Source organism: Puma concolor, chromosome D1 (genome assembly GCF_028749965.1).
Source record: "Puma concolor isolate L17-30 chromosome D1, mPumCon1.1.hap2, whole genome shotgun sequence".
NCBI lineage: Eukaryota > Metazoa > Chordata > Mammalia > Carnivora > Felidae > Puma > Puma concolor.
Window position 1 is genome coordinate 83,520,281 of NC_141676.1, and position 288,358 is coordinate 83,808,638.

At 36.4% G+C, this 288,358-nt stretch overlaps 2 protein-coding genes across 5 annotated transcripts in view; one reads left to right on the forward strand and one right to left on the reverse strand.

Annotated features, from left to right (window-relative positions):
- Positions 1-15,091: 15,091 nt before the first annotated feature.
- On the reverse strand, positions 15,092-130,425 carry PGR (progesterone receptor). 4 transcript variants are annotated; one of them, XM_086678624.1, is made up of 9 exons: positions 128,134-130,413; positions 126,727-126,878; positions 90,953-91,069; positions 69,813-69,899; positions 58,989-59,294; positions 44,147-44,291; positions 42,600-42,730; positions 22,030-22,187; positions 15,092-19,557 (listed from the first exon to the last, which is right to left on the reverse strand). In XM_086678624.1, exons 1-9 carry the CDS (start codon positions 129,765-129,767, stop codon positions 19,402-19,404), a joined length of 2,886 nt encoding a protein of 961 aa, XP_086534750.1. In that variant the 5' UTR covers positions 129,768-130,413; the 3' UTR covers positions 15,092-19,401. The 4 variants fall into 4 exon arrangements, with proteins under 4 accessions (XP_086534750.1, XP_025783682.1, XP_086534751.1 ...); XM_025927897.2 differs by lacking the exon at positions 69,813-69,899 and having other exon boundaries at positions 128,134-130,411; XM_086678625.1 differs by lacking the exons at positions 15,092-19,557; positions 22,030-22,187 and adding an exon at positions 22,805-23,778 and having other exon boundaries at positions 128,134-130,425.
- Positions 130,426-287,275: 156,850 nt separating this feature from the next.
- LOC147576841 (uncharacterized) overlaps positions 287,276-288,358 on the forward strand; it is a 1,643-nt gene continuing 560 nt past the window's right edge. Inside the window, exon 1 of the mRNA XM_086679450.1 lies at positions 287,276-288,358. This exon is cut by the window's right edge and continues 560 nt beyond it. Within this exon, the coding sequence (XP_086535576.1) occupies positions 287,277-288,011 (735 nt within the window). The 5' untranslated portion in view covers position 287,276 and the 3' untranslated portion in view covers positions 288,012-288,358.

A 288,358-nucleotide genomic window follows, 5' to 3' on the forward strand; every position in this document is an offset into this window, starting at 1 on the left:
CGCGGGGCTCAAACTCACGGACTGAGCCGAAGTCGACGCTTAACCAACCGAGCCACCCAGGCGCCCCGCACAGGTGTGCTGTTTTGAAGGGACACATGCACCCCCATGTTTATAGCAGCACTATCAACAATAGCCAAAGTCTGGAAAGAGCCCAAATGTCCATCGACAGATGAATGGATAAAGAAGATGTGGTGTGTATATATACAATGGAGTATTACTCGGCAATCAAAAAGAATGAAATCTTGTCATTTGCAACTATGTAGATGGAACTGGAGGATATTATGCTAAGTGAAATTAGTCAGTCAGAAAAAGATAAAAATCATATGACTTCTCTCATATGAGGACTTTAAGAGACAAAACGATGAACATAAGAGAAGAGAAACAAAAATAATATAAAAACAGGGAGTGGTACAAAACAGAAGAGACTCATAAATATGGGGAACAAACTGAGGGTTACTAGAGGGGTTGTGGGAGGAGGGATGGGCTAAATGGGTAAGGGGCACTAAGGAATCTACTCCTGAAATCATTGTTGCACTATATGCTAAGTAATTTGGATGTAAATTTTAAAAAATAAAAAATAAAACAAGTTAATAAAAAATTTATTAGATGGAATATGTAGCTGGCTATGTGAATCAGTGGAATGAATTAGTGACCTGGAAGACAAAGAAATGGAAAGTAAACTGAGCAAGCGAGAGAAAAAAAGAATTATGCAAAACAAGAATAGATGCAGGAAACTTAGTGACTCCATCAAGCATAACATTCACATTATAGGGATCCTAGAAGGAGAAAAGAGGGAAGGGGGGGGGCAGAAAATATATGCGAAAAATAGTTGCTGAAAATTTTCGTAATCTGGCAAAGGAAACATATACAGATCCAGGAGGCACAGAGATTCCCCAACAGAATCAACCCAAGGAGGTCCACACCAAGACACATAGTATTTACAATTTTAAAAGTAGTGATAAAGGAAATGTTTTAAAGGCAGCGATACAAAAGTAGACTGTTACAAAGCAAACTCCCTAAGGCTAGCAGAAGATTTTTCAGCATAAACTTTACAGGCCAGAAAGGACTGGCATAATATATTCAAAGTGCTGAAAGGGAAACCTCTGCAGCCAAGAATATTCTCTCCAGAAAGGTTATCATTCAGAATAAAAGAAGAGATAAAGAGTTCCTCAGACAAAAACCAAAAGAGTTCATGACCACTAAATCTGCCCTATGAGAAATGTTAAAGGGGACTCTTTGAGTGGAAAGGAAAGACCATAACTGGGAATATGGAAAGTAGGAAACACAAAAGCAGTAAAAATAAGTATATGTGTAAAAATCAGTCAAGGTATTCATAAAACAAGTCTCACCACATACCTAATTGTAGGGGGTGAGGAGTACAGAATGGGTTCAAACTTAAGCGACCCTCAGCTTCATATAGACTGCATTTACAGAAGATGTTATATACAAACCTAAAGGTAACCACAATTCCATAAATAGTAATAGATACACAAAGAATAAAGAGAAAAGAATCCAAGTATAATACTAAAAAAAAGCCAGCAAGTCATGAAAGAGAGCAAGAGAAAGACCAGAAAAAAAAAGACTACAAAAGCTATCACAAACCAAGTAACAATATAAAAATAAATATCTATCAATAATTACTTTGAATGTAAATGGACTAAATGCTCCAATCAAAAGACATAAGGTGTCACAATGGATTTAAAAAAACAAGAGCCATCTATATGCTGTCTACACAAGACTCATTTCAGACCTAAAGAAACCACAGATTGAAAGTGAGGGGATGGAGAAACAAGTATCATGAAAGTGGATGTCAAAAGAAATCCAGGGTAGCAATACCTATATTGGACAAAATAGACTTTAAAACAATGACTGTCACAAGAGATGAAGAAAGGCATTATATACTGATAAAGGGGACAGTCCATCAACAAAATATAACAATTGTAAATATTTATGTGCCCCAAATGGAAGCACTCAAATACATAAAACATTTAATAATGAACATAAAGGAACTAATTGATAGTAATACAACAAGTCAGGAACATTAACACCCAGTTACATCAATGGATAGATCATCCAAACAGAAAATAAACAAGCAAACAGTGGCTTTGGATGACACACTGGGCCAGATAGATTTAACAGATATATTAAGAACATACCAACCTAAGAGAGTAGAATACACATTCTTTTTAAGTGCACATAGAACATTCTCCAGAATAGATCACATTTCAGGTCACAAACAAGTCTCAACAAATTCAAAAAGATTGAAGTCATACCATGCATCTTTTCTGACCACAGTGCTATGAAAGTAGAAATCACCAAAAGGAAAAATCTGTAAAGAGCACAAATACATGACACTAAACAATGAATAGGTCATCCACGAAATCAAAGAAATTAAAAATTACATGGAGACAAATACAGGAAAGCACAATGATCCAAAATCTTTGGGATGGAGCAAAAGTGAGTCTAAGAAATTTATAGTAATATAGGCCTACTTCAAAAAGCAAAAAAAAAAAAAAAAAATTCAAATAAACAACCAAGGTTACACCTAAAGGATCTAAAAAAAGAACAAACAAAACCCAAAGCCAGTAGAAGGAGGGAACTAATAAAGATTAGACCAGAAATAAGTTATATATATATATATATATATATATATATATATATATATATATACATATATATATATGATATTTATATATATATATATTTAACAGCTCAATGGAACAAAGAGTTGGTTCTTTGAAAACATCAACAAAATTGATAAACCTACAACCAGACTCAACAAGAGAGAGAGGGGGAGACAGAGAGAACCCAGAAAAACAAAACCAAAAATTAAAGAAGGCAAAGAAATAATTTTAATAATTGTAATTATTACAGAAATATGAATAATTATAAGAGGATATTATGAGAAATTATATTCCGACAAATTGGACTATCTAGAAGAATAGGATAAATTCCTAGAAATATGTAACTTACCAAAACTGAACCAAGAAGAAATAGAAAATTTGAACAGACCAGTTACTAGCAAATGAAATTGAATCAGTAATCAAAAAACTCCCAACAAACAAAAGTCCAGGACCAGATAACTTCCCAGGAAAATTCTACCAAACAGCCAAACATTTAGAGAGGACTTAACACCACTCTTCCCAAATTTTCCAAAAAATACGAGAGGAAAACTTCCAAATTAATTCTATGAGGACAGCATTACCCTGATATCAAAGACAGATTAAAGATGAAAGAAAGAAAGAAAGAAAGAAAGAAAGAAAGAAAGAAAGAAAAAAAGAAAGAAAAAGAAAGAAAGAAGAAAGAAAGACCAGCCAATATCTCTGATTAACATAGAGGTAATAATCCTCAACAGAATGTTACCAAACTGAATCCAACAATACATTAAAAAAATCATTCGCCATGATCAAGTGGGATTTATTCCCTGGGTACAAGGGTGGTTCAATACTTGCAAATCAATCAATATAATATATCACATCAATAAGAGAAAGGATATGGTCATTTTAATAGATGCAGAAAAAGCATTTGACAAAGTACAATATCTATTCATGATAAAAACTCTCAAAAAGTAGGGTTAGAGGGAACATACATCAGCATAATAATAGCCATTTATGAAAAATCCCCAGTGAACATCATCCTTAATGGGGAAAAATTGAGAAGCTAGGAACAAGACAATGATGTCCATTCTCACCACTTTTATTCAACATAGTACTGGAAGTACTAGCCACAGCAATCCAACAATAAAAATAAATAAAAGGCATCCAAATTGATAATGAAGACATAAAAATTTTACTATTTGTAGATGACATGACACTATACATAGAATATTCTAATAATTCCACCAAAAAAACTACTAGAACTGATAAAGGAATTCAGTAAAGTCACAGAATACAAAATCAATGTACAGAAGTCTGTGGCATTTCTATACACAAATAATGAGGCAGCAGAAAAATTAAGAAAATAATCCCATTTATAATTTCACCAAAAAATAATAAGATACCAAGGAATACACTTAACCAAAGAGGTGAAAGACCTGTACTCCGAAAACTAAAAACACTGATGAAAGAAATTTAAGACACAAAGAAATGGAAAGACACTCCATGGTTATGGATTGGAAGAAAAAATATTATTAAAATGTCTATAGTACCCAATCTACACATTTAATGCAGTCCCTATCAAAATACCAACAGCATTTTTCACAGAATGAGGACACTCCTAAAATTTGTACGGAGCCACAAAAGACTCAAATAGCCAAAGCAGTCTTGAAAAAGAACAAAGCTGGAGGCATCACAATTCCAGACTTCAAGTTATATTACAAAGTTGTAGCAATAAAAGCAATATGGTAGTGGCACAAAAATAGATACATAGATCAGTGGAACAGAACAAAAAATCCTGAAGTAAATCCACAATTATATGGTAAATTAATCTTCAACAAAGGAGTAAAGATTTTCCAATGGGAAAAAGACACTCTATTCAGCAAAAGACATTGGGGAAACTAGACAGCAACATGCAAAAGAAAGAAACTAGACCAGGTTTATACCATACACAAAAATAAATTCAAAATGGATTAAAGGCCTAAATGTGAGAGCTGAAACCATAAAAATCCTAGAATAGAGCACAGGCAGTAATTTCTCTGAGACTAACTGTAACAACATCTTTCTAGATATGTCTCCTGAGGCATGGAAACAAAAGCAAAAATAAACTATTGGGATTACCTGAAAATAAAAAGCTTCTGCAGTGCAAAGGAAACAACCAACAACATTAAAAGACTTCCAATGAAATGGGAGAAGATATTTGCAAATGACATATCTGATAAAGAGTTGGTATCTAAAATATATATAGAATTTATACAATTAAACACCCAAAACCAAATAATCCAATTAAAAAAATGGAGAAGACATGAACAGACATTTCTCCAAATAAGACATATAGATGGCCAACAGACACATGAGAAGATGTTCAAAATCACTCATCAAAGGAATGCACAATAAAACTACAATGAATTAGGGTTTTGTTTGTCTTTTGGGGGGGTGGTAAATATCTAGTAAGGTAATTGCTGGATCATATGGTAGTTCTATTTTTAACTTTTTGCAGACCCTCCAAACTGTTTTCCAGAGTGGCTGCACCAGTTTGCATTTCCACCAACAGTGTAGAAGGGTTTTCTCTTTCTCCACATCCTCACCAACACCTGTTGTTTCTTGTATTGTTGATTTTTGCCATTCTGACAGGTGTGAGGTTTTTATTGCAGCATTATCTAGAATAGCCAAACTATGGAAACAGACCAAATGTCCATTGATGAATGGATAAAGAAGAGGTAGTATAGATATACAATAGAATATTAGCCATGAAAAACATGAAATCTTGCCATTTGCAGTGACATGGGTGGAGCTACAGAGTATTATGCTAAGTTAAAGCAGTCAGTCAGAAAAAGACAAAAACATGATTTCACTCATATGTGGAATTTAAGAAAAAAAAAGCAAAAGAGCATGGGGGAAAAAAGAGAGGCAAACCAAGAAACAGATTCTTATCTATAAAGAACAAACTGACAGTTATAAGAAGGAAGGTGGTGGGGGGTGGGAGGGTTAAATAGGGGACGGGGATTAAGGAGTACACTTGTGATGAACACCAAGTGTTGTTAGAAAGTGTGGAAGTATTATGGTGGTGTACACCTGAAACTAATATTACACTGTCAACTAACTGGAATTTAAATAAAAAATTAAAAGAAAACTTCAATGAGATATCACCCTCACTCCTGTCAGAATGGTTAAAATAAAAAACACAACAAAGCACGTGTTGGCAAGGATGTGGAGAAAAAGGAACCCTCGTGCACTGGGTAGAGCCCACCATGGTTTCTATACCATTAAAGAATACATTTATCATGATGAGCGGTGAGTGACATATAGAATTGTTGAATCACTATATTGTACACCTAAAATTAATATAACACTGTATTTTAACTATACTAGAATTAAAATAAAAAAGTTTTTAATTAAAAAATAAAAAATTCCAAAGATATTCATCTTGATGAGGTTTAAACAGGCAGCACATTTATTAAGTTTCTTCATGTATCAAGTAAAACCATTACAAAAGACTTAACGCGTATGCCAGGAAAAATAATTTAATTTGGAAAAATATGACAGAAGCTTTTTTCTTTTTGCAAGAAATAGATTTTCAAATTTAATGAAGTACTCTGAACCTCTATTTACACCTCTGTAAAATGGAACTCATATTTAGCTTGCAAGAATTACAGTAAGAGAGATAATATAGGTAAAACTCCCTATTACAAGGCCTGGTGCATAGTAGCTACTCAAATAAGTGACAGCTAAAAAAAAAATGGTAGTACTTAGTGAATGCATATTGATTACTCATCTATAATAATTGAAGTAGATCACTTGTAAGACAAAATTTAACTTCATCTGATTAGGTAAAATTAACATCCTACCATTTAAATAAAATGTTGCTTTTTAAAAGCAAGTAGAGTGATCTGTATACTCTTTAGTTGTTACAGTAACTCTGACACCAGGGAATAAAGTGTCCCATTGACACCCATGGTCATTTACCATGTTTTCTCTTTACTCATTAAATAGCTAAATGTAAAATTAGAAAAATACCAACTATCAAAATCAGATATCTATAAAAACCAGTGTATTTTTATACACAAATATGAAGTTTTTCATTTAAAACTTTCATTTAAGTTAACTTTCACTTAAATTAGCATTTAACTTTCATTTAAATGTTTTTCATTTTCATTTATAAATCTGAATGTGGAGACATGTTTAATTTAAAAACTGAAAACATAGTGTTAAACAATAATAAATGAATAATATTTTTAATGTTGAAGGAATATTTTCATGGCCAAATAATCCAATAAAACTTCCTGGTTTCTACATTCTATTTCAAATGTGGCTGGTTAAATAAAAAGAAGTATGTTTAAGTTTCAAATTATATCTAGCCTCTTATCACCTGGAACTTAAAAGCAAGAAATCTATTCAACTTTTATTTTTGTGTTTCCAAAGGCCTATCACAATTACTTATACTCTCTAGACACTTAGTTTATTAAATAAGTATATTTGCATATTTCCAATATTATATTAAATTATATTTCTAGTAGTGAAACCAATGCATGATACTAGTTTAAAGTACTTTGTTAGTAACAATCAGATTATATTCCCTTTCAGTTTAATGTTAAGTGTATCAAATTTCATGTGAAAATTCTTAATATTTGTATAATAAGTATCAAACTTTTTACTTTACCAATGTGAGTAGCCAAAATAGTGCATTATCAATTTTACTAGATACCAGCTGAATGTATATTTTGCCATCATGAACTAGTTGGATTCAATTTAATTATCTGAGAATCACTTTGCTTCATTAAAATATACACACAGTCATGGGTATTGTCTACATATGCCAAACCATCCATATTAATATCTCACCTTATTCCATGTACACTGTTGAACAAACTGAAATGATTATAAATTTAAAGTGACTGGTAAAGAAGAATGTAGTGAAGATTCTTATGCACCTTGTATATAACTTTATATAATTGTATTGAGGTTTTTGGCGCTCTAATTCATCAATAAAGAGATATATAGACACGAGTTATTCTTTATTATCACAGAGAATAGTTAGAATAATAAAAATTAGTTGTAGTTATTTTTAAGAAAACATATTTAAAGATGATTCATTTCAAACTGTCAGCCAATTTAATGTAAGACACTTGTCAAATATCCGTTTTTTCATGTGAATCACAAAATATTTCCTTCAAAATCCACCTGTAGTTAAAATAGAGAGATCAGACTGAAAATAAATATGTGATGATGGTTTTAGGTGTCCACTATCACCTAATTTTTATAGCTTTGCATTTGTCATCCAACCGTTGCTTGGGAACCAGTGCCAGACATACATAGATGGAGAGAGAGTCTCACTTTCTCAGCAAAAGCCTCGGGTGAACTTCCAATGTAATTTGAAATATTGGCTTCCCCACTCAGAAATGAGGAGCTAAATGTGTGAAACTGGATACAAGAAGTATACAGGAGTTAAATATCCTTAAAAGTATAAGTCTGGTGTATGTGCTTAGTCCCCTACTATTTACTCAAAATAAGGTAGTAACAATGGAACAAAAAGGGGTGTGAGTCATGTGAGAGGGAAATGATGATTCCCTGCATCTCTTGGCAAATATTACACTAGTTTTACTAACAAGGAACAGAGTGGATAACTGAATATTTCATCAATTTCAACATAACAAAATATAAAAAATTCATGTGCAAAGAAGTCTGCTAAATATTTCAGGTGGGTTCTAAGGCATTAGATTGAAAATAAGTGTGTGATGTTTTTATGAGTCTACCATCATGTAATTTTTACGGCTATGCATTTGTCACCAGCCAGTGCCAGAACTGTTAGGCATATCCAGATGGAGAGTCTCACCCTCTTGACAGAAAATCTCATATGATTTTCCAAAGTACATCTAAACTTTATATTTATTGAAATATATTAATCTTTGCTTTTTTTTTTCTTTTTGGCATCTGACCTATTTCCTGGCCATTTGGAAGCAGCCATGTTGCTCCAAGAATTAGGATTATTACAGCAGATGCTTAAAGAAAGTCAATGATGAGCTTCTGATTTCCACAATTATTCTTTGAAAGACAGAGCAAGTCTGGAGAATTGGGTTTCAACCCCCACTAAAGAAAGAGGTTTTCTAAATCTCAAAAGTATCCTTAAGAGGTAGACTCAAACAGGGAGTTACTAGAAATAAGTGAAGAGAACTCAAATGAAGACTCACAGGAAGCCTCTGACAAATAGGAAGAGGAAGTGAGAGGTTTCTGTGATTCAGAAGGAAGAGGTGGGTCAGGGAGGTCAGATGACAATGTCTTACTTTTGAAGAAGGCGGGATGGGCAACAGAACATCCAGACAGGTAAAAGTCCAAGAAAATTGTGAATTTTGTGTATGGGTGTAAAGTCTACAAGCATCTCAGAGAAGCCTGGATTCAGCATGGTGCCAGCTGGGTGGGAGCTGAGCAGGTAGTAGTGAGCTATGACTTTCCTGAAGGGGCAAGGCAACTGCATACAGAGGCCAGATGGGGAAGGCAGCTGGGCCTAAGGATATGTGGAACTAGCAAATGGAAGGTACCAAGTCAGATAAGTCACAGCATCCTGCAGTACTGGGAAGAGAGAGCAGATCAATCTATGAACCATAGACGTGATAGAAGTGGGCTCTATAACCAGGAATGGCAAGGGAGTAGTAAGGCCAGTGAGTACCATGATAAAAAACAAAAAAACTGAAAAAACCCTTCCCATAACCACTGTTTGCATAAACAAGCTTCTTCTTCTTTCTAGCTGGTTAGTGGAAGTAAAAAGAAAGAACAGCCCTTGATGGAAACCGAATGAGGTAATCCCTATAAGGCTCTTTGAAACTAAGAGATGGATATATTTTCTTAACTGCCAAGTTTGCTCCACATTGTATGTACTCACCAGCCTTCCTTCCTTTACTCCCCACACTTGGTGAAGAAATCATGAATAAATTTTCATAAAGAAGACATCAGACCCCCTACAGAGAATTAAGCATTTTTTGCAGGTGCCTTTTTATAATTATACTGAATAATGACATCTGAAGAAGGATCCATACAAGTGATGTGTTTTTCATTTTAACACAGCTTAGTTTCCCTTCCCTATTTGCTGAGTCTTGAACTGTTTTAATCTTACCTTTGTGCACAGACCAGGTGATCTTGAAGTTCAATAGACATGCGAAGGTAAGAATATTGGTAGAGGGATGGAGATGTTTGGATAGATAGAATTCTAGAAATTGGTAAGTTGAAGTTCTTAATTTTCATTGTCTTTCTTGATGACAAATTTGAGATTTCAACACAGCAGAATAAATAGACATCTGAACTTGTGTTTGACAATTTATATGGTGTGTTTCACCTACTTTCCCAAAGCTGCCAATGCTTCTAAGTTATGTTTCTTTAAAACCTCTGGAAAATTAGGGAAGAGGTCATGATCATTTCCAACTTTTCATGTTTATGACCACCATTTTTCACCAAAATATTGCAACTTCCTCAAAAATGTTCTCTTTACCTCCAGGCTAATTATCTATCTCCAATTCTATTCTCCATATTGCAATAAGAGTGAGTTTTCTTATATGCCAATCTGAATTATGCTGCTCTCCTGCTTACATCAGAATCAAGACTACACAACTGAATACCAAGTACAAGACCACTGATCATCTGGACCTTGTTTTCTTCTTCAGCCTCATCGTCAGCCCCACCTTATACTCTCTCTCACCATCAGGTCTCTGCATATACTGTTATGTCCTATTTGGAATACTTTTCTTTTCCTGCCTGTGGCATCTTCTGACTGCATGCTCAGCTAATTCCTAAGCCACTTTTAGACCAGGGCTTATATCTTCTATCCCAAATGCCTTTGCCCATTCTTAAATCAAACTAGGTGCCCCTCATAGATGCTCCAATAGCTCCCTGTACCTCCTCCATCATTGCACTTACCACACAGTAACTATCTATTTATCTAGTCTCCATCCAACTGTGAGTTCAAAGAAGGTAGGAACTGTGTTTGATGTATTCATTGGTTACCTCCACAGTCTGGCAGAGTTGCACAAACATAGTAAGTGCTTCATAACTAGTTATTGAAGAATAAAATGATGCTAAGGCAAGATTCTTCAACACTGCAAACAAAATCCATTTTTCCCCTTGTGTTTAAGGGCTTTTCTTCTATTAACATAAATAACTTAAAGTTGGATGCTTTATGTTGATATAAACTATTAACAGGAAATTTGTAGTTTCAGAGTTGAAAGGAATAATTTGGTCCTAGCCTTTTCCATTTCTTTGTCTCTTTCTTCCTTCATTTTCACCCTATCCCGACTCCCCACTGCTTTCTTTTTAAGCATTAAGACACCCAACTGAGAGCCAAGCAGTGTTAGAAATCAGTATTTTTTTTTCTACACCTCATTAAAAAATGAAGAACTTAAAAAGCAAGCTTATGGGCATATTTATGTTTTATATACTTGGGATAGCGAGTGATAATTTCCCTAACATTTAGCATTGTTATCCTGTGACATAATCGCCTATGGGATTGTGCCATTAGCATAATGGCTTGCTCAATAAGGAAAAATATTTAAGATATTATTTGGAGGAGTTCTCCATTGCACTTTTGTGAGACATATTTACTACTTTCAAAGTAAGAAATTTTATATTTTTCTTCTGTTTCTTCCAAATAACAGTGAAAAGCTTTTTAAAAAACTTTTCACTCTGATTTTTCTTGTGAATATGCACATATCAAAAAAGTCAAAATGCACAGAATACTCAGGTCATAAGGAGATACTTTATTGGTTAAAGTGATGAGTTTTAAAGCCTGCCATGTGAAAATCTCTTTCTAGTTATATCAAATATAGGGCTTACCATTTTAAGTAAATCTGAATAGTATCTTTACCCTATGGAGAATATACCTCTTGTGTCTTCATGTTGTAGAGCTGCATATTCTATTTTGGCAAGAATATAGTATGTTTGTAATAAATTTCCATAAATCATTTTGGTCTTGCTCATGAATTTCGAAGCCCTCAAAGGAGGTTTACTTTTGTATAATATATTATGACCTGATATCTTCAGTTCTTAACCTATTTTAGGGAAACTATGACAGATATATCCATTGACTATTTGGCCATTATAAAAAAATTTTTTTTGTATTTACCAAGTTAAAACTGCATCAAATCAGTGTGGACATAATTGTCATGCTGCTCAGCAGCTCAAATTGAGGTCTTTGAATAATAAAACATGAAGAAAACAAAGCAACTATTTCTTAACTGGAATATAGTTTGCTAGAGATGTACTTTAAAATACAAGCTTTTCTAGGAGGTGGACAGTAAAAGGTATCTTTAGTGGCAAAAATTTTAAAACCACTGCTTTCTATAAATTATAACAACAACAACAAAAAACCCTTCACAGTTAAGTAAATATCATAGAAAAAGAGATGTTAAGTTTTATATGCAACTGACTAAGGAAAAACTTTTTTAAGTAGGCTTCATTTGGAGTAATTTCTGTTTGTTAAATTGATGAGTCAGATTTGATGTAATAAGAGAAATTTCAGAAGATTATAAAACAGGCCTTGACAACTATTTACAATACCATTTAAATATTTTGCTCATATATATCTAAATATTGACCATGATGCTGATGTAACATTGCAAAATACCATGCATCTTCTTTAAAGCAATTATGGGTATGTTTTTTCCTCAAACAGTAAAATGGAATGGGGTATGCTTTCGTAGTGACTTAATTCATATATCTCTGAAAGTGCTTTGTCAGTTAAAGCTTTCAACTAGCTTAAAAGTAATGCTTTCCCTATTTCTCCGTGAGTGGAAAAAGAGCAAACAAAAGCATGTTTCACGGTAAGGTCAGCATGACATAAAAGCAACAAAAGCCAGTAAATTCAACATGAGCTTGACATTCTGGGACTAATCCAGCAGTTCTGCAACAGTCTTCCAACTACACAGCTGCATAAAGCTGTGGACAAGCCTGGGCGCAGCCTCCAGGCATTTGCCCAGAGCTCAGCCTTGAAATGTGATCAACTTCAAGGAGAAGAGATTTGTATTTTTCTTTGGCTACAGGATATTTAAAGTATACGTCATTGCTATTATGAACTGCTTTTTTACGTACCACCAAAACTCCCAAATTCTTAAATTTTCTCCAATGACAGGGAGGACAAAATTTTAAGGCCGCATTGTTTCAGGCCTAACTCTGGAAGTACAGATTCTATTATCCCCAGGTACATGATGGTCTGTAGGGATGTTTTCCTGAGCTTAAATAGGGATGTGATCCAACTTAAATGCAATTACCTAAGGCCCAGTTCATATTATGAATTCATGTTATGGATGTAGACCTATCCAGGCTAGATTTCCATAATACAGGGTGAATCTTTTACTGCTTTTTATTCAACTTTTGGATTTGAGAAAGAGCAGGGAGTGTGGAATACTGGTACATTAAATAGACGGCAGACTCTAGGTAGAGACAGAAACTGTCCTTTTCACCAAAACTTGACTAAGGAAAATACAGTGAAACTACAGAGGCTGGGTGATATTTTTTTTTTTTTTCACTAAAATCATTACATGGCTTAGTCTAGTGAGAATAAGCAAGTTAGAACTTGGCAAACTCTTACTAGATTATCTGGTTATGTATTTCCTATAAAATTTAAGAGTTGTAGAAATTCCCCACATCTAATGGCTATTTAAAAGGCATACTTTGGAAAAAAGAAAGTTATGCCCTTCCTTGAGTTGTCTGTTTGTCCATTTTACTTTATCAGTGGAGACATGGTTGTTGAATGCTCTAATACAAAAATGAATTATCTTTTAATTTGAGAAAAAATTTCAAGTTTTAAGTACTTATCCTCAATGTCATGTAGATTGTAAAGATATTTAAAAGGATATATATTCTTCCTAAAATCTGGTGTTTTAGAGACTACATGTAGATTATAGAAATTGCTTAGATATTCAGAACAAAACCTTTAGAAATCTAATAGCCATCTCACCCAAAGGAATGCAAGATATCAGACCAAGGCAGACAAGATCTCTTCGGGCAATTTGTATCTAACCTTCTTAAGGATAGTAATGTTATTTTTGGGGTTGATAATTTCACTATGATTTCTAGACCCCTTCTTCCCTTCTGTGAAATTATTACAATAAAAATTATCTGAGCATATAGTATATCACATAGATATTTGGAGGGTCTGTATTCTAGTCAAGATCTCAATATTTTAGAGATAACTTTAAAAATGACAAAATCAGTACCATTATTCTTAATATTATATTGAAAGGGTGATAGGTTCTTTAAATTTCTAATAATATAGGCCTCAAAGTCAAAAGACTTTTTCTTTTTGGGCAAAGAAACTGAATACTTCTAGCTCTAATTTCAAATGAAATCCATCAAATATTTGTGTGTACATGGAGATAGCAATGAAGCAACTGCATTTTCTAGATTCCTTGTTTTCACCATAGAATATGCCAGATGAATTTGATAAAATTCATTGTGTGATAAAATTATAAAATTGTGTGTATAACACAATTATATTGTGTTTAACAAAAACACAATAATAGCAATTACTATTTCTGAACACCTGTATACTTTTTGTTTTCATTTCTATTAATTGCAAAACAACTTGTCAAAGTCAGGTTTAATGAGAGAGGTTAAATGACTTGCTCAATCTCATTCATTTAGTAAAAATGACAGAGAAGGGGCACAGGCCTGGGTCAGTTCTTCCACAGTACCCATCATGAAATATATCACTGTAATGGATAATTTAGAAGTTACAGGTTGATATGCCATGAAAGCCACTGTTTTAGCAGAAAACAACATATTTGCATATAATTTGTGTAACATTTTAATGTTAAATGTAAAAAATTAGAGCACTGCCTAATTAAAAAGTGCAATGTTTTTAATAAAAACAAAAAATTAGCCACATAACAACTGATACTGGAGGTATATAATTGATCCAAATTCAAATGGCTTCTCAAACCTTTTTAAGGGAACTATTTTTAACTCAATAATCTATTTCAGCTTTCTTAAAGTATTTTCTGATATATGACCTGTCTTATTATGATTAATTTCATTTTAGAGCGAGTAGAAAGAACATGACCTGCAAAATGAAGATAAAGGTTATGATGACTGCATAGGAATGGAAGTAAAGGAAGATTTAGAAACTAGATATCTTCCATTTGGTGATGTTATGTTCTTTTTCAAAAACTTTATTTTTTAAAGTTTAGCCTGAAATTTTAAATCCAGTATTTTGACATCTACACTGTGAATCAATATCAACATCAAGAACATCAAACATTATTAGGAGGTTGCAAAACAACAATAACCACAACAGCAAAATCCAACCCGTTTGGCCACCACATTTTCACCCCATAGTTGAATGAAATTTTAAAAATTTAAATTATGTTAGAAATTAAATATGTGTAGGAGAAAAGGATTTGTGTCATCCAAATATTGTTTTAAAGTAACAAGAATCAGATAAAATGATCACATCATCAACTGTTCTCTGAGTCTTACTTGAATGTGAAAGGCTAATGACATTTTTTTTGGGGGGGGGGTATGTCTACATTTTCTTACTTATCAATGTAATACATTCTGAGAGGTACTATTCCCAGTGGCAGATTGCCTTTATTGTGTTGGGGAAAATTTTTAAATGTATTTATTGGGATGACATTTGTGGAGGGAAAACATATTGAAACCTTTTCAACAAATGTACATTCAGATTTAATGCATATGAATTACTGACACAAATTAAGGGGTTATTTGAAATTTATTTTAGGTTTTATTTTTTTAATTTTATTTTTTGAGAGAGAGAGAGAGAGAGAGAGGTGGAGGGGCAGAAGGAGAGAGAGAATCTTAAGCAGACTCCACACCTGATGCAGCATGGCCTAAGCTGAAATCAGGAGTCTGATGCTTAACTGAGCCACACAGGTGCCCCTGATATGTATTTTAAAGTTAATATCTTTAGCTGAATTATTTGTCTCAGTGAAGTTATACATAAATAATGCTTTGCACTTATCACATCCAAACTGTATTTTCATTTGTGTACTCAACAAATATTTGAGTGCCTACTATTTACCAGACACTGTGATTTATACCTACTGCTAGGCTTTAACTTTGTTGAGTTACAGTCTTCCTTCAGCTGTAAATTCCCATAATGCTTTTTAGCACATTTTCTTCTGTTAATAACAGGTACTCAATATTTGTTGAGTGAAATCAGAAATGAGAAAAAATTGTATATTGAGTTAGGGCTATATATTGAGTTTGCATTTGTGTAATCTTTCTTAGGAAAGGAAATAATACTCCACTCATTCAGTTTTGAAATTTAAAACAGGGAGCATGAAGTGTTCATTTCCCCCAAAGTGCAACTTTTTATTTCTGAATTATACAATTACAGCTGTTTTTCACCATATATTCTATATATCCTTAGTTTTCAGGTAAGAAGTAAAATATTTTACTATTAAAATTATATAAGAAATTAAAAAGTCTCTAACAACTTTCCATTTAAAAATAATCTCTTAGAAGCGAATTACGATGTACACTGTCAGAGGCTCGACTTTCAAGTTCATAATTATGGAAATCATTGAAAAGAACTGGTCCTTGGAATTTACTTCAATTATTTCATTGATAAGAATATATCAACCACCTTTATCTCAGGTAATAACACCATTACTTTTCAGAAGCCAGTCTATTTCATGAAAAAATCTAATATCTCTTCTTACTCATGCCTAAACAAGATATCTATTTAGTCAATTTTTCAGACCAAGAAAAACAAGACTTCCATAGTTCACTCTAAATCTCAAAAACAATTACATCAGATAAATGAGGTTCAAAATTGAGACTTTTCAGGGAGTACTAACAGCCATTTTGCCTCAAAGGTGCCTCTGCTTTTAGAACTAAATTATGCAAACTTCCATAAAACTCTTTGTCACTGGATATTTGTGAGAGTCAGTCAGTGTTTTTAATAAATATAAAACATACTTATATTCTCCTAAGGTATAATCAGTATGAGGAGAGATCTCACAAAGTAGGAAGAAGTGGAAAATTTTTAGAGATGAAGAGAAATGCAGAAATGTAGATAAGGAGTATGGGAAGAGAAAGCCATAAAATCATGAATATGGACATATAATGATGTAACAAAAGAATGATACAGATCATGGTGATACCAAAAATGAGAACATGCCATGCAACTCCCAGTCAAGAGACACTATTGCCCTATCTCAAACTGGCTCCCAGTCTTGTACTACAGTCAGAATTATAGAACACACTACTATAAATCAGATGTGCACAAAATACCTGGTAAACCTTAGGAGGAAGCAAACCACTACCTGGAAGATGCAGGGAAGAACATTACAAAATAATGCTTCGCTGACTCTTGAAAATTGAGATATGAATGTGACTAGTATCAAAGGGGGAAAATTCAGGCAGAAAAGTTGATGGTAAAAAGATTTGTATGGCTGGAACATAAGATAAATATAAGATAGTAGAGGACGAAGACAGTAAAGTTATAGAAATTGATGTTTGAACATCATTTCAGAATAACTACTGTGTCACTGAATTAATAAGAGTAAAGCAATTAAAATAAAATCACTAAGGATGGAGCCCAGGCAAAGGTATTTTTAAAAAGCTCACTTTGAGACTGTAACATGAAGCTATAGTTGATAATCACTGTAATGGGTGACCGGAAGTCAATGAACATTTTTAAAGTGAGGAAATGGCAAGATTATATCCTTTTTAGGAAGTTAACTTTGGACTGAAGATAGCAAGAGTATGAGTTTGTGTATATAAAGATTTTGAAAAACTGAATAGCTATAGTCTATGGTTATACATATGTATTCACAGAAAAAGACATGTAGTTAGTCTTACCAAGGAAGAGACTGTTTTTATATCAAAGCTAACACTATTTGGAATACTGGTTCAAACTCTTACTGAATGTTATAACCAAATATTATAAAATTTGTATATTATTGACTATATTTGTCACATAGATGTAATGAACCCAAGCCAAGAGCCTTGGTTGGAGTTTATTTTAATCCCTACTTCAAATGTCTTATGTGAATTCACTATTTATAGACATGCCATAGCTAATTCTTTTTATAAATAGAGAATTAGCTGGTAAAAAACAGTTCTGAAAACACTGTCATGCCAATTTTTTTTCAGATGAAACCACTTTACCTCGTTTGGGGGATCACATTAATATTCATTAAGAGATGTTATTGTCCCTTGGTAAACTGCAAAAATTTATCAGTTAAAGAGAATGGGTAGCCCAAAATGTATTAAGAAATCAGAGAAGTCAGTAAATGTTTTCTATATTGTTTTCAAAGTTACTTTTTCTTATTAACAACCATTAATTTGCATATGGTGATACATCTTATTTGTAAGATAATGTCCAATTTTTAAAATTTCAGAAAAATAATTTGGCCTACTAGTTACTCTGAGCTGTTAAAATACACACACACACACACACACACATATATACACACACACATATATATATATAATAGAGATAAAAGAAACAGAAAATAAAACAATGATTATTTTTATTGAATTTCATCAGTGGTATGAACTTAGTTCTTCCTGTTATTTTTTATATATTTATCTGTATTTACATATACAGATATATACATAGATCTTTAAAAAATAAATGGCTCTCCAGTGACTCATCTCATAAAAATACTCTTGTCCATATTCTAATGCAATATTTTTTAAGTTCATATAACAGTGTGAGTTCTGTGTTTTCTAGTTATTATAATTGGTTGTATTATTTTAATCCAGTATCTAGTATTTCTTGAAATACCTATCTTAGAATTGGATCAGAGGCACTCAAAAATTTTCAACCTGTGATTTATCATTATGACTTTCTGAATGAAGAAAGAGAATATTTTTTTCCTCTTCCTTTCCTCCCTCCCCTTCTTTTCTTTTTTGATTAAGAAGTGAATAAGAAGCTTTGACCAAAAGGAACATTTTGCAGGAAATACATTATACCAGTGGTAAGGGTGAGGAAATTGAAAATCAGTAAGGTTAAGTGACTTTCTACCTGCTCCAGATGGTAAGGAGTAGCATTAGGCCACAGACTCTTCAGACTTCCTATTTTGATTCACAAGCCTCATTAAAGGACAAGTCCCAAAAAAGGTTAGTAAAAAACTACAAAACCGCTAATACTGTTGTCATAATGATATGGCTTTCCTTAATAACTTCCTTAGAGTCTGTGTTTCCAATCTGGGAAACAGTCAGAGTCTATATATATGAGCTGTTTTTCCTAATATCAAACCCTCAATCTACTTCAGGGATTTTAAACTCTTTTTCTCTATATTTTTTGCACTAAAAACCCTTTAGAAAACCTGATAAAGGTTATAAATTTCCTCCTCACAAAAATGTATATATATGTTCATGTAGGCAAAATTTTGCATACCATTATTTAAAGGCTCATTTTTGTAAATATAATCAAGGAGACAAAGGGAGCTACCTAGAAGGAACATATACAATAACTTTTTATTTTTATGTGTAAGATTTTTTTCCTTTAAAGTAGAAGATTTGTTAGATGCAAAAGTTAAAAATCTTCACCTAAATGGTATGAAATACTATGAATATGATTAAGTTTATGTTAGCAATCACTTTTAGTACTTTTTCAATCTTGTAAACTCTTAAAGAATATATGGCTACACAAAACACTTTAAAAATTCTAGTTATGCTTTATAAAGAAAAACAATTAAAAGTTCACAATTCTCTCTGAAATTTACACAATATGATACGTTATAAATGTAAGGCTTTGAGAAGAACATTGTAAAAATCAAGACCTCACAATCCAGACTAAAAGAAAAATAGACATACCACAAAATTTAATTTTTAAAGATAAAAATGGCATTCACTTTTTATGAAAGAGCAGAGGTTTCACCATCCCTGCCAAGATCTTGGGTAACTGTGCAGCAATCACTTCAGACATCATTTCTGGAAATTCAACACTCAGTGCTCGGGACTGGATAAATGTATTCAAGCAGTACAGATGAAGCTGCTTGACAAGCTGTTGGTTTCACAAATGGATAAAAAACATGTAAAAAATAATACATTCATATTGGTTGGTTTCACAAGTGGATAAAAAACATGTATAAGAAAAATAATACATTCACATATTAATCAAACATGGCAACTTATTTTTCTAACAATATAAATACCTATCAAGATGTTTTCTTGATAAAATAACTCCCTTCACTCTCTACAGTAATATGAAAATATTACATACAGTGAAACATTCTGATAGTACAGAAAGATTTAAAGAAATGAAAGTCATTCATAATCCCACAGGATAAGTGATATGAACACTTTGGTGTCTTTCAAATTCTTGTTTCTCTTTATACATGTATACAAACATACCCAGGCATATACACAATATACACAATGCATATATATTTCCAAAAATGCAATTATTTAATAAAGTCTATTTGTTAATGGACTGGATTTTTCACATAACAATATATTGACTCTGCCTCTGTCAATACAAGGAACCCAGCATAATTTATTTTAATCTAATTTAACTTTTGGCAAAGTAATTAATGTAAGTAATTTTAAAAGTCAGATAGAACCCAGCAGCAACAACAAAATCCAGCAGTTTCCTTATAGAATTCTTCCCATCCTTATTCTAGTTCCCAAGATGCAACCACTTTTAACTTCTTTAGCCCATGTCTCTAAATACTTATCTCTGTATTTCTAACAAATTTTGTTTTTAAAATGTGATGTTATTGATTTTCTATTATGGAAAATGAGACTTAGCTCCCTTATATGAGACACCCGTCCCAACTATGCACACTTTCTTTTCTCCTCATTCTCTGTATAGTTGTATCTCAGTTTTTGACCAAATCAATATCTAGCAATTATATTATAAATATTTTTATTGTTTCCTGCTGGATTAAATTTCCTTTATTATATGACTTATTTTTATTTTGCTAGAGTTAATAACCTTGTGTTTCTGTTTTGCTTTGTTTCCTGTATATTTATCACAAAGCCACAGTCAAATTCTCTGACACAATTTGTAAAAACTCACCTCAGTATGTTCACACCTACTGGTAATCCCTCAGTTCCATCTTTTTTTCCCCAACACTAGTATTCCAAAACCCTGTGCATTACTGCTTCAAGCTAGGCTAATGATTGCTATGCTAAAATATCCCTTTGCTCATTTCTCCTGTATTTGATTTTCTACTTCACTGGCTTACCCCAGTGTTTGTTGTTAAAACATCCTGTAGATGTCCTTGAGAAAGGTTATATTTGAGATAAGTTCTCTGAGACCTTGCATGTCTGAAAATACCTTTATGATGCCATCATATTTGTTTGATGGCTGGCCTGGGTATAAACTTCTTTGAATATTTTCCTTTCCTTCAAAATTCCGAAGGCATTGTTTTCTGGGTTCTAATATTGCATTGAGAAGTACAACATCATTCTGAATCCTGATAATTTTTATGTGATTTGTTTCTTTTCTCATTGGTATATTTTAAGATATTCTCTTTATTTCTGGTATTCTAAAATTCTACATTAATGTGCCTTTGTTCAATTGTGCTGTGCTTTGTACACTGGGGCTTTACAGTCAGAAAATTAAGGTCTAGCAACTTTTATTCTATGATTTTTTATAAAATTTTCTCTGCTTGATTTTATCTATTCTTTTATAAATTCCTTTTAATTAAGAATGAACTCCCTGCAATTAATCCCCTAAATTTTCTATCTCTTCTAATTTTTCATCTTTATCTTTTTTGTTATTTCTTTTGAGTTTTCCTGATGTATATATGTCAGCCCTTCTATTAAAATTTAAATTTCTGCTCTTCTATATTAAATTATCCAAAAGTATTTTCTTGCTAAATGTTCCTTTTCAACTATTTTTTATTCTTGTTTCATGGATGCAATATCATACATTTCTAAATATCTTAATTCTTTTTGAATACCTTTTGTGTTCTCTGCTCTGGTGCCTTTTCCTTCATTACTTTCTCTCTGTTTATTTGCTTTCTGCCTTTCATTACAGAGGCTTTACCCATACAGCTAACAATCCTTAGCTATCTGTCCATATTCAGGAATAAGGTTTCAAATTTGACCTGATGAGTAGATTGTGAAATTGTCCACTAGCACTGTTATTAACTTATAATTCCATCCAAAATGATGTAAGAGTCTTATTTTCCACACCTATACCTTTGCTTGTCTTGTATATTTAAATTTTCTAACATAAGGCAAAATTATTTTAGAATATGCTCAGGAAGGTGTATAATTCCTATAAATCATTAAATTACTCTCAAATTATACAAATACTAGTAAAAGGATATTTGGATGATCTATAGTGAAAATGAAAAAAAAGCACAATATAAATTCTGAGCAGTGTGATGTAAATACTGTTTTAAGATATAAGTACAAATATGACCTTTAAGAAACCATATAAAGTAAAATGTAGATTTAATATTTAAAATATTACAGAAATTCAGAAAACAATCATTTATTTCCTAGAAGACAAAATACTTACATCATGCAAGTTATCAAGAAGTTTTGTAAGTTGGTAGAAACGCTGTGAGCTAGAGACAACTCCTTTTTGCCTCAGACCAATTGCCTTGATGAGCTCTCTAATGTAGCTTGATCTCATCTCTTCAAACTGGTTTTGACTTCTTAGCCCTTCCAAAGGAACTGTAAGAAGATAATTACAAGTAATAGTTATGCTTAAAAAGATGAATTCTTTGGATAAACAACTCAAAATATGAACACCTTAAATAGGAGTGTTACTGATAGTTTTAGGACATATAAACATAATTGTCTTGAAGAATATGATAAAAACAACTAAATAAATTAAAGGAAATTTTTAGCTTACTTATTTTAGAGCTGTATCAATGCTTATGCACTTAACTTAGCATTTGCTTATTCCACATCCTTGTCAGGAATGGTTTGATTTAGTTTACAATTACATGTATTCTGGGTCTTTTTTAAAGAAGAGGTATTGTAACAAATACTTGGATCACTCTGTAAAGTTTAAGTCTTATAAATCTGAAGCATTTCTCATTGAGATTATTCATGGATAATTTATTTTTTTTTTTGTAATTTTAACATTGCTTTATTAAATTTCCTAACTCCTTCCTGCTGATAGAAGAAAGCTATTGATACCACAATACTTCTCTTTGTGATACTCTATTTTTATTTATTTCTTTTAATTTCTATTTTTAATTCAAGTAGTTTTGGTAGATTGTCTTTTTCTTTTCCTTTTTTTTTTTCTTGGTATACAACAATACTATATTAAAAATATCCTCATTTCCCCCTTCCCAATAGTTGTAGCTCTTGTTTCTGCTTCATGATTCAGTGCATTGTTAGGACATCCAGAACAATATTAAAAAATGGTAACTATGGCAAATATTCCTATTTTGGTGCTTATTTTATTGGGAATGCCTCTTATTCCCATGGTGATGTTAACTGGTAATTCAGACATTTACCTCTGTAATCTTTAATTCTGATCACCAAATTTTAGGCACAGCTTCCTATTCTTATTGCTAGTTCCTCTACATTGTCAATTTACCAACAGCTTTTTTTCCTTAATATTTTAGTTCCTTCTGTTATCACTTATTTGAGATGCCCTGGTTGATATCTTCAGGAAATTATCATCAGAACTCCCAATTTTCTTGTTTTCTTTTTCTTTGGTTGTATTTATCTTATAAACAAATCTTCAAATTTAAGTGAAACAGCTGCCTTTTCTTGCAACTATATCTAGATTGCTGAAAGAAAAACCACATAATCTCTTAGATTACTATAACTCTATGTTAACTGGAATTTAACTAAACACTTAAAAAATAATTTTTCTTCTGATTCTTGAAGTACTATTTTCCTGCTGGGCACTCAAGAATGGAAACTAGTAACCCAGAGCCTTCACTCTATCCATCTAAGTATTTAGAACTGGCACTTGAACCAATTATTCTCTTTAAGAGAAAATCAGGCCTAATCCCAGCTAGCCTCACATACTTTTAGTATCAACCACTAACAAGTTCTGGGGATATGATAATCTAATCGTTACGCTCTCAGCCTATGCTTCTGAGATATTCTCAATTTTTTTCTCCTCTCCTACTCATTTTCCTACATTTCAGATCTATGTTGAACCAGCTCTCATAAATATTTCTCTTTGCTTTGAGCTCCTTACCTTAATTCATTGTTTCCTTAATTTATTACATCCAGTAATATATGATTGGAGAATTTTCTCTCAGATTCTTGTTGATTCCACAAGTGACTTTTAGGATTTCTTGCAAATATAATAGTGGCAAAATGGGAGAGGGTGAGTCATGGGCAGTTAGCCAGGTGCTATTTTAGATAAGAACACTTTTTAAAAAAAAAGCAAGGATCTTTATTTTTGATTTAGCTAACTTAAAAATACCATAATCATTGGAAAACTTTTAGAAAGTACAGAAAATACATATAAAATTACAATTCACCAGATCCTACAATCCAATATTTTAGGATATTTCCTAACATTATATTGAGAACATTTACTTACATCTCTTAGAATTCTTTAAAAATGAATGTTTTAATTCTCACATATAATTTGACCTCACAAAATTGTAGGATTACAATTTATTTAATTGTCTTATCATTTGATATTTGAGATATTTTACCAAACGATGTTTATGATAAATTTAATTTTTTTTTTATTTTTTAAAAGGATATATCCTTAGACATGGAATTATTACAGTAAAAGATATTAACTTTCTTAACACTCATAATATACATTGCTAAACTTCTTAGTATTTAACTGTTTTGTGACTAGTTTTGAGTATCTTAATTTTAGGTAATCTTTGCTTTTTACATATGAAAATAAAATCTCATTTTCATTTCTTAAATTATTAGTAGGCTGAACAATATTCTTATGCATATTAGTAATTTTTAAAAACTTTTCTATTTTGTACTCATTTATCTATAGGGGCTTAAAATATATTTCAAATGTTTTTTGAAGTTTGTTGCTTAATTTTTAATTATTTTATATATTAGCACAGTTTTGCAACCTTATTAGGGCAAAGAATAGTGCCCAGGCAACCCAACATTTCTCATGCTCAAGAAGCAAATGTGTTTAACTCTTTCAGCTATTCTAACTTTTCCTTCCACAGATTTAAATAGCATCATTGTAGTGTTGACTCCCTTTTTCTTTTTTTTTCCACAGAGTATAATTTTTATTGAGATATTATGCATATGCCATAAAATTCACCTTTTCAAAGAATACGGTTCAGTGGTTTTAGTATATTCACAGAGTTGTGCAACCATCACCATTATTTGGTTCCAGAACATTTATTATTACTTTTTAAATTTAAATCCAACTTAGTTAACATATAGTGTAATGATGATTTCAAAAACAGAATTTATTGATTCATCACTTTATATAACACCCAGTGCTCATCCCAACAAGTGTCCTCCTGAATGCCCCTTGCCATTTAGCCTATCCCCCTACCCCAAACCCCACCAGCAACCCTGTTTGTTTTCTGTATTTAAGAGTCTTTTATAATTTGCCTCCCTCACTGTTTTTATATTTTTTTTCCTTTCCTTCCTTTATGTTCATCTGTTTTATGTATTAAATTCCACATATTAGTGAAGTCATGTGATATTTGTCTTTCTCTGACTGACTTATTTCACTTATAATACACTCTAGTTCCATTCACATTGTTACAAATGGCAAGATTTCATTCTTTGTGAATGCCAAGTAATATTCCATTATATGTACATGTGTGTGTATACACACACACACACACACACACACACACACACACACACAAGTACTACATCTTCTTTATCCATTGATGAGTCAATGAACATTTGGGTTCTTTCTATACTTTGGCTATTGTCCATAGAGCTGCTATAAACATTGGGGTGCATGTGCCCTTCAAAACAGCATTCCTGTATCCTTTGCATAAATACCTAGTAGTGCAATTGTTAGGTCATATTGTAGTTCTATTTTTAATTTTTCTGAGGAACCTACATACTGTTTTCCAGAGCAGCTGCACCAATTTTCATTCCCACCAGCAGTGTAAGCAGTGTAAGTCCTTTCTCCATATCCTTGCCAACACCTGTTGCTGCCTGAGTTGTTCATTTTAGCCATTCTGACAGGTGTGAGGTGCTATCTCATTGTGGTTTTGATTTGTATTTCCCTGATGATGATGTTGAGAATCTTTTCATGTGTCTGTTAGCCATTTTAATGTCTTCTTTGGAAAAGTGTCTATTCATGTCTTTTTCCCATTCTCTGGATTATTTTTGGGGGGGTGATGAGTTTGATACGTTCCTTTTAGATTTTGGATACTAACCCTTTATCTGATATGTCATTTGCAAATATATTCTCCCATTCTTTTGGTTGCCTTTTAGTTCTGTTGGTTGTTTCCTTTGCTGTGCAGAAGGTTTTATCTTGATGAGGTCCTAATAGTTCATTTTTGCTTTTGTTTTCCTTGCTTCCAGAGACATGTCAAGTAAGAACTTGCTGTGGCTGAGGTCAAAGAGCTTGCTGCCTGTTTTCTCTTCTTAGAATTTGATAGCTTCCTGTGTTACATTTAGGTCTTTCATCCATTTTGAGTATTTTTGTGAATGGTGTAAGAAAGTGGTCTATGTTCATTCTTCTGCATGTTGCTGTCCAATTTTCCCAACACAATTTGCTGAAGAGACTGTCTTTTTTCCATTTGATATTCTTTCCTGCTTTGTCACAGATTAGTTGGCCATACGTTTGTGGGTCCATTTCTGGGTTCTTTATTCTGTTCCATTGATCCATCTGTCTGGTTTTGTGCCAGTACCATATTGTCTTGATGATTACAGCTTTGTAATACATCTTGAAGTACAGAATTGTGACAACTCCAGCTTTGTTTTTCTTTTTCTTGATTGCTTTAGCTATTTGGGGTCTTTTCTGGTTCCATACAAATTTTAGCATTGTTTTTCTAACTCTGTGAAGAATGCTGGTGTTATTTTCATGGGGATTGAATTGAATATGTAGATTGCTTTGTGTAGTATCGACATTTTAACATTTGTTCTTCCAATTCATGAGCATGGAATGTTTTTCCATTTTTTTGTGTGTGTCTTCTTCAATTTCTTTCATAAGCTCTCTATAGTTTTCAGCATATAGATTTTTCACCTCTTTGGTTAGGTTTGTTCTTCAGTATTTTATGGTTTTTGATGCAATTGTAAATGGGATCAGTTTCTTGATTTCTTTTTCTGTTGCTTCAATATTGGTGTATAGGAATGAAACCAATTTCTGTTCATTGATTTTATATCCTGTGTCTTTGCTGAATTCATGGATCAGTTCTAGCCATTTTTTGGGGGGAGTCTTTTGAGTTTTCCACATAGAATATCATGTCATCTGCAAAAAGTGAAAGTTTGACTTCCTCCTTGCTGATTTGCATACATTTTATTTGTCTGATAGTTGAGGCTAGGACTTCCAACCCTATATTGACTAACAACGGTGAGAGTGGACATCCTTGTCATGTTCCTGACCTTAAGGAGAAAGCTTAAGGTTTTCCCCATTGAGGATGATAATAGCAGTGGTTCTTTCATATATGACTTTTATATCTTGAGGTATGATCCTTCTATCCCTACCTTCTTGAGGGTTTTTATCAAGAAAGGATGCTATATTTTGTAAAATGCTTTTTCTGCATCTATTGAGAGGATCGTGTGGTACTTGTCCTTTCTTTTATTAATGTGATGTGTCACATTGATTGATTTGCAGATATTGAACCAGCCCTGCATCCAGGTACAAAACTCACTTGGTTGTGGTGAATAATTCTTTTAATATATTGTTGGATCTGGTTGTTGTGTATCTTGTTGAGAATCTCTGCATCCATGTTCATCAGGGAAATTGGTCTGTAGTTCTTCTTTTCAGTAGGGTCTCTGTCTGGTTTTGGAATCAAGGTAATGCTGGCCTTGTAGAATAGTTTGGAAGTTTTCCTTCCCTTTCTATTTTTGGAATAGTTTCAAAAGAATAGGTGTGAACTCTTCTTTAAATGGTAGAATTCTCCTGGAAAGCCATCTAGCCATGGACTCTTGTTTTTTGGGAGATTTTTGATTATGGATTCAATTTCTTCTGTTCAAATTTTGTGTTTTTTCTTTTTTTAGTTTTAGAAGTGTATATGTTTCCAGGAATTTGTCCATTTCTTCCAGATTGCCAGTTTTACTGGCATATAATTGCTCATAACATTCTCATATTATTGTATTTCTGCAGTGTTGGTTGTGATCTCTCCTCTTTTATTCATGATTTTATTTATTTGGATCCTTTCCTTTTTCTTTTTGATCAATCTGGCTAGTGGTTTATCAATTATGTTAATTCTTTCAAAGAACCAACTCCTGGTTTCACTGATCTGTTCTACTGTTTTTTTTTTTTTAATTTGGTATCATTGATTTCTGCTCTAATCTTTATTATTTCTCATCATCTGCTGGTTGTGGGCTTTCTTTGCTATTGTTTTTCCAGCTCTTAGGGTGTAAGGTTAGGTTGTATATGTGAGACATTTCCTCCTTATTTAGGAAGGCCTGGGTTGCTATATACTTTCCTCTTATGAGCACCTTTGCTGCATCTCAGAGGTTTTGGGCTGTCATGTTTTCATTTTCATTGGCTTCCATGTACTTTTTAATTTCTCTTTAATTTCTTGGTTAACCCATTCATTGTTTAGTAGGATGTTCTTTAATCTCCAAATATTCATGGTCTTTCCCAACTTTTTCTTGTGGTTGCTTTCAAGTTTCATAGCATTGTGGTCTGAAACTATGCAATGTAAGATCTTGATCTTGTGTACATGTTGAGGGCTGATTTGTGTCCCAGTATGTGATCTATTCTGGAGAATGCCCCATGTGCACTTGAGAAGAATGTGTATTCTGCTGCTTTAGGATGAAATGTTCTGAATATATTTGTTAAGTCCATCTGGTCCAGTTTGTCATTCAAAACCATTGTTTGCTTGCTGATTTTCTACTCAGATGATCTGTCCATTGCTATAAGTGGGGTGTTGAAGTCTCCTGCTATTATGGTATTATCAATGAGTTTCTTTATGTTTGTAATTAACTGACATACATGTTTGGGTTCTTCCAGGTTGGGGCATAAATATTTAAGATTGTTAGCTCTTTTTGGTGGATAGACCCCTTAATTTTGATATAATGCCCTTCTTCATTTCACTACAGTTTTTATTTTAAAATCTAGTTTGTCTGATATAAGTATGGCTACACCAGCTTTCTTTTGGTGACCATTAGCATGATAGATGGCTCTCCACTCCCTTACTTTTTTTTAATCGGTAGGTGTCTTTAGGTCTAAAATTGGTCTCTTGTCAGCAGCATATAGATGGTTCTTGTTTTCTTATCCATTCTGATACCTTATGTCTTTTGATTGGTACATTTAATTCATTGACATTTAGAGTGAGTACTGAAATATATGAATTTAGTGCCATTGTGTCATCTACAGAGTTGGAGTTTCTAGTGATTTTCTCTTGTCCTTTCTAGTTTTTGTTGCTTTTGGTATTTTTTGTTTTGTTTCATCTTTTATCCACTCAAAGAGTTCCCCTTAAAATTCTTGCAGGGCTGGTTTAGTAGTCATGAACTCCTTTAGGTTTTGTTTGGGAAACTCTATGTCTCCTTCAATTTTGAATGACAGCCTTGCTAGATAAAGAATTTTTGGTTGCCTAGTTTTCCAATTCAGCACGTTGACTATATTCTGCACTCCTTTCTGGACTGCCAGGTTTTTGTGGCTAGGTCTGTCGCAAACCTCATCTATCTTTCCTTTTAGGTTAAGGACTTTTTTCCCTTGCTGCTTTCATAATTCAGTCCTTGACTGTGTATTTAATGAATTTGACTATGATATGTTGTAGTGATGGTCAGTTTTTTTTAAATCTAATGTGAGTTCCCTATGCTTCTTGGATTTTGATGTCTGTGTCTTTTCCCAGATTAGGAAAGTTTTCTGCTATAATTTGCTCACATAAACCTTCTGACCCTTTTTCTCTATCTTCATCTTTGGGGACTACTGTAATTTGGATGTTATTCCTTCTTAATAAATCACTGAGTTCTCTAAGTCTTGTGTTGTGTTCTTTTGCTTTAGTTTCCCTCTTTTTTCTGCTTCATTATTCTCCATATTCTGTCTTCTATATTGCTAATTCACTGCTCTGCTTTGTCCATCCTTGCTGCTGTGGCATCCATTTGAGACTGCATCTAGGTTGTAGCATTTTTAAAATTTTTTTAACGTTAATTTATTATTGAGAGACAGAGAGAGACAGGGCATGAGCAGGGGAGGGGCAGAGGGAGAGGAAGACACAGAATCTGAAGCAGATTCCAGGCTCTGAGCTGTCAGCACAGAGCCTGATGCGGGGCTCGAACTCGAAAACTGTGAGATCATGACCTGAGCCAAAGTTGGACGCTTAACCAACTGAGGCACCCAGGCACCCCTACGTGTTAGCATTTTTAACTTCTCCTGACTATATTTTACTTCTTTGATCTATGCAGAAAGGGATGCTATGCTTTTTCAACTGCAGCTAGCTTCTTATTATTGTGGTTCTAAATTCTAGTTCAGAAATCTTGCTTATATCTGTGTTTATTATTCTATCCTGGCTGTCATTTCTTACTGTTCTTTCTTTTGTGGTGAATTCCTTTGTTTTGTCATCTTGGAGGAATAACAAAATTAATAAAAAAATAAAAATTAAAAAACACAAAAAAATCAAATAAAAGAAGCTAAATCCTAGGTGTGTTTTCATCTGCTTATTGAAAGAAGCTTGATAGAATAGAGAAAAAAGGGAAATAATGGAAAGAAAAGGAAAAAAGAAAAAATATACTAAAATATTTTAAAATTAAAAAAGAATAGAATAAAGTAGAATACAATGAAATAAAGTGAAATAGAATAAAAAATTAACAAACAATGAAAAACATAGTAAAAAAATTTAAAATTTTTAAACGAAAATAAAAATAAGTTTTCCTCTTTCTGTGTCCAAAAAAAAAAAAAGAAAGAAAGAAAAAAAAACCAAATTAAACAAAGATAGAAGTAAAAAGAAAAACAAAATAAAAAATGAATAGATGAACCAGCAAACAGAATGAAACCTGAATGAAGTTATATCCAGTTTCCCCTGGAACTCAAACTATGAAGCACTCTATATGGTCTGTACACTAAGCAGGCAGAGAGACTTGTGTTGGTCTTCTAGGGGATGTGCTTGGAGGGCTCTGCTGGGCAGGGCTTGGTGTAATGGTTTCATTCTCCACTAGGTGGCGCTGTTTAGTTTACTGGGGTCGATCTGGGTGGTGCTCACGTGCATGTACGTGTATGTGTGTGTGCAGGAGAGGTGGAAATGGCTTCACCCAGCTTCCTAGTCTCTGGCATAGGAACTTTACACTCTCACTGACCCACAATGAAGCACCCCTCCTTTTTCTCAGACTTCCATCCACACCCCACCTCCAGCCTGTGTCCAAGCCATCAGCCTGCCAGGTGGCACCTCCCTCCATAGTTTTATCTGAGATGGACAGTGTTTCAAGGCCCCTCACTTCAGAGAACCCTGTGGCTTGGACCCACACCTAGTCTCTGGGGGAGGGTCTTGCTGAGCAGTGGCCAGGTGCCAGCTTGACCTAGAAAACATTTGTGCAATTGGGCAGTGGCAGAGGTTCAGAGGCTATGGCAAATCATAACAGTTGGTGCCAGGTTTCACCGCTTGGCATCTTTGTCCCAATACCATCAAACGTGGCTGCTCTCTGGGGTCTTCTGGGATCTTTGCTTGTGGGTAAGCCGTATGGCCTCTACCAAATTCTCTCCAATCAGGGGAACTGCTGATTGTCCCTTATGGCACAAGGACCCCTCAGACCCTGCTGCCTGCTCCTGGGGATTTGCCCTCTTTCCTCACCAGAGCACCACCAGGTACTGAGCTCTGGAATTTCCGACTCTGTGCTCCACTGTTTATAGAATCCTAATGGTATTGAAACCCTCAACTTTCTCCCCATCAGGGGTTTTGGGGAACAGATTTCTTGTCCAGTCCCTTGTGTTTTCACTCTTTCCCTCCAGCTACTTTTGGGGGAGTGCATTTTCTGCACTCCCCTGGTGTGCCACATTCCCCCACCACCACCCTTCTCTGTCTTCTGTCCACAAAAACAGCTCCCTGCCCTCCACAGCTTTTCTCTCCCCCAGTTTATCTCTCTGCAGAGTACCTGCTGAGTTCTGTGGCTCAAGTTATGCAGACTGTTGGGTTAATCCTCAGATCAATGTCCTAGGTATGCAAAATGGTTTGGTGCTGATGTAGCTGCATTTCAAGGATTAAACAAGCTGAGAACTTGCATTCTGCTCCACCATCTTGCCCTGTAGAGTTGATTCTTGATTTTTTATTTTTAACTTTTGATTTTCCACTATGGAAAATGAGGCTGTAACTCTATTTTCATCTTTCAGATCTACCATCATCTCCACATCATTAGCACATACACATGTACACACACACACACACACACACAACATCCTATTTCTCATCTTCCTAATATCATTTTCATAATATTAGTCATATAAAAATTCAGTGTTTATTAGTCATGTAAAATCCTACCACAGTTGAGTCACATAGTATATATTATGATTTCTAGTAGAACTTTTTGTTTTAGTGACAGTAAATAGTCATCTTAATGGGTGTGTGAAGTGGCATCTCACTGTGGTTTTGATTTGTATTTCCCTAATGATGTTGTTCCATAATTTCTATCTGTATACCTTCATAGGAGAAATGTCTAAGCCTTTGCCCATTAAAATTTTTTAATTGTTAAATTGTAATTTTTTACATATTCTGGATGTTAATACTTTTTCTTTATCAGATACATGATTTCCAATTTTTTTCTCCCATAAAGTGGGTTGCCTTTTTATTCTGTTGATTGTGACCTTTGATGCACCAAAGTTTTAAATTTGATGAAGTCCATTTATCTGTTTTTTCTTTTAATTCCGGTGTTTTGGGTGGCAAATCCAAGAAATCATTGCCAAAGTCAACATCATGAAGCTTTTCCTCTATTTTATTTTTTTTAGGGTTCATTTATTTTTGAGAGAGCGAGAGAGAGTGACCATGAGTGGGGGAGGGGCAGAGAGACAGGAGACAGAGACTCCCAGGCAAGAATTCCTGATGTGGTGCTCAAACTCATGAACCTCAAAATCATGCCCTGAGCCAAAGTCAAGAGTCAGACGTTTAACTGACTGGGCTACCCAGGCACTCCTATGTTTTCTTTTAATAGTTTCATAGTTTTATCTCTTAGATTTGTGTCTTGATATATTTTAAGTTAATGAGTCCAGCTTCTTTTATTTTTAAATGAAGTTTTCCAAATACCTTTTGTTGAAAAGACAATTTCCTTTATGATTTCTCCTATGTATTTTCCTGTTCACTCTTTCTAGTCCTCCAACTAAGTGGGTATTGGGCCTCCTTGATTCTGATTTTCTATATTTTTTGGGGTTTTGCTCTACTTTTGAGAGGTTTTCTAACTTTGTCTACCAATGCCTGTACTGTAAATTCTGTTTCCAAATACTTGTTTCTTGGGTGCAATATGTTCTATTATCTTTCTAAAAAGGGATGATTTTTTAATTTTTTTTTGAGGTTTTCATCTTCCTACATCACCTCTGTTTTCTCCAAATTTGTTTTTTTTCTTTCTGTTTTGTCTTTGTCTTTGATGTCAAGGCCTCCCTCAGATGCCTTGGTTATTTATATTCAAGAGTGCAAAACTAAAAGGCTGATTCATAGTTCTGTTTCAGTGGGTAGCACTTATTGACTGTTAGCTTTAGTTCGGGGCAATATGGCTGAGCAATTTCAAAGAGAAACACCTGCTATTAACAGATTCTGCAGAGAAGAGTCTTTCATTCTCCTGTCTAGAGGATATAAACCTGGAAGACAATGTTCTGAGAGATGGTGGGTAAGAGTATGCAGGAGGACGGTGTCTCAACATTTGGTGTATAATTAATCTGTTGTCATTATAAGACCCCTCACCCTCAACAGTGCCTACAGTTTCATCAGTTCATTTGCCCTCTGTTATATCCTCTTCAGGAGGATAACCTAAGGTCTCTGCCTGAGTTGGAGAGGGAAAATTTTGTGGTTAAATGATTTTTGGACCCAGATTTTATTATTATTTATTTTTTTTTAATTTTTTTTTTTCAACGTTTATTTATTTTTGGGACAGAGAGAGACAGAGCATGGACGGGGGAGGGGCAGAGAGAGAGGGAGACACAGAATCGGAAACAGGCTCCAGGCTCTGAGCCATCAGCCCAGAGCCTGACGCGGGGCTCGAACTCCCGGACCGCGAGATCGTGACCTGGCTGAAGCCGGACGCTTAACCGACTGCGCCACCCAGGCGTCCCTGGACCCAGATTTTAAAAAGAGCTTTGTGTTTTCAACTCTACCTTCACTCTCATCTCAAAAAATCATTGTTGTCACCAACTGAGAACCATGCCAAAGATTTGATATTTCAAATTAAACCTCTTGGTTTTTCTTACTTCTGGCCTAGAATCCAACTTTCTCAGGTATGCTAAATTAGTTCTGTTTGCTGGCTTGTAGAATGTCATAGCTAGGGGTGCCTGGGTGGCGCAGTTGGTTAAGCGTCCGACTTCAGCCAGGTCACGATCTCGCGGTCCGTGAGTTCGAGCCCTGCGTCGGGCTCTGGGCTGATGGCTCAGAGCCTGGAGCCTGTTTCCGATTCTGTGTCTCCCTCTCTCTCTACCCCTCCCCCGTTCATGCTCTGTCTCTCTCTGTCCCAAAAATAAATAAACGTTGAAAAAAAAAAAAAAAAAGAATGTCATAGCTATTGAGCTTCTCATTCTATTTTACTTTTAGTTCTTAAAAAATCGCTTTGGTAATATTTTAGTGTAGTTTTAGAGTGAACAGTGGTGTGTTCAACTTGCCATACTTCCTTGGGAGATTTTATTTTAATTTTTAGTGGCACATTGGAGGTTTAAATACTTATGTATCAAATCATTGAACTTTTCTTTTGTCAACTCTCCAAATAAATTGCATTTATTTTTAAAAAGGTATTCCTTATTTGAAATCTCAAAATCATTTGTATTCCTTACAGTGTGTTTTTAACTTTTAAAGTGTGAACATATAACTCAATTATCTGGTATTTATTTTAGGATATAACTTGAGCTAAATATCCAAACTGAGTTTTCCTCAAACATAAAACTGATTTTTCCTAACAATATTTATTTGCTCCATACTCATTGATTTGTGATATTTCCACTACAGTATATTAAGTTCTAATATATACAAGTCTGACTTTACTAACAATTCAGTATATCTATTCTCCCATGCTGTGTTAATTAGTGTAGATTTCTAACTCTCGTCTCCACTTCAAAATTTTTGTAATACTTATATACTTATTTTTTAAGATTTAGGGGAGAGCGGAAGATGGCGGCGTAGGAGGACGCTGGGCTCACCGCGCGTCCTGCTGATCACTTAGATTCCACCTACACCTGCCTAAATAACCCAGAAAACCGCCAGAGGATTAGCAGAACGGAGTCGCCGGAGCCAAGCGCAGACGAGAGGCCCACGGAAGAGGGTAGGAAGGGCGGCGAGGCGGTGCGCGCTCCACGGACTGGCGGGAGGGAGCCGGGGCGGAGGGGCGGCTCGCCGGCCAAGCAGAGCCCCCCAGTCTGGCTTGCAAAAAGCGGAGGGGCCTGACGGACTGTGTTCCGACGGCAAGCGCGACTTAGCGTCTGGGAAGTCATAAGTTAACAGCTCTGCTCAGAAAGCGGGAAGGCTGGAGGACAAAGGGAAGGAGAGCTGCTGAGCCCCCCGACGACAGAGCTCAGTTTGGTGGGGAACAAAGGCGCTCGCCAGCGCCATCTCCCCCGCCCATCCCCCAGCCAAAATCCCAAAGAGAACCAGTTCCTGCCAGGGAACTTGCTCGCTCCGCTCAAACACCCAACTCTGCGCTTCTGCGGAGCCAAACCTCCGGCAGCGGATCTGACTCCCTCCTGCTGCCACAGGGCCCCTCCTGAAGTGGATCACCTAAGGAGAAGCAAGCTAAGCCTGCCCCTCCTGCCCCTGTGCACCTTGCCTACCCACCCCAGCTAAGACGCCAGATCCCCAGCATCACAAGCCTGGCAGTGTGCAAGTAGCCCAGACAGACCACCCCACCCCACAGTGAATCCCGCCCCTAGGAGAGGGGAAGAGAAGGCACACACCAGTCTGACTGTGGCCCCAGCGGTGGGCTGGGGGCAGACATCAGGTCTGACTGCGGCTCCGCCCACCAACTCCAGTTATACACCACAGCACAGGGGAAGTGCCCTGCAGGTCCTCACCACGCCAGGGACTATCCAAAATGACCAAGCGGAAGAATTCCCCTCAGAAGAATCTCCAGGAAATAACAACAGCTAATGAGCTGATCAAAAAGGATTTAAATAATATAACAGAAAGTGAATTTAGAATAATAGTCATAAAATTAATCGCTGGGCTTGAAAACAGTATAGCTGACAGCAGAGAATCTCTTGCTACAGAGATCAAGGGACTAAGGAACAGTCACGAGGAGCTGAAAAACGCTTTAAACGAAATGCATAACAAAATGGAAACCACCACGGCTCGGATTGAAGAGGCAGAGGAGAGAATAGGTGAACTAGAAGATAAAGTTATGGAAAAAGAGGAAGCTGAGAAAAAGAGGGATAAAAAAATCCAGGAATATGAGGGGAAAATTAGAGAACTAAGTGATACACTAAAAAGAAATAATATACGCATAATTGGTATCCCAGAGGAGGAAGAGAGAGGGAAAGGTGCTGAAGGGGTACTTGAAGAAATAATAGCTGAGAACTTCCCTGATCTCAGGAAGGAAAAAGGCATTGAAATCCAAGAGGCACAGAGAACTCCCTTCAGACGTAACTTGAATCGATCTTCTGCACGACATATCATAGTGAAACTGGCAAAATACAAGGATAAAGAGAAAATTCTGAAAGCAGCAAGGGGTAAACGTGCCCTCACATATAAAGGGAGACCTATAAGACTCGTGACTGATCTCTCTTTTGAAACTTGGCAGGCCAGAAAGAATTGGCACGAGATTTTCAGTGTGCTAGACAGAAAAAATATGCAGCCGAGAATCCTTTATCCAGCAAGTCTGTCATTTAGAATAGAAGGAGAGATAAAGGTCTTCCCAAACAAACAAAAACTGAAGGAATTTGTCACCACTAAACCAGCCCTCCAAGAGATCCTAAGGGGGACCCTGTGAGACAAAGTACCAGAGACATCACTACAAGCATAAAACATACAGACATCACAATGACTCTAAACCCATATCTTTCTATAATAACACTGAATGTAAATGGATTAAATGCGCCAACCAAAAGACATAGGGTATCAGAATGGATAAAAAAACAAGACCCATCTATTTGCTGTCTACAAGAGACTCATTTTAGACCTGAGGACACCTTTAGATTGAGAGTGAGGGGATGGAGAACTATTTATCATGCTACTGGAAGCCAAAAGAAAGCTGGAGTAGCCATACTTATAGCAGACAAACTAGACTTTAAATTAAAGGCTGTAACAAGAGATGAAGAAGGACATTATATAATAGTGACAGGGTCTATCCATCAGGAAGAGCTAACAATTATAAATGTCTATGCGCCGAATACCGGAGCGCCCAAATATATAAAACAATTACTCATAAACACAAGCAACCTTATTGATAAGAATGTGGTAATTGCAGGGGACTTTAACACCCCACTTACAGAAATGGATAGATCATCTAGACACACGATCAATAAAGAAACAAGGGCCCTGAATGAGACATTGGATCAGATGGACTTGACAGATATATTTAGAACACTGCATCCCAAAGCAACAGAATATACTTTCTTCTCGAGTGCACATGGAACATTCTCCAAGATAGATCATATACTGGGTCACAAAACAGCCCTTCATAAGTTTACAAGAATTGAAATCATACCATGCATACTTTCAGACCACAATGCTATGAAGCTTGAAATCAACCACAGAAAAAAGTCTGGAAAACCTCCAAAAGCATGGAGGTTAAAGAACACCCTACTAACGAATGAGTGGGTCAACCAGGCAATTAGAGAAGAAATTAAAAAATATATGGAAACAAACGAAAATGAAAATACAACAATCCAAACGCTTTGGGACGCAGCAAAGGCAGTCCTGAGAGGAAAATACATTGCAATCCAGGCCTATCTCAAGAAACAAGAAAAATCCCAAATACAAAATCTAACAGCACACCTAAAGGAAATAGAAGCAGAACAGCAAAGGCAGCCTAAACCCAGCAGAAGAAGAGAAATAATAAAGATCAGAGCAGAAATAAACAATATAGAATCTAAAAAAACTGTAGAGCAGATCAACGAAACCAAGAGTTGGTTTTTTGAAAAAATAAACAAAATTGACAAACCTCTAGCCAGGCTTCTCAAAAAGAAAAGGGAGATGACCCAAATAGATAAAATCATGAATGAAAATGGAATTATTACAACCAATCCCTCAGAGATACAAACAATTATCAGGGAATACTATGAAAAATTATATGCCAACAAATTGGACAACCTGGAAGAAATGGACAAATTCCTGAACACCCACACTCTTCCAAAACTCAATCAGGAGGAAATAGAAAGCTTGAACAGACCCATCACCAGCGAAGAAATTGAATCGGTTATCAAAAATCTCCCAACAAATAAGAGTCCAGGACCACATGGCTTCCCAGGGGAGTTCTACCAGACGTTTAAAGCAGAGATAATACCTATCCTTCTCAAGCTATTCCAAGAAATAGAAAGGGAAGGAAAACTTCCAGACTCATTCTATGAAGCCAGTATTACTTTGATTCCTAAACCAGACAGAGACCCAGTAAAAAAAGAGAACTACAGGCCAATATCCCTGATGAATATGGATGCAAAAATTCTCAATAAGATACTAGCAAATCGAATTCAACGGCATATAAAAAGAATTATTCACCATGATCAAGTGGGATTCATTCCTGGGATGCAGGGCTGGTTCAACATTCGCAAATCAATCAACGTGATACATCACATTAACAAAAAAAAAAGAGAAGAACCATATGATCCTGTCAATCGATGCAGAAAAGGCCTTTGATAAAATCCAGCACCCTTTCTTAATAAAAACTCTTGAGAAAGTCGGGATAGCAGGAACATACTTAAAGATCATAAAAGCCATTTATGAAAAGCCCACAGCTAACATCATCCTCAACGGGGAAAAACTGAGAGCTTTTTCCCTGAGATCAGGAACACGACAGGGATGCCCACTCTCACCGCTGTTGTTTAACATAGTGCTGGAAGTTCTAGCATCAGCAATCAGACAACAAAAGGAAATCAAAGGCGTCAAAATTGGCAAAGATGAAGTCAAGCTTTCGCTCTTTGCAGATGACATGATATTATACATGGAAAATCCGATAGACTCCACCAAAAGTCTGCTAGAACTGATACATGAATTCAGCAATGTTGCAGGATACAAAATCAATGTACAGAAATCAGTTGCATTCTTATACACTAACAATGAAGCAACAGAAAGACAAATAAAGAAACTGATCCCATTCACAATTGCACCAAGAAGCATAAAATACCTAGGAATTAATCTAACCAAAGATGTAAAGGATCTGTATGCTGAAAACTATAGAAAGCTTATGAAGGTAATTGAAGAAGATTTAAAGAAATGGAAAGACATTCCCTGCTCATGGATTGGAAGAATAAATATTATCAAAATGTCAGTACTACCCAAAGCTATCTACACATTCAATGCAATCCCAATCAAAATCGCACCAGCATTCTTCTCGAAACTAGAACAAGCAATCCTAAAATTCGTATGGAACCACAAAAGGCCCCGAATAGCCAAAGTAATTTTGAAGAAGAAGACCAAAGCAGGAGGCATCACAATCCCAGACTTTAGCCTCTACTACAAAGCTGTCATCATCAAGACAGCATGGTATTGGCACAAAAACAGACACATAGACCAATGGAATAGAATAGAAACCCCAGAACTAGACCCACAAACGTATGGCCAACTCATCTTTGACAAAGCAGGAAAGAACATCCAATGGAAAAAAAGACAGTCTCTTTAACAAATGGTGCTGGGAGAACTGGACAGCAACATGCAGAAGGTTGAAACTAGACCACTTTCTCACACCATTCACAAAAATAAACTCAAAATGGATAAAGGACCTGAATGTGAGACAGGAAACCATCCAAACCTTAGAGGAGAAAGCAGGAAAAGACCTCTCTGACCTCAGCCGTAGCAATCTCTTACTCGACACATCCCCAAAGGCAAGGGAATTAAAAGCAAAAGTGAATTACTGGAACCTTATGAAGATCAAAAGCTTCTGCACAGCAAAGGAAACAACCAACAAAACTAAAAGGCAACCAACGGAATGGGAAAAGATATTTGCAAATGACATATCGGACAAAGGGCTAGTATCCAAAATCTATAAAGAGCTCACCAAACTCCACACCCGAAAAGCAAATAACCCAGTGAAGAAATGGGCAGAAAACATGAATAGACACTTCTCTAAAGAAGACATCCAGATGGCCAACAGGCACATGAAAAGATGTTCAGCGTCGCTCCTTATCAGGGAAATACAAATCAAAACCACACTCAGATATCACCTCACGCCAGTCAGAGTGGCCAAAATGAACAAATCAGGAGACTATAGATGCTGGAGAGGATGTGGAGAAACGGGAACCCTCTTGCACTGTTGGTGGGAATGCAAATTGGTGCAGCCGCTCTGGAAAGCAGTGTGGAGGTTCCTCAGAAAATTAAAAATAGACCTACCCTATGACCCAGCAATAGCACTGCTAGGAATTTATCCAAGGGACACAGGAGTACTGATGCATAGGGGCACTTGTACTCCAATGTTCATAGCAGCACTCTCAACAATAGCCAAATTATGGAAAGAGCCTAAATGTCCATCAACTGATGAATGGATAAAGAAATTGTGGTTTATATACACAATGGAGTACTACGTGGCAATGAGAAAAAATGAAATATGGCCTTTTGTAGCAACGTGGATGGAACTGGAGAGTGTGATGCTAAGTGAAATAAGCCATACAGAGAAAGACAGATACCATATGGTTTCACTCTTATGTGGATCCTGAGAAACTTAACAGGAACCCATGGGGGAGGGGAAGGAAAAAAAAAAAAAAAGAGGTTAGAGTGGGAGAGAGCCAAAGCATAAGAGACTGTTGAGAACTGAGAACAAACTAAGGGTTGATGGGGGGTGGGAGGGAGGAGAGGGTGGGTGATGGGTACTGAGGAGGGCACGTTTTGGGATGAGCACTGGGTGTTGTATGGAAACCAATTTGACAATAAATTTCATATATAAAAAAAAAAAAAAAAAAAAAAAAGATTTAAATATGACTTCCCAAAAGCTTTGCCAAGTCTCTCCTCAAAAACCCCATTACGATTTTTATTAGAATTTGTAGAAATCATAAGTACTATTCAGTAAATATTGCTGTTTTTCCCTTTTGTTGAAGCTGCAAGTGGCCAAGAATCTTGCTTTCTATGGTGTGTGAATGGAAGTTATAGGTATGTCACTTCCTTTCCTCACCACTTCCTTCCTTACCAATGCTCTAGCGATTGGAGAAATGCATGTCAAGATATAACTCCCATGTACCTGGGCACCTGAGGGAAAACAATGAGCAGAGCCTCCCTGTTGATCTGCATTGGACATATAGTGGGAAAAATATATACTTAACCTTTTTTTTTTGTTAAGCTACTGAGATTTTAGGGCTGTTTGGACCTCCAGCACAATGTAGCCTATCTATAATATAGAATTATGTTAATGATATCAACTAATTTGGGAAATCTAGGATTATCTATAACATAACTGCTATAGGATTCATTACTGTCAAGAAAGGGGTTAAATACTGTAATATTAAGTTTATTTCAGTTGACTCTCTTGGCTAGTTCCATATCAATACTTTAGTCCCCTTTATGATATTTTATCAAATTAGACTTGAAGGCCTCTGCTCAAAATAGTGTTTTCAAGGTAGGGGGATAGGGCTATGGATCCTTAGATCCTGTATTTGTCCTTGTGTTTTCATAGATTTTCATGAGGAAAACTTTCTTTTTAAGGCATTAGTGCTTGTTGTGCCTTTTCTCCTGATGTATACCCCCATCCCTCTACTATTTGAGATTTGTGCTATAAGAAGTACTTGAAAAGATGCTACTGAGAAAGACCCTTGGCTCACCTTCTACCTAAGGTCTTAGCGCTCAGTGGTTCTCTTTCAAATCACTATGAGTGACAGAAGGATCAGTTCAGAAATTCAAAGGCTGAGCCTACCTGTGCATGTTCCAAGGACACAGAAAAAGGTGGAAAGTGAAAGCAATTTTTAAAAATTTTCTCACCCAGATCTTTAGGAATCCACTGAGGCAGAGGTATGTGTGTTCTTTGTGTATGAGAGAGTGAGATGGATATTTGCCTGTCCTTCTGGTGACCAATCTATGTTTCATGTTTCTTGGGGTGTATAGCTAAAGTGCATTTTCTAGCCTCTCCTACAGTTAATATGGGTCAAGGAATGTGGGTAAAAGTGACATATAACACTTTCAGGCCTCACTTCCATATCTTTTATCACTAGGTGCTTACCTTCTATTCAGATCAAATGGAGGACTCCAAGCTGCTATGTAAGAGTGGAGTCCCTAGACGGAAGGAATGTGGGTTTTCTTGCTAACCCACTGGACTGTGAATATGAGTGACAAATAAACTATTGTGTTATGCCACTGATCTTTGTAGATATATGTTATAACAGCCTATTCTGATATTAAGAGAATAGTTCCAAACAAAATTGTGTATTTTATATAGTAAGTCCTTTATGGAGTGGGAGTGGAAGGAAGATCGTTTGTGTTTATGTAATATTATCTAGTTCATAAACCTAATTAGGTGAATATGAAAATGTCATTTAATCATGTTTTATCTGAAAAAATATATATAATTGGCTGAATTGGTGGACTATTTTACTCTCATGTAAAACCTGACAAGTGTGAAGTAAGTTTATTAATGTCTATGACAGTATATTAGGTGGTTCTCCTTTGCAGTCACAATCTAAGATTCATACCTCATGTATAAGGATATGATCATATTGTTATTTGAGACTTTCCCGTTGAATTAAAAATTAAGAAAGTAAATATCTTATAAAAATTGCTTTTAGTCACTCACTTGTATTAAGAAGTAGCAATACTTTCATACACAGGAACTCTTCTTGGCTAACTTGAAGCTTGACAAACTCCTGTGGAATCTGCCACATGGTGAGGCATAGTGAATAGAATGATGATTCCTTCATCCTCTGTCTTATATCACACACAACACACACAAGAGAAAGCAAGAAGGAAAAAACATACACATGGTGTCTTAGCCAGTTTGTGTGATTTACCAGAGAAAATGGCATTTGGTAATTTATATATTATTAAAAATGTCTTTTTGTAAACACACTCAATATTTTGAAGTTTAAGCAAAATAAACCAATAAAGTAAATCATTCACAATGCTGAATTTTTTGAAGTTAAGAAATTTTAAAGTTAGAAAATCATATTAAATACACATGTTGCTTCTCACTTTTATTATTACATTTTAAAAACCTAAGGAGTTGAGAATGTGGAGCTGAGGAAATCATTTATTTATGATTTTTTTCTGTTAAAAATATATAAAATTTTGTATGTAATCCAATGGGAGAATGGATTCAGTTCACAGAAATTGAAGAGTATAGAATAGTTCAGTGTATTCAGTTGAGAGTATTCAGTGTAGAACAGTTATACTGTGAACTATTCTAGGGGAAATGTATGGTGATCAAGAAAAGAGAACATTACAAAGGATTAAACAATTGACAAGGCCAAACACTAATTCTGAAGGTTGGGGACATTTTTTAAAGGTATTTTCTCAACCATGTGTTCTGCAATATCTACATTAGTCACATGCAGCTAACACAAATAGTGAAAAGAAAACTAGATTTTGACTCAGAAGAACTAACATTAATCCTGCCACTCAGATTCTTTGGCAGGATATGCAATTCCTCTGAGCTTATTTCCTGAACTGTAAAATGGAGGATGCTGATTCCTACCTATTTCAAGGGATTATAGGGCAAAATGGAATTAAAATATATGAAAATTATCCATTACCTATAAAGACTTATACAAGTAACTTATATGCTATAAAATTCTGAGTCAGCATTCATCATTAGAATGGTATAAGTATTTCCACGAAAAGATTCTTATTCAGTTTAAGGTTATACATAGAAAATTAATTATAGTAATTTAAATACAGCCAAGAAAATTGAAATATTTATCTTTTAATTTCTAAAATAAATTATTAGCGATTTTTCCTCTAGAAGGAGAGATAATGTCTTTATTTTCTGAAGGTAAGTCAATACTTTCAAGCAAAATTATTTCTAATTTACATAATTATCTTCATCAGTACAAAGGTATAAAATTTTAATTTGATAAACTAAAAATTTCATTTTATCTTTAAGTATGTTTCTTGACACATTGAAACAAAAGGGGAAATCTCCAAATATCAAATTACTAATATAATGATAACAATTTTATTAATTTTGTTATATCAAGCTATATCCTGAGATAATTCTGATAAAGTTTTCAGGAAAATTCTTTTATTTAGGATACCAATAGTATAATCATCTATTGAAATGTAATTTCTAAGATTATCCTACATATACACTGTAATAATAAGAACAAAAATCAAGTCACTACTTACTCATTTAGTATTAGATCAGGTGCAAAATACAGCATCTGCCCACTGACATGTTTATAAGATCTCCATCCTAGTCCAAACACCATTAAGCTCATCCAAGAATACTGGATGAGAGTTATCTGGTCATCAATATGTAAGTTTCTAAAACCTACAAAACAAATTAAAAAATAAAATGATCCCCAAAATCACTTGTGTTAAAATGCTGAAAATACATAGAAATTTGAAAATAGATGTAAGTAGGGTAATATGTTGTTTTTAATTTTAATATATTTTATACTACAAATGAGGAAATATTAATAAATAATACCTGAGAAATTAAAAAGGAATAACATTGGAAGTCATTAAAAATGGTCACTATGTTTTAGCATTTCTGGGAATTCACTGATTGATGGTCATCCATCATTGACACATACAATATTCATTTATTGAGAATCACTTGTCTGTTAGGCACTGTGTTAAAATGGCAGGGTTAGGAAAATGGAAGACCCAACCCTTACCCTTAAAAGAAACTCGTAAGTTGACAGGAGAGACAAGCACATACTTATGTGCACCAGGAATTGGGAAGCAGGTCAGGAAAAACTCCCAAAGAGATCATGCTCAAGCAGAGTATAATCAGTTTGTTAAAGAATCTTGAGTCTTTGGACTTTAAAAAAAAAACTGGTTTTATTTTGTAAAACCACTGCTTTCAATCGTGCTTTATTTTTATTTAACATCCTTTAATTATCTCTTAGGTAGATTCCATAGTTTATGGTCACTTTTGTTTTTTGGAACTTAACCCAGTCTCACTTTAAACTATCATGTGGTTTAAAAGGTTTAGGGAGAGAAAAAGAGAGAGTGCATCCTTCTCTGGTGTTGGTGGCAGAGGGAAGACAGCAGGGAGAGGGCAAATACATTGACTTAAGTGGTCAAAACCTTCTTTTCATCTCTTTTCAATTCTTTTTGCCTGCTTTGCAGAAGATCACCAGCCCAGCGCTGATGAACTTAAAGGAGGGAGAGGCAAAGAGGTAAATTTGGAGATGGAGGCTGTGGTCAGATATATCTATTAAGGAGCAACAATAGCCTTATTTGTGTTGTGGAGGCATCCTTGGTAGCCATGTGGAAGACATATTCAAGGGAATAAGTCTGGAGTTACAGAAAAAAGTTGGGAGCTATTGCCAAAGGCCAGATGAGAGATGATAAAAGTCTGAGATAAGCCAACAGGTAGGAATACGGAGCAGGGAGTACTCAGGGAAATATTTAAAGGGTAAAATCCAAGAGATTTGGTAACTGATTGTATATAGGTAGGAGAAAGAAGGAGCCTAGTAGATATTTCAGTATTTTTACAGGAATGGTGGAGGAAAACAGCATTACTGAGACAAAATAGAGAAGAAATAGGCTAGGGACAAAATCGTAAGTTTTGATACGTTGGAGCGACTTTTGAAATGTCTAGATAGCAGTTAAACAAATGAATTAGAAATATAGAGGGGCTTTGGGTGGCTCAGTCAGTTGACCATCTGACTTCAGCTCAGGTCATGATCTTGAGGTTTGTGAGTTTGAGCAAGGCGACAGGCTCTGTGCTGACAGCTTGGAGCATGGAGCCTATTTCAGATTCTGTGTCTCCCTCTGTCTCCGCTCCTCTCTCGCTTGTGCTCTGTCTCTCTCAAAAAAAAAAAACATTAAAACCTTAAAAAACAAACATTAAAATATTAAAAAAATTAAAAAACATTAATAATAAACAAATTTTAAAAATAAATATGGATAGATGAACTGTAAGTATGAACTTGGAAATTCTTTGTTTTTGAGTATGCTGAAACAATGAGAGTAGATGAAATCTTTTATTAAAGGTACATAAAAATCAAGTGTTTTGGTGGGAACATCAACTATTTTCCACAAAGCTACTTTAATAACATCTGTTCTGCCTAAGAATTTGTTGAAATCTACTTACAAATGACCTATTTCAAAAGTAAAACCCAAACAAAACTTGATTCCTTACAGGTTAAAACAAATGTATTTCCTGATTCTGTGAATCATCTCAAGGTAGGTAGAAAAGAAGGTTATCTTTTCTCCATACACTCCTGATAGTCCCATCTTCCTGTGAATAGAAGACTGCTATTCCCTTCTTTAAAATCTTAGCCTCACACAACCAAAAACAACTCTCATGCAAATTCATAATTAGGAATGCCACAGTAGACATCTGCCTCTTTCTCTCGGGGGTGGTGGTGAGGGGTGTCAACTCTTTAGTATCTAACTTTCTGTCTTCCCTCCCTCTCAGTCTTCCTTTCTTCCTCTAGGTGGATAGAGTTTCCCATTGGTTGTATTTTGGTGAGAGCAAGTGTCTCCAGTGAAACTGGCTAAGGACTCTACTTCCCTGAGCTTGTGATCTGGATTTGACCCACTGAACACGTACTACCTAGACTTTGAATAAAAAAAAAAAAAAAAGTAAAACAAAGACAAATGTATGCTTAGGCTCTATTCTGGATGGCAGTGGTTGGATGGCAGTGGTACCCAGTGAGGGCAGAATCCAGTGGGGGCATTTGTGATGTTTGTTTTTTTTTGTTTCTGCAGGGACAGCTTGGTTTCTGCCTATTTTCCAAACTTATTCCAGTTTCTATTCATTGAATTTCTGGGGTCCTTCTAGGAAATTATTTTTTCTTTGTGTTCTGTTTCTGATAGCCAGAAGTGTTTGCTAAAATGAACAGAGTTGGCTTTTTTTTGCTTACATTCTGATTTATTCAGGTGCAGAAAAACTCCCTAAACAACTAACCAAGAAAAATGTGGCATGCAATTTTCATAATTCTTTATTTTCATATGACATATATGTATCTTCAAGTTCATGTCTATATATTATTTCTCTTTCAAAACAATTATTAATCACTTTTAATACAATAGACCTATAGAAACTAAAGAAATGCATAGAAAGAGTGCTTATAAATAATATTTTATAGGCTTTATGAAAATGGGTAATTTTATGAATTTAAAATCATTTCATAAGAGATTAAGAAGTTTTCCTAAATTTTTTGCAAAGCAAAACTCTTTAAAGAGACACATATGTAGATCTTCCTATTGCTGGTCTATCTCCTTAAATTAGGAGTTCTGGAGAGAAGGCTCAAGTTCCAGTTTTGGCTCTACCACTTACTGAATGTCAGCTTGTTTAAGTCAGTTAATATTACTATATCTATATTTCTTCATAAGTAAAATCAAAATGATAAAGAAAGTTAGTTCACAGAGTGGCTATGACACTCAAATGGGATAATTATGCATATTTTGGAGCACTAGTAAGATGCTTATTATTATTCTACCAATGGATCCTGTAATAGAATTGCTGATGGAGAAATGGCTTTAAGAAGGCCACCGATCAGTCTGATGGGGTATCTCTAATATTAAAACAATAAGATCCAGAAGGCATTTTATATATTAGTAAATATATAAAAATAACTGTATATGTATGTATTCATACTTATTTATTAACATACATAAATTTGCTAATATATTTGTGATATATTACATATTAAGAGATATTTTATTATATATTATAAATTTAATATCTATAAATATATACTTATATATTTTATTTATATATTATGGAACCTATGTGATAACATTAAAGGGTAAATATTATTAATAGCAACAAAATTCAAAGCAAAAGCAAGTGTTCTATCTGGAATATATATTTTCCAGAACACATATTTCATATATGTATTTATTTTTCCAGACTATATATTTTATATATATGTTATTAGATATATATATATATAACAAATTACATATTTATATATGAAAAATGACAGTCTCATAGAAATTAGGTTCAATTAGTCACATGTATTAAAACATTAACAAATTTTTCACTATCATCTTCAGAAACATATTTTTATTCTTTATTCCTTTCTTAGTTCCATAACTTTTTTTAAAAAGTGTTTAATACTACTTAAATATTTGAGTTACTATGCTACATTTTTTTCACTCTAGGCCTTAGAGATGTTAATCTCTAATTTGAAAATTTTTACATCATAACAGTTAAATAATTTGTTCTTTTTAAAAAACAGATTCCACTTATATTTACAGGTTTATGTCTACTTTATCCTGCCCTTTATTTTGTAGAAGTTGCTTACTTTTCTTTTTGCATTCTGGGATTACTAAGAAGTAAAAATAAATTACTAAGAAGTAAAAATAAAGGAAAATTTTTAGTAGATTATAATATAAAAGGCAAATCTTGCTGAAATAAAACTTTTGAAATTACCAATATTTATAGCAGAAAGTGTATTATTTCCATTTAACAGGATGAAAAAGAACTCAGAAAACAGCTTTTTAAAATAGCCACCTTTTAGAGGGCTTACCTGTGATAAATGTACACTGTTAAATTGACTTGAACATGCTTGGTACAGAAGTATAATTTCCCCTCCCCCCCCCATTAACTGTAATATCATTCATTACTTTATACTGAAACAAAGAAGGGAACACTGAGATCAAATTCCCATTGATGATAATGATCAGGTAAAGTCAGTACATTTGCAGTGATGATCAAAATAAGAAACTACACATAGAGAAGTGATGGATGATTCTTAATTGTGTTTAACAAGTAGTAAAGAAAAATACCCTTTCCTTTAAAGTGACTTGACCTGATAGTTTCTGACAAAAGCCCTGTTACAAGCTGTTCAATCTTTAATGATTAAAAAAAAAACAAAACAACTATGTGGTAACACATGGCATGTATGATCTTCTAAATTCTCCTGTGTTACTTCCAGGGTTTTGATAAAATATATAGATTGTGCTCCTGTAAAAGCTGTCTTGCATTGAAACATTTTATCCACAACAAAGGCAGAGCATTAAATGCCTCAGCACATTCTGACACAAAGTATGAATGAACTCTGAGGAGCATAGAAAAGCTACAGCACCGTAAGTATAATCACCAACAGACATATGATTGTTTTTAATGAATAAGGACTTGATGGCTAATGATTTAAAGTAGCATAGTTCCTTTCATATCAATTCTGTAATTCAAATTTCTATAAATACCCTTTAAGCACCCCTTTGGGATGAAGCTTTATGGTTGCAATTAGGCATAGAGACTAGAAAGACTAATACTTGCAGTCTGGAGACAGAAAAAAAATGAGAACATAATTATAATTCAGAGTGATAGTAGTATGGTTGATAAAGGCAAGAATGATGTGGTAGAGCAAAGTGGCCTTTGGCTCAGTCTGGGAAGGCTCAGGGAACACTTCAAGTGGCAGATGATTAGAATCCTGAGGGCTAGTTAGAGACCAGCACGGGGGAAATGTGGGAAAAGGGAAGAATCTTCAGGTAGAGAAACGATATGTAAGAAGGCAGGATATTAAACAAAGAGCATTGTGGGAACTTTAGAGTTGCTTGAAGAGGAAGAATGAGAGATAACATTGTAAATTCAGGAGCCAAATCACAAAAGGTTCTTGAATGTTAAGGCTAATAAGTTTGGACTTTGTTATGGAAAGGAAAAGGAATGATATAATTGATTATAATTGTTTTTAGAAAGATGATTCTGATGGCAGAAAAGGATTGTTTGGGGGCAGGGTGAAACTGGTAATCGGGTTAGTCAAAGAGCTACAACTGAAATCTAGGAAAAAAGGACAAGGACCTAAACTGAATCATGACAGTAGCAGTGGATGTAGCATGTATAATGAATCCTATATTTAATAAATAGAGTTGACAAAATTTGATAACTAATTGGATAGGAGGTGAAGGAGAAAAGTGAGCTCAGGATACCCAAGATTCTGTCTGAGGCACCATTTCAAGATACAGGTTTTAGGTTTATGGAGTAGAAGGTCATATTGACTTGGAAATGCATCCATGTGGAAATACATAAATAGTTGAAATAGGTGGTCCAATAGTTCATTACAGGGTCTGGGTTTATAGTATGTATTTAGGAGTCATCAGAATATAGTGTTAGTTGAAGACAAGGCTATGAATGGGCTCATCTAGTCTGTGCAGAATGAGAAACTACTGGAGCAGAAGATGGAACTCAGGAAATGCCAAGTTTATGGTGTGAATGGAAGAACAAATCCACAAAGGAAACAAAATTTGTAAAAAACATATCCACCTCAAGGGAAATGATAAATGCCAAAGTACGAGTATCAGCCAGAAATGGTTATTTCATTAGTGTCTCCAGAGGCATGCAAAACATGGTAATGGCTGAAAGTATTCATTAGATTTGATAAAAAAAAAAAAAATTTGTTGACATCAACAATATTAATTTCAGTGGAATAGGATGTTAGAAAAATCATTTTTTGAAAGGCTTTATAACAGTATTCTCAAACCTTGACTTTACTCCTAGGCTAATCTCATTTCTTTCCCACCACTTGTGGGGGCGGGCAGTAAGTTGATTTATTTACTTTAATTGAGATGAAAGAAAAAATCCTTTGTCACATATGCAATGGCTGTCCCTGACTCAAAGATATTTTGGCATGCTTCAAGGCAGAAAACAAGGCAAAGACTGTTGCAGTCTTCTGATACTGTTAATTGCAAGTAGTCTGGCCAACTGAGATTAAGGAGCAAGATATGTTTTCAAAAATGCAATATTTAAAAATGTTAAAGCATTAACCCTAATAGATTTTTTTCACAAAATAAACAGAAAAATCAGGACAAAATTTCTAAAAAGCCAATATTTTCCCCAAACCCCTCTGTCACATAAAGTCTGCTACAATGTATTGATATATAGGATAAAGAATATTTCAAGGTGAACCTGAATTGGGAATGAGGATTTATTAATTTAATTTCCAAAGCCTACCCTGACTTTCAAGACCCTCCTTGATCAAATCATTAACTATGACTCTAAATTTCCTTCTACTACTCTCTCCAACGTAAATTTATTGTCAGTGGCTTCTTAATACTTGGGTGATGAGCCCCCCCAGGAGGCCAATACTGTAGTAGTGTTTGAAAACCATATATATAATTGTATTTTCTCAATTAGCAGGTATTAAATGTTATCATTACTATGCTGTGGGGGAAGGTATGATAACATTTTTTTTGTGTTATGAATAGAAAAGATTGAGAATAATTCACCAAACATACCTCATGCTTTCCTTATTTTACATCATAAGCCACACTATTCCAAAGTCTCACTTCTTCAAGGTACAATGTAACTGACACCTTGACTCTGAAGCCTTTCTCTAGTCCCTGAAGATAAAAATGTCTTCTGTCTCTCTTTTCTTTATATCTGTATCTTATGTCACTTTCACATACCACTATAGTTGTTTGTGTATCTTATTTATTCCACTGGATTGAAAATTCCTTAACAGAAGGAATATGTCTTATTCATTAAAAAAATTAACTATAACTAACATACAGTGTTGTATTAGTTTCAGGTGTACAACATAATGATTCAACATTTCTATAAATTACACAGTGCTCATCACTGTAATTACACAGTGCTCAGCACTACACTGTTGCAGGTGTAGTCACCACCTGCAACCAATGTTTTACATTATTAATGACTTTACTCTCTACAGTATACTTTTCATCTCCATGACTTATTTCATAACTGCAAGTTTGTATCTTTTAGACTCTTGTATCTATTTCATACATCCCCCTCCCCCCCCCTCCTCTCTGGCAACCACCAATTTGTTCTCTGTATTTAAGTCTTTTTTTTTTTGGTGTCTTTATTTCTTCCTTTTTTAAAATTCCACATATAAGTGAAATCATATGTTATGTCTTTCTCTGGCTTAATACCTTTTAGGTACACTGGATGAATGAGCTCATCCAGTCTGTGGAGGATGAGAAACTACTGGAGTAGAAGATGGAACTCAGGAAATGCCAAATTTACGGTGTGAATGGAAGAACAAATCCAAAAAGGAAACAAAGTGTGTAAATTGAGAGAAACATGTCCACCTGAAGGTTTTGTTTCAAATGGTATGATCTCACTTTTTAAATCACTGGTAATATTCCATTATATATTTATACCACATCTTCTTTATCCATTCATTTATTAATAAGCACTTGGGTTGCTTCCATATCTTTTCTATGAATAATGCTGCAGTAAACACTGGGGTGCATGTATCTTTTCAATTAGTGTTTTCATTTTAAGTTTTATTTTAACTCCAGTAGTGTTCAGCTGTACCATACAGTGATTCAACAATTCGATATGTTACTCAGTGCTTGTCATGAGAAATGTACTCTTTAGTCCCCATCACCTGTTTCACCCATTCCCCTGCCCACCTCCCTGCTGGTAACCATCAGTTTGTTCTCTATAGTGAAGAGTCTGTTTCTTGGTTTGTGTCTTCCCCCCCCCCCTTTTCTTATTTGTTTTGTTTCTTAACTTCCACATATGAGTGAAATCATATGGTAATTTGTCTTTCTCTGACTGACTTATTTCACTTAGCATAATACTCTCTAGCTCCATCTGTGTTGTTGCAAATAGCAAGATTTCATTCTTTTTTATGGCTGAATAGTATTTCTGTGTGTGTGTGTGTGTGTGTGAGAGAGAGAGAGAGAGAGAGAGAGAGAGAGAGAGAGAGGGAACCGTATCTTCTTTATCCATTCATCTGTTAATGGACACTTGGACTACTTCTATAATTTGGCTATTATAAATAGTGCTGCAATAAACATATATCCTTTTGACTTGATGTCTTGTATTTTTTGGATAAATGTCCAGAATTTCGATGACTGGATCATATGATATTTCCAACTTTTTGAGGAACTTCCATAAATTGGTGTAATTGCACAAATTTACATGCCCACCAACAGTGCACAAGGGTTCCTTTTTCTCTGTATCTTTGCCAATATTTGTTATTTATTATCTTTTTCATTCTGGCCATTCTGACAGATGTGAGGTGATATCTCATTGTGGTTTTGATTTACATTTCCTCAAAGATGAGTGATGTTTAGCATCTTTTCATGTGTCTATCGGCTATCTATATGTCTTCTTTGGAGAAATGCCTGTTCATGTCTTCTGTCCATTTTTAAATTAGGCTTTTTTTTTTTTTTTTTTGGTGTTGAGTTGCATAAGTTCTTTATACACTTTGGATACTAAAACTTTATTAGATATGCCATTTGCAAATATCTTCTCCCATTCAGCAGACTTTTAGTTTTGTTGGTTGTTTCCTTTGCACTGCAGAAGCTTTTTATTTTGAGGTAGTCCCAATAGTTTATTTTTGCTTTTGTTTCCCATGCCTCAGGAGACATATCTAGGAAGATGTTACAGCTCCTCTCAGAGAAATTACTGCCTGTGCTCTCTTCTAGGATTTTTATGGTTTCAGGTCTACATTTAGGTCTTTCCTCCATTTTGAATTTATTTTTGTGTATAGTATGAAAACTGATCTAGTTTCTTTCTTTTGCGTGTTGCTATCCAGTTTTCCCAATCCATTTGTTGAAAAGAGTGTCTTTTTCCCATTGGATATTCTTTCCCCTTTGTTGAAGATTAATTGGCCATATAGTTGTGGGTTTACTTCTGGGTTTTCTATTCTGTTCCTTTGATCTATATGTCTGATTCCATGGCAGTACCATACTGTTTAGATTGCTACAACTTCGTAGTATTTCTTGAAGTTTGGGATTGTGACCTTCGGCCTTGTTCTTTTTCAAGATTGCTTTGGCTCTTTGGGTTCTTGTGGCTCCAAACAAATTTTAGGAGTGTTTGTTCAAGTGCAGTGGAAAATGCTGTTGGTATTTTAATAGGGATTGAATTAAATCTGTATATTGCTTTGTGTAATATGGACATTTTAACAATATCAGTTCTTCCAATCCTTGATCATGGAATATCTTTCCATTTGTTTGTGTTGTCTTCAATTTCCCTCACTGATATTTTATAGTTTTCAGAGTACAGGTCTTTCATATTACTTGGTTAAGTTTACTCAGATATTTTATTGTTTTTGATGCAGTTGTAAATGGTTATGTTTTCTTAATTTCTCTTTCTGCTATTTCATTATAAGTGTATAGAAATACAACTGATTTCCCTTGTATGTAACTGTTTTGTCTTGTTGCTTTAAAATTTTTGCTTTCTCATTACTTTTTGCCATTTTAATTATTATCGATCTTGGTGTGGACCTCCATGTGTTCATCTTCTTTTTTAAAATTTTTTTTTTCAACGTTTATTTATTTTTGGGACAGAGAGAGACAGAGCATGAACGGGCGAGGGGCAGAGAGAGAGGGAGACACAGAATTGGAAACAGGCTCCAGGCTCTGAGCCATCAGCCCAGAGCCCGACGCGGGGCTCGAACTCACGGACCGCGAGATCGTGACCTGGCTGAAGTCGGATGCTTAACCGACTGTGCCACCCAGGCGCCCCGCATGTGTTCATCTTCTTAGGGGCTCTCTGTGCTTCCTGGACTTGAATGCTATTTCCTTGTCCGGGAAGGGAAGTTTTCAGCTTTTAATTCTTCAAATAAGTTTCTTTCCTCTTTTCTCTATTTTCTCCTTCTGTACCCCCTATAACATGAATGTTATTATACTTAATGATGTTACTGAGTTCCCTTAACCATGCTTTAATTTTTATGATTCAGTTTTTCTTTTTTAAGTTCATCTTGTTTGCTTTCCATTACTCTGTCATCCAGATGCTGATTTGTTCAGCATTCTCTAATCTGCTGTTAGTTCTCCTGTATACTTTTATTTCAGTAATTGTATTATTCATCTCTGACTGGTTATTTGTTTATTTTATAATTCTTTGTTGAAGGTCTCATTGAGATCCACCACTATTTTTTCAAGTCCAGTGAATATCTTTATGACCATTACTTTGAATTATTTATCAGGCATATTATTTCTATTTCATTTAGATCTTTTACTATGCTTTTGTTCAGTTCTTTCATTTGGGACATAGTCCTCTGCCCCATTTTGCCTCTGTTTGTTTATAGGTATTAGGATGGACAGCTATGTCTCCTGGTATTAAAAGTAGTGGTCTTGTGAAGAAGAGGTTTTGTGGTGCCTGGTAGTTAATGTCCCCTGTTCACCAGAACCATGTGCTCCCGGGGTGTCTCCTGGATATTGGCTGGGTGAGCACTGCTGTTGTGGCTAATCCACTAGCTGACTGAACTTTCTGTCCAGTTAGCTGCAATGACTGGCTTTACCTGCTGTGGTTTCACAGGACAGGGTTTGGTCCCTGTGCTTTTGTAAGGCATATCTGAGATAATCATGGGTTTCTTGACAGTTGGTGTTGGCAGTCAGGCTAGCTGTCAGTACTCTGTTTTCTGCAACTATGTACACACCAATTGGCAGAGTACTCTCCTTATGTGGCCCCCTGAGTAGCTTTTGTTGGTAGTTGGGGCTGGCAGTCAGATCAAATTTTCCATCCAGGATGGCTGTCACAGCAACAGGCACAGTAAACAGGGGGCTCTCTTTGAGTGGCCAGCTAAAATGCTCAGGTACTGGAAGTGCCCATGTGCTGGTGTTGAGGGTTATTCCCTGCTATCCCCAGGGCAGGAGTGACTTAGGAGTGGCATTGGTCCCTGCTGGGCTGTTTGCACAGTATATAAGGGCAGGAGCTCCTTTTGAGGAATGCCTGCTGAAGTGGAAGAGATGAAGTGGGTCTGCATGGAAACGTGACTTGGGGTGCATGGTGCTGGCAAGATAGCAGGTGTTCCTGCTGATATCCACAAGTGTCCAGCTAGGTTGGGGGAGGGGAAGAGAAATGATGTCTGCCAACACTTCTGTTCCTGAGGAAATTTCCTATTGATGCATGTCCCTCCAGCCCATGTTCTAAGATTAGTCAATAACTCTCCATGTATATTCCAGGCACTATTCAAACTGCGCTATATGTTGTGTTGAGTCAGTAGGGTTACTTATTATGCTAGCTCTTTAAGTAGAGGAGGTCTCAGTTTCCTATGGCCCTTTGGTCTCCCTGAAGCTAAGTCCACTGATTTTCAATGTACCCAGAGTTAGGCCCTCCAGATTTTCAAAGCTTGCCAAGTTAAGCTCCATTGGTTTTCAAAGTCAGATGTTAGGAGGACTTGTCTTCCCAGTGCACATCCCCAGTGCTTCAGGTGCCTGGTGTAGGGTCTGATCCTGTTGCTTCACCATGCTACGGTGTCCCTTCCATTTGTGGTTAGTCTTACGGGGCTTTGGTTCCCAACCATGTCCCTGCCCCTTTTCTTCTTTTCAATGTGGTCTCCTCTCCATGATTAATTGTGGAAGGTTTGTTCTGCCAATATTCACATCATTTTCAGAGTTAGTTTCACAGATACAGCTGTTATTTCGGCGTGTCTCTGGGATGAGGTGAGCTCAAGATTCTCCTATTCTTCTATCCTCCTGACCTCTGTCTTGTTCATTTTTCTAAAATTTGCAAATATTGTGTTGCTTCAAGTTCCAAATAAGAAAATATTACCTACTGATGTTACGGCTAAATGTCAATGTAAAATCATTCACATAACTGATACAATATGTCAGATGTAATATATCTTAAGAGATATTTTAAATGTGTTATCATGAAGCTAAAGCATCTTGCAAGTCTCCATTACACAGGAGCAATGATATCTCTGAAATATGAGAGAGATATTGGATAGGATGCAATTACCTTAATGGGTCCAATATAATAGAAGAGCACAAATAAAGAAAAAATGAGGAAGTCCTGACCAGGCAACAAGCATTCTCTCAGGGACCTGTAGATATACACCATGGAGCCCTTAGGCATACTGTTACTTTAGTTGTTGTTGTTGTTGTTTTACATTTGATCTTAATCTGACTTCCAAAATACTCTTTCCTATTGTGAAAGAATCACCTGATCTGCCAACGTGTTTTACTAGCAGCATCATTCTTGCACTGTAAATAAGTAAACTGACATCCTGACTTATTAACAGGCCTCATTTAACCAAGTACCGTATGAGTGAATGGATAAAATAAGTTTCTCTCATGAAAAATTGATCACCAAATGCTAGGATATGTTGCATCCAAATGTGTTCACACTATGAGCTCAGACTTTGGGCTTTTCTTTCTAACACTACTGTTTAATTGTTACATCATGCATACAGCATGCTATAGACACTTACTGAGTGAATCAAGTGAATAAAAACTATTCTGGCTAAAAGTCAACTGAAGGGTTTTGAGTAGCTAATGATACCAGATTACTTTATATACATGAGTCCTTTCAAAAAGATCAATATATATGGTTCACTGACCATTTTCATCATTCATACACTATGTAGACCATGCAAATATAGTTTAAAAGAGCACAGGCCGCACAATCATTTGCTAATCGAAATTATCAAAATAGATTATCAAATAAGCTTCCCTTATTGTTACAGGTAATAGAAACAGTACCTGTAATACTGGTAGATGCCATCATTCTTTTTTACTTACACACAAATTACATTTTGGAATTATTAAAAAAGTTGCCACTAAATTCAGTGTAAAAATTTTCTCTCACTGTTTTTGGAAATGTGAGGATGAAATAGCTTCACAGAGAAGTGTTTCAACTTAAAATGTACACTAGCTTTTACCCAAAGTGAATAAATTATATTTTAAGCTATAACTGGTTATTTCTAAATTTGCCAACTGATAGTAGAATGTTTTTAAATAGTAAAGAACCTCCAAAATGCAAAAAATATAAACTGTATCAATCAAAATCAAAGAAATTGCTTTTCCAAATAATATAAAAACTAAGAAAAGTTAAACACATATTACTCATATTTTTAAACAGAAGAAGTTCAATGCTATTGCAATAATTTAATAGAGATCTATCAAATTTGATAACCACTTTACAGCAAGTTTTAAAAATTCAGAAGTTTTCTAACAGAAAAAAATTACCTGTCCAAGACTTTCAGTAACAATGGAGCTAATAAGAACCTGGTTATTTGGAATTTTCTATAAAATTACTTTATCTCCATTAGAATAGTGAATTTTATTAATTTTTATCAAAGTGCATTTTTTAAAAGATTCAACAAACAGGAACCTATTTTTCTTTCTGTTTCACATAACCTTGAATTTTCAGTAACAAGTATTTCAAACATTTCAGGTAAAATAATAACAAATATATTAAGGCAAATTGAGAAAAAAATTCTTTAAAAAAGGCTGTTGAATTTACTTGCAGACCAAAAGCATATGTTCAATTCTTGATTAGATACTGGTAAAATAAACTGGTCTAAAAAAGCATAAGAATATTTTTGGTGTGAAGAGATTGTAATTTAAAAAACTGCTTTATTTTTACTTATGGGATTAATGCTTCCACAAGTAATGGCTACCCATGTGTTCTCCTGGCTCTGCAGTCTCAGATTTAGCCAAGTGAAAAATGCATCCTTGTAATTCTTTCAACCTCTAAGCTCCTATGGAGCTGTGCTAAGGAAGCAAACTAGTTATTAAATAAAGTGACTTAAATCCCTTCATGATGGTACAACCCAAATTCTGTTATCTGCTTTTTCTGAGTATAAATTAGAGAAAATAGTGACTGGAAGAAATTCATTTCTCTATGTCCAAATTATTTACATATGTTTATCAATTATGTTTCTTAATTAACTTTAAGCACCCCACTGTATTCTGAATACTATTTTGACATATTATATGAATAGAAACATCCAGTTTTATTTTCAACCATTTGAAGTTTGTTAAATTTGGTTAAATTAGCACTTAGAATGGAAGACACACTTTTACACACAATTTGTCTTTCTCTGAACTACTATAACATCTGTGCTTTAACATACAAACTTATGCTCTTCCTTAATTGTTTCAATCACGTAATTCTTGAATCATCAAGACTCAAAGTATTATCTATGACTATTGTATTTCCATAGCACACAATAGGGTCCTAGACAAGCAACATATTATTTAGGATCCTAGATAAGTATTTCACACTGCTGAAATGCATACTATAACATGCTGTTTAGACAATACTTAATTTACTGAACAGGCCTTAACAGTTTTCCTAGTACAACAAATATAGTAAAATTTCCATTTCATGCTATTATATACAAATTATTATTACCTGGCAATGATTTAGACCACTTGACTACTGAAAGAAGTTGTCTCTCGCCTAGTTGATTAAGACTTGTCAGCAAAGAACTGGAGGTATCAGGTTTGGTGTTGTCATGTCCTGCATAGATCACATCTGGTTCAATGCTCATTAGCAGGTTAATCAATGGGGGGATCAACTGTATGTCTTGATTTGGTGAAAAAGCGATTCTCTGGCTTAGGGCTTGGCTTTCATTTGGAATGCCCACAGGCTGTGGGAGAGCAACAGCATCCAATGCTCTCATAACTCTGACTTTATTGAACTTTTTAAACTTTCGACCTACACAAAAGAAAAAAAGAAAAGATCATATAAATACATATCATCCAAATCTTTCAGCAGACTGTTATTTTTCTTAACAGAAATTAGAATTATAATTCTATAATTAGAATTATAGTTTAGGAGGTTTTAGCATCAATCTAATAAGATGAAATTGAATAAATAAAATGTTAGGTCTCAGATTTGGATTAAAGAATTAATTACACCAGGGGCACCTGGGTGGCTCTGTCAAGCATCTGACCCCTCGTTTTGGATCAGGTCATGATCTCATGGTTTGTGGATTTGAGCCCTGTGTTGGTGTGTGTTGACGGCATGAGGCCTGCTTGGGACTCTCTCTTCTTCTCTCTCTGCCCCTACTCCACTTGCATGCTCTCTTTCTCACACACCCTCAAAATAAGTAAACTTAAAAAAAATAATTACACCGCCATTTGGCAGGTGGGTGTGGTGTGAAATATTTACACCAGTATCCAATGGAGGATTATGAAGTTTTGCAGCAACATGAAAAGACAAATGGCTTTTAGTAAAGACTAAGCTCATTATTGGTAAATATTCTGACAGGATTGCCTTCCAAAAGTTAATGCTACAGCCTCCATTACTTAAAACATAATTTTCAGTAAATACCGAATCTTGTTTTGGGTTTCATTCCTTTAGGAATGTGTTGAGAGTAATATAAGATGATGGATGGGTTAGGAGGATCCTGGACTCACTTTGTCCTCCAGATATACCAAGATAACAGCTACATTTATTCAACTAACTCTGAAAATGATCTGAAGACTGGCAAAACAGAACTTCCACAGTTGTTCGTGGAGAGGAGGGCACATTGAAAAGTGTAGGAGGGGGGCGCCTGGGTGGCTCAGTCGGTTAAGCGTCTGACTTCGGCTCAGGTCATGATCTCCTGGTCCGTGAGTTCAAGCCCCGCATCGGGATCTGTGCTGACAGCTCAGAGCCTGGAGCCTGCTTCAGATTCTGTGTTTCCCTCTCTCTCTGACCCTCCCCCATTCATGCTCTGTCTCTCTCTATATCAAAAATAAACATTAAAAAAATTAAAAAAAAAAATAAAAGTGTAGGAGGAGTGGAAACACAGCTGGGAACTAAATATTTCGTGGTATTGACACAAATGGGAGGGACATCACAAGCATGGAAAAGCAAGAGGATCTGACCCCACACTAGGCACCACCTGCATTGGGCACCTGTGCCAGGAAGATGAGTCCATATAACATTGGGCTTTCAATATCAGCATGGTTTAACATGAAGAGCTTTAAAAATCAGTGGGCTTAAAGCCCATCCTTGTGGGAACTAGTGCAAATATTCTCCATCTGCCTTGCTAAAACTGTGTACTCAACTGCTGAGTTTCCCTGTAGAGACTCACTCCACCTAACCCCACCTGCCTCAGTAGGCATCCATCAATCCATCTGGCTCTGGGAAGCAGAAGGAAGATAACTTCATATACCAGCATGTCCACAGTCCTAGCAGCCCAGCCTCTTGGCTACCTGCACAGGAAACAAGCCTTACCCCTTATATACCTGAAACTGTGTCAGAGTGGCTAATTGTAGACATTTGGTCTGACTGCTGGCCCCATCCACTAATAAGCCCATTATGACCTCAGACAAGACCATCAAAGATCGAAGACCGAACCCTGTCCAGTGTGCCCACAGCAGGTCATTGCAGCTGGTTGGGCTGAAAGTAACTGCAAATCATCCACAACAGTAGGGTATACACAGCTCTTACAGGGGCATCCCTGGAGCACTTGGTTTTGGTGACCAGGATGGTTTATACTATAGGGTACCACAGGACCTCTTCTTCACAAGGCCATTACTTAATACCAGAAAACATACATGACCTACCTAATACACATAAACAAACACAGAGAGGCAAAATTACGAGATAGAGAAATACCTTCCAAATGAAGGAACAAGACAAAAGCACAGCAAAACATCTAAATGAAATGAAAATAACCAATATGTCTGATAAATAATTCAATTATTGGCCACAAACATACTCACTGGACTTGAGAAGAGTGTAAATGATTTGTTAGATCTTCAACAAAGAGATGGAAATACAAAAAGAAACAGTCATAAATAAAGAATTCATAACTGAAATAAAAAATACACTAGAGGAAATCAACAACAGATTGGAGGATGCAGAATAACACATCAGAGATCTGGAAGACAGTGTAATGGAAAGCAACCAGGCTTAACAAGAAAGGGAAAAAGGAATAAAAAATGAGAAGAGGTTAAGGAAACTCAGTGGCATTATCAAGAGTGATAATATTTGCATTATAATAATCACTAAAGGAAATGAGAAAATAAAAAGGGCAGAAAAGTTACTTCAATAAATAATAGCTGAAAATCACCTTAATCTGAGCAAAAAAATACATCCAAGTCCAGGAAAACAGAGATTCCCTAACAAGATGAACCTAAAGAAGTCCACACCAAGATAGGTAATTATAATGGTAAAAAATTAATGGTAAAGCAAAATTTTAAAAGCAGAAACAGAAAACAGTTACATGTGAGGGAAATTCCATAAGGCTATAAGTTGATTTTCAAATAGAAACTTTGCAAGACAGAAGGGAATGACGTGATGTATTCAAAGTAGTGAAAGAAAAAGACCTACTATCAAGAATATTCTACTGGTAGATTATAATTCAGAATTGAAGGAGAGATAAAGTGTTTCACAGACAAACATAAGTCAAAGGAGTTCATCACACAAAACTAACCTTATAAGAAATGCTGAAGGTAATTTTTTGAGTGGAAAGAAAAGGTCAGAGCTATAAGAAAATTATGAAAGAAAAAATTCACAGGTATAAGCAAACATACAGTAAAGGTTATTAATCACTTATAAAACCAATATGAAGACTAAAATACAAAAGTAGTAAAATAACATATCTATAATAATCAGTCAAGGGATACACAAAAATATGTAATATATGGCATCATATACATAAAACATGGATGAGGAAGTATAATTTAGTGCTTGTAGAATGTGTTCAAATTTAAGTGACCATCAACTTAATATAGACTGCTCTAATGTTATATCTGAAACCAATGATAACCTTACAAATTAAAAAAAAAAAAACTATCACAGATATACGCAAAAAAGAAAGAAATCCAAGCATTACACTAAAGACAGACATCAAATCATAAGGTAAGAAGAAAGGAACAGAAAAGAAATGTAAAACAAACCTGACAACAATGAACAAAATGGCAAAAATTACATACCTATCAATAAGTATAAATGGACTAAATGCTCCAATCAAAATACACAGGGTGAATGAATGGATAAAAAAAAAAACAACACCCAACTCTATTCTGCCTAGAAGAGACTCACATCAGACCTAAAGACACATACCAACTAAACATAAAAGGGAAAAACATGTATCATGCAAAAGGAGTCGGAAAAAAAAAGGGCAGCAATATTTATATCAGACAAAATAGACTTCAAAACAAAAAGAAGGACACTACATTTCAATAAAGGAATCCATTCAGTGAGAAGATACAAAAACTGTAAATATCTATTCACCCAACATAGAAGAACCTAAGTATATAAAGCAAATATTAGCAGACTCAAAGAGATTAACAGCAATACAATAACATTAGGGGACATAGTATCCCATTTACATCAATGGATAGATCATTCAGGCATAAAATTAACACAGAAATAGTGATTCTGAATGACACACAGCCCAGATGGACCTAATAGATATACACAGAACAGTCTACCCAAACACAGCAGAATACACATACTTTTCACATACACATGGAATATTCTCCAGAAGAGATCACATGCTAGACCACAAAACAATTCTCAATAAATTTGAAAAGACTGAAATATCAAGTGTCTTTTATGACCACAATAATATAGAACTAGAAATCAGTAACAAGATAAAACTGGAAAGAACACAAACACATGGAGGCTAAACAATTTATAGGGCAACCAAAAAAATCACAGAGGAAATAAAAACAATACATGGAGAGAAATGAAAATGAAAACAGAATGACCCAAAATCTTTGGGATGCATGTAAAGCAATTCTAAGAGGAAAGTTTATAGCAATACAGGCTTACCTCAAGAAACAAGAAAAATTACAAGTAAACAACACAACCTTACAATTGAAGGAACTAGAAAAAGAACAAACAGATCCCTATGCTAGTAGAAGGAAAGAAATAATAAAGATTGTAGCAGAATAAAAAAAAAATCAGACTAAAAAACAAAACAAACAAGAGTAAAGATCAATGAAAATAAGAGCTTATTTTTAGAAAAGTAAACAAAATTTCTAAAACTTTATCCAGAATCATCAAGGAAAAAGAGAGAGGATTTAAATAAATAGAAGCAGAAATAAAAGAGGAGAAGTAACAATTGACACCAGGGAAATACAACAGAGTATAAGACTGCTACAAAAAATTATATGCTAACAAATTGTACAACCTAGTAGAAATCGATAAATATCTGGAAACATAAACAATCTCCCAAACTGAATCAGGAAGAAAAGGAAAGTAGAACAGACATTACTAGCAATGAAACTGAATAAGTGATCTAAAAAGCTCCTAACAAACAAAAGTCCAGGACCAGATGGCCAATGAATTCTATGAAACATTTAAAGAAAATTGAATACCTATTATTTTCAAATTATTCCAAAAAATTAAAGAGGGAGAAAAACTTACAAATTCATTCAATGAGGCCAGCATTAACCTGATACCAAAACCAAAAGAGGTACTACAAGGAAAGAAAACTAAGGGCTATGAACATAGATGCAAAAATTCTCAACAAAATATTAGCAAGCAGAATTCAAGGATACATTAAAAATTATTCACCACAATCAAGTGAGATTTATTCCAGGGATACAAGGGTGGTTCAATATTCACAAATCAATCAAAATGATAACTTCAAATAACCAAGGATAAAAACTATATAATGACCTCAGTGGGTACAGAAAAAGCATCTGACAAAATATATAGCATATATTCATGTTAAAAACTTTCAAAAAAGTGGATTTAGAAGGAATGTACTTCAATATAATAAAGGTCATATATGAAAAACCCACAGCTAACATCATACCCATGAAAAACACAGAACATTTCCTCTATGATCAGGATCAAGACGAGGATGTCCTGTCTCATCAGTGTTATTCAACATAGTACTGGAAATCCTAGCAACAGCAATCAGACAAGAAAAAGAAGCAAAAGGCATCTAAATGGGTAAGGAAGAAGTAAGACTGTCACAAATTTAGATGACATGATACTATTTATAGGAAACCCTCAGGATTCCACTAAAAACTATTAGAAGTAATAAATTAATTCAGTAAAGTTTTAGAATTCATAATTAACATACAGGAATCTGTTACATTTGTATATACTGGTAATGAAGTAGCAGGAAGAGAAATGTAGAAAACAATTCCATTTACAATCATATCAAAAAGAATAAAATACCTAGGAAAAAATTTAATGAAACAGATGAAAGACCTGAACTCTGAACTTATACAGCATTGTTCAAAAAAAATGATGACAAAAACAAATAGAAACATAATGCTTATGGATTTGAAGAATTAATATTGTTAAAATGTCCAAACAACCTAAAACAACTTACAGATTTGATGCAATCTCTACCAAAATAGCAATAGTATTTTTCACAGAACTAGAACAAATAATCTTATAATTTGTATGGAAACACAAAATGCCCTGAATAGTCAAAGAAATGTTGACAAAGAACAAAGCTAGAGATATATCAATTCCAGATTTCAGGATATACTAGAAAGCTAGCCTAATGAAAATATTATGGTACTGGCACATAAATAAACTACACTCATCAACGAAACACAGTAGAGTACAGAAATAAAGCCACACCTATAGTCAATTGATCTACCATATAGGAGGTAAAAATATACAATGGGGAAAATTCAGTCTCTTCAATAAACAGTGCTGGGAAAACTGGACAGCTACATGCAAAGGAACTGGACCACTTACACCATATACAAAAATAAACTCAAAATGGATTAAAGACCTAAATGTGAGACATGAAACCACAAAATTGCTATAAGAAAATATAGACAGTAATCTTATTTAATAAATACAATTTATTGTTTTTCTTTCTAATTCCAAAGTAATATGTGGCTTTCACAGACATTTTAGAGAATCCCAAAGAATTTTTAAAGTAAAATTTTATTTCTTTATTATTATTTTTAAAAATTTATTTAAAAAAAAATTTTTTTTCAACGTTTATTTATTTTTGGGACAGAGAGAGACAGAGCATGAACGGGCGAGGGGCAGAGAGAGAGGGAGACACAGAATCAGAAACAGGCTCCAGGCTCTGAGCCATCAGCCCAGAGCCCGACGCGGGGCTCGAACTCACGGACCGCGAGATCGTGACCTGGCTGAAGTCGGACGCTTAACCGACTGCGCCACCCAGGCGCCCCTTATTTTTAAAAATTTAAATCCAAGTTAGCTAACATAGTGTAATAATGGTTTCAGGAGTAGAATTTAGTGATTCATCACTTTATATGTATCACCCAGTGCTCATCCCAGCAAGTGCCTTCTTTAATGTCCATCACCCATTTAGCCCATCCTCCCACTTCAAGCCCCTCCAGCAGCCCTCAGTTTGTTCTTTGTATTTAGGAGTCTTTTATGATTTGCCTCCCTCTGTTTTTATATTATTTCTCCTTTCCTACACGAATGTTCCTCTGTTTTATTTCTTGAATTCCACATATGAGTGAAATCATGATGTCTTTCTCTGACTTATTTCCCTTAACATAATACATTCTAGTTCCATCCATGCAGTTACAAATGGCAAGATGTCATTCCTTTTGATCACGAAGTAATATTCCATTGTATGTATTTTCCACATCTTCTTGATCCATTCAACAGTCAATGGACATTTGGGCTCTTTCCATAATTTGGCTATTGTTGATAGTGCTGCTGTAAACATTGGGGTGCACATTCCCCTTTCAATCAGCACTTTTGCATCCTTTGTATAAATACCTAGTAGTGCACATGGTGGGTCATATGGTAGCTGTATTTTCAGTTTTTTGATGAACCTCCATACTGTTTCCCAGAGTGGCTGCACCAGTTTGCATTCCAAAATCAGTGTAAGAGGGTTCCCCCTTCACATCCTTGCCAACACCTGTTGTTTCTTGTGTTGTTAATTTTAGCCATTCTGACAAGTGTGAGGTGGTATCTCATCATGGTTTTGATTTGTATTGCCCTGCTGATGAGTGTTGTTGACTATCTTTTCATGTGTCTATTAGCCATATGGATGTCTCCTTTGGAAAAATGTGTATGTTCATGTCTTCTGCCCATTACTTCACTGGATTATTTGTTTTTTGGGTGTTGAGTTTGATAAGTTCTTCATAGATTTTGGATACCAACCTTTACCAGATATGTCATTTGCAAATATCTTCTCCCATTACATAGGCTGCCTTTTAGTTTTACTGATTGTTTCCTTTGCTGTGCAGAAGATTTTTATCTTGATGTGGTCCCAATAGTTCATTTTTGCTTGTTTCCCTTGCCTCCAGAGCCATGTCTAGTAAGAAGTTGCTGCGGCTGAGGTCAAAGAGGTTGCTGCCTCTTTCCTCCTCCAGGATTTTGATTGTTTCCTGTCTTACAGTTTGGTCTTTCAGCCATTTTGAATTTATTTTTATGTATGGTGTAAGAAAGTGGCCCAGTTTCATTCTTCTGCATGTCACCCTCCAGTTTTCTCAACACCATTTGCCTCAAGAAACTGTCTTTTTTCCACTGTATATTCTTTCCTGCTTCATGAATATTAGTTGGTCATACATTTGTGGGTCCAGTTGTGGGTTCTCTATTTTGTTCCATTGATCTATGTGTCTGGTTTTGTGCCAGTACCATACTGTTTTGATGATTACAGCTTTGTAATACAGTTTGAAGTCTGGAATTGTGATGCCTCCAGCTTTGCTTTTTTTTTTTTTTTTTCAACATTACTTTGGCTATACAGGGTCCTCTGTTGTTCCATACACATTTTAGGATTGTTTGTTCTAGCTCTGTGAAGAATGCTGGTGTTATTTTGATAGAGATTGCACTGAATGTGTAGATTGCTTTGGGTAGTATTGACATTTTAACAATATTTGTTCTTCCCAACCATAAGCATGGAATGTTTTTCCATTTATTTGTGTCTTCTTCAATTTCTTTCAATAAGCTTTCTATAGTGTTCCATGTACAGATCTTTTACCTCTTTGGTTAGGTTTATTCCTAGGTATCTTATGGATTTTGGTGAAATTGTAAATGGGATCAATGAATTGATTTCTTTTGGCTGCCTCATTATTGGTGCCTATAAATGCAACCTACTTCTGTACTTTGATTTTATATCCTGCACCTTTGCTGAATTCATGAATCAGTTCTAGCAGTTTGTGTGTGTGTGTGTGGTGTGTGGAGTCTTTTGGGTTTTCCACACAAAGTATCACATGTTGTCTGTGAAGAGTGAATGTTTGACTTATTCCCTGCCTATTTGTATGCCTTTTATTTCTTTTTGTTGTCTTATTGCTAAGGCTAGGACTTCCAAGTACTATGTTGAACAATACTGTTGAGAGTGGACATCCCTCTCGTGTCCCTGACCTTAGGGGAAAAGCTCTCAGTTTTCTCCCATTGAGGTTGATTAGCTGTGGGCCTTTCATATATGGCCTTTATGATGTTGAGGTATGTTCCTTCTATCCCTACTTTTTGAGGGTTTTTATCAAGAAAGAATGCTGTGTTTTTAGACAGTAATCACTTGGTCATCAGCCTTAGCATCATATTTAGATATATCCCCTAAAGCAATGGAAAAAAATGAAATTAAACTATTGGGACTACATTAAAATAAAAAAGCTTTTGCACAGTGAAGGAAACTCAACAAACCAAAAAGGCAACCTACTGACTGGTAGAAGATATTAGAAAATGATATAATCTAGTAAAGGGTTAATATCTAAAAAAAAAAAAAAAAAGACCATATACAACTCAGCAAAAGAAATAAACAATCTGATTTAAAAATGGGCAGAGAATCTGAACAGGGAGTTTTTTCAAAGATATACAAATGGCCAACAGAATCATGAAAAGGTGCTCAACATCACTAATCATCAGGGAAAAGCAAATAAAAACCACAAGAAAATGTAATATTACACCTTACACCAGAATAGCTAGAATAAAAAAGACAAGAAGTTAGTGTTAGTGAGGATGTGGAGAAAAGGAAACCCTCATGCATTATTGGTAGAAATGTAAACTGGTGCAACCATTATGGAAAACAGTATGGAGGGTACTCAAACAATTAGAAACAATTAGAAACAATTACCATATGATCCAGTAATTCCACTATTGGATATTTACCCAAAGGAAATGAAAACACTAATTTGGAAAGATATATGCACCCCTATGTATACTGAAGCATTATTAATGATAGCCAAGATATGGAAACAAACCAAGTATCCAGTGATAAATGAATAGATAAAGAAGATGTGTGACACACCACACACACACACACACACACACACACACACACACACACACACACAATGGAATAGTACTCAGCCATAAGAAATAATGAGATTTTGCTATTTATGACAACATGGATGGACCTAAAGGATTTGTGCTAAGTGAAAGACTTGTATGATTTCACTTATATGTGAAATCTAACAACAAAAAATAATGAATAAACAAACAAGAGGGAAGGTGGATGGGGGGATGGGAAAAATGGAAGGAGGAAAGTGGGAAACACAGGGTTGTACTTTTGGAATGAATACTTCACCAGGATAAAAGTTATAGCATATTTATCGTAATCAGTAGTATTGTAACAACACTGTTTGGTGATAGATGTAGCTACACTTGTGAACATAGTATAACATAATGTGGAATCACTATGTTGTACACCTGAAACTAATGTAACATTGTGTGTCCACTATACTTCAATTAAAAAAAAAAGAATGCAAGAGGTGGGTTGGGGCATGGGCTACATAGGTAGGTATAAACATCCAGTTAGAAGATAATTAAGTCACACACATTAAAAGTACAGCATAGGGTATTTCGTAAATAATATTGTAATAACTTTCTATGGTGAGAGATGGTGACTACACTTATTGATATGAGAAGTAAGTAGTGTATAGAATTGTTGAATCACTATGATGCACACCTGAAACTAATATAACATACACAGCTATACTTCAAAAACAAAAATGAAAAAAAAATCTATAGAACTTCATATAATTGTACCTCTAGCTTTTCGTTGAGAAAATAATGGCAAAAAGTAATCAGAATTAAATAACAACATAGAATGCCTTTGTATTAATTATAAAACTATTTATGTACTTTGAAAAATAATAGCATCTGCAGGTTTGGGTAAGCTAAATAGACAATAGTGGTATAGGTACAGTAACGACCTTCCACTGTACTATTTTTCCCAACTACTGTGTCTATCTTTAGGAGATGATATGTATGGGAGCTTTCATTGTTTTCCTGGAGGGAGAGAAGACCTGGGATCAGATACTAGGGAGTAGACATGAGAACATAAGAAAAGACAGAAAGAATGACTTAATAGGATCTCTTACTCACCCTGATGAATTTTATTCTGAGGGATGGAATGTGCAAAAGTTTCACAGCTGCACTGTATGTAATAGCCTTCAAAGTGGATACAAATGTCTATCAAAATGAGAATAGGTTAATGATAGTCATAGGATGTAATAATATAGTTCAGTAAAAATGAATAAACCAGAATACACATCAGAATAAAGAACTTCACTAATGTTAGGCAAATAATTCAAGTTACAGAAATATATATGCCATATGATATTATTTCTATAAAGTGGGGGAGAAAACCTTCAAAACTAAGGAATATAATATTGATGGAAATATATATTCAGAAAACTTATAAAATGATACAAGGGAATGATAAACTCAATATTCAAGATAGAGGTTTCCTGGGAAAATGATAGCTTACATGTAGCCTAGTAGTAAAAATTCTGAACTGTTTTACAAAAAATTGTAGGGAGTTGAGAGGGCAGAGAAAAAGGTTCTGAACTTATTTAGTATGCATTATTTAAAAATTTTTTTTTTCAACGTTTATTTATTTTTGGGACAGAGAGAGACAGAGCATGAATGGGGGAGGGGCAGAGAGAGAGGGAGACACAGAATCGGAAACAGGCTCCAGGCTCTGAGCCATCAGCCCAGAGCCTGACGCGGGGCTCGAACTCACGGACCGCGAGATCGTGACCTGGCTGAAGTCGGACGCTTAACCGACTGCGCCACCCAGGCGCCCCAGTATGCATTATTTAAAAAGGTTGGTAAAATGTTATAGGCATACTTATTAATTTTGATACAATTAAAGGGTAATATAGATTTAATTATGACTCATCAGAAGGAGCATGTAAGCACTAGCAAAATGGAAAAACACATTGAAATTAACAATGGATGACTGAGGATTGAATGGGAAAAGAAAATGAAGGAAAAATTGACCAACCCAGAAAATTAAGAAAAGGAATATTTAACAAATATACTTAAGTAAACACATAAAATGTATTGGAAGAAATAAAAGCTTATATACTGATTATCCTAACAAATGTCAGTGTCAAAGAAAGGCTGGGTTAAAAAATATCTATTTGTAGCTTACAAGAAAAATAATAAAAACAGGAAAATAAGTTGAAAATTAAAAGATGAAAAGAAGTTAACAAGGCAAATACAATATGTGAAAAGCAGAGGAAGCAATATTAGTAACACATAAAAACAGAATTAAAGTCCAAAGACATTAAGTGAGACAAAGTGAGGATATTAAGGATAAATTGTAGCCTCCTCAAAGAAAACATAAGCATAAGCCTCTATAAAGCAAACACAGCAACCAAACACTGAAAACAGGAAAATCCTTAAAAAAAATACCCAGAGTAGGAATATTCCTATATTTCTTTCATATTTTACACATCAAATACACAATTAATAATACAGATAGAGAACTTAAAACTGATACAGTACAAGAAATCTTTAATAAATTCTGAAAAAATAAACATTATATCCTTTCATAACATTATTTTATTAAAAATCAAAGTTAACTTGGCACTTGACACATTTTTCTAGTTAAGTAGTCTTTGACCAAAGAGGAAATTTATGTAAAAAAAAAAAATTGTTATTACTCTGGACATTAACAACAAAAGACATTTCAAATCAAAACTCATGAGATATACTTAAATGCAAAAACATATATAGAAAGAATTATATAGTTTTGTTGTGGAAAATGAATGAAAAAATGAGTTAAGCATTCAATTAAGACATTAGTCAAAAAAAGAAAGTCAAACAATAAAGAAAAGGAGGAAAAATGTATCATATAATGTTTGGTAAAGGAACTTTAAAGACACTAGAAGAATTCCAAGACTTAGAAAATACTAAATGAAACACTCCTAAATAAATTTGATAATTTAGAAAATGGAGAGTTTTATAGAATACAATTTTTTTTAATTTTAATGTTTATTTTTGAGAGAGAGAGACACACACACACACACGGTATCCAAAGCAGGCTCCAGGCTCTGAGCCATCAGCACAGAGCCGGATGCAGGGCTCAAACCCACAAACCGGGAGATCATGACCTGGGCCGAAGTGGAATACTCAACCGACTGAGCCACCCAGGTGCCCCTAGTATATAAATTATTAAAATTGACTCTGATAATGTCACACCCTAAGTCTTATCTTCTCTATGGCAGACATTTCTCTTATACTATCTTTTTTTAATTTTTTAAAAATGTTTATTTTTGAGACAATGCAAGAGACAGAGTGCAAGCAGTGGAGGGGCAGACAGAGGGAGACACAGAATCCGAAGCAGGCTCCAGGCTATGAGCTGTCAGCCCAGAGCCTGACACGGGGCTCGAACTCACGAACTGCAAGATCATGACCTGAGCCAAAGTCGACCGCCTAACTGACTGAGCCACTCAGGTGCCCCTATACTATCTTTTAAAAAATTTTTTTAATGTTTATTTATTTTTGAGAGAGAGAGAGACAGAGAGAGAGAGAGACAGAGTGTGAACAGGGGAGGAACAGAGAGAGAGGGAGACACAGAACCAAAAGCAGGCCCCAGGTTCCGAGCTGTCGGCACAGAGTCCAACAAGGGGTTTGAACTCACAAACCGGGAGATCATGACCTGAGTGGAAGTCAGATGCTCAACTGACTGGGCCACCCAGGCGCCCCTCTCTTATACTATCTTAAAGAAAAAAGTCAAAACCTTCCCTATACATTTTATAAAGCAAACTTATCCTTAAAAGCATCATCCCAGAAATAAAGATTAAGCTGTCATGATTTTATAGGTAAAATTTTAAAATGAGCTAAAAACTTGAATTCTGCAGAATTAAAAATAGAACACTATACCTTACTCTATTAGAGCTTGTTCTGAGAAGAAAAGGATGGTTCGATCCTGGAAAATCTACCACCAAAATTCATTATATCAGATCAAAGGAGAAAATCACATAATTTTTATCAACAAATGACAAGAGGCTTTGAAAGGCAGAATTGTGGTTCTTTAGAGATGGCAGGAATAAGAGACAATTAAAATTGCAGATAGAATTAAGATTGCTAACCAGCTGACATTAAGAAGAGCAGCTTGGAACACCCAGGTGGACTCAGGACCGTGTGATACTCAAGTTTCTTAAATGGGTCAGCAGAGTCAAAAGAGATGATGTCTTGACAAAGACTGAACTATTGTTCGCTTTAAAGATGAACTGGCACCACAAGTCAAAGAATTGTGCAGCCCTAGAAGCTGAAACATGCAAGGATAGAGATTTTCGACTGGAGTCTACAAATGAAATGCAGTACTGCTAATGCCTTGATTTTAGCCTAGTAAAACCCATTTCAGACTTCTGACCACCAGAAATTTAAGATAATAAATGTGTGTTGTTTTAAATCATTAAATTGTGGTGATTTGTTACAGCAGTAGGAAACTAATGCAAAAGCTTTTTGTTAAGATCCAAGAGCCACTACTAAAACACACAAATAAAAACCTCAAAGTAAAGTACAGGTAGAAAGATATAAACACTATTTACCAAAACCCAACAGCGAACATATTAATAACTAGTTTATTTGAAGATAATATTATAGCTAGAAAATTCAAGGGATTACAATATAATTCTATAAAAATATTAAGATAATTTAGTTATATGACCAGAAAGAAGATACGTCTATAAAAATCTCTAGATATATCACTTTTAATAATTAGAAGGTAGTAGATTAATCACTTATAAAGCCAGTAATGAGGTTAATACACGAAAGTAGCAAAATCAATTTTATCTACAAAAATCAGTCAAGGGAATGACCAAAGAAAAAAATGTAAAATATGATATCATTCATACACATAAAACATTGAGAGGGGAATAAAAATTCAGTCCTTTTAGAATGTGTTTGACTTGAGACCATCAACTTAATATAGACTACTACATACCCAAGATGTTAGATCTGAAACCGTGCTAACCACAAATCAAAAATCTATAGTAGATACACAAAAAATAAAGAGCAAGGAATCCAAGCATAATGCTAAAGAAAGCCATCAAACCACAGGGGGAAAGAGCATGAGAAGGAAGGAAAAGAGAAAAACTACAAAACAATGAGAAAATGATTAACAAAATGGCAAAAAGTATATACTTATCACTAATTACTTTAAGTGTAAATGGACTAAATGCTCCAATCAAAAGACAGGGTGACTGAATGGGGAAAAAAAAAACGAAAAAAAAAAAAAAAGACCCATCTATATGCTGCCTAAAAGAAACTCATTTCAGAATTAAAGATATATGCAGATTGAAAGTGAAAGGATAGAAAAATATATACTATGAAAATGGAAGCCGAAAAAAGCTGGGGTAATAATATTTCTTTCAGACAAAATAAACTCTGCAAGGACTGTAGCAACAGACAAAGAAGGGCACATAATGACAAGCAGAAAAACCCAACAAGGGGATACAAGAATTACAAATATTTATGTACCCAGTGTAGAAGCACCTAAATATATAAAGCCAATATTAACAACATAGAGAAATTAATAGTAATTAATAGTAATACAGAGAAAGAGAAATTAATAGTAATACAACAGTAGGGGTTAACACCCCATTACATTAATGAACAGATCATCCAGACAGAAAATCAACAAGGAAACAGTGGCTTTAAATGACACATTATACCAGATGAATCTAATAGATATATACAAAACATTCTATCCTCAAATAGCAGAATACATATTCTTTTCAAGTGCACATGGAACAATCTCCATAATAGATCACATGTTAGATCACAAAACAAGTCTCAATAAATTCAAGAAGGTAGAAATTATACCATGCACCTTTTCTGAGCACAATGTTATGAAACTAAAAATCAATTATGAGAAAAAATCTGGAAAGAACACAAATATATGGAGGTGAAGCAAATTCTACTAAACAATAAATGGATCAACCAAGAAATCAGAAGAAATGAAAACATACCTTCAGACAAATGAAAATGAAAACACAACATCTCAAGTCTTTCAGAAGATGCAAAAGCAGTTCTTAGAGAAAAGTTAGAGCGATACCTGACAACTTCCAGAGAAAAAGGAAAAATGTCAAATAAACAACCTAACCTTACACCTTAATGGGCTAAAAAAAGAACAAAGCCAGATATAGTAGAAGGAAGGAAATAATAAAGATGAGAGCAAAAATAAATGAGACTGCAACTTAAAAAACAATGGGAAAGATCATTGAAACCAGGAGGTGGTTCTCTGAAAAATGAGCAAAATTGATAAAACTTTAGCCATATTCATCAAGAAAAAAAAGAGAGGACTGAAATAAAATCAGAAATTAAGGAGGAGAAATAACAACCAACACCAGAGAAATACAAAGGATTATAAAAGAATATAATGAAAAATTATATGCCAACAGATTGGACAACCTAGAATAAATGGCTAAATCCCTAGAAACAATCACTTTTCCAAAACTGAATCAGGAAGAAAAGGAAAATTTGAACAGATTGATTACTAGTAATGAAACTTGAATCGGGAATCAAAACGCTCCCAACAAACAAAGTCTAGGACAAGATGGCTTCATGGGCGAATTCTACTAAATATTTAAAGAAGAGTTAATACCTATTCTTCTCAAACTATTCTGAAAAATCAAAGAGCAAGAAAAACTTCCAAAATTGTTTTGTGAGACCAGAATTACCCTGATAGCAAAACCAGGCAAAGACTCCAAAACTGTAGGCTAATATCTCTGATGAACATAGATGCAAATATCCTCAACAAAGTATTAGCAAACCAAATTCAACAATACTAAAAAAAATTATTTACCACGATCAAGCAGGACTTATTCCAGAACCAAAGGTGGTTCAATATTTGCAAATCAGTGTTATACATCACATTAATAAGAGAAAGGTTAAAAATCATATGATTATCTCAAAAGATGCAGAAAATCATTTAACAAAATACAACAATTACTCACGTTAAAACCTCTCAACAAACTGGGTTTAGAAGGAACAGGACTCACCATATTAAAAACCATATATGAAAACCCCACAGTTAAAATCATACTCAATGGTGAAAAACTGATTTTCTTGTAAGATTAAGATTAGGAAATAAAGCAAGGATTCTACACTCACCACTTTTATTCAACACAGTACTGAAAGTCCTAACTGCAGCAATTGGACAAGAAAAAGAAATAAAAGGCATCCAAAATGCATAAGAAGAAGTAAAACAGTTATTATCGCATTGACATGATACTATGCACAGATATTACACTCGATCTTAATGAAAATGCTATGAAGCAATGAAACTATATACAGAAACCTGAAAGACTCCACCAAAAACTATTAATTGATAAATGAATTCAGTAAAGTTGAAGGCTACAAAGTTAATATACAGAAATATATCACATTTTTATAAACTAGTAACAAAGTAGCAGAAGGAGAAATTAAGAGAACAATACCATTTATAACTACACCAAAAAGAATAAAACACCTAGGAATAAATTTAAACAAGGAGGTAAAAGACATATCCTCTGAAACTATAAAACACTGATAAAAGAAAACAAATGGAAATGTATACCACATTTATGGCTTGGGAGAATTAGTATCATTAAAATGTCCATGTTATCCAAAGAAATCTAGATTCAGTGCAATCCCTACCAAAATACCAACAAAATTTTTCACACAAATAATACAAATTATTGTAAAATTTGTATGGAACAACAAAAGACCTTGAACAGACAAAGCAAACTTGAGGAAGAAAAACAAGCTGGAGATACCATGCCCTGGAATTTCAAACTTTATTACAAAGCTATAGCAATCAAAACAGTATGGTACTGGCACAAAAACAGATATATAGATCAATGTAACAGGATAGAGAGCTCAGAAATAAACCCATACTTATATGGCCAATTAATCTAAAACAAAGAAGGCAATAATATACAATAGGGGAAAAGACAGTCTTTTCAATAAATGGTGTTGACAAAACTAGACAGCTACATGCAAAGAATAAAACTGGACCACTTTATTACATCATATACAAAGATTAAAGGCCTAAATGTGAGACCTGAAACAATAAAACTCCTAGAAGAAAGCACACACAATAATCTCTTTGACATCAGCCATAGAAACATTTTCTAGATATGTCTCATGAGGCATGGGAAACAAAAGCAAAATTAAATTAGGACTACAGCAAAATAAAGTTTTTTCATGGTAAAGGAAATTTTTTCATGGTAAAGGAAACCATCAACAAAACAAAAAGGCAAACTACTGAATTGAAGAAGATATCTGTAAATGATCTATCTGACAAGGGCTTAATATCCAAGATATATAAAGAACTTATGCAACCTAACACAAAACAATTTTGATTAAAAAATAGGCAGAGTACCTGAATACACATTTTTTTTCAAAGAAGACACAGACATGTACAACAGACACATGAAAAGATGCTCATCACCAGTCATCAGGGAAACATAAATCAAAGTCACAAGATATCACTTCGCACCATTCAAAATGGCTAGAATCAGAAGAATGATAAATAAAAAGTCTTGGCAAGAAAGTGGAGAAATGGGAATCCTTGTGTACTGTTGGTGGGAATGTAAATTGGTGCAACTGCTGTGGAAAACAACATGAATGTTCCTTAAAACATTAAAAATAGATATACCATATGATCCAGTAATTCAACTACTGGGTTTTTACTCAAAGAAAAGAAACACTAATTTGAAAATATATAAGCACCCCGGGGCACCTGGGTGGCGCAGTCGGTTAAGCGTCCGACTTCAGCCAGGTCACAATCTCGCGGTCCGGGAGTTCGAGCCCCGCGTCAGGCTCTGGGCTGATGGCTCGGAGCCTGGAGCCTGTTTCCGATTCTGTGTCTCCCTCTCTCTCTGCTCCTCCCCCGTTCATGCTCTGTCTCTGTCTGTCCCATAAATAAATAAAAACGTTGAAAAAAAAATTAAAAAAAAAAAGAAAATATATAAGCACCCCTACATTAATAGCAGCATTATTTACTATAGCCAAAATATGGAAACAATACAAGTGTCCATTGATAGATGAATGGATAAAAGTGATGTGATATACACAGACATAGACACACAGGAATATTACTTAGCCATAAAATAACATAAGATCTTGCCATTTGCAATAACATAGATGGACCATTAATATTATGCTAAGTGAAATAAGTCAGACAGAGAAAGACAAATACCATATGATTTCATTTACATGGGAATCTAAACACAGACTCTTATATATAGAGAACTTTCCAGAGGGAAGTGGATAAGGGGGTGTGTGAAATAGATAAAGGGAATTAAGAGGTACAAACTTCTAATTATAAAATAAATAAGTCATGGAGATGAAAAAGATAACATAGGGAATATAATCAATAATATTTTAATACTGTATGGTGACAGATGGTAGCTACACTTATTGTGGTGAGCACTGAGTAATGTATAGAACTGAGGAATAAATATGTTATACACCCAAAACTAATATAATATTTTATGTTAATTAAGCTTAAAAAGATTAAAATTAAAATATAATAACTAAATTTAGGTGCCAGGAAAGAAAAAATCATTATGTTTACCAGTTCTAAAAATTATTGTTTTAAAAATGGAAAATAATATTCTATCACAACAAAAGTTAAACTTCAGCTGTTGACATTATTACATTTATGTCCCCAACCACTGTTTCCCTGTCTTCCATATCAAACCAAATAGCTAAGATATCAAGTCTTCTGGCTCAAATTATAAAGGTTTAATCAAAACAAGAGAAAGCCAAGGGGAAATCACTATCAGATACTAAGTCAATTACCAGGCAAAGATAGAATTACATAGACTTAACTGTGTAGTAAGTAACAGACACATCATATGAAATTTAATAAAAATTAATTTTAGAAATGATAAAAAGAAAATGTAAAAATCAAGAATCAGATGAATACAAATTGGAGGAAGAATTACTGTAGGAAAGGGACTTAAGCAAAACTTTCACTATATTTCAAAAATAAAATGGCATCTAAGTTTCAAGAATCCAAAGAAGAGAAATAAAAGATGAAATAAATTACAAAACAGTAAGTTAAAATGGGAGACGGAAGAGAAAAAAATGAAGAAATAAGGCCATTATTGATGAAAAAAACCTTATTAGGAGAATAAAGGAGGAGACCTGCCAGGGTAAATCAAAAAGTAACCAGAGACATGACGTTCAGACCCTGAGATTTTAAGAAAAATCACCAAATAAAGTATAAAATAACTAAAATGAAACTGAGTAGAGAAAGGATGGCAGGTGTGGAAGACAAAGAAAAGAGCTCAGGTACCAATTATTATTGAGGACTATGAAAAAAAGGAAAGAAAATATGAAACAAAAAGTCTCTGGGGCACTTGGGTGGCTCAGTTGCTTGAGCATCCGACTCTTGATTTCAGCTCAGGTGATGATCTCCAAGACTGTGGGATAGAGTGCTGCATCGGGCTCTGTGCTGAGCATGAAGCCTGCTTGGGATTCTCTCTCCCTCTGTCCCTCACCCCTGCTCATGCAGTCTCTCTTCCTCCCCGCCCTCCCCCACCTCTCTCTCTGAAAAAAAATTTTGGAGGTAATACAGAATACTTTGCTAATATATAAGAAGACTTGAAATTTCAAATCAAAAAGGGCTTATTCTGTTTCAGGAAAAAATAATAGATTAAGATAGAGCTAAATATTGATGAAATTACTGAAATTAAAGGATTAAGAAACAGAGGGAGATGACACAGGTCATCAACAAAGGAAAAATATAAGAATCTCATTTTCTTTCAATTATATTACATGCCTAAAAACAATGGCAATGTATATATATTTAAGTGAGAAGGGGCCCATTCCATACATTTTCCATGTTTTAATAGAATTTTAGTAAAGATTTGGTTGGCCAAGGGAAGTAGTACACGCAGTAACATCCCACTCACTTCCTTTTTCATCTCACTCCTCCTACTTCCCTCAGTCCCATCCTAAGCAACACAGATTCTCTTTTGCCTTTGGTAGATCAAATTGATGAATATCTTTTGTAACTTCAACATGTTCCTGGAGTCACAGGCTCTCTCCCAAACAGTTTTAAAAGCATTTCTAAAAATCAAAACAAGTAGGACATTTTCTACAAAGCTAAAAAAAAAATTAACTGAGAAATATTTGCAATCATTTAGAAAAATTTCCTACCACATAAAAATATATACATTTTCTTTCAAGATTATGTTTCCATGGGAAAAACATTGTTTGAAAACATAAATAGATATGACAATATTCAATAACTTTACACTAATTAAATACCCTCTACTATCTATGATTCGGTAAATTAATGCAATTCCAAGATACCTGCATTGATTGTTTAATGGTTCCTACAGATAAATTATTAAAAACTTTTAGAAGATACAATAAATATTCCTCATTAAAGTTAAATATTATTTTAACAATGACAATATTTGCACAAATGACTCCATGATATGAAAGATATTTTAAGCTACTATTTACTAAACTTTTTTATAGGCCAGACGCCATGCTACATGCTTTAGATGTATCATTTAATTTGCCCTCATAATAACTCTCATTATGTAATCTTTTTTTTTCTAAGTTTTATTTATTTTGAGAGAGAGAGTGTGTGTACGTGCATGGGGGAGGAGCATAGAGAGAAGGAGACAGAGTCCCAAACAGACTCTGTTAGCATGGAGGAGCCCAATGTGGGCTTGAACTCAGAAACTGTGAGATCATGATCTGAGCCAAAGTCAAGAGTCTGATGTTTAACTGACTGAGCCACCCAAGCACCCACCTCATTATGTGATCTTAATGGAAAAGAAAGCAGAGATGTGTAAAGGTTGCAGTGCGTCCTGCAGCTATTGGTGGGGAAGTTTAAGTCAAACCCTACTTGTGCTGACTGTACATCCTCATACTTGTATAATGCTATACCATCGCCTACAGAGGTGTTTTAAAAATTCTTTTTTACAAACAGAAGACCATGGCAGAAAGGAAGGGGAAAAAAATAGATACAAACAGAAAGGGAGGGAGGCAAACCCTAAGAGACTCTTAAATACAGAGAACAAACTGAGGGTTGATGGGGGTTGGGAGACAGGGGAAAGTAGGTGATGGGCACTGAGGAAGGCACTTGTTGGGATGAGCACTGGATGTTGTATGTAAGCCAATTTGACAATAAATTATATTCATAAAAAATTCTTTTTTAACCTATTGACAAATTTTAAAATTTTAAAGCAGAGTTAATATATTTGATTGAAACTGGCATAAAATTCTATATAAACTCTTCTGGAAATGTAGAAAATTAGGTAGCTTATAAATCCCTTCTCCAGAACACCTAATATGATGGATAAAATATAACTAGCATACTTTTAAATGCATAGTTAAACTCACAAAGTCAGCAAAGTATCAAGGAGTCCAAAATGAAGACTATTTCTATCCACTGACAAAGGGGACATGAGAAGACAGCATGTCTGTTTCATCCTTATTAATTCAGTATAAAACATCTCTCCTTTGATCACTCTTAATCAAAGGCCTTCTTCAGCCAGATCGGCAGCTTGAAATTATTCTACCTGCATGGTATAGGAATCCTAGAGCATTAATGAAATCCTTAAAGTGCCTGGAAGAATAAAACAAGAATTCTTTGGACAGAAACTCCCTCAATTAAGGCCACACAGTTAAAGAATTAGGGAATTAAAGAATTAAAGAAAGAAAGAAAGAAAGAAAGAAAGAAAGAAAGAAAGAAAGAAAGAGAAAGAAAATAAAATTAAGCTGTGCCAGACATGAATTTATAATCCAAAATTACAAAAGGCACAATGAGTAAGAAGTAACAGAGATAATAAGCAGGGTGCTGGAACTGGAACTGGCTCATAATGGCCTATGAAAACTTATTAAATATTCAGGAATACTGAGAGCCAGTTTTTAAAACTCTGGTAGCCTGAAATTTGCTATAAAGGAGTATTTATACTACAGTCATGGGGGAATTCTGTAAATAATAACGGCTTTTTTTTAAACCATCATGCTACAGTGGCATAATTAGATTCGGAGTTATGGGACTTTGGAATTAGTGAATACAAATATTTGTGGCAAATGTGTTTACAACTTATTAAAGTTATATGAAAAAAGAATGGAAACACAAAAAAGTAAAAGCTTTTTTATTTTAGTAAAAATAAGACAAATTTATAAAAGAAACAAGTATAATGTTTAAAAAAATACCACCACTAAAGTTAAGAGATGGTAAACTTGAAGATATAACTGACTAAATTTCACAGAATATAGCATAGATAACAATATGAGAAATATTTTATAGGGTAAGGATATTTGGAAGAGAGAATGTGCTAATATATGTCTAGTAAGTGTTCTAGAGGTAGAAAAAGGCAATGTGGAGGGAAGCAATATTTGAAGAATACTGGGATGGTATTGATCCTCCTGGTATGTACAAAAGACACAAATTTAGAAATCATGATTTACAAGTAGAACAAATGAAGCTAACTTATTACTGGTTGTTACAGTGAATTTGTAGAAAAAGTATAAAAAACATTTTACATAAATATAGATAAAATATTGCCTCAAAGAAACAGCTGTTAGATAAATGGGAGAATTCTCAGAAAAAAATGATACTCCCAGAAGGTAGTAGATGAGCATCTTTACAGCGTGGAGAAAAACAAAGTCAACCTAAAATTTTTAAATCACCAAAATCATCTTTTGAAAGTGAAGGGTAAAGAAAGATATTTTAAATGGATAAATGAAATTATCATTAATAATTTCCTACATAAAGAACTTATAAAAATTTTATCTCAAAAACAACTAAACTGAATGAAGGACTGAGTTGGAAAAAAAACCAAATAGGTAAACATATACATAAATCTTTCAGACTGAATAAAGTAATATAGATTACTAATTATGGACTAAGTTCTAAAGTGAATGTTTACTTTGCTATGGCCTCTCTATTTGTTTTTATTTCTGGCCAAAAAATGTTATATTTTTTATTTTGTGGATGACACAAGGTGTTCATGTGATAATGCTGGGCACGTTGCATAGAGGCAGAATATTATATTGGATATTAAAATGTAAATTAATGGAAGCTGGAAAGCTTTCTGGGAATTGGATGAGAAAATAGAGGGTAAAGATCAGCAGACAGGGAATAGTGCAAATCCTTTGATATTATGAGGATCATAATAAGCTTTGCTCTTGTTTAGTTGGATTTATAGGCAATTATCCCAATAGTAGCTGTGAGAAATCATGTCTAGATCTGTGTTTTACTTCGAATTATCAAAAGGATGATGTTGCTGGGATCAGTACATTGGGACTATGCTCTAACAACCTCTTTTGGCACAGATTTAGCTTGCTTTTCTACTTCCCAGATTAAAACAACATGCTTGCATTTATACTTAAAAAAATACAAATGCTAGATAACAGGAAATATAAAATTAAAATGAATATTTTCAAAAAGAACCCCAAACTATACTAGAATTGTTTTAAATAGTAAATGTCTCAATTATCCAAATAAAGTTAGACTACAAATGGAGGAGAATCTTTATATCCCTCAATCCTAACTTTTTAAGGGGGTCTAAAAATAGTAAATACTGCTAGATGCTCTTGAACAGTTTTAGCTGGCAGCCATAAAAGCAGTCCCTAATTGAAAACAAACAAACAAACAAACAAAAAACCAAACCACCAAAAAACACCCCCAAAACAAACAAAAAACACAAAGAAATGAGAATGAATATTCTAAGGAATATCCTTATCCCGTATGTGTGAAAGGGGGTTTAGGGTGAACAATCAGGAAGTGACCAGAAGACACTATTTGGCTATAGGTTTCATTCAATTTAGTGAACTGAGGAAATAGTGTGAGAAGTATTATCTTGGTATGGGGGTTGCTCATTCAAAGACCAGGGTTTGGGTAGAAAAGGAAATGCTCATAAGAGGAAGATAGTCCAAAGAGGTAGGTGGCAGGCATCACCCAAAGCAATTCCTGCATCAAAGAGAAGACAGATGATTTCAGTTTTTATAGTAATTAAAGGCACAGACTAAGTTTCTATACTTCCAAAGAAGGTACTGTTCAGAAATTCTTCAAAAAAAAAAAAAAAAAAGAGGCTTTCTGGCTTTCAAGTATAGGAGGAGAAAAAAACAACAACACTTTACTACACAACCCATATTCTGTAGCCCAGAAAGTTATTCCCTTTGCCAAGAGACATGGGGGGTGAATATAGGGGCAGAAGGGGGTAGGAAAGAAACTAGCTTTCTAGCATAACCCTTTAAAATCTGAAGAAAAGGCTTTCTACCAAAATAAATAAATAAATAAATAAATAAATAAATAAATAAATAAATAAATAAATAAATAACAACCCTATAAAAATAGTCTCCAGCTTTAAAAAAATTTCAGCTAACATTAACTATGTATTTAATCATTCCTTTATGTAGAAAGTTACTTATATTTGTAAGAGCTAATTACCTTTATAATAATTCATCATTTTTACCACAAATGCAAAACACAGAGCTGTATTCATTTTAGAATTTTTTTGTGAGTCATTACACAAAAATGTTTTCCAAAGGAAAGAAGTTGGAAGCAGAACACCTAAATTAGAAGATATATTACCATACTTCAGCATGTAACTATCTTTCCTACTCAGTACTGTATAGCAATAACAAAATGCAAGAGTTTATTGTGACCTGGTGAAGGCAAGGAAAGTGGTTTATTAAAAATAAGACTTATATGCAACTAAGAGACCCAATAACTCAAACACAATTCTTATAATCAGCACACAACCACTAAAGCTGGTATTACAACCTGCGATATCTATGTCATGACCTGTGAAAACATTAATATTTCTGGCTTCTGAAATTCTTGCATATATTTTATTAAATCTTTAAAAAAATTTTCAAGGTTTACTCTTTGTTTCATCTTTCGTTATTTAAATGGTCTCTATATCAGAAATGAGAAACCTCAAGGAGTGGTAAACATGTAGGAAGGAAAGAAAGGATGTATCTCCATTTTTAGTAGTATGTAGGCTATTATTACTTAAGTGAAACTCTTCTAATTATGAAAGAATCCAACTAGAAGCAACCCTGATTATCATTCAAAAGGAAGCTCTCACATTCTCAGTAGAATACAAGTACACTTACCCTTACTCCAGAAATTTAATACAGGACTAGCAGTTAGAATCTGATCCAGAAATTGCATACCTTTCTGATTTATAAGAACTGCACTGTTGACTCCACAGACTTTTGCTATTAACTCTGCCAGGCAGACCAATACCAGGACTATGACATATCAGAGTGTGGTGCCACTTCTTTCTAATAAACCTCTGTGCAGATCTACTTATGAGATATTTAAATGCACAAACCATATTTCTCAGTTTGCGATACTGACCACAAGATAACATTAGAATTCAATCAATCTTTCCTTCAAATATGCCTGAAATACAGTAAGGTTTTCTTTCTTCTTTCTTTTTTTTATATCCCAGATATCCCTCAGAATCAAAGATACTGCATTATATATTAGTCCTATGAGCCATCTAACACTATGAAACTCCCTAAATTATTTTGAATGACAATATGGTGTTTGGGGAAGACAAATTAACTTGAAATAACTTCAGGGGTAGTTTGGAAGGTTTGTAGAGACTATCTGATTTTAAAAAAAGAGAGACAAGGAAATTTTATAAGAAACTAATCTAATGAGTTTAGGGAAAGAACATATCAAAAGCTTTAAAATATCTGTTAATATATTATTCCTTAGAATGAAGAATATATGAAAAATGATCATATCAATTAAAAATTGAGTGACAGATATATAGGTATTTACTTGTTTATTTTTATTAATTTGGTAGGCTTAATATATTTTATAATTACATAATACAGCAAGTTGTTATATTATGGAGAATCATTAAAAAAACTCTAATGGGAAAAATATTAAAATGGTTATATTATGTGAATGACTATTTTTGGCTTGGGACAGATTTTCAATTATAGATTCTAATGAGATAACCACCTCACACCTGTCAGAATAGCTAAAATTAACAAATCAGGAAACAACAGATGTTGCTGAGGATGCAGAGAAAGGAGAACCCTTTTGCACTGTTGTTAGGAATGCAAACTGGTGCAGCCACTCTGCAAAACAGTGTTTTTGTTCCTGAAAAAATTAAAAATAGAGCTACCTTATAACCCAGCAACTGCACTACTAGGTATTTATCCAAAGGATACAAAAGTGCTGATTTGAAGGGGCACATGTACCCCAATGTTTATAGTAGCAATATCAACAATAGCAAAATTATGGAAAGAGCCCAAATGTCCATTGACTAACAAATGGATAAAGAAGATATGGTATGTATGTACACACACACACACACACACACACACACACACACACACACACACTGGAATATTACTCGGCAATCAAAAAGAATGAAATCTTGCCATTTGCAACAACATGGATGGAACTACAGCGTATTATGCTAAGCGAAATAAGTCAGCCAGAGAAAGATAAATATCATATGACTTCATTCATATGTGGAATTTAAAGAACAAAACAGATGAACATAGGAGAAGGGAAAGAAAAATAAGATAAAAACAGAGGAAGCAAACCATAAGAGACTCTTAAATACAAAGAACAAACTTAGGGTTGCTGGAGGGTAGGTGGGTGGGGTGATAGACTACATGGGCAAAGGGCATTAAGGAGGGCACTTGTTGGGATGAGCACTGGGTGCTATATGTAAGTGATAAATGACTAAAATCTACTCCTGGAACCAATATTACACTATATGCTAACTAACTTGGATTTAAATAAAAAAAAAAAAACTATAAGACATTAACAAAACAAATTGAAGAGGACACAAATGCAAATACGTATAGCAGGCTCATGGATTGGAAGTTCAGTATCATTGAAATGTCCATGCTATCCAAAGCAATCTACAGATTCAGTGAAATCCCTATCAAAATATCAATAGCATTTGTCATAGAACTAGAAAAAGTAATACTAAAATTTGTATGGAACTACAAAAGACCTCAAATAGCCAAAGCAATCTTGAGAAAGAAGAACAAAGCTGGAGGTATAACAATTCCAGATTTCAAGATATACTACAAAGCTGTAGTAATAAAAACACCATGTACTGGCACCAACACAGACACAGATCAATGTAATAGGATAGAGAGCCCAGTAATAAACTAATGCTTTTATGATCAATTAATCTATGACAACAATATGCAGGGGGGAAAAGACAGTCTCTTTAATGGTGCTGGGAAAACTGGACAGCATTAAGCAAAAGAATGATATTGGATCACTTACTTAAACTATATACAAAAATAAACTCAAAATGGATTAAACACCTAAATGGGAAACTGGAAACCATAAAACTCCTAGAAGAAAACACATGCAATAATATCTTGCCATTGTTCTTAGCAACGTTTTTCTAGATATGTCTCTTCAGGCAAGATAAATAAAAGCAAAATTAAACTATTGGGACCAAACCAAAATAAAAAGCCTCTGTACAGTGAAGGAAATCATCATCAAAACAAAAAGGCAACTTACTGAATGGAAGATTTTTGCAAATGATATATCTGACAAGGCATTAATATCCAAAATTTATAAATAACTTATATGACTCAACACCAAAAAAAATCTGATTAAAAATTGGCACAGGGGCTCCTGGGTGGCTCCTGGTCAGGTTGGTTGTGTCCAGCTTCAGCTCAGGTCATATCTCCAGGTTTGGGAGCTTGAGCTCTGCGTCAGGCTCTGTGCTGACAGCTAAGAGCCTGGAGCCTGCTTTGCATTCTGTGTCTCCCTCTCTCTCTGTCCCTCCTCTGCTCATACTCTCTGTCTCTGTCTCTCAAAAATAAGCAAACATTAAAAAAAAAATTTAATGGCCAGTGGACCTGAATAGACATTTTTCCAAAGAAGACATACATGGCCAACCAGCATATGAAAGATGGTCAAACTCACTAAACATCGGGGAAATGCAAACCAAAATTACAGTGAGGTATTACCTTATCCCTGTCAGAATAGCTAGAATTGAAAAGACAATAAGTAACAAGTGCTGAAAAGGATATGAAGAAAAAGGAAGCCTTGTGCACTGCTGGTGGGAATGAAAATTGTTGTAGCTACTATGGAAAACAGTATGGAGGTTCCTCAAAAAGTTAAAAATAGAAATACCACATGATTCAGTAATTAAACTACAGGGTCTCAAAGAAAACAAAAACACTAATTCAAAAAGATATTTGCACCCCTATGTTTATTGCAGCATTATAAACAACAACCAAATTAGGGAAGCAACCCAAGTGTCCATAAGTAGATAGATGGATAAAGAAGATGTGATATATATGTGCAATTGACTTAGTCATGAAAAAGCATGAGATCTTGCCATTTGCAACAACATACATAGTCTTAGGGGCTATTATGCTAAGTTAAATACATCAAAGACAAATAACATATGATTTCACTTACACGTGAAATCTAAAGAAACAAACAGAAAAGCAGAAATAGACCCATAAATGCAGAGACCAAACATGGTCGCCAGAGTGGAGGGAGCTGGGGGGATTGGCAAAATAGGTGAAAGAGAGTGAGAGGTACAGGTTATCCATTCATGGAATGTACAAGTCATGAAGATGAAAGCTACAGCATAGGGAATTAAATCATTGGTATTGTAATAGCATTGTATGAAGACAGAAGGTAGCAAAACTTGTGGTGAGCACAGCACATAGACCTGTCAAATCACTGTTTTACACCTGAAACTAAGGTAACTTTTAGGTTAACTATATCTCTATAATATATATATGTGTATGTGTATATATATATATATATATATATATATATATATATATATATACACATACACATATATGTACATATATATACTACAAAAAGGTTATGAGTTCATTTTAATGTATTTTAGAAAAATTATAACCATTACATCAAACTCATGATGCCAGAGATATTGCTTAAGAAATGGTTAACTGATGGAAGCATCACAATTCTCAACTTCAAGTCATATTACAAAGCTGTAATGATCAAGACAGTATGTTACTGGTGCACAAACAGACACATCAGTGGAACAGAACAGAAAACTCAGAAATGAACCCACAACTATATATGGTCAATTAATCTTCAAGACACCAGGAAAGACTATCCAATGGAAAAAAAGACAGTCTTTTCAACAAGCGTGTCAGGAAAACTGGACAGCAACATGCAAAAGAATGAAACTGAACCACTTTATTATACCATAAACAAAAATAAATTCAAATTGGATAAAAGACTTAAATGTGAAACAGGAAAACATTAAAATCGTAGAGAAGAACACAGGCAGTAACCTCTTTGACATTGGCCATAGCAAATTCTTACTAGATATATCTCCTGAGGCAAGGGAGATAAAAGCAAAAATAAACTGTTGGGACCTTATCAAAGTAAAACCATCTGCACAGCGAAGGAAACAATCAACAAAACTGAAAGGCAACTGAGGGAATGGGAGAAGATATGTGCAAATGATGTCAGATAAAGGTTTAGTATCCAAAATATACAAAGAACTTATAAAACTCAACACCTGAAAAACAAATAATCCATTTAAAAAAATGGGCAGAAGACAGGAATAGACAATTTTCCAAAGAAGACATCCAGATGGCCAACAGACACATGAAAAGATCACTCATCATCAGGGAAATACAAATCAAAACCACATTGAGATACCACCTCACATGGGTCAGAGTAGGTAAAATTAACAACTCAGAAAACCACAGATGATGGCAAGGATATGAAGAAATGGGAACCCTTCTGTACTGTTGGTGGGAATGTAAACTGACACAGCCACTCTGGAAAACAGTATGGATGTTGCTCAAAAGTTAAAAATAGAGATACCCTATGAACCAGCAACTGCACTACTAGGTATTTACCCAAAGGAAACAAAAATACTAATTTGAAAGAGATACATGCACCCTGATGTTTATAGAGGCATTATCAACAATAGCCAAATTATGGAAAGAACCCAAATGTCCATGCACTGATAAATGGATAAAGAAGAAGTGGTATGTATACATGATGGGATATTACTCAGCCTTAAAAAAAATGAACTATTGCCATTTGCAATGACGTGGATGGAGCTAGAGAGTATTATGCTAAGTGAAGTAAGTCAGAGAAAGACAAATACCATATGAGTTTACTCATATGTGGAATTTAAGAACAAAACAAATGAAAATAGAGGGGGATAAAAAGAGAGAATCAAAAACCAAGAAACAGACTCTTAACTATAGTGAACAAACAATGGTTACCAGAGGGGAGGTGGGCAGGGGGATGGGAGAAGTAGATGGTGGTTATCTTGGAGGGAACTTGTGATGAGCACTGGGTGTTGTATGTAAGCAATGAATCACTCAATTCTATACTTGAAATTAATATACTATATGTTAACTAACTGTAATTTAAATAAAAACTTGGAACCATAAAAAATAAAATTTGAAAAACAATAAATAAAAACTTAAAGAGGGAAAAAGAAAATATACTTAGAAGGGGGAAGAAAAAGAAATGGCCAAGTGAAATGAAAATATTAATTAAAGGATTCAGAAGTGACTCCTCTCCCTGATACTTCCTATTAATTCATCCGGCTTAGTATTTTTGATAACACTTATAATAATTTGACATACATATTTATTGTTCCTCTACCCAAAATGTAAGCTCCATTAGGGTAGAGATTTGTTTCTGTTTCTGTTGTGTGTGTGTGTGTGTGTTCTGCTATACCCCCAGAATTTAGAAGAGTACCTGGTAAGTGGTAAGGGCTCCATATATAGTTACTTAAAGAGAATGAGGAAGGGAAGTAGGGTGGGAGGGGATTGATGGAGAGAGAGAGGGAGATGGATAAAGACCAATATACTTGACCAATTCACAGAATCAATTTTTGATTCTGAAAAGAACCTCAGTACTCTCATTTTACAAATAAAGAGACTGATGCCCAGAAGGAGTTAGTGACTTATCCAAGGCTACCCAGACAGTGAGTGGCAGAGACTAGATCCAACCTATGTTACTTAATAAGAGGCTGGTGAACTTCTCATAGCATCTCCGTATAGGCAATATAGACAAATGAAGGCTTATTACTTTTCATAACATACCTAAAAAAGATGAGAATCTATAGTTAATGTGATACTAATGGTTGTTTCATTCAGACACCAATAATCATGACAGGAAAAGCAAAACAAGAACAAAGATGAATAAGAAAACTAGGATTTCCTGGCCCACGGTTTTAGAGTGTAAATATTCAACAGCATATTACTGATGAAAACATCAGTATTACCTCCAAGGACCATGCCAGCCTGGCAACACTTTCTAAGGCGACATGCGGGGCAGTTTTTTCTGCGGATTTTATCAACAATGCAATCATTTCTTCCAGCACATAAATAATTATGCTGCCCTAGAAAACAAAGCAAAAACAAAAGTTACATATGATATCTAAAGACCTTTGGAAATTTTATGCATAGAAAAAACAACAACAACAACAACAACAACAACAACAAATGCACATCAGCAAGTGCATTACTGTCTCTCTCCGCCTCTTGCCTGGCATAAGTGAATGTTGGGGATGCTCCAAACCCTGTTTAATAGTTTACCCGTGTCTTCATGAGCCTTAATGAGGTGCACACAGCATATAAATTAATTTTATGACTCCTTTAAAAATGTTTTGTATAATATTTCTGTTCATCTTCTTAATGGTGTCAGTATCAGATTGCCCTTAGCCCTTTCTCATTTCAAGGTTATCTACATGTTGTTGATAAGCTTTAGTTATGTAAGATAGTCAAATTATAGTAAAACTTTTTTTTCTTTCTGACATCTAAACCTTCAAGAAACAGATTAAAGAACTAAAGAAGTCTCTGAAATAGACATTTTATAAAATCTATACACTTAATTCTATTGGAAATTCCTGGAGCTATCTTACTTACAGGGTCAAATGATTGTGAATAGCACATTAAAAAAAAAAAAAAAGATGTCACTGATTGTGCTGACTTTACTGCCTAGGTTATTTTGGCTGCAAATTAGAAAACACAATAAATGGAAATAATGATAAATGAGAAAAATTTAAAACACTGAGAAGTACTGAATGAAGGAAAAGACAGAAGAATTGTAGAAGAAATGCAGATACTATGTGTGACCATGGGATCATTTGTGGAGTTTCCTTCAAAAGGTCTGGGATATGAATTTAATATTCAACCATGATGATTTTATTTTATTTATTTTATTTTTAATATAATTTATTGTCAAATTGGCTTCCATGCAACACCCAGTGCTCATCCCAAGTTCCCTCCTCAATGCCCATCACCCACTTTCCCCTCTCTCCCACCCCCCATCAACCCTCAGTTTGCCTTCTATATTTAAGAGTCTCTTATGGTTTGCCTCCCTTCCTCTTTGTTTGTAACTTTTTTTTCCCCTTCACTTCCCCCATGGTCTTAAGTTTCTCAAGATACACGTATGAATGAAAACATAACAACCATGATCCTTTTAAACCACAAACGTGTTCCATTTAATAAAGCATGGAACAATCTAACTTAATTAGATTGAATTTAAAAAATTCAGCTTAAACATGGAAACATTAATTAACTGAAAAATTTACTTTTTGGCACTCATTTTCCAATAAATTCCTGTAACACAGACTGAGTCTTTTTAACCTCTTCAGCTTACTTATATTTTGGAAGTATGAAAAGTAATTTTAAAAGATTATGGAATTTCCTTTAATATTTTATATTAGCATTAAAATCAGATTCACTCTTCTGGCCAAAGTTTGTGGTAAAGGAACACAGAGGTACCTTAAACATTTGCTTTATCAAGCAGGGGAAGTATGTGAACAAAGCACAAAGGGAAAAAAGGCCAGGTCTGTCAGACAGCTAGCAACAAAATGGTCTTGGCCTGGGGCATTTTGGGATAAGCACAGATGGTCTTTTCTTAAATATATATTCCTCCACAAACTTATGTCCATGTACTCTCTCCTACTAATGTTCATTCTCTTGTTTAGGAGTCTTAGGCATAGACTTAGGGCTTTCCTCCTAACAAAGGATGGTTATGAAGTTTCACACTCATGTCCATCAGATTAGTAGAGTGTACACTACATGCTACTTTTTGAATTGACTCTGCTCATTTTTTTACCACAAGTTATATTTGCAGGCTACAGGAGTGACTGTGGGAATAAAGTATGTGTAAATCAATCAATCAGTCAATTAACCTATCCATCCGTCATTCATCTGGACCCTACATTGATTTCTCACAAGAAGAGAGAACAGGAAGTAGGGAGCAAGATTTTCCATCCTATACAGAGAGAAACCTTTAACAGTGCACATGGATGTAATTGTTTTTTTGAAGGGAGGCTCTCCTGCCTTCTACCCCTAGGTCACAAATATTTAGGAAAAACCAAAAGCCCAAAAAAAACACCAGCATCTGGGATACTGCTGATTATAGTATTTCAATTTCTTAAATGATTTACGATGGCACCTTCTCTTTCAGTGCTCAAAGGGAGTTCTTCTTACCAAGGTTCTCAGTCTATGCTCTTGTAACCATTGTTTCCTACCTGCTTTCAAATCTTGCCCTTTCTCTCCTAAAATCTTTAGACTCTTCCTCTCCAATGATATCCTCCTTTCACAAGTGTTTCCATGCCAAAAACTTCTAGCAGCAATAAGGAAAAAATAAAAGGAATTCTGTCTCACTCTAAATTCTTCCAGGATCCATCCCTTGGTCATCTAACTTGTTGAAAAAATCATCTACATTTTCAGTCTCTAACTACCCAACTTCCTTTACTCCTCAGCAGACTATAATATGGCTTATATATATTCACTGTTCTTATAAAATGGCTTAACAAAGATTTCTTCATTCCTAAATACTGTGGATTCTTTCTTGACCTCCTGTATAATTTGCCACTGATAATTTCTCTCCCCACCTGTCTCCTGCTTTGTTTTGGGGGGCATGTCTCTTCTGACTCTTCATGTGTCTTTCTAATGGTTCCTTTAAGTTCCATTTGCCAACACCTTGTCCTTTGCCTATTTCTTATATGTTTTACTCCACTGTACACACCATATGGGTAGTTTCATTATCTTCTCATGGCTCCAAAACCTCACTCTGAGCTCTGCCCTTCCAACCACTTATTTGTAGTTACTTCAAACTCACTCAACATATACAAAAAATAATATAGTGATTATCTGGTCAAATTGTTAATTTTATAAATTGTATTATTCACGAAATTGTGGAACAAATTAAGGAAATTCAAAAGAGAAAAATCATCTACAATTTCATTATCATGCCCTATCATTTTTGTGTTTCATTCTAGTTGGCCTATACAGACCTAGAGGATACTTAATACTTACTTGTTAATATTCATTAAGTGAATGCATATACACTCTTATAAAACCCTCATACATTCAACAAGCATTTATTGCTTATCATGTATGTCCCAATACTGTTTGAATAATCACTTTTCCCCACTAAATGTAAATGCCTAATTTCCATGCCTAATTTCCACCTAACTTTTGATACTATATTATAGTGTTAAACAGCAGAGTTACTTGAAATAAGATTGATTATTCAAAGTTTGGATCTGGATCTTACTATCTATAAGGTAATAACAACAGCAGCAGGCCACTATCAAGTATTTACTATCTGCTAGGCACTGTTATAAATTATTTGCATGTATCAACTCATTTATCATCATAGCATCCTTATTATTAAATTTTTTTTTTCAACGTTTATTTATTTTTGGGACAGAGAGAGACAGAGCATGAATGGGCGAGGGGCAGAGAGAGAGGGAGACACAGAATCAGAAACAGGCTCCAGGCTCTGAGCCATCAGCCCAGAGCCCGACGCAGGGCTCGAACTCACGGACCGCAAGATCGTGACCTGGCTGAAGTAGGACGCTTAACCGACTGCGCCACCCAGGCGCCCCAACATCCTTATTATTAACATTAGTCCCATTTTATAGAGTTAACTGAAGCACAGAGAAGTAACATTTCTAAAGTCACACAGCTAGACATTTGAGCTTAATTAACCTGAAAGGTAGTATAGAAATTTATTATTATTAACCTGAAATTTATTATTATTAATCTGAAAGGTAGTATAGAAAATTAAGAGTGTGGACTTTGGTTTTTTTCGTTGTTGTTGTCATGATTTTTTGTTTTGAGAGAGAGAGAGAGAGAGAGGTGAGGAGGGGAAGAGAGAGAGGGAGAGAGAGAATCTTAAGCAGGCGCCACGTCCAGCACAGAACCCAATGGCGGGATCATGACCTGAGCCGAAATCAAGAGTCTGACGCTTAACCAACTGAGCCAGCCAGGTGCCCCAAGAGTAAGGATTTTGGAGCATTACTGCTTAAGTTCAAATTTCAAACTCCTTACTTAGTAGCTAGATGACTTTGACAAGTAAAATGAAATAATATTAGTACCCAGAATTGGATCTAAGGATTAAACAATCTCATGTAAGAGTCTGTCAAATAGCAAGTAATTAATGAATGTCTGCTACAACTATGATTATTGTCACATCTCTAAATACCAAATACAGTACTGGATCTGTTCTAGATCTAGCCCAAAAATTCTATACTTAGTGAAGTTCTTCGGTTTGAAAGGCAATTGAAAGACATTCTCAGATATGCATAAAATCAGGAAATGAGAGCCCAGTACACACTCTAAAGAGATTCCTAAAGATATAACTTAACCAATAATGGATGAGTTACAATAGAGAATGCACGAGGAGGGAAATCTGGCATGAAAGATTGTTGATGAGTACTAAATAAAGTTAAACATAGATTTAAGTATAAATGAGAAAATTATAGTTATCAAATAGAATGCAATTCTTATAACTCTTGGTGGTGGGGGAGGGGAGAGCTAAGCATTCCAAGATTTGACGTTTGAAAAGGAGGAAAATTTCTGATAATAAAGGCTATTGGCATGAAGGCACCATCTTGAGGGGTAGGCATGATTCATATCATCATGGGCTGCCTGTAACAAAATGGAAAGGCTTAAAGAAATCTGAAAGTTACACTATGGTCAACTTTAACACTAATGTTAGGCTATCAAAACTGCAATGCTGGTATAGCATCATGCAAGCAGAATTTAGGGGGTAAAATTAGAGGTTAACCTTTTCCAGGATACCTTTTGGCTTAAGAAATGTTTCACCCACCCAGTTCCAACTAGAGCTAAGATAATTTGGCATGGGGCCCAGGCACTGCCTCTGCAACCAGAAAGCTTGGCCAGGACTCAGAGCCACCGAGAAGGCAAGGAATACAGAAAGGACCACTCTGTCATATTTGTCACTCCATCAGGTACCTGGCTGTACATGCAAGTGAAGAAAGTTCATGCCCAATGCATTGGCTCTGTCAAAACTTTATCCAGGACATCTTCAAAACACTGAATTGTGGGGGTTGTGAATCCAGCATAGTGTGTAGTGCTACCACTTTTCTTTAGACAATTTACATTCTGGTTTTGAAAAACAGATCCACTTGCTCATTCCTCATAAATCACAGATTTAGGCTCAATTGTTGCTGCTCCTCAGTCCAACACAACATTGTCACTCTAAAACAATTTACAGGGGCGCCTGGGTGGCGCAGTCGGTTAAGCGTCCGGCTTCAACCAGGTCACGATCTCACGGTCCGTGAGTTCGAGCCCCGCGTCAGGCTCTGGGCTGATGGCTCGGAGCCTGTTTCCGATTCTGTGTCTCCCTCTCTCTCTCTGCCCCTCCCCCATTCATACTCTGTCTCTCTCTGTCCCAAAAATAAAATAAAAAACGTTGAAAAAAAAAACTTAAAACAATTTACAAAAAGTCAGTCTTCAAATTACTTAGTACGTTCTAATATCCTTGCTATCTACCCATACCTTCACCACCAGGAGTTACAAGACATCCAGGAGTATTTAGAAGCTATGGGCCACCACAAACAGAATGAATGGCACAATGTTAAATAATAGGAGAATTCACCCAAACAGGAGATACTGTCTAAATCTCCCCTTTTAATATATACATCATCTGCCCCTTCTGAAACCTGGGGCAATGTTACCAAAAGTCTGTAATAGAACACCACATTTTCTCTTTCTCCTTAGAAAATCTCATATATTTCAGGGTGGGAAGAGCAAGGGGTAATTACTATTACATCTTTTCTTTTGAATTTCATATTCTGTTTTATGTTCTAGTTGTACTAACATCCTTACATTTCCCCAAAGCCTCTCATACCTTTATGACTCTCCTCCCTTTTCTAAGTTTACCTGTTGAACAAACTCTTAACTGGTCTAACTGATCCGACAAAGGCCTAGACATTTCTTCTACGTAACCAACTAAATATTCAATATGTATCTACTATAAATACTGTTTGCCTGCCTTCCCTAGGTTTTGTGAGGGTAAAAACTAGGTCTTTTGTAAGTTTTGTGTTAAATAAGACTGCAATAAATATTTGTTGAATATATGTACACATAACTATATTTTTGTTTCACTTATAGCCATAACTATGGTGTACTCAATGATATAGGCTCTACAGTAGTATTTCACTTATTGTCATATATGGTAAATTTTAAAAATGTCTTGCTCCAGATTTGTATTTAACATCTTTCAACATTTTTATACACAATGCCTATTGTTTCAACGAATTTCCTGCCTTTTTATATTAATAGACCATGAGTTATAAGTAGAGTCTTAACAAGCTTATTTTTATAGTTTTTTTTTTAATTTTTAAATTTCAATATAATTAACAGTGTTAGTTTCAGGTGTACAATGTAGTAAATCAACAATTCTATACACCACTCAGTGCTCATCACGATACTCTTAACCCCTTCTATTTCACCTAACCCGCCTCCCATCTCCCCTCTGATAACCACCAGTTTTTCCTCTATACTTAAGCATCTGTTTATATCTTTTTTCTTTGTTCATTTATTACAAACTTATTTTTAACATCTACATTTGTAAAGACATAAGTTTTTATTATTTCTGAAATTTTTATATTTATCTGAAAAAACAGATTATTGAATGGCTATATTTATGTTACTTCTAACTGCTCCCTATTTATATATCTATACTTATTTATAAATAAATATATGATATATATTATAATATATCATAATTATATATAACATATATATACTTATTTAATATATATTTATATAACTTTAATATATTATATTTATATAACTTTAATTTAATATATTAATACAACTTTAAGTGTTACTATCATTAAAAGGATCATATTCTGTGAAAATAAAGGCATTATTAAAATGTGACTAGATCATTTTATATGCCTAATGGCATAAGAATTTCGGATACACGATAAAATTCCATTTTGATTGAAATGAAATCTATTATAAGCTAAAAAGAGATTTACCTTTAAAATAAGACTTCTGTATTATTTTTGTTGCCTTATAAGCACAAGTGAACGCATTTCCCTTTGATTTGAGAGAAGTCACAACTTTTTCATGTCTTCCTTTGAAAAGGAGGGGGAAATATGTAGTAAAATGGCAGGAAGAATGAATATATATATTTAACAGATAAAGAACAAAGAAGAGGAAGTTGGTATTGTATCACTTGTGAAGCATAGGGTTGAGACAACATGACCTGGTACTTATGGGGGCATTCCTTCCACCACAAACAAAAAATGCTGAATAAAACGTCATGGAAATAATGTTGTTTAATTATAGTCTAGAACAAAAAATGGGGGTATCCCAATAAGCCAGAAATTAAAAAAGATAAGCAGAGGGGAAACTGGAATATTCAAAAAAAGTTTTAGGTGTAGATATAGGACCTAGGAGCCAAGAACTGGAGTTTAACAGTCACAAGGGGCCAGGATTTGTGGCCTCAGGCCCACCAGAAGAAGAGCATGGGAACTGAACCCTGCATAAAATGGAGAATCTGAAAGCTGTCTTATCCATGAAAATAGGGCTAGAAAACACTACACAGACTATGCTGATGAAGCCAGGAATCTGCCCAAAACTTTGGGTGGGGAGAGGAGTCACCCATAACTAACAATAAAACATACAAAAATCTTGGCCTTTACAAGAGGTGATTTTCACTACCACATGATGTATGAACCTGTGCCAAGGAACAAATACTGGTCTAAGACCAGTAAAACTCCTAGAGTCCTGGGAAAGCCAGGACTTTGCAAAACTCATCTGTAAAAGCAGGTATGCATATTTGCCAAAAAAAGAGAGATCTGTACGAGAATATTTATAGAAGTAGTGTTTATAATTAGTCCCAAACGGAAAACCCAAATGATCATCTACAGCATAATGTATAAACAAACTCTGTTTTACTTATTCAATACATTATTATACAGCAATGAAAAAAAAATATCTAGTCTGTGCAGAGATGTGGATGAATTCCATAAGTATAATGCGTAAAATAAGTAGACACAGAAAAATGCTCTATGATTCCATTAACATAAAGTTCTCAGACAGTCAAAACCATATATAATGTTAAAAGTTGAGAGGTGGTTACCTGTGGAGAGTGACTGGAAGGGGTGTAAGAAGGCTTCTGGGAAGCTAATGATTTGTAAGTGGTTTAATTTGGGTGATGACATCCTAGTTTCATTTACTCAATAATAAATCATTAAGCTCTACACCTTTAATTTGAGCACTTTTCTAAAATTATTCATGCCAATAAAAAGTTTGTACTTTCTTTTTAAAAATAGTTCCACCTAAGAGGACAGACTAGAGGATACTGTGATCCAACACAGAGGGAGTCTGTGTAAGGCCAACCATTTGAAGTCCAGAGACTGAGGATAGAAGGAGTGTCCAGAGAGAAGAGAGGTATCACCTACATTACAGGATTATAGCTGAAGTTTCCGGTGAAATATCCCAACAATCCCACCAAGTATCCTGCTAGAGAAACAGTTATAATCATCCACCAAACAGAGAACTCCACTGATAGTCATATATGTACGTGCCAAGTACAACTGTGCCCCTCCTTTTAACCCCTCTCTTCCTATGCCTTTTACATTGAAAGGTGAAAATCAGCTGTTAAGGGGTCTTAGGAATGTGAACATGGTAAACAGAAAAAGGTGATCTTGTTGATTCTTCTATGCAACTTCAGGCCCCAAGCATTGCTAAACTTTGGCAAAGGAGAAACCTTAAATTAGGTGAGAGTTTGGAATTTTTATGATTTTAGTATCATGCTGACCTGTGCACTGTGGTTATTAAAATGAGACTGTTCTTTTGATTAAAAACTATGGGAATGGACCAAGATTTCATAATTTCATAGAGAAGATGGAACAACAAGCCCACAGAGGTACTGTCGTTAGAGGTCATGTTGATGTTGGCATTGTGAAATATGTATACACACACACACACACACACACACACACAAATACATAAACATATGGATAAAATAATAGAATTATTTTAATATTGCTATAAATAAAATTGCAAAACAGTGCTTCTCAGCTAGAGGTATTTTTGCCCCCTTCTCTAATCTACCTCTGGGACATTTTGCAATGCCTTGGGACAATTTTGGTTCAGACAACTGACGAAGCAGGTGCTACTAAGGACAGGCCAGGGATACTGTTAAACCTCCTACAATGCACAGGACATCCCAACAACAAAGAATTAGCTGACCCCAATGTCAACAGTGCCCTCTGAGAAACTTTAGAATAAACTCATTATTGCCCCACTTTTTAAAAAAGATGTTTTCTAGGTCAGTCCACTAAAAATGCCTATAAGCAAACACAACTGTAGCAGCAATCAACACTGGGATCCAGATTGCTGTATCTAATATCATTTTTATCTGAAAGAAACCAGAGATCCTTGGAGAAATGGCTGATCTAGGTTGTGGCTGGAAATGTACAAGTTGAGCCTGTGGTGCTTTGTTGTGACAGAGTTTGATGTTATTGAGGGTTAATGAAACTGTGTCAAAGCCACACAGACCAAAGACAATTTGAACATCAGAAGGAATCTAGTTCAAGTGATTAAAATATATTGACTTCATAAAAAGTCATTACTACATGATGACATGTAAGAAAAGAAAGAAGAAGAGAAATAAACAAAATATACTCACTGGAAACTACTGGAGGATGCTAAGGTACAAATTGATTACTTTGAAAAATTGATAATTAAAGGGAAGTAACTGAGCATCTACTAGGCCTTCCAGTATTTTAAGATTACTAATTTATACAAAGAAATATAAAAAAAGATTTATAACTGATAAAATAAGAAAGAATAATAGAAGCAGAAAATAATCCTTTTGCAATCCCTAAGGAAATGACGACCACTTGTCAAGTCTGAGAGGACAGTTAAAATACTCCTCTGTTTTTCAACTATGTGTCTGTGTGATGCCACATTTTCTTCATATGCTTCAATCAAAACAACATGTTGCAACAGGCTGAATGTAGGCACAGATAAGAGATGCAGCTGCATTTCATTAAGGCAGACATTAAAATGACTTGTAAAAATGTAAAACAATGTTTTTTCATTAAAATTTTAGGTCTGGAAAATTAATATCAAATGGGTTTGCTATTTCTCAAATGAGCTAATAAGTTAAAAAAATATTTTAAATTTATAATATGATAAATACTGATATAATCCACATAAACAAAAACTCTGGGTTCTCAATAATTTTCAAGCATATAAAAGAAAGGGCCATACAACCCTGGCCTGCATATGATTTTTGTCAAAACATTTAACCTGAATCTAATCATGTGGGGAAAAGAAACCAGACAAATCCAGATTGTGGGAATTTCTACAAAACAGCTGGCCTGGACTCCTCAAAAGTGTCAATGTCCTGAAAGACAAAAAGAGGTAGGTGGATCCTTTTAGATTAAAGGAGATGAGAGAGATTTGTTAACCAAATGAAGTACATAGTTCTTGATTAGATCCTACATGAAAAAAAACAACCTATACAGCACATTTTGGGAATAGTTTGGGAAATCTGAACATTGATTATATATTATATACAATTATTATATCAGTATTAAATTTTCCATTGTGATAATATCAAGGTTACATTGAAGAATGTTCTTGTCCTTAGAAGATATGCTCTAAAATCTTGAGAGGTGAAATATATCTGCAACTTACTTTCAAATAGTTATATATAGATATTCCTCATACTATTCTTTCAAATTTTCTGGATGTTTTCTAGAAGCCAAAGTTTTCTGAAGACACAGCAGAGTGAGATAAAGGCTTGGACTAGTTTTTCACATTAGCCAATCTGGGGATGCATATGTAAAACTGGAAAGGAGAGAGAGGGAACAATGACTATTTGACTGAGTGTGAAAGGGAGCCAGACAATAATGAAGTAGTAAGTTTAAAAGTATCTTCATATAAGATCCAAAGTGTTTTGTTTGTTTGTTTGTTTATTAAAGTGAAGGAAAAGGTGTGTGGGGAGGGAGAGAAGGAATAAAACAAAATTTTATTGAGTATATTATGCGCCAATATATTAGGAACTTAACTGGCTTATTCCATGTAATCCTTACAACAAAATAGATACTACATAGGTATTTAATTTTCCCAAGGGGAAAATGAGTAGTCAGGTAATGAAACTACCTAAAAATAAATTAGACATAAAGAGTCTTGGGCTGAGAACAAAGAGGGCACAAAATATGTCTGTCAAGAACAGAGATGTGGGCACTGGGCATCAGACATGAGCATGTGACACATGAAAGAGGGCTGCTTGAGAGTTACATCACACTGGCAGGTATCAAGGGCATAGAGAATGGCACCTTCCATCTCTTACACAAGAATGCTGTTAAGCTTCATCCTGAACCAGAGGCTACCTTAAGAATCCAATTTCTCTCAAGTATCAGGAAAACATGTACTTCAGTAGAAGTTGGGGATATTCTTAAGCTATTACACATAAGTGAGAATATGTGTTACGTTCATCTAAGAATAACAACTTATTCTGATAGAATTATTTGCAGTACAGTTTTTATTTAACTTTTAAATTTACTTCTGTTATCCAAATTCTACCAACTATTATTAGACCTTGAATAAATCATTTAACTTCTTGGTGCTTCATTTTCCTTATAATAAGAGTTGAAATAAGAGTTCAAAAGTTGTTTGAGAGTTAAATAAAATAATGTGTTAAAATATGTAGCACTATTACATAGAATAATAATAATAGGCAATAATAATGGGCAATAATTAATAATTAACAGCTAGTAGCTAGGACAGTTCAATAAACAAACATTTATTGAATATCTTCCATGTCCTGACATTGTTCTAGGTGCTGATGATAAGATCCCAGGAGCTTACTTTCCATAATTAGTTAATACTTTTGCTTAAGTTGTTTTTTAGTTTATTCTTCAGAAACACTGATTATGTGTTGAATATATGTTCTCTATTAATCATATCTCTTATTCAACAGCACAGTTGTAAGACCAAATGCTTTATAGTAAAATAGACTCTGACTCAAATTCTAGTCCTACCACTAGTACCTTGAGAAAATTATCTTAGTTTTCCCATTTATAAAATGGAAATGAAGATAAACACTATCTAAGGCTGTTATATGGATTAAATGAATTAGTTAGAGAAATTACTTAGCACACTGGTACATAGTAAACATAAAAAATCATAGCTTAAAATTTTCATCAATATGTCCTTTTTCCTTCATTGTGAAGTAATGCCTTAAATATGAACTCTACACAACTTATTTTATTCTCTTCATAGTTTCTAATATAGATTTTAACTCTCCTATAACATTTTTGGATCTTACCTCATCCAGCTATATTTTAATCTTATAATTCTTTCCTATGATCCTCATTCTTATTTCACAGATTGCCATCATTTTTTATCTTAAGACTATAAAGCCAATTCTTACCCAAATATTTCTTACTTTTCTTTTAGCAAATCAGTTATAAGTATGCCTTTCCCTAAAATCAGATCTACTTATTAATGATACAGTAGTCAATGAAACAACTTGACAAGACTCTCGTGGGAGAATGTAACTGTTCAGTGGGAGACTGGCAGTCACCAAAGTTTGGTACGTTTAGGACATTCACATAGGCTGTACATTAGAATGAGCTGGATGAATAAGGAATGTCAGGAAATGGAATTAGAAAGAAAAGAGCCAATTGCCAAGACCCTGAGAGAGATGGTCTGGATTGCCAGGGAACTAGTGAAATCAGTAACCAGAGGGCTGATAGGACTAATAAGTACAACTGCAACTTTTTACCCAAATATACCTGCTCTTGGAATGTAGCCTGTCACCATGCTTCTATAGATAACATTCTTGCTTGACACCATGATACCAAAATGTTGATATAATTCTTTTACAGAGACTCAATTCTTCAACAAGAAACTGCCAGAGCTGATCAGGACCACTGACCTCTTTGAGCATGTACAAGTGTCCAATGGACAAACTTTTAGCATAGAAGGGCCCTAAAACTCCATGCTTGGATCGTGCTAAGGATGTCATTTTATGGTCATGAGTCATAGGAAGATTGTATTTAGAAGATCTGTGCAGGCAGAGACAACAAAATGACTTAAACCCATCCCTATTTTGAAGTTCCTTTCTCCTGTACCCAGATCCTTTCCCATTTGCCATTAAATATCTCTTACTCTCCCTTCAGGGAGACAGATTTGAGACAGACTCCTGTCTCCTCATTTGGCTGGCTTACTGAAAAAACAAAACAAAACAAAAACAAAAACAAAAAAACCTTCCTTGCTGCATACTCGATGTCTCAGTGATTGGCTTTGTTGCACATCTGGCATATGAACTTGGGTTTGGTTATGCTAGTAACGTTAGAGCTGACTGAGCCAGAGGGAATGGTAGTGGAAAGGAAGGTCAGACTATAACAGGGAAAGACTCAATAGGGCCTTGGAGATCATTATAAGAATTTTAATTTTTCTCTGAAGGAAATAAAATGCTGTTGCAGAGTTTAGAGCAGAGAGGAGTGACATAATCTGGCTTATATTTTAACAGCATCATTTTGGCTTCTAATTGAAGTATAGATTCTAGGAGAGCAAGTGTATAAATGAGAACAGTTAAGAGTCTATCATAATAAATCCAAAGGAGAATAATCATGGTGATTAAGAGGTCATATTCTAGATATATTCTAAAGGAGGAATCAAGTAGGATACAGAATGGTACAGGTGACATTCCAATATTTAACTTTCTTAAGTCCTCAATGTTACTATTCAAAAATTTTTCCTCTTATTTCTTCTCTTTATTTCCCTTTACTTTCTTTCTGACTGTAGACCAGTTGCTCCTTCCTGAGGCTAGTCTTACTCCTCTCTTTATAAATGAAACAATGCCGCTGGATCTCTTCTGATCTCTTTCCTAATTATCTACACATCTTTTAACTTTTAAAACAACGAATTGTATGTATTATCTATCTAGTTACACCTGATACTTTCAGTTATTTATTTAGCTAACCAGTAGGCATTTAGGGAAGAAATTGCACACAGACTTTAAAAACCCACACAACCATATTACCTTAAGAAAAGTTCACATACTACTGAGAGATGAAGTATTTAAGATATCTACAAAATAATCAGAAAAAAATTACAAAATTATATGTCAACAAGGTTGTTTAAATCATTGTAGTACTCTGATGCGAGACTATGGTACTCTGATTCAACATTATGACCTTTTTAAAATTTTGTTTATTTATTTTGAGACAAAGTTCGTGCATGTACACTAGTGGGGCCGGGGGCGGTGGGGGGGGTGGTGGTGGCTAGACTCCCAAGCAGTCTCTGTGTTGTCAGCACAGAGCCCAAAGTGGGTCTCAATCTCAAGAACTGTGAGATCATGACCTCAGCCAAAATCAAGAGTAGGATGCTTAACCAAATGAGCCACCCAGGCACCCCAAGCTTATGACTTTTTGCACAAATATAAATTGTTCTTTCTCTCATATCTATGAATTTATTTTTCCTTTTGAGATTGCAATCCTGAATTTATCAACATTTAACTTCCTTATTTTCTTCAAACTTCTGCTTTAGAACACCAGGTGACTTAAGATTCTGTTATAATTCTCTAGAGGCACTCTGGCTTCACCTGAAATTGGCTTTGCAAAAAACCAGAATTCTATGACCAAAAAATTAGCATTTTCCTACCCATTATTTAGGTCTAGTCTCCCAAATATATAAGATTATACTATCATCATATTTTTAAGCCTTTTATGATAAATTTCTTCTAAAAAATAATTTTTTAATGTTTATTTATTTTTGACAGAGAGAGAGAGAGAGAGAGAGAAAGAGAGAGAGAGAGAGAGAGAGAGAGAGAGAGAGAGAGAATGAGCAGGGGAGGGGCAGAGAGAGAGGGAGACACAGAATCAAAAGCAGGCTCCAGGCTCTGAGTTGTCAGCACAGAGGCTGACGAGGGGCTTGAACTCACAGATCCTGAGATCATGACCTGAGCCGAAGTCGGACGCTCAACCGACTGAGCCACACAGGCACCCCGATAAATTTCTTAAACAATTGTTATTATTATGTTTAATTCTTTTTTTAAATATGAAATTTATTGTCAAACTGGTTTCCATACAACACCCAGTGATCATCCCAACAGGTGCCTTCCTCAGTGCCCATCACCCACTTTCCTCTCCCTCCCACCCCCCATCAATCCTTAGTTTATTCTCAGTTTTTAAGAGTCTATCATGGTTTGGCTCCCTCCCTCTCTAAGTTTTTTTCCCTTCCCCTGCCCCATGCACTTCTGTTAAGTTTCTCAGGATCCCATAAGAGTGAAAACATATGGTATCTGTCTTTCTCTGTATGGCTTATTTCACTTAGCATCACACTCTCCAGTTCCATCCACGTTGCTACAAAGGGCCATATTTCATTCTTTCTCATTGCCACGTAGAATTCCAATGTGTACATAAACCACAATTTCTTTATCCATTCATTGGTTATTGGACTTTAGGCTCTTCCATAAATTGGCTATTGTTGAATATGCTGCTATAAACATTGGGGTACAAGTGCCCCTATGCATCAGCACTCCTGTATCCCTTGGGTAAATTCCTAGCAGTGCTACTGCTTGGACATAGGGTAGATCTATTTTTAATTTTTTGAGAAACCTCCACACTGTTTTCCAGAGTGGCTGCACCAGTTTGCATTCCCACCAACAGTGCAAGAGGGTTCCATCTCTCCACATCCTCTCCAGCATCTATAGTCTCCTGATATGTTCATTTTAGCCACTCTGACCAGCGTGAGGTGGTATCTCAGTGTGGTTTTGATTTGTATTTCCCTGATGAGGAGTGACATTGAGCATCTTTCCATGTACCTGTTGGCCATCTGGATGTCTTCTTTGGAAGAGTATCAATTCATGTCTTCTGGCCGTTTCTTCCCTGGATTATTTGTTTTTTGGGTGAGGAGTCGGTGAGTTCTTTATAGATTTTGATATTAGCCCTTTATCCCATGTCATTTGCAAAAATCTTTTCCCATTCCATCAGTTGCCTTTTAGTTTTGTTGATTGTATCCTTTGCAGTGCAGAAGCTTTTTATCTTCATGAAGTCCCAATAGTTCATTTTTGCTTTTAATTCCCTTGCCTTTGGAGATGTGTCAAGTAAGAAATTGCTGCAGCTGAGGTCAGAGAGGTTTTTTCCTGCTTTCTCCTCTAGGGTTTTGATGGTTTCCTGTCTCACATTCAGGTTCTTTATCCATTTTGAGTTTATTATTGTGAATGGTGTTAAGAAAGTGGTCTAGTTTCATTCTTCTGCATGTTGCTGTCCAGTTCTCCCAGCACCATTTGTTAAAGAGACTGTCTTTTTTCCAGTGGATATTCTTTCCTGCTTTGTCAAAGATTAGTTGGCCATACTTTTGTGGGTCCAATTCTGGAAGCTCTATTCTATTCCATGGTCTATGTGTCTGTTTTTGTGCCAATAATATGCTGTCTTGATGATTAGAGCTTTGTAGTAGAGGCTAAAGTCTGGGATTGTGATGCTTCATGCTTTGGTCTTCTTCTTCAATATTACTTTGGCTGTTCGGGGTCTCTTGTGGTTCCATACAAATTTTAGGATTGCTTGTTCTAGCTTCGAGAAGAATGCTAGTGCAATTTTGATTGTGATTGCATTGAATGTGTAGATTGCTTTGGGTAGTATTGACATTTTAACCATATTTATTCTTCCAATCCATGAGCCTGGAATGTTTTTCCATTACTTTCCATTTTTTTCAATTTCATTCATAAGCTTTCTGTAGTTTTCAGCATACAGATCTTTTACATCTTTGGTTACGTTTATTCCTAGGTATTTTATGGTTCTTGGTGCAATTGTGAATGGGATCCGTTTCTTTATCTGTCTTTCTGTTGCTTCATTATTAGTGTATAAGAATGCAACTGATTTCTGTACATTAATTTTGTATCCTGTGACTCTGCTGAATTCATGTATCAGTTGTAGCAGATTTGGTGGAGTCTATCGTGTTTTTCATGTATACTATCATGTCATCTGCAAAAAGTGAAAGCTTAACTTCATCTTTGCCAATTTTGATGTCTTTGATTTCCTTTTGTTGTCTGATTGCTGATGCTAGCACTTCCAACACTATGTTAAATAACAACGGTGAGAGTGGACATCCCTGTCATGTTCCAGATCTCAGGAGGGAAAGCTCTCAGTTTTTCGCCATTGAGGATGATGTTAGCTGTGGGGTGTTTATAAATGGCTTTTATGATGTTTAAGTGTGTTCCTTCTATCCCGACCCTCTCAAGGGATTTTATTAAGAAAGGATGCTGAATTTTGTCAAATGCTTTTTCTGCATCAATTGACAGGATCATATGGTTCTTATCTTTTCTTTTATTAATGTGATGTATCACATTGGTTGATTTGTGGACATTGAACCAGCCCTGCAGGCCAGGAATGAATCCCACTTGATCATGGTGAATAATTATTTTTATATGCTGTTGAATTCGATTTGTTAGTATCTTGTTGAGAATTTTTGCATCCATATTCATCAGAGATATTGGCCTATAGTTCATCTTTTTTTTAAGGGTCTCTGTCTGGTATGGGAATCAAAGTAATGCTGGCTTCAAAGAATGAGTCTGGAAGTTTTCCTTCCCTTCCTATTTTCTGGAATAGTTTGAGAAGAATAGGTATTATTTCTGCTTTAAATATCTGGTAGAATTCCCCAGGGAAGCCATCTGGTCCTGGACTCTTATTTGTTGGAAGATGTTTGATAACTGATTCCATTTCTTTGCTGATTATGGGCCTGTTCAAGTTTTCTATTTCTTCCTGTTTGAGTTTTGGAAGTGTGTGGGTGCTTAGGAATTTGTCCATTTCTTCCAGGTAGTCCAGTTTGTTGGCATATAATTTTTCATAGTATTCCCTGATAATTGCTTGTAATTTGGAAGTATTGGTTGTAATAATTCCATTTTCATTCATGATTTTATCTATTTGGGTCATCTCCCTTTTCTTTTTGAGAAGCCTGGTCAGAGGTTTATCAATTTTGTTTATTTTTTCAAGAAACAAACTCTTGGTTTCAATGATCTGCTCTACAGTTTTTTTAGATTCTATATTGTTTATTTCTGCTCTGATCTTTATTATTTCTCTTCTTCTGCTGGGTTTGGGGTGCTGTGCTTTCTGCTTCTAGTTCCTTTAGGTGTGCTGTTCGATTTTGTATTTGGGGTTTTTCTTGTTCCTTGAGATACTCCTGGATTGCAATGTATTTTCCTCTCAGGACTCCCTTCGCTGCATCCCAAAGCATTTGGATTGTTGTATTTTCATTTTCATTTGTTCCCATATAGTTTTTAATTTCATCTCTAATTGCTTGGTTGATGCATTCATTCTTTAGTAAGGTGTTCTTTCATCTCCATGCTTTTAAGGTTTTCCAGACTTTTTCCTGTGGTTGATTTCAAGTTTCATAGCATTGTGATATGAAAGTGTGCATGGTATTATCTCAATTCTTTTATACTTATTAAGGGCTGTGCTGTGATCCAGTATGTGATCTATCTTGGAGAATGTTCCATGTGCACTCGAGAAGAAAGTATATTCTGTTGCTTTGGGATGCAGAGTTCTAAATAGATCTGTCAAGTCCATCTGATCAAATGTATCATTCAGGGCCCTTGTTTCTTTATTGATCCTGTGTCTAGATGATCTATCCATTGTTGTAAGTGGGGTATTAAACTCCCCTGCAATTACCACATTCTTATCAATAAGGTTGCTTATATTTTGATTGTTTTATATATTTGGGGGCTCCCGTATTCATTGCATAGACATTTATAATTGTTAGCTCTTTCTGATGGATAGACCCTGTCATTATTCTCTTGTTACAACCTTTAATTCATCTATTATCTCTTGTTACAACCTTTAATTAAAGTCTAGTTTGTCTGATATAAGTATGGCTACTCCAGCTTTCTTTTGACTTCCAGTAGCATGATAGATAGTTCTCCATCCCCTCACTTTCAATCTGAAGGTGTCCTCAGGGCTAAAATGAGTCTCTTGTAGACAGCAAATAGATGGGTCCTGTTTTTTATCCATTCTGATACTCTGTGTCTTTTGGTTAGAGCATTTAGTCCATTACATTCAGTGTTATTATTGAAAGATATGGGTTTAGAGTCATCGTGATGTCTGTAGGTTTCATGCTTGTAGGATGTCTCTGGTACTTTGTGGTCCTTGCAACATTTCATGCACAGAATCCCTCTTAGGATCTCTCGTAGGGCTGGTTTAGTGGTGATGAATTCCTTCAGTTTTTGTTTATTTGGGAAAACCTTTATTTCTCCTTCTATTCTGAATGACAGACTTGCTGGACAAAGGATTCTCGGCTGCATATTTTCTCTGTTCATCACATTGAAGATTTCCTGCCATTCCTTTCTGGCCTGCCACGTTTCAGTAGATAGGTCTTCTACTACCCTTATGTGTCTACCTTTGTATGTTAAGGCCCATTTATCCCTTGCTGCTTTCATAATTCTCTCTTTATCCTTGTATTTTGCCAGTTTCACTATATGTTGTGCAGAAGATTGATTCAAGTTATGTCTGAAGGGAGTTCTCTGTGCCTCTTGAATTTCAATGCCTTCTTCCTTCCCCAGATCAGGGAATTTCTCAGCTATGATTTGTTCAAGTACACCTTCAGCCCCTTTCTCTCTCTTCTTCTTCTTCTTCTTCTTCTTCTTCTTCTTCTTCTCCTTCTTCTGGAATTCCTATGATACAGATATTGTTCCGTTTGATTGCATCACTTAGTTCTCTAATTCTCCCCTCATACTCCTGGATATTTTTTATCTTTTTCTCAGCTTCCTCTTTTTCCATAATTTTATCTTCTAATTCACGTATTCTCTCCTGTGCCTCTTCAATCTGTGCTATGGCCACCTCCATTTTATTTTGCACCTCATTTATAGCATATTTTAGCTCCTCATGACTATTTCTTAGTCCCTTGATGTCTGTAGCAATAGATTCTCTGCTGTCCTCTATGCTTTTTTCAAGCTCAGCATTTAATTTTATGACTATTATTCTAAATTCTTGTTCTGTTATATTGCTGAAATAGTTTTTGATCAATTCGTTAGCTGTCGCTATGTCCTGGAATTTCTTTTGAGGATAATTCTTCTGTTTCATCATTTTGGCTAGTCTCTGCAGTAGCTCCAAAGTGCAAGGCACTTCCCCTGTGCTGTCCAGAGTAATTTGTGTTTGTGGATGGGGCTGCAATGAGACCTGTTGTCTGTCCCCAGCTCACCACTGGAGCCACAGTCAGACTGGGTGTACCTTACCTTCCCCTTTCCCAGGGACAGGAATCACTGTGGAGAGATGTGGCCCCTATCTGGGCTACTTGCACACTGCCAGGCTTATGGTGCTGCTTAGATGGGATCTGGCCACGGATGTATTAGCCAGGGTGGATCTGTAAGGTGGGCGGGAGGGGCAGGCTTAGCTAGCTTTGCTGATGGTGGTCCCCTGGGGAAGGGGCCCTGCAGCACCGGGAGGGAGGCAAGCCTGTTGGAGGGATGGATCCACAGAAACACAGTGTTGGGTGTTTGCACAGTGCAAGCAAGTTCGGTGACAGGTACTGTTTCCCTTTGGAATTTCAGCTGGGGGGTGGGAGAGGGAGATGGTGCTTCCCAGCACCTTGTTCCCCCACTGAGCTCAGCTCTGTCTTCCAGGGCTCAACAACCCTCCTTCCTGGTGTCCTTTAGCCCTCCCAGCTCTCCAAGAGCAGAGCTGTTGACTTTCAACATTCCAGATGTTAAGTCCTGCTGGCTGTCAGAACTCATGGAGTCCGGCCCCTCCGCTTTTGCAAACCAGACTTTGGAGGCTCTGCCTTGCCCTGTAGGCTGCCCCTCCACCACCCTGGCTCCCTCCCGCAATTCTGTGTAGTGCGCACCACCTCTCTGCCCTTTCTACCCTCTTCCGTGGGCCTCTTGTCTACACTTGGCTCCAGAGAGTCCGTTCTGCTAGTCTTCAGGTGTTTTTATGGGTTATTTAGGCAGATATGGGTGGAATGTAAGTGATCAGGACAATGTGAGCCCAGCATCCTCCTACACCTCCATCTTCCCAGGTCCTACCATGTTTTATTTCAAACACAGTGCTAAATGGTATGGTATAATAAAAGTAGTTTAGTCTTTGGAGTCTGGAAGAACTGGGTTTGATTACCAACTCCACCACTAGCTGGCTGTGTGACCTTAGGCAAGTTACCTTCTCTCCCTGTCAATTCTTACACTTGCAGAAAGAGAATGGTAATAACTTCTCCAGCAACTCCTGAGAATTAAAGGATATAATGAATAGAGCACCATGTGTCTACCATGGTACCTGGTATATAATAAAAACACAAAAAACAGAGTCTCCATCCTCCCTCCCTATGCTGTCACATTTTTTAGAATTCTCTCTGGAAAAGGGAGCATTCTTAGTAGGGGCAACTGCCTAGTATATGCTTCCTACAATTTAACTTCACTGTTTTCAGGAGTTAAAAGTAGCTTCTCAGCAAAGGACCAAAGGCCCCTAATCTAGATCAAATAATATTTTAAATAATCTTAAAACTGGCTCCCTAGCATCATCTTCTGTCCATCTTATTTACTGTTTTAAATCAAAGCTTCTCAAAAACACAGCTGACCATGTCACCTCCCAGTTTAAGGACTCTGGCTCCCCTATGAGTAAAGCAGTACTTCATTATGCATAAGAAACAGCTGAATAGGTATTGAAATGCAGTAGAATAGGAGCTAACTTTTGGACTTGTTAGTTTGAGATATTCAGTAGTTATCTATGAAGATCTCAAGTCAGCAGTTAGATATATAAGTCTGGAATTCAGGGGAGAAATAGAGAATTCAGGGGAGAGGTCTGGGCTAGAGATAGAAATTTAAGAGAGATCAGGATGGTTTTCTAAAATCATGAGACTAGATTACATATCCAAGGAAATATATAAACAGAATGTCTAAGGTGTCAAAATACTGAGCACTGGGCCCTCTAAAGTTAAAAGCTAAAGAAGAGGAGACTGAAGAGGAACCAAGAGGGGAAAAAATCAAGAGAGTGTTGTGTCCTGAGAGCCAAGAGGAAAAAAAAAAAGTATTTTCAGGAAGCTGGAGCAATCAACTGTCAAATGCTACTGATAGATCAAGTAAGATGGGACTGAGAATTACCCATCAGATTTTTGCCATCTGGTAACCTTGACAAGAGAAATTTTGGTGGAGTGATTGGCTGAGACAAAAGACTGACTGGATTAGGTTTATGAGAGAATGGGGGAAGAAAATTCATTGGAGGAGTTTAGCTGCAAAAGGAATAGAGAAATAGTAGACAGAAGAATAAAGCCAACAGAAATATTTTGGCTTTAATATGGGAGAAATAATAGCAAGTTTACATGCTGATATACCAGAAAGGGGGAAATTATGATTTAAGCAGAGAGGGGGAAAACTTTTGGGAGGCTGCTCTTGGGTCAACAGCAGGAGACTGAATCTGGTACACAAGGGGAGAAGGCTGATCTTGACAAGCAATGCAGATCTTTAGTAACAAGAGGAAAAGTTGATTATAGGTTAGATGCTACATGAGTATATGTGGTAGTAGCATTTTCAGAAAGTTTTTTCAGAAAATTATGAAGCAACATCATCAGTTGAAAGTGAAGGTGGGAGTGTTGGAAGGCTAAGAGGAAGGTGGAAGGTAGCCATCCAGAAGACATGGACAGTGAATGGGACTATTTGCAGGGCTGAATATTTAGTGATTATACTCATTTTTTCAATCCCACCTATTAATTATGCAAAGTTTATTTTCCTCTGAAATTCAGCTAGAAAATTTCTGCCCTCCCTGAAGTAAATCAGTTTTCATTACAAATAATTAGGACAAAGAGACAATAGATAATGGATAAGATGTAATGGATAAGAGAGAAAGTTCACTGGGTTCCATTCTCTGCTCTATTTGCTATTTACCTGTGCAAGTGATTTAACTTTTTTGTGCTCATGTAATACATAGAGCCAAGTTTCCAGCATGTAATAAATGTTACATAAATACCACTCTTATTATTAAACATATTCAGAACCTACCCATTGAAACCCTCTAGATTTTTTAAGTTAGAAAATTCTATTTCCAAGTGTTTAAGTATGTAGTTGTAAAATTTTTTACTTGTAATGTATTTATAATGCCTGCATAACAAAATCAAATAACAACAATTATCTGCACATAACTGTTTTTAAAAATGCTCTTTACATCACAAAGGGATGTCTTGCAAAAGGGAGTTACATTGCTTTTCTAACATCACTTTCTGCTTGAAAAGGCAGATGAAGTGTCCTTCTGCTAAACATCTTTTTTTAAAAATACAATTTGTTGTCAACATAGCTAACATACAGTGTATACAGTGTGCTCTTGGCTTCGGGAGTAAATTCATCGCTTATATACAACACCAGTGCTCATCACAGTTACTCATTCACAATTTCAATATACAAAGACATGCTAACAAAAGTTTTGCTGTAGTTATTTGTCAATGGTACTTTATTTGACCTGACTTCATTTGGCAGCTGAACCTGGCCCAAACTCACATTTTATAGGCTTCATTCATACATTTTGCTGCATAAATATTAATGTGTTTCATTATGAAGTTTTGTTCTAGATAATTTTTTAAAAATCTATACAATTCTGAATTCTGAAACATATCTAGCCCAAAAGATTTTAGCTTAGAGATTCTGGACATGTATTAAGAAATAAACTTATTGATTATACTGAACATGATGCTGCTGTAGTTTTGCAATGTAGCAGCCCTGAAAATTACAATAAATATTTAGGAAACAATTATTGTTATTTTTCCTTCCTGTACATTTACTACCATGTTGGGTTCTGTAGAAGATTACAGAAGATAAATAAGCTATAATGTCTAAATTCATGGAGTTTTAAATTCCATCAGGAAGATAACCATAAATACAACATAGGTAATAAACTAAATGTGGTTTGGATCTTGAGGGTAAAAAAAAAATCATATTAATTAGGGAGACCAAAAAAAAAATAATAATGTTTTTGTGGGGAACGGAGCATGTTAGATGGACTGTTGAGAATACATGATTTTAACATAAAGAGTTGTAATAATGGCTGTTCTAAACAGAAAGAATGGAATGAGCACAAGTACAACTTAGCTAAAGCATGGGACATGGTCCAGGATCCCAGAATACCTTACAATTATATATAACATTTTCATGTGCTTTTCTGGAGTGATTGCTCTTAAGACATTTTCAAAGGAATTCAGTCTTGGTCCATACTTACCACTTGTTTATTCAAGCTCATAAATCACTTTATCACAGAAGAGAAAATAACATTGAAATTACTTTTTTCTGAAGAAATGATACGATTGAGTATTATGCTTCAAAAACATTATAATTTATTAAAATTTTATATAAAGTACATAACACAAAAGGCTGTAGCAGCAGTAGAGAACCAAACACCTAAGTTTATTACATTAAAAACATTGAGCATGAAAATTTACTTCTTTACTTTGTAGGAGTTAACATGAAAAGGAAAACACAATAGGCTGATAAATTATGTGAATTATGCACTATGTAGTTTATTATATGAGGGTCATTCAGCAATAAGAAGGATATTGTGTTTATCTACCCTTATACAAATTAGGCAGATATGGAAGATCTATAGAGTATGTGGCTTTCGAATATTCTAAATGAAGATAAAGTTTAAAAATCCAGGGAAGTAAATCATTAGAGTCACTGTCTTAAGTATCAATTATTTCAATCTGTCCTTTAAAAAAGTGATTGATAAAAGATTCCCTGGAGTTACTTTGTTTTGCTGATAAAGACAGAGCTCTATAACTCATATGTGATTTTCAGATGATAACGTTGATATTCTGTTCAAATATTAAATAGTTGGATTTGAAATCTTGACCAAACTTTCACCCTACCTTTGCAGAGATGTCAAAAAAGGCATCAGCAGATAAAGTCAAGGAACCGTTTAGGATTCATTCAAGTAACCTGAATAAACATTTGTTCGAGGCCTAAGGGTTTCCTGTCATGATAAAAGGGTATGTAAAAGAAAAAGTTGGCAGAAAATCCTTTGTTCAAATAAAATCTTAAGTGGAAGAATAAAGCAAATAAACAGACAAAAGCAGAGTTGTTCTAGTTTGAAAAAGGAATGGGACCAAGTTAAGGAGCACAATTTGAAAACCAATCCTCTGGAAGAGATCATGTTTTTTTCTGAAAAATTATAAAGCAATTAATATTTATTCAAATACAAAACATTGTGGAGAAATAGCAGAGAGGCACACAAACACAGAAGTTGGAGTCAGATGTCCTGGGTTTGAATCTTGACCCTTATACCTTGTAGTGAGCTACTCATCTGTGATGTCTCCACCTGATAGACTCTTAGAAGGATTACATGATGCTCAAGCGTAGTTAGGTATAAATGAATAAGCCTCTTACACAACATCAGGATATGTTAGTGGAACAAAATGCAATTCTTCTCAATTTGTCTAATTGAATACTATGGTGTGTCACCATGGCTTTGGCATAATTCATGTCAAAGTATTATTCTCGTGTTCACTAATTGTACAGAAGGTTTTTTTGTTTTGTTTTTCTTCTTCTTTCTGGCTTTGTACATGTCAAAGATAGGGACTATGTACACTTTCATCTTTCTAGTTCTAGCATAAGCAACTTTTAAATGTAGTATGTAAAAAAAATTAATGGCTTAAACCACTTTAGCAGCATGAAGGAAGCTAATCATATAGTTCATTTAGAGCTGTATCAAAATAATTATGTTCTAGAAAGAGGAACAAAGCATGTACTCAAGAAGACACAAAAAAGTTTACTCAAGTAATGGTGTGATAGTGATGCCTTAATAAAAGGATTTTTATACTATGAACTATTATACAATAGTTAAAAAGAACAAGCTAGGACTATAAATAAATATACAGAGCTTCAAGTCACTGTTGCATGAAAAAATGATGAAGGATAATACACAAATTATATATATATAGGATATCATTTATATATGAACATATCATACACACATTAAAAACTAAGATAGAGGTAGGGAATAATGGTAGGGAAGGGCATTAGAAGTATTGATCAAAGAGGACTTAAGCCTTACTGGTAATACTTTACCTTTTTAAAGGAGAATGTATTATTGTGTTACTTGACTAATTAAGGTATAATATCTCAAAGGCTGAAGCAGAAGCACTAGCTGTTAGCATTAACAGGTAGGTCTTAATACCAATGCCTTGCCTTCAGATTCTTGCAGGATCAAGCCCCACATTGGGCTCTGCACCGAGCATGGAGCCTACTTGGGATTCTCTCTCCTTCTTTCTCTCTTTCTCTCTCCCCACCCCCTGCCTCCACCCCTCCCCATTTGCACATGCACATGCTCTCTTTCTCTTACAAAAAAAAAAAAAAAAAGCCCAATCCATTGCATTACTACATGTTTATTTTTAAGATAACAGAAAAACTGTCACAGGGTAGACTGCACCATAGAGAAAATTAAATAAGATTATTGGTAAATTACCTTCTCAAGAGCCCCAATTAAAAACAACACTTTAAGTTTATTCATTTTATTTATTTTAAAAGAGAGAGAACATGCATGCACATGAATGGAAGAGAGACAGAGAGGTTGAGAGGGTGAGAGAGAGAGAGAGAGGGAATCCTAAGCATGCTCTGCACTGTCAGCACAAAGCACAATAAGAAGCTGGATATCATGAACAGGGAGATCATGACCTGAGCTGAAATCAAGAGTCCTACACTTAACCAATTGAGCCACCCAGTACCCCAAGAGCCCAAATTTTAATCAAAGAAATTATGGTGGAAGCGACTGTTGGATAATTCTATGGACTACAAAATATAGAGAAAGCACTATAGAGCTCTAAAGACAGGGAAAATAATTCATGAGTTGGCCAATGAAAATTTGAACGTATAATTAGAGTAGACTTCAAAACAAGGAAACTTATTGGGGGTAAAGAGGTATATAACATAATGATAAAGGAGTTGATTTTCCAAGAAGACATAACAATCATTAATTAATGTGCATGCATCTACCAGTTGAGCTTTAATTTTTTGTATGGCAAAAGCTGATAGAACTACAAAGAGAAAGAGATGAATCCACTACTATAGTTGGACACCTCAACACCTCTCTAACAGAAATGGACAGATCTACCAGAAAAAAAAATTAATGAGGACCCAGTTAAACTCAACAACATCATTCAACCGGTTATAATTGACATCTATAGACTATTTCAGTCAGCAGCAGCAGAATGCACATTCTCAAGCCCACTACGAACATTCATCAAGATAAAACACACCTTAACAAATCTGAAGAATAGAAAAATGGAAATTATAAAATGTCTGCTCTTAGACCACAATGGGATTAAGCCTTCAACAGAACACACCTGAAAATTAAAAAACACATGTAGATTTTACAACATACTTTTAATTATCACATGATTCAAAGAAAAAAAAAATCTTGAGCAATTTAAAAGTATTATGAAGTAAAAATGAAAGCACAAATTACCAAAATCTGTGGCATACATATAGCAAAAGCAGTGCTTATAGGGAAATTTATAGCATTAACTAGATATTTTAGAAAAGAAGATCCAAAATTTACAATCATCAAAGCTTTCTCCTTAGCAAACTAGAAGAAGAGCAAAGTAAGCCATTTAAAGAAAAAAAAAGAAATAATAAAAATTAGGTCAGAAATCAATGAAACTAGAAACAGCAAATCAGTAAAGAAAAAAACAACCAAAGCTAGTTCTTTGAAAAGATCAATAAAATCAGTATAAGCCTCTAACAAACCTAATTAAGAAGAGAGAACACAAATTACTAATATCAAAAATGAAAGAGGGGGATATCACTATAGATCCTATATACATTAAACAGATAATAAAGTAATACTATGAACAACTCTATGCCCACAAATCTAAATGAAAGGAACCTAAATGAAATGGACCAATGTCTTGAGATACACAATCTGCCAAAACTCACACAAGAAGAAATAGACAATCTGAACAGGCCTATATCTATTAATGAAATTGAATCAGCAATTAATAACTTTCCAAAACAGGAAGCACCATGCCCAAAGGAGTTCACTGATAAATTCTGCCAAACATTTAAGGAAGAGATTATCCCAATTCACCACTATCTCTTAGAAAATGAGGGAATGCTTCCTAACTCAATCTATGAGCAAGTATTATGCTAATATAAAACCAAAGACAGTACCAAAAAACTACAGACTGATATCTCTCATGAACATAGATGCAAAAATCCTCAAGAAAAACCTTAGCAAACTGAATTAAAAAAATTTAATAAGAAGTCTACAACACGACTAAATGGGATATATCCTAGGTATGTAAGAATGGTTCAACATTTGAAAATTAATGTATTCCATCACATCAACAAACTAAAAAGACAATATCACATGATCATATCAATAGATGCAGAAAAAGCACTTGAAAAGATCCAGCACTCATTCATGAAATAGCAATAGAAGTGAATGTCCTCAACTTTGTAAAAAATATCTACAAAAAACCCTACAAATGATGTCCTACTTACTAGTAAGAAACTAGAAGCTTTCCCATTAGACTAGGAACAAAACAAGGGTATCTCCTCTCACCACTCATCTTCAACACTGTAGTGGAAGTCCTACTAATGCAATAAGACAAAAAGAGGAAATAAAAGGTATACTCATTAGGAAGAAAGAAATAAAACTGTCTTTGTTTGCAGGTGACATGATCTTATTATGTGGAAAATAAATTTGTAAAAAACCTGACAAAACAACTCCTAGAGCTAATAAGCACCTATAGGAAAGTGGCAGGATGCAAGGCTAATATATAAATGTCATTTTCTTAAATCTAGCAATGAACAAGTGGCATTTGAAATTTAAAACACAATGTCATTTACATTAGCACCCATAAATGAAGTACTCAACATAAATGTAACCAAATATGTACAAGACCTATAGGAGGAAAATCGCAAAACTCACATTAATTAAATAAAAGAAGTAAATAAATGGAACATTCATGGATAGGAAGATTCAATATTGTCAACATGTAAGGTCTTCCCACTATGATCTACAGATTCAATGCAATCTCACTAAAACCCCAGAAAATTACTTCATGGTTACTGACAAACTGATTTATAGTTAATAAGCAGAGGTCAAAGACCCAGACAGACTATCAACACATTATTGAAGTCGGAGGATTGACACTACCTGACTTCAAGACTTACTATAAATATACAGTAATCAAAACAGTGGTGAAAAGTGGTATTGGTGAAAGAACAGACAAATAGATCAATGTAACAGAACAGAAAACCTAAAAATAGACCCAAATAAATATAGTCAACTGATATCTGACATAATAATAAAGGCGTTGCAGTGGAACAAAACTATCTCTTCAACAAATAGTGTGGAACAACTGAGCATCTACATGGAAAAAAAGTTAAATTAGACACAGACCTTACACTCTTCATAAAAATTAATTCAAAACAGATCACGGACCTAAATGTAAAACACAAAATTATAAAAGTCCTAAAAGATAACATAGGAGCAAATCTAGATGACCTTGAATTTGGTAATGACTCTTTAGATACAACATTAAAGTCATGATCCATAAAAGAAAGAACTGAGAAACTGGATTTCATTAAAAGCAAAATTTTCTGCTATGCAAAAGATATTTCCAATAGAGTAAAAAGACAGAGTAGGAGGAAATATCTGCAAAAGACACATCTAATAAAGAACTATTATCCAAAATATACAAGAGCTGTTGAGGTTCAACAATAAGAAAATAAGCTGATTAAAAAACAAGCCAAGAACCTTAAAAGGCATCTCACCAAGGATACATGGATGACAAATAAGCATATGAAAACATCGGGGCGCCTGGGTGGAGCAGTCGGTTAAGCGTCCGACTTCAGCCAGGTCACGATCTCACGGTCCGTGAGTTCGAGCCCCGCGTCAGGCTCTGGGCTGATGGCTCGGAGCCTGGAGCCTGTTTCCGATTCTGTGTCTCCCTCTCTCTCTGCCCCTCCCCCGCTCATGCTCTGTCTCTGTCTGTCCCATAAATAAATAAAAACGTTGAAAAAAAAATTTAAAAAAAAAAAAAAGAAAACATGCTACACATCATATGTCATCAGGGAAATGCAAATTAAAACAATGAGATACCACTATACACCTATTAGAATGGCTAAAATCCAGAACATAGACAATACCAAATGCTAGCAAAGATGGAGAGCAGCAAGAATTTTTATTCATTGCTGATGGGAATGCAAAATAGCATAGCCATTTTAGAAGACAGTTTGGAGGTCTCTTATAAAACTAAACATCCATACAATGTAGCAATTGCACTCCTTGGTATTTACCCAAAGAAATAAAAAACATATGTCCATACAAAAACCTACTCATGGATCATTACAATAGTTTTCTTCATAATTTCCCAAACTTGGAAGCAACCAAAATACCCTTCAGCAGGTGAATGGATAAACTGTGCTACATCTAGACAATGGAATATTATTCAGCACTAAAAGGAAATGAGATATCAAGCCATGAAAAGACATGGAGGAAACACGTGCATATCAGTAAGTGAAACTGTATGGCATTCTGGAAAAGGCAAAACTATAGAGACAATAAAAAGATCAGTGGTTTCCAAGGATAAGGGGGCAGAGAATGAATAAATGGAACACAGAATTTTTAGGGCAGTGAAACTACTTTGTATGATACCATAATTATGGACATATTTTATGGTACATTTATCCAAACCCACAGGTACAATATCAAAAGCAAACCCTACTGCAAACTATGGATTTGGGGTGATTATGATATGTCTATGTAGGTTCATCAATTGTACCAAATGTTCCTCTCTAGTGGATGATGTCAGTAATAGGGGAGGTTATGCCAGGGGAAGAAGTATATGGAAAATCTATGTACCTCCCTCTTGATTTTTCTCTTAAAAATAATAAAATCTTTAAATGAATTTGAGTGTTATTTCTCTTTTGAAAGCCATAGCAGAGAGAATGTATCACCAAATCAGTTTCATTTTTAGTCTCTGATACCAATTATATTCAACTTTCGAAAGAAATGCATTAGTTATAAAAATATTTCATTTCTGTTCAGTTTCCTCTGTGGTCTGATGGTGTCTCTCCAAATCTAAAAGGCATTTTCCATCATCTCCAGCTTCTGACAGAGGGGTCAATTCTCTAGTTTTCCAGATATTGCTTAAACTATTCAACTCAGTACATCTATAATTCATTATATAAATGCTAATTGGTAGAATGTTTCCTGCCTCCACTACAGTACAAACCACGAGGGCTGCAGCGACCCAGGTCTGCCCTGTTTTACTATTTTTTCAGCTAGCACCTAGCATAGTGCCTGGCATATGGCAGGTGCTCAATAAGTATTTGGTTATTAATACATGAACAAAATAAATAGTTAAATCTTGAGGACATTATGCATGAAATAACCAGAGAGAGAAAGACAAATGCCACATGGTATCATTTACACATGGAATAAAAAAATCAAATTCATAGAAAGTAGAAAAATGGTTGCCAGGGGCTGGGAAATGGAAGTAGGGAGAGATTGGTAAAAGCATACAAACGTTAAAGATGAATAAAGTCTGAGGATGTAATGTGTAACATGGTGACTAGTTGAGAACATTGTATTATATAATCAAAATTTGCTAAGAGAGTATAACTTAAATGTTCTTGCCAAAAAGAAAAAAATATATATGTGAGGGGATGGAAGTGTTCCTTAACTTGACAGGGAGAATCTTTTCACCATATATATTAAATCATCATACTGTACACTTTAAATATCTTACAATTTTATTTGTCAATTATACCTCAATATAACTAGAATAAAAATCAGGCTAATAATGTAGTACAATTAAAAATCCACCATTACCTACATAACTAGTGTCTTCTAAATAATATTTTACTGTATTACAATATTTGTTTACCCATATTACATCAAATTTATTCACTACAAATACTGTCACAGTAAAAAGTATCCAAAGAATAAGAGGTTGGCATCATCAGTTATGATGACTGGTTCATTTAGAACAAAATTTACTGAATATCTAATGTATTCCTAACACTGAGTTAGTCACAGTACATACAGAGGTAAGCCAATGAAAAATTATCTTTTCCTTCTTAATACAAAATCACAGACCTGCATTTATAGAACTGGTGGGTCATTATGACTTCATCTCCTTGAAAGGTATTAGAGCAATTCCCGACAACTTTCTGGTCCATTCCAACCTTTAGTAAAGGAATGCAATGAGCTATTCAACCAATTGCTTTTGGCTAATTCATTTTCTTAGGGTAAGAGAGGTCATCTCTTCAGATCCCTGTGTACCCACTTCCTAAGTGATTTTTTTTCCCTGCCTCTTCTCTCTTCTATCTTATACCAAGAGAAACCCAGTTTTCCCGGGTGATTTCTTTACAGGCTTTATTGTCTCTCGCTCCCAACTTGGAAGAGAGGTAGGGAAACTGGTTCTTGGTGAAATTAGTATCATCCATCCATTTATATCACACACTTTTAATCACCCTTCATCTTGCAATCTCCTTTACTTCCACTTTTACCTTCCTAGATGTTTTATCGTTTGGCTCACATTTTTTCTTACAATGCTCTATTGTTTTTCTTTGAAATTTAAACAGAATTTCCTATTAAGAGAAATGTAGTGTAGTTGGTAGAGAGCACAGATTCTGGAGTCACACTACTTGGGTTTGAATCCTGAGTTCTGGGTTTGAATTCCTAATTGTGATTAAGGCAATTTAACACCTTTGGGTTTTAGTTACCTGTTTGGAAACTAAAAATAATAAATAATATGTATATTATAAGGATTAAATGAATTAAAACACCCATAAAACACTTAAATAGTCACTGCTGCATAGAAAGCGCTCTAAAATGCTGTTATCATTATTATTCCTGGTAACAATATCTATTTTTTGACCACTGACTTTCAACTTCTGGACATACTGGCATCCACACATAGTCTACCTTGAACTAGCTGATCACACAGCCCTACTTTAAGATTTCACATTGGCTATACCTCTACAATTATTAAATCCTTTTACTCATCTTTTTACTTATGAAAATTCCCAGAAACTTCTATTATCTTGCCTTACACCACTGATTTTCTCCAAATTCATCCAAACACCAGCACTTAAACTTCCCATCCTTTAATTTTAATGATTTCCTCATATAACTCTTCAAGTCTTACTCAGTCTAATCTTAATCTCTTTACTCCTCTTTGAACATATACACTTAAAAGCACTACTCAATGTCCAGAGATCAATAATCTTACTTGTCCTTTAATAATCAAATGAAGTTCATATTTTCCATTAAATCTTCTCCCATCATTATACAACATGTACATTCCATCCTACAACTAACTTCCCCCTGACCAAACACACCAACTCACAAACCACACAAATCTTAACCATTTTACAGATTTGCTTATCTGCGCATTTAGTCAATCTCTATTTTACATGCAAAAAGGACTTACATGCATATATGTTACCTCTTAAACTCTATTATAAACTTCTTGACTACAGAAGCTGTAGTCCAATTGAAACTGACAATATGCTAAACATTTATTTCAATACTTTGCATGTATATACCCATTTAATCTTCATAACAACATTGAGGAGTAGCTACTGTTATCTTCATTTTATATGTAAGGCAGGGAGAAGTGAAGTCAGGGGAAGAATATCTAAAGCACAGATCTAAATATAAGAGGTATAAAATAACTGCTGAATGAACTTACTCATATAGTTTTGTAATCTTGTTCTAGTTTCGTGAATGATTTATAAACATACACCTTGAGTTTTTTTCATAAACATTGCCAAATAAAGGTGCTTCATTTTTACTACTCAGGACTAAAAGAGGACCATGTCAATAATAGTTGTTCAACAAATGCTTTCTAAGAGTAAATCTGGAAAGACATTTTATGTGGTTTTAGATGCTATTATAATATTATAAAAGAATTTGTATTTAAGTTAGGGTGCTTTTGGTTCTATATGCACATTCTGAAGTCACTTCTGAAAATTAAGTAACATTTGTCATATACCTTCTTGTGCACACCATCTCTGATTTATAAGCACTGCAATGAAAGAGTATCTAACCTATGGTAACCAACAATTAGTTACTAACTAGTTGTACGATTCTTGGAAACTGAAATTTATGTCTTTGGGACCTGCTTATCTATAAAGAGATGGAGCTGGGCTAGAAAAAACTGGTCTTCAGGGGATTCTATGGGAGTCATTCACTTACAAAATTAGACTACTCTAAGGAGACAGTAAGAATGAAGGAAATCATATTAATGTTGAAAGAAGCATTCAAGAAATTAACCAAAGTCCGATGAGAGTAGTAACTCCAATTATGCACTGGAGAATCAACTCATTCATACAAAGAAATTCAACTTGTAACTATGACTAAATAATGTCCAAAGGAAACTTAAGGCCACTCTCAGTTGTGTCCATTTTCTCATGTAGCCTCTTTTCACACAGTGCTTCAATTAATTTAAAATGCAATTAAAACCCCCTGAAGCTGAATACGTATGTTCAGTAACAGTTAAATACATTCATCTTTTGTGGAAAAAAAATCATATTCTAGATATATACAAAGCAAATATTCTTTAAGAACAATTAATTTAGGTAGAATTATTACAAATACTACTAATAAATAGTTGGGAATCATTTTTATCAAAAAAGGCTTAATAGTTGTAAAGAATCATCTGTTAGGCATCTACAAAAATAGTGAATTTAAAATGCCTTTTAGATTTTATTCTCTTGGTGCATTTTAAATATACATATCAAACTCCTTTGAAAGTTCCCTTAAGGTAAAAATTTCCCATTCCCTCCTTTCCTATTTATAAGTAGAAAACTCTTGAAATCAGAAAACTCACAAACAGGAAGCAAAAAAGCAAGCATTCAGATCTTTGGTTCCTTGTCTAGGTGTGATCTCAGCACTCCAGAGGGAACTTTAAACTCATTTCGGCTCCTTATAATATATACTGATTGTTAGAATTTAAATGTGAAATGATCTTTAAGTGTATTTTTATCTTCAAATAGAAATGTATTTGCTTAGAATTTAGTGTTGATAGAGAAATTTAAAAATATTTTCTATTAGAGCTCAAATCCAAAATACATTATGTAGGTCAATCCAAAATCATTAAATATGTAATTTAGACAATTCTAAAAACATGAAAGTCTTGTTGCAAAGTAACAGAAATTGTTACTTCGATGTCCACAATTTTCTTTTGCTTTAAACTGTTTACTCCTATCCCCTTATATACTTATTTATAAAGATATACCAAACAAAATGAGAATTTTTAAAAATTTGTTTAGAATTACCATTATATAAGTATTAATAAATATGCATGTAGAGAAAAGACAAAATCATGTAGAAAATTTGTAACTGCATTATATATATACAAATACACATAGTACATATACATAATTTTGATGATTTTTACCATTTTTCTTTTGATCAAAATTTTAAGCTTAGTACATATTTCATATAATATATAATAGAAATATGAAAATACAATTACAGCCAAGCTATTTCTTTAAAGCTAAATGGGTAATGAACAATAGCAGCACTGTCCCCAAGATTAGTATAACTTGAGTCTAATATCGAAAGCATTAGTCAAGAGTATGGAATGTTCAAACCACATTCAATTTTGAGTATTATAAATAAAAACATACTGTTAAAACACAGTCATATATTTTAAATTATATGGAAATATCACCATTTCTTAGAAGGGACAATTAAAATATAAAAAATATCAGATTTACAATCTAATAAATCTTGGTCTACAATTAAACCAAAAATAAAGAGCCTACCTTCCATTGCCCTTTTAAAGAAGACCTTACAGCTCCCACAGGTGAGGACGCCATAATGACAGCCTGATGCTTCATCCCCACAGATTAAGCAAATCTTCTGAGGTAAGGACTCGAAGCTGTACTGTGGGCTCTGGTTGGCATCTGAATCAGGCCTTGAAATGCAAAACAAAGTACTCCATTTATTTTTGGGTGCACCACTGTCTAATACTAAAGTTTTCTTAAGTAAATTGACAGAGTGAAAGAGGATTTTAATATAGCACCATATGTATACACACCCTTGAAAGGCATGCAAACTAGGTGTACCTTTACAGGATCCATCGCATTTGTAAATTATTAGTCATTCATCAGCAGCACCAACTTAAAAGAATAATATATAATTTAATGTTCAGAAAGGCTAAGGTCCATTTTTTTTTAATCTTTCTACAAAACTCCTTATATAGAATAATCAACTTATTCTTTGACAAATGAAATGTTATGCCCTTCCTGTGCACATCGTAACAGTAAACGTGTTTTTGTTTTAGTTCAATCGTACTCAACACTGCTTTTGTTTTCAGTTTTTAAAACACCCCGTAATGGCTGTTTACTTAAACGAGTATGTGTTTGCCATTTTAAAGAATTGTTCAATATACTGACACTGTTTTACCTTTCACAACACAGAAGAGTCTAAACCGAACATTATGGGATTTTAAAATCCCACTCCTTCGGTATGTAAATTGAAATGTTTTTGAAAACCTGTGTGAAAAAAGTTGTAGCGAATCCGAAACAATATTAGAATACAGTGCACTGGAGAGATTGATGTTTAAATCCATAATGTAACTATATTACACATAACTGGAGTCTTGAAATTTGTATGATAATACAGCCATTGAAGGTCCAAAACCCGTCAGGTTCTGCTTTCGGTTCTGGCTAGCTACCATACATTAAGTACCACCCCTCCCGGAGGAACTGTGCCTTAAAGTCTCTACTAAAGACATTCCCAGTAAACATCCTTCAAAGAAAAGAACCATTTTGTAAAGCCCCCAACTCGCCGCATCCCCTCCCACCCCCCCCCCCCCCCCCCCCCCCGGCTCCACTGGATTACTGCGCACCTATAGTGACGCTGCACATTTTAAATTAGGGTTGATCTCGCCTCGAAATCTCGCAGATTTGTAAAATTCAGAAGATATTTTCGAGGAGGCACGCTCCAAAAACGGCATATTATGCGCCCCCCTTGTGTCCCCAAAATAGTGAGGAGAGGAGGGAAGAAAAAGGAAACCAAACTACCCTTGTGCCCCGCCCCGGCCACCCACCCCCTTGCGGCCACTTGGGTGAGCAGGACCCTGGGACCTGGAGCGAGCGGCGACGAAGGCGCCTGGCTGCTACTCGCGGGATGCGTACGGCACTCAGCGCCCCGCCCGCGACCCTCACCTCAGGTAGTTGAGATAGGGCTGGTAGACCTGCGGCAGGCCCTCTTTGAGCACTGCGGCCTGGTAGCCGAGCTGCGGGAGCCCGTTGAGACTGAGCTGCGGGTAGAGAGCAGGGGCCGCCCCGGCGGAAGCAACAGAAGCTGAGGTGGAGGCACCGTCCCGCGGCAGCATGCAGGCGCCTGCGCCCGGCGCCTTGCAAGGCGGCGGAGCAAACGGGCCTTGCTGGGGCGGCGCGCCCTCCGCTTTGTACAGGATGCACTCCAGGGTCGACCCAGACGAGGACGTGGACGAGACTGTGGCACTGGCGGGTGCGGCGGACGCCCCCGCGGCCTCCCCGGGTCTGGACGACGGCGCTCGCGGAGGGAGCGGCGGCAGCGCCAGCGGCAAATCCGGAAAGACTGCGGTGTTGGGACCCGCCACCAGGTACGGCCGCGGGGAGCGGGCAGCGGCTTCGGTGCCTTCCTCCTCCTCCTTGATCTTCAGGGCTGGCGGCTGGAAGTCGCCGTAGAGCGGGAACGCATCATCCTTGGGCTCGGCGTCGGGCAGGTACGCACAGTCGGAGAAGTCGCCAGCAGCGACCTGGGTGGAAGAAGCCGAGGGTGAGCCCCGCGGCGGGGCAAAGGCGCTGACAACCGCGGCCCCGCCGTCATAATTCTCCCCTTCCAGCAGTTGACGGGTGCGGGCGGCCAGGAAGGCCGAGTTGAGGGGCAGAATGGGCACGTGGATAAAATCCATCATCGTGGTGGCCAGCGGGGAGCACCCGGGCGCCGCTGGCGCGTCCTGCTCCGCCAGGGCGACCTTGGGCGCCAAGAAACGGGAATCTTCTTTGGGGACCAGGGTGACGCTTCCTGCGGCCACCCCAGGAGCGGTGGCTGCAGTTCCTCCTCCAGCTGCCGTGCCTCCCAGAGGCCGGGATTTGCCCTTCAGAAGTGGACCCACGGAGCCTTCGGACTCCAAGCCATCCTCCTGCTCTACGTCTACCACAGCAGGCTGCGGAGCTGGTTTCACTGAGGCCCCAGACCAATGGTGGCTCCCAGAGGTCAGGGGCAGCAGCTGTCGGGGCGGTGACAGACCCCTGGGCAGCACTTTGTGGGCAGTTGCCGTTCCGGAGCTGTCGCTAGCCTTGCCCTCTGGCCGGCTCATGAGCGAAGACAACCCCCCCTGGGTGGTGGGGGCAACCCGGGGGTCTTCAGGAAGCTCAGAGCCAAACAGGCACCAAGGGCTGGCGGCCTCACAGGCAGGAGAGCTGGCGTGGGTCTGCCCGGAAGCTGAAGGCTCCAGTAGCGTGTCCAAGACACTGTGCAGCAGCCCTCTGTCCTTTTCTGGGGGTCTAGAGCTGCCAGCTCCTGCACTGCTTGTGGCTTCAACTCTGGGATACGCCCCCTCCACGTCTGACAGCGGCTGCTGGTCCTGTGTCTTCGGGTCCGGGTCTTGTCCCTGGCAAGGCCTAGGGAAGAGCAACGGGTCCAGAGAGATAGGTATAGCTGAGACTACAGGCGAGGAGTTCGAGGTCTGACTCTCCTGGAAAGGGCCAGCGTCCCGGAGTCCCAACAGAGGCGCTCGGAGCAGTGTGGAGGAGGGCGCGGCGCCCGCCACGTGGGGAGCCTGGGGTTCCTTTGCCTTCAGCTCTGTCATGACGACCTGGACTCCCCTTATCTCCTCCCCTGTTTGTAAGGAGGAGGGATAGGGGAAGGAGGTGGGGGTGTAGGGAATATAGGAGCAGCGGGAGGAGAAAATTAATGTTGAATTTGGCTGGACCCGGCGGGGCGGGGTGGGGAGATCCCCACCTCCCGGGTCGGAAGGAGGCGGTGCTGGTCAGCTACTGCTTTTGCCCCCCCATCTGGTAGGCAGAGGAAGGGTGGCAGTTGTTCTGTCCCTTAGTCTGGTGGGGAGAGCAAAAGAAGGTAGTTGTGCAGGATCTCGTCGCCTAGCTGGGAGAGTTCTCCGACTTCAGTCCGAGGATGGAAGACGCAGAGTACTTACAAGTCCGGCACTCGAGTGGCTGCGGATTCGAAAGCAATTACAGGCGCAGCTCTATCTTCCGACTTTTTCTCTGGCTTCAACCCAGTGCGTGCCTTGTAGCTCCCAATCCCTGACGCCGTCCTACTTTCCTTCTCATTAAAACCCTGGGACTACTTGATTTTTCGGCAGTCTAGGAGGACGAAACGCCATTGGTTTACCTATTTCATTCAAATGCCAAGTGAAACTAGTACGTACTGAGAATGCTGCTTACGCTCCAGAACTTCGAATACTCAAATATTATAAAGCTTAACTCGAGTAGTGACAGCTGTAGACTGGCCCCACAGGTTTCTAATGACGTCTCCTCCCTATCGAGATGCCCCGCCCAAAGCCTCTCCTACACCAATTACAGGCCTGAGCTGAAATTCTGGAGTTGTTATTCCCAACCGCTAGTCTGATTCCACTCTGAATGGCAGGTGCTGTGGGATGGAACTTCATACACATATTAGATGTTTTAGTACCAATTAAGAATCATGCCCAATCTAACTGGAAAAGTGAATGGATTCTTTCAGGATTTCAGTTTTGTAAAGATTTAACATCGAGGAAGATATTTGGCTTTATTATGTTTTAGAGTGAATGCATCAAGGATGATCCTAAATAATACAAAAGAGATCCTCTCTCTTACGACTTCCGTGAAAGCGAGTACTTTGAAATTTCTCTCAATACATCCAAGGTGTCTTGCTTCTCTCAAACAGTCCTCAATGTGGCAGAGAAATTTGGGAGTGGAAGATAGTTGATAATACCTTTTGACCTGTTCTGGAAGTTTAGATGTTGGGTACCATAGTTTGATTTGTCCTAAGGAATTCATTCCAACTTCTAATAGTATTTTAGGAAAGTTTTCCTTAGGTTATATTCTTATATTCTGGGCTACATCATAAGTTCTTCAATAGAGTTCCTCAACATACTTATTCTTAAAAATAATTATCTTTGAGGTTTATTTTTTAAGTAGATCACTTCTTACTTCATAAGATATGGTAGACAGAGGGGAGAGTATTGCAATATATTTGAGATACAGAGTTATAAAGTAACAATCTGCTGAACCCATGACCATTGGGTATCTTGATGTCATCCTAAATACCATATTCAAAACTGAATCAATCATTTGGAAAGTTCCTCAATATCCTGTCTGTGCCGATGCCCTACAGATTCTTTCAGATATAGAGAATACAGTGGAAGACTCCAAGACTCCAGGAGGGGCAAAACCCATTTAGGGATCTTGGATCCCTGAATCACCTGAGGCAAAACCCATTTAGGGATCTTGGATCCCTAAATCACCTGGGGCAGGTCTACATGAATGAGAAACCTGTAGGCCACTGGATTTTGGAATTGCTTGTTCTAGCAATTAGCTTATTCTAACAAATTTTGGATATAAAGGAGTTAGGGAGGTAGAGGAGGGGTAAAGTGAATTCCAGGAAACAGAGAGAGTATGTTCATGGAACATCAAATAGGAAGACATAATATGGGAACTGCCAGGAGGCCATCCATTATGGATTAATCTTAGAATAAATATGAGAATGGAAGAAAATGAGACTAGAGAGGTGAACCAGTTTATTATTATTAATACTTTCATTGTTGCTTTCAGGCTTTTCTCTTTTCAATCTATTTTAAACCACTTCACATGCTTTATTGAGATATAATTTACATACCATATATTTCACCCATTATAAAGCATACTATCTCATGTTTTTTAAGCATATTCAGTTGAGTAGCCATCACCACTATCAATTTTAGAACATTTACATTACCCCCAAAATAAACCTCATTCCCATTAGTAATCACACCTCATTCTCCCCACCCCAAATCTCCCAGCAGTCACAATCTACTTTCCTTCGCTGTGAATTTGCCTTTTCTGGACATTTCATATCATATAAATGGAATCATACTGTATGTGGTGTTTTTATCCTGGCTTCTTAAACTTAGCATAATGTTTTAAAAATTCAGCCATGTTGTAGTATGTATCAATACTTAAATTCCTTTCCAAATAATATTTAATTTGTGTGGATGTACCACACTTTATTTATCCATTTATCACTTGTTGGACATTTGGGTTGTTTCCACTTTTAAGTTATTATAATGTCGCTATGAACATTTGTGTACAAGTTTTTGTGCCAACATATATTTTCATTTACATTTTATGCCATAGAATCTGTAGAATTTGTACACTCTGTATAGAACTGCCAGGTAGCCTTCTAAGACCTTTACATGTGTTAATGTATTTAATCCTTTAACAATCATGTAAAGTGGATACTATTATCTCCATTTCATAGTTGAGAAAACTGAGGCATAGAGTAACCCAACATTATAAAGGTAGTAGTAGCCTAGTTAGATTTAAACCCAGGTAATCAAAATGGCAACCTTCTTTGGGGTGTAATTTTTAAATAGCAGATGGTTTGGAATTTGGTTTTCATATTGCTATAGCCATAAAATTGGTGCTGGGTTTCATTTTAAATGACAAACTATATTTGGCTCGATTTTGATTGGTTATAAAAATTCCCTCAAGCCAGCCAGACTGACTACTTTGTTTCTATAAGATTTAAAATTTTGAAGTGGGAAAACAGTAATAAAGAAGCCCAGCATGTCCTAAATCACCATGATGCCATGGAATTTAATGCTGGGTGATTAGCATTGTTGGCATGGGAATTCCCAAATATATGAATCTTTGAGTGAAACAAAATTTACTATCAAATTCAGATGTGACAGGACTAACTCCAAATATTCTTGAAGACTATTTTTGGGGAAGAGAATTCAAGTTTGGAAGTCAGTTTGTTTATACTTTGAAAAGAAAAGTTTTATTAAGGTATAGCTGTCATACAATAAGCTGCATATATTTAAAATGTATGTTTCATGAAGTTTTGACATATCCGCGTATCTGTGACACCATCTCCATAAACAAGATGATAAATATACGCTTTTGCACCAAAAGTTTATTCACACCGCTTTTCAGTCCTTTCCTACTGCTCTTTTCTTATCTCCTCCTGTCCCTGCCATTTCCCACCTGTCCCTAGGCAACCATTTACCTGTTTTCTGTCACTATACATTAGTTTTTCTTTTTAATTCATATCTGATTTATTAAACATGTTAAATTATACACCTACATATATGCTTTGGGACTGTCTCCTTCAGTTTTTTTACTGATAGCCTTTACTGTTTGTTTGTTTGTTTGTTTGTTTGTTTGTTTGTTTGTTTGTTTGTTTTAGAGAGGGAGCGAGGGAGTGGGTCAGAGGGAGAGAGAGAATCTTAAGCAGAATCCATGCTCAGTGTGATCCCAACGCTGGGACCATGACCTGAGACGAAATCAAGAGTTGCACCCTCAACCAATTGAGCCACCCAGGCACCCCAAAGCTTTACCTTTTTAGAACAGTGTTAGATTTACAGAGAAATTAAGCAGATAATACAGAGTTCCCCTATATCCTTTGTATACAATTTCTCCAATTAACATCTTATGTTAATATGGTATATTTGTTGCAATTATGGGATGAATATTGATACATTACTATTAACTAACACACATAGTTTATTCAGATTTCCTTAGTTTCTACCTAATGTTCTTTTATTTCCAGGGTTTTTTTCTAGGACACTATATTACATTGCTGTCATGTCTCCTTAGGCTCCTCTTGGTTGTGACAGTTTCTGAGACTTTCCCTATTTTGATGATGTTAACAGTCCTAAGGAGTCTGGTAGGCATATTGCAGGATGCCCTTTTATTGGAATGTTATGTTGTTCTCATGATTATACTGGGTTTATGGGTTTTGAGGAGGAAAATCACAGCAGTAAAATACCATATTGGTCACATCGTACATACTGTCAATCAGACCTAACACTCTTGATGTTAACCTTAATCAACTGGATGAAGTAGTATTTGTCAGGTTTCTCCATTGCACAGTTACTCTTTTTTCCCTCTTTCCATGCTGTGAACTTTAGAGGGAAGTCATTATGAGAAGCCCACACTTAAGGGAGTATGGGGGAATAGGGTGTTCTGTTCTTCCTTCTTTAGGGTGGAGTGTCTACATAATTTATTTGGAATTCTTCTGCATAGGAGATTTACCCCTTTCTTCCCCATTTACTAATTTCTTTAATCTTGTATTTATATCAGTATGAGCTCATGGATATTTATTTTATACTTTGGGTTATAATTCAATACTATTTTATTTTGTTGCTCAAGTTGTTCCAGCTTTGGGCATTGGAAGAGTTTGTGTTGTGGTGTGTGTGTGTGTGTGTGTGTGTGTGTGTGTGTGTGTGTTAGCACTTTCTTACTTTCTGTCATTAAAAGATGCTCCAGACTCATCTTGTCTATTTCCTCCCCAGTCCTAGAATCAATAATTTACTGGAAAGTCATATTAGCAATGAAGGATCTAGATGCAAATGTGTTCTACATTCATTTTTATTTCTTAGAATTTAGTATAATGCAGTATATGCTTTTTTTCATCTACCCTCTTTTACTCGGCATAATTATTTTAAGACTCATCTATATTGTGATATGTATCATTAGTTCATTCTTTTTATTGATGAGTAGTAATTCATTGTGGGGATATACCATAGTTTGTTTATCCATTTACCTGTTGATGAACATTTTGATTGTTTCCAGTGTTTTGATATTACGAATAAAACTACTATGAAATATGTGCACAAGTCTTTGTATGGATATATGTTTTACCTTCTCCTGGGTATATATATACACCTAGAAATGAATGGTTACCTAGGAATAGTTACATTCCAACCAGAAATATATTACAGTCCTAATTCTTCCCTATCCTAGACAAAAATTGGTATGGTCAGTATTTTTAATTTTAGCCATTCTGATAGATACATAGGTGGCATCTCATTGTGGCTTTATTGCATTTCCCTAATCACATGATATTACTCATCTTTCACATACTTATTTGCCATTTGTGTATCTTCTTTGGTGTGTCTGTTCAAATGCTTTGCTTTTTTAAAAATTGCATTAATTTCCATATTATGAATTTTGAGAGTTCTTTATGAATTCTCATGCATGTCCACTGTCATATATGTGATTTGAAAATATTTTCTCCTAGTCTGTGCCTTATCTTTAAGTTCTCTTAACTGTCCTTTGAAGAGCAGATGTTTTTAAAATTGGTAAAGTGTAGTTCATCAATTTATACTTTTCTGAATTATGCTTTAAATGATGTTGCAAAAAACCCAAGGTCACAAAAGTCTACTCTTGTGATTCTTCAGTTTTTATAGTTTTTGTGTGTACATTTATATCTATGAATCATTTTAAGCTACTTTTTAATATGGCATGAAGTATAGATCAAAGTTTTTATTTGTTTTCAATATGGATATCCAGTTGTTCCAGCACCACTTGCTGAAAAGAATATGCTTTCTTAGTTGCCTTTGCACCATTGTTGAAAATGTTATTCATATATGTAAGGGTCTATTTCTGGACTCTCCATTTTGTTTCACTGTGCTATTTGGCAATCTTTAGGTCAGTATTATAGTGTCTTGATTGCTGTAGCTGTATAGTAGTTCTTTGGTACTTGAAGTGTTACTGCTCCTACTTTATTATTCATTACAAATTTTGTCATTCTAGATCTTTTGCATTTCATATAAATTTTAGAATCAGCTTATTTCTCAAAATAAGACTGCTTTGATAATAATTGGGAATGAATCAAAACAGATAAATTTGGAGAGGAATTGATGACTCATCAACATTAATTCTCCATCTTTCTGTGAAGAAGACATGTATCACTATTTCTGTAGGCCTAATTTCTCTCAGCAATGTTTTGAAGATTTCATTGTATAGGTCTTTCACATATTTTGTCATATTTATCTCCAATTATTTCATATGTTTTGATACTATTGTAAATGGTATCTGTGTAAGTGTTCTATTGCTTACAAATAAATCACCACAAAATTAGTGGCTCAAACACCACCCAGTTATTATCCGTTTCCATGGGTCAGGAAATTGGGCATGTTGGTTGCATCCACTGCTTAGGGCTCTTAATGGCTACAATCTATGGATCAGCCAGGACTGCATTCTCATCTGAGGCTCCGGGTGTTCTTCCAGGTTTATTCAGGTTGGTGGCAGAATTCAGTTCCTTGCAGCTTTTGAACTCATGGATGTTTCTGTCTTTGAGGTCAGCAGGAGAAATTTACTCACGCTTTTTAAGGGCTTCTGCCAAATTAGGTCAGGCCAACCCAGAAATCCTCATTTTGATTAATTCAAAATAATCTGATTTGGGATCGTAATTACATCTGCAAATTTCCTTTTGCCATAAATGTTACATAATCATGGAAGTAAAATATATTGCTATCATTTTGACAGTCTCATCCACATTCAAGGAGACGAAATTATACAAATCATGTATACTGTGGGGAAGAAATTTTGAAGGCCATCTTATAATTATGCCTAATTTTTGTTTTATATTGTACATTTCTAGTGATTATAAATAGAATTGATTTTTTAATTGGAATGATAAGAGTAGGAGTCCTTGGTGGTTCCCTGACTTTAGGAGAAAACATTCAATCTTTTATTAATAAGTATGATGTTAGCTGCACATTTTTTCATAGGTTCTCCTAATCAGATTGAGGAAGTACCCTTCTATTCCTAGTTTGCTGAGAGGTTTATTAGGAGTAGATGTGGGTTTTTGTCAAATAATATTTCTGTACCTTTTGAAGTTATCATATGGTGTTTCTCTTTTAGTTTGTTAATATGAGTTTCATGAATTAGTTAATATTAAGCCAACCTTGTATTCCTGGAATAAATCTACTTAAATATGATGTAACATTTAATATATTACATTTGATTTGTTAAGTACTTGTTTAGAATTTTTAAATCTCCAATATTGTTCTGTTCTCAACTAAGTAGGGATAGAGGGAGCATACCACAACATAATAAAGGTGATATATGAAAAACCCACAGCTAGTCATCCTAAATGGGCAAAAACTAAGAGCTTTTCCCCTAAGGTTAGGAACAAGACAGTCTCACTACTCTCTCTCACTACTTTTATTCAACAAGTCCTGGCCTCAGCAATCAGGCAACATAAAGAAATAAAAGGTATCAAAATTGGCAAGGAAGAAGTCAAATTTTCACTATTTGCAGGTGACATGATACTCTATATAGAAAACCCAAAAGACTCCATGAAAAAAATTGCTAGAACCAATACACAAATTCAGTAAAGTTGCAGGATATAAAATCAACATACATAAATCTGTTGTATTTCTATACACCAATAATGAAGAAGCAGAAAGAGAAATCAAGGAATTGATCCCATTTACAATTGCACCAAAAATAATAAAATACCTAGGAATAAATCTAGCCAAAGAGGTAAGAGATCTGTACTCTGAAAACCAGAGAACACTTATGAAAGAAATTGAAGATGACACAAAGACATGGAAAAATATTCCATGCTCATTAATTGGAAGAATAGATGAAAAATCCTCGTTTATACAGATTATCAAAATAATCTCTACAATTTACATGGTGATGGACTGAAACAAAGTAACTTATTTAAACATAAAGTGAGGGTGCCAGTGTGGCTCACTCAGTTAAGCATCTGACTTTGGCTTGTGTCATGATCTTGGCTCCTGGGTTTGGGCCCCATGTCAGGCTCTGTGCTGACAGCTCAGAGCCTGGAGCTTGCTTCAGATTTTGTGTCTTTCTCTGTCTCTGCCCCTTCCCTGTTCTCTCTCTCAAAAATAAATATTAAAAAAAATAATAAAGTGAACACATTAATTTCCTGTAACAAAAATTATCCTATACCTACTCTGTCATTGAAAGTTACAATCTGTGAACTTTTAATTTATCTAGAAATATTCTTTCTAGACTGATAAATAAATGAATATTTCAAAAAGTTCCAGTTTTCCTCTTACCAAGTAACAAACAAAAATATGATAATCATAGCTAATACAGTTCTCTTTATATTTAACTTTACTCTTTGCTTCTTAAGACAAAGAGCCAGTCTGGAGTTAAATAAAATAAGACCTTTTTAAAAAATTTTTTTAATGTTTATTTATTTTTGAGACAGAGAGAGACAGAGCACAAGTGGGGGAGGGGCAGAGAAAGAGGGAGACAGAATCTGAAACAGGCTTCAGGCTCTGAGCTGTAACCACAGAACCCAGTGCAGGGCTTGAACCTATGAACTGCGAGATCATGACCTAAGTCAAAGTCGGTTGCTCAACCCACTGAGCCACCCAGTGCCCCAAAATAAGACCTTTCTTTGACTCTCTCATCCATCTATTCTTTGTGATTCTTTGGTCACTCTAAAGTAACCCTAAATTTCTTTCAATCCCCATACCTTTCTCTGAAGTCTTTCATTTTTGCCTATAGGTCATTAGAAATTTAATTCTCAAAGTGTTTTATAGAATTTGTTTTAATTCTGATAAGTATTTATATATCACTTCTTATTTATTTCTTATGGGCTGTTGTGGCCGCCTGTTGGAGCAAGGGAAGAAGGTTGAGAGGGTTGTCAAGAAGACAGAACTCAGTTGAGTGAGGGCTGATAAAGGCAGGGAACTTTAACTGTATCTGTTATGCCCTTTTTTTTTTTTAATTTCACTCTTCAACTGTTTCATGCTAGTATATAAAATTAGTTAATTACTACATAACAACTTTATATCCAGAAATTTTGCTAAATTTACTTACAAGTGCTAGTTCCTGTTTTATGGATTATATAGGATTTTGTAAGCAAACCATTGACATCTATAAATAAAGTTTTTCTTCTTCTAAAAAAAGGAAGAACAAATGTTGTTAATATGTCTATGCTACCCAAAGCAATCTACACATTCAATGCAATCCCTATCAAAATACCAACAGCATTTTTCACAGAGCTAGGACAAACAATCCTAAAATTTGTATGCAACCACGAGAGACCCTGAATAGCCAAAGCAATCTTGAAAAAGAAAAGCATCACAATTCCGAACTTCAAGTTATATTACAAAGCTGTAGATCAAGCAGTATGGTACTGGCACAAAAACAGACACTTGGATCAATAAAACAGAAAACCCAGAAATGGACCCATAACTATAAGGTCAAGTAACCTTTGGCAAAGCAAAAAAGAATAGCCAATGGAAAAAAAAGGCAGTCTCTTCAACAAATGGTGTTGGGAATGACAGCAAGATGCTAAAGAATGAAACTAGACCACTTTCTTACACCATACACAAAAATAAATTTAAAATGGATGAATGACCTAAATGTAAGACAGGAAACAGTCAAAATCCCAGAGAAGAACACAGACATTAATCTCTTTGATACTGGCTGTAGCAATTTCTCACTAGATATGTTCCCTGAGGCCAGGGGAACAAAACCAAAAGTGAACTATGGAGACTTATTCAAAATAAAAAGCTTCTGGACAGTGAAGGAAAAAAAATCAACAAAACTAAAAGGCAGTTTTCAGAATGGAAGAAGATATTTGCAAATGACATATCTGATTAAGGGTTCGAATCTAAAATCTATAAAGAACAATCAAACTCAACACCCCCCCCCCAAAAAAATTATCCAGTTAAAAAATGGGCAGAAGGGGCTCCTGGGTGGCGCAGTCGGTTGAGCGTCCGACTTCAGCCAGGTCACGATCTCGCGGGCCGTGAGTTCGAGCCCTGCGTCGGGCTCTGGGCTGATGGCTCAGAGCCTGGAGCCTGTTTCCGATTCTGTGTCTCCCTCTCTCTCTGCCCCTCCCCCGTTCATGCTCTGTCTCTCTCTGTCCCAAAAATAATAAATAAACGTTAAAAAAAAAAAAAAACTTTAAAAAAAAATAAAAAAAAAAAAATGGGCAGAAGACATGAATAGACATTTTTCCAAAGGAGACATCCAGATGTTTTATAGACAAGTGAAAAGATGATCAACATCACTCATCAGCAGGGAACTACAAATCAAAACTACAATGAGATATCACCTCACATCTGTAAGAATGAATAAAATTAACAACACAGGAAATGACCGATGTTGGCAAGGATGCAGAGAAAGGGGAACCCTCTTACACTGTTGGTGGGAATGCAAACTGGTGCAACCACTCTGGAAAACAGTATGGACGTTCCTCAGAAAGTTGAAAATAGAACTCCCTTACCATCCAGCAATAGCACTACTAGCTATTCTCTTTTCTTGTAATGATTTTGTCTGGCTTTTGTATCATGAATTACAAGAAATAAATGGCATATTTTTATATTAATAAAATAAAATAAAAATTACAATTTAGGGTCTTCATAAATACATGTATTTTGGCATGAGCTGTTCTTTGGTGTTGCCTCTCTATCTTGGCAGTGGACATCACATGAAAAGAAACCCATAAAGTTGCCTTAAACTTGAAAAGGTGATTAACTTTTGTCAAGTCTATCCAGTTTTACAGTGAATAAAGGAAACTTTCTCTCATTTTACAAACATCTACCTACAGTATGTCACTAAATAATTTGCTTTGCATGTTATTTTACAATAGATAAAACATTTTTTATATTATCACATATAATGCTCATAAAAATTCATGATATAAGTATTGTCTCAATTTCGCAAATGAGAAAAGTGAAGCTTAAAGTCTTAGACCTAATAATTAGTAGAGCCAGAACTCACTACTAAGGTTTCTGGTTTCAATAAAGAGCTATTTTCACTTTACACATTGTGTTGCTCTATTTTTTACAATGCAAAATGTTTGGTAGTTGACAAGGTGTATATGGAATAGTCTAGAAACATTTACTTGTTCTGAGACCCTTTTCAGAAAGGCATGTTGGGCCATCCTGACCTATGATTTGGTTACTTTGGATTTTTCTTTATTATTTATACAACTTTGAGAGCTGGAAGTCTTCTGTATTTACAAAGTGATGATTGTAAGTGAGAGCTGGCATTTGATGTGAATATACAAAGGTCGCTCTCTCACCTGCTTGAACATACTCCCATGGGTTCTGAATACAGTGCCCCACATAACTTTTGGATTATTATCCACAGATGCACTGACCACCCATAATGAATACTGCTTTTTTCAAGTTTCAATTTAAATTCCAATTAGTTAACATACAGTATAATATTAGCTTCACGTATATGGTATAATGATTCAACAATTCTATACAACACCTGGTGCTTATCAAAACAAGTGCACTCCTTAATCCCCATCACCTATTTAACCTATCCTCTACCAATCTCCCTCTGGTAAACATCACTTTGTTCTCTGTAGTGAGCAGTCTGCTTCTTGGTTTACCTCTTTTTTTCCTCCCCTTTTCTCATTTGTTTTGTTTATTAAATTCCACCTATGAATGAAATCATATGGTATTTGTGTTTCTCTGATGGACTTACTTTGCTTAGCATAATACTTTTTAGCTCCATTCATGTCATTGCAAATGGCAAGATTTCATTCTTTTTTCTGGTGAAAAATATTCATATATATGTCACTTCTTTATCAATTTATCTATCAATGGACATTTGGGCTTCCATATTTTGGCTATTATAAATAATGCTGCCATAAGAATGCATGCTTCCCTTTGAATTAGTGTTTTGTATTTTTTCAGTATATACACAGTAGTGAGATTACTGGATCATAGGATAGTTCTTTTTTTTTTAAGTTTATTCATTTATTTTGAGAGAGAGAGAGAGAGAGAGAGATTGAGAATACAAATGGGGGAGGAGAAGAGAGAGAGAAGACGTTCCATTCACATCAGTGCAAATGGCAAGATTTCATTCTTTTTATGGCTGAGTAATATTCGTGTAGGGGGTGTGGGGGGGGTATGTGTGTGATCTTTTTGTTTTTTCTCAAATCTAAAGTTAGGGTTAGGGTTAGGGCTAGGGTGAGGGTATGTACCTGGCAGCCTGCAGTTCAGAGACCTATCCAGAGAATAAAACCCCAGACTTCTGCTGGGATGAGAACAGACATGACAGCATCTACTGAGCTGAGGCAAGGATGGGGTTTGGATCTATAAATATTCTTTAAAAAATTGTTCAATTGTTCCTTTTGTTTTTATCTCTACTTTCACATCCATTTTTAGAAATATTACCAATATTTAAATGTTTGAGGTCTTCTACAGGGTAAATAGGCTGCTTCTCAGGTTTTTTTTTTTTTTTTTTTTTAATCATGTGTTCATGAACCTGCTTTTTTGGATCCAGGTATAAGTTTAGAATTAGAGTTAGGGTTAGGGTTAAGGTGATGGTGTGTGCCCAGTATCCTGCAGTTCAAAGAGCTCTCCAGAGGGTTAGGTTTGGGGTAAGGGTTAGGGTTAGGAGTTAGGGATTAAAGTTTAGTGGTAGGGTTAGGGTTAGGGTATGTGCCTGGCCATATGCTGCTTTTTTTGAAGTTTATTTATTTATTTTGAAAGAGAGACAGAGAGAGTGAGCAGGGGAGGGACAGAGAGAGAGGGAGAGAAAGAATCTCAAGCAGACTCCGGGCTGTCAGCATGGAGCCCAATGCAGGGCTCAAGCCCACTAACCATGAAATCATGACCTGAGCCGAAAACAAGAGTCAGATGTTTCACCGTGACTGAGCCACCCAGGTGCCCCTTATACTGCTTTTATAGCCATATCAGGTAGAGTGTATTTTGGCTCCATGTAACAGGGTCCACAAAACAGGGTCATTGAGCAAATGTGACATATAACAGATGTTATCTCACATAACAAATTCTAGAGCAACGTAGTTCTAGGGTTGGTTAATCAGTGGCTCAGTAATATCTTCTAGGTCCCAAACTCCCCATCTTGCCAGTCAGCTAGTGTCATAGGCTTAGGTTTTGTCTTCTTCTTGTCCCCTAGTGTCCAAAGATGGCTATTGAAGCTGCAGGTATCAGTCTCACATAACTGCATCCAAAGTTAATACAGTGTTTCTACTGGCATGTTTTTCCTTTTCTCCTCCTCCTCTCCTTCCCCCTCCCCCTTCTCTTTCTCATTTTCCTCCTTTTCTTCTTCCTCTTCTTTTTCCTCTTCTTCCTCCTCCTCCTTTCTCCTCCTCCCCATTCCTCTTTTTTTTTTTTTTTTTTTTTGATCCAGAAAGAAACCTTATCCAAAAGCTGACCCTGTAGACATCCTATCAAGACTTATTGGCTACAACTGGGTAATCTGCCCACCACTAAACCAGATACTCAATGGGAAATTTGATTAGGTTAATTGTGATTCCTCCACTCTGAGTACTTTGCTACCAAAATGTGAACAAAATTGGGGTTCTGTTAGAAAAGAATAGAAGTAGGGAGATGGATGATTGGAATTCAAGAAATTGTATCTGACATTTTTCCAAAGTCTCATTTCCTGCAGAATCCTAAATGACAATCTAAATAAAAAAAAATAAATTCACACTAATGTATGAATGAATTCAATAGCCTGTGTAATTTTATAAATCTTTAAAATGTTCCTTAAAGATAATTACTTTTCATACATACTTAATATGTACTTGTGATTCTCTTTAAAATGACTGTCAACTTAAAATATCCTTTTATGTGCCTTGTATTATTCTTCAATGTTATGTACTAATTACTAATTTCAACTTTGTGCACTAATTATGGCTATAGTTCTCATTTCTTTGGCTCTTCAATTTAGCATATAATTATCCAAAGCTTACACATTTTGCATTTGTTACTTTTTTTTGTTCTTAGGGCTTCATACACTTAAATAGATGGCTTTTATTTAGTTTTGAAAAATCTCATTTTTAATTCTATAGTCTGGCATTCTCTCCTTAATGTAATGTGATTTTTAGGAATTTTTCCAAATTATTATTAAAAGTCTATATTTACGTGAAGTATTATAGAATTAAGAAAGATTGGCAAATAACAGTAGTAAAAATAAAGACCTGTCACAGTTAATCTATAGTTGACACTGTCTAATATGCGTCATTCATTATTTGTGCTATTAAGAAAACACTACTATGATATTGGGAAGGATAATCAAAATCAAGAATCAGAAGGTAGTTATTTTACTACATTCTGCAATCAGATCTTTTGGAGCAGGGGTCATAAGCACCAGCTATTTATCTTAAAATTTTTAATTATATAAATTTCAAATTTATCTAGGAAGGGGAATAGGAGTATATATGCTATATAAAATAGTAGCTATGTCTCTGCTAGGTTAAACACCAGGAAGAATACTTTCCTGGTGAAGTTGATAAGATCAGTAGTAATTGTATACTTGAGCTTAAAATAAGGAACTATGATAATTTTAAGTTTAAAGTTATAATACAGGAAACAAAACTTTTGTGGTTATACTATTAGTTTTGTAGTTATACTACATGCATTGGAGTGGATCCTCCCAAAATATATTCATATAATCCATATAATCCTTATAACTTGCAAAATATACAGCAAAAAAATAAAACTTATAAGGTGCAAAATTGTGTGCAGAAATAGAAAATTCCTACTTGATGACAGACCATATCTTGAACTGCAGACATTTTTTTTCAGTTATAAGCCAAAGTCATTCCTCACAAACTTCATTAGTCCATTATTTTGACTTCTTAAAAAAACTAACCAATTCATTGAAAATGAGGAAATCCAGGCTTAGAGGAAGCCATTATCTTTTCACAGCACCAATTATTGTGAAAACACAAGATAAATGGCATAGCTAAATTTAGAAAATAGAAAACACAGTAATATTCCTTATCATAAATAGCTACCCAAATGTACCAATTTTAGTAAATGGAAATTAAAGAGAAGAAAAGTCTCAAACAAGAACAGTCATTTATTTTGTATTGCTATGAGGAATCCTACTCCTGCTCTTTTACTTTCTCTGCCCCTGTGCTGCTTCTCAACCTGGTGTCTGCAGTTTTGTTGTTCTTCATCAAGGCAATCTTCTATTCTACTCTCCTTGGTAGTTATCTTCAAATGACTTTGGCCCTCTGCCAGTTTTCATTCTTCTGCATGTTCTTCTTATCTCTTCCCCAAATTTTTATTCTTGTCCATGAAGAAATGAAAGAAATGATGTTTATTAGTAAATACCATACTTATAAAAAATGACATGAGACAGGCTTTAAAATAAATTTTAGTAATAAAAAATCTTTAAGAATTAAAAATACTGTAACCATGGATTTAGCCACAGAGTTTCTCTGTGAGGAAATGGGGATAAAAGTACTTAAAAGTAATTTTAATTTTAGAATTCAAATAATACATCATTTCAAGATAGTTGTATCTTCTTTTTCTGTCTCCCCTTTTCTCTACAACTCAATTTAATCAATAGTGTTACCTTCTCTAATATTTCCCATATTTTTTAATATGCTTGTACTTTTATTTGATTTTTGATTTTATATTCTTTGACTTCCACTTATACAAATGAATCAATCACAAGGCATTTTCTACTTTGTCCCTTTTCTCCCCATTCTCTTTTGATTTTTTTAAATTTATATCATTCATAAATACTATATTCTATCTCTTTTCCCAATGTTTGTTTTCATTTTAGATTTTCATTGGTTAAAAATATCTATCACTCACTTAAGATTCCACCATACCCTTGTTTCTTTAGTAGTTTCCAAAAGAACTTAATGAAGTTCCTATATGTTCAAATTTGTTGGTTTTCTCTCTTTTTGAAGGAGTGCTTAGGTGAATGCAAAATCCTGGGTACTTACTCTTCTTGTGTATCTTATAAATGTTTCTACTCTATTTCCTGACTGTAGAGATGTTTGATTCCATTGTCTTTAACTTTTGTTATATGATGTGCTGTTTCCATATGTAGATTCAGTTTATTTTATGATGTGCTGTTTCCATATATAGATTCAGTTTATTTTATGAAAATATTTTCTATTTTGAATTATAGTTTAAAATATTTATTCTGTTCCATTTTTATTTTCCTCTTTGGAGACTTCATTCATGTAAGAATTGGTTCTCTTTTGCCTGCTTTATATATTTATTTTCTTTCTAATTCTTTTCTTTCTTTTTTATTTTTGGTATATATCTTCTATAGCCCTAGTATTTTTCATGATATATTAATTTCCTAGGGCTGCTGTAACAAATTTTGTGTCTCAAAACCACAAATTTATTCTCTCACAGCTCTGAAGTCTACAAGTCTGAAATCAAGGTGTCAACAAGATTATGCTCCATCTGAAGGCTCTAGGATAGAATCCTTCCTTGCCTCTTCCTAGTTTCTGGTAGCACCCAGAAATCCTTGGTACTCCTTGCCTTTTATCTGTATCACTCCAATATCTGCCTCTGTTTTCATGTGTCCTTTTTCTCTGTGTGTCTCTGTATTCTCTCCTTTTCTTATAAGGATACCAGGCATTAGATTTAGGGCCCACCCTAATCCTTGTGATTTCATCTCAAGATCTTTATCTAATTACTTTTGCAAGGACCTTATTTCTGAATGAGGTCATCTTTACATGTACCAGAGGCTAGGATTTGAACATGTCTTTTGGAGGGACACAATTCAACCTACTATATCTGGTGTCTATGTTCTTTGTTCTCCTCCAACGAAAAAGAAAACCTTATTTGAAAATAATTTCAAATGTAGAGAAAAATTTTAGTTGGTATACAGTAAACTCCCATGATTTTGTTTAGTTGGTCAAGATATTGTTCAGTTTATTCGTCATGTAATTTCTCCTTTCTCTTTCCAATCTTTATTATTATAGTTGAATTTTTTTTTATTTTCCTGCTCCAATTTTCCCTCTACCTTTATCAGTCAGCATACTTCTGCAAGGAAAAGTTCTACCTCATTTATGTATGTATGTATGTATGTATGTATGTATGTATGTATGTATTTACCCAGTCATTAACAAAATGGATTCATGGATTTCAGTTTTTTAAGTTCAAAATGTTTATTTTTCAATACTATTTTTATCCCAGTACTCAAATTGAACTAGTTCTGCCAATGGGAGTTCCTGTACACTGGGTTCTTTGTCCTTTTAACATGCTCTAATCACTTGTTCTTAACACTTTCTTATTTTTTGACTTAATATATTCTAGGATCATTTTGCATCCTGTCCCAGCCATTGAATCATTCTTTTTTGTTGTTGTTGTTCTGAGGAAACGTTCATTTTAGTGAAAAATATAATTAGAAACCCATACCCAGGCAGTCAATGTGCTCACTGGAGTATCATCTCTGTTTCTAGCCCCTTTCAGTAGACAGAGCTAAGAAATGTGTGCATGTGTGTATGTGCACCTATAATCTATTATACGTATATAATCTGTATAACATGTATGTATAACTTCTGTAATCTAATTATCTATGAAGATACTAGATGTCATTAGTTCTTTATTGATACCTTCAAATAAAATCATCTCCATAGTTTGCATTGCCTTCCCCCCATTCTGTTTGTATTTTCCTCTTCCACAGTGAGAACACTGGCTTCTCACATTGAAACATTCAAAAGCACTTATTTTATTTCCTCAATTCAACAGTATACCTAAATAACTCCAGAATTGTTTCACCCATATTACTATTAAAAAATACCTATAAAAAATTAAACTTTTTTTCTGTTCTTTTTCATTTCTCCACCCCAACTGAAGAGATATAGGTAAATAGCATGTTAGGGTTTTTTTTTAGCTTTGTATTTTTATTTTATTTCCACTATTATGTTATTCATGTAAAATAGAGTTGTATACATTTGTTTCAGTTTCTTTTCAATATTTTTGTTCCTTTACCTCCTGGTGATTTATTTTTATTTCTATAACATATAGAACATGCTTCTAGAAGTGGTAGCTACAAAAAATTATACTTTCTCAGAGAAATTTCATGCCTTCCTCTTTCCCTTTCATCTTTACCCCAACCCCCGTGGGTGATCAGTTTTGTTGTTTTCTGGTTTATTCTTCCTGTGTTCCTTTTGTATAAACAGATAAGTTTGCTTTTCTTTTTCTACTTATTTACCATATAAAAAGTAGCTCTCTTCATTTAATTCATCTTGGAAATTATTTCATGTAAGTCCATACAGATCTTTCTCATTAATATTTATAGCTGCATAGTACTGCATTATGTGCATATAAACTATAGTTTACTCAGACAATATCCTATTGATTGATACATGAATGACTCTGAATTTTCTCAAAGGGTTTTTCAGTATCTGTTGTCCTTCAAATTAAATCTTTATTTCTGCAAAAAAATCCCCACCCCCCATTTTTACTTGGTTTTTCCAAGTTCTTGATTTATCCACTGTTGTCACCTCATAACCTACTGTTTTCTGGCCATTTCTTACCCGAATATTTGTACTTTTGCTTTGTGGTCTTCCTTCAGAATAGCAATTGCTTCAAGAGGTAGGAAGATGGTGGTGGAGTAAAAGGACCCTACGCTTGCCTCATCCCACAAACACAACTAGATGACTAGCAAATCATCCTAAATAACCAAGAATTGATCTGAAGACTGGAATAAACACACCACAACTAAAGGTAGAGAAGAGGCCACATTGAAGAAGGTACAAAGTGTGGACATGTGGTTTGGGAGATAAATGGATTATGGCCACCAAGGTGGGGTGGAAGACACAGTCGTGAAGAAGGGCAGGAGACAGACTATCACACAGGGCAGCATGTGGGGGAAGTGAATCACCATAGCAATTTGCTTGAAAAGTGAGGAGGCCCAAATTTTTTAAGTTCTTGCAACCAGCAGGGATTAAAGCTTGGAGTTTTAAAGTTCAGTGGGCTTGGGCTTAGACCCTGGAGGACATTGGACTGCTTTTGCAGAAAAGGCAGGCAAACAACTCACAGACATAGAGCATGGAGACATGATCTGAAGAGTACCTGGGACAACAGAGGGGAGGTCACTTGCTCATCGTGCAGTGTGTCCCAGGGAGACAGTGTTCGACAAGAGACACTTCTGGGAACAAAGAGACTGGCTGACACAATTTCCATTCCCTTTCCCTCAGCATAAGCACAGGGTCATCTGTGGGAACTAGCTCAGTGCTGATACTTGCTACATAACTTGCTTACAACAAGCTCTGCTCCTCCCCACCTACCCATGCTCCAGTGGAACCACCCCTTCCAGTCATGCATGCCTCCATCCCAGCTTAGTGGGTGCCTTCCTCCAGACCAGCCCAAACCCCTGTTCACTGACCATCCCATCTCCTGATTCAGGAGTTTTTCAGAGTCTTGGTTCTGGCAGTGGTGGCAACAGATCTCATTTCATAAACAGACCAGAGCACTCCTAATTAAAACTCACCACATTCATGCTAGGGACCAAACACTGCCCACAACAGGCAAAGAAAGCCTCTTCAGACAACTGCCCTGAAGGATAAAGCAGACAGGATAAAACATCAGAGCACACACAGCACACATTAGAGACACTCCTGGAAGCACTGGGATGTGGGGAACAGGAGGCACTACATGTAGGCCACTATTGGATTGCTTCTTCATAAGGCCATTACTCTCATGAATAGGAGACATAGCTGACTCTCTTAACACAGAGAAACAGGCACAGAGATGTAGACAAAATGAGAAGACAGAGAAATTTATCCCAAATAAAAAAACAGGAAAAGGACATGGCCAGAAATCTAAGTGAAACAGCTATAGGTAACATGGCTGATAATTTAAAGCAATAATCATAAGGGTATTCACTGGACTTGAGAAAATAATGGAAGACATGAGTGAGACCCTTAACACAAAGGTAAGGAATAACATAAAGAGTTCAGTAAACAAAAGAGAAACACAGTTGTTAGAATGAACATCAGACTAGGAGAAGAGGAACAAATTAATGACGTGGAAGAGTAATGGAAAGTAATCAAGAAAAGAAAATGATTATGCAAAATGAGAATAGACTTAGGGAATTCAGTGGCTCCATCAAATGTAATAACATCTTTGACATCTGTAATATAGGAGTCCCAAAAGAAGATAGAGAAAAGGGGACAAAATTTATCTGAAGAAACAATAGCTGAAAACCTCCCTAATCTGGGAAAGGAAGTAGATATCCAGACCCAGGAGGTACAGAGAACTTCCATCAAAATCAACAAAGCAGAGCCTCACCAAGACATACTGTAATTAAATTGGCAAAATATATTGATAAATAAAACAATTTTAAAGCAGAAAGACAAGAGAGTAACTTCAAGGGAAAATCCATAAGACTAGCAGGGAATTTTTCAGCAGAAACTTTCCAAGCCAGAAGGGAATGGCATGATATATTCAAAGAGCTGAATAGGAAACACCCTGCAAGAAAGAATACTCTATCCAGTCTGTCCTTCAGAATTGAAGGAGAGGTAGAGTTTCCCAGACAAACAAAAACTGAAGGAACTTATGACCAACCCTGTAAGAGATACAAAGGGGGTATCTTTGAATGGAGAGGAGAAACCAAAAATGACGGTATGAAAGTAGGAAACACAAAAGGAGTTAAGAATGAATATTTCTGTTAAAAAAGAGTAATGAAAGTCATGAAATAAAGTGATATAAAATATAACAACATAAACCTAAAACATAGGAAGGAAAGGAGTAAAGAATGGGTTCAAAAATAAATGACCATCAACTTAATGTAGACTGCTACATGCAAAAGAGGTTGTATAGAAACCTAAGGGTAACCATATATCAAAAAACACTAATTAGTAGGCAAAGAATAATGAGAAAGAAATCCAAATATATTACTAAAGAAAATCAGCACACCATGGAAGAGAGAAAGACAAGAAAGGATCAGAGAAAATCTTCAAAACCAACCACAAAACAGGGCACCTGGGTGGCTTAGTCAGTTAAGTGTCTGACTTTGGCTTGCGGTTTGTGAGTTCAGCAAATACATATTCAGCAAAGTACATATTTTTTTCAAGTGCACATGGAACATTCTCCTGAATAGATGACATATTAGGCCACACACACACACACACACACACACACACACACACACAAACCCTCAACAAATTCAAGATTGAAGTAATACCATCCATCTTTTCTAACCACAAAGCCATGAATATAGAGGTCAACTATAAGAAAAATCTGGAAAGGCCACAAATATATGGCAGTTAAAAAACATGCTACTAAATGATGAATGGGTCAACCAGGAAATGAAAAAGGAAGTAAAGAAGTACATGGAAACAAATGAAAATGAAAACACAACAGTCCAAAATCTTTGGGTGCAGCAAAACCTCTTCTAAGAGGGAATTTTATAGCAATACAGGTTTACCTCAAGAAGCAAGAAAAATTTAAATAACTCTACACTTAATGGAGCTGGAAAAAGAACAACAAACAAAACCCCAAACTAGTAGAAGGAAGGTAATAATAAAAATTAGAGAGGAAATAAATGATATAGAAATAAAAAAAATAGAAGAAAACAATGAAACCAGGAGCTGGTTATTTGAAAAATAATCAACAAAATTGAAAACCTGTAGCACAACTTATCAAGAAAAAAAGAGGAAGGACCCAAATAAATAAAATCACAAATGTGAGAGGAGAAATCACAACAAACACCACAGAAATACATATATATATATATATAATAAAATATATTATATAAATACAATATATATTATAAGAGAATGCCATGAAAAACTATATGCCCAAAAGCTGGACAACTAGAAGAAATGGGTAATTTCCTACAAACATATATACTACCAAAACTGAAATAGGAAAAAATAGAAAATTTGAATAGACCAATTATCAGCAGGGAGATCGAATCAGTAATCAAGAAATTCCCAACAAACAAATGTCCGGGACCAGATTGCTTCACAGGTGAATTCTACCAAACATTTAAAGAAGAGTTATGCCTATTTTACTCAACCTTTGCAAAAACATAGAAGAGGAAGGAAAACTTCCACATTGATTCTGTGAGTTCAGAATTACCCTGATACCAAAACCAGATAAAGGCACCACTAAAAAGAGAACTACAGGCCAATATCCCTTATGAATATACATGCAAAAAATTCCTCAACAAAATACTAGCAAACAGAACACAACAATAAACTAAAAATTATTCACCACGGTCAAGTGGAATTTATTCCTGCACTGCAAGGGTGGTTCAACATTCATAGATCAATCAACATGATATACCACAGCAATAAGAGTAAAGTTAAGAACCATATCATCATTTCAAGAGACACAGGAAAAGCACTTGACAAAGTACAATATCCATTCATGATAAAAAACCCTCAACAAAGTAGGTTTGGAGGGAACATCATAAAAATCATATACCAAAAACCCATAGCGACATCATCCTTAATGCAAAAAAATTAAGAGCTTTTCCTGTAAAGTCAAGAACAAGACAAGGGTGTCCACCCTCACCACTTTTATTCAATATAGTACTGGAAGTCCTAGCCATAGTAAGCAGACACAAAAGAAATAAAAGGAACCCAAATGGGCAAGGAAGAGGTGAAACTCACTATTTGCAGATGACATGATACTGTGTATATAAAACCCTAAGGGCTCCACAAAAAAAAAAAAAAAAAAAAAAAAAAAAAAAAAAAATTTCTAGTAGTGATTTCTAGTAGTTTGGTAATGTTGTAGGATACAAAATCAATATACAAAAATCTGTTGCATCTCTATACACCAACAATGATGCCACAGAAAGAGAAATTAAGAAAATAATCTCCTTACAGCTAAACCAAAAATAATAAGATACCTAAGAATAAACCTAACCAAATAAGTGAAAGACCTTTACTCTAAAAATTATAAAACACTGATTAAAGAAATTAAAGACAACACAAAGAAATGGAAAGACATTCCATACTCATGTGTTGGAAGTACAAATATTGTGAAAATGTCTATACTACTCAAAGCAGTCTTCACACTCAGTGCAATCCCTATCAAAATACCAACAGCATTTTTCACAGAACTAGAACAAGTAATCCTAAAATTCGTATGGAACCAAAAAGGTTCTGATTAGCTAAAGCAATCTTAAAAAGAAGAGCAAAGCTAGGGAAGATGGCGGCGGAGGAGGACGCTGGGCTCACCGCGCGTCCTGCTGATCACTTAGATTCCACCTACACCTGCCTAAATAACCCAGAAAACCACCGGAAGACTAGCAGAACGGAGTCTCCGGAGCCAAGCGCAGACGAGAGGCCCATGGAAGAGGGTAGGAAGGGCGGCGAGGCGGTGCACGCTACACAGACTGGCGGGAGGGAGCCAGGGTGGAGGGGAGGTCTGCTGGCCAAGCAGAGCCCCTGAATCTGGCTTGCAAAAGCAGAGGGGCCGGACAAAGTGTGTTCCAACAGCAGACGGGACTTGACATCAGGAAGGTTATAAGCTAACAGCTTGGCTGGGAAAGCGGGAAGGCTGGAGGACAATGGGAGGGAGAGTTGCTGAGCCCCGGGAGGACAGAGCTCAGTTTGGTGGGGAACAAAGGCACTTGCCAGCGCCATCCCCTTGCCAGGGCACACACACTCGCCCATCCCCCAGTCATAATCCCAAAGGGAACCAGTTCCTGCCAGGGAACTTCCTTGTTCTGCACAAACACCCAATGCTGTGCTTCTGCGGAGGCACCCCTACACAGCGGGTCTGACTCCCTCCTGCTGCCACAGGGCCCCTCCTGAAGTGGATCACTGAAGGAGAAGTGAGCTAAGCCTGCCCCTCCTGCCCCCTTGCACTTTGCCTACCCACCCCAGCTAATACACCAGATCCCCACACCACAAGCCTGGCAGTGTGCAAGTAGCCCAGATGGGCCACGACATCCCACAGTGAATCCCACCCCTAGGAAAGGGGAAGAGAAGGCACACACCAGTCTGACTGTGGCCCCAGCGGTGGGCTGGGGGCAGACATCAGGTCTGACTGCAGCCCCACCCACCAACTCCAGTTGTACACCACAGCACAGGGGAAGTGCCCTGCAGGTCCGCACCACTCCAGGGACTATCCAAAATGACCAAACAGAAGAATTTCCCTCAAAAGAATCTCCAGGATATAACAACAGCTAATGAACTGATCAAAAAGCATTTAAATAATATAACAGAAAGTGAATTTAGAATAATAGTCATAAAATTAATTGCTGGGCTTGAAAACAGTATAGAGTACAGCAGAGAATCTATTCCTACAGAGATCAAGGGAATAAGGAATAGTCAGGAGGAGCTGAAAAACGCTTTAAACGAGATGCAAAATAAAATGGAAACGACCATGGCTCAGATTGAAGAGGCGGAGGAGAGATTAGGTGAACTAGAAGATAAAATTATGGAAAAAGAGGAAGCTGAGAAAAAGAGAGATAAAATCCAGGAGTATGAGGGAAAAATTAGAGAACTAAGTGATACACTAAAAAGAAATAATATACGCATAATTGGTATCCCAGAGGAGGAAGAGAGAGGGAAAGGTGCTGAAGGTGTACTTGAAGAAATAATAGCTGAGAACTTCCCTGATCTCAGGAAGGAAAAAGGCATTGAAATCCAAGAGGCACAGAGAACTCCCTTCAGACGTAACTTGAATCGATCTTCTGCATGACATATCATAGTGAAACTGGCAAAATACAAGGATAAAGAGAAAATTCTGAAAGCACCAAGGGATAAACGTGCCCTAACATATAAAGGGAGACCTATAAGACTCGTGACTAATCTCTCTTCTGAAACTTGGCAGGCCAGAAAGGAATGGCAGGAGATCTCCAATGTGATGAACAGAAAAAACTTGCAGCCGAGAATGCTTTATCCAGCAAGTCTGCCATTTAGAATAGAAGGAGAGATAAAGGTCTTCCCAAACAAACAAAAACTGAAGGAATTCGTCACCACCAAACCAGCCCTACAAAAGATCCTAAGGGGGATCCTGTGAGACAAAGTACCAGAGACATCGCTACAAGCATAAAACATACAGACATCACAATGACTCTAAACCCATATCTTTCTATAACACTGAATGTAAATGGACTAAATGTGCCAACCAAAAGACATAGGGTATCAGAATGGATAAAAAAAAACAAGACCCATCTATTTGCTGTCTGTCTACAAGAGACTCATTTTAGACCTGAGGACACCTTCAGATTGAGAGTGAGGGGATGGAGAACTATTTATCATGCTACTGGAAGCCAAAAGAAAGCTGGAGTGGCCATACTTATATCAGACAAACTAGACTTTAAGTTAAAGGCTGTAAAAGAGATGAAGAAGGGCATTATATAATAATTACAGGGTCTATCCATCAGGAAGAGCTAACAATTATAAATGTCTATGTGCCAAATACGGGAACCCCCAAATATATAAAACAATTACTCACAAACATAAGCAACCTTATTGATAAGAATGTGGTAATTGCAGGGGACTTTAACACTCCACTTACAGAAATGGATAGATCATCTAGACACATGGTCAATAAAGAAACAAGGGCCCTGAATGACACATTGGATCAGATGGACTTGACAGATATATTTAGAACGCTGTATCCCAAAGCAACAGAATATAATTTCTTCTCGAGTGCACATGGAACATTCTCCAACATAGATCATATACTGGGTCACAAAACAGCCCTTCATAAGTATACAAAAATTGAAATTATGCATACTTTCAGACCATTATGCATACCATGCATACTTTCAGACCACAATGCTATGAGGCTTGAAATCAACCACAGGAAAAAGGCTGGAAAACCTCCAAAAGCATGGAGGTTAAAGAACACCCTACTAAAGAATGAGTGGGTCAACCAGGCAATTAGAGAAGAAATTAAAAAATATATGGAAACAAACGAAAATGAAAATACAACAATCCAAACGCTTTGGGACGCAGCAAAGGCAGTCCTGAGAGGAAAATACATTGCAATCCAGGCCTATCTCAAGAAACAAGAAAAATCCCAAATACAAAATCTAACAGCACACCTAAAGGAAATAGAAGCAGAACAGCAAAGGCAGCCTAAACCCAGCAGAAGAAGAGAAATAATAAAGATCAGAGCAGAAATAAACAATGTAGAATCTAAAAAAACTGTAGAGCAGATCAATGAAACCAAGAGTTGGTTTTTTGAAAAAATAAACAAAATTGACAAACCTCTAGCCAGGCTTCTCAAAAAGAAAGGGGAGATGACCCAAACAGATAAAATCATGAATGAAAATGGAATTATGACAACCAATCCCTCAGAGATACAAACAATTATCAGGGAATACTGTGAAAAATTATATGCCAACAAATTGGACAACCTGGAAGACATGGACAAATTCCTAAACACCCACACGCTTCCAGAACTCAATCAGGAGGAAATAGAAAGCTTGAACAGACCCATAACCAGCGAAGAAATTGAATCAGTTATCAAAAATCTCCCAACAAATAAGAGTCCATGACCAGATGGCTTCCCAGGGGAGTTCTACCAGACGTTTAAAGCAGAGATAATACCTATCCTTCTCAAGCTATTCCAAGAAATAGAAAGGGAAGGAAAACTTCCAGACTCATTCTATGAAACCAGTATTACTTTGATTCCTAAACCAGACAGAGACCCAGTAAAAAAGAGAACTACAGGCCAATATCCCTGATGAATATGGATGCAAAAATTCTCAATAAGATACTAGCAAATCGAATTCAACAGCATATAAAAAGAATTATCCACCATGATCAAGTGCGATTCATTCCTGGGATGCAGGGCTGGTTCAACATTCGCAAATCAATCAACGTGATACATCACATTAATAAAAGAAAAAATAAGAACCATATGATCCTGTCAATCGATGCACAAAAGGCATTTGACAAAATTCAGCACCTTTTCTTAATAAAAACCCTTCAGAAAGTCGGGATAGAAGGAACATACTTAAACATCATAAAAGCCATTTGTGAAAAGCCCACAGCTAACATCATCCTCAATGGGGAAAAACTGAGAGCTTTTTACCCTGAGATCAGGAACACGATAAGGATGCCCACTCTCACCGCTGTTGTTTAACATAGTGTTAAAAGTGCTAGCATCAGCAATCAGACAACAAAAGGAAATCAAAGGCATCAAAAATGGCAAAGATGAGGTCAAGCTTTCACTTTTTGCAGATGACATGATACTATATATGGAAAATCCGATAGACTCCACCAAAAGTCTGCTTAACTGATACATGAATTCAGCAAAGTTGCAGGATACAAAATCAATGTACAGAAATCAGTTGTATTCTTATACACTAACAATGAAGCAACAGAAAGACAAATAAAGAAACTGATCCCATTCACAATTGCACCAAGAAGTTAAAATACCTAGGAATAAATCTAACCAAAGATGTACAAGATCTGTATGCTGAAAACTATAGAAAGCCTATGAAGGTAATTGAAGAAGATATCAAGAAATGGAAAGACATTCCCTGCTCATGGATTGGAAGAATAAATATTGTCAAAATGTCAATACTACCCAAAGCTATCTACACATTCAGTGCAATCCCAATCAAAATTGCACCAGCATCCTTCTCAAAGCTAGAACAAACAATCCTAAAATTCATATGGAACCACAGAAGACCCCGAATAGCCAAAGTAATTTTGAAGAAGAAGTCCAAAGCAGGAGGCATCACAATCCCAGACTTTAGCCTCTACTACAAAGCTGTCATCATCAACACAGCACTGTATGGGCACAAAAACAGACACATAGACCAATGGAATAGAATAGAAACCCCAGAATTAGACCCACAAACGTATGGCCAACTCATCTTTGACAAAGCAGGAAAGAACATCTAATGGGAAAAAGACAGTCTCTTTAACAAATGGTGTTGGGAGAACTGGACAGCAACATGCAGAAGGTTGAAACTAGACCACTTTCTCACACCATTCACAAAAGTAAACTCAAAATGGATAAAGGGCCTGAATGTGAGACAGGAAACCATCAAAACCCTAGAGGAGAAAGCAGGAAAAGACCTCTCTGACCTCAGCCGTAGCAATCTCTTACTCGACACATCCCCAAAGGCAAGGGAATTAAAAGCAAAAATGAATTACTGGGACCTTATGAAGATAAAAAGCTTCTGCACAGCAAAGGAAACAACCAACAAAACTGAAAGGCAACCAACGGAATGGGAAAAGATATTTGCAAATGACATATCGGACAAAGAGCTAGTATCCAAAATTTATAAAGAGCTCACCCAACTCCACACCCAAAAAACAAATAACCCAGTGAAGAAATGGGCAGAAAACATGAATAGACACTTCTCTAAAGAAGACATCCAGATGGCCAACAGGCACATGAAAAGATGCTCAATGTCGCTCCTCATCAGGGAAATAGAAATCAAAACCACACTCAGATATCACCTCACACCGGTCAGAGTGGCCAAAATGAACAAATCAGGAGACTATAGATGCTGGAGAGGATGTGGAGAAATGGGCACCCTCTTGCAGTGTTGGTGGGAATGCAAATTGGTGCAGCCACTCTGGAAAACAGTGTGGAGGTTCCTCAGAAAATTAAAAATAGACCTACCCTATGACCCAGCAATAGCACTGCTAGGAATTTACCCAAGGGATACAGGAGTGCTGATGCATAGGGGCCCTTGTACCCCAATGTTTATAGCAGCACTCTCAACAATAGCCAAATTATGGAAAGAGCCTAAATGTCCATCAACTGATGAATGGATAAAGAAATTGTGGTTTATATACACAATGGAGTACTATGTGGCAATGAGAAAGAATGAAATATGGCCCTTTGTAGCAACGTGGATGGAACTGGAGAGTGTGATGCTAGGTGAAACCAGCCATACAGAGAAAGACAGATACCATATGTTTTCACTCCTATGTGGACCCTGAGAAACTTAACAGAAACCCATGGGGGCGGGGCAGGAAAAAAAAAGAGGTTAGAGTGGGAGAGAGCCAAAGCATAAGAGACTCTTAAAAACTGAGAACAAACTGAGGGTTGATGGGGGGTGGGAGGGAGGGGAGGGTGGATGATGGGTATTGAGGAGGGCACCTTTTGGGATGAGCACTGGGTGTTGTATGGAAACCAATTTGACAATAAATTTCATATATCGAAAAAAAATGAAAGAAGAGCAAAGCTGGAGGCATCACAATTCTGGACCTCACCTTATATTGGACAACTATAGGAATCAAAACAATATGGTACTGACACAAAAATAGATACATAGATCAATAGAACAGAATAAAAAACTCAGAAATAAACCCACCCCTTATGGTCAACTAATTTTTGACAAAGCAGGAAAAAATATCCAATGGGTAAAGAATGTCTCCTCAACAAATGGTGTTGGGAAAACTGGACCACTCTCGTATACACAAAAATAAATTCAAAATGGATTAAAGACATTTGTGAAAACTCAAACCATAAAAATCCTAGAAGAGAACACAGGCAGGAACTTCTTTGACATTAGCCACACCAACTTTTCTCTAGATATATCTCCTGAGACAAGGGAAACAAAAAACAAAAACTATTGGGACTACATAAAAATAAAAAGCTTCTGCACAGCAGAGGAAACATTGAGCAAAACTAAAAAGCAACCTTCAGAATGGGATAAGATATTTGCAAATGACATACCTGCTGAAGTGTTAAAACCCAAAATATATAAAGAACTTACACAACTCAACACCCAAAACCCAGCTAATGCAATTTAAAAATGGGAAGAACACATGAAAAGACATTCTCCAAAGAAGACATCCAGATGGCCAACAGACACATGAAAAGATGCTCAACATTAGTTATCATCAGGGAAGTATGATAATATGTTCTGTTGATTTTTTTTTTCTGGAATGTTTTGTTACTCTTTTCCATTTTAAAAACATGGTGTGTGGATACTGTATCTGTTTTCATACTTAAGTTTTATTTTTATCAGCCAGCTATTTTTGAGAAGCTCATGTTGGGAAGGAGAAAGACTAGGGTAATCTGGCACTTTTACAACTCAAAGGCTGCCACCTCTGTTATAGCCTTGGAGCTCTGTGAAACCATCAGATGCCCTCTACCTTTTGAACCTGACCTGGATCAGGGATATTCCTATTGCTATAGCTAAACTTCTATAGGTTCTTTCTACTCTGCCCTTGCCACCAAAGGACAGCACTTGTCTCTTCAGGGACTCCCTTAAATTCAGAAGATTTTTTTAATGATTTTCTGATCTTTCACTGGGTAACTGCTGAATCCTCTCCCTTTCTCCCTCTTCCCATGCTCCTCAACCATTCTTATAGCAGTTTCCACTCAGAGTGGGTCCCTCTTCAGAGTTTATATGTTGATGTCTTTTGAGATCTGCTAGTTTATTTTCTCACTGCTCTCCCTACTTTTTCCATTTGACTTTTATCATACCCCATCACAGTTTTCTTTTTTTTTATGTTTATTTACTTTTGAGAGAGAGAGAGAGAGAGAGACATAGTGTGAGTGAGGGATGGGCAGAGAGAGAGGGAGACACAGAATCCAAGCAGGTTCCAGGCTCTTTCCTGTCAGCACAGAGACTGACACAGTGCTTGAACTCATGAACCATGAGATCATGACCTCAGCCAAAGTTAGACGCTTAACTGGCTGAGCTACCCAGGTGCCCCATTTGCCCTCCCATCACAGTTTTCTGCAAGGTTCTGCTACCAGTTCTGTGTTGGGCAGCATTTATATGCAAATTTAATTTGGAGGTGTTTCTTCTGTCTTCTACTTTTGTTGAAAATGGAATTTGCTTTTTTCTTAGTGTCCTTATTTCCTTATGACCTGCTGGAGAAGTGGAATGATTTGTAAGTAAGCTGCCAACAAAGTTTTGCTGGAAGTTGCAAACTATTTTATATTTTTCCATTTTACTTGTCATATGACTCCTTACCAGTTATTTAAATTCTTTGCACCTGGGGCACCTGGGTGGCTCAGTCGGTTGACCATCCGACTTTGGCTCAGGTCATGATCTCACGGTTTGTGGGTTAGAGCCCCGCGTCTGGCTCTGTGCTGACAGCTCAAAGTCTGGAGCCTGCTTCAGATTCTGTGTCTCCTCCTCTCTCTGTCCCTCCCATGCTCATGCTTTGTCTCTCTCTGTCTCTCATTAATAAATAAACAAAAAATAAAAATAAAAATAAATTCTTTGCACAGTTGTCTCATCTTCAAAGTGGATTAGATAATACCTAGTAAGATTCATGTAGGAATACATTGAGATACTAAAGTTGGTATAAAATATGGTATGTGGTAAATGCTTATAAGATTGTAAGTGATGATGATGGTGGTGATGATGATCCTGGAAGTACAAGTCTGTAGATACTGATAGAGGAATGGAAGGCCTGGTTTGAATTAATATGGAGATTTTAGAAACATTATGAACTTTCTGCTCTGCTATTTCCTTTCATTAAATAGATCTAGAAATACTTGGTTTGATTGGATAAAATTAATGCTATAAATCATCACACATATAACTAATATTTGTGGCTAATTAGCATGAAGAAATATAACAGATAAGTATATTATTAGTTAAGTGTTCTTAATTTCATTATATACTTGATTGTAGTTCTAAACTTGACCTGTTTATGTCCCCTCATTTGGCTCAACTCCAATTATATTTGCCTTTTTAAAAAAATTTTTTTAAATTTTTATTTATTTTGAGAGACAGAGAGAAAGCGAGCATGCATGGGGGAGGGGCAGAGATAGAATCCCAAGCAGACTCCACCTTGTCAACATGGAACCCAGTGCAGGGTTAGAACTCATGAACTGTGAGATTGTGACGTAAGCCCAAACCAAGAGTTGGGTGCTTAACTGACTGAGCCACTCAGGCGCCCTGATATTTGCCTTTTTATAATTAAGTGCGAAAACAATGAGATTTCTGTGGCTACCTTTATTACAACTTTTTTTTTAATCTCCGGTTCATAATGATTTGGATACCTGAACAAAGAAAATTGCTTTCTTTCCTACTAAGATGACTGCTAATCTCTTCCACCAAAACATTCACCAAAACTTCAAAGTCCCCAGCTTATTTTCATTCTTTTTTTAAAGCAGAGATATTTATTTATTTATTTTAATTTATATTTAGTTAGTTAATATATAGTGCAATATTGGTTTCAGAAGTAGAATTCAGTGATGCATCACTTACATACAACACCCAGTGCTCATTACAATAAGTGCCCTTCTTAATATCCATCACTTATCTAGCCTATTTCCTACCCACTTACCTCCATCAACCCTCAGTCTGTTCTCTATCATTAAGAGTCTCTAGCGGTTTGTTTCCATCTCTTCTCTTTTCCCCTCCTTTCCATATGCTCATCTCTTTTGTTTCTTAAATTCCACATATGAGTGAAATCATATATTTGTCTTTCTCTGACTTATTTCAGTTAGTTAATACATTGTAGCTCCATCCACATAGTTGCAAAAGGCAAGATTTCATTATTTTTGATGGATGAGTGGTATTCCATTACACACACATGCACACACACCACATCTTCTTTATCCATTCATCAGTCAATGGGAATTTTGGGCTCTTTCCATAGTTTGGCTATTGTTGATAATGCTGCTATAAACATTGGGGTGCGTGTACCTCTTCAAATCTATATTTTTGTATGCTTTGAGTAAATACCTAAGTGCAATTGCTGGATCATTTGGTAGTTCTATTTTTAGTTTTTTGAGGAACTTCCATACTTTTCTGCAAAGTGGCTGCACTAGTTTACATTCCCACCAACAGTGCAAGAGGTTTCCCCTCTCTGCATCCTCACCAACACCTGTTGTTTCTTGTGTTGTTAATTTTAGCCATTCTGACAGGTATGTATCTCATTGTGGCTTTGATATGTATATGATGAGTGATGTTGAGCATCTTTTCATGTGTCTATACTACCCAAATAATCTACACATTCAATGCAATCCCTATCAAAATAATACCAGCATTATTCACAGAGCTAGAGCAAACAATCTTAAAGCCCACAAATAGTCAAAGTAATGTTGAAAAAGAAAAGAAAAGCTGGAGGCATCACGATTCTGGACTTCAAGTTGTATTACAAAGCTATAATCCTTAATACAGAATAGTACTGGCACAAAACAGACACATAGATCAATGGAAAAGAATAGAGAACCCAGAAATGGACCCACAAATGTATGGCCGTCTAATCTGACAAAGCAGGAAAGAGTATCCAATGGAAAAAAGACAGTCTCCTCAGCAAATGGCGCTGGCAGAACTGGATAGCAGCATGCAGAAGAATGAAAATGGACCACTTTCTTACACCATACACAAAAATAAATTCAAAATAGATAAAACATCTAAATGTGAAACAGGAAGCCATTAAAATCCTAGAGGAGAAAACAGGAACAACCTCTTTGACCTTGGCTGCACCAGCTTGTTACTAGACATGTATCTGGAGGAAAGGGAAATAAAAACAAAAATGAACTATTGGGACCTCATCAAGATAAAAGCTTCTAGGCAGTGAAGGGGAAAAAAATTTTAAAAAAAAAGGCAACAATGGAATGGGAGAAAATATTCATAAATGACATATTGGATAAAGGGTTGGTATCCAAAATCTACAAAGAACTTACCAAGCTCAACACCCAAAAAATAAATTATCCAGTGAAGAAATGGTCAGAAGACATGAATAGACATTTTTCCAAAGAATACATCCAGATGGCTAGCAGACACCTGCAAAGATACTCAATATCACTTATCAGCAGGGAAATACAAATCAAAATCACAATGAGATAACCACCTCACACTTGTCAGAATGGCTAAAATTAACAACTCAGGCAACAACAGATGTTGGCGAGGATGTAGAGAAAGGCAAACAATTTTGCACTCTTGTTGGGAATGCAACCTAGTGCAGCCACTCTGGAAAACAGTATGGAAGTTCCTCAAAAAGTTAAAAATAGACCTATCCTACAACCCAGAAATTGCACTACTAGGTATTATCCAAAGGATACAAAAATGCTGATTCAAAGGGGCACATGTATCCCAAAGTTTAGAGCAGCACTATCAACAATAGCCAAATTATGGAAGGAGCCCAAATGTCTATCAACTGATGAATGGATAAAGAAGATGTGGTAAATATATAGAATAGAATATTACCTGGTGATCAAAAAGAATGAAATCTTGCCATCTACAACAATATAGATGGAACTAGAGTGTGTTATGCTAAGCAAAATGAGTCAGTCATAGAAAGATAGATATCATATGTTTTCATCCATATGTGGAATTTAAGGAACAAAACAGATGAACATAGGGGAAGGGAAGGAAACATAAGATAAAAACAGAGAGGGAGGCAAATCATAAGAGACTCTTAAATACAGAGAATAACCTGTGTGTTGCTGGAGGGGAGGTGGGTGGGAGGATGGATTAAATGGGTTATAGACATTAAAGAGGACACTTGTTTGAAAGAGCATTGGGTATTATATGTAAGTGATGAATCACTGGGTTCTAGTCCTAAAGCCAATACTACATTGTATGTTAACTAACTTGAATTTAAATAAATAAATGAAAAAGAATCATTAAATGATGTTTTTGGAAATTGTGTTCACAAGAGCCTATTTATTCTAGCCAAAAGCTCAACACAGCCTGTTGTCTGATGAAAAACTGAAGTTTAACTTGATACAATATTAGTTAGTAAGAAATTACTAATTTATATAACAGCATGATTGACTATCTAAAATATTATGCATAAAAGAAGTCCTATACATAAGAATACATGTAGTATGATTCCATTTATATAAAAGTCTATAGCAGGCAAAACTAATCTGGGGGGGGGGGAGTCAAAATTGGTACTTTGTGCAGTTCTTGTATATAAGCTTAGAACAAAAAATAAGAATTGTATTCAAATACTGAACTCTAATTAATGATATACATGTGGAAAAACTTAGGGGAAAGTATATTGATGTGTGTCATTTACTTTGAAATGTATCAAAAAATGAGATGTTTCAGAGATGAATAAAGATTTGGTAGGTGGATAGTATTTGATCAAGCAAATATAGTAAAATTTTAGTACTTGAACCTAGGCAGTAAATATATGGATCTTTACTGTATAAGTCTTTCAATTTGGGGTTTATCTGTAAATATTATCATGAAATGTTGGAAAATATATTTATATTTTTTCAGGTAAATACTTTCTAAATGTTCACGTTATACTATTTATTTAAAATCAAATTCTAATATAATGTTCATATTGATCCTACTTTCATAAAAATTGAAAATAACCATATATACATATATATGTTATGGTTTTTTTTTACATATGAAATTTACTGTCAAATTGGTTTCCATACAACACCCAGTGCTCATCCCAAAAGGTGCCCTCCTCAATACCCATCACCCACCCCCCATCAACCCTCAGTTTGTTCTCAGTTTTTAAGAGTCTCTTATGTTTTGGCTCCCTCCCTCTCTAACCTTTTTGGTTTTTTCCTTCCCCTCCCCCATGGTCTTCTGTTAAGTTTCTCAGGATCCACATAAGAGTAAAAACATATGGTGTCTGTCTTTCTCTGTATGACTTATTTCACTTAGCATAACACTCTCCAGTTCCATCCACGTTGCTACAAAGGGCCATATTTCATTCTTTCTCATTGCCATGTAGTATTCCATTGTGTATATAAACCACAATTTCTTTATCCATTCATCAGTTGATGGACATTTAGGCTCTTTCCATAATTTGGCTATTGTTGAAAGTGCTTCTACAAACATGTTATATGTTAAATGAACACAGAATGATGGAATGATGTTAATTTAGGTTATGATAATGATGTTAGGTTAGGTTACTTAAGGGGTCAGAGTGGCATGGTGGTGGAAAGGATTATAAATTTTTCTTCATACAAATCTGATTTTTTTGTATTATTTTCAGGAACACGCATTACTTTTGTGACTTTCAAAAAAATCTGATACAATATACTGTAGAGGTAAAAAAAAAAACTTGTTAAGAGGAAGGTGATCTAAAAGAGTTGGGTAGGAAGACCTTGAACTCACCTCCTCCCAGGAAACATTGAATCTATACCTACATAGATTAAACATAGGGCTGATTAAACAGCTTCTCTGCAATAAATGACAGAAGAATCAGTAGAGAAGAGTAGGAGAGACAGAGACATAGTAATGAACCCCACCTCTGACACTACAACTAACTATAACATGCAGACTTTGCCTATCGTGGGGTCCAGAAAAAAAAAGCCATTTAAAGTACTAGACTATAAGTGAAGGGAATAAACATTAACCCTGGGGCATCCACTAAATGGATGGGAGATTACTGGAACACTCTCTGTGGTTGGCACTGGTAAGTGCTATTTTTTTATGTTTCCATTCCACCTTGATAGTATGGATGGGAGCAATGCCTACTAGGGCTGCCCTGTACACTTCAGACCCCTGTGCCAGTTCCAGCCAACCCCCAAAATGGTCCTGGTGGAGTATACTCTAGGACACCTCTGACTCATACCCACTCCGGCCCTCTTGCCAAGGCAAACCTGGCTTGGTGAACACTGGGAACCCATAGCCTATGCCCACTTTAACTCCAGCCATCCTGCCAAAGCATCCCCCCATGTACAGCATTTCAGGGTTCTCTGGACTGCATCAACTCCAGCTCCAACTGTCCCAGAGTGACCCTGGAGCACTGTGCCTTGGAACACTTCAGACCATGCCTACACCAGCTCCTGTCCACCCACCAAGGTGGCCCTGGTGCAGTGAGACTCAGGACTTCTGTCCATGCCTACACCATCTTCAGAGACTGAACAACATGCTACTAAACCACTGATGGGTCAATGAGGAAATTTAAAAAGAAATAAAAAATACCTTGGAACAAATAAAGATGGAAACACAACTTTCCAAAATCTATGGGACATAGCATAAGTAGTTCTAAGAGGTAAATTCATAGTGATACAGACCTAACTCAAGAAATAAGAAAAATTCCAAATAAACAATGTAACTTTCTAAAGAAGCTAGAAAAAGAACAAAGCCCAAAGTTAGTAGAAGGAAGGAAATAATAAAGATCAAAGTGGAAATAAATGACATACAGACTAAAAACAATAGAAAAGATTACTGAGACTGAGCCAGTTTTTTGGAAACATAAAATTGATAAACCTCTAGTCATACCCATCATGAAAAAAAGAGGGAGGCCCTGAATAAATAAAATCCAAAATGAAAAAGGAGTTACAACTAACACCACAGAAATACAAAGGCTCATTAGAGACTACTATGAACAAATTGGAAAACCTAGAAGAAATGGATAAATACCTAGAAACACACAACCTTTCAAGACTGAATGATGAAGAAGTAGAAAATCTAAATAGACTTATAGCAAATAATGTAATTGAATCAGTAATTTAAAAACTCCCTCCCCCCCCCCCAGAAAAAGTCTAGGACCACATAGCTTCACAAGTGAATTCTACCAAAGACTTAAAGCAGAGTCAGTAACTATTGTTTTCAAATTATCCCCCCACCCCAAAACAAAAACAAAAACAAAAAACACAAAGAGGAAGAAACACTTCCAGACTCATTTTAGGAAGCCAACATAACCTTGATACCAAAACCAGGCAAACACCACCAAAAAATAAATAAACAAAAATTAAAGGCCAATATCCCTGATGAATATAATTGCTGAAATACTCAACAAAATATTAGGAGACTAAATTTAACACTACATTAAAAGGATCATACACCATGATCAAACGAGATTTATCTCAGGGAAGCAAGGATGGTTCAACACTTGCTAATCAATCAATGTGATAAACCACATTAACAAAAAACAAAGGATAAAAATCATATGATCATCTCAATAGATAAACAAAAGGTATTTGACAAAATTCAACAGCCATTTATAATAAAAACTCTCAACAAGGGGGTATAGGAGTGTATGTATTTTAAAAACCGGTTTTGGGGGCGCCTGGGTGGTGCAGTCGGTTAAGCGTCCGACTTCAACCAGGTCACGATTTCGCGGTCCATGAGTTCGAGCCCCGCGTCAGGCTCTGGGCTGATGGCTCGGAGCCTGGAGCCTGTTTCCGATTCTGTGTCTCCCTCTCTCTCTGCCCCTCCCCCGTTCAATGTCTGTCTCTCTCTGTCCCAAAAATAAATAAAAAACGTTGAAAAGGCGGTTTTGGTGGGTATATACTTAATTGTGAGAAGCTGAAAACCTTTTGTCTAAGGTTAGGAACAAGGCAAGGATGCCCGCTCTCACTCCTTTCGTTCAAGTTAGGACTGGAAGTCCTAGCCACAGCAATCAGACAAAGAAAAGAAACAAAAGCCATCAGGGGTACCTGAGTGGGTCAGTCAATGAGCATCAAACTCTTGATTTCGGCTCATGTCATGATCTCACAGTGGTGGGATTGATCCCTGAATTGGGCTCTGCACTGACAGCATGGAGACTGCCTGGGATTCCCAATCTCTCTGTCTGTCTGTCTGTCTGTCTCTCTGTCTCAAAATAAATAAACTTAAAAAGATAAATAAGAGGCATCCAAATTAGAAAGGAAGAAATAAAACTGTCACTATTTGCAGATGACATTGTACTATATATAGAAAACACTAAAGATTCTACCAAAAACTATTAGAAGTAAAAAATGAATTCATTAAAGTGGCAGGATTAAAAATTAACATACAGAAATCTGTTGCATTTCTGTACACTCGATGAGCTATCAGAGAAATTAAGAAAACAATGCCATTAACAATTGCATAAAAATACCTAGAAATAATTTTAACTGTTAGATCTGTACTCTGAAAACTATAAGCCATTGATGAAAGAAATTGAAGACATTAGAAAACAAAGCAAAGTTATACTGTGTTTATGGACTGGATGAATTTAAATTGTTAAAATGTCTATACAATCCAAATTAATCTACAGTTTTAATGCAATCTCCATCAAAATACCAATGGCATTTTTCATAGAACTGGAACAAAGAATCCTGAAATATGTATGGAACTACAAAAGACCATAAATAACCAAAGCAGTCCTGAGAAGAAAGAACTAAGGTGTTGAGGTATCATGATCTCAGATTTCAAACTATACTATAAAGCTGTAGTAATCAAAACAGTATGGTACTGGCATGAAAACAGACACACAGATCAATGAAATAGAATATAGAGTACATAAATAAACCATTCCTATATAGTCAATTAATACAAAAGAATGAAACTGGATTGCTAACTTACACCATATACAAAAATAAACTCAAGGACACATGCACCCAATGTTTATAGCAGAACTATTGACAATAGCCAAAGTTTGGAAATAGCCCAAATGTCCTTCAACAGATCAATGGATAAAGGAGATGTGGCATACATATACAATGGATTATTGCTCAGCAATCAAAAAGAATGAAATCTTGCCATTTGCAACAATGTGGATGAAACTAGAGTATATTATGCTAGGCAAAATGAATCAGAGAAAGACAAATATCATATGACTTCATTCATATGTAGGATTTAAGATACAAAACAGATGAACATAAGAGAAGGGAAGCAAAAATGATTAAAAAAAACAGGGAGGGGACAAAACATAAGAGACTCTTAAATATAGAGAACAAACTGAAGGTTGCTGGAGGGGTTGTGTGTGGAGGGATGGGCTAAATGGGCAAGGGGCATTAAGGAAGACACTTGTTGGGATGTGCACTCAGTGTTATACATAGAGGATGAATCACTGGATTCTACTTCTGAAATCATTTTTGCACTATATGCTAACTAACTTGGATATAAATTAAAAAGATAATTAATTAATCAGTTAATTAAAAAATAAGCTCAAAATGGATTAAAGACTTGAATGTAAGACATTAAACCATAAAACTGAAAGAAAATATAGATAGTAAGCTCTTGGACATTGGTTTTAGCAATATTTTTCAGAACTTTCTCAGGCAAGAGCAACACAGACAAAAATAAACAAATGGAATTACATTAAACTTTTAAAAAGCTTTTGCACAGTAAAGAAAACCATCAACAAACAAAATGGCAAATTACTGAATGGGAGAAGATATTTGCAAATGATGTATCTGATAAGAGTTTAATATCCAAAACATATAAAGAACTTACAGAACTTAATATCAGAAAACGAAACAACCCAATTAAAAAATATGCAGGAGCACCTGAGTGGCTTAGTCAGTCAAACGTCTGACTTTAGCTCAGGTAATGAACTCATGGTTTGTGAGTTCAAGCCTTGCCTTGGGCTCTGTGATGACAGCTCAGAGCCTGGAGCCTGCTTCATATTCTGTGTCTCCCTCTCTCTCTCTGCCCCTCCCCAGTTCACACTCTGTCTCTCTCTCAAAAAAGAAATAAAACATTTTTTAAATGTTCTAAAAGAAAATACTTTAAAAGAAATATAAAAAAAAATTAATGGGCAGAGTGTCTCAGACCTTGAGTTTGAAGTTCTCTCTTGTCCAGCAAGAGAGTGGACACACAATTAAATGTGAGAGAGGCTAATGTTTGGGAGGAGGGAAGAGACCTGAGTAAGGGTTCTTGCTCCATTTTTATTACAATCAGAAGTCTTACAAACGTGATGGATGTGCAGAAAGAGACAATGAAACAGTGGCCTTTAACTCATGTGTATGAGAGAAAGGGGGTTTCAAAGATATGCAGTGTAAGGGGTTTTGGTCAATACAAAACAAAATCTCAGTGCTGAGCAGATGGTTGTTTACTGTAGGCACCAGGCGCCCAAGTCTGTTTACCTTAACTTACCTAGGGGATAAGACAGATAGAGCAGTCTACCTCAGGGTCAACAAGGCACCTTTCTTTTGCTAATTAGCTCCACTCCAGGCAATTTCACCCTGCTGTAGAGGTCTATAGCCCAGTTTACCTGTTTACCTATTCTGGACCTTCTGTCCTGTGAAAGCAGCTTTCTGCTTTTGTACTATGCTGGGGGTGCTTCCTCCCTGTTTACTTAATCTTGGATGCTTTCATTCCCTGGCTTCCCATTCCTATGCTTTTGTATTATGCTAGAGGCATTTTCACCCTGTTTACCTAATCTTGGATGCTTTCATCCTAAACCTTGTTAACTCATTGGTGCAAACTCAGGAATTCCTAAACTTATTCCCCACAGCAGAGGATTTGAATAGACATTTTTTCCAAAGATGGACGGCCAGCAGGTACATGAAAATATGCTCAACATCACTAATCATCAGGGAAAGGCAAATCAAAACCACAATGAAATATCAACTCACACCTGTCAGATTGGTTATTATCACAAAGATAATAACAATTTATAGGATGTAGGAAAAAAGGAAACCTTTGTACACTGTTTGTGGGAATGTAAACTGATGCACCCATTATGAAAAGAGTGTGGCCCCTTAAAAATAAAAATAGGACCACTGCATGATCTAGCAATCCCACTTCTAGATATTTATCTGAAGAAAATGAAAATATCAATTCAAAATGATATATGAACCCCTATGTTCATAGCAACATTGTTTACAATAGCCAAGATACAGGAGCAAGCTAAGTGTCCATCAATAGACAAATATATAAAGATGTGGTATATGTATACAATGGAATATTACTCAACCATAAAAAGAGTGGAATCTTGCCATTTGTGACAACATGAATGGAACTAGAGGGTATTATGTTAAGTGAAATAAGACAAAAAAACAAATGCCATATGATTTTGGTTATATGCGAAATCTAAAACAAAACAAAATATAAGCGAGGTTATAGATATAGGAAACAAACTGTTGGTTATTAGAGAGGGGAGAGGTTGAGGAGACAGGTAAAATAGGTGAAGGGGAGTAAGAGGTATAAACTTCTTAGGTGCCTGTGTGGCTCTGTCGGTTAAGTGTCTGACTCTGGATTTTGGCTCAGGTCATGATTTCACAGCTTGTGAGATAGAGCCCTGCATGAGGCTCTGCACTGACAGCATGGAGCCTTCTCTCTCTCCCTCTCTCTGCTCCTCTTCCACTCTCCCTTTACTCTCAAAATAAATAAACATTTTTTAAAAAAGGTACAATCTTCCGGTTATAAATAAATCATAGGGACATAATGTACAGCATAAGGAATGTAATGAATAATATCATAATTACTTTGTATGAGGACAGATAGCAACTAGAATTATCATGGTGATAATTTCATAATATATAAAAGTATCAAATCACTATGATGTATACTTGAAACAAATGGGATATTTTGTGTCAATTTTACTTCAAAAGTTATTAAAATAATAACATTTTTATATGAGCAAAAAATACTTGGATAAACTGATTTGAATCACTACTTGAATTTTAAAAGTATATTTTAAATATATTTAAAATTTTTTATTTTAATATTTAATTTATTTAATTTAAACATTTAAATTTAATTAATTAATTAATTATTATATTATATTTTAATATATTATATTATATTTGTAATATACAATATAATAAATAATAAATTTATTATTATTAATTTAATTATTCTTTATATATATGAAACTTAGAATTATTATGCTTATATATATTAGCCTTTCATACCTTCAAGGTTTTTCTTTTCTCTTCTGAGACAATAAGTAATTAAAATCTAATCATACTTTATAACCTAATGCATCATTATTGAGAACTGTGTTTGGTACATATTTTAGTCTCTATCCCCATTTCCACTTGCCCCAGCATTTAACAAAGTCCTGAACACACATTAAGTTCAGTAAATGCATTAATTGAGCTTTGAGTGATGATTTCATTGTCTGCTTTATTTAACCTTAGCAATATATATCTCTTTTGACCAAAGCCCATCTTTTCACCTATTGAATCTCTTGGGTGGCCTGTTTGTTGTCCTTTATTTCTCCCAATGTAGATGTTAAGTGCTTATGCTGTGTTTGGCCATGTGCTAAGAGCACAGTAACTTCTCTCATGAAGCTTTTCGTCTAGCAGGTAAGATGAGAACAATTAAATAAGAAATAAAAATTAAGTGCATGACAAGGGAGATACAAAGAACTATGGGAAAACATTTCCTCACCTACCATTGATTCATCAAATCACTGTTATTAGGACCTTGTCCCTTTAATTTTATGAAATCAGCAAAGTCACATAATTTCTTCTAAATAATAAGTTCAGTGAAGAATTTTCAACACTTAGAACATTTCTCTGATGCTATTAACTTGTGAGCACCTATAAAAGTTGATTTATATCAATTACATAAATTTAGAAACTAACACAACATTGTGTTTGAAGACTTTCTTTGAGAGATATACATAGATATAAATTTATAAAGATATAGATAACATGTCTTATATATTTATCTAATTATATACACCCATATATATACACATATATGTACACAAATATTACCTATCTGTATAACCTATCTATATATCTATCATCTATGGTTCTATCATTTATCTTATCACAGCCAAACACATTGTAGGCATTTAACATCTACTCTGGAAGAAAGAAAGGAAGGATAAGCAGATCACTCAAGAATTTTGATTGCAAAGGGAAGAAAGCAGTTAAAAACACAAGATAAAAGAAAGATTTCATTTTACTTTTCTTGTAAGACTAGAGAAACTTTAAATGTGTATAGGATGAGGGGAAGGAGCCATTGAAATTGGAGAGATTGAAAATATAGGGAGAAGAGGGAGTATGATCCTGGAGAATACAGGAAGAAGATAGAATTGAAATCATAGGTGGACAGATGTCTTTGATCACTTTTTTCTGTGTACACACTCCATTCCAGTCATTTTTGTTTTCTCCTTGGCCTTTCAAGTCATTAAACAAATGGAATAGAGAATCTATATTATCTTTTTAAACTTTGTATATTATGACTCTCAGCCAGCTTCTCTGGTGATCATATTTCTTATTAGGAAACTTGTTAGATGGTTTCAACTATGAGTACTAGAAATTGTGTCTGAAACTAATAGAGAATGTTGTATGATTACCCCCACTTGCTTTATCATTTGCACTCTAGGTTTCTTTTTCTCAACCATTTGAGAATAAATTACATGCATTATGTATCTTTATTCTGAAATATTTTAATGAGGGTTTCTTAAGAATAAAGATATTCCTTAATGCAGTCCCTATCAAAATACTAACATTTTTCACAGTAGTAGGACAAACAATCCTAAAATTTGTATGGAACCACAAAAGGAAAAAAACCAAATAGCCAAAGCAATCTTGTAAAAGAAAAAAACTGGAGGTATCACAATTCTAGACTTGATATTATACTACAAAACTATAGTTATCAAAACAGTATCATAGTGGCACAAAAACAAGCACATAGGTCAATTGAACAGATGACCCAGAAATAAATCCACAAGTATATGGTCAAGCAATTTTTGACAAAGCAGAAATAATATCCAAGGGGAAAAGGCAGTCTCTCTTCTGTTGAGAAAACTGGACATGCTAAAGAATGAAACTGGACCACTTTCTTACACCATACACAAAAACAAACAAAATAGATTAAGGACCTAAATGTGAGACCTGAAATCATAAAAAGCCTATAAGAGAGCACAGGCAGTAATTTCTGTGACACTGGCCATAGCAACTTCTTTCCAGATTTATCTCTTGAGACAAAGGAAACAAATGCAAAAATAAACTCTTGGGACTACATCAAAATAGAAATTTTCTACACAGTGAAGGAAACATTCAAAACAACTAAAAGACAACTTACTGAATGGGAGAATATATTTGCAAATGACATACATTAAAGGGTTAGTATCCAAAACACTTAAAGAACTGATAACAACTCAACACCAAAAAATAACCCAATTAAAAAATGGAGAGAAGACATGAATAGACATTTCTCCAAAGAAGACATCCAGATGGCCAATAGACACATGAAGAAATATTCAATATCACTGACAATCAAGGAAATGCAAGTCAAACTACAATTAAATATCACCTCATACCTACCAGAATAGCTAAAATAAAAAACACAAGAAGCAATAAGTATTGTCATGGATGTGGAGAAAAAATAACTCTCATGAGCTGTTGCTGGGAATACAAACTGGTGCAGCAACTGTGGAAAACAGTATGGAAGTTCCTCAAAAACTTAAAAGTATAACTAACTACCTTACAATCCAGCTATCACACCACTGGATATTTATCCAAAGAATGCAGAAACACTAACTTGAAGAGATATATGCACCCCTATGTTTACTCCAGCATTATTATTCTTTCTTTTTTAATGAAATTTATTGTCAAATTGGTTTCCATGCAACACCCAGGGCTCATCCCAACAGGTGCCCTCCCCAACGCCCATCACCCACTTCCCTTCCCACTCACCCTCCATCAAACTGCAGCATTATTTATAGTAGCCAAACTATGGAAGGATCCCAAGTGTCCATCGATAGATGAATGGAATGAATGGATAAAGAAGATATATATATATGTGTGTGTGTGTGTGTGTGTGTGTGTGTGTGTGTGTGTGTGTACATTTAAATAAATCTAGAGAAACATGACAAATAAACACAATACCTGATAGTGGACTGTATAGGGTACTGAAGGAGAGAGAGATGCTCTAAAGGACATTTTGGGTCAACTTGCAAAATTGACTATGTATGATATATTAGCTAAAAGTGCTAAATATATTTTAAACTTATTGAAGTTAGTAACTTTATTGTGGTCACAAAAGGGACTATCCTTATTTATGTGTGTGTACTCTTTAATTCCTATCACCTATTTCACCCAACCCCCTACTCACCTCCCCTCTGGTAACCATCAGTTTGTTATCTTTAGTTAACAGTTTGTTTCTTGGTTTCTCTCTCTCTCTCTCTCTCTCTCTCTCTCTCTCTCTCTCTCTTTTCTCATTTGTTTTGTTTCTTAAATTCTACATATGAGTGAAATCATATGGTATTCGTCTTTCTCTGACTGACTTATTTTGCTTAGAATTATACTTTCCAGCTCTATCCATGTTGTTGCAAATGGCAAGATTTCATTCTTTTTAATGGCTGAATAGATTCCATTGTGTAAATTCCAGGACATCTCTTGTTATTTACATATATTCTCCCTTTTTATCTCTTCTCTCCTCTAGGCTGGTTACTCTGGTTGTTGATTTGTTTAAGCAGATATATTTAATCCATTCTCTTGATACATGTTCTGCACCTCCTTCTTTACTTTCCTTTCTCTCTCTCTGGAATAACCAAGCCATATAGTTTCTCTGTCTGGGTAACTTTATCTTCCTTGCTTTTTCCCCACCTCCTTCTTTATTTTCCTTTCTCTCTCTTTGGATTAAACCCTTTAGTCTCTCTGCCTGGTCAATGTTTATTTTTTCTTTTTCCCCGCCCCTGTCATTTTTCTCTTTGTATGTGCTCTTCCATCAGCACCGCCTCCACCCTGATCTTCACTTGTAGCTGGTGTTTCTGGTTTTTTGCTTTTGGATTTTTGTTTGTTTGGTTGGTTGGTTGGTTGTGTGTTTGTGTGTTTTTATTTTCTGTTTGTTTTTCTGTTTGTTTTCTTTTTCAGGGCTATTTCAAGGAACAAATCAAATCACACCTGGTGGAGGGTACAAAACATCACTACGAGTAGGGAAATAAAATAACTAAAGTCACAACAACAGAGAGCAAGTAACACTCTCCAAAAAACACCTCCTGAAGGGCCAGGCCCTGGAGACTGTATGACCCCCATTTAATATAGCAGTGCTAACATGTGCAGAGCACTAACAAGCTTTTAAAACTCATCAGGGACAGAAAACTAGACAAAATGATGAAACGGAAGAGTTCTCCTCAAAGGAAATTCCAGGAAGAAGTGACAGTTAAAGAATTGATCAAAACAGATATTAGCAATATAGCTGAGCAAGAATGTAGAATAATAGTCATAAGGTTAATCGCTATGCTTGAAAAAAAGCATAGAAGACAGCAGAGAATCTATTGCTGTAGAGATCAAAGAACTAAAAAATAGTCATGATGAATTAAAAAATGCTATAAGTGAGGTGCACAATAAAATGGAGGCAGCCATAGCATAGATTGAAGAGGCAGAAGGGAGAATAGGTGAATTAGAAAAAAATGATGGAAAAAGAGGAAGCTGAGAAATAGACAAAAAAAAATCCAGGATCACCAGGGGAGAATTAGAGAACTAAGTGATGCAATCAAACAGAACAATATCTGTATCATAGGAATTCGAGAAGAAGAGAGAGAAAGGGGCTAAAGGTGTACTTGAACAAATTGTAGCTGAGAAGTTCCCCAATCTGGGGAAGGAAACAGACATTGATATCCAAGAGGCACAGAGAACTCCCTTCAGACATAACTTAAATTGATGACATGACACATCTTTTATCCAGCAAGCCTGTCTTTCAGAATAGGAGTGATAAAATTTTTACCAAATAAACAAAAACTGGAGGAATTCATCACCACTAAACCAGCCCTACAGGAGATCCTAAGGGGGACTCTGTGTGAGAAATGTGGCAAGAACCACACAGTACCAGAGACATGACTAAACCTATGAAACCTACAGATAACACAGTGACTGTAAACCCATATTTTTCAATAATAACACCGAATGAAAATGGGCTAAATGCTCCAATCAAAAGACATAGAGTATCAGAATGGATAAAAAAATAAGATCCATCTATTTGCTGTCTAAAAGAAACCCATTTTAGACTTGAGGACATCTTCAGAATGAAAGTGAGAGGATGGAGAAATATCTATCATGCTACTGGAAGTCAAAAGAAAGCTGGAGTAGCCATACTTATATCAGACAAACTAGACTTTAAATTAAAGGCTGTAACAAGGGGAGGGAGCCAAGATGGTGGAACAGCATACAAGTTTTTTGTGTGTCTCACATCCATGAAATATAGCCAGACCAACACTAAACCATCCTGCACACCTAGAAAACTGATCTGAGGATTAACACAACAATCTGCACAATCTGAACCACAGAATTCAGCAGGTATGTGGCACGGAGAGGTGAACTTGGGGAAAGAGAAGTTGCAGAGGGCAGGGAGGTGTGAAGAGAGAACAGAGACAGTGGGGAGAATACAGGAAAAGCAGCCCTCCCCAAAAGCAGCTGAGGGAAAGTAGAAAATTGGAAATAGGTGTAGGAACTGAACTAAAAAAGGGAGAATGGAGAAAGGAGAGGGTTTAAATTCCATTAAGACTGTAAACAGGGGGAGCACAGAGTCTGCAACTCTGCAGCTCGATATCTGGTGGTGCTCTGGTGGGAAGGGTGAATCCCCAGGAGCACAGTGGGGTCTGGAAGGTTCTTGGGCCACACAGGGAGAAATGGTTCCACTGCTGGAAGCAGATTTGGTAGAGGCTGTGAGGCAACCTGGGGCATTCACTGGTCCTGGAACAAGGTCACTAGGATGAAGCCTGGTGCCAGATGTGTATTGTGATTTTTCATAATTCCTGAAACACTGCTGCTACACTGTCTCATGAACTTTTTCTGGGGCAGGCTGGCACCTGGCCACAATATCAGGCTTTGGCAGCAGCACAATCCCACAAACATTCCTGGGTGCAGGTGGCACTCGGCTATTGCTCGGTGAGACCCTCCACAGAGGGGCAGAATAGTCAAAGCAGCAGTCCCTCAGAAGTAAGGGGCCAGGGAAAACAGCCACATCTGAGACAAAACTAGGAAGAGAGGTACTACCTGGGGCTTGGTCATGGACAGTGTAAAAGAGGGGAATGGAGGAAAGCTGAAGACAGAGGACAGATGCGCAATTGGTGATTGGGGAGAACAGAGTTCTGATACTAGAGACTGGGTAGCTGGGTGATCTCATTTTCACCACTCCCGTGCATGCACATACACACCCACAAGAGCCACAACAATCCACCCCAGTAGGCTAGCAGCACCATCTAGTAGAGAACAGAACCGTTACACTATCCCCACACAACTAGGCCAGCCTTGCTCTTCAAGAACTGAAGTCTCACCTCCTGCTTAGTTAATGGACAATAAAGCACTTCATAGTCGCACTTCTAGGGGAAAACGAAGTAATTTCTGTGATGTTTCAGTCTGTAAGCAGGTCCATCTATTGAATTGTCTTTCTTTCTTTTTCTTTTTTCATTTTTTCTCTTTTTTATTTCTTTACTTTTTCTTGAATACAGAAAGAGAAAAAATTCATTTTTATTTTCAATTTTTATTAAAAAAATTTTCATTATATTTTTTCTATATTGTTTACTTTTGTGTAAATTTGTTCAAATTCTATTTTACTTCCATCATTTTATTTTATTATACTTCAGTGTATTCACTTTTTCAAATTTTCAAATGATTTAGGTTTTTTCTTTTTCTTATTTCTCTTTTTTGTTTCTTTTCTTTTTCTTGAATACAGAAGGAGAAAAATTCATTTTATTTTCAATTTTTATTAAAGATGTTTTTCTTTAATTATTTTTACTGTATTATTTACTCTATGTAAATTTTTAAAATTGTATTTTACTTCCATCATTTTATTTTAGTCTACTACAGTGTATTCACTTTGTCAAATTTTTAAACGGTTTCCTTTTTAAAATTTTCCTCTTTTTCATTTCTTTACTTTTTCTTGAATACAGAAAGAGAAAAAAATCAGTTTTATTTTTAATTTTTACTAAAACTTTTTTCTTTAAATTTTTTCTACTATATTCTTTACTTTTGTGTAATTTTCTCAAATTCTATTTTACTTCTAACATTTCATTTTAGTCTGCTTCACTGTATTCATTTTTTCAAATTTTAAAATGATTTCCATTTTTCCCCTTTTTTTCTCTAATCAATCAAGCCACTTTCAACACCCAGACCAAAACACACCTAGGATCTAGCATCAATTTATTCTATTTTGTGTGTGTGTATGTTTTTAATTTTTTTTAATTTTAATATTCTTTAATCTTAATTTTTTTCTACCTCATTAAATCCTTTTCTCCCTTCAAAATGAAGAAACGAAGGAATTCACCCCAAAAGAAAGAGCAGGAAGAAACGACAGCCAGAGATTTAACCAACACAGATAAAAGCAAGATGTCTGAACCAGAATTTAGAATAACGAAAAGAATACTAGCTGGAGTCCAAAATAGATTAAAATCCATTTCTGCAGAGATAAAAGAGGTAAAAACTAGTCAGGATGAAATAAAAAATGCTACAACTGAGCTGCAATCACGGATGGATGCCATGGCAGGAAAGATGGATGAGGCAGAGCAGAGAATCAGTGATATAGAGGACACACTTATGGAGAATAATGAAGCAGAAAAGAAGAGGAAGATTAAGGCAAAAGAGCACGATTTAAGAATTAGAGAAATCAGTGTCTCAATAAAAAGGAACAACAACAGAATGATAGGGGTTCCAGAAGATGGAGAGAGAGAAAAGGGGTAGAAGAGTTATGTGAGCAAATCGTAGCAGAAAACTTTCCTCACCTGGGGAAAGACACAGACATCAAAATCCAGGAAGTGCAGAGGACTCCCTTCAGAGTCAACAAAAACCGACCATCAACAAGGCATATCATAATCAAATTCACAAAATACTCAGGCAAGCAGAGAATCATGAAAGCAGCAAGGGGAAAAAAGTCCTTTACCTACAAGGGAAGACAGATCAGGTTTCCAGCAGACCTATCCACAGAAACTTGGCAGGTCAGAAAGGAGTCAATGAAAATGATAATACCACAACCCAAAACCTCTGGGACACAGCAAAGGCGGTCATAAGAGGAAAGTATATAGCAATCCAGGTCTTCCTAAAGAATGAAGAAAGATCTCAGATGCACAACCTAACCTTATGCCTTAAAGAGCTGCAAAAGGACAGCAAATAAAACCCCAAAACAGCAGAAGACAGGAAATAATAAAGATTAGAGCAGAAATTAATGCTATTGAAACCCCCCCAAAAAAACAGAACAGATCAATGAAACCAGAAGCTGGTTCTTTGAAAATATTAACAAAACTGATAAACCACTAGCCAGTTTGATCAAGAAGAAAAAGGAAAGGACCCAAATAAATGAAATCAAGAATTAAAGAGAGATCACAACCAACACAGTAGAAATAAAAACAAAAATAAGAGAATATTATGAGCAATTATATGCCAATAAAATGGGCAATCTGGAAGAAATGGACAAATTCCTAGAAACATGTACACTACCAAAACTGAAATAAGAAAAAACAGATAATTAGAACAGACCCATAACCAGTAAGGAAATCAAATTAGTAATCAAAAATCTCTCCAGAAAGAAGGGTCCAGGCCAGATGGCTTTTCAGGGGAATTCTACAAAACATTTAAGGACGAGTTAACACCTAGTTAAAGCAAAATAGAAAGCTGTTAAAGCAAAATAGAAATGGAAGGAAAACTTCCAATGTCTTTCTGGGAAGCCAGCATTTCCTTGATTCTAAAACCAGACAGAGACCCCACTAAAAAGGAGAACTATAGACAAATTTCCCTGATGAACATGGATGCAAAAATCCTCAACAAGAGATTAGCCAACCAGATCCAACAATACATAAAAAAAAAATATTCACCACGACCAAGTGGGCTTTATACCTGGGATGCAGGGCTTGTTCAATATCCACAAAACAACGTGACTCATCACATCAATAAAAGAAAGGACAAGAACCATATGATCCTCTCAATAGATGCAGAGAAAGCATTTGACAAAACACAGTATCCTTTTTTGACAAAAACCCTCAAGAAAGTAGGGGTAGAGGATCATACCTCAAGATCATAAAAGCCATATATGAATGACCCAACACTAATATCTTCCTCAATAAGGTAAAACTGAGAGCTTTCTCCCTAAGATCAGGAACAAGACAGGGATGTCCACTCTCACCACTGTTATTCAACATAGTATTGGAAGTCAGCCTTTTCAATCAGACGACACAAAGAAATAAAAGGCATCTAAATCGGCCAGGAGGTCAAACTTTCACTCTTTGCAGATGACATGATACTCATATGGAAAACCCAAAAGATTCCACAAAAAACTGCTAGAATTGAATCATGAATTCAGCAAAGTTTCAGGATATAAAATCAATGCACAGAAATCGGTTGCATTCCTATACACCAACAGTGAAGCAACAGAAAGACAAATAAAGGAATCAATCCCATGTACCGTTGCACCAAAAACCATAACATACCTAGGAATAAATGTAACCAAAGAGGTGAAAAATCTATACAATTAAAACTATAGAAAGCTTATGAAATAAATTAAAAAATACACACACAAAAAAGGGGAAAATATTCCATGTTCCTGGATAGGAAGAACAAATATTGTTAAAATGGCGATACTACCCAATGCAATCTACATATTCGATGTAATCCCTACCAAAATAACACCAGCATTCTTCACGGAGCTAGAACAAATAATCCAAAAATTTGTATGGAACCAGAAAAGACCCCGGATAGCCAAAGCAATCTTGAAAAAAGAAAACCAAAGCTGGAGGCATCACAATCCCGGACTTCAAGCTGTCTTACAAAGCTGTAATCATCAAGACAGTATGGTACTGGCACAAGAACAGACACTCAGATCAATGGAATAGAATAGAGAACCCAGAAATGGACCCACAAACATATGGCCAAGTAATCTTTGACAAAGCAGGAAAGAATATCCAATGGAATACAGTCTTTTTAGCAAGTGGTGCTGGGAAAACTGGATAGCTACATACAGAAGAATGAACTTGGACCACTTTCTTATACTATACACAAAAATAAACTCAAAATGGATGAAAGACCTAAAGGTAAGACAGGAAGCCATCAAAATCCTCAAGGAGAAAGCAGGAAAAAACCTCTTTGATCTTGTCTGCAGCAACTTGTTACTCAACATGTCTCCAGAGACAAGGGAAACAAAAGCAAAAATGAACTATTGTGACCTCATCAAAATAAAAATCTTCTGCACAGCGAAGGAGACAATCAGCAAAACTAAAAGGCAACTGATGGAATGGGGGAAGATGTTTGCAAACGACATATCAGTTAAAGGGTTAGTATCCCAAATCTATAGACAGCTTATCAAACTAACACCCAAAAAACAAATAATCCACTGAAGAAATGGACAAAACACATGAATAGATGCTTCTCCAAAGAAGACATCCAGATGGCCAACTGACACATGAAAAAATGCTCAACATCACTCATCATCAGGGAAATACAAATCAAAACCACAATGAGATACCACCTTACACCTGTTAGAATGGCTAACATTAACAACTCAGGCAACAGATGTTGGCAAGGATGCAGAGAAAGAGGACCTCTTTTGCACTGCTTGTGGGAATGCAAACTGGTGCAGCCACTCTGGAAAACAGTACGGAAGTTCCTCAAAAAACTAAAAATAGAACTACCCTACAACCCAGCAATTGCACTATTAGGTATTTATCCAAGGGTTACAGGTATGCTGTTTCGAAGGGACACAGGCACCCCAGTGTTTATAGCACCGTTATCGACAATAGCCAAAGGATGGAAAGAGCCCAAATGTCCATCTACAGATGAATGGGTAAAGAAGATGTATTATTATATATATATATATATATATATATATATACACACACACACACACACACACACACACACACACACACACACACACAATGGAGTATTACTTAGCAATCAGAAAGAATTAAATCTTGCCATTTGCAATTACATAGATGGAACTAGAGGGTATTAGGCTAAGCAAAATTAGGCAGTCAAAGAAAGACAAATATCATATGACTTCACTCATCTGAGAACTTTAAGACACAAAACAGATGAACACAAGGGAAGGGAAGAGAAAAATAATATAAAAACAGGAAGGGGGACAAAACAAGAGACTCCTAAATATGGAGAACAAACAGAGGGTTACTGGAGGGGTTGTGAGAGAGGGTATGGGCTAAATGGGTAAGGGGCATTAAGGAATCTACTCCTGAAATCATTGTTGCAGTATATGCTAACTTGAATGTAAATTTTAAAAAAAGAAAAGAAAAGAAAAAGAGAAGAGGTTGGCTAAGTTAAGAGATAGAAGGCTTCAGAGAAGGAACAGCATGAACAAAGAAGCAGAAAAACCAGAACAATTTCCATGAAGCTGGCAAAAATTGTAGTTAAGAGGGAGTGGCAGTAAAGGTGTCCAGAGAAGTAAGCAGAGAACCAGTCAGAAATGAAGGATTTGTATACTCTTGAAATGCCCAGGAAATGGCCTTCTACTGTTTCCTAGGGCAATGGGAAATCATTGCCAGATTTTTATTAGAGAGATTGATGATTGATTGTATTTGATTTTGAAAAAAATTATTCTGGCTGCATTGTAGGTTACAGAAGAAGCAAGAGGAAAGGTATTGAGGAGGCTGTGAAAATTATCCATGTATTAGTGGTTTGTATTTTGGAGCAGGGGAGCTTTGGGGGCATAGCAAGAAGTGTACAACTTGGGAAAGCAATAAAGATAGTACTAGGGGGAATGGTAGGATGTGACATTGAGGCAAAAGAGGGATATGAATGCTGTACTCAGTTCTGCAGGTCCTTGCACAAGAGTCCTTGCACAAGAGTGACAGCCTAGGAGATGAGTGGATGTTGAAGACTAATATGAGCCCAGCTCACCTGATTATGTGCTTGACATGGCCTGTGTCTGCCAGGAGGAAGGAGGAGCTTTCCTAAATCACACAGGGTGCCATATGGACTATCAGTTGCCCTGAGTAATAATCAACCATAATGTCACAGTTTCCGGTTTGGATAATTAGATTATGTGTGGCACCATTTGCTGATACTGGGAACAGAGATGGCAGTGCAGAGGAAATAGTGAATGCAAAAATCCATATTTTAAAAACGTTAAGAAGTAATAATAAGCTCATTTTGTAAAAGCAGAAATTGAGTCTGAGGGTAAATGTTTTCCCTGAAGATATATAGTTAGTAAATGGTGAAGTTGGGATTCAGATCTTTATACTATATTTTTTTCATTTCCCCAAATGTTCCAAAAAATAGGAAAGACAAAAATAACATTAACATATTCTGGGGACTATTCTATTATGAAAATAGATGTGATTTCATTTGAAAAATGTACCTGAATAATTATGAAATGATTTATATATTTAAAATTTTTAATAATTATGAAACTATTAATTTTAATAAACATCTGCCTCTAAGCTTTCTTTTTAGTGTTGCTCTCTTCATACTTGCTGTTCCATTAATTTCCTTTCTCTTCTCTAAACCCTTTTCTTTTCTCTGTCTTTCAAGCTTCAACTGCAGCTTCACTTCCTCCAGGAAATGATTCTGAATATCCTGCTTGATATGAATGTTTCTCTCATGAGTTCCCTGACATCTGGTGTATACCTCTTTTATATAAATCATTACAATTGCTCTAATAGTAAATTATTGCAACTGTCCTTTTATTTTTATATTCCTAGCACCTGGCAAATAACTACTATTAAGTGAATAATACTTGGTAGACTATTGTGTGAGTGAATTGCTAGTCAAGGCCCACCTCTTCTAATGAGCTTTAATTGGTTTATTCAGTCAGGTCTCTAGTCCTGTGACTGCCAGACATGGCTGAACATAAAAATAAACTGGGGATTAAAAAAAATACAGATTGCTATGCCCTACTCCAGACCTACTGAATCTTAGGACCAAGTTGTCTGGCTTTTTAAAATGTTCCCAAATGGCCATACAGTCAGTCCAGCTGTGACATTTGTTACAATTTTAAGATAATTATCCATATCTAAACTTTTTGATATAATTCCAGATACTCAGCAGGGTGCTTATTACATGTTTCTCCATAGTCACTGGATAGTATTTTTCTATCTGACCTCTTGAGTTTATTAATTTACTTGGAGTTCTTTAATTGTAAATAAACTACATGCTACACTTTGAATATTAAATTAAATCTATATAAGCATACATGTGAAGTGGGTATTTTTCTACTTGTTGATACAATAAATATTTTTATATGATCATATTTCTACTCTAAAAATATGAAAAGCATCCTTATCTTGCCATATGTTATGCACTGTATAAATCTGGCCAACACAGAACCCATCTGTCCTGAGGCCAATAGAGCTATTTCACTTCAGCGTTGCTTGTATTAACAGCATAGCTAATATCAATATGGCTTTATTTACTCTTGTTCTTAAAAAGTTGACCAGAATTCATATAGATACCTTATAAGTCATCTACACTTTCTTCTGCACCATTGAAAAAGATAAAACTTTTGGAAAAGGAGTTTTTCAGACTACAATCAGTCTAACATTGAGTGCCCAGGCCCTATTTAAGTCGACATTATATATTTTTCTAAAATTCTATTTGCCAGACGACCATTTTTTCTTCATCAAGCATAGTTGAATTAAATGGGAAACTTGGCTTAACCTCATAAACTTTAGCGTCTTGACATTTTGCCATTGAAGTATGTTGTCATTTATAGGGTATGTTTTGTGCTTTTGTTCCTACTTCTGCCATTAGTAATCTGGAAAACCTGGCATTTCTTGATGCAATCAGTGACTATGTCAATAATGTAATCATCGTTTTCTGATTCCTCAACATTTCTGCAGTGAATGTGACATCGTTCCAGATGATCTTACTAAGTCCTTTATACTCTCACAGTACTTTCAGATATAAGATTTTTCACTTGTTCTTCCTTCTACAAATATGTTGTTTTCTAGGGCTGAGATCAGTGAAGCTGTTCATGTTAATTCTACATACCAAGATTTTGCTATGCCTTCCTTGTGGAAGAGCATCTCTCAAGTGTGACATTTTCCAAATAACCTTACAAGAGCTCTATAAAATGTAAGCACATTTCTGCAACAAATTACTCCCTTCTTACCCATTTTTTCTAGATGACATTTCCTGCATGGAATGAGTCACTGAAACTGTCTCTGCTGCACTGGCTATTCACTTCACAATCCTGTCAACTAATTGCCTATATCACAACATTGGTGTCCCTGCTTCCATTCTTCTGAGTTCTACTCTATCTTCTGTATAGCTGCCATGATATTTTTTTTTCCAACATTATGCCTAGGTCATCTTCTTGATTATTATAGAAATGTCTTCTTTCATATTAAATCAAATCTGAGTTTCTCAGTCTGCACTTCTGAGCCCTCTATCAAGAGGTCACCTCAAGACCATTCTACTTCATTGTTTATCGTTGCTCATGAGCTCTTGGTTCCTAGCCAATCATTTTTCTTTAAATTTCTGAACTTGTTTCCACTTTCAATAGTCTCAGTCATGTTTAATGCATTCCATTTTAATCATCTCCTTGTTCTGTGCTCTCTCAGTATTTAGCAGTAGCTAAGGGAGAGTTGAATTTCTGAAAATATTTTTAGGGTTCTAAAATTCGCAAGGCAAATCACATTTTTAATTCACTAGAGGGAGCTCAAAATTTAAAATAATTTTCCTAGATAGATATCATATGATTTCACTCATATGTGGAATTTGAGAAACTTAACAGATTAACATAGGGGAAGAGAAGGAAAAATAAGATAAAAGCAGAGAAGGAGGCTAACCATAAGAGACTCAAATACAGAGAACAAACTGAGGGTTTATGGGAGTGGGTTAAATGGGATATGGACATTGAGGAGGGCATTTTTCAGGTTGAGCACTGGGTGTCATACGTAAGAGATGAATTACTGGTTTCTACTCCTGAAGCCAAGACTATAATGTATGTTAACTAACTGGAGAACAAAAAAATAAAAAATTAATTAAAAAATTTCCTAGAAATTATATCATTTGATATTAAAGGGGCCCATTAAAGATGAAAAAAAAAATTCTGTTAATTTGAAGCTTTGGATTTGAATTTTCCTATAAATAAAGAGTATGGAATGATAGAAAGTTTGTTTTAGGAGATAATTTAGTTTTAAATACTAATTTTAAATAAATGAGATTCTATGATTATAGTTTACATTATATACTTATGCATTGCCTTGAAGTTGATTTCTTAATATTTGATATCTGTTTCCCTACTTGCTTCTCCTATATTTTCTTTCACATTTGATAGCACTATCATCCATTCAGTGGTCTAAGCCAGAAACTTAAAAGTCATCATTATCTATCCTCTTGCTCAACCTAATACTAGTATCTCTCCCACTAGACTATAAGCTTCTTGAAAGTAGGGATAGTGCTTGTTTACCATCTATTTCTTCTACCTAGTACTGTACTTAAAATATAGGAGATAGTCAATAAATACTTGAATTAATGAATTAGAATGACCCTTCTCTTTTCCCTAAATCTAAACCATTATCAAGTCCTTTTCATTTTACCCTCTAGATAGATACTGAATCTGTTCTCTCTTATTACTCTTGTTCTACTCAGGCCCTTATCAGCTTATCTAGACTCTTAAAATAATCTCAGCAGCCCATCTTGTCTCCGCCTTCCTCTCCCACTTTTACCATTTCCCCAAATCTTGAATTAAAATATGTCAGTGCCTCTACTTGGTAAATCCCATCAATGACTTTACATCACCCACAGGATGATCTTTAAGCCTGTTAGCATTAGGACAAGGCCCTCTGCGGCCAGGCCTCCTTCTAACTCTCTAACTTCAATTCATGTCACTCTCTCTTATTTTCAAATAATACCAAACTGATTTTAATTCCTCATATACACCATGATTTATATTTTTACAGCAGACAAACTCTTAGCTTAGACTGGAAAAGGAATCAGAGAAAAATTTCTGGAGAGGAAGACACATTGGAGAGGTCTTCAAAAATAAGTAAGGGTTAGTGAGAGAGGAAACAAAGCCTTAGAGGTAAAGTGTCTCTTTTTGTTAGTTATAATTTTTTAAATCTAGCAAACTTTATTGCCTGAAGTTTAAGCCAGATGCTTCATGAAGTCTCTTTTTAATTAGGTCATTGTGGCTAGCTACATGAACCTTCATTCATGTACTCCTCTGTACTCCTCCAACAATTATTCATAAAGTTCCTTTTACGCACCAAGCATTGTGTTACAAACTACAGATATAGAAGTAAGCAAATGAGTCATCCACCCTGATCTCATGGTATAGAGACAGAGTTATAACTCAGTTACCCCTCAAAGTCTAAAATCTAATAGACCCCAAAAGATAAAACCAAAAATTCGAAAGATGTATCTTTAGCCTCTTATCTACATGAATGTTGTGCTACTTAAATAATGAATGGATAACAATTCACCTCCTTGCTAGATGTGGTAAGAATAACTGATACTTTTAACTCTTTGCCAATGATATCATCATATGAATAAATTGTAAGTGATCAGTTTATTTAGTAGTTATAATAATAATAATAATAATAATAATAATAATAATAATGGCTTGGAGTCAATCTAAGAAAAAGCCTTTAAAATTTATGTCAATATCATCACAGGAATTCTTTAGATGGGATTGAAATTTACTATGCCCTTACAACAATAATACAGCACTGTAAGAGCCTTAACACATCCTTAACAACCTCTCTTACCATCTAATGAGCTCTGTTGGATACATGTGTTCAAAATGATATTGTTCAATGCTAAAAGTTTCTTTAAGGTAGATTGAGAACCAAAAACTAGCCCTGAAAATTCCTTGTTTTGATTTATCAAGGAAATTTTGGATAACTTTAGATGTCACCCATGTAAGCAAAACAGAGAAAGCTCTTCTATGCAGATAAAGTCATTCCATATGGATTTTAAATTTACTATCTGATTGACCAAGAACATATGCAAACAATGTATTTGCTGTTCTTCCAGAAGTATTTTGTCTAAGATTTGATATTATTAATATGCCATATTGTTTCAATTCCTAAGTGCAATTTCCCAAAATACTTACTAATCTCTTTCAGTATTTCAGTTCCTGTGCAATGCTTGCTACATTGCAATTTTAGTGAAATATTTTTATGCTTTTAATTTATTCATCTGGAAAATACATGAAGTCTTTAACACTTTTTGTCCATTTTATGCATGGGGAAATTAAGTTTATATAGAAACATCACTATATAACAACAAATAAAAAGTATGGGTGATCTATATTTTGTTAGGGTAAAACTAGCAGTAAGAGGGGGATGTAAACATGAGAGGAGAAAGGTGAAATAGAACATATACATGTTCTCAGATAGGTATCAGGCATATAAAAAGTGACAGATTGTTTACTGAATATCAGGAAAGAAAAGAATTTCAGAAACTGGAGAATCAAATCCAGAGCCAGGTATGTAACCATGGTTACTAAGGTCACTAAATGTTACTTTAACCAAGAAAAAGGAAGGCACCAGGAATCTAGTCACAACTAGGACTTATATGTTATTTTAAAAATAGTATGTGTATTCATATTCATATTCATATGTGTTTTATATTTATATTTATATTTATATATTGAACCTGGTTAGAAAGTAATAGAATGATGGCTTAGATAATGAGAGATAATTAAAATTATAGGAAAGTCAATATTCTATCATTAACACCACTACTACTACCATAACCATCACTTCAACCCTTTTTTGGAAATATACACATTGAAATGCCTAGATTTTAATGTAGGTATTCAATTAACTTACTTTGCATGTCAGAAGCACTCATCAGGCCTAGGTACCTACCTCTGTAATAAAGCTGTCTCAATATTTTCTTTGAACTCAGAATCCTTTAAAGTGCTATTTTTCTTGTTGTTTTTATTTTCAGTTTTTTAATGTTTATTTATTTTTGAGAGAGAAACAGAGTGCAAGCAGGGGAGGAGCAGAGAAAGAGGGATACACAGAATCTGAAGCAGGCTCCAGGCTCTGATCTGTCAGCACAGAGCCCAATGCGGGACTTGAACTCACGAACTGTGAGATCATGACCTGAGCCGAAGTGGGACACTCAATTGACTGAGCCACCTAGGCCCCCCTTTCTTGTTTTTTCTTTGTTTGTTTTGCTTTGTTTATTTGTTTGTTTGTTTTTTTATAATTAGTTAGGATGAAGTAAAATCTACTTGATCCAGAAAGGTTTCAACATACTTAGATTGATATAGAAGGAAGAATGGATGAGTTTGAGAGAGATTTTAAAACTTAGTTTGTTGGTAAAGCACATGATATTTGTAATTGGGTTTAGCTGATTTTCCAAAGAAATTTAGTAATGATCACATCTTGTCTATTATAAATCTGTCATTGATATCAAAGAGCTATTGTATTTATAGATGATTTGAACCTTGTAGAGTGTTGATCAACTTCATATATTCATGCTAAAGAAATAATGTGAGGAAAACTAGAAGAAAGAGCCAGAAGAATGGTTCTGGAGAGAATCTGTATGTACTGGGTTAAGTGGGTCAAATGTGCTATCCAGTAAGGTTTTTTTAGGTGAAGGGAAGCAAGCCAGTGACATAGACTTAGAAAAGCAAAAGATTACATCTAAGAAGAACCACCAAGGCAATGAGGATGAATATACACAGATAAGAGACTCCTAGTTCTGCCAAGGTTGAGCTACCACAAATGTCTAAGGTAGATAACTGGAAGAAATAGAGATTCTTACAGGCCCAGGTGAAGGTCTAGCCAAGAGTAGAAAATGAATCTTAAAACTGAGTATAGGAAAATGAAAGTTAAGAGACAGGAGTCAGGGAGAGGCTACTTAACACAGGAAATAACGCATGCTATTCCAATGGAAATACAAGCAAAGAAATAGATTCAAGTGACATGATTACTATTGGATAGTCATGGATTATGGAGGAGCAAATAACACAGAAGTATTAAGCCTTGTGATTCTGGTTATGGTTATGGAAAGAAGAGTTAGTGCAGCCAAAAGATTAATTCAGTTTAGGACCAATTTAACAAGGAAGATGGATTAAGGGTAGATCTATTACAGCCTTAAAAGTTCCAAACCCAGGTTTGTGTATTTTATTTGCAGGAAGATTTTCATTTCAGGCAATGAGGAACCAATGAAGGACGCTGAGCATGAGAATAATGTGTGCGGTGCATTGTTTTGGAAGATTTATCAAGACAAATTGTAGAAGGAAGTGCAAACAGGTAGAAAGGTGATTTATAAGGCTATTGCAATACTCTATATTGCATATATTATATATCACACTTATATAATACTATAAATAGTGTATATAAAAACTTCACAAAGTTAGTTATCCCTAATTTCCTTTCTCCCTTCTTTCATTTTTGCTGTATCTTCTTCCAGAAAGAATTAAAAATGCATGTATCCTGTTATCTAACTTCCATATTATTCATTCCTCCCCAAATTTTGCCCTGTTTGACATTTAACACAACACATTAGGAAGACAAACTAATACTGTCTTTGAAAAAATAAATTAATTTGCATGTATTTGTTTGACTATTTTCAGAATATCCTTTTATTTGAGCTAATTACAATTTTGAAGGATTATTCATCATGTACCTGAGTTTGAAGGTTAAGATTTTTAGGCTGTGGTTGGGAACTTGGACAGGATTAGGATCTAAGTTTTAAAATTAAGGTTTGGATTTTTCTCATGGAACTTAATGTCTGCACGTAAATTAGTGAAAGTCTTGTATAGGGAAATGGCAATGAAAAAGGAGAACAAGTTGTATATTGGAGAGGAAGCTTTGACTACACTTGTGGACAAAGTGGATTTTAGAAAAGACAGGAAAGTAATGATTACTTTTGAACCTGGAGGATTGGAAAAATGGTGTCTATGTAAAAAAAAAAAAAAAGAAAGAAAGAAAAGGTGGGGGGGAATGAGGGAAGATAGCTTTGCACAGAAGTATTAGTGTTTCTAATAAACAGAATTTGGTTTGGCAATGGACAGAGTGGCAATATCCAAGCAACAGACCTTGAACTTAAGGAGGAGATTAATGGTGGCCATGTAGATTGGAGAATCATTATACAGAAATCGCAAATTTTCTAAGATTAGAGAGAATTAAAAGACAGCATATCTTGAAGGAAATGTTCCTTACCATTTCCAAATCTGTAGCAAAAATTTCCCAGGTGTTTGAATTTTTACACTGAGTCATACTGATAATGGTGGAATTTGTATAATAGTTTTTCATTTGAAAGCTGACACTAAGATAAGCAGTTACATACACCATGCATCATAGCCATTCTAATGACACATATCTGTCCAGAAAACCCAGGATTTGGAAACAATAATGAAATTGTTCAGTGTGTGTCATATGATTCTGTGGCTGCTTTTTTTTTTTTTTTTTTTTTTACAAATGAGGTCACTATGAGTGCAATTAGATTAGCTCACTCCAATATACTTATCTCACTATAACACAAAATATAGATTCAGGAAGATCAACTACTATTATTCATTAAACATCAAATCCAGTTGTGTAATTTTTGTAGGTATGCTTCAAAATAATGGGAAAACAATATGCAAAATTATTTTTTAATGTACACATAAGTGTCAGATAACAAAAACATCCTTGATTCACTATGACACAATTTACAAATTACTGTTTGATATATTTGTTTGTATTTCATTATAACTTAAATAGTAAGATACCTATTTTTTCAAAAATATAAATCTATTGAAATCTATTACTGTATAAATAGTTTATCCTTTAAAGCATATTTTAGTGATATTGTTTATCATATTTAACTAATTTAGGATATGAGCACTTTAATGTAAGCATATTTTTTTTTTAACGTTTTTATTTATTTTTGAGACAGAGAGAGACAGAGCATGAGCAGGGGAGGGGCAGAGAGAGGGGGGAGACACAGATTCTGAAGCAGGCTCCAGGCTCTGAGCTGTCAGCACAGAGCCCGACGCGGCGCTCGAACTCACAGAGTGTGAGATCATGACCTGAGCTGAAGTTGGACGCTTAACCGACTGAGCCACCCAGGCGCCCCAATGTAAGCATATTTTTAAACAGAATTTTGGCTTTTAAGAGAAAAATTAGGAAGTTTTCTGATAAGGCTCATTTTTTTACATATCTCAATTAAATGTACAAAAGAGCATTTGTCCATTCTAAAAAGTGAATCGCTACATAGCTACAGTTAAGTGTAACTTAAAATTATCACATTATCAATATGTATAGTTTAGAAATTAGACTCAATAGTAGGGATAAGATTTTACTCTGTTAATATTTAAGAAAAACAGATAATGTATTATTAAGAGTGATCCTAATCCAAATTTCAAGAGTACTATATAATTTCTTGGTGCTCTGTCTTGTACCAGAGAAGTCTTTCTGTCTAACCTTGATTTAATTGTGCATTAAAGTAATCTCATTTGTGCATAAGCAGTAACCTCATTTGGGTCATAAATGTGAATCAATAGAGTAGAAAATACCACATTTGACCTTGCCATAATGGCAAAACCTTTGATATTTAATATTGTATTGCTTATTGAATGTGTTAATTTCATTTGGAGATAACATAACCATCTACATCTTTAAAAACACAAATGAGTAATGAATTATTCCTCAAACCAGCATTTGAATCATCTTTGAGATTTTAGTGACTTTAAGATTGAATTACATAGAGGTGATGTGAGTAAATTACACTGACATAGAGTACATTTATGGTGCAGATTTAACTACATTCTGTTACAAATTGTGCCTGGAGAGTTTTATAGTTTTGTTTTCAAGGAGGAAGGAGTTGCATCAGGAATACCAAGCACTATGAGCTTGAGGAATCTCAAGTGACTGTCATGACTCTATTCTCTGCCACCTAGCAATGATCAGAGAATCAAGTAAAGAATCTATTAAGAACTAAGAAATACAGTTAATGGAATTTAACATGAACCAACAATAAGAAGGAGTTCCTCGAATTGTTAATGTCCCTTCAGTTACACAAAAAACATTTTTTTTAACAAAGAATATGTTTAAAAAAAAGAGAGTTAACTAACAATTGTCTTGAACTGTGATGTGACCCAACCCACATCTATATTGCATTTAGTCCTCAGAGCTAGGTTCAGAGCAGGACTGATGAGCTTGAATATTTCTATTGGAAGGCAAATAGGAAAGCAATGCAGCAAAAAATGACCTCAAGTAGCAGCTAAGGAAGGAGAAAAGTGTTGGAACCAATAGAAAAGCTACCAGGAAGCAGCTATGTTTAATTCAATGTTATCCCTGCCTTGAAAACAAAGGCAGCCTTTTGGAAGTCAGCAACTGAAAATCTTTAAGCGAAGCTGAATGAATTCATTTCAAGAAAGTTGTATATCAGATTTTGCATTAAGCAGAGAATTCAGCTTTATGACATATAAATCACATGTAATCCAAGGTTTCCATAATTATTTGGAAATTATACACACACACACACACACACACAATGACCATGTATATATTAAATTCTGTTTTTTGTTTTTTTAAAAAGTAGGCTCCATGCCAACATGGGCCTTGAACTTACAACCCTGAGATCAAGGGTAACACAGGACTGAGCCAGGCAGGCATCCCTTAAGTTCTGTTTTAAAATGTAAAATCAACTATAAGCCCTATTTCATCTAATTTAATAGCTGCACTTTTCTAGTACACCCATTATATCTTAGGAATTTGGCCTGAGTCATTATGATCCTCCCAATAGTCTTATAAAATATGAATTATTCCATTTTACATATGAGAGCCTCACAGATACTAACCAAGGTCTCATAGCTATTATATAACAAACGTGGGACATGATAAAGTCCATCAGTTTCACCAGAAAGACTGTTTCCTTTCCACCTCTTTTGTTTCCCTCACAGTGTATATATTAGAGTAATAAAATAGTTTAATATATTTTCCTTTACATTTTTTTTTGGCATTAGAGAGTTATTTCCTGCTTAAGTACAACATACCTAATTTTATGGTACATAGAATTAACAATTACAAACTCAAAGAACTTCAGGGTTTTTATATGACATGCAATTGTAACCTGTAGATCCACCTAACACTGTCATATGCATTGAATGAGGATTCAAAAAAATTTCCTGAGTTGAGGAGCTTTGGCTGTGATTTAGCAGCACTACTTATGACCATATCAAAATGATTCTTCCACTTTTAATGATAATTTTTTTGATCAGATGCCAAATTTCATACTGATTTCCATGCTCTACTGTTGTGCCAGAGGGAAGCATTGTGAATTTGGTTTCATAATTATGGGAAATATGTATGTCTAGTGAGCAAGAATCTGTGAAGCTTCAAAACAGCTTTCTTGCCTCCATTGTCAGCTTAAGAAAAATAGGATTTTATTTTCAGAAAACATCACCAACTTAATTACATTAAGGTATATTCAGTGAGCAGTGCTAGCTCTCACTCAGTGTGAGAAATCACCTTACAATTTTCCCCTACTCTATCCTTTTGAAAGAATAGAAGTAAAATGAGAAAATATTGCTTTACTTTTCTCTGCCGCTATATCATGATGGCAGGGGTTGTAAAAAGAAGCATTAGAAAGTGTTAGTCTTAAAATAGGGTCCCATTTTTCCCTAGTCATGAACTTACTCAGAATTCATATTTGCAACCAATAACATCTTATGGTTTCCTGGACTACATGTGCTCTTGGGACACTTAGAAGCCCTTTCTTAGTGTGTGACATATAAAAATTGTATGCCATAGTTGTTCCTTACTATGAACTCAGATAATAATTGCATATTTATCAGCCTATTTTGAAAGTGTATTGCAAAGTGGAAAATTAAATTGATTCTAAGAATTTACTTTAATGTAAACCTAAGACATACACTCTTTTACAGATATAAATATCATACCAATTACCTTTAATCAGAATAAGAATTTTCAAATAATAGATGGCTATTATGGAACAAACCAATATTTCTTGAAAGATGACTCTCAAAGTAATATGAGACTGCTGAATATCTCCTCACAATGATACCTATTTCTGAATGAGTGTATATCTATCTATCTATATGTAGAGATAAATAGATAATCTATAACTGGATAGTTACAAGTAGAGATGTACTGATAGATACACATATATACATATATACAATGTTCTGAGAGAGAAACATGGATATATGGAAACAGTCTAGATTATAAGTGTATGCTTTATATTAGTCAATATTAGCTATTGGAAAAATTTTCGAGAATGAATAACAGTAAATACAAGCAAATTAAAAAATCAGCTCACCTGTATTCATAAAAAAAAAATGACATTGTAAATTTATTCTCCTAATTGGGTCTTTCTGACCTAATTATCAAACATTGATCCTCTTGGATTGCTAGTATGCTTTTGTGTGTGTTCCTGTGTGAAATAAAAGAGAGAGATTAGAGCCATTATTAGGTATGTTTTTTTAAAGAGCTTTATTGAGATATAATTCACATAGTATAAAATTCACTCATTGAAAGTGTCGAATTAAGTGATTTTTTGCATATTTACACTTATGTAACCATCACCACTATCTAATTCTATTTTTTGTCTTTTTTATTAAAGTATAACTAACATAGTGTTGTATTAGTTTCAGGTATGCAATATTATGGTCTAACAATTCTATGCATTACTCAGCACTCATCAAAATAAGTGTACTCTTAAACCCCTTTCTATATCATCCATCCCATAACCAACCCTCCCTCTGGTAAACACCAGTTTGTTCTCTGTATTTAAGGTTATGGGTTTTTTGTTTGTCTCTTTTTATCATTATTGTTTTGCTTCTTAAATTCCACATATAAGTGAAAACATATGGTATTTTTCTTTCTCTGACTGACTTATTTTGCTTTGCATTATACTCTCTAGCTTCATCCACGTTATTGCAAATGGCAAGATTTCATTCTTTTTTTCTGGTTAAAATATTCCATTATATATACATATATATCTATATATGTACATACATATATATCTATATATGTACATACATATATATCTATATATGTACATACATATATATCTATATATGTACATACATATATATGTATATACATATGTATATACATACATATGTATCTATATCTATCTCTATCTAGATATCTAGATATCTATCTCTATCTCTAGATATACATATACATATACATACATAAATATCTAGATAGAGGGGCGCCTGGGTGGCGCAGTCGGTTAAGCGTCCGACTTCAGCCAGGTCACGATCTCGCGGTCCGTGAGTTCGAGCCCCGCATCAGGCTCTGGGCTGATGGCTCAGAGCCTGGAGCCTGTTTCCGAGTCTGTGTCTCCCTCTCTCTCTGCTCCTCCCCCGTTCATGCTCTGTCTCTCTCTGTCCCAAAAATAAATAAACGTTAAAAAATATATATATATATTAAAAAATAAATAAATAAATAAATAAATAAATAAATATCTAGATAGATCACTTCTTTATCAATTCATTTATCAGTGGACACTTGGGCTGCTTCCATATTTTGACTATTGTAAATAATGCTACTATAAACATAAGAATGCATGCTTCCCTTTGAATTAGTGTTTTTGTATTTTTACAGTACATACCCCATAGTAAGATTACTGGATCACAGGATAGTTCTTTTTCTTAAAGTTTATTCATTTATTTTGAGGGGGGGGGACACAAATGTGGGAGGAGCAGAGAGAGAGTAGGAGAGGGAGAGAGAGAGAGAGAGAGAATCCCGTGCTGTCAGCATAGAGCCAGAAGTGGGGCTCAATCTCACAAGCCATAAATCATGAGATCATGACCTGAACCAAAATCAAGAGTCAGATGTTTAACCTACTGAGCCACCCAGGTGCCCCAGGATAGTCCTATTTTTAATTTTTTTTTTTCAACGTTTATTTATTTTTGGGACAGAGAGAGACAGAGCATGAACGGGGGAGGGGCAGAGAGAGAGGGAGACACAGAATCGGAAACAAGCTCCAGGCTCTGAGCCATCAGCCCAGAGCCCGACGCGGGGTTCGAACCCACGGACCGCGAGATCGTGACCTGGCTGAAGTCAGACGCTCAACCGACTGCGCCACCCAGGCGCCCCAGGATAGTTCTATTTTTAACTTTTTGAGAAACCTCCACACTGTTTTCCACAGTGGCTGCAAGAGTTTGCATTCCCACCAACAGTGCACAAGGATTCCTTTTCCTCCACATCCTTACCAACACTCATTTCTTGTGTTTTTGATTTTAGCCATTCTGGCAGGTATGAGGTGATGATTTTCCTGATGATTTGTGATGTTGGATATCTTTTCATGTGTTTGTTGGTCATCTGTATGTCTTCTTTGGAAAAATATCTATTCATGTCTTCTGCAAATTTTTTATTTGGATTATTATTTTTTTGGTGTTTTATGAGTTATTTATATGCTTGAGATACTAACCCTTTATTGGATATGTCATTTGTAAAATATCTTCTCCTATTCAACAGGTTGCAAAGTATCTTCTCCCATTCCATAGGTTGCCTATTATGGGACTATTAGTTTCTGATGCTTCTTCTTACAACCTCACTCTTTTATAGTAATATTGATATATATTGTATTTATTGCTTTTTAGTTTTGTTCATTGTTTCCTTCACTGTACAAAAGATTTTTATTTTAATCGTGTATTTTTGATTTTGGTTCTCTTGTCTTAGGAGACATATCTAGAAAATGTTGCTATGGCCAATGTCAGAGAGATTACTGCCTGTGCTTTCTTCAAGGATTTTTATGGTTTCAGGTTTCACATTTAGGTCTTTAATTCATTTTGACTTTATTTTGCATATAGTGAAAGAAAGTGGTCTAATTTTATTCTTTTGCATGTTGTCCAGTTTTCCCAATGCCATCTGTTGAAGAAAATAGCTTTTTCCCACTGTATATTCATTCTTTCTTTGTTGAAGATTAATTGTTAATTGTGGGTTTGTTTTGAGTTTTCTATTCTGTTCTACAGATCTATGTGTCTATTTTTGTGCCAGTACCATGATGTTTTCATGATTACAGATTTATAATATAACTGAAGTCTGCAATTTGGATAATTCCAGCTTTTCTTTTCTTTTTCACAAATGCTTTGCCATTCAGGGTCTTCTGTCGTTCTGTATATATACATATTTTAGGATTTTGTCTTCTAATTCTATGAAAAATGCTATTGATATTTTGATAGGGATTGCATTAAATAAATTGCATTAAATGTATGCATTAAATGCATACATAATTTAGGATTTTGTCTTCTAATTCTATGAAAAATGCTATTGATATTTTGATAGGGATTGCATTAAATTAAAAAGATTGCTTTGGGTAGTATGGACATTTTAATACTATCTATTCTTCCATTCCATAAACATGGAGCATCTATCCATTTGTTTGTGGCCTCTTCAATTTTTTCTTGAATATTTTATAGTTTTCAAAGTACAGGTCTTTGGCTTCTTTGGTTGGGTTCAGTCCTAGGTATCTTATTATTTTTGGTGCAATTTTAAAGGGGATTGTTTTCTTGGTTTCTCTTTCTGCTGCTTCATTATTAGTGTATCAAAATACAACAGATTTATGTACATTGGTTTTGTTTCCTGTGACTTTACTGAATTTATCAGTTCTAGTAGTTTTTTGATGGTCTTTAGGGTTTTCTATATAGAATATCATGTCATCTGTAAATAGTGAGCATTTTTCTTCTCCTTACCAATTTGGATGCCTTTTATTTCTTTTTGTTGTCTAATTGTTATGGCCAGTATTATATTGAATAAAAGTTTTGAGAGCAGACGTCCTTATTTCATTCCTGACCTTAGGGGGAAAGTTCTCAGTTTTACCCACTGAGTATGATGTTTATTGTGGGTTTTTCATATATGGCCTTTATTATGTTGAGATATGTTTCCTCTAAAACTTTGTTATGGACTTTTGTCATGAATGGATGGTTGTACTTTGTCAAATGTTTGTTCTGCATCTATTGGGATGATCATGTGGTTTTTTAGCCTTTCTCTTATTTATGTGATATATCATGTTGATTGATTTGTGATATTGAACCACCCTTAAATTCAGTGAATAAATCTCACTTTATTATGCTGAAAGATTTTTTTTAATGTATTGTTGGATTCTGTTTGCTAGTGTTTTTTGTTTTTGTTTTTGTTTTTGTTTTAGTATTTATGCATCTATATTCATCGGAAATATGGGCCTGTAATTCTCTTTTTTTGTGGTGTCTTTATCTGTTTTTGGTATCACGGTGATACCTCATAGAATGAACTTGGAAGTTTTCCTTCTTATGCTATTTTTTAGAGTAGTTTGAATGGAATAGGCATTAACTCTTTTTTAAATGCCTGGTAGAATTCACCTGTGAAACCAACTGGTCCTGGACTTTTGTTTCTCGGGAGTTTATAAATTATTGACTAAATCTCTCTGCTGATAATTTGTCTGTTCAGGTTTTCTAATTCTTCCTCATTCAGTTTTGGTAGATTATATGTTTCTAGCAATTTACCCACTTTCTTTTAGGTTGTCTATTTGTTGAAATTTTACATAATATTTTCTTATATTGTTTGTATTTCTGTGGTGTCGGTTGTTATTTACCTTCTTTCACTTGTGATTTCATTTATTTGAGTTCTTTCTCTACTTTTTTTGGATGAGTTTGCCTAGAGTTTATCAATTTAGTTGATGTTTTCAAAGAACCAGCTCCTGGTTTCATTGATTTGTTCTACTGTGTTTTTAATTTCTATATCATTTATTTCTGCTCTAATCTTTATTATTTCATTCCTTCTGCTAGTTTTTGGTTTACTTTGTTGTTCTTTTTCTAACCCTGTTAGATGTAAGATTAGGTTGTTTACTTGAGATTTTTCTTGCTTCTTGAGGTAGGCCTGTAATGCTATAAATGTCCCTCTTGGAAGAGGTTTTCCTGAACCCAAAGTATTTGGACTGTTATGTTTTAATTTTCATTTGTTTCCATGTACTTTTTTTAAAATATGAAATTTATTGGCATATTGATTTCCGTACAACACCCAGTGCTCATCCCAACAGGTGCCCTCCTCAATGCCCATCACCCACTTCCCCCCCACCTGCCTTCAACCTCTAGTTTATTCTCAGTATTTAAGAGTCTCTTATGGTTTGCCTCCTTCCCTCTGTGTAACTTTTTTCCCCCTTCCCCTCCCCATGGTCTTCTGTTAAGTTTTTCAAGATCCACATTAGAGTGAAAACATATGGTATCTATCGTTCTCTGTATGACTTATTTCACTTAGCATAACACTCTCCAGTTACATACATGTTGCTACAAAAAGTCATATTTTATTCTTTCTCATTGCCAAGTAGTAGTCTATTGTATACATAAACCATAACTTCTTTATCCATTCATCACTTGATGGACACTTAGGCTCCTTCCATAATTTGGCTATTGTTGAAAGTGCTGCTATAAACATTGAGGTACAAGGGCCCTTATGCATCAGCACTCCTGTATCCCTTGGGTAAATTCCTAGCAGTGCTATTCCTGGGTCATAGGGAAGATCTATTTTTAATTTTTTGAGGAAAATCCACACTGTTTTCCAGAGTGGCTGCACCAGTTTGCATTCCCACCAATGGTGCAAGAGGGTTCCCATTTGTCCACATCCTTGCCAGCATCTATAATCTCTTGATTTGTTCATTTTAGCCACTGTAACTGGCGTGAGGTGGTATATCAGTGTAGTTTGGATTTGTATTTCCCTGAGGAGGACCGATGTTGAGCATCTTTTCAAGTGCTTGTTGGCCATCTGGATGTCTTCTTTAGAGAAGTGTCTATTCGTATCTTCTGCCCATTTCTTCACTGGATTATTTGTTTTTCAGTTGTGGAGTTTGGTGAGTTCTTTATAGATTTTGGATACGAGACCTTTGTCCAATATGTCATGTGCAAATATCTTTTCCCATTCTGTTGGTTACCTTTTAGTTTTGTTGATTGTTTCCTTTGCAGTGCAGAAGCTTTTTATCTTCATTAGGTCCCGTAGTTCATTTTTGCTTTCAATCCCCTTGCCTTTGGGCATGTATCAAGTAAGAAATTGCTGCGGTTGAGGTCAGAGAGGTTTTTTCCTGCTTTCTCCTCTAGGGTTTTGATGGTTTCCTGTCTCACATTCAGGTTCTTTATCCATTTTGAGTTTGTTTTTGTGAATGGTGTAAGAAAGTGGTCTAGTTTCATTCTTCTGCATGTTGCTGTCTAGTTCCCCCAGGACCATTTGTTAAAGAGACTGTCTTTTTTCCATTGGATATTCTTTCCTGCTTTGTCAAAGATTAGTTGGCCATACTTTTGTGGGTCCAATTCTGGAGGCTCTATTCTATTCCATGATCTATGTGTCTGTTTTGTGCCAATAATATGCTGTCTTGATGATTAGAGCTTTGTAGTAGAGGCTAAAGTCTGGGATTATGAGGCTTCATGCTTTGGTCTTCTTCTTCAATATTACTTTGGCTATTCAGGGTCTCTTGTGGTTCCATACAAATTTTAGGATTGCTTGTTCTAGCTTCAAGAAGAATGCTGGTGCAATTTTCATTGGGATTGCATTGAAAGTGTGGATAGCTTTGGGTAGTATTGACATTTTAACAGTATTTATTCTTCCAATCCATGAGCACGGGATGTCTTTCCATTTCTTTATATCGTCTTCAATTTCCTTCATAAGCTTTCTATAGTTTTTGGCATACAGATCATTTACATCTTTGGTTAAGTTTATTCCTAGGTATTTTATAATTCTTGGTGCAATTGTGAATGGGAAGTTTCTTTATTTGTTTTTCTGTTGCTTCATTATTAGTGTATAAGAATGCAAATGATTTCTGTACATTAATTTTGTATCCTGCAACTTTGCTGAATTCATGTATCAGTTTTAGCAGACTTTTGGTGGAGTCTATCGGGTTTTCCACATATAGTGTCATGTCACCTGCAAAAAGTAAAAGCTTGCCTTCATCTTTGCCAATTTTGATTCCTTTGATTTCCTTTTGTTGTCTGATTACATATGCTAGCACTTCCAACACTATGTTAAACAATAGCGTTGAGAGTGGACATCCCTGTCATGCTCCTGATCTCAGGGGGAAGTTCTCAGTTTTTCCCCATTGAGGATAATGTTATCTGTGGGCTTTTCATATGGCTTTTAAGATGTTTAAGTGTGTTTCTTCTATCCCGACCCTCTTGAGGGGTTTTTTTTTAAGGAAGGATGCTGAATTTTGTCAAATTCTTTTTCTGCATCGCTTGACAGGATCATATGGTTCTTTTCTTTTCTTTTATTAATGTGATGTATCACACTGATTGATTTGTGAATATTGAACCAGCTCTGCAGCCCAGGAATGAATCCCACTTGATCATGGTGAATAATTCTTTTTATATGCTGCTGAATTCGATTTGCTAGTATCTTGTTGAGAATTTTTACCTCCATATTCATCAGAGATATTGGCCTGTAGTTCTCTCTTTTTTTTTTTTTTTCTGGGTCTCTGGTTTGGGAATTAAAGTAATGCTGGCTTCATAGAATGAGTCTGGAAGTTTTCCTTCCCTTCCTATTTTTTGGAACAGCTTGAGAAGGATAGGTATTATCTCTGCTTTAAATATCTGGTAGAATTCCCCAGGGAAGCCATCTGGTCCTGGACTCTTATTTGTTGGGAGATTTTTGATAACTGATTCCATTTCTTTGCTGGTTATGGGTCTGTTCAAGTTTTCTATTTCTTCCTGTTTGAGTTTTAGAAGTTTGTGGGTGCTTAGGAATTTGTACATTTCTGCCAGGTTGTCCAGTTTGTTGGCATATAATTTTTCATAGCATTTCCTAATAATTGTATTTCTGAGGGATTGGTTGTAATAATTCCATTTTCATTCATGATTTAATGTATTTGGATCATCTCCCTTTTCTTTTTGAGAAGTCTGGCTAGAGGTTTATCAATTTTGTTTATTTTTTCAAAAAACCAACTCTTGGTTTCATTGTTCTGCTCTACGGTTTTTTAAGATTCTATAATGTTTATTTCTGTTCTGATCTTTATCATTTCTCTTCTTCTGCTAGGTTTGGAGTGTCTTTACTGTTCCATTTCTAGATCCTTTAGGTGTGCTGTTAGATTTTGTATCTGGGGGTTTTCTTGTTCCTTGAGATAGGCCTGGATTGCAATGTATTTTTCTCTCAGGCCTGCCTTTGCTGTATCCCAAAGTGTTCGAATTGTTGTATTTTCATCTTCATTTTTTTCCATATATTTTTAAATTTATTCTCTTATTGCCTGGTTGACCCATTCATTCTTTAGTAGGGTGTTTTTTAACCTCCATGCTTTGGGAGGTTTTCCAGACTTTTTCCTGTGGTTGATTTCAAGTTTCATAGCATTATGGTCTGAAAGTGTGTGTGGTATGATATCAATTCTTTTATACTTATTAAGGGCTGTTTTATGACACAGTATGTGATATATCTTGGAGAATGTTTTATGTGCACCAGAGAAGAAAGTATATTCTGTTCCGTTGTGATGCAGAGTCCTAAATATATCTGTCAAGTCCATCTGATCCAATATATCATTCAGGGCCCTTGTTTCTTTATGTATTCTCTGTCTAGAGATTCAATACATTTCTGTTAGTGGAGTATTAAAGTCCCCTGCAATTACCACATTCTTATCCATAAGGTTGCTTATGTTTGTGATTAATTATTTTATATATTTAGGGGCTCCATTTTTGGTGCATAGACATTTATAATTGTTAGCTCTTCTTGATGGATAAACACTGTAATTATTATGTAATTTCCTTCTTCATCTCTTGTTACAGCCTTTAATTTAAAGTCCAGTTTGTCTGATATAAGTATGGCTACTGCAGCTTTTTTTTATTTCCAGTAACATGATAATTCTCCGTCCCCTCACTTTCAGTCTGAAGGTGTCCTCAGGGCTAAAATGAGTCTTTTGTAGACAGCAAATAGATGGGTCTTGTTTTTTTATCCATTCTGATACCCTATGTCTTTTGGTTGGAGCATTTAGCCCATTTACTTTCAGTGTTATTATAGAAACATTTGGGTTTAGAGTCATTGTGTTATCTGTAGGTTTCATGCTTCTAGTTGTGTCTCTGGTACTTTGTGGTCCTTGCAACATTTCACTCACAGAGCCCCGTTAGGATCTCTTGTAGGGCTGGTTTAATGGTGATGAATTCCTTCAGTTTTTTGTTTGTTTGTTTGTTTCTTTGGGACAACCTATATCTCTCCTTCTATTCTGAATGACAGGCTTGCTGGATAAAGGATTCTTGGCTGCATATTTTTTCTATTCCTCACATTGAAGATTTCTTGCCATTTTTTCTGGCTCACCAAGTTTCAGTAGATAGATCTGCTACTACCTTTATGTGTCTACTTTGTATGTTAGGGCCTGTTTATCCCTAGTTGCTTTCAGAATTTTCTCTTTATCCTTGTATTTTGCCAGTTCCACTCTGATATGTCGTGCAGAAGATTGATTCAAGTTACGTCTGAAGGGAGTTCTCTGTGGCTCTTGGATTTAAACGCTTGTTTCCTTCCCCATTTCAGGGAATTTCTCAGTTATGATTTGTTCAAGTACACCTTTAGCCCCTTTTTCTCTCTCTTCTTCTGGAAATCCTATGATATGGATATTATTCCATTTGATTGCATCATTTAGTTCTCTAAAACTCCCCTCTTACTCCTGGATTTTTTTTATCTCTCTTTTTCTCAGCTTCTTCTTTTTCCATAATTTTATCTTCTAATTCACCTATTCTCTCCTCTGCCTCTTCAATCCATGCTATGGCTGCCTCAATTTTATTTTGCACCTCATTTATAGCATTTTTTAATTCATCATGACTGTTTTTTAGTCCCTTGATCTCTGTAGCAATAGATTCTCTGCTGTCCTCTATGCTTTCCTTAAGCCCAGCAATTAATTTTATGACTGTTATTCTAAATTCTTGTTTCATTATATTGCTTAAATTGGTTTTGATCAATTCGTTAGCTGTCGCTACTTCCTGGAGTTTCTTTTGAGGAGAATTCTTCCGTTCAGTCATTTTGGCTAGTTTTCTGTCCCTAATGTGTTTTAAAAGCTTGTGTGCTCTGCACCTGCAAGCACTGCTATATTAAAGGAAAGTCATACACTGTCCAGGGCCTAGCCCTTCAGGAGGTGTTTTTTTCAGGTATTGTTACTTGCTCTCTGTTGTGGCTTTGGTTATTTTATTACCCTACTTGTAGTAATATTTTGTACCCTCTACCAGGTGTGCTTTGATTTGTTCCTTGGAGTAGCCCTGTAAAGGAAAACAGACAAACAGGAGACAAAAACATGCAAACACACAAACAAATAACACAAACAAACAAATAAACAAAAACAAAAACCTGAAAACTAAAAGCAAAAAACCCAAAAACACCGACTACAAGTAAAGAAGAGGGTGTATGTGGTGCTGATGGAAGAGCATATACAAGGAGAGAAATGACAGGAGTGGGGGGTAGGTGGGGGGTGGGAATGAACATTGATTAGGCAGAGTGACTAAAAGGCTTAGTCCAGAGAAAGAGAAAGGAAAATAAAGGAGGCAGGGAAAATGAAACAAAGATAAAATTACCCAGACAGAGAAACTATATGGTGATTATTCCAGAGAGAGAGAGAAAGGAGTGTAAAGATGGAGGTGTAGAACATGTATCAAGACAATGGATTAAATATGCCTGTTTAGACAGACAATAACCAGAGTAGCCAGCCTAGGGGTGGGAAGAGATAAGGAGGAGAAATGGGGTGGGGAATATATCTATATATCCATAATTGACCTATAGTTAATCCAAGCAATGATGCATCGCTTGTTAGGAGGAGCTGTCCACAGGGTCTGTGGCGCTCAGTTGGATACCATTTACCCAGTGCAAGGGGGCGTGGTTTGGCATATTCTGAACCCGCCTTTACTATTGGCCTGGGAGTGATCCATGAGGACCCGCCTTGGTGAGAGGGGGAGGGGTGGATGGTGATCTCCCAGTCTCTTCTCCATGGAGCCAGACCCAGTGGACTCCATTTGAGTCATCCTCCCTGTGCCGTGGGTGCAGACAGGGCAGTTCTTGCTCCACCTACTCCCCTGATCCTGTGCTTGGCTAGGATTCAAATCCCAGCTCCGTGCACTCTGGCACTGAGGAAGCACCTCTCAGTGTGGTGATATGTGGTCTTGTCAGGCTTTGTCTGTGCTGCGGCACTTTAGGAAGGACCGACTTCTCCTATTGCAGACTGAGAGCCGCTGCCCTTGCCAGGAGCCCCTGGGGTGTCAGATGCAGGCAAGCTTTGTCTTTTCCCACAGCACTCCAGGGAAATGGCTGCCTTATCCTCCTGCATACTGAACTCTCAGCCTAGCCACTGTGCCCAGGGGTGGTGGATGCAGGCAGATTCTGTGCTATCATGCAGCCCTCCAGGGAGGGAACCACTTTCTCCAGCTGTGGACTGAACATCTGACCTACCACCGCACCCAGGGCTGGCTCCCCTCCTCCCTAGGTGCTCGAACAGGGAGCTGGCCCCAGTCCAAAGAAAGCCCCGCAGTTAGACATCGGATCTCTCTCAGTCTCAGTCTGAGATCTTTCTCCTGTCCAGCTACAGTCCTGCACTTCCCTAGCCACTCTTTCTATTCCTTTTGTCTCTCCACAGAAGGGGGTCCCTCCCCTCCATGCCCACGTGGACTTTTTTTTTTATCTCCCCCAGTTCACAGTTACCCACCTATCTTTTTTCCAGCTTTCCCATTTTCTTCCTAGTAGATTCAGTCTCTTTTCCTCCAAGGCTCTTGTGTTCAAAGTCCTTTGGCTTCTACATTTCTTTGATTGAGAGATGCAGGACATATGGATCCCCCTACTTCTCTTCCATGTTGGCCCTCTCCATACTGTGTACTTTTTTTTATTTCTTCTTTGAGTCCTTGGTTGATCCATTTGTTCTTTAGTAGCATGTTATTTAATATCCATGCATTTGTAGTCTTTTTACATTTTTTCTTGTGGTTGGTTTCTAATTTCACAACATTGTGGTCAGAAAAGATGCATGATATAACTTCTATCTTTTTTAATCTGTTGAGGTTTGTTTTGTGGCCTAATATGTCATCTATTATGGATAATGTTTTATATGAACTTGAAAATAATGTAAATTCTGCTGTTTTAGGATGGAATGTTCTGAATATATCTGTTAAATCCATCTGGTCCAGTGTGTCATTCAAAGTCATTGTTTTTTATTTTCTTCTTAGATAATCTGTCCATTGCTGTAAGTGGGGTGTTTAAATCCCCTACAATGTTGTATTACTATTGATATGTTCCTATTGTTACGGAACCAGGCTGGAACGCTGGCAGAAAAACCAAGCGGCACTCAGAGATCTTGGTCGATTGGAGATTTATTTTACACTGGCAGGCTCAGAGGAGACTGTCTCTCCAAAGGTCTGAGCCTGGAATGCAAGTGGAGAGGGTAATTTATAGCTGACTGCCTCCATATCTGTGGGGGATTTTGCGCGCACAGCAAACAGAAGAAGAAGAAACCAGAGGAGGAATCTCTAAACTAGAGACCAGAGTTTGTTTTAGTCCAATCAGCCATCTTGGGCATACTTTATCCACTTCTCCAACATTCCCCCCTTTGATGCCTTTAAAAAAAAAACTTTTAGTAGGCATCATCTTTCAGTTTTATAGGTTGGTACTCTCGGAAGGTTAAGATATGTGCAGTAGTTTGGCAAGGAACAGTGTTTTCAATAAAACATACCATAGCATTCAGTATACAGGGGCCAATGGATACAAGTAAAATTATGGAGAGGAGGGGCCCCACCAGGGCAGGAAGGCAGGATGCCCAATCTGTGAGATCCCATCCTTTTCTTTGATATTTTCCTGCTATGTTGAATTGTTTCCTTGAGTTCCTTAACCTTAGTTGTAATTATTCCTGACTGGTTTATGAAATAGCAATATTCATCCCCCAGAAAGATGCAAGTCCCTCCTTTCTCTGAAGTGAGGAGGTTGAGGGCTCACCTATTTTGGAGGGTCACTGCTGCCAGAGAGTTTATTTGGCTTTGTAAATTTATCAGAGAATCTGCCACCTGTTCCATGCCTTCATTTAGCTCTTGAGATAGTCTATGGTATAGTCTTATGGATGAACCTATGCTTCCTATTCCAGTTCCTATTCCTGTTGCAATTCATGCTCCTATCAGAATGGGTAGCAGGATTGCCCATTTAGCCCAGGAGGTGGGTCTAAAGGTTGTTAGTAGCTGATCTTCAGTGTATACAGATATCTCTTGGGTTAGGAAGATGGAATAACATATCTGAGTCCAGTTGGCCTCTAAGCATTGGTAGGCCAAATTAGAACATAGATAGGACACCACAGGGGTGGAACATAGGGTTGTACTCCTCTTTAAGATTATATTTCTTCTGTATAGAGACGTAGCATTTATAACTTCTGGGCCTGTACAGATTAGATTGTTGGCATTTGTGAGACGGATCCCAGTGGCCAGGGGTCCAATTAGGACAGAGGTGTTGGTGTTGAGATTTTCAGGAGGTTCAAGGTCAAAGGGAGGGGAGTGGCTAAGTAAGCCCTCTGGTTAAGGGGCAAGCACATCCAGCAGGTTTGGGTGTGATTATCTATTTTATGGAGGACTTGTAGTGTTGGCCCAACACTGGAGTGGGGAATTGGTAAGCATCTGATTTAGAGCTGAAAGGTTCAAACCCTGGTAGGCTGCCAGGGGAGTGGTCACCTCTATGGCTTGTATTACCCTGCCCTGGGTATCCTTTATAACCTTTTTAAGGGCCCTGTCTTGCATCCCTCCCCCATCCAAGATCCCCCGAGATCCCCCATTGAGGAATGTAAGTGTAGCAAGCCCTCTGAAGGTCCTTTTGTGACATGGGTTCCTAACATTTGGGGTAATCTCTACAGTCCAATACTTAGTCCTTGGGGCACCAGGTGACTGACAGAGAGTGGGTGTTTTTCCATTGTAGCACTCTTTGTGGAGGGAAGTGAAGGCACTGAATGACCTTGACCTCCCCTTATTGTCATGTAACAATCCTGGGTACAAAGTGGGTAAGCAGCAGTTGTGAGGGTGAGAGAGGTTATCATAATATACAGGCAATACTTAGTAATCCTCCAATCCAGAGGAGGTATGTGAGACCTGGCATGCATCTTTTGTCCCATGCCCAGCTTGTTGGTGCAGTCTCTATCAGCCCAATAGCAAGAAGTAAGATCAGGACTATGACACCAGTAAGGGACAAAGGCTGGCAGAGTTGCATCCAAACCCCTGGGCTCAGTCCATGTGTTGATTCCTCAAGCTTCTGCGCTTCTGCCATGTGCAGGCCAGCCAGCTTCCGGGGTGTGGCTGGAGCAAGGCTGGAGATCTCAGGGGCCAGTGTCTTTTTGAGGGTCAGTTTAAGCAGTTTGACGGGGTCTGGATCACTTCACCAGTTTGAGAGTTCCTCTGAGTTGGCCTTCTTAGCTCTGGAGTGATGGACCCATGGGGTGATACCTGAAACTGAATCCTCTCTTTGGCTGTATGTCTGTAAAGTCCACCTCCAAGTCTTTGAAAGGGGCAGGTTTCTGATAACTGTCAGATCAGGTTTATGGAAGATATGGTTTGCATATTTAGAGATCCATCCTGTTTTTCAGTTGTTTAATAATCATATGTCCATGGGTCTTATTATTATCCCCATAGAATAACAAGCATAGAAGATTGCATATACATGAAATACTGTGACGATATTCTGAAGTTTACCTCAAGTTGTCCAGTTTAGGCAAACAACAAACATTTAAAGACAATCATAACTAGAATTTAACATCCATAACGGTGCATTGTTGAAACATAGTTGTTCTCTCTAACCCCCCCCCCCTTTCCAGAGATAGCCAAATTGAGACCAATGCATTTGTAGAACAAATCCAGTCTTCACAAATCTGGCCTAATTATTTACATAAACTCATCAAGAATAACGATTGATCATGAGGATCTTTTAAAGTTTGCTTTGTTGGAACATTTTATAAGGAATCTCCAGGTTGAATTGTTAGTAGCCTCTCCAGACCAGAAGCCAAGCCAAATACTTGCCATCAGACAAGCCTGCAACACCTGTAGAATTGGGTGAATTCCTCTTCATGAGGTCCCCAAGATATCCTGGGGTTCCTGCACTTGCCAGGAAGTGGCCTTCTTTATTTATCTGGTGAGGCTGCTGGGAACTCTGTAAGCAAGGCACCAGGCAGGATTTCCAAGGGGATTTATGGCTCCATGTTTTATAAAGCCAACCCTAATTCCTTAAAGTTGTCTGGTCATATCTGAGTCTATGAATGTCATCCTCAAATATGACATTCCAGTCAAAGCCTTGGTAAAATAACCAGTATTTCCAAATGGTGACCTGTTATAAGATGAACAGATTCTTATTGAACTTATGCAAATGATTGTAATTGCCATGAAAGAAAGAATACTCATTGAGAGTTTTGAATTTCAGGGGAATTATGTAGAGAGAAAAGATAAATGCTTCAGTTTACATATGCATGCTTTATGACATTTTTGTATATTATAGATATCTTAAGAGAAAGTTTCCTTAATCTGGAAGATGAAACATTAGAGAACCAGCAATATTTTCAACAAGAATCACAAAACTATAAGCTTCCTCAGTTCATTTAATCCCATGTTCTTACTTCTTGTTAAATTTGAATGCAGCTTTTTAGTTCTGGAAATTTTTACCCATTTTAGTATTAATCTTAAAGATGTCAAATACCTGTATTTATCCCCAAAGTCCTTTTTATAAATCTCCTTGAAGAAGAAACACATTTTGTGAGAGAATAAGAACAATCATAAATGACAAAATCTCAGAAATAGACATCATTAAAGATGATGAGAGTTCATTATGATGCAATTGACAAAGAAATTTGGTTATTTCTGTGACACATAACATCTCAAGTAATCAGAATATTAAGTGATGACCTTATATCAAAACATTAAAATTTTAAGAATTGCATATATTCAGGCAGTTACAGCATTCACCTGTGCAATACAATCTAAGGTTTACCATTGTATGACACAGCATTTCCAAATAACTTAACATCCCAAATAAAAGGACCTAATTGGTCAAGAATACTTCATTTACTATTTAAATCCTAAGAAGTTTGTTAAAACCCCAGAAGTCATAAGTTCATCCTAAATAGGATTACAGATCATTACAAATCTTACAATTTTATATATTCAACTAAAGTGGCAATAAAAAATCCCAAAGGTGAATGTATAGCATTATACAGTTGTTATCAAAACCTAGCTCCTTTAACATTCAGAAGTTTTAACTAAGTTATCAAAGACCTGATAGAGATGAGACCTAAAACTTTGATTCTCCTGGAGGGTAAACCTTTGTTTGCATTATATTATCAAGAGCAGATCAACAGTTCAAGAAAACTTTATCATTTGAGCGGAGAGAAAAGCAGGATTTCAACCTTATACTAGTGTGCTTTTAAGATTCCATTCATCTCAACCTTTTATAACTTTCTTTTGCTTCTAAATTTTGTCCCAAAGCCATTTCTATCCAAATAACCAGTCTCATTTAGGACAAAATTACTTTCTTCTACCTACAATGAAACTATTTCTATTCTTTATATCTTTCTTATATACCTCCTATTTTCCTACATACAGAGTTACTTTCTTTATTTTCATCAGTCTTAAGTACATTTAGCAGAATTTTAACTCTTAGGAAACCTTAGTCTCCAATTGAGGACTTAGTAACCAATTGAGAGGTGTTTACATCAGAATTTTTGTGGATGGTAAATTCATGAACAAATTAAGTACAAAGCATGTTTTCCAATAGGTCCGAATAGCCTTAATTTCTCAGCAATAAGAAGTTAAAAACACAAACCTATGTTCAATATTCAAAGCTTTAGCATTCCATCCTATTGGAAAAGTTTCAGGTTACCAAGGACCTTGAAACTTAACAATTACCCACGAAAACTTTGAGACAGACAAAATTAACTATCATTAACAAATTGCAACAGAAATAACATGAGCTTATTTGACCTTTGCTGATAACTTTAAGACAGTTCCAATAAACTTAAATTAGTTTAAACTTCGAATATGTTTCACCTGCATCCACCTAAAAATCAATCAATTTTTTCCCAGTGTCAATTTTCATTTGGGGCACCAGTGGAGGTATCTGAAATGGGTGGTCCAAGGAGGGTGCACTTTGCTCCTTGACTTGGAGGGTGGAAGGAGGAACCAATGGTGCCTGAGACACTGAGGATGGTATAGGACCACACCCAAGTTGGTGCAGAAACATGACAGGGAGGGGAAGGCAGAAGCAGCAACCTCTTGGGAATATTCCTTAAATTCCCTGTCCTGAGGTAGACTAACCAAAGTTGGCTCCAATTATAGCTGTTAACCTGAAAAATGAGAGAGAATCCCTCACATCAGTTAAGCAGAGGAACAGGGAGAGAGAGTCAGTGTCCCCTTTTAGTCTGGTTCTATCTTGGCTAGACCAATAAGGTCCCCTTCTTGAGGTTCCTCCTGATTTCCACTAGGTTTCTGGGACTTTCCCTGGTTGGGACATTTATTCTTTTTAATGTCTTTTCCCCTTGCAGCTGGGCATATTTATGGCCTTCTCAGCCCCCTGCTCTGATCCCCCTTAAAGCCTCTTGAAATCAGCAGATGTGGACTGGCATCTGTAGAGTTCCTGTGCCTGGCCGAGGGCACAATCTGGCTGGGGAGCCTTGTGGGGGAGGGTTTTCTGGCCTGGAAGGGGAGGAGAAATGGGCGGCTGCCCCAGCAGCATCTTGGCTGCGAGGCTGGTGACAGCATCAGCGGTGGCAGCAGTGAGTCCACCAGGAGAGGAGTTTCAAGCTCAGGGGAGAGGGGAGGGAGTCTAAAGAGTCATGAAAAGGGGAACATTAGGGGAGCGGTGGGTGGCTTCTTTGACTCCCTGCGTGAGTCTCTGGATGAAGTGACTAAAACCTTTGTCTGGCTCTCGTGGCTCCATTCTGACCCGACAATGCTCCCATGAGGTGGAGTCACAAAGACAGAGGGACAGGGGCACCCCTTCCCAATGAGGAGACCAGCCAGATGCCTGCCTGGCAGTGTCCTGAAGGAACTCAGGTGAGGATCAGCCCCACAGGTACCAGCCCTGCGACCCATGATCAGAAACATTCTGATATTGCCACAGACCGAGCGCCATCAATCATGGAATCGCAGATGGGCCCACTCAGACTCTGTGGACCCCTGGGGACCCCAAGGGTGCCTGCTTGTGGAGCCACAGAACCGAACTCGGCAGGCAAGCTAGACTGAGTCACACATTCACATTCACATACACACCAGAGGTTATTATATTCCTTACCATAGAATCCCTACCTGTCAGATGTCTGAAGTCCTGGGGAGTGATCAGGTCCCCTCTCCACTCTTGCGAGTGGGCCTGACTAGATTGGGCTGCAGCCTTACCGGTTCCAACGTCAGGTTCAGGTCCTCACCTGCCAAGTCTCCTCGAGTCCAGCGGGAACAGCAGAGCTGGGCTGGCCTGAAGGGGACAGAGAAGGAGACTGCCAAAATTTAGGCAGGGTGCACACTCTCCCTTGTGATCCTTCATTCCATCACCGCTTCACTGTTCTCCCAAACCAGTGGCAACAATGGGCCAGCACAGTTGGGTTTCCTGGTCAGGAAACCAAGTATGTTACGGAACCAGGCTGGAACACTGGTGGAAAAAACAAGCAGCACTTGGATATCTTGGTGAACTGGAGACTCATTTTACACTGGCAGACTCAGAGGAGACTGTTTCTCCAAAGGTGTGAGCCCGGAATGCAAGTGGAGAGGGTAATTTATAGCTGACAGCCTCCATATCTGTGGAGGTTTTCACCCACACAGCAAACAAAGGAAGAAGAAACCGGAGGAGGGGTATCTAAGCTAGAGACCAGAGTTTGTTTTAGTCCAATCAGCCATCTTTGGCGTACTTTATCCACTTCTCCAACACTATATGTTTATTATTAAATGTTTTATGTATTCAGGTGCTTGTTGGGTGCGTATATATTTACAATTGTTATATCTTCTTGTTGGGTTGTCCCATTTATTATTTTGTAGTATCCTTTGTCTCTCTTTACAAACCTTGTTTTAAAGTCTATTTTTTTTTTAATATAAGTATTTCTACTGCTTTCTTTTGACATCCATTTGCCTGATAAATATCCCATCCCCTCACCTTCCATCTGCAGGTGTCTTTAGGTCTGAAATGAGTCTTGTGTAAGCAGCATACAGATGGCTCTTGATTTTTCATCCACTCTGTTACCCTACATCTTTTTATTGGAGCATTCAGCCCATTTTAATTCAAAGTAATTATTGATAGTTATGTATTTATTGCCATTTTGTTACTTGTTTCGTGGTTGTTTTCATAATTTTTCTCTGATTCTTTCCTGTCTCTCTTTCATTGTTTCCTGGTTTTCTTTAGTGATATACTTAGATTCCTTACTTTATTGTTTGTATATTTATTATTTGTTTTTGATTTGTGATTACCCTTAGGTTCAAATATAACATCTTCTGCATATAGCATTCTGTATTAAGCTGATTGTCACTTAATTTTGAATTCATTGGTATTATTTTGTACATCCTTTTATTTTGTACTTCTCTTGACTGATTTTACAGATATACCTTTCTTTTGGTTTTGTGCTATTTTTCCTACTCTTACTTATAGATTTTGTTTTCTGCTCACATTGTCGCCATTGACATTTCTTGGAGGGTTGGTTTAGTGGTCATGTATTCTTTTAACTTTATTTGTCTGGGAAACTCCTTATCTCTCCTTCTATTCTGAATGATAACCTTGCTGGGTAAAGTATTCTTGGCTTCAGAGTTTTCCTTTCCAATACTTTGAATACATAAAGCCACTCCCTTGTGGCCTGAAAGTTTTTGCTGAAAGATAAGCTCATAATCTTAGGGGATTTCCTTTGTATGTAAGTGTCTTCTTTCCTCTTGCAATTTTTAAAATTCTTTCTTTATCTCCACTTTTTGCCATTTTAATTATGTGTGTTGGTATGGAACTCCTTGGGTTGAATTTGTTGGGAGATCTTTGTGCCTCCTGAATCTGGATCTGTTTTCCTCCACACGTTCAGGAAGTTTTCAGCTATTATTTCTTCAAGTACATTTTCTGCTCCCCCCTCTCTCTCTTCTCCTTCTGAACTCCCTATAATGCAATTGTCCTTATGTTTGATGGAGTTGAGTTCTCTAAGTCTATTCTCATTACGCAGTATTTATTTATCTCTCATTTGTTCAGCTTGATTCATTTCCATTACTGTCTTCCAGGTCACTGATATATTCCTCTGTTTCCTGTAGCCTGTTTATTTTGTCTATTGTATTTTTAATTTCATTTATTGAGTGCTTCATCTCTGATATAATTTTTTATCTCTTTTTTTCAGAGTCTAACTGATGTCCTCTCCCCTTTTTTTTTTTTTTATATATGAAATTTATTGTCAAATTGGTTTCCATACAACACCCAGTGCTCATCCCAAAAGGTGCCCTCCTCAATACCCATCACCCACCCTCTCCTCCCTCCCACCCCCCATCAACCCTTAGTTTGTTCTCAGTTCTCAACAGTCTCTTATGCTTTGGCTCTCTCCCACTCTAACCTCTTTTTTTTTTTTCCTTCCCCTCCCCCATGGGTTCCTGTTAAGTTTCTCAGGATCCACATAAGAGTGAAACCATATGGTATCTGTCTCTCTCTGTATGGCTTATTTCACTTAGCATCACACTCTCCAGTTCCATCCACGTTGCTACAAAAGGCCATATTTCATTTTTTCTCATCGCCACGTAGTACTCCATTGTGTATATAAACCACAATTTCTTTATCCATTCATCAGTTGATGGACATTTAGGCTCTTTCCATCATTTGGCTATTGTTGAGAGTGCTGCTATGAACATTGGGGTACAAGTGCCCCTATGCATCAGTACTCCTGTGTCCCTTGGATAAATTCCTAGCAGTGCTATTGCTGGGTCATAGGGTAGGTCTATTTTTAATTTTCTGAGGAACCTCCACACTGCTTTCCAGAGCGGCTGCACCAATTTGCATTCCCACCAACAGTGCAAGAGGGTTCCCGTTTCTCCACATCCTCTCCAGCATCTATAGTCTCCTGATTTGTTCATTTTGGCCACTCTGACTGGCGTGAGGTGATACCTGAGTGTGGTTTTGATTTGTATTTCCCTGATAAGGAGCGACGCTGAACATCTTTTCATGTGCCTGTTGGCCATCCGGATGTCTTCTTTAGAGAAGTGTCTATTCATGTTTTCTGCCCATTTCTTCACTGGGTTATTTGCTTTTCTGGTGTGGAGTTTGGTGAGCTCTTTATAGATTTTGGATACTAGCCCTTTGTCCGATATGTCATTTGCAAATATCTTTTCCCATTCCGTTGGTTGCCTTTTAGTTTTGTTGGTTGTTTCCTTTGCTGTGCAGAAGCTTTTTATCTTCATAAGGTTCCAGTAATTCACTTTTGCTTTTAATTCCCTTGCCTTTGGGGATGTGTCGAGTAAGAGATTGCTACGGCTGAGGTCAGAAAGGTCTTTTCCTGCTTTCTCCTCTAAGGTTTTGATGGTTTCCTGTCTCACATTCAGGTCCTTTATCCATTTTGAGTTTATTTTTGTGAATGGTGTGAGAAAGTGGTCTAGTTTCAACCTTCTGCATGTTGCTGTCCAGTTCTCCCAGCACCATTTGTTAAAGAGACTGTCTTTTTTCCATTGGATGTTCTTTCCTGCTTTGTCAAAGATGAGTTGGCCATACGTTTGTGGGTCTAGTTCTGGGGTTTCTATTCTATTCCATTGGTCTATGTGTCTGTTTTTGTGCCAATACCATGCTGTCTTGATGATGACAGCTTTGTAGTAGAGGCTAAAGTCTGGGATTGTGATGCCTCCTGCTTTGGTCTTCTTCTTCAAAATTACTTTGGCTATTCGGGGCCTTTTGTGGTTCCATATGAATTTTAGGATTGCTTGTTCTAGTTTCGAGAAGAATGCTGGTGCAATTTTGATTGGGATTGCATTGAATGTGTAGATAGCTTTGGGTAGTATTGACATTTTGACAATATTTATTCTTCCAATCCATGAGCAGGGAATGTCTTTCCATTTCTTCAAATCTTCTTCAATTACCTTCATAAGCTTTCTATAGTTTTCAGCATACAGATCCTTTACATCTTTGGTTAGATTGATTCCTAGGTATTTTATGCTTCTTGGTGCAATTGTGAATGGGATCAGTTTCTTTATTTGTCTTTCTGTTGCTTCATTGTTAGTGTATAAGAATGCAACTGATTTCTGTACATTGATTTTGTATCCTGCAACTTTGCTGAATTCATGTATCAGTTCTAGCAGACTTTTGGTGGAGTCTATCGGATTTTCCACGTATAATATCATGTCATCTGCAAAAAGCGAAAGCTTGACTTCATCTTTGCCAATTTTGATGCCTTTGATTTCCTTTTGTTGTCTGATTGCTGATGCTAGAACTTCCAGCACTATGTTAAACAAGAGCGGTGAGAGTGGGCATCCCTGTCGTGTTCCTGATCTCAGGGAAAAAGCTCTCAGTTTTTCCCTGTTGAGGATGATGTTAGCTGTGGGCTTTTCATAAATGGCTTTTATGATCTTTAAGTATGTTCCTTCTACCCGACTTTCTCAAGGGTTTTTATTAAGAAAGGGTGCTGGATTTTGTCAAAGGCCTTTTCTGCATCGATTGACAGGATCATATGGTTCTTCTCTTTTTTTTTGTTAATGTGATGTATCACGTTGATTGATTTGCGAATGTTGAACCAGCCCTGCATCCCAGGAATGAATCCCACTTGGTCATGGTGAATAATTCTTTTTATATGCCGTTGAATTCGATTTGCTAGTATCTTATTGAGAATTTTTGCATCCATATTCATCAGGGATATTGGCCTGTAGTTCTCTTTTTTTACTGGGTCTCTGTCTGGTTTAGGAATCCAAGTAATACTGGCTTCATAGAATGAGTCTGGAAGTTTTCCTTCCCTTTCAATTTCTTGGAATAGCTTGAGAAGGATAGGTATTATCTCTGCTTTAAACGTCTGGTAGAACTCCCCTGGGAAGCCATCTGGTCCTGGACTCTTATTTGTTGGGAGATTTTTGATAACCGATTCAATTTCTTCGCTGGTGATGGGTCTGTTCAAGCTTTCTATTTCCTCCTGATTGAGTTTTGGAAGAGTGTGGGTGTTCAGGAATTTGTCCATTTCTTCCAGGTTGTCCAATTTGTTGGCATATAATTTTTCATAGTATTCCCTGATAATTGTTTGTATCTCTGAGGGATTGGTTGTAATAATTCCATTTTCATTCATGATTTTATCTGTTTGGGTCATCTCCCTTTTCTTTTTGAGAAGCCTGGCTAGAGGTTTGTCAATTTTGTTTATTTTTTCAAAAAACCAACTCTTGGTTTCGTTGATCTGCTCTACAGTTTTTTTAGATTCTATATTGTTTATTTCTGCTCTGATCTTTATTATTTCTCTTCTTCTGCTGGGTTTAGGCTGCCTTTGCTGTTCTGCTTCTAGTTCCTTTAGGTGTGCTGTTAGATTTTGTATTTGGGATTTTTCTTGTTTCTTGAGATAGGCCTGGATTGCAATGTATTTTCCTCTCAGGACTGCCTTCGCTGCGTCCCAAAGCGTTTGGATTGTTGTATTTTCATTTTCGTTTGTTTCCATATATTTTTTAATTTCTTCTCTAATTGCCTGGTTGACCCACTCATTCGTTAGTAGGGTGTTCTTTAACCTCCATGTTTTTGGAGGTTTTCCAGACTTTTTTCTGTGGTTGATTTCAAGCTTCATAGCATTGTGGTCTGAAAGTATGCATGGTATGATTTCATTCTTGTAAACTTATGAAGGGCTGTTTTGTGACCCAGTATATGATCTATCTTGGAGAATGTTCCATGTGCACTCGAGAAGAAAGTATATTCTGTTGCTTTGGGATGCAGTGTTCTAAATATATCTGTCAAGTCCATCTGATCCAATGTCTCATTCAGGGCCCTTGTTTCTTTATTGACCGTGTGTCTAGATGATCTGTCCATTTCTGTAAGTGGGGTGTTAAAGTCCCCTGCAATTACCACATTCTTATCAATAAGGTTGCTTCTGTTTATGAGTAATTGTTTTATATATCTGGGCGCTCCGGTATTCGGCGCATAGACATTTATAATTGTTAGCTCTTCCTGATGGATAGACCCTGTCACTATTATATAATGTCCTTCTTCATCTCTTGTTACAGCCTTTAATTTAAAGTCTAGTTTGTCTGATATAAGTATGGCTACTCCAGCTTTCTTTTGGCTTCCAGTCGCATGATAAATAGTTCTCCATCCCATCACTCTCAATCTAAAGGTGTCCTCAGGTCTAAAATGAGTCTCTTGTAGACAGCAAATAGATGGGTCTTGTTTTTTTATCCATTCTGATATCCTATGTCTTTTGGTTGGCGCATTTAATCCATTTACATTCAGTGTTATTATAGAAAGATATGGGTTTAGAGTCATTGTGATGTCTGTATGTTTTATGCTTGTAGTGATGTCTCTGGTACTTTGTCTCACAGCGTCCCCCTTAGGATCTCTTGGAGGGCTGGTTTAGTGGTGACAAATTCCTTCAGTTTTTGTTTGTTTGGAAAGACCTTTATCTCTCCTTCTATTCTAAATGACAGACTTGCTGGATAAAGGATTCTCGGCTGCATATTTTTTCTGTCTAGCACACTGAAAATCTCGTGCCAATTCTTTCTGGCCTGCCAAGTTTCAAAAGAGAGATCAGTCACGAGTCTTATAGGTCTCCCTTTATATGTGAGGGCATGTTTACCCCTTGCTGCTTTCAGAATTTTCTCTTTATCCTTGTATTTTGCCAGGTTCACTATGATATGTCGTGCAGAAGATCGATTCAAGTTACGTCTGAAGGGAGTTCTCTGTGCCTCTTGGATTTCAATGCCTTTTTCCTTCCCCACTTCAGGGAAGTTCTCAGCTATTATTTCTTCAAGTACCCCTTCAGCACCTTTCCCTCTCTCTTCCTCCTCTGGGATACCTATTATGCGTATATTATTTCTTTTTAGTGTATCACTTAGTTCTCTAATTTTCCCCTCATACTCCTGGATTTTTTTATCTCTGTTTTTCTCAGCTTCCTCTTTTTCCATAACTTTATCTTCTAGTTCACCTATTCTCTCCTCTGCCTCTTCAATCCGAGCCGTGGTGGTTTCCATTTTGTTATGCATTTCGTTTAAAGCGTTTTTCAGCTCCTCGTGACTGTTCCTTAGTCCCTTGATCTCTGTAGCAAGAGATTCTCTGCTGTCAGCTATACTGTTTTCAAGCCCAGTGATTAATTTTATGACTATTATTCTAAATTCACTTTCTGTTATATTATTTAAATCCTTTTTGATCAGCTCATTAGCTGTTGTTATTTCCTGGAGATTCTTCTGAGGGGAATTCTTCCGCTTGGTCATTTTGGATAGTCCCTGGCGTGGTGAGGACCTGTAGGGCACTTCCCCTGTGCTGTGGTGTATAACTGGAGTTGGTGGGCGGAGCCGCAGTCAGACCTGATGTCTGCCCCCAGCCCGCCGCTGTGTCCACAGTCAGACTGGTGTGTGCCTTCTCTTCCCCTCTCCTAGGGGTGGGATTCACTGTGGGGTGGGGTGGCCTGTCTGGGCTACTTGCACACTGCCAGGCTTGTGATGCTGGGGATCTGGCGTCTTAGCTGGGGTGGGTAGGCAAGGTGCACAGGGGCAGGAGGGGCAGGCTTAGCTTGCTTCTCCTTAGGTGATCCACTTCAGGAGGGGCCCTGTGGCAGCAGGAGGGAGTCAGATCCGCTGCCGGAGGTTTGGCTCCGCAGAAGCGCAGAGTTGGGTGTTTGCGCGGAGCGAGCAAGTTCCCTGGCAGGAACTGGTGCTCTTTGGGATTTTGGCTGGGGGATGGGCGGGGGAGATGGCGCTGGCGAGCGCCTTTGTTCCCCACCAAACTGAGCTCTGTCGTCCGGGGGCTCAGCAGCTTTCCTTCCCTTTGTCCTCCAGCCTTCCCGCTTTCCGAGCAGAGCTGTTAACTTATGACCTCCCAGACACTAAGTCGCGCTTGCTGTGGGAACACAGTCCGTCAGGCCCCTCCGCTTTTTGCAAGCCAGACTCAGGGGCTCTGCTTGGCCGGCGAGCCACCCCTCCGCCCCGGCTCCCTCCCACCAGTCCGTGGAGCGCGTACCGCCTCGCCGCCCTTCCTACCCTCTTCCGTGGGCCTCTCATCTGGGCTTGGCTCCGGTGACTCCGTTCTGCTAATCCTCTGGCGGTTTTCTGGGTTATTTAGGCAGGTGTAGGTGGAATCTAAGTGATCAGCAGGACGCGCGGTGAGCCCAGCGTCCTCCTACGCCGCCATCTTCCCTCTCTCCTCTACACTTTTCTGAAGTCCAGTGAGTATCTTTATATTCATTCCTTTAAATTCTCTGCCAGGCATATTATTTATTTCTCTTCCACTTAGATCTCTTGTTGTGATTTTGTCTTATTTTTTCATTTGGGACATAATTCTCTGTCTCTTTTTTGTTTGTTTGTTTACCTCTCTGTGTCTGTTTCTGTATGTTAGGAAAGTCAGCTATGTTTTCTGCTCTTGAAAGTAGTGGTTTTATGCAGACAAGGTCCTTTAGCACCCACAGAGCAGTGTCCCCTATTCACCAGAACCTGGCATTTCAGGGAAATCTCCTATTTGTGTTGCTTAACTCCTGCTATTATACCTGAGTTGCCTTTCCTTTTAGTCCAGATGTCTAGATTGACTCTTTGCCTATTGTAGGCTCTCCTTGCTTTCTGTGATGTTATTGAAACCCAGACAGGGTGGTTCCGAATGGGTGAGATCCATTCAGAGTAATGGGAGTAATTGTGGGTGTGGGATCAGAGTTAGCAAAATTTGCACTGAGCAACTAGTCCTAGGCTGATCCCTGGAAGTGCAGCAACAGCCAGAAGTGTGGCACATAGCAGTGGCAGTAGCTAGGCATGTTCAGTGTCTGTGCATAGGGCAGGGTGTCTGTGTATTCAACAGCTCTGTGTGGAACATTGTGGCTGGAGTGTGAGATGTCTGTGCATGCAGCAGCTGGTCTGGGCATATGTGGTGTTAGGGAAATTTGTGCTGAGTCACTAGTCCCAAGCCAGATCCCTTGAAATGAGGCGTCTACTGTGGAAAGGTGCACAGAGACAGCAGCTGGGCAGGACATGCATAGAGTTAACAAAATTTGTGCTTAGCCCAGGGTCAAGGCCAGCAGGCTTGGAGTAGGTGAATCTTCAGGAGAACTTGTGTACAGGACACACTGCTAGCGGATTAGGTATCATGTGTCTGTACAGTGCTGCCTCCTCAGTACCACAAAGCTCCGTGTTTATGCTGGGGGTCAGGGGAGGAAAATGGCACCTGCCAGCTCTTTTGTTCTCAGAAAAGTCCACCCAAAAAATAAGTATAAATGGATTACCCTTCTGTTGTGTAAGCTGTCACTTTTATATTGCATCTTTTCATGCTGTTGTCTGTTTAAGGGTGGGGATCTGGCTATCAGTGGTCCTCCTGTGCTCCCAGCTTGCCCAGGGCTAAGTTCACTGACTCAGTTGACTTAAAGCTCCAGGCTCCAAGTTCTGCTGATATACAAACTCATAGAATTCAGGCCCGATGGTTTTCAAAGACAGAAATTATGGGGATTCCTGGTGTGGACCCCCTTGGGTTGATTTTGATGGAAGGTGTCTGTGCTTCCTGGATGTAGATGTCTGTTTCCTACTCCCAATTAAGGCAGTTTTCAGCTATTATTTCTTTAAAAACATTTTCTTCCCTTTTTTCTCTTTGTTCTTCTAGTATCCCTATAATGCAATTATTATTTGATGATGTTGATCAGTTCCCTTAACTTCTTCTCAATTTTTATAATTTTTTTCTTTTTCCTGTTCCATTTGGGGCTTTCCCCTCTCTTCAACTGGAGATTCTTCCTTCCTGTGTGCAGCGCCAGACCACCTATTTCTGACCTTTCTAATATCTTTGATGTGACTTCTTCTCTACATTTATTAGTGGAGTTTCCTCTGCCAGTATTTGGATTACTTTCTGTTTTATTTATTTATTTTTTTTTACTCAGATATGAGTGATACATAGTTGTAAATGTGGGAAGGGTGAACTTAGGATCTGCAAAACATGTGTGGGTAGGGCACACAGTTTGAACAAGGTGTATGCTGGTTCTTCCTTAGAGGGGTTCCACATCACCATCACTGGGTCAGGAGATGTGGTGTTGGCAAGGTATGCCCTGTCTTCCAGGAGAGGGACCCAACAGCACTGGGACTGAGGTAAGTGGGACTGGAAAGGGAAAATCCACCAAAGTCTCGGGGGGAGAGACTGGGCTTGGTACAAGCAAGTTAGATAATTAATGTCAGCACCACGCTGGTTCCCATAGATGGTCCTGTGTTTAAGCTGAAGCGTGGGGTAGAGAAATGGCACCTACCAGCTCTTTTGTTTCTGGAGGAGTCTCCCAGATCTCGGTCTATCCTGGACACATTCTGAAATTGGTAAATAACTCTTCTGCATGCCCGAGACATTTTTCATACTGCTACTTCTAAGCTGTTTGCTCATAGGCTGTTTGCTGTGTCATCTCTTTAAAGAAGGAAGGACTCAGTTTCCTATTGTCCTCCAGACTCTCCCCAAACTGAGCCCACTGATTTAAGTCCTGCTGGTTGTAAGAACTCAGGAAACTTGAAACTCAGCTCTTCTAGTTTTCAAAGCCAATTGTTATGGGAATTTGTCTTCCCAATGCAAGCTCCTTGGTGTGATAGTCTGGTTTTCTCCATTCTCTGTGCCTGCCAGTCCCTTCCTCCAGCAGAGAGCCCTGTGATCTATTTACCTTTCCACTGCTTCCTTACACTTCCTACCTTCTTTGATGTGACTTCTATATATTTAGTTGTGGAGTTTGTTCTGCCAGTCTTTGGGTCATTTGCTGAGTTACTGATACTGATGTGAGTGTTATCAAGTTGTACCCTTGGGATGAGGTGAGCCTAGGGTCCTCCTCCTCTGCTATCATCCCATCCTTCTTTTTCCCTGTATTAATTCTAATTCTATTCTATTCTATTCTATTTATTATTTGAGAGAGAGAGAGAGAGAGAGAGAGAGAGAGAGAGAAAGAGAGAGAGAGAGACAGAGAATGGGAGCAGGGCAAAGGGAGAGAGAGAGAGAATCTTAAGCGGGGCTTAATCAATCCCACAACCCTGGGATCATGATCTGAGCTGAGTCAGACGCTCAACCGAATGAGCCACCCAGGTGCCCCTGTATTAACTCTTTTTTAAATGTTTACTAGAATTTGCCTTGAAGCCATCTTGTCCTGGACCTTTTTTGGGGGCATGGGTAGTTTTTTTTGTTTGTTTGTTGTTGTTGTTTTTTTATGACTGATTTAATTTCATTGCTAGTAATTGTTCAAACTTTCTATTTCTTCCTGGTTCACTTTGGAAGGTTATGTGTTTCTAAGAATTTATTCATTTCATTTAGGCTGATCGTTTTGTGGGCATATAGTTTTTCATAATATTCTCCTGTAATTCTTTGTATTACTGTGGTGTTGGTTGTTATTTCTCTTCTTTCAGTTCTGATTTAATTTATTTGACTTTTGTCTCTATTTTTCTTTATGAGTTTGGCTAAAGGTTTATTCATTTTATTGATATTTTCAAAGAACAAGCTCCTGGCTACATTGATCTGTTGTATAGGGGCTTTTTAAGTCTCTATTTCATTTAGTTCTGCTCTAATCTTTATTATTTCCTTCCTTCTACTAGATTTGGGCTTTGTTCTTTTTCTAGCTCCTTTAGGTGTAAGATTAGGTTGTTTATTTGAAATTTGTGTTTGTTTATTGAGGTAAGCGTGTATTGCTCTAAACTTCCCTCTTTGAACTGTCTTTTTTGCATCCCAAAGATTTCAGACAGTTGTGTTTTCGTTTTCATTTGTCTCATGTATTTTTTTATTTCCTATTTGATTTCTTGGTTGACTTTGATATTTTTTAATCTGTTGAGGCTTATTTTGTGGAGTAATGTGTGATCTATTCTGGAAAATGTTCCATGTCCACATGAAAAGAATGTGTATTTTTCTGTGTTTTTTTTTCCCTTTTCTCTTTATATTTATTTTAAATTATTAAGATGCTGACTTTTCACATGATCTTATAACAGGAGTGTTTTTCATACAGTTAATTATGAGCATTTTCACAATTTTTTAAAGGTTCAAGGGCCAAGGGGCGCCTGGGTGGCGCAGTCGGTTAAGCGTCCGACTTCAGCCAGGTCACGATCTTGCGGTCCGTGAGTTTGAGCCCCGTGTCAGGCTCTGGGCTGATGGCTCAGAGCCTGGAGCCTGTTTCCGATTCTGTGTCTCCCTCTCTCTCTGCCCCTCCCCCGTTCATGCTCTGTCTCTCTCTGTCCCAAAAATCAATAAACGTTGAAAAAAAAATTAAAAAAAAAAAAAGGTTCAAGGGCCTGAAAATATTTTTATTGAAATCACTATAAAGCTAATGTGAAAACAAGAAACCAAAAAGTTCTCCCCACTCAGCTTTAGATATAAACTAACTCATCAACAAACAAAATTTGCACATTGATGTGGCTACATCTGTATCAGGGGTCTTCAGAAAACAACTCCAAAGAATAACTATTTTTGTATTTTGTTTCAAATTTTTATTTAAATTCTATTTAGTTAACTTACAGTATAATACTAGTTTCAATAACAGAATTTAGTGATTCGTCACTTACCTACAACACCCAGTGCTCATCACATGTGCCCTCATAAATACTCATCACCCATTTAGGCCATCCCCGCCCACTTCCCTCCAGTAACCCTCAGTTTGTTCTCTATTGTTGAGAGTCTCTTTTATGGTTTGTCTGTGTCTTTTATTTTCTTTCCCCTATGTTTATCGGTTTTGTCTCTTAAATTCCACATATAAGTGAAATCATATGGTGTTTATATTTCTCTGACTGACATTTTGCTTAGCATAATACACTCCACCTCCAACCATGTTCTTGAAAATGGCAATATTTCATTCTTTTTATTATGGTGGGGTAATATTCTATTGTGTGTGTATATATACCAAATCTTATTTATACAGTCATTAGTCAGTGGACATTTGGTCTCTTTCCATAATTTAGATATTGTTGATAATGCTGCTATAAACATAGAGGTGCATATATCCCTTCAAATCACTATTTTTTTTAATTCTTTGGGTAAATACCTAGTAATGCAATTGCTAGATCATAGGATAGTTCTATTTTTAACATTTTGAGGAACCTCCATACTGTTTTCCACAGTGGCAGCACAAGTTTGCATTCCCACGAACAGTGTGTTTCTCTGCACCCTCCAACATCTGTTCTTCCTTGTGTTGTTAATTTCAGCCCTCTGATTTGTGAGGTGGTATCTCATCGTAGTTTTAATTTATATTTCCCTGAGATGACTGATGTTGAGCATTTTTTCATGTGTCTCTTAGCCATTTGTATGCATTCTTTGGAAAAACACCTAATCATGTCTTCTGCCCATTTCTTAACTGGATTATTTGTTTTTGGGTATTGAGTTGCATCAGTTCTTTATATATTTTGGATACTAACTCTTTATCAGATATGCCATTTGCAAATATCTTCTCATTTTCTGAAAGTTGTATTTTAGTTTTGTTGATTGTTCCCTTCACGATTGCAGAAGCTTTTTCTCTTGATGAAGTCTCAAAGTTTATTTTTGCTTTTGTTTCCCTTGCCTCAGGGGATGTGCCTGCCAAGAAGTTGTTATAGCCAATGTCAAAGAGTTTACTGCCTTTTTTCTCCTCCAGGATTTTGGTGGTTCTCTGTATCACATTTAGGTCTTTCATTCATTTTGAGTATATTTTTGTGTATGGTGTAAGAAAGTTGTCCAGTTTCATTCTTCTACATTCTGAATGTATTTTTGTGTATGGTGTAAGAAAGTTGTATGTTTTCATTCTTCTGCATTTTGTTGTCCAGTTTTCCAAACACTATTTGTTTCCATTGGATATTCTTTCCTGCATTTTCAAAGAAGAGTTGGCCTTATAGGTCCATTTGTGTTTTTTCATTAATGTTTATTTATTTTGAAAGGAGAGAAAGAGAGTACTGGGAAGGGGCAGAGAGAGAGGTAGAGAGAAAATCCCAAGCAGGCTCTGAGCTGTCTGGGCTTGATCTCATGAATGACTTGGGCTGAAATCAAGAATCAAACCCTTAACTGACAGTCACCCAGGCACCCCTCTGTGTTTTCTATTCTGTTCCATTGGTCTATGTCTGTGTTTGTGCTTGATGACTACAGCTTTTGTAATATAGCTTAAAATCCAGAATTGTGATACCTCCAGCTTTGCCTTTCTTTTTTAAGATTGCTTTCACTATTCAGACTCTTTTGTGGTTCCATGTAAATTTTAGGATTGTTTGTATAGCTCTGTTAAAAATACTTGTAGTATTTTTGCAGGGATTGCATTGAATGTGTAGATTGCTTTGGATAGTATACATATTCTAACAGTGTTTTTTCTTCTAACCCATGAACATGATTTTTTAAAAAATTTCTTTGTGTCTTCTTCAATTTCTCTCATAAGCATTCTATAGTTTTCAGAGTACAGATCTTTTACTTCTTTAGTTAGGTTTATTCCTAGGTATCCTATGGGTTTTGGTACAATAGTAACTGGGAGTGATTCCTATATTTCTCTTTCTGCCACTTCAATATTGTATCGAAATGGACAGATTTCTGTATGTTGATTTTGTATCCTGTTACTTTACTGAATTTCTGTATCAGTTCTAGAGATTTTGTGTTGTGTGTGTGTGTGTGTGTGTGTGTGTGTGTATGTGTGTGTGTAGGATATCACGTCATCTATGAAGAGTGAAAGTTTGACTTCTTGCTAATTTGGATGACTTTTATTTCTTTTTGTTTTCTGATTGCTGAGGTTAGGACTTCAAGTACTATATTGAATGACAATGGTGAGAGTGGATATCCCTGTCGTGTTTCTGACTGTAGAGAAAAAGTTTTCAGTTTCTCCCCACTGAGGATGAAAGTAGCTATGGGTTTTTCATATGTCCTTTATGATTTTGAGGTATGTTCCTTCTATCCCTACTTTGTTGAGGGTTTTTATTAAGAATTGATGCAGTACTTTGTCACTTTTTCTACATCTATTGACAGATCATCGTTTTATTAATGTGGTGTATCACATTGACTGATTTGAAAATATTGAACCACTCCTGCAGCCCAGGAATAAATCCCACTAGACTGTGGTGAATGATTCTTTTAATGTATTGTTGGATTCAATTTGCTAGTATTTTGCTGAGAAATTTGTCATCCATGTTCATTTGGGATATTGGCCTGCAATTTTTCCCTTTTAGCGGGGGGTCTTTTTTTTTTGGTGTTGGAATCAAGATAATTTTGGCCTTGTCAAATGAGTTTGGAAGTTTTCCTTCCATTTATATTTTTTGGAAAAGTTTGAGAAGAATAGGTATTAAGTTTTCTCTAAATGTTTAGTAGAATTCCCCTGGGAAGTCATCTGGTGTTGGACTTTTGTTTTTTGGGAGATTTTTGATTATTGATTCAACTTCTTTTCTGTTTATCAGTCTGTTCAAATTTTATATTTCTTCCTGTTTCAGTTTTGGGAGCTTATATGTTCCTAGGAATTTATCCATTTCTTCCAGATTGCCCAATTTGTTGGCATATAATTTTTCATAATATTCTCTTATAATATTTTCCTGTGATGTAGATTGTGATATCTCCCCTTTCATTTTTTATTTTATTTATTTGGATTCTTTCTCTTTTATTTTTGATAAGTCCAGCTAGGGGTTTATAAAGTTTTTAATTCTTTCAATAAACCAGCTCCTAGTTTCATTGGTCTGTTCTACTGGTTTTGTTTGTTTGTTTCTCTATCATTTATTTCTGCTCTAATCTTTATTATTTTCCTTCTTCTGGCTTTAGGTTTCATTTACTATTCTTTTTCTTGCTCCTTTAAGTTTAAGGTTACATTGTGTTTGAGAGTTTTGAGATTTTTCTACCTTTTTGAGGTAGACCTGTATTCTATATACTTCCCTCTTATGACTGCTTTTGCTGTACCCCAAAGGTTTTGGACCATACTGTTTCATATGTTTCTATGTCATAAACATTTTTTAAAAATATTTATTTATTTTTGAGAGAGGAAGACAGAGGGTGTAAGAGGCAGAGAGAAAGAGGGACAGAGAATCTGAAGCAGGATCAGGCTCTGAGATGTCAGCACAGAGCCCAACGTGGGGCCTGAACCCACAGTTTTCAAATTCATGACCTGAGCCAAAGTTGGACACCTAACTGACTGAGCCATCCAGGTGCCCCTCTTTCTTTCTGTGTATTTTTAAATATTTCATATGTTTCTATGTATTTTTTAATTTATTCTTTAATTTCCTGGTTAACCCACCCATTCTGTTGTAGGATGGTTTTTAACCTCCATGTATTTGTGGTATTTCCAAATTTTTTCTTCTGGTTGACTTCAAGTTTCACAGCATTGTGGTCATCAAATATGCATGATATGATCTTAATCTTTTTGTACTTGTTGAGGCTTGATTTGTGACTTATTGTCAAATATTGTGATATGTGATCTATTCTGGAGAATGTCCCATGTGTACTTCAAAAGAATGTGTATTCTGTTAATTTAGGATGAAATGTTCTAAATATAGCTTTTAAGTCCATCTAGTCCAGTGTGTCATTCAAAGCCATTGTTTCCTTTTTGATTTTATTCTTAGATGATCTGTCCATTGTTGTAAGTGTGGTGTTAAATCCCCTGCTATTATTGTTTTATTATCAATGAGTTCCTTTATGGTTTTTATTAATTGTTTTATATATTTGGGTGTTTTCCATTTGGGGGCATAAATGTTTACAAATGTGAGATCTTGTTGGATAGATGCCTTTATTATGATATATTATGGTATAGTGTCCTTATTCATCTTTTGTTACAGTCTTTGTTTTAAAATCTAGTTTGTTTGATATAAGTATGGCTACTCCGGCTTTCTTTGATGTCCATTAGTGTGATAATTGCTTCTCCATCCCCTCACTGTCAATCTGTAGGTGTCTTTGCGTCTAAGATGAGTCTCTTGTAGGTGCATATAGATTAGTCTTGATTTTTTTGAATCCATTCTGATATCTTATGTATTTTGATGGAGCATTTAGTCCATTTACATTCAGAGTGATCATAGATAGCTATGATCTTGGTGCCTTTGTATTACCTTTAAGTTGTAGTTTCTCGAAATTTTCTCTGTTCCTTTCTAGTCTTTATCATTTTTGGTCTTTCTTTCCCACTCAAATAGTCCTCTTTAATATTTCCCATAGGGCTGTATTAGTGGCCATGAACTCCTTTAGTATTTGTTTGTCTGAGAAACTCTTTATCTATCCTTCTATTCTGAGTGACAGCCTTGCTAGTTAATGTATTCTTGGCAACATGTTTTCCCATTCAGCATGTTGAATATATCATGTCACTCCCTTTAGGCCTGCCAAATTTCTGATAGAGGTCTACTTCTAACTTTATTTGTATTCCCTTGTAGGTTAGGGAATTCCTTTCCCTTGTTGTTTTTAGGATTTTTTTCCTTATCTCTGTATTTTTTCAAATTTTACTGTGATATGTCTTGGTGTTGGTCTGTTCTGGTTAATTTTGATAGGAGTTCTCTCTGCCTCTGAGATTTGAATGTCGGCTTCTTCCCCTTGATTAGGAATATTTTCAGCTATACTTTGTTCATATAAACCTTCTGCCCCCTTTCCCTTTGTTTTTCTTCTGGGACTCCTATGATATGAATGTTATTATGGTTTATGGAGTTGCTGAATCCTCTGAGTCTACGTTCATGATCCATGATTTTTTCTTTCCCTCTCTCTATTCAGTTTCCCTATTTTCCATAATTTTATCTTCTATATCACTTATTCACTCCTTTGTTTCTTCCATCCTTGTGGTCATTACAGCAAGTGGCTTTTGCATCTTGGTTATAGCATTTTTTATTTAGGTCTGACTAGATTTTAGGTCTTTTATCTCTGCATTAAGGGACTCCTTGGTGTCTTTTATGGTTTTCTTAAGTCCAGCAAGTATCCTTCTGACTGTTTTAAATTCTGGATTAGGCATATTGCTCATATGTTTACATTAGATCCCTGGCCATGACCTTTTCTTGTTCTCTCTCTCTCTCTTGTTCTCTCTTTCATCTTAGCCTTTTGTTTATGTCTCTGTCCTCTTCTCTGTGTTATGAAAGTGTATTATGTTTCCTGCTACTGAGAGTAATGGTTTTATGGAGAAGAGGTCATATACTGTCCAGGGCCTGGCACTTCAGGAGTGTCTCTTTTGTATGCTGTGTGCACTCTGCTACTGTGTTTTGGCTGCTCTTTCCTTCACATCAGTCCTCTTCAGAGTTTCTCCTTGGCTGAAGTGGAAAGTGTTTGAACCTTGTCCATAGTGTGGCAAGTTTTAACTAGGTGTTATCTGGTCTGCTTACTAAAAGAGGTCTGATATTATTTCCATTAGAGCTGAAGCTTTTCAGCACTCTATGGTTAGTAAACTTGGTATGTGCAGGGAGGTTTGTGTTGGTCTTCTGTGGAATGGCCTTGATGGTCTGGTACTCAGGCATATTTGTTCTAGTTAAAAAGCACCTTAAAAGTGCAGAAGGGTGGGGCTTGTTGTACGTGGCTCCACTGTTGTTGATGTTCTACTCACTGAACTCAGTCCGTACTGAGTGAGGCATCAGCTCTCTCTGTCACCCCCAGAGATGAGAGTTCACACCTGCCAGTGTCTAGGAAACCCTCACAGAAGAGCAAACAATATCTCCACGTGTGTCTCCAGTATCCCTCTGATCCCTGCCTTCACCTTGTCTGTGTGGGGGCTGTCTGCCTACCTGGCCATTCAGTGTACCTGTCTTTTAACTCAGTCACACCAGCTGAGTTTCAAAACTCTGAACTTTAGATAACCAGCATGGCATGGACTGTGCTGGTCCTCTAGGGTAGGGTCTCATTGCACTATGGCTGGTTTGTCCAAGAAGGGCAGTCACACCAATGCATAGGATCTTGGATTTTAGAGTAAGGCACAGCAACAAGCAGGTATCTCTATACCTGTGCTTAATGAGTGAGGGAGTGCAATGGTACCCACCGGGTATTTTGTCCTCTGAGAAGCAATGATCCCCCCTCTCTGATGCACTCCAACACGGAGGAAACACCTCTCTCAGTGTGTCCCAGGGGATCCTCAGATCACACCATCTTCTCCCAGGCCACTGCCCTCCTCCACAGGAACAGCACCACACATGCCAGGCTCTACACTGGCCACAGACTGGATTCCTAAATCTCCAGTCTCTGAGCTCTGCTAGTTGTAAAAACTCATAATAATGAGCCCCTCTTTTGGAGGAACCAAGATGGTGGAACAACATGGAAGTGTTTTGTTTTGTTTTGTTTTGTTTTGTTTTGTTTTTGCATCTCTCATCCCTGAAATTCAGCTAGATCAACACTAAACCATCTTGCACAGCTAGAAAACTGATTTGAGGATTAACACAACAATCTACACAACGTGAATCACAGAACTTGACAGGTACATTGTTCAGAGAGGTGAGCTGGGGGAGAGAGAAGCCACGATGGGTAGGGAGCTGTTTTTGCTTGTGGAGAGAGGATGGTTACAGGGAGAGAGGGTGGGAAAACCTCCCCCCCAAAAGTGGCAGGAGAGAAAAGAAAGAGTTCACAAGGGACTGAACAAAAAAGTAAGAAAGGAGAAAAGAGAGGGTTTAAATTCCATTAAGATTCTATAAACAGTGGAAGCACAGAGTCTGAAACTCTGCAGCTCAATACCTGGCAGTACTCTGGTGGGAAGGGCAAATCACCAAGAGCAGAGAGCAAGGTCTGAAGGGTCCTTGGGCCACACAGGGAAGACAGTTCCCCTGCTGGGAGGACATTTGGTAGAGGCTGTGTGGCCACCCCACAGGCAAAGTCCCAGCAGAGCCTGGAGAACAACCACATTCACTGGTGCTGGAACAAGGACATTAAGGGGGAAGCCTGGTGCCAGATGTGTGTTGTGATTTACCTTACTCCCTGAAACACTGCTGCTACATGATTCCATGAATTTTTCTGGAGCAGGCTGGCACCTAGCTGCAGTCTCTGGACATTGCAAGCAGTGTGGGCTCACAAATGTTCTGGGGGCAGGCAGGCACTCAGCCATTGCTCTGTGAGACCTTCCCTCAGAGGGACAGAATGAGTCAAAGCCACAATCCCTCAGAAGTGAGGGTTTGGGAACATAGCCACATCTGGGATGAACTCAGGAGAGAGGTGCCACCTAGCAGCCTGATGACCTGGTCACAGACAGTGTAAAAGTGGGGAGTGTATGGAAGCCACAAACAAAAGAGGGTGACAATTGCTGGTGGGAGAGCACAGAGTTCTGATACTAGAGACTGCATAGCTGGGTGATGCTATTTTCACCCTTTCTGCACATGCTCATACACAGCTACATACGCCACAAAATCCACCCCAGTAAACTAAGCAGGGCCATCTAGTGAATAACGAAGCCATTACACTAAACTCCACCCAACTGGGCCAACCTCATTCTTCAGGAACACAAGTCTCTCTGCCTGCTTAGTTTGTGGACTATAAAGTGCTTCGTAGTTTGACTTCTAGGGGGAAATGGATGTAATTTCATCATATTTCATTCTGTTCGCCGGTCCATATACTCACTTTTTTTCTTTTATTTTCTTACTCTTAAATGCAGAAAGATAAAATGTGTATTTTTATTTTCTATTTTTGGTAAAAAAGTTTTCTTTAATTTTGTTTCCACTATATTTTTACATTTTTGTAAATAATCATAATTCTATTTTACTACTGCCATTTCATTTTATTTTATTTTAGTGTATTTATTTTTTTCAAATTTTCAAACGTTTTCCTTCTTTTTTCTTTTTTTCCTTTTTTTTATCTTTCCCTTTTTTCTATAATCTATCAAGTTCCTTTCAGCAACCAGAATAAAACACACCTAGGAACTAGCATCCTTTATTTGATTTTGTTGTGTTGTTTTTAATTTTTAATTTTTTGTACCTTATTAGCTTCTTTTCTTCCTTCAAAATGATGAAACAAAGGAATTCACCCCAAAAGAAAGAACAGGAAGAAATGATAGCCAGGATTTAATCAACACAGATACAAGATGATGCCTGAACCAGAATTTAGAATCATGGTAATAAAAATACTAGCTGGGGTTGAAATAGATTAGAATCCCTTTCTGTGGAGACAAAAGAAGTAAAAGCTAGTAAGGATGAAATAAAAAATGCTATAACTGAGCTGCAATCTCAAATGGATGCCACGGCGGCAAGGATGGATGAAGCAGAGCAGCGAATCATTGAGATAGAGGACAAACTTATGGAGAACAGTGAAGCAGAAATAAAAGGGACATAAGGCAAAACAGCATGATTTAAGAACTAGAGAAATTAGTGACTCATTAAAAAGGGACAACATCAGAATCATAAGGGTCCCAGAAGAGGAAGAGAGAGAAAAAGGGGGAGAAGGGTACTGTGAGCAACCCATACCAGAAAATTTTCCTAATCTGGGCAAAGACACAGACATCAAAATCCAGGAAACACAGAGGACTCCAATTAGATTCAACAAAAACCGACCATGAACAAGATGTATAAGAGTCAAATTCACAAAATACTCAGGTAAGGAAAGAATCATGAAAGCAGCAAGGGAAAAAAAGTCCTTAACCTCCAATGGAAGACAGATCAGGATCACAGCACACCTATGCACAGAAACTTGGCAGGCCAGAAAGGAGTGGCAGGATTTTTTCAATGTGCTGAATCAGAAAAATATGCACACAAGAATTCTTCATCCAGCAAACCTGTCATTCAAAATCGAAGGGGAGATAAAAAGTTTCCCTGACAAAAAAAAATTAAAGAAGTTCATGACCACTAAGCCAGTCCGGAAGAAACATTTAGGGGGACTCTCTGAGGAGGTAAAAGACAAAAACAAACAAACCAACAAGAAAACAAACAAAAAGACCAAAAGCAGCAAAAAATAGAAAGGACCAGAAAACACCACCAGAAACTCCAACTTTACAAGCAACATAATGGCAATAAATTCATATCTTTCAGTACTCACTCTAAACATCATGGATTAAGTACTCCAATCAAAAGACAGGGTAACAGAATGGAAAAGAAAACAAGATCCATCTATATGCTGTTTACAAGAGACCCATTTAGACCTAAAGACACCTTCAGACGGAAAGAGGATGGAGAACCATCTATCATGTTAATGGTCGACAAAAGAAAGCTGTAGTAGCCATACTTATATCAGATAATCTAGACTTTAAAATAAAGACTGTAACAAGTGGTGAAGAAGGGCATTATATCATAATTAAGGGGTCTATCCACCAAGAACTCCTAACAATTGTGAACATTTATGCTCCAAATATGGAAGTACACAAATATATAAATCAATTAATCACAAACATAAAGAAACTCATTGACAATACTACCATAATGGTAGGGGACATCAACACCCCACTTACAGCAATGGACAGATCATCTAATCAGAAAATCAAAAAGAAAACAATGTGACACACTGGAACAGATAAACTAAATAGATGTATTCAGAAAATTTCATCCTAAAGCAGCAGAATACACATTCTTCTACAGTGGACATAGAATGGTCTCCACAATAGATCACATACTGGGACATAAATCAGCCCTCAAGAGTACAAAAATATTGAGATCATACCTTACATATTTTCAGACCACAATGCTATGCAACTCAAAGTCAACCACAAGAAAATATTTGGAAAGATAAAAAAATACCTGGAGACTAAAGAACATCCTACTAAAGAAGGAAGGGGTTAACCAAGAAGTTAAAGAGGCAATTAAGAGGTATATGGAAACCAATGAAAATGATAACACCACAGCCCCAAATATCTGTGGAAATATATAGCAATACAGGCCTCCCTAAAGACAGAAGAAAGGTCTCAGATATGCAAACTACCTTTATACCTTAAATAGCTGAAAAAGAACAGCAAATAAAACCAAAACCAGTAGAAAACAGGAAATAATAAAGATTAGAGCAGAAATTAATGATATCAAAACAAAAGAAAAAACCAGTAGAACAAATCAATGAAGCCATAAACTGTTTCTTTAAAAGAATTAACAAAATTGATAAGCCCAGCCAGATTGATCAAAAAAAAAGGAAAGGACCCAAGTTAATGAAATCAAGAATGAAACATGAGAGGCCACAACCAACACAGCAGAAATAGAAACAATAATAAGAGAATATTATAAGAAATTATACGCCAATAAAATGGGAAATCTGGAAGAAATGGACAAGTTCTTAGAAACATATACACTACCACAACTGAAAAGGGAAAATGGGAAATTTGAACAGACCCATAACCAATAAAGAAATCAAATTAGTAATTTAAAAACTCCCAAAAAACAAGAGTCCAGGGCCAGATGGCTTTCAAGGGGAATCCTACAAAACATTTAAAGAGGTAACACCTATTCTCTTGAAGTTGCTCCAAAAAATAGAAATGGAAAGAAAACTTCCAAAGCCTTTCTAGGAACCCAGCATTACCTTGATTCCAAAACCAGACAAAGACCCCACTAAAAAGGAGAACTAAAGACCAATTTCCCTGATGAACATGGATGCAAAAATCCTCAACAAGTTATTAGCCAACTGGATCCAACAATACATTAAAAAAAATTATTCACCACGACCAAGTGGGACTTATACCTGGGATGCAGGGCTGGTTCAATATTCATAAAACAATCAGTGTGATATGTTACATCAGTAAAAAAAGGACAAGAACCACATGATCTTCTGAATAGATGCAGAGAAAGCATTTGACAAAACACAGCATTCTTTCTTGATAAAAACCCTCAAGAAAGTAGGGATAGAAAGATCATACCTCAAGATCATAAAGGCCATAAATGTAAGACCCACCAATAATATCATCCTCAATGGGGAAAAACTGAGCACTTTCCCCCTAAGGTCAGGAACGAGACAGGGATGTCCACTTTCACCACTGTTATCCAACATAGTATTGGAAGTCTTAGCCTCAGCAGTGAGACAACACAAAGGAATAAAAGACATCCAAATCAGGAGGAGGTCAAAATTTCACTCTTCACAGATGACATGATACTTTATATGGAAAACCCAGAAGATTCCACCAAAAAACTGCTAGAACTGATTCATGAATTCAGGAAAGTTGCAGGATATAAAGTCAATGCACAGAAATCGGTTGCATTCCTATACACCAACAGTGCAGCAACAGAAAGAGAAATCAAGAATAGATCCCATTTTCAATTGCACCAAAAACCATAAAATACCTAGGAATAAATCTAACCAAAGAAGTGAAAAATCTATACACTGAAAATTATAGAAACCTTGTGAAAGAAATTGAAAAACACACAAAAAAGGGGAAAATATTCCATGTTCCTGGATAGGAAGAACAAATATTGTTAAAATGGCAATACTATCCAAAGCAATCTACATATTCGATGAAATCCCTATCAAAATAACACCAGCATTCTTCACGGAGCTAGAACAAATAATCCTAAAATCTGTATGGAACCAGAAAAGACCCCGAATAGCCAAAGCAATCTTGAGAAAGAAAACCAAAGCTGGAGGCATCACAATCCCGCACTTCAAGCTGTTTTACAAAACTGTAATCATCAGGACAGTATGGTACTGTCACAAGAACAAACACTCAGATCAACAGAACAGAATAGAGAACCCAGAAATGGACACACAAACATATGGCCAACTAGTCTTTGACAAAGCAGGAAAGAATACCCAATGGAATAAAGATAGTCTCTTCAGCCAATGGTGCTGGACAGCAACATGCAAAAAAAATGAACCTGGACCACTTTATTTTAAGGTTTATTCATTTTTGAGAGACAGATAGAGTGTGAGTGGGGGAGGGGCAAAAAACGAGGAAGACAGTCTGAAGTAGGCTCCAAGCTGTCAGCACAGAACCTGACCTGGGGCTCAATTCAAGAAGTGAGATTATGACCTGAGCCGAAATCAGATGCTCAACCGACTGAGCCATCCATGTGCCTACCAACCTGGACTACTTTATTACACCATACGCAAAAATAAATTCAAAATGGATGAAAGATCTAAATGTAAGACAGTAAGCCATCAAAATCCTAGAGGAGAAAGCAGGTAAAAACCTCTTTGACCTCAGCCACAGCAACTTCTTTCTCAACATATTTCTGGAGGCAAGGGAACAAAAGCCAGCATGAACTACTGGGATCTCATCAAAATAAAAAGTTTCTGCACAGTGAAGGAAACAATCAGCAAACCTAAAGGCAACCAATGGAATTGAAGAAGATATTTGCAAATGACGTATCAGATGAAGGGTTAGTATCCAAAATCTATAGATAACTTATCAAAATCAACACCCAAAAAACAAATAATCCAGTGATGAAATGGGCAAAAGACATGAATAGACACTTCTCCAAAGAAGACATACAGATGGCCAACCGACACATAAAAAAATGCTCAACATCACTCATCATCAGGGAAATACAAATCAAAACCACAATGAGATGCCACCTTACACCTGTCAGAATGGCTAACATTAACAGCCCAGGAAACAACAGATGTTGGCAAGAATGCAGAGAAAGAGGATCTCTTTTGCACTGCTGGTAAGAATGCAAGCTGTTGCAGCCACTCTGTAAACCAGTATGGAGGTTCCTCAAAAAATTAAAAATAGAACTACCCTACGACCCAACAATTGCACTACTAGGTATCTATCCAAGGGATTCAGGTGTGCTGTTTTGAAGGGGCACATGTACCCCAATGTTTATAGCAGTACTATTGACAATAGCCAAAGTATGGAAAGAACCCAAATGTCCATTGATGGATGGATGGATAAAGAAGATGTGGTACATATATAGTGGAGCATTACTCAGCGATCAAAAAGAATGAAATCTTGCCATTTACAACTACATGGATGGAACTAGAGGGTATTATGCTAAGTGAAATTAGTCAGAGAAAGACAAATATCATATGGCTTCACTAATGTGAGGAATTTAAGACACAAAACAGATGAACATAAAAGAAGGGAAGCAAAAATAACATAAAAACAGGAAGGGGGACAAAACATTAGAGACTCTTAAATACAGAGAGCAAACAGAGGGTTACTGGAGGGGTTGTGGGAGGGGAATTGGCTAAATGGGTAAGGGGCATTAAGGAATATACTCCTGAAATCATTGTTTCACTATATGCTAACTAACTTGGATATAAATTAAAAAAATAAAATAATAAAATAAAATAATGAGACCCTCTTATTTTCCCAGTCAATATTTTTGGTGAAATCTTTCACTTCTGTGATCGCCTGTGGGTTTCTCTGTCTCTGTGTGTGTGTCTCTCTCTCCACTCTCTGTGATCAGGGCTCCCTGCCCTCCATAGCACCCATGATCCTTTCCTTCTCCAAATCACATCTCTACTCCTCCTACCTTTCATGATATGGCTTCTCCTCTCCCTCTAGTTGTTCTGTTTGTTTTCTCAGTCTTGAGATCTATTTGTTGGGTGTTCAGAATGATTTGATGTTTATATAGCTGTGTTCAAGGCATGAGGCAAGCATAGGGTCCTACTTGTACTCCACTATTTTAACTTTCCCATCTATTTTTGGGTGAAATTTTCTGTATATATCTGTCAGGTCCATCTCGTCCAATGTGTCACTCAAAGCCACTGTTTCTTGATTTTCTGTCTGAATCATCTGTCCATTGATGTAAATGTGGTGTTAAGGTCCCTATCACTGTTATGTTACTGTCAGTTTTTTTCTTTAGGACTGTTAATAGTAACTTTATGTATTTAGATGCCACCATATTGGGTGTGTAAATATTTGCAATTGTTACATCTTCCTGTTGGATTGTTCCTTTATGATTACATAGTGTCCTTCAGTGTCACTTGTTAAAGTCTTTGTTTTAAAGTCTATTTTGTCTGACATAAGTTGTTGGTACCCAGCTTTCTTTTGACATTTGCATGGTAAGTGATTTTTTGTCCCTTCTTTTTTAATCTGCATGTCTTTTTAGGTATGGAGTGAGTTTGTTGTAGGTAGCATGCAAGTGGGTCTTACTTTTTTATCCATTCAGTCTCCCTATGTCTTTTGATTATTTAGCACATTCACATTTAAAGTAATTATTGAGATGTATGTAGTTATTGTCATTTGTGAGTTATTTTCTGGTTGTGTTTGTAGTTCTTTATTCCTTTCTTCTCTTGTCTCCTTCCTTTGTGGTTTGATGGTTTTCTTTAGTGTTATGCTGGATTCCTTTCTCTTTATTTTTTTGTGTATCTGTTTTGATTTGTGGTTATCATTAGGTTCAAATTACATCCTATGAATATAGCAGTCTACATAAATTGATGGTCACCTAGGTTTGGACCCATTCTAAAGCACTAAATTAGTTATTATACCCCCTACATATTATGTTTTGATGTCATACTTTACATGCTTTTATTTTGTAAACCTTTGACCAATTTTTATAGATATAATTGATTTTACTGCCTTTGTGCTTTTCCTCCATACTAGCTTTATAAGTGATTTATCTACTACTTAGTATATGTTTGTATTTACTTGTCAAATTTTTTTCCTTTTATAATTTTCTTATTCCTCTTCATGGCCTTTTCTTTCTGCTCAAAGAATTCCCTTTAATGGTTCTTATAAGACTGGCTTGGTGGTGATGAACTCTTCAACTTTTGTTTTTCTGGTTAACTCTATCTCTTCCTGTATACTGAATGGTAATTGTTCCAGGTAGAGTATTCTTGGTTGCAGGATTTTTCCTTTGAATTCTTTGAGTATATCATGTCATTCCCTTCTGGTCTGTAGTGTTTCTGCTGAAAAAATTCTGCTGATACCCTAATGTGGTTACTTTTGTAAGTGAATGTTTTGTTTTTTCTTGCTGCTTTTGTTTATTTAAACATTTTTAAAAAATATTTATTTATTTTTGAAAGAGCACATGAGAGAACAGAGACAGGCAGAGAGAGTGACAGAAGGGGAGGAACAGAGAGAGAGAGTGAGACGCAGAGTCCAAAGCAGGTTCCGGGCCCTGAACTGTAAGCACAGAGCCCGACACGGGGTTCGAGCCCACAGTGAGTTCTTGATCTCAGCTGAAGTCAGATGCTTAACCAACTGAGCCACCCAGGCACCCTGTATCTTGCTGCTTTTAAAATTCTCTATCACTACTTTTTGCCACTTTTATTATTATGTTTCTTGGTGTGGACCTCCTTGGGTTGATTTTGTTGGAGGCTCCATGTGCTTCCTGAATCTAGACATCTGTTTCCTACCCCCAGTTAGGGCAGTTTTTTGCTATCATTTCTTTAATTTTTATTTCCTCTTATCTCATTGTTCTCCTTCTAGGATCCCTATAATGCAAATGTTATTTAGGTTGATGATGTTGTTGAATTCCCTTAACCTATTCTCATATTTTTATTATTCTTTTTTTTTTCTTTTTCCTGTTCCATTTGGTTGCTTTCCATTACCCTGTCTTCCAGGTTGCTGAATCATTTTCTGCCTTCTCTAATTTCCTGTTGATTTTTTATAGTGTATTTTTTATTTCAGTTGTTGATCTTTATCTCTGACTGGTTCCTTTTTATATTTTTAATCTCTATCTTGATGATCTCACTGAGATCATCCACTCTTTTCATAAGTCCAGTGATCATCTTTATGGCCATTGCTTTATTTTTTTTTATGAGGCATATTGCTTATCTCCATTTAATTTAGTCTTTGTTTTTTCCTTGGTTTTTCATTTGAGACATATTTCTGTATTTTTATTTTGTCTCACTCGGTGTTTGTTTCTATGTACTGGGAAAATCAGTTATATCTCCTGATCTTGAAAGTAGTGGCCTTATGAAGAAGAGATACTATGGTGCCCTGTAGCACAATGCCCCCTGTTCACCAGCACCAGGTGCTTCAGGGGTGTCTCCCATGTGGGTTGTTTGTGTCGTACTGTTGTGGCTGAGCTGTGTTTGCCTTAAGTCCAGTCAGCTGCAGTGGCCCATTTTAGCCCAGACAGGGTTGGATTCCTGTGCTGTTAAGAGGTCAGTCTTGGGTTGCCTCAGGCTTATAGTTGGGCACTGTCAGCAAGCAGACCAGATGCCCGCCCTCAGCTCTTTTTCCAGGGCTGCAGTTGCTCCAAAATGTAGGGTGCTCTCCTTACCTTGTCCCATGAGAGAATTTTGTTTGTTGGCACAATCAGAATTCTGACCAGATGACTGCTGGGCTGCAGATGCACTAATGGTCAGTGCTTGCTATAAGGGTCACTTGCTAGGATTGTGGACACACAGGTGCATGTGGTTATCTCCCGTTATTCCCAGGTCAGGGTTCACTTTTGAATGGTGTATGTCCTTGCCCAGGATGTGTCAGGATCCTTTCAGGATGTGTCAGGCCAGGACCTGCTTTGGGGGAATACCTGCTAAGTGACAGGGGTGGATGGAATGGATCCACAGGAGAATGTGTGGGTGGAGCAGGCTGTGTTAGCAGGTTAGAACGGAAGTGTTCACAGTGGTTCCTTCAAGTGTTTGACTACCTAGGCTGGAAGGTTGAGAGGAGAAAGATACCTGCCAACTCTATTTTTCTTACAGAAGTCTCCTAAAGATCTCTCCCCCTCCAGCACACATTCTGAGATTAGTAAATAAATCTTCATGTATACCCTGGCACTTTTCAAACTGTTGCTGCTATGCTTATGTGGTGAGGTTATTTATTATGCTGGCTCTATAAGGGCAGGGAATCAGTTACCTGTTGCCCTCTGTTTCTCCCAGAGCTAAGCCTGCTAATTTCTAAAGTACCTAGCCTTATGTCCCAAGCCCAACCACTTTTTAAAGTCAGATGTTATGGGGACTCATCTTCCCAGTACAGTCCCTTGTGCCTGGCATGACTGGTAGACTTTTCCCTTCTCCGTGATTTGATATTTCTCCTGTTTGTGGTTAACCTCATTGGTTCCCAACTATGTCTCTGCCATTCCTATCCTTTTCAATGCGGCTTCATTTTTGCTATTAACTGTGGAATGCCTGCTCTGCCAGTCTTTGGGTTGTTTTTAGAGATAGTTGCACTGATGTGGCTGTTATCTCAGTATATCTGTGGGATAAAGTGAGCCCAGGATCCTCCTACCCTGCCATCTTCCCAGAAGTCTCTAATTAGATATGGTTTTAAATTTATCCTTAACTTCATATTTTGCTTAGATCCTTAATGTGATGAAGTGCATCATTAGTATCCAGAGCTGTGTTCAAGGTTTTGTCCTGACACTTAAAAACTATGCAGTCTTGGTAGTCAGTTAATCTCCACAAAATTCAATGAAATAGGGATTTAAAACAGGGATAAAATTAACACTTACTTGAATGGTTATTGTTTGGGCTAGAAATAATACATGTAAATTGTTTTACACAGTGCCTACATGTTTTTGTAAATTCATTATCAAGCCAGAACAAGTAACTGAAAAAGAAACCCTTATTTTCTACATAAAACAAGAAACAGATCTATCCACAAAATTCATTAATCAATTCTATTTGAGAGTATGATAAACATAGAGTAAATTTTTTTTTTTTTGAGACAGAGATAAAGCGTGAACAGGGGAGGGGCAGAGAGAGAGGGAAACACAGAATGTGAAACAGGCTCCAGGTTCTGAGCTGTCAGCACAGAGCCCGACGTGGGGCTCAAACCCACAAACTGTGAGATCATAACCTGAGCCAAAGTCAAACGTTCAACGGACTGAGCCACCCAAGCTCCCTGATATAGTAAAAAATGTTAAAGCTTACTTCAAAATATGCTTTCAGAAATCTATTCAACCCATAATCTCTTATATGTTGGTTTACAGTCTCTTGCATTTAGCTTACAAATATAGTATAATTTGTAAAAATATATAGCAAATCTTATTAACCAATAGCTATGCTGAAATCCTAGCATATTATCATGTATTGGAATATTGTTATTGCATACTAGAAAAAGGCCTTGTATTTCCCACAAGTAACAACTAATTTCTGATAGAATCTGTAGTTTTATATTTATTATGAATTTAAGTTTGATGACCTTAAAACCTTGCTTATTAAAACAGAGCACTTTGTCTAACTTTTTTCCTTTTATATTTCCTCTTACACCTCTTTAGGTGGAATATTTTGATGATAAAATTTCTCCTTCCTTTCCCCCAAGGATTCACTATTTTTATTGGTTATGAGAATCATACTTCACTTCTACTCTTTTTCTTTGCTTTGTCACTGTCCCCTATTCTATCACTTCCTTGTGTCCTTTCATGCTTAGTTTTCTATACTGTTTTCTCTTGTTTCTATACCAAAACAGACATTTTATAGGACTTTTTAAATCAATTTATCTACTTTTGCCCTTTAACATTGCATTATTTTCCTTAAAAATTTCCTTAAAATTAAAAAAAGTTACACAAATGTATTGTCATTATTCAAACTGTCCTTCTAGACTGAAATCACCCAAAACCAGATGTTTCCATTTTCAAAATTTGTCTGTGCTCTGTTTTTATAGTTAACCTCTGAGCTTTAATTTCTCACTACACTGTGGCTACCTGCACCCTCTCCCTTAACCATTCCAGCTACACTAAGGCCCAATTTGATATTCTTACTCATCTTTCTAATTTCTCCTTAAGATGTTGTGCATCATTCCTTCTTAAGGCATAGCCCAAAGGCCCTGCTCTTCAAGAAATTTTGGCTTCTTCAACTCTGACAGTATGATATTTGGTCTGAATTTTGCATTCAGTGTAATTTTATATTCCAGCAATTACCTATTTCTGACAACCACCATCTCTTACTGCTTCCTCTCCCTACCTCAATCTATCAATTTATTTCTTCTGCATGAAATGTCATTTCTGTCTCCATCTAAGACTAATCTCATGTGATTCTGGATCTTGAAGTAGTTTTAAAACATGTCTGCAAATGTTTTGATATTCCTCCTACAAAGATTCCCCTCTCCTTGAATTTGGGCACTCTTTGTGATTCACTTCTAATATGTTAGGTGAGAAGCAGAATAACTTCTAAAGCTAGGTTAGAAAAGGCAATTCAGCTTCTGCCTATTTCCCTTTCTTGAGACACAGGTCTTGGAAGCTCTGAATTGACATATGAGAAGCCTGACTACATGAAGTTTCTGGATAGAATATATATAGCAGTCACAGAGATGGAGATGCCCAAGAAGCTCCAGCTGTTCCAGCCTCCAATAGTTTGAATCTTTCCAGTGTCAACCACCAGGCATGTAAGTGAACAAAATCTTCAGATGATTCCAACCAGTAGCTTTTGACCTCCCCCAAATGACTGAGTGGAGTGGAAATTAGATATCTACACTGAGTTCTGCCCACATTGCAGATTTGTGAGCAAAGTAATATACCCTGTTAATTCCAACTGCTTAATTACTCTGAACTTCAGTCTCTACATCTCAGCTCAGAGATCATACTGGTCTGTTTGGCTTAACCTCCAAATGCCATATTGTGAATATAGCTTCATAGAGAATGTGTGGGCAAATATGGTGCTGCCATGTGCCTCTTTTTTTTCTCACAAATCAAAACCCTGCGTTTTTTAGAGTTGTGTACAGCAGGAATATGAGTTCACTATTTGTTATTCCACTATGACAGGAAGTGGGGCTTTTATGAAAACAAATTCATAAAGCATTCATTTACTTTAATGAAGATAAAATTCAAAGACAGAAAACACCTTCTGGGAGAAAAATAGTTATTCCATGGAGTCTTTTTAATTATTACAGGAGACTGTAAGAAATAGTTGTTGGTAATTTTAATCACATAAAAATTTTTTTCATCTTGCTTCACTCTTGAAAAGTTGCAATATATAGAATGTGGAAATTAATTTTTCCCCTTAAGAGATGTGAAAAACTGTATTTTGAGAGTTTACTAACAAATGAAGTTCACCTTGACATTTTTGTGAGCTACTTAACAATTTATGATCTTTTCATGTAAAATTTCAATATATAGTTTTTTATCTCTGTGGCTAAAGAAGGATGAAAAAATTATAGATAAGTGTCACTTTTCTACAAAATATTTAGAAACATTTGCTTGGAACCCTTTTCATTTTATATACAACTCAATTAAAGTTATTGCTTAGCTTTCTTTGGAATGGCTCTCTGAATTTAATTGCTACTAAACTAATTTTGCTTTTTGGAACTGGTTTGCTGTCATAATTGTAACCTAGTTATATCCTAAACAACCAAGGTGGCACACAGCCACTCTAAATTCTGTACAATTTTGCTAGTTGGAAATTGTAGCTCAGAAAGATGAGCCATTAAATAAAAATTTAGTTATAATTAAAATCTGAGTCAAAAGTAACCATTTTATTCAATGTGTCCATGAAATTTTCAGATTGAGAAGACCAGGCAAAGAGTGTAAAATGTTTTTAGTTTATCATCATGACATACAACTTGAATAAAGTATCTCTTTAGTAATTATTACCAGCATACTGATGCATTTTAAAAAATAGTACTAAATGCCCTAAAAATGAAAGAAAAAGCAAATAAAAGAGTCAAGAGATAACCAGTCACATAAAACTAAAAATAATACTTTTTAAAAGAAATATAATAGAAAATGCAAAGAATGGAGTCCAGAAGACCTACATAATGAATCTCCTATTTCTGCTTAAATGTTACAGGACTACTTCTATGATGTATACGTGGATGAGGCAATTGCTTCTGGGGTGCTAGTTATGAGACACATCTGGCCTATGTGCCTGAAAACCTCTCCAGTGAATGGGGCTGGATTTCTAATCATTAAACACCTGCTTCTAGGAGTAAGGTAAATTCTGAAGGCCCATCTACTACAAACCAACTATATCTTAAATAAAAAAATACTTTTCTAATGAATTGCTTGACTTAAAGGAGTTAAGGAAAATCTCCAAGAATCATTTTCTAAATAGACAAATATTTATTTATTTATTTATTTATTTATTTATTTACTTACTTACTTATTTTTTATATGAAACTTATTGTCAAATTGGTTTCCATACAGCACCCTGTGCTCATCCCAACAGGTGCCCTCCTCAATACCCCTCACCCACCTTCCCCTCCCTACCACCCCCCATCAACCTTCAGTCTGTTCTCAGTTTTTGAGTTTCTTATGTTTTGGCTCCCTCCTTCTCTAACCTTTTTTTTCCCTTCCCCTCCCCCATGGTCTTCTGTTAAGTTTTTCAGAATCCACATACAAGTGAAAACATATGGTATCTGTCTCTCTCTGTATGACTTATTTCACTTAGCATAACACTCTCCAGCTCCATCCATGTTGCTACAAAAGTCATATTTCATCCTTTCTCATTGCCACATATTATTCCATTGTGTATATAAACCACAATTTCTTTATCCATTCACCAGTGGATGGACATTTTGGCTCTTTCCATAATTTAGCTATTGTTGAGAGTGCTGCTATAAACATTGGGGTACAAGGGCCCCTATGCATCAGCACTCCTGTATCCCTTGGGTAAATTCCTAGCAGTGCTACTGCTTGGACATAGGGTAGATCTATTTTTAATTTTTTGAGAAACCTCCACACTGTTTTCCAGAGTGGCTGCACCAGTTTGCATTCCCACCAACAGTGCAAGAGGGTTGCCATTTCTGCATATCCTCACCAGCATCTGTAATCTCCTGATTTGTTCATTTTAGTCACTCTGACTGGCGTGAGGTGATAACTCACTGTGCTTTTGATTTGTATTTCCCTGATGAGGAGCAACGTTGAGTGTCTTTTCATGTACCAGTTGGCCATCTGGATGTCTTCTTTAAAGAAGTGTCTATTCATGTTTTCTGCCCATTTCCTCGCTGGATTATTTGTTTTTCAGTTGTGGAATTTGGTAAGTTCTTATAGATTTTGGATACTAGCTCTTTGTCTGATATGTCATGGGCAAATATCTTTTCCCATTCTGTCGGTTGCCTTTTAGTTTTGTTGATTGTTTCCTTGGCAGTGCAGAAGCTTTTTATCTTCACAAGGTCCCAGTAATTCATTTTTGCTTTTAATTCCCTTGCCTTTGGAGATGTGTCGAGTAAGAGATTGCTACAACTGAGGTCAGAGAGGTCTTTTCCTGCTTTCTCCTCTAGGGTTTTGATGGTTTCCTGTCTCACATTCAGGTCCTTCATCCATTTTGAGTTTATTTTTGTGAATGGTGTAACAAAGTGTTCTAGTTTCATTCTTGTGCATGTTGCTGTCCAGCTCTTCCAGCACAATTGTTAAAGACTGTCTTTTTTCCATTGGATATTCTTTCCTGCTTTGTCAAAGACTAGTCGGCCGTACTTTTTTGAGTCTGGTTCTGGGGTTTCTATCCTATTGCATTGGTCTATGTGTCTGTTTTTGTGCCAATACCATGCTGTCTTGATGATTACAGCTTTGTAGTAGAGGCTAAGGCCTGGGATTGTGATGCCTCCAGCTTTGGTCTTCTTCAAAATTACTTTGGCTATTCGGGGCCTTTTGTGGTTCCATACAAATTTTAGGATTGCTTGTTCTAGCTTCAAGAAGAATGCTGGTGCAATTTTGATTGGGATTGCATTGATTATGTAGATAGCTTTGGGTAGTATTGACATTTTGACGATATTTATTCTTCCAATCCATGAGCACGGGATGTTTTTCCATTTCTTCATATCTTCTTCAATTTCCTTCAAAGCTTTCTATCGTTTTCAGCATACAGATCTTTTACAACATTGGTTAGGTTTGTTCCTAGGTATTTTATGCTTCTTGGTGCAATTGTGAATGGGATCAGTTTCTTTATTTGTCTTTCTGTTGCTTCATTGTTAGTGTATAAGAATGCAACTGATTTCTGTACGTTGATTTTGTATCCTGAAACTTTGCTGAATTCATGTATCAGTTCTAGCATACTTTTGGTGGAGTCTATAGGGTTTTCCATGTATAATATCATGTCATCTGCAAAAAGTGAAAGCTTGACTTTATCTTTGCCAATTTTGATGCCTTTGATTTCCTTTTGTTGTCTGATTGCTGATGCTAGCACTTCCAACACTATGTTAGACAACAGCAGTGAGAGTGGACATCCATGTCGTGTTTCTGATCTCAGGGAGAAAACGCTCAGTTTTTCCCCATTGAGGATGATATTAGCTGTGGGCTTTTCATAAATGGCTTTTATGATGTTTAAGTATGTTCCTTCGATCCCAACTTTCTCAACGGTTTTTATTAAGAAAGAATGCTGAATTTTGTCATATACTTTTTCTGCATTGATTGACAGGATCTTATGATTCTTTTCTTGTCTTCGATTAATTTGATGTATCACACTGATTGATTTGTGAATATTGAACCAGCCTGCAGCCCAGGAATGAATCCCACTTGATCATGATGAATAATTCTTTTTATATGCTGTTGAATTCGATTTGCTAGTATCTTATTGAGAATTTTTGCATCCATATTCATCAGGGATATTGGCCTGTAGTTCTCTTTTATTACTGGGTCTCTGTCTGGTTTGGGAATCAAAGTAATGCTGGCTTCATAGAATGAGTCTGGAAGTTTTCCTTCCCTTTCTATTTTTTGGAATAGCTTGAGAAGGATAGGTATTATCTCTGCTTTAAATATCTGGTAGAATTCCCCAGGGAAGCTATGTGGTCCTGGTCTCTTATTTGTTGGGAGATTTTTGATAACTGATTTCATTTCTTTGCTGGTTATGGGTCTGTTCAAGTTTTCTATTTCTTCCTGTTTGAGTTTTGGAAGTGTGTGGGTGCTTAGGAATTTTTCCATTTCTTCCAGGTAGTCCAGTTTGCTGGCATATAATCTTTCATAGTGTTCCCTGATAATTGCTTATATTTCTGAGGGATTGGTTGTAAGAATTCCATTTTCACTCATGATTTTATGTATTTGAGTCATCTCCCTTTTCTTTTTGAGAAGCCTGGCTAGAGGTTTATCAATTTTGTTTATTTTTTCAAGAAACCAACTCTTGGTTTCATTGATCTGCTCTACAGTTTTTTTAGATTGTATATTGTTTACTTCTGCTCTGGTCTTTATTATTTCTCTTCTTCTGCTGGGTTTGGGGTGTCTGTGCTGTTCTGCTTCTATTTCCTTTAGGTGTGCTGTTAGATTTTGTATTTGGGATTTTTCTTGTTTCTTGAGATAGGCCTGGATTGCAATGTATTTTCCTCTCAGGACTGCCTTTGTCGCATCCCAAAGCATTTGGATTGGTGTATTTTCATCTTCATTTGTTTCCATATATTTTTAAATTTCTTCTCTAATTGCCTGGTTGACCCATTCATTCTTTAGTAGGGTGTTCTTTTGTTTTTTTTTTTTTTTAATGTTTATTTATTTTTGAAGGAGAGAGAGACCGAGTGTGAGTGGGGGAGGGGCAGAGAGAGAGGGAGACACAAAATCCAAAGCGGGCTCCAGGTTCCGAGCTGTCAGCACAGAGCCGGATGAGGGGATCTAACCCACGAGCTGTGAGATCACTACATGAGCCAAAGTCAGACGCCCAACCGACTGTGCCACTCAGGCGTCCCTAGTAGGGTGTTCTTTAACCTCCATGCTTTTGGAGGTTTTCCAGCCTTTTTCTGTGGTTGATTTCAAGTTTCATAGCATTATGGTCTGAAAGTGTGCATGGTATGATTTCAATTCTTGTATACTTATGAAGGGCTGTTTTGTGACTCAGTAAGTGATCTATCTTGGAGAATGTTCCATGTGCACTCAAGAAGAAAGTATATTGTGTTGCTTTGGAATGCAGAGTTCTAAATATATCTGTCAAGTCCATCTGATCCAATGTATCATTCAGGGCACTTGTTTCTTTATTGATCCTGTGTCTAGATGATCTATCCAATGTTGTAAGTGGAGTATTAAAGTCCCCTGCAATTATCCCATTCTTATCAATAAGGTTGCTTATGTTTGTGATTAATTGTTTTATATATTTGGGGCCTTCCATATTCGGTGCATAGACATTTATAATTGTTACCTCTTCCTGATGGATAGACCCTGTAATGATTATATAATGCCCTTCTTCATCTCTGTTGCAGCCTTTAATTTAAAGTCTAGTTTGTGTGATATAAGTATGGCTACTCCAGATTTCTTTTGAGTTCCAGAAGCATGATAGATAGTTCTTCATCCCCTCACTTTCAATCTGAAGGTGTCCTCAGGTCTAAAATGAGTCTCTTATAAGAGACAGCAAATAGATGGGTCTTGTTTTTTTATCCATTCTGATACCCTATGTCTTTTGGTTGGAGCATTTAGTGCATTTACCTTCAGTGTTATTATAGAAAGATATCGGTTTAGAGTCATTGTGATGTCTGTAGGTTTCATGCTTGTAGTGATGTCTCTGGTACTTTGTGGTCCTTGAAACATTTCAGTCACAGAATTTCCCTTAGGAGCTCTTGTAGGGCTGGTTTAGTGGTGATGAATTCCTTCAGTTTTTGTTTGTTTGGGAAGTCCTTTATCTCTCCTTCTATTCTGAATGACAGACTTGCTGGATAAAGGATTCTCAGCTGCACTTTTTTTCTGCTCATCACATCAAAGATTTCCTGCCATTCCTTTCTGGCCTGCCACGTTTCAGTAGATAGATCTGCCACTAGTCTTATGTGTCTCCCTTTATAAGTTAGAGCCTGTTTATCCCTAGCTGCTTTCAGATTTTTCTCTTTACTGTTGTATTTTTCCAGTTTCACTATGATATGTCATGCAGAAGATCAATTTAAGTTACATCTGAAGGGAGTTCTCTGTGCCTCTTGGATTTCAATGCCTTTTCCTTCCCCCAGATCAGGGAAGTTCTCAGCTATGATTTGTTCAAGTACACTTTCAGCCCCTTTCTCTCTCTCTCTCTTCCTCTTCTGTAATTCCTATGATACGGATATTGTTCCATTTGATTGCATCACTTAATTCTCTAATTCTCCCCTCATACTCCTGGATTTTTTTATGCCTCTTTTTCTCAGCTTCCTCTTTTTCCATAATTTTATATTCTAATGCACCTATTCTCTCCTCTGCCTCTTTAATCCGAGCTGTGGTCACCTCCATTTTATTTTGCATCTCATTTATAGCATATTTTAGCTCCTCATGACTACTTCCTAGTCTGTTGATCTCTGTGGCAATACATTCTCTGCTGTCCTCTATACCTTTTTCAAGCCCAGAAATTAATTTTATGACTATTATTCTAAATTCTTGTTCGATTATATTGCTTAAATCATTTTTGGTCAATTCGTTAGCTGTTGCTACTTCCTGGAGTTTATTTTGAGGAGAGTTCTTCCATTTTATCATTTTGGGTTGTCTTTGGGGTGGCATGGAACTGCAGAGCACTTTCCCTAGACAGACAAATATTTTAATAAATTTTTGAGTTTACACTTAAGTAGCAGCAGTGAGCAGTAACTGGAGAACAAATTGGAAAAGGAGGTTGGTTTGAAAGAAAATGCTTATGCTAGTGAAGCAATAAGGAGTTAAATTATCTGTCCATTGTAAGATGGAAAATCTTATATTCACTCATTAGAATCTTTATCATTAACTCTATTGATTCCAGGTTGACATCAAACCTTGGCTTTTGTTAGAAACTGATGTAAATCCTCTCTGAAATATAGCAAATTCTGTTAAGACTGCAGTATTTTTTTAGATTACACTCAAGCCTTCATGACCGAAATTTAGCAAAACCACAGAGAGATTTCCCCAAGGATGTCAGATATTGAAATTGTCAATATAACTATAAACGAAATATTTAAATATATTTTTAAAAGAGTAAAAAACACAAAAGCACAGAGAAATTTCAAAAATTACCAGCAATATTTGATAATAAATCAAATATAATTGTAGGTATATCATACACCTGAAACTAATATTACACTGTATGTTAACTAATGAGTTTAAATGAAAGCTTTTAAAAAATAGAACAAAACAGAGAAAGGAATATAATTGTTAATTTTTTTAAATCAGTGTGTAGTTTAAAGAGCATGTCAGACACCATTGAAGAAGTAATTAGTGAACTGAAATAAATTATTCAGAATGTAGTACAGAGAAAGACAAAAAGATGGAAATATAAAAGAAAGTTTTAGAAATATGGAGGACAGAATAAGGTGTAATATAAGTTAAAGGAACTGCCAAAAAATGAGAAGAGATAAAATGGAAAGAGGCAATACAGCTGACTCTTGAACAACATAGGTGTTAAGAGTTACAACCCCTATGCGTGTAACTTTTGATTTCCCCAAAAACTTATCTACTATATAGCTTAGTGGTGACAGAAGCCTTACTGATAACATAGTCAGTTAAAACATATTTTTTATATGTATCACATACTGTATTCTTACAATAAAGTAAGCTAGAGAAAATAAAAACATTATTAAACTTATAAGAGAAAAATACATTTACAGCACTGTATTTATTTAAAAAATCCAAATATAAGTGGACCTGTGCAGCTCAAACTCATGTTGTCTAAGTGGTCACTGTATATGCAGAGACAATGGCTGAAAATAATTTCATTAAATATGGGCATCCACACTTAAGAGGAACAAAGTAAATACCAAACAAGATAAATTAGAAAAAAATCTACATCTGCATATTTTGAGTGTGATGAAACAGCATAAAACTGAAGAGAAGTTCTTCAAAGCATCCACAAAAACAAGGTGCATTATCTACAAAGAAAGGACAACAAAGGAAGCCATAAGGTAAAGGAAAGATAAAGCCATAAAGATAATGCTAAAGGGAAGAAGGAAAGAAATGACCCTAGACAGAAGGTAGGAAATTGAAAAAGAAATGGCACTTAAGTTGTAGACATGTAGATAAACATTGCCTGTATGAAATAATAAAAAATAGTACTGTTTTATTCATAGGTTAAAAAAGGAACAGAACAAAAGAATAGTTGGGAAGAGTGTTATTAAAGTGTTCTAGAGCTGTGCTTCAAGCTTTATTTATCTGAGGATAGTTAAAAATAAGTATATTCTCATTTAGTGGAGGTTGTAGTCACTCTGAAGTAGATTATACTTTCACCAAAAATTTGGTGGAGACATTGAGATCATGATGCCACACACCACCAAGAGGGTATGGGAAGGCCTATTATTTATATAATGAGGCTTTTTGGAAAGAGCAGGACAGCTGCCAAGCATTCCAAAAATGACTTGAGAGAGCCAGAAAAGGAAACTAGCTTAGAGATTTTAGGTCGGTTATGGGTAGCATAGATGAGGTTTCTTATGCATGATTTTGAACTTCTTGCAGGTGGCACAGGAAGAAGTACCTGGGCTTTCTTATTCTGTTGTTCAGATGTATGGCAGAAGGGGAAAAGAGTGGAGCGAGGCTTAAAAGCTATCGGCAGCAAAATGTAAAAAAAAATAGAGTCAGAATCTTTATTACAATTCACCCCAGTCATTGTATGACTAATGACTGAAATGTGCCATGTTTCATTTAATTGATTTTTAACTGAAGTGAGCCATTATAATGCTATGTGTGCCTGGTAAGGGAGTTTCCATTGAAAGCCTTATTCAAGAGAGTAGCATTGTCTGTTTTGTGTAAAATGAGTGTATTGGTCACTGTCAGTGAACTCTGGAACTCTGAACAGAATAAGGAGTGTCTTGTTGATGCCTTGTATTGTGTTTCTAGTATGTGCAAAGACATATGTAATGTTAATTTATATTTTAGATATCTAAGGCAAGAGATTCCCAGGATTCTTTACCTAAAAGGGTAAAACCTTGTATAAGGAATTGTTGATTCTTCAATTTCTTGGTCCAGACAGCCAAACCATTGACAATGGCAGAATCTGTAAAAATGTGCAACTGGAGCTAATTGTTGTTCAGGTCATTTGGTGCCAAGATAACTGCCTGAAGTTTGACCAATCGTGCTGACATCCCAGCTGATATATGAAAAGCAGTAACTCTCCATTGAACTCTAAATATGTTATGTATAAAGATGGACTCCCTTTGCTGTTCACTCAGTTAAAACCAAAGGGCTCCCTAGGTAGCCAAGGGATCTGTGAGACAAGTCATCTCCTCTAGCACCATGACAAGAGACTGAGTATAGGGGAGGTCATCTCACAAGTGGGATATGCCAGGAGACCCAAGTTTGACTCCATACTCTAGCAAGGCAGCTTCAGTGCCCTTGTTAAGTTTATAGGGTGCTGCTTTTGTAACCCAGGAAACTACCTATAGGTCATGGGGGTCATGGACCCAGGGCCTGTGAAAGTCTGTATTTTCAGGAAAGCCCAGAATGTAGCCAGCAGTTGCCACTCTAATGATATAGAAGGGAGCTGGAGAGGGCAGTTTCTTGCATCAGAAGTACATGGGAAACTTAAGGTCATTATGGGTGGCCAGAGTCTCTAGGAGGCATGAATAGAAGTTTCTAAAGCCTTTACAATGAGGGAGTCTCTGGAAAGCACTATTGGGAATGCCCGTTATATTGCAATTTGAACAAATTATGGAGCCTTTTGTTGGAGGGGTCTCATTATAGGTAGGTCAATTTGCAACTTAAATAAATACTGGCATATAAAGAATGTGTTGCCTTCAAAACCCCAAAAGACCTCAAACATGTTGGCTTGTTTACTATCATGGTTGCTAAGAAAGTAAATAGCTGTTTCTTGACAGTGCCAGGGATGGAGCTTCTCACAGATTACCAAATAATTTTCCGGAATTTAAGTGAAGTGGTGGGACAATGGTTCTTCACCTTTTTGTAGCTACTTTGTATGCATTTGTGTCTTTAATGAATGTGTCAAATAAATCTCTTAGAGGAGGATGGCATCACTTTCATTTCATATCTGTGTTCCAGGAGAAAGTTACATGCCAGTAAGATCTTACCTGCAAAGACTGTGTACAAGGAAAGGTTATTGAAAAATTCAGTAAAAGTGTTGCATTAGTCTGCTAGCACTACCATAACAAAAGACTGATTGGCTTAAACAACAGAAATGTACTTTCTCACAGTTCTGAAGGCTAGAATTCCAAGGTCAAGTTGTCAATATGTTTGGTTTCTTCTTTATTTTTAAGTTTATTTATTTTTGAGACAGAGAGGGAGAGGCAGAAAACATGCACCTGCATGCAATGAGGGGAGGGGCAGAGAGAGAAAGAGACAGAGAATTCCAAGTAGGCTCCAAGCTGTCAGCACAGAGCCCAATATGGGGCTTGAACTCACAAACTGCAAAATCATGACCTGAACCTAGATCAAGAGTCAGATGTTCAACCAACTGAGCAACCACCCAGGTGCCTCAGGTTTGGATTCTTCTGAGGGCTTTCTCCTTGCCTTGTAGATGGCTGCCTCTTTGCTGTGTCCTCATGTTGTCACCCCTTTGTGTATTGTCCATGTCCTAACCTCTTCTTGTAAGGACACTGGTCATATTGGATTAGGACCCATCCACATGGCCTTTTTTAAACCTTAATTACCTATTTATTTATTTATTTAGAGAGAGTAAGCATGAGCAGGGTAAGGGCAGAGAGAGAGAGAATCCCAAGAAGGCTCAATGCTGCCAGCACAGAGCCCCCATGTGCTGCTCAATCCCATGAACCATGAGACCTTGACCTGAGCCAAAACCAAGAGTTGGATGCTCAACTGACTGAGCCACCCAGGCAACCCTTTAATTACGTCTTTAAAGGTCTTATCTCCAAATATAGTCAAATGCTAAGTACTAAGGGGTATAAGACTTCAATATATGAATTTTAGAGGGACACAGTTTAGACCATAAGAGACTTTGAAGGTAAAGGCAAACTGTAGTGAGAGGCTGTTGAAATAGTCACTGAATAGAACATACAAGCCAAATCTATAATAGCAAAATATATGCCAATGGCTGATGAGATGGAATCAGTAACTTCAGTTATATTTGTTATGAGGGCGTTAATGCATGGGACTACAGCATTAAATTTGTGCTAAAACATTGTGACACACCATTCATTTTTTTCCAAGTTTTAGAAAGCCCAAATATAGCTGTTAAAAGGAGAAGCAGTGGAGATAATTACTTCTTCTCCAAATAAGTCTTATATAATGGGTTTTAATTCTTGAAGGCTCTGTGTTTTTAAAAAATTTATTTATTTATTTTGAGAGAGAGAGAGAGAAAGCATGAGTGAAGGAAGGGCAGAGAGGAGAGAGAGAGAATCCAAAGCAGGCTCCACACTGTCAGTGTAGAGCCCAATGTGGGGCTTGAATTCACGAACTGTGAGATCACGACCTGAGCCAAAGTCGGAGGTTCAACTGACTGAGCCACCCAGGAGTGCCTTGAAGGTTCTGTTTTAAATTATTAGGCACTATTAATTATTTTAACTAGGGAAGGATTGTCCCTGGGGTCCCATTTTGTCAACCTCATTTGTAACGGTGAAAGATTTAATTTAATTTTAATTTATTATTCGTTATTAATTATTTAATTTATTACTCATTGAGCATTCATGCCTACTATAGGATATTTTAAGGCAATGGGTGCTTATGTCCATGGGAAATTTAGACAAGGCAATAGTTTTAATGATTAAAATAGGCATATTTCTTTGTTCTCTATTTTATTCTCCTAAGATTACAGGGGATACCTTGTTTAAATCTAGTGGAACCCCGATATAAGTGTAACTTGGGCCACAGTATTAAGGCCATAAATGTTTGCTAATTGTGCATGTCAGCAGATATTAAAATTAATTTAGAACCCATGTTATCAAAGTGCAGAAACCTATCAGTGCTCTATTATCTTCTTATTTTATATATATATATTCTTATAGTAAATATTTGGTATCTAATTGTGTCAAATTGTGTATCTGTTTCAGTTTTTTGTTGCTGTTGTTGTTCACCTCCTCCCCCAGTATACAGGTTTCTTTACTTATTTTTCTTTTTCTTTCTTCCTCTCAACTCCCCTCCCTTCCTTCCCTCGCTTTCTTTCTTCTTTTCTTTTTTCTTTTCTTTGGCTAATGGCTTAGTTTGGGGGTCTGGGGTTCTCTTTATTTTGCTCATATAGTCTTTGTCTTTTTTTTTTTTTTTTTACAATTCAATGGTTTTATTTTACTGTTTTACAATTATCACTACAATCAACTTTAGAACATTTTCATCACCCCCAAAAGAAACCGATATCCATTTAGCAGTTACTCATTTCCCCTCAGACTTCCCCAGTCCTAGGCAACCACTAATTTACTTTCTGTATGGATTTTCCTATTCTGCCAAAAATCATTATCTTTTACAGATAATCTTAGGTATTTATGAGTGAAATGATATGGAATTTGCTTCAAAACAATCCAGTGGAGGCTGGGAGTAAGTGGGGATGAATTTAAAAAAACAGAATGAGGTGGGTAAATGAAATTGAGTAAATGCATGGAGGGAAGAATGGGTTTTCATCACACTATTCACCTTACTCTTATATGTTTGAAGTTTTCCATAATAAAAACAAACAAGGTCGTTTATAAGGAAAAGTCCCAAGATGGGCACAGGCAATATTAGTTGATTCGGTAACTCTGGTTCTTTAGATCTTTCTGCTCTGCCATTCTCAGCATGTTGACTTTGCCCCTTGGGCTGGTCTCTTCAAGGTGCTGGCATGGCAGTACTGTTCTACACATTATGTGCAGACAACACTGTTCAGAGACAATAAAAGGAGACACACTAGGGTCTATGTCAATTACTGAGAGGGAAACTTCCTCAGAAGCGCCCTGCAGACCTGTCATTTCTCCTTGGCCAGAAGGCTTTTGTCTAATTCAGTAACACAGCAAGAGGCACGAGCCCATTCCATCAAGACTCTCCTTTTAGAAGTCAGATTCCAGACTTCCTGGAAGAATCTACAAATTGCAGGGTCATGTTAACAAGTATGAAATACACAAGTAAGAAGATGATGGCTGTTGGGTAAAGCAACCAATGAGGTTAGCCCTAGAAGAGTCCAAGCAAGGACAGCTGGTCACAGGAGTACCCCCAGACACGAGGGAACAATTCAGACATGAGGGAACAATTCAGGAGCTTTTGACACTCGAGCAGGGCCAGAGTGGCTCTCGCCAGCAGGCCGGCCTGGGAAGGTTCCTGTGGTAGGTCAGCAGGTGGAGTATCTCAGACTCTGAGCCCTACCACGCAGTGAGACTGCATACACAACAACCGGCAGACCCACCTTATGTAATAGAGCAGACCCACAACCTCTCCAGCTACAGGCCCCCACATTCAAGATTTGGTCACTAACTGCTGGCTTACGTATATTTTTGTCCCTGGCCCACTTAGGGCCAACTGGAGAAAGCCAAAATACTCCCTAAGCCATCCCAGACAGGATGACCCGCTTAGTTAGTCCGTCCCCAACATCCACACTCCCCAAAGTGCATCCAAGGCTCATCCAAGGCCTCCTGCTCGTCGCTAAAAAGCTTTCCCTGCCTGCGTTCACGTCTCCACCAAACGCACAGGATGGTGGCAGACTCCCTCGCTTTAGCGGGGCTAGCCCCTTTCAAGGCGTCTTCGTTCACTTCCACAAGCAGGTCGAGGAGCTGGAAAGGCCAGGACTAGCGCAGTTCAGACACGAACCCCACACCCAACGTTGATTGCAGACGTCTGCCATTCCGGGCTCACGGCCTGGATTGCGGGCTGAGGAGAGTTAGAGTCCCATCCGCTAACACGGGCCAAGCAGGGAGGCACGCCAAAGAGCACAGCCCAAGAGAAACCACTTTAAAAACCACAACACTGTAAAAGGCGGCTGTAAAAGGGAGACAGCCGACTCTGAGTCCCAGACAGCTGCATGCACAAGCACCTCCGCCCTCAGCTCTGTCGCTTCTATTTTGCTCATATATTCTTATGCCATCAGTGTTAGGGACATCTCTCATGGCATATGGTTGAATTAGCCCTTGGCTATGCATACTCCCATACTCCCTTCAGTAACCCTCAGTTTGTTCTCCATATTTATGAGTCTCTTCTGTTTTGTCTCCCTCCCTGGTTTTATATTATTTTTGTTTCCCTTCCCTTATGTTCATCTGTTTTGTCTCTTAAAGTCCTCATATGAGTGAAGTCATATGATTTTTGTCTTTCTCTGACTGACTAATTTCACTTAGCATAATACCCTCCAGTTCCATCCACGTAGTTGCAAATGGCAAGATTTCATTCTTTCTGATTCCTGAGTAATACTCCATTGTATATATATACCATTTCTTTATCCACTCATCCACTGATGGACATTTGGGCTCTTTCCATACTTTGGCTATTGTTGATGGTGCTGCTATAAACATGGGGGTGCATGTGTCCCTTGGAAACAGCACACCAGTATCCCATGGGTAAATGCCTAGTAGTGAAATTGCTGGGTCATAGGGTAGTTCTATTTTTAGTTTTTTGAGGAACCTCCATACTGTTTTCCAGAGTGGCTGCCCCAAATTGCATTCCCATATTTTTGGATCAATTTTAAATGGGATTATTGATTTATCTTTCTGCTGCTTCATTATTAGTGTATAAAAATGCAGTAGATTTCTGGACATTGATTTTGTATCCTGCAACTTTTCTGAATTCATTTATGAATTCTAGTAGTTTTTTCATGGAGCCTTTAGGGTTTTCTGTATACAGTATCATGACATCTGCAAGTAGTGAAACTTTTACTTCCTCCTTGCCAATTTGGATGCCTTTTAATTCTTTTTGTTGTCTGATTGCTGTTGCCAGGGCTTCCAGTACTATTTTGAATAGAAATGTTGAGAGTGGACATCCTTGTCTTGTTCCTGAACTTAGGGATAAAGCTCTCCGTTTTTACCCATTTAGTATGATGTTCATTTTGGGTTTTTCATATATGGCCTTTATTATGTTGAGGTATGTCTCCTCTAAACCTATTATATTGAGGTTTTTATTTAAAGGATGTAGTACTTTGTCAAATGCTTTTTCTGCATCTTTGGGATGATAATTTGGTTTTTATCCTTTCTCTTATTGATGTGATGTATCATGTTGATTGATTTGTCAATATTGAACCACCCCTGCATCCTGGGAATAAATTCCACTTGGTCATGGTGAATGATTTTTTTACTATATTGCTGGATTCTGCTTACCAGTATTTTTTGAGGAATTTTTATATGTTCATCAGAGAATTTGGCCTATGGTTCTCTCTCTCTCTCTCTCTCTCTCTCTCTCTCTGTCTCTCTCTCTCTCTGTCTCTCTCTCTTTTGTAGTGTCTTAATCTGGTTTTGGTACTTGCCTCACAGAATCTGGTAATCTGATACTTGTCTCACAGAATGAATTTGGAAATTTTTCTTCTTGCACTTTTTGGAATAGTTTGAGTAGAATAGGTATTAACTCTTTAAATATTTGGTAGAATTTGTTTGTGAAGCCATCTCCTCCTGGACTTTTGTTAGTTGAGAGTGTTTTGATAAATTTAATCTCCTTGCTGGTAAATGGTCTGTTCGAATTTTTATTTCTTTCTGCTTTAGTTTTGGTACATGATATATCTAGGAATTTATCCATTTATCCTAGATCATCTACTTTTTTTTGGCATACAGTTTTTCATAATATTCTTTTACAATTCTTTGTAGTTCTGTGGTGTTATTTGTTACTTCTCTCTCATTTGTGATTTCATTTTTTTTGAATCCTCTTTTTTTATGAGACTGGCTAAAGATTTACTAATTCTGTTCAGGTTTTAAAGACCTGGTTTCACGGATCTTTTCTATTGTGTTTTTATTTTCTATATCATTTGTTTCTGCTCTAATCTTTTTATTTCCTTCCTTCTACTGGTTTGTGGTTTGTTTTGTTTGTTGTTCTTTTCCTATCCCCTTTATGTGTAAAGTCACGTTGTTTATTTGAAAATTTTTTGCTTTCTGGGTTAGGCCTGTATTACTATTTAGAACCGCTTTTGCTGCATCCCAAAGATTTTGTACCATTGCATTTTCATTTTTATTTGTTTCCATGTACTTTTTGATTTCTTCTTTAATTTCTTTGTTGACCCATTAATTGTTTAGTAGCATGTTATTTAACCTCCGTGTATTTGTGCTCTTTCCTGATTTTTTCTTGTGTTTGATTTCTCATTTCATAGTGTTGTGGTCGGAAAAGATGCATGGTATGACTTATATCAATTTGAATCTGTTGAGGATTGTTCTGTGGCCTAACATGGGATCTATCATGGAGAATGTTCTACATGCACTTGAAAAGAATGTATATTCTTCTGTTTTAGGATGGAATGTTCTGAATATATCTGTGAAATCATCTGGTCTAGTGTTTCATTCAAAGTCACTGCTTCTTTGTTGAATTTGTTTGAATGATCTGTTTGAATGATCATCAATGTAAGTGTGGTTTAAAATCCCCTATTATTATTATATTACTATCAATTATTTCTTTTATGCTTGTTATTAACTGTTTTCTGTATTTAGGTAATTCTACGTTGGGTGCATAAATTTTCCAATTGTTACATCTTCTTGTTTGATTGTACCCTTTTTTTTCCCTTTCAAGTTTTAATTTAAATTCCAGCTAGTTTACATACAGTGCAATATTAGTTTCAGATATAGATTTAGTGATTCATCACTTACATGAAACACCTGATGCTCATCATGAGTGCCTTCCTTACTACCTTATACCCATCACCTGTTTCACCCAACATCTGCCTACCTCCCCTTCAGTAACCATCAGTTTGTTCTCTATAGTTAAGAGGCTGTTTCTTGGTTTGCTTCATTTCCCTCCCACCCATGTTCATTTGTTTTATTTCTTAAATTCCACATAAGAGTGAAATCATATAGTATTTGCCTTTCTCTGACTTATTTCACATAGCATAATACTCTCTAGTTCCATCTATGTCCTTGCAAATGTCAAGAGTCCATTATTTTTTATGGTTGAGTAATATTGTATTGTATATTTATACTACATCTTCTTTATCCATTCATCAGTTAATGGACATTTGACTCTTTCCATAATTTGGGTATTATTGATAATGCTGCCATAAACATCAGAGTGCATGCATCCCTTTGAATTATTGTTTTTATATCCTTTGGGTAAATACCTAGTACTGCAATTGCTGATCACAGAGTAGTTCTATTTTTAAATTTTTGAGGAAATTCCATACTGTTTTCCAGAGTGGCTGTGCCAGTTTGCATTCCCAACAACAATGTAGTTGTCCCCTTTATTATTATATGGTGTCCTTCTTTGTCTCTTTTTACAGACTTTGTTTAAAAGTCCCTTTAGTTTGAAGTTAGAATTACTACTCTGGCTCTTTGGGCATCCATTTGCATAATAAATATTTCTCCATCCCCTCACATTCAATCTGCATGTGTCTTTGGGTCTGAAATGAGTCTCTTGTAGGCAGCATATAGATAGCTCTTTTTTTTTTTAATCTATTCTGTCACCCCATGTCTTTTTATTGGAGCATTTACTCCATTTACATTAAAGATATTATTATTATTATTATTATTATTATTAGAAAGAGTGTGAACAGGGGGTAGGGCAGAGGGAGAAAGAAAGAGAGAATCAAAAGCAGGCTCCATGTTTAGCATAGAGCCCAGTGTTCAATCCTATGATCCAGGGATCATGACTTGAGCCAAAATCAAGAGTCTGATGTTCAACCAACTAAGCACCCAGGTGCCCATCAAAATAATTATTGATAGATATGTATTTATTGAAATATTGTCATATTTTTATGGTTATTCCTATAGTTTTTCTCTGATCTTTTCTTATCTTTTGCTGTTTACTGGTTTTCTTTGGTAAGTTATCTTACCAAAGTTGGGTTTCTTACTCTTCAATTTTTGCATATCTGTTATAGTTTTTGATTTGTATTTACCAGTTCGTTTATATATAACATCTGCATAGAGCACTCTATATTAAGCTGATGGTGGCTTAAGTTTGAATTCATTCTTTACTCCACTTCCCTCCACATATAAGATATTTGGCATCATCTTTTACAACCTTTTAATTTGTGCTTTCTATTTTTCTTACTTTACTTATGGTCTTTATTTTCCATTCACAGAGTTTCCCTTAACATTTCTTGAAGAGTTTAGTGTTCCTGAATTCTTTTAGCTTTTGTTTTTCTGGGAAATTTTATCTTTTCTTCTATTATGAATGATAGAATTGCTGTGTAAAGTATTCTTGGCTGCAGATTTTTCCCTTTCAACATTTTGAATACATCATGCCACTCCCTTGTGGACTGCATAGATTCTGCTGAAAAATCAGCTCACAGCCTTAGGGAATTTCCTTTGTATGTAAGTGTCTTCTCTTGCAATCTTTAAAATTATTTCTTTATCTCTACTTTTTGCCATTTTAATTACTATGTGTCTTGGTGTGGACCTTCTTGTATTGAATTTGTTGGGGGATCTTTGTGCCTCCTGCATCTGGATCTCTGTTTCTCTCCCCAGATTTTGGAAATTTTCAGCTATTATTTATTTAAATATATTTTCTGTCCCTTTTCTCTCACTTCTCCTTCTGGGATCCCTATAATGGGTATGTTTACATACTTAATGGAGTCACTGAGTTCTCTAAGTCTATTATCATTATACAGTATTAGTCTCTCACCTTTTCAACTTTATTTGCTTCCATTACTTTATCCTCCAAGTCACTGACACATTCCTCTGCTTCCTGTAGACTAATGTTTATTCTATCGCATCTTTAATTTCATTTATTGAGTTATTCGTCTCTGACATGTTGTTTTTTATCTCTTTGTACAGGGTCTCACTGATGTCCTCTACTCTTGTCTGAAGTACAGTGAGTATCTTGATGATAACTACTTTAAATTATATATCAGACATATTAATTATTTCTCTTTCACTTAGATTTCCTGCTGTGATTTTTTTCTTGTTCTTACATTTGGGATATATATCTCTGTATCCTTAGTTTGTCTACTTCTCTGTGTCTGTTTTTGTGTGTTGAGAAAGTTAGCTATGTATTCTGCTCTTGAAAGCAGTTGCTTTATGAAAAGGAGATCCTGTAGTTCCTGTAATGCAGTATCCCTTGTTCACCAGAACCTGATACTTCAGAGGAGTCTCCTGTGTAAATTGCTTGCATCCTGCTACCATGTCTGAGTCACTTTTCATTTCTGTCCAGACATCTGCACTGAGTTTGCCTGTTGTGTGCTGTGCTTGATCTCTGTAATATTAGTGAGATCCAGGCAGGCCTGCTGGGGGAGGGAGACATGGCAGCAGAAGGGCTCCGGGCAGGTCTGTGGTGTTAGATAAATTTGCATTAAGCCTAGGCCAGATCTCCCACAGCCAGGTGACTGTTAGGGCCATAGCACACTGGGGTGGTAGTGGTGGCCAGGGGCTTTTGGTGTATGTGTGTGGCAGCCCACACACATGGTGTTAGCAAAATTTGTACTAAAAGTCGCTAATTGTAGGTGATCACCCCCAAGCATGGTGGCAGCCAGGGGCATGGTACACAGAGTCAGTAGCTGGGCAGGGCATACATCATTAATAAAAATTGCACTGAGCTCAGGGCCAAGGCCAGCAGGCTCTATCTTCAGAGAGTTAAGTTTAATAATTGCCTACATTTGGAAGAGAATTAGCTTTTCCTAATAGGAATGTCCAGAACAGCATGAGGGCATAGAGAACCTGTTGGAGTTGTGGGAGGACTGATATTTGGGGAAGTGGGGTTAGGTTAAAGGATTCCCAAAGGGAAAGACTGAGAGGTGCTTCCTGCAAAGAGGAAGTATTTTCCAACCAGGTTTGCTTCATAACACCACTCCCATGAGATGTTCAAATAACTTTGGGAAAGGCTACACCACATTTAACATTGATTCTTCACCTATTTCCTTTTACGGTGTACAATAGCATTATGAAAAACGAGCATTAACATTTGTGAGAAAACCTACCACTCAGCAAACAAGAAATGAAAACCTATTTAGCTTTATTGAGCTAAGTATTGCCCAGTTTGACCATGAGCTCTTTTCCCTGATGAGTGACAACAGCTCACATCTTATAGAACTGATTATTTTTATTTCATTTTGAGAAAGCCTGGCTTATGTAATTTTATCTAAGGCTTGTGGAGGTGCAAAGCCATGTGCCTTCCAGAGAACTGAGGGGAGATGATACAGCTTGGCCTCACCTGGAAAAGACTGTAAAGAACTTAGACTTTGAAAATTAAACCAGGCTTTGACATAGGTGTCATATGTTGGTTTACATAGTAAAATTCCTATTTATACTTAACTTTGTGGAAATATTAACTTACTGCATGCTTCTGAAGGAAATTGTGTACATACAAGTATATATGTGTAGCATTCTTTTCCTGCTAAGTGAACTGACAGCAGTATGTACCTAGCCATATCCTTTGTAAGTCTGATTTGGGAATTTAAATTATTAAGGGATTTGATGACCTGGAACAAACAGTTCAGCTGGTCAAGAATTTGGAGGAATGTAGCTGAAGCAAGTAAAAAAAAAAAAAAAAAAAGATTTTACTTCCCATGATATGTGTCAAATGGAACATTTTAAGCTACTAATTTAAACACCTTGTGGTTTGGGCACGTAATATTATATTAAAGGTCATTTGGGCCTTCTTCTAATTTACTTTGCAATCTTTTATTTTTCTGTGCTATTTATATGTATGAAGAAGGGTTAGAACAGCAACTTCTTCAAACCAAACAGACTGGTGATATTTTTAAAACAGGAATTGCCTAAAGTATTTCTGTCTTTCAATGCCCTGGGTCATGGTGTTCTATGAGTGATTTCAGCCATGCTACAAAGAAACTTCCAAATTGTTTTCTTAACCACATTTTTTGGGCCCAGATTCTGGTAGAAATATTTTTCAATCTTTAGTCAATTATATACAGCCTATGTTAGAAACTTTGTATTAAGCCATTTTTATCTCATTCTAAGGAACTTGGGAATTGGGGCAAAATATATGATCTATAATAATAGAAGAGATGTGAATGAATGAGGCTAATTAATATTCCTTGATAATTTATATGTTTCCCCAAATTGCATGAAGGACCTTCACACATAATGCTGTTATGAGAATTTCTTTTCCAGACCATATTCTTTAACTGTACATTTCTTAGCTTGTAGGTCTATTCTGGATACCAAAAATGTTACTGTAATATATATATAGTGAATATTTAGTTCAGAGAGCAATACATAACAATACTTGAGGAGATTTTTGCACTTTGAACTTTGTGGAAAAGGTGAAAAAGGATCAAGAACTGTTTCAACACTAGTCAGACTATTACCAGACAATTAAAAAGTAAATTATATATAACAAACTATGTTGGTATTAATTTCAAGTTTCCTTCTATCTCCATGAGACAAGCTATGTCTAACTGAAGTGGTTGTATCTAACATATTAGAAGATGTATGGATCCAATCTTTTTTTTTTTTTTCTGGTTATTCAGATTCTGTCATTTCTTTTTTGTATATTCCAGGCTTGCCTTGGCCACAAGTGTCTTGGGTCTTTCCCATTAGTATAGCAAAGTCTTGTACCAATTGGAGTTCAGTAAATGCAGGTTGACTATTTAGTACTTGTGCTAGGATAGTTATGTTTTGTTATAGATTTTGTTTTCCAAAGAACTCATTCTGAGCTTTTGCATATTTTCCAATTTCATTTTAAAAACCTTATTCATTTTATCAACAGGAAAAATTTGCTTTCTTCATTCCACTCTGCATATCTGGCATTAATTATTCAGAAATGGCCTTTTTATGCTTGTTCCACATTATACGTCTGACATGAGTGCTCTGTGCATTCCAATTGATCAGCATTCTGTATTCTGCGTTCTGCCTGGGATATTTTTTTGTGGGAAAAGTAACTTAATTATTGAAGTCAAAATTGAAAATAGATTGCTCCTAATTCAAGAAAAGTCTGAATGTCATGGCACTTCCTGGTTAACATTATTAAATATCTCCCACTGACTATTTCTTTTTTTTTATTATTATTTTTTTAATTTTCTTTTTTTTGAACATTTATTTATTTTTGGGACAGAGAGAAACAGAGCATGAACGGGGGAGGGGCAGAGAGAGAGAGACACACAGAATCGGAAACAAGCTCCAGGTTCTGAGCCATCAGCCCAGAGCCTGACGCGGGGCTCGAACTCCCGGACCGCGAGATGGTGACCTGGCTGAAGTCGGACGCTTAACCGACTGTGCCACCCAGGCGCCCCATCCCACTGACTATTTCTTAACCATTTTGCATCCAGTATTACATAGACTACCCTTTCACATTTATTGTCTAATTTAACCTTCAATCATGTAAAATGAGGTCCATATGAATGCTATTTTAAGTTTAAGGAAACTAAAATGGAGAGATATGATGTGAGTTGCTTGAGCTTCCACAATTCATAAATGTCGGGCCCTAGATTCTTCTCCTGCAGATCATTGAGCTCCAAAGTCCAGCTTCCAATCATAGCATATTAAACTTGGAATTATACATCCAGTCCAGCTCCTATGTAGTCATCTCCATAATACTGTATTTTCTTTTTAACAAAATACAGTTTAGCATGGTAAAATTCATTGATCTAGGTGTTTAAGCTCTTAAACTTTAAAGAAGATTGCTTGCTTTCTCTCTTTCCCATTCTCTTCTACTTCCTCCTTCTTTGTCCCTCTGTCTTTCTCTTTCTCCCTACTCTCAGAGATTTATTTTTACTTTGTTAAATAATATCAATAAGCTACTGCCACATGTATTTTAAAAGTTAACTGCATACTTGAACTGGATTTGAAGGATGACTAAAATGTTGTCAGGTGAAGAGGGAAAGAATGAACTGACTAGGCAAAGTAAATAATGTGTTATGAAGGCATTGACATATGGAAACACCTGATGTGTTCAGATATACAAAAATATAGATTAGATAGATGATAGATAGATAGGTTCAGATATGTCTAAATATGTGAAGCTTCTAAAAACATTTCTTGGGTTTTCTGTTATAAATTGAGTAATACTTTGATGAATCACTTAAGATAAGTAAAAAGGAAAGTCTCATTTTGAGAAATTGACTTGAAGCCTAGAAGATTAATTGATCTCAGTTAATGTTTAAAAAGATTCTCATACTACCTTCATTTTGAAACTCAAAATCATTATAATTTAAGTTCTGGTGTTCTGATACAACTGAATTTTAACTGAGTTGTGTTAAGCAGAAGATTACATATAAGGGAGAGGGGGAAGATGGCAGAGCAGGAGGACGCTAAGGTCTCCACATCCCACAGATACAACTAGAGAGCACTCACAGTGATGCAAATAACTCAGAAAATGACCCAAAGACTGGCAGATTAAACTCCACAACTAAATGTAGAGAAGAGGCCACATAAAAAAATGTAGGAAGGGCAAAGACGTGATTGGGAAATAAATGGACTCACAAGACTTTCTGTTGGGCAAGATGTCTCATGGGCCTTCAGGATGCCATGCACCCAGAGATGGAAGAGAAATAGACCCTTACACAGGGCACCCACAAGGGGGAGATGAATTCTCATAACATTTGGCTTTAAAAATCAGAGGGGCCAAATTTCATGAGTTCTTACAACCGATGGGATTTAAAAGCAGAAATTAAAAAAAAAAAATCACTAGGTGTGGCTATAGGAGTCATAAGGATGAGAGGAAACTGAGTCCCTGCCCTTAAAAGACACAACAACAAACAGCCCCTGGAGATACAGTATATAAGTAGCCATTTGAAAGGTGCCTGGGGGATACAGAAGGGAGAGTTATTTATTCTTCTCCGAGCCTGTCCTAGAAGAACAGATATTGCTAAGGAACTCCTCCAGGAACAAAGGAACTGGAAGGCACCATTTCCCTACCCCACCCCCCAGTGTAAATACATGGGCATCTGAGGATTGGCTACCTAAGTTGCTAGCACTGCCACCCTACCCACACACTCTGTGCTTCAACCAATCCACCCTTTCAGTGGGAAGCCTCAATCCAGTGCTGCATGTCCCTCCCTCAGAGGACTAGGGGTGCACTAAGCTTGCTAATACTACTGTCCTGTCACAGAACCAGATGGGCCGCTTCAGTTCCATTGGTGCAAGGCCTATCCCTTGGCACTCAAAGCTTGCTAGCACTCCTGCCCCATCACACAGCCACCAGACTGTGCTTTGAGAGTTCTACCTTCTCCAGTACACTCTTAGCCAGAGCCCATAAAGTGTGGTGTCATAAGCCTGGCAGTGTGCAAATAGACCCTCAAAAGTGACTCCTGCCCTGGAGGAGGGAAATATAACCAAACACAAAACTCAGACAGAGGCCCCAGTAATAGGCTAGAGGCAGAGAACTGATCTGACTGCAGGCCCCACCCACCAATGAAAGCTTTTCAGGGATATTACAGGGAAAGTACCCTGAAATTTGGTGCTACTGCATCTCTGGCAAATACCTGATCTGACTCAACTCAAGCCCATAGCATTCCCAGACTGGTCCACTAACACCACAGGGACCAAATGCTGCCAACAATAAGCAGAGAGAGCCATTGTGACTGGAATGAAGAAAAAAACAGGTCATTTACAAAAGCAAGGCACATGAATCACACATAGGAGACACCTTTGAAGCTTCAGTTCTTGTGAATAGGGGTGACTACATGGAAGGAGACTTCAGGAACTTTTCTTCATAAGGCCTCTCCTTTCCAGTGCAGAAGATGTAGCTGTCTTCCCTAACACAGAGAAACAAATACAGAGTTAGACAAAATGAAGAGACAGAAGAACATATCCCAAATGAAAGAGTAGGACAAACCACATCAAGAGACCTAAATGAAACAGATATAAGTAATGTGCCTGATAGATAATTTAAAGTGATGATTATAAAGATACTCACAGGACTTGAGAAAAGAGTGGGAAACATCAGTGAGACCCTTAACAAAGTGGTGGAAAATAAAGAACAACTAATCAGAGATGAAGAACATAATAAATGAAATAAAAAATACACTTGATGGAATAAACAGCAACTTAGAGGAAGCAGAGGAATGAATTAATGACCTTGAAGACAGAGTAATGGAAATTAATCAAGCTGAGCAAATGAAGGAAAAAATAATTATATAAAACAAGAATATAGTTAGGGAAATCAGTGATTCCATCAAGCATAATAACATACATGTTATGCTATAGGGATTCTGGGAGAAGAGAGAGGAAGAGGGACAGAAAATTTATTGAAGAAATAATAGCAAAAAAACCTTCCCTAATATGAAGAAGAAAACAAATATCCAGATCCAGGAAGCACAGAGATTTCGCAACAAATTCAACCCAAGAAGGTCCACCCAAGACACATAGTAATGAAAATGGCAAAAAACGTGATAAAAAAATTAGAAACAGGAAGAGGAAAGAAAAGTTATATACAAGGGAAACCCCATAAGGCTATGAGCAGAGTTTCCAGCAGACACTTTTCAGGTCACAAGGGAATAGCATGATACAAGCCATTGGGTGCTGAATTGGAAAAATCTTGAGCCAAGAATACTCTATCCAGCAAGGCTATCATTCAGCATAGAAGGAGTGACAAAGAGTTTCTCAGACAAAGAAACACTAAAGGAGTTCATGGCCACTAAACCTGCTCTACAAGAAATATTAAAGGGGACTCTTTGATTTGAGCGAAAGGAAATATAAATAACAGTATGAAAAATATCTGTAAAAACAAGTCAAGGGATTCACAAAATAAAAGGATGTATCTAAAACATGGGGAAGTAGGGGAATGAATTAAGAATGAGTTCAAACGTAAGTGATCATCAACTTAATATAGACTGCTATATGCAGAATTTATTATATACAAACCCCATGATAACCACAAATCAAAAACCAGTAATAGATATGCAAAAAGTAAAGAGAAAGGAATCTAAGTACATCAATAAGTAGCTTCTTCAATAAATGGTTCTGGGAAAACTGGAAAACAACATGCAAAAGAATGAAACTAGACCACTTCCTTACACCATACACAAAAATAGATTCAAAATGCATTAAAGGGGCGCCTGGGTGGCGCAGTCGGTTGAGCGTCTGACTTCAGCCAGGTCACGATCTCGCGGTCCGTGAGTTCGAGCCCTGCGTCAGGCTCTGGGCTGATGGCTCGGAGCCTGGAGCCTGTTTCCGATTCTGTGTCTCCCTCTCTCTCTGCCCCTCCCCCGTTCATGCTCTGTCTCTCTCTGTCCCAAAAATAAATTAAAAAAAAAATGCATTAAAGACCTGAATGTGAGACCTAAAACTATCAAAATCTTAGAAGAGAATACAGGTAGTAGTTTTTCTTTCTGGCGTTGGCCATAGAAATATTTTTCTAGATCTGTCATCTGAAGCAAGGGAAATAAAATCAAAAATAAACTATTGACACTACGTCCAAATAAAAGCTTCTGCACAGTGAAGGAAACAATCAACACAACTTAAGGGCATCCTACTGAATGGGAGAAGACACTTGCAAATAACATATCTGATAAAGGGTTGGTATCAAAAATATACAAAGAACTTATAAAACTCAACACCCCAAATCCAAATAATCCAATTAAAAATGGGCAACAAACAGCAAGAGACAGCTCCAAAGAAGACATCCAGATGACCAAAGACACATGGAAAGATGTTCAACATCACTCATCATTAGGAAAATACAAATCAAAACAATATATCACCTCAACACCTGTGAGAATGGCTAGGATAAAAAATACAAGAATCACAAGTGTTGTTAAGGATGTGGAGAAAAAGATCTCTCTTGCACTGTTGGTGGGAATGCAAACTGGTGCAGCCACTTTAGAAACCACTATAGAGGTTCCTCCACAATTTAAAAGTAGAATCATCCTAAGATCCAGTAATCACACTACTAGATATTAACCCAAAAAAGTACAAAAAGTCTAAGTCAAAGGAACATATGCACCCCTATGTTTATAGAAGCATTATTTACAATAGCCAAATTATGGAAGAAGTCCAAATATCCATTGGTAGATGAGTGGATAAAGAAGAAGTGGTACACACACACACACACACACACACACACACACACACAATGGAATATTATTCAACCATAAAAAGAATGAAATCTTGCCATTTACAATGACATAGATGGAGCTAGATACTATAATGCTAAATGAAATAAATCAGTCAAAGAAAGACAAATACTATATGATTTCACTCCTATGTGGAATTTAAGATGCAAAACAAATAAGAAAAGAAAAAATAAGGACAGAAAAAAAGACAAACCAATGAAGAGACTCTTAAATATAGAGAACAAACTTATGGTTATCAGAGGGGAGGTGGGTGGGGGAATGGGTGATAGAAGTGATGGGTTTAAGGAGTGCACTTGTCACGATGGGCCCTGGGGAATGTATAGAATGATTGAATCACCATATTGTACATCTCAAGCTAATATAACACTTTATGTTAACTATACTGGAATGAAAATAAAAAATAAGTAATAAAAAAGAGAAATAAGTGAATGTGAAATAAAAATTTTTTTTCTTAGGAAAAAAGATTACATGGAGTGCCTGGGGGGCTCAGTTGGTTAAGTGTCAGACTCTTGATTTCAGCTCAGATCATGATTTCACAATTTGTGAGATTGAGAGCCCCCATCAGGCTCTGTGCTGACAGCATGGAGTCTGCTTGGGATTCTCTCTCTCTATATATCTCTCTCTGTCTCTCAACATAAAATACATAAACATAAAAAAGATTATAATTATTTCATGGAATTAATACTTAGTTGTATATTAGAAGTCAGGATGTGTTAAAAACATCTTTTTTAAACCTTGTCTTTAAGCAGCTGTTTTAAAATATCCTCAAATGCTGTCTTAAAAAAAAACTCCAAAACTTGCCTTTTATACTGTTATAGGTTAATCACTTATATAATTGATAGATTCTTCTCTGTAGAAATTCAGTATCCTCTGAGAAGGGCCATACTAGTGTCCACAGTACTGTATTGCATACATAGTGAAAGCTATGCGCTTTTCTCCCAGGTAACACAAAATTGGCTTACAGAATGGAGCCTGAGGTAAATTTCAGCTCCCATCTCTTTAGCTTGACATCTCTGCAGGGAAAAATGTGTACATTTGGTCTTACACGAAAGTCTTGTTAAAAGACAGATTATTGGGCTGCATGTGAGACCTAGTGATTTAGAATCTCTGACGGTTAGAACCTATAATAAAGTGTATTAAATCTGGAATCAGCATTGCATTGTCCAGAGAATGAGATTTGGGAGTCACTTTTCTTTATAGAAACAAAGTGGAAAAATCAGTGCCTTCATCATTTGTTTGTTCATCCATTCATCCATCTGATAGGAAAAATCTGTTATACGACAGCGGACAGGATTGATAGGGAAATTCAGTCCACGCCCAAAGACCCCCGGATTCTTCTTCCTGCCCCACTTGCCATGGGCACCAAATTACTACTAATGAGGAATTCAGAAATAACAGAATATAAATTGTCCCCCATGCTTGTGCTCAGGACCCAGACCTCTGCAGAGTGATCTCCTCTGAGACCTGACCCTCTCTCTTCCAAGATCTCCAAGTTCTGCTTGGTTCTTCCCCTGGGGAATCCAGACCAGTTTCCAAAGCACACCCATCCATCCATCCATCCATTCAAGAAGTCAGCCACATAGCTCTCCTTTTGTGTCAGAAGATGGGGAAATGAACAAGGCACAATTCCTGATCTCAAGAAGCACTAGACTATATATGTTAATATATTAAAAATTACTCAATCTGGATAACTGTAAAGTAGAGGGATGGATAAAATTCGGTGAAAACCTTAGGTTTAAGGAACTCTAGCTTTAAAACAGAGAAAATATTTGAGCTGGGATTTAGCAGATAATGAATAAAAATTTGCCAATAGCATTGAGTGGTGGAAGTTTCTGATAGGTCTAGGGAATGGCAGGATATATAGGGTGGCTAGAGTATGGAATGAATGGGTAGGGAGAGGTAGCAGAAGTTGAGTTTGAAAAGATAATTAATAAACAGAAGCTTCATGCTATAAATTGGTTGTTTATTTTGATGGGGAGTCAATTGAGTTTCTTAATGTATGTTTTAACATGATAATTCTGCTTTTAAGGTGGTACTCTCATAGCACTATGGAAGAGGGACTCAGGAGTGAAACACTGTTGAAAAGAAAGCCAGCTCATGTTTCTTCTTCTCTCACTCTTTTCTTTTCCTTTCTTTTCTTTCTATCTACTTTTCTTTGGAGAAAAGATTTATTCCCTGATTTATTCCTTCCTTCTTTTCTCTTTTATTTTCTCCTCCCCTCCCTTCTTTCTTCTTTTCTTTCTTCCTTCTAGGAAATATCCATTGAGTAGCCACCTTGTGCTAGACCCAGTACTAGGCTTTGAGATTACAAAAATGAGTAAAATATAGCTTCTGTACTCAGTGAGCCTATTGTCCAGAAAGGGAGGTAAATAAATTAATCCACCACTATTGAGTGGCAAAACTTATGAAAAAAATAGGCCAAGTGTCATTCAAATAGATGATGATGAAAGCCTGCAGTAAAGTTATGACAATGGGTGAAGAGAGTAAAGTTAGAGCTAGTAGATCATCCTGAAGTAGAACCTATAAGATTTAATAATAATACCCATAATAGAGAACAGATTTATAGCACTGTTCTAAGCTTTTTGGGGGGTGTTTGTATGCATGTGCACACACATGGGTGTATTTAATTCTCAAAAGCTCCCTGTGGAGTAGCAAATTTAATAACCATTTATAGGTAAGAAATTGGGGTACAGAGAGGTTAAATGATTTTTGCTGTTGTCTCACTGCTAGTAAATGGCAGAGCCAAGACTATATCATGCCATTAAGCACTAAGTGTACAGTAAGTACTTTCAAATTGATGGAGGATTTGAGTGATTGGGAAAAGTACAAGATTTGGAACTTGAGAAATTGAGTAGATGACAATTCTATTTATTAAGAGTAGGACTACATGGGGAGAGGTAGCCTGGGAGAAAGATAATGAAATTAGTTTGATTATATACTTATGGATATATTCAATAAGCTCCTGGAAGTATGGGTCTTGAGCTCAGGGGAAACATGTAAGCTGAACAAGAGAAGAAGAGAGCAAGAGTGGGTGGAATTCTAGATAGGATTCTGGGCAACATCCTCTATTAAGAAGAAGGAAGAGAAGTCCTCCAGAGTAAACAATCCCAATTACTTTATTCATATAAATCCAATTTCTTGTCATTTATTTTAAAATTGTATTATTACTACTATATTTACAATAATTTATATCTACAGTGATTTGTAGTGCTTACACACACATAAACAATCATATACACAGAGTCTCATTTAATCTTCATGACATTCTTTGGAGTGAGACAAAACAGAAGGAATTTAGATTCAGTTTTGTGATTTGAATCACACATATGTCTAAACTTGGACTTGAACCATATCTTTTGATTTCTCTTTCATCACATATGAACTTATATAAATTCTATATTTCAGTGAATCCATTCTATTTATTGCTTCCTCTAGTGTGTAATTCATCTTGACTACTGAGGATCAATCATTTTCAAGAGATATAAACTTAGCTGAACTAAATTTTAGTTAACTAAACTAAATTCTTAGAACTAAGAATTATTTGTTTTACAATTCAAAATTATTAAATTACCATATTTAGAACCACTACTAAATTATAATTCAGCATTTAATGGAGTTATGTTTATAATGTCTTGTGCATCCTTCCTTTTTAAAGCTTAGGAATGTAGAATAGGAGCATAACATTTCTTAGAATTTTTAACCAAACTGATATAGATCTATATATCTATCTATATCTATATCTATATCTATATCTATATCTATAACTAATTGACAATAATTTTTTTCCTTCTAAGTTTACTCCATTTATTTTAATTTTTTGTTTAAATTTTAGTTAGTCAATTTCAGTTAGTTTCAGGAGTAGAATTCGGTGATTCATCACTTACATACCACACTCAGTGCTCTTCATAACAAGTGCCCTCCTTAATACCTATCACCCATTTAGCCAATCTTCCACCCACCTCCCTCCATCAACTCTCAGTTTGTTCTCTATTGTAAAGAGTCTTTTGTGGTTTGTTTCCCTCTCTCCTCTTCCCCACCTTCCCATATGTTAATATGTTTTGTCTCTTAAATTCTATATATGAGTGAATTTATAAGGCATTTGTCTTTCTCTGATTGACTTGTTTCACTTAGCATAATACCTTCTAGCTCCATCCATGTTGTTGCAAATGCCAAGATTTCATTCTTCTCGATGGCTGAGTAATATTCCAGTGTGTGTGTGTGTGTGTGTGTGTGTGTGTGTGTGTGTGTATGCCAGCCACATATTGTTTATCCATTGATCAGTCAATGGACATTTGGGCTCGCTCCTGTTTGGCTATTGTTGATAATCCTGCTATAAACATTGGGGTGCATGTACCCCTTCAAATCTGTATTTTTGTATACTTTGGGTTAATACCTAATAGTGAAGTTACTGGATTGTAGGGTAGTTTTTAGTTTTTGGAGGAACCTCTATACTGTTTTTCAGAGTGTCTGCACCAGTTTGTATTCCCACCAACAGTGCAAGAGGGTTTCCCTTTCTCTCTGAGGTTACTCCATTTAAATGTAAGTATTCTTTCTTTTGGAGGGGAAGGGGGGAGAGAGAGATTGAGAGAGAGAGAGAGAGAGAAAGAGAGAAAGTGCATGAGTGGGAGAAGGGCAGAGGGAGAGGGAGAAAGAAAATATTAAGCTGGTTTCACACTCAGTGCAGAACCTGACATGGGACTCAATCCCATGACAGTGAGATCATGACCTAAGCTGAAACTGAGTTGGACGCTTAACCAATTGATCCACCAAGATGCCCTGAAATGCCAAAGTTCTTAAAATAATCTACAATGCTTCATTCTATCTAGTACCCCACTGTTACCATAACTTTTATTTGTTATTATGATAGGTTTTTTTTGGCCATTCCTTAACCTCTCCATGTATATTCTTGTCTCAGTGTCTTTGCATTTCCTGTTTGCTTTACTTTGAATTCCATTCCCAAGATATCCTCAAGGTTCTTACCTTCTTTGTTCACACCTTCCAACCTCCCACCTTCCTGACATTTTCCATTTCCTTCTTTACTTTTTAAATTTTTTTTCCTTCAGAGAACTTACTACTTTTTAACTTATTACATATTATACTATTATTTTTATTGTATATCTATCTCTTCACACTAAAATGAAGACTGAAATGTGTGTCTGTTTTGTTCATTGCTGATACTGTATACCCTCAATATCAAGAACAGTACCAGACAAATAGTAGGCACCATCAGGTAGGCACTGAATGAATGAATACCCCCACAATATATACAGGAATCCTGAGAATTAGAATACCTTCCATTTATTGCTTTGTATCATTACGCTAAAAATTGCAATATTCTCATCAGGGCATCCTCAGCTAATGAGAGGTATCAAAGATGAGAGTGATAAGGTGGAGAGTGTATGAGAACCAGAGGCAGATTATCTATTTGATCTTCATCTATTGCCTAACAGTACTTTGTATTCTTGGGCAAGTCACTTAACAGCTTGGATTCTCACTTTCCAAGTGCAATCTCATAGGGATATTTTTAGGAAAAAGTAAGGGAGATAAGAGGAAGTAGTCTATAAATTGAGAGACATAAAAATGCATCTTAGCAATAGTATTTTGTTTATACTACTTAGCAAAGGCATGTGATTAAATGCTGGAAAACCTATATTGTGACCAGTCTAGTTGTGTTGTGACCAACTACCTTCTAGAAGTACCATGTAGGGGCTGGAATTAAAAGTAATCACCATTTGATTGGAAGAATATTCTGATAAACACCCAGAATTTAGATTTGATTCATCTTATTAATATTTTAATTCATATATTTTTTCTTTTCCCTTAAACTCTCTGATTAATTTTATAGATCAGTAATAACAACATTGAACTTGAGATTTGGAAAATTAATGTAGTGTATTCTGTATATATAATATTTTGTTATTTAATATAAATATATAGAAGTATGTTACTTTATTTTTATACTTTATATCTAAAATATTTTATAACAAGCAATGCTTCCATGAGATTTATAGTACAGCATATTCTGTATTTTGGTTCAGGTTTAGAATTTTTCAAATTTCATTTTGTACATTCTTTCAGTTAAAAATCTACTCCCAAATTTTTATAATTTTTAAAATTAGAGAGTCTCTGGAAACCTTAATAATTTTTTTCTTATACTCTAAGATAACTTCCAAGATATATTACATTTTTTTCCAGAAAAAAATCATATTTTCTCATTCTTAGATAGTTGTTTTTAGTATGACTCTGATTTATTATTTGTCCTATGATGATCACTTAATAAGATCTTTTTTGGTCTCTTGAAGATCCAATGTTCTCATCTTAGACAAAAAGAATCGGGTTGGCTAAAAAAAGATTATAAATTGTAAAGGAAAGGGAATAAATTAGAAGTGGTTCAGAGGTATGGTAAGTATGTGGTCAACACTCAAGTGATAATAAATAAGAGTAAAGACATTTTTATCTCACTAACTGGGTAATTGATGTTCTTGGTTCACCATTCTTACAATGAATACTAACTACTCCTAAGTAAGAGATAGTAAGCCTAATCACAATGCTAAGTTTTGTAATGGCCAATATATTTAGTTTAATTTTAGAATAAAATTGAATTGTCTTTTTTTTTTAATTCAAACTAATCTGCTTCTAGATCTCAATGTAGGAATGCCAACCAATTCCATATTTTCATAGTATACTTGCCCTTATTCACTGTTTATTATATTTTGGGGTATTCCTTCACTATCTATTCAGCATCAGTAGAACTAATAAACTTACTGGATATCAGAGAGGTCCAGTGAGAAACTTTATGGTATTTAATATCAAGATACTGTGTCTAATTAGGCATTTACTTAAACTGTAAGAAAAGTTAGTGTAATTTCAGGCTTTAAAGAATCAAAGAAGTATTTCTGGTAAATTCAGAAATATCAGATTTCCAGATCCCTGGAAATCCAGAAATAATTCACTAAGCCAAAAGTCTTCAACTCATCCTGGATTTTTAAATTGGGTTTTGAAAACATTAAAGTGACTACTTTTAAAGCTTCATCTACAATACTGGGAAGATAAGAATCAATGAAAATATATGTTGTAAGCAAAGAATTTTTTCCCCTGAAGTCGTAAGTCATGGATCAGAGGTTAAGAATAATACTCTTTGTTTCCAGGGCATTGTGCTCCCTACTCCAAAATAATTAAATCAACCAAAAAATATCAATCTCTCTCTCTCTCTCTCTCTCTCTCTCTCTCTCTCCCTCTCTCCCTCCCTATCTCTCTCTTTGGATCCCAATTAATCCTTTATAGTTTTATTTTTACCATCATATATTTAATTAACTGTTAAAATTACCTTAATAATGGATTCATCACTTATTATAGACATAATATGCAATATCTGATAGTATTATAGATATATTTATTGATTCACTATAATTAAGATTATAACACATACTGTAAGAAATGTAATAACCTTTAAAATACATCAAAGTAAATATGAGGCCTGAGTGCCCCTTCTACATCCATAGTGGTCATTGACAATTGATCAAATAACTTCTTTCTTGCTGACCCTGGATATCATCAAACAATTTTTGTAAAAATATTTTCTTTAGTATTCTTTCTTCAGTAATTAGGAAATCTACAATACTGGCTTTAACTGTTTTTAATCTTTCAATATAAAATAATTTTCTTCTTTTTCTGTTATTTTAATGGTTTAATATTTCAAAGTAAAACTCAATCAAATTTTTAAAGATAAGTAGTTAATGACCCTCAGTTTCTACCTCATTTGGTAATAAAGTTGGATGTGGGTCTTGGCATATTTAGTTGCCCTGATAAATGAACCAGCCTCATAAGCCTATGATGTATGATTGGTTGCAATAGATTAGGTAATATCTTATTTGACTCCCTACTAATCACCTATGAAGTGAAGTAGGGTTGCATAATGACCATAGTAGTTTAATCTTTGCAGCCCTTCACATAGCTGAGTCAAAAACTAATATGTTCAAATTCTCTTCCCATGTATCTGTGAGCCTTTCAGTAGAATAGAGGAGTGTCTCTCAATGAGGGCATGCTGGCATTTGGAGATGACAATTCCTTTTTGTACAATACTGTTACTCATATCACCATAAGTCTCTCCCAGCTCTTATCCTCTAAACCTAGTATTCCTCAGTCTCTGTAAAAAATCCAAAAGTTCAACAACTTTCATATCTGTGTTAGAGACATAACAAAAAGGAAGTGTTGTGTTATGTCAATAATTGTTCTCTCAAAGATATGTGTAGGATGCCTCATGAACCAATTGACACATCTAGTTTAAGATTTTTATCAGGAATACGGAAGTAAAAGCAAACATCAACTCTGGTTGAATGGTGGATAAAGTTGGATATCCTAAGGATAATCAAAACTAAATTCATATTTATTTTTAAATAAAATTCACAAAAACTTTCAAGGGCTTTGATAGATGAATCTTTCACATGCTTATGTTGTTGTTTATCTTAAACTGACTTCATAGACTCATTTTGATTTTCTGATCAAAGAAAGATATTTACTGCTATGGTATGTTAGAATGAATAACTGGTCATAACAAGGAGAAGGAATGGTTTCTATAAAGTTAATTCTGAGGTGGCTGATATATATTTTGGCTGAGAAAGGATATAGAGGAAAAACAAAGTTTAATGATGGAAACAGAATACATTGAATGAATGTGTCCCCTTTTTTCCCATGTAGGTTTAAAGAGCCAAATAGTCATTGTAACCATGGTGAGGAGTTGAAAGACAATATATTATAACAGACACTCCTCTCTTCTCTGAAAAGCTAATTTGTTACTTTTTCTCTGTTAGACTTGGGAAGTAGCTCATTACAATAATAAAATAATTGCTAATACTTATGGACCTCTGTGTTTAACTTTTTATTTCTGTTAGTGCTCATGTAGCTCTTTCTTATCTGGCTGCCCTCCAAGGGACAGCTTCTGGTTTAGTTCTGCCTCTGCCCTGATGTAGAATGCAGGGCTTTGTAGCATTGCCCCCTAAAGCAAACCTCCACGAAACACTGAGCAAGAGAGATTGTAATAAAGATTTCATGTGGGACTGAGAAGAAAAGTTTATATCTCACACCACAGAACAGCACAATTTATTACAATTTCCCACTTGATTTTTTGTTTTCATCCAAAGGCACTTATTTAACGACCAAACATTAGGGTTTCTCTCCTTCTCCATGCCTTTCATATCTCTGCCATTGTGTCAAGCAACCCAGGTCTGTCTTCAAATTTGTAAACAATGCTTTGCAAAAACAAACAAATGAAACAAATAAAGCAAAATCCCTGTATTTGTTAGGATTAGGGTCCTCTCCTTTTATACAGTGGTTCAACAACCATCTAACCTTTTTTTTTTTTTTTTTTGTCAATGCCAATCTAATTAATGTACAATGTTGTATTAGTTTCAGGTACAATATAGTGATTCAACATTTTTATGCATTACTCAGCACTCATGATGATAAGTGTACTTAGTCCTCTTCACCTATTTCACCCATCCCCACACCCACCTCTCCTCTAGTAACCACAAGTTTGTTCTCTACATTTAAGAGTCTGCTTTCATTTGTTTGTCTCCTTTTTCTTTTTCATTTTTTTATTTCTTAAATTCCACATATGTGTGAAATAATATGGTATTTACCTTTCTCTAACTGACTTATTTCACTTAGAATTTTACCCGCTAGCATTCATCCATGTTTTTTTCAAATGCCAAAGAACTTATACAAGTCAACACCAAAAAATCAAATAATCCAATTACAAATGGACAGAAGACATGAACAGACATTTTTCCAAAGAAGACATACAGTTAGATAACAGACACATGAAAAGATGCTCAACATCACTACTCATCAGGAAAATGTAATCAAAACTACAATGAGATATCTCCCCAAGTCTTTCAGAATGGCTAAAATAAAAAACACAAGAAACAGTAACTGGATGTAGAGAAAAAGGAACCCTCTTGCACTGTTGGTGGGAATGCAAACTGGTACAGTCACTGTGGAAAACAATATGGAGATTCCTTAAAAAGTTAAAAATAGAATTACCATATGATCCAGTAATTCCACTACTCTATTTATCCAAAGAATATGAAAACACTAATTGGAAAACATGTCTACACCCCTATGTTTATTGCAGCATTATTATAGCCCAATTATAGAAACAACCCATGTGTCCATTGATCAATGAATGGATAAAGCAGAAGTGGTGTAAATACACACACACACACACACACACACACACACACACACAATGGAATATTACTCAACCATGTAAGAACAACCATCTAATCTTAATCCATGTGGTCCCTTGGGGACACAGGCAGCATTTCACACTCCATCCTTGCACACACACCCTTTAATCAGTTTATCCATGTACTCATTTAATAAAACAAAGAAGCTCCAATATTCCACCACAGTAAATTTGAGTCAAAGTCTTGGGCCAACCCTGTAAAAACATTGTTCCTTAAGACAACTTAACTAACCGTCAGTTTCTTTGTTTAAAAATTGAGCCTTAAACTCAACAAAAATGTTTTGTATGTACCTTACCTCATTGATCCCTGAAACAACCTTAGCAGATAGGCAGGAAAATTATTGTCCTCAGTTTACAAATCAGAAAATCAGAAAAGTATAGGATTTGTTCAAAGATACATAGCTGTTATCTGGAGTAGCCCCCACCCCCTACCCACTCCATGGGGGGAAAATGAAATAGCCATTATTTTAGACCAAAAACAAAAAATAATATAGTTTAAATAATAGTAACATACTAACAGTGAACAAATGCATTGGATTAAGCATGATTTCCTATCATATTTAATAATTCTATGGAGGAGGAATGTACTTTTTATCTAGAGACTTTTCACCATTCCAAGGTTTTAGTATTTTTTTTAATTGTTTCATTACTTGAAATGGAAGTCATCCAGTCCATGGGATTAAATCTAGCAGGTAATTTTTCTCGATAGGCATTTAATTCCCTTATCCAAGAGACACAAATTCAGTTTCTTTGTCACTATTAATAAGCCACTTGGCCTCTGAAGTGGAGTCTGGAAGACATCTTAGCTTTATAAATAGCAGTCTAACACATCATATAAATGCCAAGACAAGAAAATGAAAAAGAGGGAATTTAGGCCTTTTTAATATTTAGGCCCAGGAATAGGAACAGAATCAAGTTTTTCCTTTTTACTCTAAACCTAATAAGACAGTCTAGGATAACCATGAGTGTATGCTACAGTGTAATCAACCTTAATGCCAAGATAATCTTTTCTACAGTCTTCAATGAACTCCATTGTCACTAGTTGATAGATTATGAAAAACCTGATTAGATGAAAAGGAAAGAAAATGAAAAAGAGTCATAATTATAATTAATCTTTCCAAATTATTTTTAAACTGGGGACCATTGGGGTGCCTGGATGGCTCAGTCGGTTAAGCATCCGACTTCAGCTCAGGTCATGATCTCACGGTGCATGAGTTTGAGCCCCGCATCGGGCTCTGTGGTGACAGCTCAGAGCCTGGAGCCGGTTTCAGATTCTGTGTCTCCCTCTCTCTCTGCCCCTCCCCTGTTCATGCTCTCTCTCTCCCTGTCTCAAAAATAAATAAACATTAAAAAAAATTAAAAAAAATAAACTGGGGACCATTAGAGGATATATAAACTCTGAAATGACACTCTGAAGTGTGTTTCTGCTTTTCTCTGGGGAAGGATTTATAGCTTTCATGAAATTCTCTGAGAAGTTCATAATCCAAAGAAAGGAAAAGCTGCACAGTCCAAGGACTGCCTGAGAAGCTAGGTCAGCCAACACAAAGCTTTATCTCTCATGAGCCAATTCCCATTCAACACATTTCCTTTTTTAGGTTGGCATAGTAAAACATCATGATACACTTATCTCACCGATTCTTCACTGCAGGCATGAAATTTTGGGCCCAGTCTTTGAAACTTCTCTACTCAGAGAACTTTTAAGTTTAGTTTCATTTGTTTTTGTTTTGGCTTAACACCATGGAAAACTCCTAGAGCTATACTTCCATTGGAAGACACTCTTTTAGTCCTAAACTTGTTATATCCAATTTCCTACTGAATGTCTCCAGTTGAGTTTTACACAGACATTTCAAATTTAACATATTTAAAACAAAATTTATTATTAGACAAAGATGAGTACTACAGTATCATGATCCCCATAACTGAGGATTCCTGTATCCCTGCCAATACTTAACATTATACAGAATTTTAATTTTGCCAATATGATGGTCATAAATCTTATTTAACTAGTATTTTTCTAATTATTGACTTTTCATTTATTTGCGTGTCAATCTCCTAATTAGACTGTAAATTCCCTGCTGGTAGGGACAATGGGTTCTTATTTTTATCTCCCAAGTCTCTAGAAAAGTGTACAGAACATGCTCAAGGTTAATGACCTTGGCCAATAAATAAATAGATGAATGAATTCACAAGAGTCCCAGAGATTGCTGAAAAAGTGACCTCTAGCTAAACAGATGTGCCATATATATATATATATATATATATATATATATATATATATAGTTAGGATGTCCCTGGAAGGGGACAGCCCTCTCGCCAGCGCTCCGGAAGAAACCGAAGGGCAACCAATCACCAAGCGCCAGCACAATCCAACGGAAAGCCCTGAACGGCTCTCCAGAAGGAACTGAAGGTCAACCAATTACCGAGCAACAGCACAACATGGCACTAGAGAAAGACCCACCCGAGTCTAAACCCGGAACTGCTACAGCTTAAAAACCTACTCCACCATACCCGGGCGCGACTTCCCTGACTCCCTCCTTGAGTCACAGAACCTCGCCTGGAACCTTAGTTCCCAATAATGCCTTAAACTGCAAAAATTCTTTTTGACTCTAACTCCTATCTTTACCCCACACAACGCCTGACACTAACATTTGGTGCTGAAACCCGGGAGGAGGTGGTAGCTCGCCTCCCTCGGCTGAACTCCCCCCTCCTCACCAAGCCAGATGCCAACCACCCTACTCTCAGGAGCCTACAGGAGCCGGTAAGTAGGACAGACCCCTCCTTCCCCCCTTCCAACTATGGCTGACACCCATGAGAGATGTCTCGCAAGTCAGTCTCCTCTCCTCCGCACGCCGTAAGGCCAACACGCCGCAAGGCCCAGGCCACAAGACCTGATGCCAAAAGGCCCCTTATCACAACGTGAGGGACACCTCGCCTTGCCACGCCAATGGGGAGTAACGAGTCTAAACCCCCTCGATCTCTTACCCCCCTCCAATATCTGTTAAGAAACTTCTGGCTTCTAGACTTACAAGGCGAACTTCATCGTAACCGACTCATCCACCTTTGCACTGTAGTCTGGCCTCAGTACAAATTAATGATTCTCAATGGCCACGTGAGGGGTCTTTACAATATCAAATCTTAACCGATCGGGACAATGTCTGCCATCGGCTGGGAAAATGGGGAGAAATACGCTATGTTATGGCCTTTTGCAACCTCAGGTCTTGCCCCCACCTATGTTCCTCCTGCCCCTCTGCCTGTGTGCTCCTTGCCTGCCCACAACCCCCTGACGACCCCACCTCACCAACTTCCCCGATCTCCGACCCGTTAGAGGATCTAGCCATGCCACCCACCGGCCCTCACCCCCCTCCATACCCCAAACTTCCAGCCGTCCCGCCCTCACTTCCCATAACATCCCTAACTCGTGCTCAGGCCCCTCCCAGCGAACAGACCCCAGCAGCCATCTTACCCCTCCGTGAGGTGGCAGGACCTGAAGGCCTGGTTCGAGTTCACCTCCCCTTCTCCTTCCAAGACTTATCCGCCATCGAAAAGTGACTAGGGTCATTCTTGGCAGACCCCACCCAGTACATTAAGGAATTCCAATACCTCGCCCAAGCCTACAGTTTCACATGGCATGACATCCATGTGATCCTCACCTCTACCCTCACCCCCGAGGAGAGGGAGCGCATCCAGGCCACAGCCAGGGAACATGCAGACCAAACCCACATGACCGACCCCACTATGCCCGTAGGAGCCAATGCTGTCCCGGCGGCTGATCCTAATTGGAACTACAAACATGCAGGCAATGGTCACCAGTGCTGGGACCGGATGATCCAATGCCTACTAGCAGGCATGAGGGCAACCTCAAACAAATCAGTAAATTTTAACAAACTTCAAGAAGTAATACAAGGCCCCCATGAAAACCCCACAGTCTTCCTTAGCCGGCTTACAGAGACACTTACCCAATATACCAGACTAGACCCTACCACCCCCACCAGGGCCACAGTATTGGCCACCTATTTTATTTCCCAATCAGCCCCTGATATTCGAAAAAAACTAAAAAGGGCCGAAGACAGCCCTCAAACCCCTATGGCCGACCTGGTAAAGACGGCTTTTACAGTTTTTAATGGCCGAGAGGAAGCTCAAGAACAACAGCGACAGGCCCGTCTCCAACAAAAGGTACAATTACAAACCCAAGCCTTGGTAGCTGCCCTGAGTCCAGCCACAGTAAAGCCCTCTGGACCACGTTCCCCTTCGGGGCCTTGTTTTAAACGTGGCCAAGAAGACCATTGGTCTCATCAGTGTCCCCATCCCAAAAAGCCTACCAGTACGTGCCCATTGTGCCAGCAAATGGGCCACTGGAAATCCGATTGTCCTAACCCAAGGGATGATAGACTCTCAATGCCTCCATGTGGTGAGGCTTCACCCAGATTGGACTCTGCCTTCCAACTGCTGGAGATGGAAGATGACAACTGACGAGGCCCAGACTCAGTAACTCTGGTGACCCACCCTGAGCCCAGGGTAAAACTCCAGGTAACAGATAAGTCCATCTCCTTTCTGTTGGACACGGGGGCTACCTATTCCGTCCTGCCGAGCTATTCCGGCCCCACCACGCCATCCTCCATTTCGGTCAGGGGCATAAATGGCGCCCCCTCCATTCCCCCATGCACACCGGTACTCACTTGCTGCCTGGATGGCCTCCACTTCTCCCACTCCTTCCTAGTCATCCCCTCCTGCCCCGTCCCCCTATTGGGCCAAGACATCCTCAGTAAATTAGGAGCCTGTATACATTTACCAGCTATTTGCTCCTCTCCCTCCCCCAC

Excerpts from the sequence above, each read along its gene's own strand:
- PGR (XM_086678624.1), bottom strand. The coding sequence starts at position 129,767 with ATGACAGAGCTGAAGGCAAAGGAACCCCAGGCTCCCCACGTGGCGGGC. Across the intron at positions 59,295-69,812 it reads TCAGAATAAAATTCATCAGG|GTCGAAAGTTTAAAAAGTTC; the intron begins GTGAGTAAGAGA and ends TCTTTTGTGTAG. Across the intron at positions 19,558-22,029 it reads TTCTTGATAACTTGCATGAT|CTTGTCAAGCAGCTTCATCT; the intron begins GTAAGTATTTTG and ends TGAAACCAACAG.